Raw genomic sequence first — 288,358 nt, 5'->3', positions numbered from 1 at the left:
CTTTACACTCACTCTTTCAAATAGATGCAAGTAAAACACAGCAGAAAATAAATGAAATCAAAGACTAGCGGTCCTGTTGCTCTATTTTCACCTGTAAAGCAGGAGTGGGGCAGGCTGCTGTGGAGTCGGTGCGGTCTGCTTCTCTCCATCCCAGGGAAAAGGGTAACACTACCTGGGTCTGGGTGCAGTTTCCCCCTCCAGGGGCAAGGGTACCTAGACCTGGGGTATAGAGTACTCTTGGGGAGTGTGATTGTGTGTACAGCGTCTATTTATGTCTGTCTCCATGTTGGGTGAGTGCTGAGTAATTGCATATGAGAGCATGAGGGTGGGAATGGATGTTTGTATCTGTGTGTGTCTGTTTGTTTCTGTCTATATGTCAGGCTGGGTATCAGACGCCACCTCTCTGGGGACATCTCAGGCCCTCTAAGGTATGGAGGCCTATCTCCCCCCACTACTTCCCCTGCCAGTGGCAGACGCTCTCAGACATTGGTGCGTTGGTGGTTCTTTGTGTCCGGGGATGGGCGTCCAGGTACGCGCCGGCTCACTCCTGGTGGCTGCTTGTCAGGGGCTGGAGCCTGGGGCTCGCTCGGGCCACCTCGGGGGTGGGGTGCCCTCGGCCTCTCGGTCACTCTGGCACAGCTAGCTGCCGGCGGAGCTCACGAGCACGTCACTGCAACCCCCCCTGGCTTCTGCTCCGCGGCTGCTGAGTGACCCCTCATCTGGGACTCTCATCAGCTCTTTCCGGGAGAGTGGCACGGTTGCCCCTCTGTTGGTCTTCCTTGGTCTCTTGTGCTCTGAGGGCCTCAGTATGTCTGGGGCCTGGATCTCCTCCATACCTGCTTCATGCCCAGGAGGATGGGGCTATGGCCCCCCACACCCTCTAGAAGATCATTACATGAAGGAACCTTTTAAAGACAAGCGCGCTCATGCTCACAGGTGTACACACGGGTGCTCACACACAAACTACACCCTTTTTGGCTCCTACCTCAAAGCACACTGTGCGCTGTAAATCTTACGTGCTGCATAATAATATTCAATATTTAATATTTACTGTTATATACACATAGAGCATCGCGATGGTGTTGTGTTTATTATATTGCTGTTTTTGTTTGCTTGTTTTCTCTTTTTTTTTTGAGGGTCGAGAGTTTATTCCGGTGTCCTGTTATATTTTAGACAGCAAGGAGCAGACGGCTGAGTTTATTAAACTCCACCGAGACAATCTGCAAATTTCATTAAAAGTGTAATAAACTATCATCTTGTCTTTATTTTTAGTTAGCACATACCTTAAACACTTCAAGCTGTAAGCTAATGATAGTTATATAAGAGCAGACGCATGCTGGTGCAATAAGCTGTACGTTTTACGTCCAATGGATGCATGATCTGATTAGTCGACTAATCACAAAAATAATCGGTGACTAGAGTATCAAAATAAGCGTTTGTGGCAGCCCTAGTAATTATACACCCACTCACTGTTACAGTATAAAACCAAAAACTTACTTTTTATTACCAATTTTCAACATCAATATTATGTGAAATATCATGGTTTTATTACCAAAACTGCACAAATTTATTGCTTAGATTGCAGCAAAACAGAAACAAGCATCACTACCTTGGATGTTTTATCAGTTTTCTGATAATTCAGTGGAGAAAACTTGTATGTCTATTTATTGATGGATAGATACACATGTAGATACATGGATATATAGTTATACATACAGTATGGAATAAAGTTCAAAAAAATCATTTCTGAAAAAATACACAAGCAAAAGTGCATAATTGTTGGACTATGATACAATTAACAGCATTCACAAATAAGAAAGCAAAGAAGTCTATATTCATACCAGTAAATGCATCCATTACCAAATATGTGCATATTCTTAACCTGTGAGCATTAGAAAGAGTCAGACATGACTTGGATAACTGTCTGTTGTGTGTACTGCAACAATAGCCCTCAGTCTCCACCAGTGAATGTAGGATTGGCCACAGTGGTGGTGGCAGTCTGGAACAGTGGATTGTCAGCCTGTAACAGAGAGAGCCGAGTAATGAGAAATCTGTATCTTATTTATCTTTTTTATTCATCATGACTTGAAGTTTCAAAGTAAGTTGAAGTAAGCTTAAATCATTTGATGAAGCAAATTATAATACGATACACAGGCTGATCCCAATATGCTGGACATGTGTTCATCTTCTAATGTCAGTCACTTTTAACTTTACAAATTTTCAAACCCTGTTAATCTCAAAGAAGTGGCTGCTACTGTGGATCAGTGAGTCACAGCTACATTCATTGTACTGCTGCCAGAGCAAGCACAATCCTTTTCAATGTTTAAACTAATAAAGCCTAGAGACTGGTTGGCAACCACTAGAAAAAAAACGATGTGGTGGGGTGTGGTCCATGACGCGGCTGTGTGGGAGGTCGGCGCACCTGAGCTTAATCAGCACATCACTCTTCCCCTGCACATAAATGAACTAGGGCCTGTTGGGTTGTTGTTGTTGTGGATGTGTGTGGCTGGTAGCTAGGGAGCTGCAGTCGTGAAAGTGGGTGAGCAACAACCGAAATAAAGGAAAATGTTGCAAAATGTTGAACTGTGGTCGTGTCTCCTGCCTGCCACAAACAAGTACTCTGCAAATACTCGTGAATTACTAGCCAAACAGTAATGAAATTGAAAAAGTGCATTGCAACCAGAAAAAAAACAATGTTTGCTTTCAGAGTAAAAGATTTGCCTGACCACTAACCCTCAGAAGGAACAACTTTTATTTTGATGACAAAAATTGTCTGTTTACACTTCGTGTCACACTAAATCAAGTTTCACTACTGCGCTGAGCGTAAATGGCAAGCATTGTCAGACAGTCTGCTTGTTTCATGCAGAGTGTCTGTTTTCCCAGTTGTTTATTTCTTGCTTGAACTTGCAGTGCTTGCTTGCAGTGCTCCCATTACTCGCTATGGACAGGAGCTGACGGTCTGGGATTTTTAATCCATGTAATAGTGATTCCGACAGGTATTAAGTGTTTTTGTAAGGACAGTTTAGTTTTAGTTGACTGAAATGTTATATCTGAATTACATGAATCAAGCAAACAAAAATAGTAACTGTAACAAGAGAGTTAGATTAACATGAAACCGACACAGTCGCTGTCCAAAGAGACCAATCTGAAATGTGTGACAGCTATTTCTGTTTGCACAAATAACTCAGAATGATGCCTCACCTCTGCCCATTTGGACTTCTTCTTTTCATTCTCAAACTTCCTGAACTCTTTCAGGTCTTTCATGTAGAGGAGTAATTTAATAAGCATCAGCAGCAGAATGCCGATGAGGGCCACAGCTGCGATGGAGCTTCCGATGATAGCTATGACATCAGGCGGTTTTGGACAATCTACAGAGTTACAAATTAGACAAGTTTAACAATGAGCTGTAAATGAATGACATGTAGAAAATGGTAACACAGACATTATAAGATGAGGATCAGATTTGACTGGTGATCGAGTTTGATGATTCATAAAAATAACTGTTCCAATAAGTGCCTGGAGGGGTTTCAAGATGGCTACTGAGTGACAAATTGTGTTTCTATCAGGGCTTTGAATCTATGTCTGCTGACTTTTCTTAGCCATGCTAGCACAGTTAGCTCTATGAAGCAAGCTGGGCTCACAGAGTTGATTTAAAAGCTGTTGCTGGATAAACAGACAGTAAATTTTCTGGCCTGCAAGGTCCTAATGTCCCCCAGTCAACACATCCCAGCCCTGTGCAGATCTTCAGTGTGTGCAGTGTGACAGCACAGTTACTACTGCAATGAATCAGTGAAACTGTTAATAAATTAAGACTGTTTTTTGTCATTTCATCGACATCCTACCTCTTTTCTTCATAATTTCAGCCTCGTAGTTATCCTCTCCAACCAACTGAACCAGCTTAAATGACATCCAGCATCCCTCGCTGTCTTTCTGCTTACACTCCTTGGATGAAAAGGTGAACTTTTCCATCACTATTTTAGAAGAAATGGTCTTACAAGCCTCGCTACAGTTTTTTTTAAAGGGACCTGATTCAAAGCCGAGGCATTCAATGCAGTTCCTGAAAACACAATTACATGTATTAGTTCAAAATTGAAAGTCAAAGGTTTTGTTTTTTTCTTTTGCTTTACTACACAAAACAGTGAACACCACGTTTAGAGGAAAAGCTCAGTGGAATTAAGAAATCACTTACACTTTGGTCTGGCACGGGTCAGTGCAGCCAGGACATTCCAGGCAGTGAGGACGCTGATATCCTCCTTTACATTCACACTGATTGCACTTGCAGGTCCCTCTGCCATTGCAAACACTATTGTTTACGGTACGGCAGGCCTCGTCAGAGGTTCTGCACTGACAGGCAGAGCCTTCAAAGCCAGGATTGCATTCACATTTTCCACACTTGCATTTACCTTTTCCTGCAAATAGTAAGAACAAAATAATTTTTTTGCAGCAGGGAGTCTGTGCCACATGACAACCAAGAACATGAAGAACATCACCAGCAAGAGACAAAGCCTCTCCTGATGCCTGTGGGTTCACCACATAAAGCACAACCTGACTGGAAACCCACACACACGTTCCACAGCACCGTCTGATAACTTTTGAACCCAAAAACTTTGGGCAAAGTTGTAAACCTATTCAAATTACCACAGAGGCACAGCACTTTTAAGATAACATCTATTATTTTGTTCCAAACCAAACGGGCTAAAAGTAGAATTCAGTTTGTTTGTATGGATTTTAGGAGCATAGTGGAATAATCACAGTGGAATAATCACAGTGGAATAAGAGATGGTTGGTAAAGTTAAGATGATGTTCAAATTAAAGACCTGTAATGGAGTGAGTTTGAGCCTGTCCACACATTTGGAAAGGTGTGAGGCCATTGTGAAACACTTTTTCCATCATGGCAGCACGATGGTGCTGTCCTGAGTTTGACTTCACCACTTGGCCTTTCTCTGTGTCTGTGTGGGTTCTCTCTGGGTACTCCAGCTTCCTCCCACAGTCCAAAGACATACAGTTAGTGGAGTTAGGTTAATTGTTCATGTTAAATTGCCCTTAGGTGTGAATGTGAGTGTGAATGGTTGTCTGTCTCTATGTGTTAGCCCTGCGACAGACTGGCGACCTGTCCAGGGTGTACCCTGTGATAGGCTCCAGCCCCCCTGTGACCCTAACAGGAATAAATGGAAGAGGATGGATGGGTAGATGTTTCCATCATAAAAATGTTTGCACAAGAAAACAAAGTAACTTATTTTACTTTTTTTTATCTTGTTTTGATATAATTAGACCTTCTTTTGAGGAGAATGACTGCAAACCTACCTCCACATTGTTGGTTCTGAAACTTCTCACAGTGGTCATCGTCACATTCACAGTAGGATCCATAGTATTGGCTTCCACTATCTGTGTTGTAGCACTCGCACCGGCCACACACACAGTCTCCTCGACCCTCACACTCAGTGCCATTATCCTTCTGACAGGATGCTCTCAGGGTGTGCTCGGCTTTGTTCCCAGTTTTGCAGTTACAGAACTGACCAACGTGACCTTCTTTGCACCTAAATAAGGAAAAAATTTGAAAAATACATAAAAAAATTTGAACATTAATAAATAACAGAAAATAAAATTTGCCACAAAATATTTGTTCACTTCCAAAAATTAATACTGAGGAATCTGTTAACTGTCCCATAATATGAATCATACACATTATAATCCATAGATAACTCTATTCAACACACCACAGCACACAAACCATTTCTAAAACTACAAACACGTTCACAATTTTACACCTTTGATCTTGCCAGTAATGCTTGTGTGTTATTAACACCCTACAATACTCACCAAAAATTTTGAGTTGCTGTGTTTTGGTTTATTTTTGAATGATGGATTGTTCTTTATGTTTCTCTGGTGCTTCGTTGGGTTTTATTATGAATCTATGTTTCAGTTATTCTGGTTTAGGGATTCGTTCTTAGGTTTTGGGTTCTCATGGTCATTGCAGTTTCAGTTCAGTGTCTAGTCTGTCTCTCAGTGTCGTGTCTGCGTCTTTGTTTAGTGGTTTCTTGTTTCCTGTTTTATTGTGAAAGTCTATGTCTTATGTTAGTGTGTGCAGCTTTGCTCCCCCTGTCTCGTTAGCCCTGATCTCTCCCAGCTGTGTCTCCCTCCTGTTATTTTGAAATTAATAACATTGGTGCTTTATCAATAGGAAAGCTACAAAACTTGTGACAATTTAGCTAAAAGTTTCAAATCTATGTACTTCCTCTCTTCCGAAGATGGATCCAGTGGGCCAGATTAGAGTCTTTGCTTATCCAATTCTAGCCTCCGGTCCTTATGTTTCACACCCCTCTTGTAGGCTCTTTAACTTACAATACAAAGTGCCTTGAGGCCACTGTTGTTGGGATTTGGTGCTATATGAATAAAACTCATTTGAATATTGTGAACTGAAAGGGACACTGACCCCTACACCTCTTCTTGGCTATCTTTAGAAAATGTGTCTTGTGATGGGAGAAGGCAACCAATCACACGTCTTTTCAGACCAGGACAGAGAAGTACAAAGACCAACAAAGTCAATCTTGTGTGATGATAAAGGACTGCCTTGACCTGTATTTATGATATCTGACATGAGATGAGACTGATCACGGATGCTGGTGACAGAGACGAAGCAAAGCTCTAATCCCAGGCTGTGTTTGAATTATCCACACGAAGGCTGCCAATCTCTACTTCAGACAGATGCAGTGATTTAATGAACTAAAGAAAGGAGCATTACTTACAGTGTAAAGCAGCTCTGGTTGTCGGCATTAACAAAAAAATAAATGTCACCATTCTTATATGTTTAAACAAATGACTGATGCTGGTACTTTTCTGGCAGACAGAGCAGGCTGCAAACAGCTTGGACGACATTTAAGTGGATTCAATAACATTTTAAGTCGATACCAAAACACTGAGAATCAGAGCTTACCTACAAATACCACAGCTGATGCTTCCACTCATATTGCAGTGTGGATGGGGGTCAATAATGGGTCCAGCAGTGTCACATTGGCACCTACATGTTGTATTTATGGTCACTGTCAGCGTGTCTTTAATGCCCCGTGGACTGATGGTAAAGAACTTGTTCTCCATACACGTGTCTGCGGTCACCGTAATTTCAAAAATAACCTGGAATGGGAATTCAGGTGTTGTGAGTCACAAGTGCATATAGTATAACAATACTCTAAACTGGTCAAAACTAGAGATGGACCGATCTGATATTACGTATCGGTATCGGTCCGATACTGACCCAAATTACTGGATCGGATATCGGCGAGAAATAAAAAATGTAATCCGATCCATTAAATATCAAAAAAGCACCTCACAAAACTTGCTACACAGCGTAACTCGTCTCATAACCGTAGCACGTCGCAGCAGTGTGCATCACGTGATAGAGCGGCTGTGCGTATTTGTAGCCTAGCTAGCAAACCAGCATTTCATCTCCGAGGAAGTTTTCCCAGAGAGAAGTAAAGCAAGTGTGTAAGTTCATCTCTGAATGTTTGTAAAGCTTATGGAGCGACTGCCTCTCTCTCTCTCTCTCTCCTGCTGCTACTTCAATCGTGAAACTGCTTAATGATCAGCTGATCGGCTTTTCTGTAGCTAGTCCATCTCTCTTCTTAGTTTTTCGCCCACTTCTCACCAGAAAGAGGAAACCAGCGGCTGAACAACAGCAGCATGTTTAAGCTTGATAAGCGGTTGTTAGAATTTATTTATTAATACTTTCTACACCAGGATCCTTTTCTACATAGCTGACTGCTGGTAACTGTGCAGGGGCGGATCTAGCAAAGTTTAGCCAGGGGGGCCGATAGGGCATGAACAGGGAAAAGGGGGCACAAAGACATACTTTTCTTTCTTATTCTCATTTAAAATGTCGAGCTTTTAATAAATAATTATCTGACTCTTACACCCAAAGTTTTAATCTGATGTAAAATATATAGAAGTCCATTACTGTATATAGTAACTGTTAAGTCTAATATACCCTAGTAAGCTAGTACTTTTTCCTTTGGGAAGATACCGTCTGTGCAGTCTGCAGTTCTGTTGAAGAAAGATGTTGAATCTATTTAATTATTCTTGAAAAATAATTTATTTCTGTGCATTTTCCCCCTGCATCAAATTAAATTTGATTACATCGATTAAGCATCATGAGGTGGGGGGTGGTTCCCTATTTTGTTTTTGCTGGGAGTTTGCAACCCTATTAGTTAGGTTGCTTAATATTTCTGCTAAGTACTCTTTAAAATACCAGAATAGGGAGGATGGAGCAGGTTTAAGGTTATTAGATTGATCAGTGTTGCTGAACTATGAAATATTTTGGGCGCAGTGTATTTTTTACATACAGGTATAACAGAATAGTTTTAGTGTTGTTATTTATTTAAACTTGAGTATAAACTTATACAAAATGCAGCAAGATATTAAAAAAAACGTTTTATTGATTAAAAAACACTATATTGGATTCATATCGGTATCGGCAGATATCCAAATTTATGATATCGGTATCGGTATCGGACATAAAAAAGTGGTATCGTGCCATCTCTAGTCAAAACAAGAGATTCACTTTGTACAACAGTATACAGTGGTCTCTCACTATAACGCGCTTCACCTTTCGCGGCCTTGCTGTTTCGCAGATTTTTTTGTGTGCAATTATGGATGCAGTGTTTTTATTTTTGTTTGTTTGTTTGTTTTAAACAGTGCATTGTGTTCTGCGTCCTGATTGGCTGTAGACTATTGTCAATCGATCTCGTGCCATATCTCCTGTACAGCACAGAATGCGTTCAGCTTGTCAAATTTACATAAATCATAGATCGCTAGCAGTGTGCCTCTGAAGTGCTGTACTGTATGTTTGTAAGTTTTCTCCCCAACAAACACAACAAGGTCGACGAAACGTTGTCACCTGCGGGAGCCATTGGTTTCATTCTATAATACTGGACTTTCTACAAGGTTTGAACTTTGTGTTTAAACAAGAGAGAAAAGTGTGAAAATGTTCATGCCTGTCTGAGAAAAGTGTATAAAGTGTGTAGTGAGGGGTTTTACAGCCTTAAAACATCTATAATAATTGTAAAAAATAAAGTTGGCCACTTCGCCGATTTCACTTATCGTGGGTTATTTTTAGAATGTAACTCCAGCAATAAACAAGGGACCACTGTACTTGACATATTGCTCTGTTGTTCAAAACTCACAACAACAATTTTCTTAAATAAGAGACATGTCACCTTAGACTGCACCTGCATTTTCAATTATCTGAACCTGAAGTCCGGTGTCTACTACGGCAGCTCACTAATATTTAATACAGGGCTCTAGAGTGCGACTAATTTGGTCGCAGATGCGACAGAGCGGACCCGTCGCATCAGAATCAGCTTTCTCTTTTTCGGCTTTCTCACCCGACGGCCCGTAGACGGACACGCTGTCGGAGCTCACTGATTCTGATGCGTCGGGTGCGCTCTGTGTTTACGTCTTTTTGCGTTGATTCTGAGCAGCAGGTTTTGTCTCTCCAACCAAAATTCACCGAGCCAGCAGCAAAAGAAATAGCAAACTATGCTTCACATTTGATAAATGTCGTCATGAATTTCCTCTGACTTTTGCTGTTTTGCTCCCACCACAATAAAAATCACACTTCATGCACATCTCTCTCTCTTTCTGTGTACTTCAAGAACAGTTTCCCGTCTCAAATCTCTGTTTTCTGCATTATTCATTGGCTTATTACCCACCAGTCTACCAATTTTTACAGCACTGTCGGCCACTGTCTTTTTCTTTTCTTTTGTTTTTTTTTTACTTAAATGACCTCGGACAAGAAAGCCTAATTTCTGCTGTTCAATACTGAAGAAATTTAAACTTCTTAAATTTATGCAATATTGCAGAATATTTTTAAGGTTATCTGCTATAAAAAGCCAGACCAGGAAAATCTCCTTCATGTTTTTCTGTGTTTTATTCTCAGTTACTTTCAGACAAAGGCATCTGCTGTGATGTTCACAATTCTGATGAAGTCTCACATGTATCAGTACTGATAAATGATCAGAATTATAATATTTCTGACTGTCTGAGGCAAAATTGAATCAAATCAAGACTTTGAGAACCAGAATTGAATGGATTATAGAAATCAGTGATGATACCCAGCCCTAGTGAGCAGCCTAGGCCTGAGAGAAGTGGATGTAGCTGTGGGTAATAAGAAAAGATTGATAACTTTTTTGCTAAATTAAGGCCTGATCCATTTGAAATTCATAGGCAGTGCTCTGACACAATGCCATCAATCTTTGAATGCTGAAAACGCACAGTGTATCCAGGAAACACATTATATGCTGCAATAAATGCACTGCCCAAGTGTTCCCTCTCTCCACTGCCTTTTATCAGCAGACAGCAGCAAACAGGTCGTCAGAGGAGGCCAAGATGATGATTAAGTTTAACATTTTCTACAATATTGCCAAAGAGTGCCAAAGCTCTTTAAGTACAAGATTGTTAGTTAATCATTTACAAATGAATATTGTAGGTACATGCACTAGTTTGGTTCTCAACTTGATTTAAACTGTCTTGTTAAGAGTCAGCTCACCCATATCATGGTGCTCAGTATTAGAATGATACTGGTCTATCTGGACCACTTTAATAAAGAGTGACTACCTAAGTTACTCTCCATGAGTAAGGTTTATCGTGTGGATGGATACATGTGTGGATTTTTATTACACCAGGCAATTGAAATTAACAATTGGGTCTGAATTTAATTGCTTATCAATGATAAATCACAAAAATGACTTTTGTGTAGTGACCAAAACAATACTGCACAAAGTGGCTGAGACAAAGTTCTTCCACAGCATGGCTGGGTTTGAGAACAGAATGATACTGACCCAACAGTGCAATAGAAAAGTGCAACAATGACAGTAGGTTGTGCAAAAAGTAAGCATTTTGCAATAAAGGGCATCTGACAAGGATGTCTTCAGCCCGCCTACCATTTAAAGTACTCTCCCAACTAGGTGAAAATTCTGTGGGATCCTGGACTCGGTGAAAAGGTTAAAAATTCCATATCATATTCTTTCAGATCTCCTCAGCAATGTTGGAGGGTCAAAGTATCATTAATGCTAAAGGAGGCCGAGGAGTAACTAAACATCTGAGACAATGAGCAGGAAAGTGCAGGACGGACAGGTGAAGAGGCCATGCTGCTAGCGAGTCTGCTACGAGCTAAGCTAGCGAAACAGTAAAGACACAGTGAGTGAAAACTTTGGCTATAAATTAGCGAGCGAGTACACAGAGAGTGTGCTCCGGATGAAGCACATTAAGGTTTTATTATGAAATAAAAAGTTATCTAAAAAATTTTAATTAAATTATTATGCAGATGAGCTACTCAAACACACCACTGTGTGTTGGAATAGGAACAGGAAGTGATACTCTACCGCAGAGAGGGCAGTGTTACCAAGTGACAGCGCCACCCAAAGGATCGAGAATTAAAGATTCTGAGCTACAAAATAGGTGCCACCAAGACTTGGACCACCCATCCAGATCAATCATCCAATGTTCACTGACATGTGGGTGACACGTGACTATGAAAAGTTCAAAGAACACTGACCTCGTCTCCCACGTGCACTTGGTCACAAACCCCCTGTTTCTCGCTTTTTTCTCCATGGCTGCATATCGGCCTGTAGACGACTCTCACGTTTTCAGGGAGATTGTCATGAGTTATGGTCACTTTAGAGGATAATGCCTGTCATGAATTTGAAAAGATGGTAAATGGTCTGGTACGGTAAAGATAATGAGAGAGGGGAAAAAAAACCACCTCCAAATCATTAGAAATATTCCACTCATCACAAAATGTGTCAACTTACATTGTAGGCTCTTTCAATCAACTCAACAACATTCTTGGAATCTGATGACAGAACTCCTACTTCTGATTTTGGAATCATCTTTGAGAGTTCCTTGGAAAGACATGAAATGTAAAATCAGTCAAGAGTCCGACTATTTTTGCCCCACAAGCAGATAGAAAATGAAAGTTACATCTTATTTACCTTGTACACAGACTCAACATTTTGTGTCACTGCAAATATCGTCTGAATCCTGTTTTTTTCCAACTGCATAGCTAGCTGTCCAACAGAGGGGTAGTCCTGGAGATTTTTGGAGAGTGGAGAAGAGATGGAAAAGAAAATAAAGTGATATGTATGTGTGTGTGAGGCGTCAGCGTATATATAAATGCAAGTATGGATTTTATATCATTGTTTACTGTGCAGTCTGATTTTTTTTGTCCTTATTCAAAACAATTAAAAGAGAGGGGAAAACATTGGATGCTTATAAATCTGATCCATGTTCTTCTTAGAAGCTGAACAAAACTCACATGATTCCATACATACCATCTCAGTGCTCTTGGCATAAAGATTGTTTTCCATGTGACACTGTTCATCATTGGGTTCCAGTATACCGGCCAGCTTTCCGTCCCCAGCCATATGGAATCCAGCATCAGTGGTAAGCACAATCAGCCGAGTGCTGTTGCTGTTCCAACCAATTTTGTCCTGAACAACATATCAGGAAGCATTAAGACCCAGTCAAATGCTGTCAAAATCAACTTTGGCTAAAAATAAGCTGTATTTACTTTTTCTACCCTGAGAAAAATACATCTAGATCAAATTTGTCTAAAACATTTAGTTATGAACATAATTGCTGTGTGAGCCATGTTTGGCTGGATGGAGCTCCATTGTTTCATCCTGTTTCCAGTCTGTTAGCTTTGACTTTTCAGAACATGTGACAAGTCATAAATGAGTAGAGGCCTACATGTTTGGCCATATGAGCTGTGAGCATTGACTATGATGAAGTTTAACCACTGCATGTGTGTATATGTGTTTGTGCGTCTGCTGCACTGTGGTGCTTGTCTCTGTGGTGAGCAGGTTAGATTCAGATCAGTCTGTACGACTGACCAAGAAAGCTTGTAATTACCACTTTATGGAAAAGCGACCATCATTTACATTTAGAACAGAGGCCGACCTGTTCAGATGCCACCAGATCAATGATAAGGGATGTGTGATTTAAAGGACAGCACTGTATGGTCTTCAGCAGAGGTCTTACCTCACATACAGCAGCCTGCATCATAGCATCCAGACTCCCCTCTGGAGAGTCCAGATTCCCAGAGATAAACTGCTTTTTCACTTCAGCTTCAAAGTCATTCTTATTTGGGGTCAAGCTAAGGACATGTCTGTAGCCAAAGGCAGCTTGACACTGCTGGTCGTTCTCATCACACGGCTTCTGCAGTTTTTCCTTGTTGGTATTCGTGTAAGGAAGGACTGTTTTATCAACAAAGGCACCAAACCCTGGAATTACAGAAATAGTAAGGTTTATAAAACATACTAAAAAGCAACAGTATAGGGCAGAAAAGATAATACATTTTGTGTTAACTCTTTGTTGACAATGGACTTCAAATTAATTTCTGACTTAGTTTCCATTCATATCAAAAGTGACTGGGAGAGCACAAACCTCTGTAGGACTACCTCCTCCCTAATGAATGAACACCACTGTGTCGTTAATTAAAACCTCTCTGTAGAAGAGCCCTACACTCCACAGCTGATGCACTAATGCACTATTACAGCAGTTTTAACCCTTTAAGACCTACCATAGAACCAAGTCCGCCAGAGCTTATATTATATTTTTACATGCTGTAGTGCCATTTTTGGGAGCATTTCAAGTTGCTATACATCAATACAACCATTATAGCCCAAATTTTAATAATAGGTATGCATTAAGTGCATAGTAATTACATAAATTGCAAAAAAGTGCAATAAACTACAAAAAAATTGAAAATCGTTTTTGCTTTTTTAACATATATTTCTAGTTAGAGAAATTTAAGAGGCTTATCCCTCAAAACTGTAAATACAAAAAAGTTGCACAAAACAGTTTCCCACCACAGGAAATTTATTTTGAGTGTCTTCACAGTTTTATTTTTGAAATACACCAATTTTTATACACTGCAGGAAAAAACGAAAAATAAATATTATAGTGCAAATTTGCAAAAAAGCAGCATATGCATCAAAATAAACTATTTCCAGCAGTGCAATATGAGTCCTAAGCATCCCAGAAACGACACAGAAAGTCATAAAGTCAAACATAACTTTTAAAAACACCAGTATAGGCTCATGAGGCCCTGATGGTAAAAAACTATATTTCCACGAAAATGATGTCACTTCCGGTTTCGGGAAGGTCATGGCTGACATTCGATAGTTCGCGCTGACGTCTATTCCAACGTAGGAAGTGTTATGAACAGCTGATCGGATCGGCAAAGCGTGTTTCTGGAATATTATGTTTTTCTTGCTGCAAGTGCTTTTTATGCAATTTTTGCAAAGCTATATGTGGAAGGAAACTGTAACTTAGGACAAGCTGATGGCATAAAATGTAAGTACAACTTCTCCGGTTTCATGTGCAAAACAAATTATTGCGCTAGCTTATGTGGTTGCAGTGCTACCAGGATTTAAAAAGTAGTTGCGCGAAACAGAGCGTGCCCGCTCCGACCGGTTTTAAAGGGTTAAAGACACTGACTAATTTGGATTTAAATGTTCATTCGTTGCTCTTTGGCTGGAGTTCCTGTCCACAGTTAGTGAAATCTGTGTATACCAAGTTGGAAGATTATGATGTAATGTTTTTACCTATTCTAGCATGGTTTGTGATTCTTCTCAGTGCAGCAAAAAGATCTGTTCCTAGTACTTTGACATTTTCCAGGTCATCTTTCATAGAGTAGGACAGATCCATCAGGTAGTAGAGATCCACTGGATGGCCCTCAGCTGCCTTAAAAGAAACATTGAATGAAACTGGAAGTCCTGCAAACACAGTTAAAAAAAAGGAAATGAATAAAGGCAAAACCAAAGCTACTCCCCCCCCCCCACATACAGTAGAACGATATATGAACTGTAAATAGTACATACAGTACACAGCATACATAGGCACCGGTAATATATACAGACACATAATTCAGATTGTTGTGATAGAGTGAGTTCATGCAATTTTTATAAGCACTTTCTGCTTGCAGTGAATCTGTGAGAAACCAAGCCTGACATTCACTTAATATTGTAGGCAACATTAACCGATTCCACTGACCAGGTCGCAGGTCAAGGTCAATCTTCTGAGGCCTCATTTGGACAACTTGCCCATTTTGAGATGCAGACAGAGGATCATCCTTGGCAATGTTTCGTTTGTTTTCAGGGGAGATGATTTCATTCTCTTTGCAGCCTTTTTTGATCAACTTAGCTCTGGTGTCACAGCGCACTGCATCCTGTTCTCCCTTTTTGGTGAAATTCTGCATGAAGGGAAGGAAGGAAGACAAAAAAGAAAGTTCTTCTTCATAATAAATCTTGATACATATCACTTATCTGTGTCTTGTGCCCAAGTTTAAAAAGAATTTTGTCAATAATCCTCAAGTCAAAAGGAAAAATATTTTCCAGCGGCTTACACTCACTATAGTAGTGAGTGTAATGTACAATATGAGCTCCATCAGGACAATATCCAGTGTTGGGAAGGTTACTTTTTAAATGTATTCCATTACAGAATACAGAATACATGCCCCAAAATGTATTCTGTAACGTATTTTGTTACGTTACTCAATGAGAGTAACGTAACAGAATACTTTGGATTACTTAATATATTATCATGCTGTTTACAACTACATGAATGTACTATTGCTGCGATTTATTACTGTTACTGAAGGTCCGCGGCTCTGAACTGTAGTAAAGAGACCTCTGGCTAATACGTCGGGTTCGTGTCGGCTCGTAGCTGAAAACTAGCTTTACTTTGTTGTCTGGGTCAACTTTGCTTGCGAGAGACAGAGAGAGGCGTTGAAAGGCTGCTCCAACGGAACTTGTTGTTTTTGGAGGAAAACACGAACACGGTGTACAGTCGAGTCTTAATAGCTTACTTACAACTGGGCTCGTCAGGCACTCTTCTTGGCTGCAGTGGTTATTATTATATTTACATGCTTCCAGCTCCCGTTTCTGCTCGATGACAGCTCGTACTTTTCCTTTTTCTCCCTCCCTCGCTCACAGACACATAACGGGTATGACAGTCCATTCTCCATGCAGCACGGACTACACTGCCCATCAGGCTACATGCTTTAGAGCTATACCTGTAGCATTCTGCCTATTAGCTTAGCACAACAACAACAAAAAGGCCTCTCTCACCCAGGAAACACGCAGAGAGAGAGCGTCACCCTGTAACCATGGCAACCGTAACACTGCTGCCTGGAACAACAGAACGTAGCTGTCAAACAAAACCCAAACAGGCCTGACCCGCCACAATATGAAACAGGGAAGTACCGCCGTGTAATCCATTTATTTCAACAAAGTAACTGTATTCTAAATACCACCTTTTTAAACGGTAACTGTAACGGAATACAGTTACTCGTATTTTGTATTTTAAATACGTAACGGCGGTACATGTATTCCGTTACTCTCCAACACTGACAATATCACAGTCACATTACAATCACCACTTATTATAAAAGTTATAAAAGCACAAAAGTTTGCCTGATCTGTATTATCACATAATAACCATTTAATGATAAAAACGCACAATGTTCATAGTTGACCTCTGAGTTTAGATCCACACAGCTTATAGCATGAAACTGAAAAACCATTGTTAACATTTCTAAGATCTGCACCACTTGTCATATATATTTATCACTGCTTTCAATGGTCTGTATCACAGTGAATCATGGAACTGTTCTCATATCTCCCCTTTCATAAAGCCATGTCCAGTGTATCCCTAAAGCATCATTCCTTTGTAATATAAGAACTGGACAAAGTCTTGTTATGGCTACAGCCAGTTAGTAAAATGTGGTTTTTGATGCAGCCTTGGTGAAGTACGATAACTGTAAGATTTTTAAAAAAGTGGGATATGCCATTTTTCCAAAAGTTTTCACGAGGTTTACACTGCTGGGAAGGGTTAAGGAAAACCTCTAGAACATCGAAAACCTGGGCGCTATCAGCCATGTGTGTGGGCATGGTGGTTGTGTCTAACAAAGACAACAAAAAGCTAGGTTTGTGTGAGGATCTATCTGATTTGAAAGAGTATGTGCACTGTAAACTGTGCATACCAGCAGAGCAAAAGTGTTGTGTGAACTTGATGCCAACATGGGGTTCTGGTAGATTCCACCATTAAGTACCCAAATTCAATTACACACTTTACACTGTCTTACTATATCTTTAACTATCATCTTGGATTACCTCAAAACCAGAACTTTTCAAGCACATGAAGCCTGAAGAGGGGCTGGAAAACTGTGGTGTGTTACATTGCTGATCTGCTGATATAACGGCAGGACCAGGAAGAGCAAGACACTGGACTTAAAATTAGTGGAATTAGTGATTACACAGTGTAGTCTGAATTTGATGCACTCCGTCTCTGGTGCAGAAATACCCAATATCTAATAGTCACCTAAGTAACAAAACGTGCCAGCATAGTAAGAAAGGAAGCTGACCTAATGTACTGGCAGTGGCTCAGTCTTACAATAAGTTCTGGATGTGAACCTACGATAACCTGAGAAGCAAAATCAAACTTGGTTGTAGGAAGTGTGAAGCAGCATGTGGTGTTTGACAGAATGGAAACCACATCAACTAATTAGAAAACTTGAGGGTCTATTGTGTGGATTGAAAATGAACTCAGCTGCGACCGAGGTGAAACACACGAGTGTGTATTTCTACATATGTATTTTAATGGTATAACAGGTAATTACTGACATGCTACCACGGGTTCAGCAGTGGATTAGAGGACAGCTTTTCGTTGTAGATAAAACGCTCACGTTAGCACTAAAACAGAGACAGTATTTAGATTTTACATAAACTTTCTTTCTCACCAGTGTTTGGCACCATGCACAGTATGGCCCAGATTTTATACAGTCATCACAGGAGTTGATCAGTGACTTTGAGCAAACTTCCTCTTGTTGGCACAGCCCTGGAAAGAAACCCCCAAAAGTGTATCATGTATATCATGTTTACAGAGTCATTGACAACCTCAAAATCATGAAACGCTCAAACGTACATTTTACACATGCAGTCATTTTATTAAACATCACATCAAGTAAAAGGTAAAGGTTGATAAGGTTTATAAATTTGTGAATAAATATTGTAATGTAGTATTTATGCTTTACCATGTCTACCCATCAGCAGGAGAATAAGTAATGGCATACACCGATCCATGTTCTGCTGGAAAAAGACAACAGTCAGCTGATTTAAAATTGCAGAATTTTCATAAAGCCAGAGACACAAGACAACTACAAAACTAACAAGATCCTATAAAATACTTCCTCATGAATTTGCTCACGCCCCAAATATCTCTTATTATTTCCAAAAAGGTGCTCTTATACTTTGTAAACTCTGTAATATATTGTATTATTTAATTGGTTCTTGGGCCAACTGTAACCCACATCATTTCTTTAGGGATTATTAAAGTATTCGGATTCTGATAAATAAACCTTAATTGCTGATGAACCTTTCCTTTGTCTTCAAGCATCTGAACAGAAGAGCTCTGAATGCTACAAGCGGCACAGACAACAGCACCACCTTCAGGTCAGCTGCAGTACATCTTGGCAAGTTGCTGCGAGGATTTCCTCATGTGTACAGTTTGACAACATTGATTTAAAATGGCTTATCGAGAAAAACTATACAAAACACATACACAAATATTCAGCTAACCATTTCGTGTAACTGCTGTAACAAGAAGAAACATTTTATAAGTGTCCTTACAGCAGCATTAACTCACAGACTACATTAAAGACCATGCTGACATGTGTAACACACCCAACTTTCAGAGCTAACAAATATAATACCCAGTGCAAAGGTTTCCTGTACTCAACCACAAACCACCCAGTTTTGCGAAATGTGTCAGTATTCCACACCATAAAAGGTAAAGGGAAGAGTGAAGTGTTAGTTCATCAGTACATTTCCGCTTTCTGAAAAAAGTGCTCATGAGAAAGAAGGAAGCATTTCTCTCGTATGTGTCTATAAATGACTGACTCCACCAGCCTAAAAATACCTTATCAAATGAGACAGAGGTTGGAGAGACTGAGGTGGTGTGTGAGACTTTTTCTAAAGCCTTATAGAGCATCATTTTAGTCTGAAACAAAAGGCCTCAAATGATCATTTGACTTAATTCAACACAGACACAACACTTTGTGTTTACAGTTTAAAATTCAGTTGAATCCAGTGCGTGATGCAGCATCATCTGGACCTAGCCCTACTGTGTGCTAATTAAACAACTTGACTGAAAGTGTATGCACCATACACACACACACACACACACACACACAGCAGGAAAAGCTCATATTATATTAGATTATAACATGAGCAGAAGAAAAAGAAACTTGATCATGAGCATACGTTACAATGCACTTCCGTGAACACAACTTTATTGCTCACCCTGTGTTAACCGCTTTTATATTCGAGAAGATTCTACTCTAACTCTCCAGGTGACTGACGAGACAGATTTTAAGGCACTGATACTGATATGAACTGCTCTTAATCTGTCATTTAACGAGGATTAAGAAAGTGTTTTGTTGTGACTTTCTTTCTTCCAGTGTTGTCACTGTTGTTGTATTTAACAAGCTGGAGAAAAGTTCCAACCTGTTAACAACACACATGATTCTGTTTAGTAATAATGTTAAATGTAATCGATTCAATATAGTCACTTCTTGGCTCAGGAGATACGGTGATCATAACATTCCTATGTTACGGTCAAAGATGCCACAGTGGAATTAGTTGTTACTAGTTGCAGCAAATGTAGCTTAATGTAATGTGTTTTCATTTAAATGACACTCAGACATGTGGAGGCTACGACTTAACTGCTGCTCTTTCTGTGTGCATGTATCTATCATCAGGCACAAGAAATAATCAGATAGTTCCTTTGTGAAGATGACATATGATGCAGAAAACAAGAGGGGGTGATGATACAGCTTTGTATTAACTCCACTTAATACAACACTGACACAGAAACCCGGTTAAAAAATTGTGCAACCCTTTCTCAGAAAAATGTCAGGCAGTCAACTTCCCCCCCAAAAACAGAAGCTTCTCTTCCGCACGCTGCTTATTATAACTTTAAGTGTCACAAAGCAGTGGTGTGGCTGCATCACATTTGTCTGGTTCTCTAATATTTTCTCAGTTTTTCACTGATGGTATAAACTATAAAGTTCATTTTGTTCTTCTACAATAAACTTGTTTTTTTAATGTAAGAAGAAACAGCAGAATAAAATGTGACATGATTCATTAGAGGTAAAAATCTATTTTCAAACAGAAACAATTTCTTGAAAAAGCACAACTTACCAGAAGCAGGAAGATTCAGCTCTGATAGGTGGCTGACAGTTACACTGAACACTATGTGGATGGCGAAACTCCGCCCTCTTGACAGGAAATGTGAAGCAACCAGTGTGAAAGAGAATGCGATGGGCTGGGCGAAATGTCACAATTTGATGTTAAATATAGGTGCTGCTAGGTAGAACAGCAAATGTGACACAGATGAGACTACACAAAGAGTACTCATTTTGTGTGGGTGTATACATCTAAAATATAAAAATAGAAAATACATCTACAATGTATGAAAAATAATTCAAATGAAAGGAGTATATTAACTGAACACAAAAGTACTCTAGGCACTCTTTTCCCTGGAAATCTGAAGTAAAAGTGTAACACCAGTTGTTGGGTTGTGTTACTTGTTAAAGAAAGTCTTGTTGTTGTTGTTGTTTTACTTTTAGTAAGACATTTCATGGTAGCATGCCTGCTAACTCAGCATTTCAGGGCTGTTTGGGTTGTTGATTTTAACCACATCTAAATAGAAAGAACATTAACAACCATTATGTCAACTGTCCCAACAGGAAAACACAGCACTGGACCTGCTGTATGCTCTTAATGCATACACTGCCACTATATCCCACCTGATATCTAAAATAAAAACAGCATCTCATCACATACGTTCATAGAGGTACCTCTCCTGAGGAAGGGCCTGCTCTTTTCAATTTAATATATAATCGCACCAAATCAAACAACAATCATTTGAAGGTTTGCTATATTTTATATTCTACAAGAATACACAGAAACCCCAACAATTAAACATTTCCTATGAGCCAGCACTTGGCGACAGTGAGAAGGAAAAAAACTTCCTTTAAACAAGAAGAAACCTCCGTCAGAGCCTCGCTCAGGGAGGGGCAGCCATCTGCCATGACCAGTAGTGATGTGTCATGAGCAGAAGCATCAGCTCTGTAGTGAATCAGAAGAGCCAACTCCCATCAAGTGAGAGCCGGGTCCCCACTTTTTTTAACAAGGTTTGTTGTGTTGCCACATTACTTAACTGCCTTCACACATAAATTTCTATGCTGAAATTGTGGTCTAATGTTTTGTGCCTCGGGTTTCTCATTGGCTCACACTCCTGCGGAGCTGCAGCAGGGACATAAATGAGAGACGAAAGGCCATTTTAGTTCCTATTAACAGGGTACTGCGACTATCGACTGACTGACTGACTAATTGCAGAGTTTACTTTTGTCTGTATGTCATATTTACGATTAAAAATCAAAAAAATTAGAAATTAAAGAAGTTTATTCAAATTAGACATTGATATTTTCATATGGGAATTGATCCTGCAACACTGGTAATAAAGGCATCAATATTTCAGGATCACTACCCCTCAGTCAGTGAGTGAGATGGTAGACAGCGGTGAGGAGGAGAGTCCGAGTGCGCCGCAGAAACACATAAATATGACTGACACCCGTAAACAAAGCAGCATCTGACTGCAGTTTAAAGAAGAAGCAGACACTAACTAAGAGGAGAAACCGCATCAGCCCATCCGAGCTGAGGCATTTGTCAACCTGCACTGACAACAGACTGTTTGGCTGCTGAGTTTGGTTCTATTTCTGTCCTGTGGATTTGTTTGTAGTATTTTGTTTTAAGTTTGATAAAAAATATTAAACTAAAGTAAGAATGCCTGCTTTCGTATCAGAACAAACAGACAAAATTACAATTATAAGGCTTCTCATTAAAACACTAAATGCAAAAAAGTTTATCAGCACACAAAGCATTCATATTCGTCAAGTAAGGCTAAAATATGAGGCTAAGTTTTTTGGGGGTTTTTTTTGTATTTTTATTTAGTTATTTATTTTTTCTTTCTGTTTTTCTTCTTTTTCCTTTCTTTTTTCTTTTTTCATTCCTTTGTATGGATATTTTAGTTGTTAAAAACCGAAAAAAAAAAAGGAAAAATATATGTAGTAACAAATAGCTGAAGTTGATGGTATTGTACAATGATTCCTAATGTCAATTAAAAAAAACAAAAAAACAAACAAAATTAATCTGTTACCTGTAGGGCTGCCACGATTAGTCGACTAGTCACGAATACGTTGACTATCAAAATCGTCAACGACTGATTTAATAGTCGACACGTCTTTTGAAGCTTTGTAAGATCACAAAAGACGCAGGAATAAGTAGTAGGATTTAAGAGTGTAATAACAGACTGAAACAGAAGGTGGCAGCACTGCATGTACAAGGATGCCAGCTGCCGTTAAACCCCAAAGAAGAAGAAGCTGTGTCCCAGAACTCATAGTGCAGCCCAGCTCAGTTTCCAACAATGGCGGAAGCTAGTTAGTTTTAACATTACTCTTATTATTCTTTCTGGGTCACAAAATAAACGTTTAACATATTTTCAGGCGAGAATGTAGCTGTGTAAAGCTCAAATATCTGCTCAGTTTATCAAGACAAATATTTTCAAAAGCGCTCCGACATTTTCGGAGACGTCTGTTACCCACTAGCTCGATTGCTAGCCGGGGGCAAGGCTCACTAGAGCCGGTGAGAACACCGGACTCCCGGCAAATCGTTTTCAAACCCACCGCCGTCTTTCACTACTGAGGTTAAACATGTAATATAAGTCACTTAGATAACTTAAAAATGTTATTTTTTTGGCTTTTTTCAGTATTTTATTTGTTCCTGAGTAAATCGGTTTGGCTGAGATTAAAGTTATAGTTTTTACACAGCTGAATAAACATCAAGCAGACAACTGATTATCAGAAGTGTGAGATGCTCGAGAATATACTCCGGTGTCCTGTTATATTTTAGATAGCAAGGAGTTTATTAAACCGAAACAATCTGCAAATTTCATTAAAATTAAAAAAAACCCCATCATCTTGTCTTTATTTTTAGTTAGCACATACCTTAAACACTTAAAGCTGTAAGCTAATGATAGTTATATAAGAGCAGATGCATGCTGGTGCAATAAGCTGTACGTTTTACATCCAATGGATGCATGATCTGATTAGTCGACTAATCGCAAAAATAATCAGTGACTAGTCGACTATCAAAATAATCGTTTGTGGCAGCCCTAGTTACCTGTGTGTGTCTGTGTGCACCTGATACGTGTGCCCTGTGAGGTTTAATTATAGTCACAATCGTGTTAAAATATAACATGTGACCCTGTATATTGTTCTGGGCTGTGGGGAGTAGGCCAGCTCAGTTTGGGCTGTTTTATCTTGTCTTCTGTGTGCAGCGAGGTCTGGTAGTTGCTAGACTGACATACTTTGTACAGAGATATTGAACATAACAAATGGAATACAAACTAAATACATTTTATACCTTACAATGTAATGTTTTGGGTGAGGAGTTACTTGTTACTGATAAGGAAGGGTTTACTAATATTGAGAAAGCAGTTTAGTTCTTGCTGGTACAAAAATATCCCTGCAGAAATTAATGAACAGTATTTTGCAGTTTTGACTCAGCCCTCGTTTCTTTATATGTTTCTTGCAAGAAACCAGGTTTGTTATATGTATATTTTTAAGTGGTCTCTAGTTCTCCAGCAAGAAATTCAACAAAAATGTTAAGATTTTGCAAAACCAGTTGAACCCCAAACCCCTGGTGATAGCAGAAAGAAAAAAACTGATTTCAAAGCAAGAAAGAATATGTGAATATGCAGCTGAGCTACGCAAACTGTCTTTATTTTGACTCTAAAGAGGGACAGACTGGTATTTGGCATTTACTGTTCAAGCACACAAAAAAGGCTAATGTCAGATAGGGATCTGGACTTTGATAAAGCATTAAGTATAGCTATTTCAATAGACTGTAGCTAAGCTACAACCCCACACCCCCCCCAAAAAGAGAAGATAAGATACATTACAATGACCTTAAATAAATCCAAAACCAGAAATGTCCCTGATGTGTTAAATTGTCTAATTATGCAAATGACTGTTGGTATATTTTTAAGGACAAAAACCTGCAGAAAGTGTCAGAAACAAGGCCACATAAAAAGAGCATGTAGAAAGAGAGCATACAGAAACAAAAATCTGAAAATAAGTTTCAAGGACAAAGAAAAACAAGTGCAAGTTAATTGGTGTACTTGCAAGGTACGTGCAAGAGAATGCAGCTAATTCTGATAGCATAAATACAGATGAAGATGACTTTTCATGCTTAGATTTTCATAGCATAACGGAAATGGACGGGAAAAGATTACGGATAATAAAAAAGAAGTCTGGTGTAAACCTGAAAATGGAGCTGGCTCAGCTTTGTCAGGAATTTCTCCGGCTGACTTCAACACACTGTTTTCCAAGATATCCTTAGAAAAGACCTCAGTCATGTTAAAAACATACACAGCTGAAAAGGTCTTCTTGGATGTACGGGGTTCCAAAAAATCCAGCTTGACTGGCTCACATTTCAAGCTCTCAACAGTTCATCAGGCCCAAGAGGTCCAACAGCAGTGCTAACTAAAGACTATCGTTGCTTTTGCACAGGTGCTTCAAAAAGGTATTGGTAAACTTTGGTAAACAGAAAGGCAAAAATTGAACTAGATAGTAAGGCAACACTGAGATTTCAAAAAGTGCGCCTGGTGCCATATGCACTGTGTGCAGAAATAGATGCCAAAAATAGATGTATTCTCTCAAAGGTAGACTGGAGTGACTAGGCTAAACCTACTGTTCTAATGATCAAGGAAGGAAAAAGTATAGGTGTGCATATATGTATAGATTTCTAAGTGAGCAGTACCCCCTGCACAAATTGAGGACGTCTTCTCGTCTATAGCTGGTGGCAAGACGTTGTCACAGGCCTATCTCCAAATGGACGTGGATGAGTTAAGCAGGAAGTTCCTAACTATCAACACACCTAAGGGACAGTACTGATACAATCGTCTTTGATTTGGCGTTGGCTCAGCTCCAGCTGTTTGGGAAAGAGTGACAGAAAGAGTGACGGAAAGAGTAACGGCGCTTTAGAATATACCACAAATGCAAAGCTACCTTCATATAATATAACTGTGACAGGTAAAGATGATGAAGATCACCTGCAAAACCTAAGCAAGCTCCTCACCAGGCTCGATAAGTATGGCCTAAGGTGAAGAAAGAGAAATGTTTTTCAAAAAGCTATTTTTGGTGGCCAGGAAGAGATAAACAGATTGAGGATATAAACAAAAAACTTCCCTGGCCCACACAATGTGCTTACACATGGCCCACATACCACAAAGAATGACGGCCCTTTGGTGGCCGAGATCTGGTTTGCCAGATGTGGCCCACACATGGGCCAGCACAAGGCCAGTATCAGACACGCTGGTGGTCCTGTGCTGGCCCAAGTGAGGATTAACTCTAGCAAACAAACAAAAAACGCTTGGAGACTGCTAGCACGGGGCACCCACACAAACGCAAAGCAGGAGATGAAGCATAGCTGAATATGTTTCCAAACCAACTTCTTTCTAAACCAAAGACTAGAAAATATGGTGAAGCATATTCTTGATTTTTAGTTCACCAACACTTGTTGTAATAACTAACTACTCCTGACATTTTGGAGATGTTAGCTCTTTATACAGTAAAGTTACCGCAGGATACAAATAATATCAGGCTGATCCTGCCACGATTTGTCCCCCAGTTCAAATCACAGACAAACAGCATCCCACAGTTGTTTATGTTTTTAAACCCATTTTGCACAGAGAATTTTCTTGTAAAACAAAGGGGGGCCTAGCAAAAAAACTTTGGGAACCACTGGCAAAGATGGTGCCATCTATGCCAGGCCCGGCCCATATCTGGATGACATATGTCTTATCACGCCAGAAGTCAGTCGGCAGTGCCGGCTTGATACTGCACCCAGGCCAAACCTGCTTGTTATGTGGGTTGCTCAGGATGCCATAACATTTAGAATGCCCTCTCATAGGCTCCTATATACTTGGTAGTGGCCATATGCATCCTGGCAGAGAGTGCACGCTGATTTTACATGTTCTTCATAGCTGTAGATTAATACTCAATATGGCCAGAGATCAAACCCAGGAAATCTACAACCGCAGAACAACAATTTCTGTTTTGAGGAGCATTTCCAGGAATTGTCTGCCTGAGCAAATTGTGAGCAATAACACCCAAGAGTATGGTTCTGATGAGTTCAGTGTTTTCATGCAGAAGAATGGCATGAAACGCTTTCAGTCACCACCACATCATCCAGTGACAAATGGGTAAGCAGAGAGATTTGTACAAACCTTTAAAAAATCAATTAAAGCAATAGGAAAAGGGGACATCTCTGCAACACAACGTGGACAACTTTCTTCGTAAACTCTGTTCATGTAACAACATCTTAAACATCAGCAATGCTGTTTATGATCAGGCACCTGAGCACTCATATAGACCTCTGTGGTAGGACTTGACTTAAGTGGTCAAAGAAGTGCAGGAGACTGATGCTGTCCAGTGTAGCAAGTGATTTATTCACCATTTTGTGACCCAAACAATATTTACAAAGAAACAAATAAGAAACTCAACTCTATAATTAACTCAGTTCAAATAAACATAACTGAACTTAAATCAACGGAAATTAAGGTCAAACTGCACACAGCTACACTGACCCGAACCTTTTTCTTGAAACACCTGAGTTCTTCTGCTTAAATAGTCCACTCAACAAAACAATTTCTCCTCTGGACTATTCCATTCAGTAGGTAGGTAAGATGAACATGATTATATTCAAACCTCTAGTACTCCTCTTTACTGGCAACCTAAACTCTGTGGTGTAATCAATACATATTACAACAATAAATCTATTTCTTCATAAACCCTCTAAAATCAACCTCAGATGAACCCAGAAGCTATAAAGCAGGAAGTAAAACTACATTTCCTCCTTTTGTTTCTGGAAGACAGGTAGGTAAGGTAAGTTCTAAACAATACAAATTAACAGTTGAAATAAATAACATTAGTGATGGCCAAATGAAGCTTTCTGAAGCATTGAAGCTTGTATTGAAAAACGGTTCATTACTAGGAGCTTTTCAACACAATCCTCTCTGGTGACATCTGGTGGCTAAAATATGAAGAGCAGCTTGAATCCACAAAAGAAAACCAACTGCTTCGTAATGATTGCTCACTCTAGTGAGTGGAATTCTGTCTGATATTGGGCCACCGTTGTGTTACTTTAAACGTGTATTTTTGGGGGTGACAAAAATGTTGTTTATTACTTTAATAAATAATTTTGACCAGTAAACTTTCCTTGTTTAAACATGCACCATGGTGTGGTCTTTCTTTGCTTATGACTTCTTGATGTTGGTAAATACAATAATTGAAAAATACCACGTTACATATAATATACATATAATAATGTACAACACATTATGGAGTATGCTTCTGCTGTGAGGTCCCGCCTCCATGTACTTATGCAGTTAATCGCTAGACGGATGTATTTATAAATAATATTATATTAGGGAAATTTTCCTATACATATTTTTGACCTGGGGGTAGAATTGATTGTGAACTGGAAAGGGAAAATGCTTATAAACTTGCAAATTAAAAACATGATGCATTTAATGTAACCCTTTTCCATTTGTATTTAAGAAGAAAATTTGTTCAAATGTGCGATGGCCGAACCTGTTCCTTTTCGTGGAGATAATTTCTCCTGCCTTAAGGAAAATCCCTTCACATGGCACAGAGGAGGCTGGAGTGCACAGAAACTGGTAGAGATGCAGTTATACAGTCTAACTGGGCCCCACAAACTATCACCTAAAAAGAATAAATAAATTAAATTGCTGCACATTTTGCAGACTAACAGTTTAAAATTATTTAAAACATAAAATATATATTTTTATAACATTAAATGTAAAGAGTCAAATAGAAGTCTTTCTAAAGTTATTTAATGATATTTATATTATGAAAAGCAGATTTTTGACATTTGAAGTTTTTCCCGTTGTCAGATAAAATAAACACGTACAAAACAAAAGCAAACAACAAGAACACAAAGCGGGAAAACCCACCCAATTGACCAAAATCAACTAAAAATACTCCCACACAACAGAAACTCCTCTATTCCTCGCTGGCTCCAAATCTCTCCGTGGAATGATCAGTGGTTTGCTATCTGTAACCATCAAAACACTCCACAAATCCCGCGAATGGTTCACCTGCTTATAAATCACTGAATCAGATACCAAAGCAGTTAGGTTCTAAATGAAGCTTCGGACGTCACTGATCACGTGACTCTGGCCAAATGAATCAAGCTTCGACACAGTGCTTCTGAAGCAGTGTGTTGATTTTTTTGACACACGCACCGGAGCGTCAGCTTCAAGCGCGCCATCACTAAAGAACATGTTAACTTAACAAACTTGTAGGAATTGATTTAAACCAAGATGTTATATTATATAATCTGTAAAAGTGCAAAACATAAACAAACCCGGGATAGTAGATGTTTGCCTATTGCAGACTATATATGAAATATGGTTAAATCAAAACAAGAATGTTAACTAAGAATATAGACAAGTGGTACTCTCACCCACTTTGTCAACCTCCTTCAACCAAATCTACAAAGCAAAATGCAGATGCAGAATAAATAATTTAACACACCTTCAAGCAAGACACCAAGGAGTTTTGATGTAGGACAACAAGTGTTAGTACGTGATTATTGAGAAACGAGTGGACACCTGGACAGTCAGTAGAAGTGGACCACTGATGTCTGACGTGGACACTGGAGACGTCATACTGATCAAATATTGAATGTTCAACCAAAGACCCTGATCAGCTGACATCTAACAATCGGGACACAGTTTGTTCACCAGGCATTTCTTGTTGGTGATCTGCGCATGGACACTTCAGTTATACTTTTGTTTATTATCTGTTTAGTCAAAGTGATTAATGGTTCACGAGTTAACCTACATCTGCATCTTTGATATAAGCTACACTGATGCAAAGACACAACAACGGTGACATTCCACCACCAAACTCCCAGCATGCACCAGAGTGAGTGAGAGAGTGACAGAGAGAGAAGATGATGATCTTAAAAGTATAAATTACTCCAAACACAAGTGGGGTGCCAGTACAAAAAAGAGAGAGGGGCACAGAGAGAGAGAGAGACTCCTTATTGAGGTTTTACAGACACATGACCACTAACATCACGTTAACTTGTTTGTCATTATTGTCATATATGACAGTCACAGTGACCAACCTGAGAGTGCAGCTGGCAGAGGAAATAAACGGCTTCTTTGCCCACTTAGAAACACCACAACAGCAGCCCTCATTTGTTCCAGCCCTGCTCCCATCCTCACCCTCACCTGGTTCCTGCACCGCTCCACTCACTGTAACAGAACACAATGTCAGACGCGTGTTCCTGTCAGTGAACCCCAGGAAGGCTGCCGGTCCAGACAGAGTACCTGGCAAGGTGAGGTACACAGCGGCTGCACTACCTGAGGGTCCTCAGGAAGTACAAACTGAACCCTAACCTGCTGCTGACCTTTTACCGCTCGCCCATTGAGAGCCTGCTGACATTCTGCATCACAGCATGGTACGGCAGCTGCACTGAGTTGGACAAAGCAAGACTGTAGTGTAGTAAAGGCAACATATAAGATCATTGGCTGATGAGCACAAAGCCATAACCACCCTGAACTCACACATGCACTGAAGACACAGTTTCACCCCCCCCATTCCAAGGATTTCCCTCTATAAACCACCAGTGTGCAATAACACAAACTGTATATAACTCTATTTATTTACATATTTATTTCCTTTTTTTTACCGGATTGTATTTTTGCACATTTTTATACTTTTTCTGTAAATACTGTTTATATGTATATAGCCCCCCACATGTTTGCACTGAGATTCTCTGTATCTCATTGTACATCTGTATAGTGAGAATAAAGGCATTGTATTCTATTGTATTCATTTAGGATCACGTGACTAAGCCAGCTGTCACACAGGTCGGTGTAAGAAAATGTGTATTCTTGACCAGCTGACAAAAACCTCCTTGTGACTTTGGTCACCAGCTTATTGCTGCAGTCTTAGTCTGAATGGACGTGAGCTGTCTACAGTTCGCTGAGCTATAGCGAAATTGCGAAAGTACAGCCAAACCTGAAATGGTGATTGTTTGCTTTTAAAGTCAAAGCCGGAATAGAGAAAAATGCAGATCAGTGCCTGCCAGTAGTCAAGATTAAAAACCTCCAGTTCATGCAAATGTATAGGGTCATCATGAGGGCTTCAATTCAAATTACTTAATTACATTTTTTAATTAATTTATTATTTTTTTAGTCGTCATCATAAACACGAGTCTTTCACCCACATTTAAACCTAAAACTGACCTGCCAAACATACATACCTATGAGCAAAGTGCAAATGCAAAATATGGCACCATTAAGCCATTTACTGAGTCAGTGATCAGCTACTACCCCTTTTGTTACTGGGGCAGTGTTACTGGGTTTGTTAAATACACACACACAAACACACACACACACACACACACACACATACATATATATATATATATAAATATATATACACATACATATGTATATATTATTACAAACATAAGAAATAAAAAAATACATGCAACACATAATGTAATTGTTATGAGGTACTTCTGATGGTCAGGGCATAAACAGGAAGAAAAGGTGTAGTCTATTGATTACTGGGTAGTGGAAAGGGGGTGGGATTAAATAAGTTTATGCTTCTTCCTGCTCCTTTTTGAACATGAAAGTTTTTTGTTGTTGTTGTTGCTTTGTTTTCCTTTTGCTTTGCTTGTCTCTTTTTTATTTCTCCGTTGTTGTACTTTAAAAAAAAAAAAAGATTCAATTCAATCCCCGAAAGAATTTGTTTCCCCTGCGTCGGGAACACTCGCTGCGCAGGGAGCGCGGATTGATTACAACTAATTAGACGTGGAAGTAGTGATGTTTTACTTTGGTGAAAAATGAGTGTCGTTACATCACCGTTCAGTTTGTGGGTTAAAACAAAAAGTGATACATTTATTCTCATGTGTTATCGGACAACAAACCAACGACATTTTTCCTGATAATTATCCTGTAACTTTACTGAACAAAGAAATAAAACCTCCAACATTTCAGGGGTAGACATTCAATATAAGAACTGTTTGTGAACTAAAAATCAAGAATGACGGATACTATTTGTCCGTGATTTGGAAAGCCCAGTGCGTGCTCGCCACGCAGGGGAAACAAATTCTCTCGGGGATATCTACCGTGAGGTTGACACGACACCTGGACGGGTAGCGTTCCAGATCAACGAGCAACGGTCAAACACAGGTGTGGTACACTTGCTTTTCAGGAGCTGCAACCGACAAACCAGGAAATAACAGCTGAATATTTCATCTGTGACACTTATGAGGTTGTGTGAGGATATGTTGAGCAGTGCAGCATCAAAAGCAATGAATTCGAAGGAAAAATGAAGACAGAGTCAACAATATCCGTAAGTTTTAAACACCGATACACAGTCCATCCTCTCTTTCAAGGCTCACTTGGTGAGTGGCGTGATGACGTAGGTCACGTACCTTCACGGCGAAACTGTGCCCCCTTGTGGTGACAACTGAAATACTGCGTTTCAGTTAAATAACAATAACTACAACGCAGCCCAACACATTTCACAACTAGAGAACACAAATTGAATATCTCAGCATTTTTGTTCTTGACCAATAAAATAGTAAAAACTGTCTCGACTTTACCTGGTGATATTCTCATGCACGAGGCGACCGCGAAAACGCCAAACAAACGTCACCACACCGATTCAGTTCACACGACGGTAAGAGCCAACGATCTGGAAAATCTTGTCTTCGTTTTTACTCAGCATTTTGTTGCTCCGATTCACAGCGTTCACAACTAAAGTGTGCAGTTTGGTTTGTGTGCACTCAAACAGAGTCGAGTCAACTACTGCCACCTGTAGCCAAGTGTCATAGACTACAACCAGACACATCTCTGTCACCACGTTTTTATTCCCGTGTCATGCACAATACATTTGTAACTTTTTAAGTGTAAGTTTTTCGTTGTGGCGTCATGCAAAAAAACCTTTAAACTAAGTGAAATTGTATTGTGTATTTATTTTTGGCCTTCATTGGTAAGAAATACCTAATTATAGCTACACACAAGTTCTAGAAATCACCACTCCTATTCACAGATGAAATAGTCAGTGTTTATTTCCCTGTTTGTCCTAGCAACCCCTGAAAAGCAAGTCTACCGCATTTCTGTTTAATCGTCACCAGTTGATCCGCGACTCCAGTTAATCTCGAACACCGGACACGCTGAAGGTCTCAATAAAAGAAGAAGAAGAATATTAAACGATGAGAAAACTTTGTGTTGTGGTACGGCTACTAAGAATAAGTATTAAGTTTGAATCTGAAACGAAACCGAAAGTGAACGCCTTGAATTGGGTTTCCTGAGTTGTTGCTGTTGTTTTTCCTTTTACTAGGAGTCAATCTGGGCTTCAATCAGTGTTCAGTATTTTCGTTTGCTTACATCTTGGGTGTTGGTTTGAAGTGTTGAGGACAAATAGCAAACTGGATCTGGATTCACTTGCTCTAATGTGAAGATCAGAATAAATGGTCACATGAATTTGGTCATCAACTCTGTATGTTAACTCAGGGTTTTCCCTGCACTTTCATAGGAAAGTTCTTGCTGTCTTCATATCACATTTGTAGGTAGACTAAAGGACTTTTCTATAGGAAACAGCAGGCTAGATGGAGCAAAAAGAGGTTTTCTTTTAACTATTATTTTTATTGAAACCTTATTGCAATAGACAAGTTATTCAGAACTAAAGCTGCTTTCCAATAGCAGGTTGGTAAAAGTCAAAGCTTCTGGAGGAGACTGACAGCACAAAAACAAGAATGTTGCATTAGCACTCACCCTGCCTCAGCTCCACTTTTCCTCTTCCTGCTCTCAACACTAAATGGAGGCTGAAAGGACTTTCACTTTGGCTGCCATTTTCTCCTCCCACCTGCATTGACAGGAAATATTTTTTCCCCAAAACTTTATTAGCAATTGCCAAGTATATACAGAACATCTTAATGCCAGGAATAAAAGTGAATAACAGTGGAGAAATACTAAAAGAATAATAACAGAACAATAATACAAAATAAATATAATAGAGAATCACAACTTTACATAACATTTCTACAACATATCATTCATTTTAATTGCCTCTTTGTTTGCAAGTACTTTGACTGTGGTGCTGCATTGGAGAAGTTCTTGACAGACGTGATTAATATGTGGTTCGGTGAATATGATATTTTCCCAGGAGCAGCAGAAGTTGAATGAAGCAGGTGAAGTTTTTTTTTCCTCAAAACATGATACAGTGCCCTCATTGAGTTATTTGTTAAGTTTTCTGCCTAATATAATGTTGTAAACAGTGATGGGAATAACAGCGCTACAAGTAACACCGTTACTAACGCCGTTACTTTTTTCAGTAACAAGTAATCTAACTAATTACTATTTCTATCGTTACAACAACGTTACCGTTACTAACAAGAAAATGTGGTGCGGATGCGTTACTATTTTTCAACACACACACACGGTTGAAGCTGTCTTCCGCTTACTGGGAGGTAGGAGGGCAAAACAATCGCACGAGTGCTGCTGATTGGCTGAGTAAGAGTAAGGTAGTCATGGAAAACCAATCAGAGGTAGACTTGGGCAGATGTTCACATACAAACAGATAGCACAGTAACAAAAGTCATGGAAACAGTGTTGCCAACTTAGCGACTTTGTCGCTATATTTAGCTAGTTTTCAGACTCCCTAGCGACTTTTTTGCTAAGAAAAGTCGCTAAAAAAAGACGCGAAAGCGCATATGGCTTTTACTCTCAACAAGCAGCGGGTGCTGTAACGCAGTCAGTTCTTCTTTTACTCTTATGCTGTTTTGTGGATCAGGTTTAAAACTACTTATAAACACACACACACACAAAGTAACTCCACCAGAGTGCCTATTTCGGGTCACTTTTGCCGGTCCAAGCCTGGGTTGGAATTGTGACAAAAAAACAATAATTGCTAAAAGAAATTTAATTTGTAGTTCTAAATAAATTCTAAATGCATTTAGGACGTTTTTTGCTCACTTTATGTCTCGTCCACGATGTTATTTCTCTCTCCAGCAGCGTAGGTTACAATTACATTAGCATGAGCAATTATGCAAATTAGGTGATGACGTCATTTGGCGACTTCTAGCGACTTTTAGGACAACCAATAGCGATTTTCCTTACTGAGGAGTTGGCAACACTGCATGGAAAGCCCGGATAATTCGAAGTTAGCATTTTTTTTTAAGTGGTGGTACAGACATTATTTTTCACTCAAAGAGGTAAAAGGCAAGAATCTGTATGTAAAATGTAGCCTATGCCCTGGAACAAAGTGCCTTTCCACATCAGTTACAAGCAATTCAAATCTTACGAAGCTCAACGTCATATGCTTCAACAAAACTGGTCGCCAAGAATGATGGTGTAGATGCTAGCAGGCGCAGCTCAAACCCAGGTGAGGCTAACATGAGCTCAGCGAGCAATGGAGATGGAGTGATGCAATCCAAGCAGTCTAAGCTTGATTTCTCTTCTCCACAAACATCTGTGACTGTGACACAGACTGAATTAAACAAATTGATAGCCATGTATGTCGTTGAGAACATGCTGCCTTTATCAACAGTTGAGTCAGATTCCTTCAAGTCTCTTATTGCCAAGATACCAGCAAGAGGAGGGGTCGGCCCGCCATGCAGAAAGACTTTTTCCAAATACATAGACACCAAGTATGCTAAAATAAATGTTGAGCTCAAAAAGACATTTAGTGAGTTAGGATACGTCTCTACAACAGCAGACATCTGGACTGCATATAATAAAAGCTATATTGGTGTAACAGTACATTGGATAAATCCACACAGCATGCAGATAGAGAAAGCAGAAGATTCAAGGGTCGCCATACGCATGATAATATTGCTGTTGAGTTGGACAACATTCACTCACACTATGGCATGTCCCACAAAATAACATCAACTGTGATGGACAATGGCTCTAATTTTGTCAAGGCCTTCAAAAAGTACCAGCCAGTTTAGCAGGATGACTCTGAGAATGATGAGGACGAGGTAACTTTTACAAACAGTGTTGGTGATGATAATGACAACGATGATAATGTAGGTGTGATGATCACTCTGCCGCCACACCAGAGATGTGCATCACACACATTAAGTCTTGTTTCTTGTAATGATGTTGACAAGTGGCTACTTTCACAAACAGAAACAAAAGCAGTATTTAGAAGTGCTACCACAAAGTGCACAGGGTTATGGAACACGGTCAGTCGTTCAACAGTGGCTGCAGAGACAGTGGATGGCATTATTGGAAAGAAACTGCTAGTTCCTTGCACTACAAGATGGAATTTGTTTTATGATTCCTTGCCTCGAATCTGTGAGATTTCTCTGGTTGAGCTGAACACCATCTTCTCCAGGTTTGGGTTGACAGCCATGATTGAGCGGGAACATCAGTTCATCAGGGAGTACTGCACTGCCATTCAATTCAATTCAATTCAATTTTATTTATATAGCGCCAAATCACAACAAATGTCGCCTCAAGGCGCTTCATAGATACAGAGAAAAGCCCAACAATCATATGACCCCCTATGAGCAAGCACTTTGGCGACAGTGGGAAGGAAAAACTCCCTTTTAACAGGAAGAAACCTCCGGCAGAACCAGGCTCAGGGAGGGGCGGCCATCTGCTGCGACCGGTTGGGGTGAGAGAAGGAAGACAGGATAAAGACATGCTGTGGAAGAGAGACAGAGATTAATAACAGATACGATTCAATACAGAGAGGTCTGTTAATACATAGTGAGTGAGAAAGGTGACTGGAAAGGAAAAACTCAATGCATCATGGGAATCCCCCGGCAGCCTACATCTATTGCAGCATAACTAAGGGAGGATTCAGGGTCACCTGGTCCAGCCCTAACTATATGCTTTAGCAAAAAGGAAGGTTTTAAGCCTAATCTTAAAAGTAGAGATAGTGTCTGTCTCCTGAATCCAAACTGGAAGCTGGTTCCACAGAAGAGGGGCCTGAAAACTGAAGGCTCTCCCTCCCATTCTACTTTTAAATACTCTAGGAACAACAAGTAGGCCTGCAGAGCGGGAGCGAAGTGCTCTAATAGGGTGATATGGTACTACAAGGTCATTAAGATAAGATGGGGCCTGATTATTTAAGACCTTGTATGTGAGGAGCAGGATTTTGAATTCAATTCTGGATTTAACAGGAAGCCAATGAAGGGAAGCCAAAACAGGAGAAATATGCTCTCTCCTTCTAGTCCCTGTCAGTACTCTTGCTGCAGCATTTTGGATTAACTGAAGGCTTTTCAGTGAGTTTTTTGGACATCCTGATAATAATGAATTGCAGTAGTCTAGCCTGGAAGTAATAAATGCATGAACTAGTTTTTCAGCGTCACTCTGAGACAGGATATTTCTAATTTTAGAGATGTTGCGCAAATGGAAGAACGCAGTCTTACATATTTGTTTAATATGTGCGTTGAAGGACATATCCTGGTCAAAAATGACTCCAAGGTTCCTCACAGTGTTACTGGAGGCCAAGGTAATGCCATCCAGAGTAAGAATCTGGTTAGATACCATATTTCTAAGCTTTTCAGCGCCGAGTACAATGACCTCAGTTTTATCTGAGTTAAGAAGCAGAAAGTTAGTGGCCATCCAAGTCTTTATGTCTTTAAGACATTCCTGCAGTTTAACTAATTGGTGTGTGTTATCTGGCTTCATGGACAGATAGAGCTGGGTGTCATCTGCATAGCAGTGAAAATGTATGCTATGTCTTCTAATGATGCTGCCTAGGGGAAGCATGTATAATGTAAACAGAATTGGTCCTAGCACCGAACCCTGTGGAACTCCATAATTAACCTCAGTGTGTGAAGAGGACTCTCCATTTACATGCACAAATTGGAGTCTATTAGATAGATATGATACAAACCACTGCAGTGCAATACCTGTAATACCTACAGCATGTTCTAATCGCTCTAATAGAATATTATGGTCAACAGTATCGAATGCTGCACTAAGGTCAAGAAGGACAAGCACAGAGATGAGTCCACTGTCAGAGGCCATAAGAAGATCATTTGTAACCTTCAATAAAGCTGTTTCTGTGCTGTGATGAACTCTGAAACCTGACTGAAACTCTTCAAATAAACCATTCCTCTGCAGATGATCTGTTAGCTGTTTGACAACTACTCTTTCAAGGATTTTTGATATGAAAGGAAGGTTGGAGATTGGCCTATAATTAGCTAAGACTGCTGGGTCTAGAGATGGCTTTTTGAGTAAAGGTTTAACTGCAGCCACCTTGAAGGCCTGTGGTACATAGCCGATTATTAGAGATAGGTTGATCATATATAAGATCGAAGAATTAATCAATGGCAGGACTTCTTTGAGCAGTTTTGTAGGAATGGGGTCTAAAAGACACGTTGATGGTTTGGAGGAAGTAATTATTGAAGTTAACTCAGAAAGATCGATTGGAAAAAAAGAGTCTAACTTAACATCAATGAAACTAAGAGTAGCTGTAGATAATATTACATCTGTGGGATGATTATTGGTAATTTTTTCTCTAATGATAAAAATTTTATTTGTGAAGAAGTTCATGAAGTCATCACTAGTTAACGTTAAAGGGATGGTTGGCTCAACAGAGCTCTGACTTTTTGTCAGCCTGGCTACAGTGCTGAAGAGAAACCTGGGGTTGTTCTTATTTTCTTCAATCAGTGATGAGTAGTAAGCTGTTCTGGCTTTGCGGAGGGCTTTCTTATAAAGCAACAAACTATTTCTCCAGGCTAAATGATGATCCTCTAAATTTGTGACACGCCATTTCCTCTCCAGATTACGAGTCATCTGCTTTAGGGTACGTGTTTGAGAATTATACCACGGGGTCAGGTACTTCTGATTAGAGACCTTAGTTTTCACTGGAGCTACAGTATCCAGAGTCGTACGTAGTGAGGAGGTGAAATTATTAACAAGATAATCGACCTCTGTTGGGGTAGCGTTCAGATAGCTGCTCTGCTCTGTGTTGGTACAGGGCATTGACGATGATAACAGTGGCTGGATTATATTCTTAAACTTAGTTACAGCGCTTTCAGAAAGACATCTACTTTGATAAAGTCCACTCTCCACTGCTGCGTAATCAATTATTGTAAATGTAAATGTTATCAAGAAATGATCAGACAGGAGAGGGTTTTCAGGAAACACTGTTAAATGTTCAGTTTCTATGCCATATGTTAAAACAAGATCTAGAGTGTGATTAAAGTGGTGGGTGGGTTCTTTTACATTTTGAGAGAAACCAATTGAGTCTAACAACAGATTAAATGCCATGTTGAGGCTGACATTTTTAGCATCTACATGGATGTTAAAATCACCCACAATAATTATTTTATCTGAGCTCAGAACTAAATTAGATACAAAGTCTGAGAAATCAGACAGAAACTCTGTGTAAGGCCCAGGTGGACGATAGATGATAACAAGTAAGACTGGTTTCTGAGTTTCACAGCTGGGGTGGACAATGCTAAGCATCAGGCTTTCAAATGAATTAAAAGTCTGTCTTGGTCTTTCATTAATTAATAGACTGGTGTGAAAAATTGCTGCCACACCACCCCCTCGACCTGTGCTTCGAGATTTCTGGTAGTTAGAATGACTCGGGGGTGTTGATTCATTTAAACTAACATAATCATCCTGCTGCAACCAGGTTTCTGTAAGGCAGAGTAAATCAATTTGTTGATCAATTATTAAGTCATGTACTAACAGAGACTTGGAGGAGAGAGACCTAATATTTAATAATCCACATTTCACTGTTTTACTCTTTGGTTCAGATGTGGATACTGTATTGTTCTTTCTTTGTGATTGTTTAAGTTGTTTGTTGCTGGTTTTTAGTTTGTTTTTTGTCTTTTTGGAAGCAGACACAGTCTCTATGGAGATGGGTTTTTGGGGGGGTAGCAGGATAAAGACATGCTGTGGAAGAGAGACACAGCACAGCCATGAGGCCACTTACAGTGATCCTGGACATTCTTCAGGGAGAAGACAACACTTTTATGGGATACTGCTACCCACACTGGAGACATTGATGTTTAAGACCCTGGAGTTGAGCAGTGACCTGCAAATTCTTGAAAATCTTCCAGAGGCAGTCGTCACAGTAAGAACTTGTGTTTTTAACCAATTACCCAACAATTGCATTTTATACATATGGATGGAAAATGCATATTGTTAGTTTATACATCTTATTCTATGCTTTAGAGTTGTATGACTAGAGATCAGACCTTTTGCTGTAAAGAAAGACCAGAAACCATGTACTTTAAAAAGAACAATTATGAAAAATTTAATGTCAAATGCAATATATTTTTAAAGATGCACATGATATATAATGTGGTGTGTGTGTTTATGTGTATAGATGGGTTGTATAATATATGCTCAGTGTTGGGGAGTAACGGAATACATGTACCGCCGTTACGTATTTAAAATACAAAATATGAGTAACTGTATTCCGTTACAGTTACCGTTTAAAAAGGTGGTATTTAGAATACACTTACCTTGTTGAAATAAATGGATTACAGGGCGGTACTTCCCTGTTTCATATTGTGGCGGGTCAGGCCTGTTTGGGTTTTGTTTGACAGCTACGTTCTGTTGTTCCAGGTGGCAGCGTTACGGTTGCCATGGTTACAACTCTCTGCGTGTTTCCTGGGTGAGACAGGCCTTTTTGTTGTGTTGTGCTAAGCTAATAGGCAGAATGCTACCGGTATAGCTCTAAAGAATGTAGCATCATAGGCAGTGTAGTCCGTGCTGCTGGGAGAATGGAATGCCATACACGTTATGTGTCTGTGAGTGTGGGAGGGAGAAAAAGGAAAAGTATGAGCTGTCATCGAGCAAAAACGGGAGCTGGAAGCATGTAAATATAATAATAACCACTGCAGCCAAGAAGAGTGCCTGACGAGCCCACCTGTAAGTAAGCTATTAAGACTCGACTGTACACCGTGTTCGTGTTTTCCTCCAAAAACAATAAGTTCTGTTGGAGCAGCCTTTCAACGCCTCTCTCTGTCTCTCGCTAGCAAAGTTGACCCAGACAACAAAGTAAAGCTAGTTTTCCCGTATTAGCCAGAGGTCCCTTTACTACGGTTCGGAGCCGCGGACCTTCAGTAACAGTAATAAATCACAGCAATAGTACATTCATGTAGTTGTAAACAGCATGATAATATATTAAGTAATCCAAAGTATTCAGAATACGTTCCTCTCATTGAGTAACGTAACGGAATACGTTACAGAATACATTTTGGGGCATGTATTCTGTATTCTGTAATGGAATACATTTTAAAAGTAACCTTCCCAACACTGTATATGCTTTACATACTTTACTTTCAGGCAATCAAAACAAGATTTTCAGAGGTGTTGGAAAGTGAAGATGCTCTCTTGGCTGCTGTGACTCTGCCCAAGTTCAAACTACATTGGCTGCGGACACAGGAAAGGAAAGACAAGGCCAAGGCAAGTCTGCTGGCAGGGTGCCGGAAAACTGTCCTTGGCAAAGACCAGCGAGCAGCTACCAGCACACCAACATGCCAACTTAGCACAGACTCAGCCACAGAGGATAACTTTTTTTCCTTTGAAGATGAGGACGACACCTCTGCTACTGCAGAAAGTCAAGTCATAGATTATTTCAAATCAGGATCGCATGGAATGGACTCTCTGAATAGATATGTACTGATAAGGAATATTTCACTCAGATACAATGCAGCCACGCCATCCAGTGCCCCAGTAGAAAGACTCTTTAGCCTTGGACTGTTTAGCTCGTCTTCTCTCCAAAGAGGAACAGACTCTCTGATGAGAAATATGAGAAGCTCCTTGTTTTGAGATACAACCACCGGTTTTTCAACGGCTAGGATGAATGGATGTAAGGGGTTTGTGGATGTGGCAAATAAGAATTCTTCATGTTTTAAAAAAGCAGAGGACATTAAAACAGGCTCTCTAATATACATCTACTGCAAGAACTTCAAATAGATTGTAAATGGCCATGGAGTTGACACTTTGTATTACCTGTTTACATTTTTATACCTTATAAAAATGTTTTAGTTTTATTATACAGTGTACTTTTTCAGTATTAAATTGAAATCACCTCAACTATTTACTTTTGCATTGAAGAAAATACTTGTTTAGCCAGAGTCCTCTAAAGCTGTTACAGTTTGGCTCATTTAATTTGCACTACATTGCTAAAAGCACAATTTAATTTAATACTTATTTGATAGTCAGCTGCAGCCTGTTTATGTTTTATTGTATTATTTATTACAATTTTTTAAAAATAATTCTCTCTACAATTATAAAATATTATCTGATTGGTGTTTTGTCACATTATCACAGTAACATTTGAATAGTTTGTATACATATATATTAATGTTTACTGTTATTTACTTCAATTATATATTTAGTCTTATAACAGAGAGTTGCATATATGTTTTAGTATGTTCAAGTATGTTTAGTAATTTATTTTTTATTGTTTTAGTAACTTTGATTAAGACTCGATTCAAGTTGTTTTACATATTTAAACATTTTTTAAAGAAACACAATAGTTACTTTTCCTACTAATGAATTACTTTTATGATATTATAACTCAGATACTAACTCAGTTACTTTTTTGAAGAAGAGACTAGTAACTGTAACTAATTACCTTTTCAAAGTAACTTGCCTAACACTGGTTGTAAATCATTATAACACATATATGCACTAATAAAACAAATGATATATTTTACAGATGATTTTTTAGTGTATAACTCATATTAAGAACATATTATAACTGAGAGAGACTATGTGAGTTGATCACCTAGCATACATTCTCACATAAGACACTGACACTGAATTGTTAATGCAGGGCCTAAACTTCTGCAATGTCTTTAACTGGGTATATATTATCTAGGATTTTAAAAGAAACTTTCTTAACTTTATTGCTTAAGTAAATGATGCCCCACCAGAGCCCTGTTACATTTGTTTTTCTGGAGAGTTGAGAAACCTTTTAGCTTTTCTGTTTTTCCAGTAGAATTTTATGATGTTGCAGATTTTAACATCCATGTAGTTGCTAAAAATAACCCCATCAGCACGGCATTTAATCTGTTATTAGACTCAACTATCTTCTCTCAAAATGGAAAAGAACCAGATTATTATCTTGTTAATAATTTTACCCCATCACTATATGTATGACTCTGGATACTGTAGCTCCTGTAAAAAAGAGAGCCTCAAGTCAGAAGTACTTGACTCCCTGGTATAACCCTCAAATGTGCAACTTACAGCAGATAACTTTTAAGCTGGAGAGGAAATGATGTATCCCAAATTTAGAAGATCATCATTTGGCCTGAGAAAAATGGTTTGCTGATCACTGATTGAAGAAAACCCTAGGTTTCTCTTCATGACTGTAGCCAGGCTAATTATAGGCCAGTCTCCAACTTTCCTTTCATCTAAAAATTCTTGAAAGAGTAGTTGTTGGGCTTCTCTCCACTGGATCTCTGTTAGATCCAGAATATAATATACTCTTTGTACTTTTAGCTTCTACTTTTTTACATCACACTGTGCACTTCAGGACATTCAACTATGAAAGGTTTTTTTAGAGAGTCAAACAGGAGCTTGTACTTACAATCATGTTACTGCTGAGTGATCTTATGAAGTGATGACTTTCATCCATGTAACCTGACAAATATTATTGTTATTTTAGTTCATTTTCACAGACAGCTAAAGTTTTGAGCACTATGTGCTTTCATGTTTCATTTAAAATTCTTTAGTCCATCCACACACACACAGACTAAGGCTACGTCCACACGTACCCGGGTATTTTTGAAAACGCAGATTTTTCTATGCGTTTGCACCTTTCGTCCACACGTAAACGGCGTTTTCGGTCACTGAAAATGGAGATTTTTAAAAAAAAATCCGTCCAGAGTGGATATTTTTGAAAACTCAGTTTTTGCATTTACGTGTGGACGAGAAAAACGGAGAAAACGCAGAAAACGCAGCGTCAAAGGGGTGTGCACTTTTTGACGTCACACTGTGCGCCACGTTATTGTTTCGGTGAAATGAATTTCTACAATACTGTTACTGTTAATTGTACTCTCTGCAGTGTTTAAATGCTTTGTTATGTGCCAAGAGAGGTGGCTTTGCTTTTGTGTTCTATTTATCTTTCAGGTGTCAAGCCTCCACCTATTGGCCAGTTCGAAGTTGATTGGCATGTGTCTATTGGCTGGTCTGGGCCCAGTTGGCCAATCACACGCCAAGGATCACTACAAATGAGCAGCTCCCTGGCCAGCTGGGGGCTGCTGGCTTCTGCTATGACAAACATTTGTGAACAGGCTTCTTTGTATTATTGTGTGGTGGGAGGCTGGACAAGTAAGCTGGGGTACCCTATACACCGATTGCAGACGTTAAACTGTTAGACACACTAGGTTATGCGGTTGATGCCACTTTTGTATGTTTTCACTGACCTTTTGTCGAGCAGCTAGGTAAGCCTTTTGTTTTGCATTTTTGTTTTAGTTAGGCCCTGGGAGCTCTCGACCTCTTTTTGTGTTATTACTTTCTTTAATTTGGCTCAACCGCCCAGTCCTCCTCCCCCACCTTTTTTCTTATAGATTCCAATAAATCCTGCCTGATTCTTAACTGTCCTGTTGTCCTCCTCCTTCATTGATTGTGGTTGTCCGGTGTTGCTGTCTCCTTCCTGTTTGCCACCACCATGGTGGGGGGGACGTAACATGCTTACATATACACACACAGTTACTGTCCCTCCACACATACGACTCGGTTCTGCTTCTATGCCCCATCCTTGTTTACTATTTCCCACCGGGGCTTCTAGACTTCTGATTGGCCAACATTTCTACACTGTTAGGAATATATCGCCACCTGTTGCTTTGGCATGTTCCTAGCAGCGTTTTCCTTCATTTCTGCCTTTACGTGTGGACGGGATTATTTTTTAAAACGAAAACGGAAAATCTCTGTTTTCAAAAATACCCGTGTACGTAGCCTAAATCGATTTTGAATTGCCCTGTACTTGAAAGAGATTTGATGGAGGAGGAACCGAGGGGAAAAGTTCTTCTTTTATATAAGGAACAAAACCAAAATGTCCATCACAGGAACTCAGAAAATAGTCCAACACAAAATGTCCATGAAAAGCACAGGGGCCCTGTAAACAAAACAGGTGGGCCAATAACAACCATGGGCTGCAGGGAATAGAGTCCAGAAACATAGTTCAGGGGGCCGACCCCGGTCCCGACAGTACAGGAGCCAAGGGGAAAGCATTTCAGGGGGCCGACCGTGCGGACGGCGACGTGGAAACAGTTCTGGAGGCCGACCGTGCGGGCGGCAACGGCGGCGACGGGGAAACAGTTCTGGGGGCCGACCTCGACGGCGATGACGTCCAGCTGGTGGCCCGGAAAGTGGCCGGCAATTCTGAGGTACAGAACGTGGCTTGGGCGGCAGCGTGGCAGCCGCAGGACCAGGCGAGGCCAACACAGAAGCAGAGGCTGGACCACGCGAGACCGACGCAGAAGCAGAAGAGGCTGCTGCAGGCGAAGTTGAAGCTGAAGCTGGACCAGGCGAAGCTGAAGCTGAAGCTGAAGCTGAAGCTGGACCAGGTGAAGCTGAAGCTGAAGCTGAAGCTGGACCAGGCGAAGCTGAAGCTGAAGCTGAAGCTGGACCAGGCGAAGCTGAAGCTGAAGCTGAAGCTGAAGCTGGACCAGGCGAAGCTGCAGCTGAAGCTGAAGCTGGACCAGGCGAAGCTGAAGCTGAAGCTGGACCAGGCGAAGCTGAAGCTGAAGCTGGACCAGGCGAAGCTGAAGCTGAAGCTGGAGCTGAAGCAGAGGCTGGACCAGGCGAGGGAGAAGCTGAGGCTGACGCTGGACCAGGCGACGGCGTGGCAGCTGCGGACGGTGACACTGCAGGTGACGGCTGAAAGGGGCCGTCACCTGTGTGCCGCTTCCTACGGGAGGGGTAAGTGGGCGGAGAAAACAGCTGAGCCTCGGGCATGCAGAACGGCGACACCGAGGCTGGAGCGTGGGCATCTGAAGAGACGCAGAGAATTCCCACTTGAAGCGGCCGCGGCTTGGGTGCAGGTGAAGCAGCAGGTGGGGGCTTTCGGCAGCTCCTGGGACCTCCGAGAGCCAGCCGAGTTCCTCAGAAAATCCTCCTGTAGTCAGGAGTGCGCCACGGCCTAAAGCTCCTCCTCCAGCTGGGCAAAGGCAGCATCCTGACGCTCACACAGCTGAGAGCAGTTTGCTGGGTCCGTGTAATGGTCGCGATCTTCTGTCATGTTTCGGCTGTGTGGCAGGCAGGAATTGGACCCAGACGCAAACTCACAGGGACAGAACTTGAACTCAAAAGCACAGCTTTATTGCTGGAAAACAGATCACAAACAGTACAAAACTAAACTGGGAAAAGCTAATTATAATGTACACCAGGAGACACGGGGAGAATCACACACAGCATGAGGGAGATTGCGAGACTGACACAGAGAAACTCAGGGCTTAAATACACTGGGAAATAATGAGGGGAATGAGACACAGAAGGGGAGCACAGCTGGGAGAAATCGGACATAACGAGACCCAAGGGAAGCAAACTTAATACATTCACGTAGGACACAGACCTTCAAAGTAAAACAGGAAATGTAACATAGACTTGACTAGGGGAGACAGAGCAATTAAGAAATACAGAACAACAACAAAGAGACACAGAGTGCAGCTACTAAATACTCAGAAAACTAAACAGAATACAAGAAAGCCAAAGATAGAATAAACTGGGGCAACAAAGAGAACTAAGATCATAATACAAAAACTCAGAGACACAAGAAACTCAAAACACTGGGTCACCGACCCAGGACTGTGACACAAACAGTCAACACAACACAGTCAACCAGTAAAATAAATTGTAAAGATCACAATTTAGGCCAGAATTAAATATTGATCCTTTTATTCCACTCCATTTTAAATTTGCCACGGCTGTCATTCAGTTTGCCATCGCAAAGAAGACTGAAGAGCCTCCATCATCATCTTCTTGGACGGGGACGGCAGCAGTTTCTTGAACGTCCTCTATCTGCTGCAGGTTGAAGGCTCAGTTATCACTGGAAACCTGGGAAGCATAACTCTCCCTGCATCTGTAATCCCACAAGCAGCAAACAAACTTGGCCATTTATTTTTTAATGCACCTTCTCAGATGAATTCACTGCGTGTTGTGCCCAGGGCTGGACTGGGACCAAAAATTGGCCCAGGCATTTTGACTAGAGACCAGCCCACCAGGTATTAAAGCCACAAAGCCTTTGAATGAAAACAAATGCTGTTGTGACAGTGATGTACAATCTTCTTGGTATATGTATGATTTCTATACATTTTACATCAGATTAAAACTTTAGTTGTAAGATTCAGATAATTATTTATTAAAAGTGAGACATTTTAAATGAGAATAAGAAAGAAAAGTATTTCTTTATGCCCCCCTTTCCCTGTTAATGCCCTACCTGGCCCCCCTGGCAAAACTTTTCTAGACCCGCCCCTGCACAGTTACCAGCTGTCAGCTACTTAGAAAAGGATCCTGGTGTTTTTGTCTCTCAGAAACAGTTCATAACTTCCCTTCAACTCATTCATGTCACCTAAAAGGTAAACCTGTTTCTCCATCACCTGTTCAGCTCTGATGATTCAGTAAGGACATCTCCTGGTTTCATCTTCATGTTTCCCTCTCACCACATATCCAAACCGATATCATGACCAGCAGCTTTTACAGCTGTGGCTCCAGCAAACATCAGCTGATACTAGAAATTAAAATCAAATAAATTCTAACAACAGCTGATCAAGCTTAAACGTGCTGCTGTTGTTTAGCGTGACATCCGCTGGTTTCCTCTTTCTGGGGCAAAGTGGGCGATAAACAAGAGTGAAAAGCTGATCAGCTGATCAATTTTATGATTGAAGTAGCAACAGGAGAAGGAGGGGTAGAGAATGAGCGAAGAAGCAGCAGCTGACAGCGTAAAGACAGAATAACTCCAGCTTTGTGTCTTTTTCCATCCTGGCTGAAGTACGGGACAAACTGTGTACCTTTTCATCTCGACACGAAACACGTAATATTTTCTCTGAATACAAGAGGATTCCCCTTTTTACCGAACGGTTGGCAACTCTACTAACTAACCATATGAATAAAATAAAGTTCACTATCAGTAACATCATAGCACCCACCCAGCTGTATAGAAACTCCGTCATGCTAGCTAGTACACAGTACAAGTTATTGACTGTAAAAATGAAAATGAACTACATCTAAACTTGGTTTATATCTGACCGAGATAGACTGCAGGGCCGCCTCGGGTCTCTCCTCCTCCGGCCTCCCCTTTCCCTCATCCACCTGCTGGCCTCTGTGGAAGCTCTGCCATAGCCACCACTAAACAACTGACTTATTTTGACACATCGGCCAGCATCTGGCCAATTCACCACCTTTCATTGTTTATACTGTTACAAAAATAAATAAATAAATAAATAAAATAAAGTCATCGGCCCATAAAAACAAAAAATCACCATCGTCCCACCGGGCAAATGCCCGATGGCCAGTCCAGCTATGGTCGTGCCATCAGTTAACCCTCATTTTAGCAAAATGAGGGATAGAAAACACCACGGCAATGGAGAAACAGTAGAGCAACAGATTTCCAGCTTCCAGTAAATGGCGTTAGGAGGAAGGAGCACAAAGCTGAGCTTGTCCCTGCTAACTGGCGCTGCCAGATGGGTGGAGCTATGAAGTATGCTGTAGCTTTTGCTGTTGGAGCTGCGATTTGCTTGGAAGCATGGGTACGGTGTGGCTTCTGGGTTCGGTGCTGACGTCTGTCGGCTTTTCGGCTAACTTGCTCAGCCTGTGGATCCGTTTCAGAGCGACTTGTTCGCTGGTGGGCGACCCCGCTGGTCGGCGACCCCACTGGTTAGTGACCCCGCTGGTTTTTGCTGAAGTGGCAGGCCTCCAAAATCACTTCATAACTGGATTTATCAGAGATGAGATGACTGGATGGATCAATGTAGCGGGCTGCATGTCGGATGGTGAGAAAACTGCTAGAAGGTTGTCAGCATTCGGCCTCTCGGAAGCGCCGGCGTGACGTTCAGTGTGTTTCTTTGATTGCTGGAGGAAAAGCAATGAACCCAGAGCTTGAGTAGTTGTTCATCTGATGCGCTGACAGACGAGAGGACAATTGTAGTGAATGGAAGGGTGAGTAAAATTATGTTACTCCGGTGAGATAAGCTGTGTCTAAAGGTATTCACCGAAAATGCACCCTGTTTGCACATAAACAAGAATGAACAGCTTGCAGAACTGGGGGAACCTATATAGATGGTATTATAGATATAATAACCAGTGAATGTGATGATGCTATTGACTGCTGTGAAATCTCTTGAAAGCAAAATCTTTAGTCTGATTGAAAATTTTAGTTTGTCAGAAGTCAGCCCATGGAGTCAGTGCAGTGGTCTCAATCAAATAAAAAAGTTGAGATTCTGGTCAGGCTGAGAAACAGAATCGCACCCCACTTCCCAGCATTCTTCTAGCGAACGTCCAGTCTTTGGAAAACAAGCTGGATGAACTAAGGGCCAGGATAACTTTCCAAAGGGATGTGTCTGTGAAGGTTCTCAGTCATCCAGGTCATCGTAGTCAAAGGAGATTGCACAGAAAAGCGCCTGGACTTCTTTAAGTTGCTTGAAGAAGGTTCGCCTCTCATCCAGTTCTGAACTGAAGAAGCCTCTTGGATGAGAGGCGAAACGTCTTCAAGCAACTTAAAGAAGTCCAGACGCTTTTCTGTGCAATCTCCTTTGACTTTCCAAAGGGACATTAAGAACTACAAGGTCTTTGTTTTCACAGAGACATGGCTGGACCCTTCCATCCCTGACGCGGCCATTGTCCCCGAGGAACTCTCCATTGACCGCCAGGACAGAACAAAGGAGGTGGCGTGTGCACAATGACCAACAAACGGTGGTGCACTGATGTACAGACAGTTTCGTCGGGGTGCTCTCCTGATCTTGAACACCTTATGATCAGATGAGGTCCCTTTTATCTGCCCAGGGAGTTTACGGGGGTATTCTGTACTGCTGTTTATATCTCCCCCCCACGCTGAAACCACACAGGCACTGGACAAACTGTTTGATATTATCGACGGGAAGGAAACGTTACACTCGGAGACTGCTTTTATCATTGCTGGCGACTTGAAGAAAGCTCTGCCAAAGTTTTACCAGCACTTAAACTTTCCAACGCGTGGTGAGAACATCTTAGACCATGTTTATTCTCCATATGCACATGCCTACAAAGCCCGCCCCGACATGCCTTTGGAAAATCAGATCACTCCCCGGTTCTGCTCCTGCCAGCCTATAACCAGAAGCTGAAAAGCAACCAGCCCATGACATTCAGTTCAACGCTGGACCGACCAATCAGACAGTGGCGTGCATCACTGCTTCAGCATCACAGACTCGGAAGTCTTCCGCTGACAACAACGTCAACAATTAATGGGTAGAGTGTCTGTAGCTGTGAATACATTCTAATTACTTGTAGCAGTAGAGATATCAGAGATTAATGGGAGTTTATTGTAATTTGGCTAGTATTGATGATTTGACTGACACTACTGTTAGTGTTAGACAATCAACACTATTCAGTGTTAAATTTTTAAACACCAGGGCTAGTGTAAAGTACTACCAACACTATTTGGTGTTACTTTTTAACACTTAACACCAGTGTAGAATATTGTTGACACTGGTCAGTGTTAGTCAGTGTTAATCTTTAACTCTGTACAGTGTTAAAATAACACTAGGTCATTGTTAAAAATATAATACTTTGAAAAGTGTTAATTTAACACTCAAAAGAGTGGACACATATAGACACTTTTCTAGTGTTAAATTTAACACTCACAGTGTCAATTTTAAACTGGCGATTTTGCTGTGCACAGGATATTCCTCATTTCTAAGTTGTTTCAGTTATTGTGGAGAGTTAGCATACTAAGTTAGCATACTAAGTTAGCATACGAATCTGTTCTTGTTTATAAAGGCTGCGTACACATGGCGGCCTTTGAGTGAGCAATTGTGTTCACTAGAGGGTGGTGTTGACTCACAAATAAGGGAATTGGCCTAAATTGATTATGATTCTGTGTCTATGCCATCCTGTTATGTTATTATGCTAAGCTCCTTCCTGGTATCTGGTTCTGTCCATTTGTAATCTGGTATGGTGTTCTCTGTAATACTGAAGTGTGAGAAATGCTAAACAAGAGAGAGAGATGTTTATGTTATTTCTTATTTGTATTTATTGCAGAACCACATCCTTACTTGCCAGCGAGAGTGTGTGTTGAATATGGGCTCGTGGTAAATAAAGGTCTTCCACTCTGACATCATTCCCCGTCTCTGACCGGACGTTATTACCAGGGAACAGTACCGAATCATGATTTCAGAGATAGTGGTCCAGGGCGTCCGCTATAACAGTCACCCCTTAACTCTGTTTTGTCCTTCTCCCTTAGATCGCTCAAGTACGCCACCAGCCCCCAGCTCTGTGCTTTCGTTTTCTCCTCATCATCGTACATTTACCCTGTCACTGTAAATAAACCTCACTCACTGCACTCCCAAGTCTCTGTGTGTTTCTGCCACGAATGTGGTCATCACTGTAGCCTGTGCAAGAGTCTTTTATCATTATTAAATTTTGTGCTGAGATTAATTTGGTGAAGAGTATTGTGTTATGTTTTTCACCCTATATCACATGGGCAGTTTGATACATGTGCTACATTTACATGTGTTAGCATTATCAGTGAGTGTTATCTGGTTTGCCTGGTATTTGTCTTCTGATGTGTTGGTAACTGAATTGGCTCAAATGCTTCACAGCACAGTCTTTGTAAGCTTCTTATTAACAGAAAAGAGGCAAAGCTGTGATCAAACAGCATCAACCAGATTCAGAATAATTAACTTTATAAAGTACAACCCTGTTTTTAGTGTGAAGAAAAATAAGTTTTGTAAATCCTCCCTTGACCAAAGAAAAAAAGTGCAAAGACAATCAATGAAATATTGAAAAATATTGTTTTGTATTTTTCCTCACTTGTTAAAATATATATTCTAATTTAAAATTTCACACCAAAACACTTGAGAGAGTGGAATATTACCACTGTTTGTCATATGGGGAACTAAGCAGGTTCCTTTGAATGGCAGGCATGAACAACACAGAGACCAGTTTAGCACATCGTCTGTTACCTCTATGCTGCTGGAGTACATGCAGAATGTCATTTGCAGTGGTCTTACTGTATTGAGCAAGACCTTCCCTGTGAAAAAAACAACAAAAAATAACCAAAAAACAAAACAAAACTGGATGGCAATACATGTGTCATAATGAACTCCGAAATAATAGACCCAGACACAGATGGTAACTTCATTTCAAAAGATGTATTGACAAATCCAGGCTTGCATAATGAATTATTGTTGTTATCATTGCACCGTACCCATAAGGAGAGAGCGAAGGCAGAGAAACAAACCAGTGACTTTTCAGACAGGTTGACTGTCAAAGTCCAGTTCCAAGACAATTGGAGAGTCCACAAAAGTCTTTCAGAGACGTCACAAGGCGCTGTAGCCATGTGCTACTACTGCAGCTGAACCATCTGCCAAAGGTGGCTAGATCGGTCTTTAAAAGCACAGGAGTGTGATCAATAATGCATGTCAGGTGTGTCCAGTTCTTCACCATCCTGATTAACTGCCATACCCCAGGGCTGCCACAAACATACATACACTCACCGGAGAGACAGAGAGACATTGAGAGATGCTCAGAGTATCTCTCTATCCAGAGACCAGCATTTCTGTGGGGAAAACACTTTGATGTAGAGAGGTCAGAGGAGACTGCTTTGAGTTGATAGGAAGGCAACAGTAACTCAGTAACCACTTGTTACAACCAAGCTATGAGGAAGTGCAGTAACATTTCTTTGGCATTATTTTCATTCACAGTCATTTAGCTCGGTCATATTATTATACATCCTGCTTGTGTTTTGAGCCTAATGTTGCATTTTCCTTTGCATCTCCCTGCATTTTATAGAATATTAAACGTTATCAATTAAATCCATGGTCTACTGAGCAAGGAAAAATGATCCGATTACCGACCTCCACCTACTGCATCCTGTGCACTGTGTATTTACCCTGCCGCCATCAAGCACCCATTATAATAACAGAGAGAGCGGGATAGAAAGGGCAGTTTCATTGCTCCTGTTACAGGACCAATCAGGACAGCGATACCTGGCATGATGCTTTCTACATGTCACAATGAAATTTTACTCCAATTAAAGTTAAACTTTGAAAGACTGGCAGGCAAACAAAGCTGTAGACTATTAGTAGGCAAGACCAAGGTGTATGAACAAAGCATGCAGTTTGTGCTTGGCTTTTGTAGCAGAGGGCTGGTTGCTAGATGACTGGCATGTAGGTTGAGTACTGATTACTGTGTTCAGAGAGGGCGGGCTGAGATAAAAGAGTGAGAGCAGAGAAACAGAGAATCCAAACCAAAAATGTGACAGACACACCTCGGTCAAGGAAATGTGGAAAACAAGAACAACAAAAACATTTGGTTCCATCTTCACAGGAAACATTAGTGGTTGAATAATACTGCACGAGTCTCTCTGATCATTTTTTTGAATCTGGAGGTGACGGGGAGAGAGATATCTGTTCTGGATAGCACATTGTCAGCATTGTCATGTTCCAAAAGGAAATTATTACTTATATTAATTTTACCATGAACAGCAAGAGGTAAAATGTTACACATCATATTTATTAGTTTTATATTGTGTTTTATTTATATTTTATATTGTAAGTAATAAACATGAAATGCTAAAACTTCAAATACTGTACTCTACAAGACCCATCCATCCTTTTCCTGCCACTTATCAAGGCCACGGGGACACCTCGGCATTCCCAAGTCAGCGTGTCCTGGTCCACCTCCTCTGGACACAGCTGAAAGACCTCAGCTTGACGAACCAGATGCTTGAACCACCTCATGCGGCTCTTTTCAATGTGCAGGAAACATGTTTTAATGTAAGAACTGATCTGATTCTATCTTATCGTGATGTGTTAGTGAGGTACATGAAACACGATTTGGGCCACTGGGGGGAAAAGTGAGGGTGCGTTTTGTTTTTTTCTGAGATGAATTCTGAAAGAGATAAAAGTCAGAATTCTGACTTTTTCCTCAGAGTTCTCGACAAAAAAGGAAACCCTCCCTTTTCCCCCTCAGACGTTTTGTGAAAGTTGAGATTTGAGAGTGAAATGTTTCGAGAAATGTTTCTTAGGAATTCTGAAAAACTACAAACGAAATCGGGTTAACAAGGTTAAGACTGATTATGCTTTTCCAAGAAAATTGACAGGTTCAACAAAAGGACTTAGGATACAGAATTTGGTTCAGATAATAAAATTTGTACTACAGTAATTCAGACAATATACTCTCCGGTTAACTTGCCTGTTCCACCAGGAGATGGCGGAAGCAGACTTTAATACAAGATCTGAGCTTCCTTCCGACGTATTCAACTACACGCATCCATGCGGTCCGAGGAAACCTAAGAGCGAGCGGAACAGTCCAGTTATCTTGTATCCTGATTGATAGCACCCTTATGAAACGTTAAAGCCAGAAATACAATGTGCAGGTCTTTCCGTGTTCATTTCTAACTTTAGGAACCGGGTTCATAAAGACACTGTAAGATGCGCAAAGGTGCCTTTTGTGTAATCCAGCCTCCAGCACTTACACAGCCTCCGCAGGGCTCGCTTCCAGCAAACAGCAAACGGAGCGTTTCTCCCCCACCCAACAGGTAGCTGCGTTTAATTGGATTTTACAGATCATATCGAGGAAAAGGCCACTGGCTTCCAAACCAGTCTCTTTGTTGTTTCCCACCTCCACTTTGAAACAGGACCACGGCTTGGCAAGGACCCGAAAGGCGTCATGTGACTCGGCATCTGCTCTCAGTTGTGGCAAGATAACAACGCAGGGAGAGGGAGAGAGAGAGAGTTGAGGAGGAGCTTGCAGCTATAAGATTAACTCCACTCACCATCAGCACCAAAACTTGCATCCATCCTCGTCTCGTAACAGCGCGCGCACACACTGGCGTTTTTATTTGTTTGGTTGTTTCACCCCCGTTGGGAGTTGCACAGGTGCATCCCACGGTTAAGACTCGCTCTGTGCTGAGTTGATTATGGTCACAACCCCCGCGGTGCCAAGGTGGAGTCACCGCGCGTATCTCGAATCGGTGCGCTTCTCCAGGGGCTGGGATGCGCACCGGGCACCTCTCGCTTCCTGCCGAGTTTCGGGTCTGAGCAGGAGTCAAGCGCTGCCCCAGGGCGCAGAGGCAGGAGGACCCAGTCTACCCGGAGCAGGATGCCAGTAATGAGAGGGCTACTGGCCCCGCAAAACACCTTCCTGGACACCATAGCCACCCGCTTCGATGGCACCCGTGAGTAACAAGCAGGAGCTCTCTGATGAGCTCATTATCTCGTGGCTACTACACGCAGTCAAACCGTGTTCTTGATAGAAAACAACGGTGCAATATTAATCTTTATGTGACTGATATACATTTAGGAGTATTTTCAAGTATGCAACTTTAAAAGTAAAAACAAATATGTGCGCTTCTCTCCGCCACATGTATCCGTCTAAATAGTGACGTGCTCTAGGAAAACGTTTTCTCAGAGCCACTGATGGAAAATTTGCGTGATGGCTTTAAGTTCCATAGTAACAGTTTTAGTCGTGTACTCTTTGCTTCTAAGAAATGAAGTGGGATTAGTTTAATTCAGTTTTATTTCGTGCTGTAGTTTTTTCTATTGTGGACACTGTGTCCAAGCTTAACTCTATGTCATCTGCATGTTTTAGTGATGCAGTTTTAGCAGAAAGGTTCCCCAGAGCGTTTGCACTTCACACCCGGGATGAGCACACGGGAGTCCTGCCTTAGTCTGATCTCTGTCACAGCACTCTATTCTGTTCAAGCACAATAGAGATGCCGGGGAGAGAGAGGAGGCAGGATGCACAGGCCAGTTATTTTTTTCTGTCTTTGGCAAGAGTGTCTTGTGAACAGATGCAACAAGCAGCCCGTGTGTGTTTGGGCCCATGCTGGGTAGGTAGGCGGGTGAGAGATTATATCGTGTTTGGGGTGTTCAGTTCTCCCTTTTTTTGTTTTGTTTTAGTTTTTTGCATCAATTATTCAGGGTGATTGGAGTTTATGTGAGACTGTGAGCGGTGGTGAGCCAGTGACTTCAATAAACCAGTTATGTGTGACAGCGGGATAGAAAAGATTATGGGACCAGGCAGGGAGCAAGAAGCTCAAAGGCAGATCCTGATCTCACTCAAGGTTTTTCCAACTCCTCTCCTGTTTGGACATTTAAAATCTCTCACTTTAAAGTACACACGAGTCTTCATGAAGTGTGAGAAGAAAGGCTACAAAGCCTCCTAACGCTGTATCGTGTAGCTCCACATTATTCATAGGAAACGCTTAGAGCACACGCAGGTCACACATTGGCTGACACCGAAATTTTAAGGACTCCGCTCACGCCCTCGTTGTCTAAAGAAGAAATGGTCTAAGTGGAACTGTTTCCCTGTGAGCGGCTAAAACACAGGCCTTCCACTTGCCGAGGTGCTGATAATTACACATTTCCAGCCGTACTGGTGCAGCCATTGTAATTAACACGAATGGATGTCAAGAATTCATTGTGGCCTTTCTGCCTGTCAGAGGAGCTTGTGGGAGGCAGGGAGGGCAGGATGGGAGAGTGTGTGTAGCTACTCCTGTGGAAGAGGGAGACATTTCAGACGTCTAAATATAAATCCATTTGGGTTCTGGCTGTGACACAGGTGCAGATATGTGTTTTTTTAAATGGTGTGGCATTAGCTCCTCATTAAAACCGACACTGGTGCGAATGGGAGAAGGCCACCTAAGCGTCTCTCTGTAGAGGTGATGGAAGCTTTGTGTCTGAGTGGATACTGGTGTGTTGATGTGTTTCTGTGAAAAGCCATTTTGTTGGGAGCTGAATCAAATGGCAATAACAATTACTTGTAAATGCCATTCATCCCTGCTAGAGTGATATCTGAAAGCACTTTATTTTCTGTTGTTCAAGACTGTTTGCTTTGTGCGGCTGCACCACTGTTTTAGCAGACTCCGTGCCAAATGTGGCAACACCACTAATGCACTTCCAGTAGTCCCTTCAGTTCAGAGCAGGAAAGGCTGTTGAAGACAAACCCTGGAGAGAACGGAAAGTGTACATAGCCAATCCATACTGGCCTCACTGACAACACAAAAACCTTTTTGCCACAATTTTTAAATTTGCACAAGTGGAATAATTTTACATAATTTGACATTGGGCATAACAAAGGCTGGTAGGTAAACGGTTTTGTGAGGAAGCAGCATGTATAGAGCCAAATGCTCTGGACAACCCTTGTTTTTTGGACACCTTGGGTTTGGCCAATTACCTGCTTTGACTTGGTTGAAAGAAATGTATTGCTTGCAGATTAACGTATCATGGCTGACCCCTTAATAAGATCAGTGCTGCACTAGGCCCATAATAATCAGTCATTTGATCGACAGGGCTCTTCTACATTGCAGATAGAAAATTTGCATATGTTACAATAGGAGAATGCCCAAATCAATAAAAGCAATGACTGCAGTTTTAAAAGCTGAATCTGCTGCGCATTTTAATGTAACATGATGTATGACACAAGCAGGGCCGGATTTACTTCATTTTTGGGACCCACTTTTTTTAAGCAGGTGCTCTTATCAGCTTGGCTAGATGAAGCATTTGAATATGCCAATCTGCTTCTGACAGGTTCCAGAAGCAGATATGTGATTGTTTAAACAATCAAGAAACGTAAATCGATTTAAACAGGAAGCTTTGAGATGTGAGTCGTTACCTTCTTTGTCTTAAATGTACTCCAACCTTTGCTACGTGAACAAGAACTGTATTAACCATCCGTCACATTACAGCTGACTGCTTAATAAAACCGGTCTCTGGAACAGGCCTGTAACAGTTAGTCAGTTTACTGACTGGTCTCTTGTCAGAGGATTAATTGTCCACTTTTTCAATAATCAGTTAAATTGATCTAGTTATTCATCGAACTCATTTGGGATCAGCCCAAAGTTTGCTATTATATGCTTTAAAAAAAAAAAACTCTAATTTGAAGATTTCAACTTGCTTAAAAAAAAAAAAAACACTTCTCAAAATTTTTCTTACAGTTAATTGAAAACAAAATAAAAAAAAGTTGCAGGCCCAATCTTCACTTAAGACAGTTGTTCCTTTCATTTCTATCTGAAATATTTTACTGGTTAGCCTCACATAATAAAAAATGGAGCTACTTCATCCAAAGTGTAAAACAACAAGATTTTGTATACTTTAGGTAATTTTTTGTGCATTTGACACTGAAGACGTGTTGCTGATGTTCTCGTCTGCTGGCAGTAGATGAAGGAGTTCAAACAATTAAAGAGACAGATTCCATCTAGATATAAGAACAGACATGATGTCACACACATATGGGCTTGAGGTGCTGCATCCCACTGCAGACATCAAAGCTTCTGAATCATACACTTGGAGGAAGGTTATTATTTATAGACCACTGTCGTGGTGAATGCTGTAGCCAACAGCTCTCAAACAGCATGACGGAAAGAACATACAGAGTCACACGTTTTAAACACATTTGTCAAATGATCTGTGATTTAATGTTTATTTTTTCATTTTGTCATTCATGGATTCTTGCAATCGTTATCATTGAGATTTTTTGGAATTTTTAATATAGAGAAATCATTCTGGGGGAAAGTGGTGAGGAAGAATATGGAAGGAATTAGTCCTCAGCATGAACCTCGTGCTCGGTTCAATCAATGTTCATTTGCTGCAGTGCTCCCTAGAAAAGACGGCAGCTGTGTGGGACTGAGTCAATTGGTCCTATTAATTGAGTGGGTCTTGGCTTGGTCTTAATCAGGTTAGGCCAAGAGCTGTGCTCATCACATGGACTTCCTGGTCTGGTACTCTGCATAAACTGCCAGGAGCCATGCTAACATCCTTTCTCATACTTCATTCAAAAATCCAAAAGGAGATTACGTGCATGAAGAAGGACAAATTATCATACTGTCAAGAGTAGAATTTCTATATTATTTTTAAAACAAGGTGCACTTGCTGTGTTTCCCAGATAGAACCAAATAAAATAAGTTGCAAATCAAGACTTTACAAATTTTGCACTAATGTCAGCATGGATTTGAAAGTTTTAAATCAATAAAAGTGTCACTTAGGCTGCTGAAAAAATCTTCTTGTATCATATTTTAGTTTAGAAGATAGAATATATAGAATTATTATGTTGAACGTGTTATGCACACAATGCTGTCTTTGCAGCAAAGCCTGTTTGCTCCAGTCACACAGAAATGAGGTATATTTTCTCACTTTCTCACTCTAACAGCTGAGATAAGTGTAAAATTATCTGACAGTCCTCTCTTCTCCACCCATCACATCTCGCTTCTCTTTCTCCTCCTTCATTAGTTGCCTCCCACCTTCCCCTTTTGTTTTTCACATCATATTTTTTTACAGGTAGGTCCATGTGCATACGTGTAAGTGAGAAACCAAGTGCACATATCCTCAAACCTACAGGCAGGAAAACTTGTCACCACTTCACCGTCCCCGTGTTTGTGTATCTGTGTGCCCGCTTATGTTTGACAGCACAGATTAATGGTGAAGCGTGATTGTGTTTCGTGTGTGTTTCCCCTGTGGCTCTTTGTGCTTAACCCCCACCCCCTTCCTGGTCTTTTGTCAGGCAGGAATAGATGTAATGATAGTCCTAATAAAGAGTAGCCTAGCCTCTGTCACTTTATGGTATTAGCAAGCTGCACTCATTATATTCTACACCAAATAAAAAGACTGAAAATCTACATTAATGCTGTGAGGTCCACGAGGCTGTGTTTAGGCACAGTGGTAATTTGAGTTAAAGCGGATGTAAATAACTGGAATGTGCTAATGTGTTTAGGATGGGTGCGTCTCAAATGTCATACTTCTGCACTTGTGCTAAATGCCGTGTAATACATGTACTTGGATGCTCTAGCTTAGCTTAGGGGTTAGGGTTAGAATCAGTAAACGTTTCCTCGGTGGTCACCATCTTTGATATGTAGCTAAAAAGAAACCTGCACCAATTTTCAACCAGTATGAACTAGCTAATAGTTGTTATATCTGTTAACTTGCTAATATTTAAAGATATTTACCAGGCATTCATGTAATTAATTAACCAATGTGTTGTGCTGTTTGCTTTTTATTTTCGTTAAGCTGTTATCTTCACTCTAGAAGAATTTTGTGTTATATTTTTGGTGCAAGGTTTGGCATGCAGTTGACTTTAATATTCAGATATTACAGTCATCACTTCTGAAAGTGTTTGAGACAACACTAGCCTGTCAAACTTCAGACTACGCAGTTACTGCAGAGTGTGTAAGACAACTTGGTGACACCCTGGTGACCTCTGGTTGCTAGGGGAAAATATGTATTTTTCCATTGGTTGGCAAGTGGTTGGTCAGTATCGCTGAGTGAAATCTGCCATATCTCAATGCTACACCAAAAACCTTCTTGCGATTGCTTTGGTTGGGATCAGAGTGTCACAGTCATCCTTAGTTTGCATGGAAGATGACAACTTCTGCCTGTTTGCAACCAGTTTCACATGGGGACACCAAGCAACCTCGTGCAAGCATTCAACAATCGGTCAGGTAATACAAAATACACACTTCTTCCTAGTAGCTGGTTACCCGGGGTTACTGATTGGTCTCTAAGCCTATGGGAGGCTTTAGCAATCAATTTTATTGCAACTGCCAGCAACCTTCAGCAGCTGGTTGCAGAATACAATTGTTTTCCCTACTGATTACAGGCCTGTGTGACTGGGGCCATAGCAAACTAACATTTACACTGAAATGTAAATGTGCTTACATCAATAAGTAGATCTTGATGGCAAATCTCTGACCCTAATTTTTCCACAGGTCTCTTCACCTTTAAAGGGAGTTTGCAAAGTGTTTCTTTTAAGAGGAGTGTTGTGATTCACATTAAATACATACAAAATTATTACGTCACAGCAAACAAGTCAAGAAGTGCTTGTCTAGGGAAATCTAAAAATAGTTCAAATGTACCAAAGTAAAGCAGACTCTCTCCTTTCATGTCAAACTGTTCCCTCATAAAGCTTCTCACATCTTATATACATCTTTTAAATTACTACCATCTTGACGCAGTTGGCTATTGTCTCTGAACACAGAAATAACGCAGCTGCATGGGCTATACACTGACAGGGGAATGTCCCGTTAATAAAGGCTGGAGCTTGTCAAGGTGAGAGGCCAGCAGCTTGCAGCTGGTTTTGCTCATGTGCGTTGTATGACAGGAAATGATGCAAGATTGGAGTGACAGGCAAGCTGCAGGTAAATGGACAGGTTCTTATATAGCGCTTTTCTACTCTATTGTGAGCACTCAAAGCGCTTTACACAAGTTGTACATTTGCCCGTTTGCACTGACATCCACATATGGATGCACCAGAGAGCAACATGGGGTTAGTATCTTGCCCATGGATACTTGGCATGCAGACTGGAGCAGACTGGGATTGAACCACCAACCTTCTGGTTAGGATGTGACCTGCTCTATCACCTGGGCTACAGTCTCTACTTTAACTGGTCTGAGATCAGTTGTGAGCTGTGCTTGAGGTAGCATCAGCAAAAAAGCAAGCACCCGTTTATCTTTGTAACAAATACGTTTTCTCTTATTAACCAGCTTGGCTAACATACATGATTGAATGTTTTTACTCCAGAAAAATTACTTTTATTATTGATACTTTAATACAAGTTTTATGTGTAGTGAGGTGTTCATAGGATTTTATTGCTACGTTTGCTAAAGCAGTCATTCTAAAAATGTCCTCCTCTAGTCCACGAAGCTGGCAGAGTGGTATATTTTTATTCTGGCACATTTTATCTGGTTAAAGAATAAAGGAAATGTAATTTTAATTTGATTTTGTTAATATCTTCTTTTTTTTTCTTCCAGTAAAAATTCTGAACTGGGACTTTTTACAATGGATAGAAATATTTCAACTCTATAATAAATTGGATAAGAAATAATTTGAAACTTTTTAATTTTAGATCAAGGATTCTTTTTCCAAGTATTCACAGGAGTCTTTAATATCCAGGATGGGTTTTTTATGGCAGGTGATCTGAACTTTTTAGGAATTCTTAATAATTGGCCGCTTAAAGTGACCATGGATCTAAATATAAGTCTATTTTAACTGATGAACTGTTAATGTACTGTAATGCTGTACAAGTGTGAATTGATTAACAGAAATGGTAATCAGAGTTAACAGTACGCTAAATGAAGTGTAAGTTTTATCCAATTTTGATCAGCAGCACACATGAAAATCAAAAGAATTCAATAAGTAAATTTTTTGTTCCTGAATGTAGTGTAATTGTGCTGTAATATGCATCTTGTTATTAGAGGTGAAAAAGGCAGAAAGGCAAAAAACAAAATAAGCAGATATCAGATGGCTGCAGATATAATCAAAATACAAAACTGTAAGGGAAATTTGGGTTAAAGAAGACATATCCCAAATACTAACAGTATTATGTAGAAGGCCATTTTCATTTCAGGGAGAGAAATAGTGCAATTTTGTCAAAACCACTGACGTATCTCACTTACGCAGGAGATGTGCTTTAGTGGCAACACATCATACACTGGGAGATTGGCGTTAGAGATGCACGTCTGTCCTAACTATTTATTTTCCAGCTCAAAGGGTTACAGATGATTTAACAGAAACCACACTCAGTTTCTAAAACTAAGAGCTAGTTTTTAGTGTGGGAATCTAACCAGCGGGTAGAAGTTAAAATAAATTAAAAGTGAAAGTAAAGATGGAGTGCAGAAAAGTGAACCAAAGAGCAGGACAATAGCATAACATGTACAATGATCATCTGATGTTTTTGATGTTTTGAAAAATATGCTGGATGGTTGAATAGCCTACTGCAAAAGAAACCTATGTACTGGGTAAAACACAACAAAAAACTAAACTAAACAAATATAGAAAAAATCCTGCACCTTGTAGCCCTCCAGCATTGTAAGACATGTAAAATGGGATTGTTTTCTTATGACCAATATTGCAGTGACCCGCATGTCAAGGCACTGGCACCAACAGACACTTTGTGTAAGACGGTGGGACAAGGGCAAAGGCTTCAGGTGACAATGAAAACAGATTTACAATGTACGGTAAACGTTTGGAAGCTATTTGTTTGTCTTCACATTGTGCTGCCTGTATAAATACAATAGTAAAACACAGTCATACTACACTTGCTTTGTCAGCTCCGTGGAGCATAAGGAGAAGAGAAATAATGAAAGTATCAATTAAGTTTGCTCTTGAGCTCATTTATAACCTCGAGAGCTCTCGGTAAAGTAAGCACATCTCCGTCAAGAGCTCATTTCATTATTTCTGAATTTAACAGTCTCCTTTTTACACTCACGCTGTGCCTGCAGTCAGATTATGAAGTTGATAATCAATGATGAGAGAACTTGGCTCTGTTACTGAATAATGTTTTTGACAGATGGATGAGACGCACAGTTCAGACAGCAGAAGGTCTCAGAGCTGAAATCATAGGATCTTCAGGTGGTTTTGGTTTTCTTAAAAATTCATGGGCATGCTAAAATAAAGTCCCTGCACTCTCTGAAACTCACTATTACACACATAAGGTATCTGGCTGCAGTATGCTGTATTTTTAAAGGCTGTGGGTGAGTCTCAATCAATAGATACTCAAACAGTCATATATTATTTACAGCAGCTGTTTGTTTAAACCCCCCCCCACCCCCCCCCCCCCCCCCCCCCCCCCCCCCAAACCAGAGCAGTTTACTTAGGCGGCAGATAAGAAGAGGACGCAGTATCATATGAAAGCAAAGTATGCAGTGGTTTAAACAGGATTCCTTACATACTCTATATATAACCTATATACCAGTATATAAATCGTGTGTTTCATCGTATGATATAATAAACAAAAGCCACGTCGTGCCGCTATTAAAGTTGCCCCTGTGCAGTTTTTCAGCCCTTCTAGACCTTGTTCAGTATATCTTAGATATGTCTCTATTAAAGATAAAGACCTGGACAAACCTTTAAAATAGAAATATAAAAATTTCCCTTCAAGGGCAAAGTAATACTTTGAAGTTCATTTGGTAGAAATAAGCCGAGATCTGGCATGTCCATTGGGATGCTTAAGTACTTTCACAGATGAAATGAAATGAAAACAACAAAGAAGAAAGATTATTTATAGCATTTCTCTTTTTCTTCGGCAGCATGCACTAACCGCAAAAGGTTTCACTAATAATGGTTATTGTAGTCTTTATTGGCTTTTTCTATTTTGAAAAATCAAAGGAAACTTTGAAAATTGGTTTGGTCTCAAATTAGATAACACATTATGATAAGCGTTAATATAAATGGCAAATTAAAACATGGTAAATAGACTGGTTCTTATATAGCACTTTCTACTCCACTTGGGTGCTCAAATCGCTTTATACAGCATGTCTCATTCACCCATTCACACCCATTCATATGAGCACTTCTTTTTACATCTAAGTGCTTTCTATGTAACATTCACACTCCGATGAACGCATCTGGAGCAACTCGGGATTTGGTATCTTGTCCAAGGATACTTTGGCATACAGACTGGAGCAGCCAGTGATCGACCCACAGTTCAAGGTCGGGCAGGGGGTGCTTGAGCCTATTCCAGCTATCATAGGGTGAGAGGCAGACTGCACTCTGGTTAAGTTGCCGGTATACCATAGGGCAAAGAGACAGAAAGAAATTCACTTTCAGATTTTTAGGCAGTTTAAAAATGATGAAATAAGTTTTGTCTTTGGACGGTGGGGGGAGGCTCTCATGCAGGCAGGGTTAGAGCATTTGAACTTCACACAGAAAGGGCCCACCCAGTAGGTTCAAACCCAGACTAGCTGTTACGTGATAGTGCTAACAACATATCAGCTATGCTACCTTTATAATATTTTGTATTTACTAATCAGTAAGGTTATAATATATGTTTATGTGAGTAATGTGTACAAAAAGTAATAATTTTATTAATTATCATTTAATGCAAACAATCGGGGAAATGAGAGTGGGGAAAGTAGAATTCAATACTAAACATACAAGACAAGGGTTAACAGGAAACGGCATAATCACAACAGCTAAAACAGGGACAAAGGCTAGACAAGTTAAAAAGAACACAAGGAAGAGGAAGCTACCAAACACCAAGCAAGGAAATATAAACTCAAATGTGGATAAAGCAAAACCAGGAACCAAGGATTCAAAAACCTCTAGAAAGATAAAAAATAAACAATAATTCCAAGCAGCTGTAAAGAGATAACACAAGATAAATACAAAGAAAAACATGAAGGAGAAAAAGTAAACGTAAACTAAGAATGAAACTGAACATAATTAAGGATAATTAAGAATCTCGTTATTATGGGATTAAGGAGTAAGTAACCAGAATTTAAGAGTCTTAAAAACACAAAACACTGTGTTTCAGAAACATGACTCTCACACCAGAAGGTTAAAAATTGTTCAGCTGTTCCCTTAATTTTTTGAGCAGTATATTTGATCATAGCTGATAAGTGACAATTACACTTACTGTCTGATGACACTGGTGCATCTACTTTTGTATATATTATGTATTTGTTAAGGATTATTAATGGTGTTTGCAAACCCCACATTATGCATACACACATACACACACATACCTACATACACCATGATCATGATGCTGTAAGGCTATGATATATTAGAAAACTGAACTGTTAAGTGTTCAAATATTAACAATTATGGGATTTGTGTAAATATTTGTATACACACTGTATATACACTGTATTGCAAAACATATTCACTTGTCTGCCTTCAAGTGTATAAGAACCGAATGAGGAGGCCTGGCACTCTTCACAGTCTTCATTCATCACAAAGATGCTCTGTCAGGTTGTACAGGACTCTGTGCAGGCCAGTCAAGTTCTTCCACACCAAACTTGCTCATCCATGTCTTTTTGGATCTCGCTTTTTGTACTGGTGGCATCCTATCATGGTACGACACTAGAATTCAACGAGCTCTTGAGAGCTACCCGTTCTTTCACAAATATTTATAGAAGCAGTCTGCATGCAGCATGTTGACGCAGTGTCTCGCAGCAAGAAGGTCTGGAGTTTAATTCCATCAGGTCAGGGTCAATCTGTGGAGTTTGCATGTTCTCCCCATGTTTGCATGGGTTCTCTCCGGGTACTCCAGCTTCCTCCCAAGGTCTAAAGACATGCAGTTAGTGAGGTAGGTTAATTGGTGATCCTAAATTGGGGCGATTGTGGCTCAAGAGTTGGGTGTTTGCCTAGTAATCGGAAGGTTGCCGGTTCGAGCCCCGGCTTGGACACTCTCGGTCGTTGTGTCAAGACACTTCACCTGTTGCCTACTGGTGGTGGTCAGAGGGCCTGGTGGCGCCAGTGTCCGGTGGCGCCAGTGTCCGGCGCCACCAGGCCCTCTGGGGCACACCCTGTCAGTGCGCCCCCAGGGTGGCTGTGACTACAATGTAGCTGCCATCACCACTGTGTGAATGTGTGTGTGGATGACTGGTTGTGTAAAGGGCTTTGGGGTCCTTAGGGACTAGTAAAAGCGCTATACAAATACAGGCCATTTACCATTAATTGATCATAGGTGTGACTGTGAGTGCAAATAGTTGTCTGTCTGTCAGTAATGTGTTAGCCCCGTGACAGGCTTGCGACCTGTCCAGGGTCCAGCCTCTCGCTCTAAGACAGCTGGGATAGACTCCACCACTGGATTCAATGGTTTGAATGGGTGAGTGAATACTTTTGGCAGTATAGTGTAGATTTTTACACTCACACTGACCCAGTCAATGTCTATACAAAGTTTCATCAAGGTTGGTCCACTCATCTAGGAGGAGATATGGAACATACATACATAAATGGATACATGATATCCAAGGTGTTTATTCAAAGCTGCTGGTGTCTCAGAGGTGCAAGGTGCCATTTAGTACTGGTCCTACGTCATGTGTTGTACCTCTATGATACCTGTCGCCTTGCTAACACATTTTTTCTAAATCTAACCAAAACCTTTGGTACCTTAGCCTTGGTTAGTTAGGACTAACCTAGTCCTAGTCCTCATGGAAAGATGTGAGTCAACACAAAAGATATCTTTATTGACTTTGTCTTTGTTTTTTCACCTGTAAACATGGATGCTTGTCTTTGTTGCCTTATCTCTTAGCACCAGTAGCAACATATAGATCCCAAAGTACATTTTCAGATGACCGACACAACCTATCAGCAATCTAGATACCATGTGACTTTTCTACTACCAGTGAAAAGGACCCTTTATAAATGGGCTTTGTGTCTGGTCAGAGCGGCAGGGCCTCTCGAAATGAAGCAGATAAAACAAGTGTCAAAATGTTAGGTTGAACTTTGTCATCTCTTCTCCTCTCTGAATTATTCAATTTTACGTTCACCCACTGCTTACAGACGAGCAGACCTGTGTTAGCCTTTTACTTTAGGGTTGTGAAAAGCATAATAGTTGTAGTGCGATAGAGAACACACAGGTGAACTGAATGTCAGATTGGCTAAGGGAGAGAAAAACATGTTTAGAAAGCACAGACAGGTAGAGAAACAGACAAAGCTAGAAATAGACAAGAAGCCAGGTGGTCAGCACGGATGTCACCATGTGTGATGAGGGAAGCAAAAAAGATGAGTGCGCAGGAGGAGAAGGACAAAGTCTGTAATGGCAGTAAATGAAAGTGATGAAGCCAAAGCAACAGGGGGTACAATTGACTGCTTTGAAGTAATATGTTCCATTAGGAAACAGATGAATCTGAGCTCTGGCTTTAGTAGACCCTGGAATTAGCAAAGCAGCAGATAGAGCAGCTATTACATCGTCTTCAAGATGTATCCTAGTAAATGTTCTTTTCAGTATCACCTTGTTTAACAGAGTATCAGCTTGATTATGTGTTGTCCTGAGCTAATTATTTACAGCAGTACACTGTTTCCACAAAGTCACATTAGTATTGTGCTGCTTGCGGTAGTTGAGCAATGTATTGCTGTTTATTCTCTGATTTTTATAAGAACTACTGAGTGGAACATAAGAAAAGACAAATTATGCATTATTAGCTTTACCAAGGAGCCCATGTACTTGGTTGATTTTGTCTGTTAGCAGGATTGCTGCTGGGAACGGTGGAATAATTTCCCCATAAATACCAACCCGTATTCCACATACAGCCAAAACATCAAACTAAAACTGAATGCTCAACAGGTACGACCCAAATGAGAGTTTTGATTTGATTCCCACAAAGAGAGCTGGTGATGTTTCTTTTTGTGTATTTATTTATTTTTATTTATTACCTCTGGATTCTTGTGTTGAATGACTTCATTTAACATCTGCATTGTATCCTCATAGCTGTCCTCTCTTTCAAAACAGTAACTTTGTAACTGCGACATCAAAGTTTAGCTACAAACACATTGTTTCCCCTGTTCACTGAACAGGAACAATGCAATGTTTGGCATTCAATATGATTAAAATCCACATATTTTTGTATTCAGTTCGATTCAGTTTTATTTCTGTAATGCCTAATCACAACAGTAGTTGCCTCAAGGTGTTTTATATTGTAAGATAAAGATATTACAGAGTAACCACAACAAACAGATGACCCCCTACGAGCAACACTGGGAAGAAACAAATGGGCCATTTAGTTCCAAGTAGGGAAACTTGTATTCCTTATAATATAATCAAACAATCAGTTTTAGAATTTTCAATATCTTTTTCTGTTTTGTGACATTACCTCTGTGCACAAAACAAGATTTTCAAGCAGCCTTCCTGGTACCCAACTTAACTTGCAGCAAACCTCTGCAGTCAGTTTATGCCAGTACAGGAGCAGGGTTTTATAGCAGTATATTGGTGCCTCCATCTACAAACAGTTGTCCATATACTTTAAGATTCAGTGTGTGGCGTGAATGAGGCAGGGCGATTCCACATGTTGGATTTCAGAGCCATTTTAACTGACGCGGTGGGAGCTCGCAAACTACCACAACAACAACACCACAAACCCTAATTCCCCTTATTTATGTCGGCGGGCGTAATTGCGGATGCCGCGCAGGTGCGTCCGCCTTCCCTGCATGACACCACAAACCACGCCCCACCACACAGTGAAAATCAGATTTTTGTTTTTTTAACATTTTGGTTTTGTATAGAAGCAGAAGCATTGCAGCTATACAGTGATTCCATTTCCGTATCCACCTTAGCATTGTTGACAATCCCTCAAACCATACAAGCAACCACGTGTACTGTACTTCATTTCCAGTCATTTACATTCATGTGTGAAACTCTGAGTCAGATTTGAAACAGCAGAACAAAGAAGAAGATGCAGTCGGCTGCTTTGAACTAGATGCCAATGCTGTGTGATGGATGAGTCACTCCACCAGCAACCTGTACAGATCAGAAATGTTCAGCATGTTCAGATTTTAACTTGCTGACGTGGAAGACATTGCAAGTAAAGAGAGCTGGTGAAGCAGACATGCAGTGCGTAACAACATTATTTCTCTGATATGACAGAGCCACTTGGACTTCCTGCAGACCCTTAAAAACTACTTATGTCTTTTAAAGACTGAGTCAACTCTGTCTTTTTCTCTTGGGTTTTGGATGATGTGTTGGATGTCGTGTGGTGTACATAAGTACAGGTGAAGCATGATGTTCCAAAGGGTATGTTCTTGTGTCTTGGTCTGAAAGGGAAAAGAAAAAAATGAAAGCAAATACACACTATGTAGCACCTATAGACACACAACTCTCTTATAGGCACACGATTTTATGCAAATACATGCAAAGCCAAGGGCGAGCAGAAGACAAAGAGTCACAAGGAGATTTATAAATGGAGAAAGGGAATTCTCTGTAAGGATCTAGAATCTGTCCTGTTAGAAATATGAGTTACTTGGAGACTGGGATTGTCCTTCAGTGCTAATCCTATATCTAAGTTTTCTGAGGTTTAAACCAAAATTTTCTTAATATTCATTTCCAGTTTCCTTGACTAAAAACATTTGAGTAATCTCTAAAAGGCACATCTAAACATAATTACTTAGGACAACCCATTTGATTGATTTCGTCAGTATTGGGTTTATGTTTTGACATATACGTCCATATCTACAGTGATTTCAACTCATTAAAGAAAGCGATCTTTTCCTTTGCCTGTACTTCACCTCTCTAACACGTATGCTGATAGTCCTTGTGCTATCTTGCTCACAAACCCCCTTTTTTGCTTCTCCACCCTGACAGAAGAATTACCCCCAGTAAGAATACCTCTCTTGATAAAATGGCAGACACAATCACAGTTTTAAGTCTGATGTTCAAGCACATAAGCGCAAAAGAGAAAACAGTGTCCCATTTAAAACTTCCATCATTAATCTGGAGATATTAAATGTGTCATGGCTGTGTGAAGGTAGGCAGGAATGGTGGACCCAAAAGCTGGACTCGCGGAGGCAGAGTGAACTCAAAACATGCGGCTTTATTGTGGGGTAGCAGGCAGAAGAGAAAACTAGCTAAACTGGGAAAGAAAAACTAACAGGCAGGCAAGTTGGCAAACAAAACACAGTGAAGTTTGAGGGACGACACGACAATGAGCAGGGGCAGACGCAGACACTAACGCTACGTCCACACGTACCCGGGTATTTTTGAAAGCGCAGATTTTTCTATGCGTTTGCACCTTTCGTCCACACGTAAACGGCGTTTTCGGTCACTGAAAACGGAGATTTTTAAAAACTCCGGCCAGGGTGGATATTTTTGAAAACTCCGTTTTTGCATTTACGTGTGGATGGGAAAAACGGAGAAAACGCAGAAAACACAGAAAACGCAGAAAACGCAGCGTCAAAGGTGTGCGCCTTTTTTGACGTCACACTGTGCGCCACGTTATTGTTTTGGTGAAATGAATTTCTACAATACTATTACTGTTAATTGTACTCTCTGCAGTGTTTAAATGCTTACATATACACACACAGTTACTGTCCCTCCACACATACGACTCGGTTCTGCTTCTATGCCCCAGCTTTGTTTACTATTTCCCACCGAGGCTTCTAGACTTCTGATTGGCCAACATTTCTGCACGGTTAGGAATATATCGCCACCTGTTGCTTTGGCATGTTCCTAGCAGCATTTTCCTTCATTTCTGAGTTTACGTGTGGACGGGATTATTTTTTAAAACGAAAACAGAAAATCTCCGTTTTCAAAAATACCGTGTGGACGTAGCCTAAATACAAGAGGTGATCAGGACTGAGAGGAAACAGCTGGGAGACACGGCTGACGCTGATTACAGAGACGAGACAGGGAGAGCACAAAGCTGAACACACTGACATAAGGCACAGACCTACAAAGCAAAAACAGGAAGTACATGACAGACACAGAGATCCAGATTATGACACAGAACTTAACAGACACAGACTCATGAGCAGACATAATAACATCATGGACAGAGACCAGGGCTGCACAGAACAGAAACAAATGGCAAATCTTAACGGAAAACATAATCAGAATAAACAAGAACAGAAAATAAAGAAACACAAAACACTGAGTTGTCAGACTCAGGACCACGACAAAATGTCTCAGAGTGTGACAATGTTGCCCATAATAGTAAATTAAAAAAAGAAGCCAATGGATAATTGCAGAAAGCGGCAGTTCCTCTAATGACCAATGGAGGCAGGCTCCAAAACCTGTAGCTTTTTTATACATTATAGACTTTAATCCAGGTGAAGCTTCACATTAGGAGCATGGCTTCTTTGACTGACAGGTGTGCCAAAACTGGCAGCTATGCTGATTTTAATGATCATTAAAATCTTTTAGTTTTTACCAACATCAAGTCAATGAATTTAATTCCCATCATCCTCAACTGAACAAAAGCCCTCTTCTGTTTTGGAGACCATGAAAAAAGATGAGCGCACTGAGAGAGAGGTGAGGGAGGTCTCTGTCGGTGTGTGCTGCAGCACTTTACACCGTGTTGCAAACAAACAAGGTCATCATCTCCATGTCTTGGGCCTAGAAAAACACAAGTGGAACAATGCAAATAAAGGATGAAGTAAAAAGGAATAAGCATGGGGGAATTGTCATGTAGGTGATAGTGTTTTAAAAAGGTGCAACTAAATGTTATTTAGTTATTTGAGTCAGTGATGCTACAAAGGAAACAAAAAGAGGGGTAACTGGTGAATTTTATCCACAGTAAAAGGCACATCTGGTCAGAAGAGGTCTTTCTTAAGTAGGAAGAGGTGTGTGCGGAGGAAGATTGTGGCATATGGCTAAGAGGAGAGTTTAAAGGTGGTGCAGGGCAGTTGGAATCTGTTTAGTCAGTCAGTCAGTCAGTCAGTCAGTCACATAAACACTAAGCCAGAGCCAAATGACCCAAACAGGACTTGGCAGAGAGAGCCTGCAGACTGTCACTCTACCTCAGTGAGGATGCTGGAGACGGCCCTTTTGCCACCACCTCAAAGCACCATAGATTAAAAAGGTGCATCCCTGACTTGTGTGCGGACGATAAGGTGCATATATTATTCAGCATGCGTTCATGTCCATTTGTTTGTTTTTGGATTGGTAGATGACCATTATATTGCATCATTAGTCCCTCCGCTTCTCTCCAGTTTGCCATCTCCTCCTGCTTTTGTGTAATTGTGGCAAATATTGACTTTGGAGAAGGCGACGGGCCCATCTCTTTTCCAGCATCAAAAGGCCGGTGACTAAGCAATGCTAAAATAAAGAAAAAACAATTCTGCTGTCCGTGGCAGGGTTCTGGGAGTGGCAGCTGGTCAGAGAGAGTCTGCTGTGAAAAAACAAGTGCGAACGCTTTTACGAGGCCCCAAGATGAACTGAACCTTTTTTTTGCCGCTGTCTTTGTGTTTTTGTGCGTCTTCTTTTGAGTTTTCTTTTCATTTCTAACTATGTATTTGATGAGTTAGATATAACGTCTATAGTGTTGAAATATAGAAGGATATTTATTGAGGAAACGGCACAAAGATGCTGCTCAGTTGCTTAAGTCCTCAGTGCTGTCTGTTGGTTGGGAGTAACCTGGAGGTAGGCTCGCTGTGATGGGGCTGCTCTGGGCAAATGCTCTCTAGATGCCAATAATCCCCCTCCTCTGAGTGTGTTTGAACTCTGAAAAGCAGCCCAGCTCACATAAGGTGTGAACCCAAAGGACAATACGGTTTCATTTGTATGTTTGTTTGCGCCAGAGTAATATGTGCAGCAGAATATATAAATGGATGTATTTTGGTATTCATGGTTTGGTATGAGCCAGACCTCGGCAGGTATTTGATCTTATTCCTTTTTCATTCCCTTCTTATCCCGGCCTGTCAGCTGCAGGGAGATACAACAGAAGGAGATGAGTGACTGTACGCTTAGCTCCACAGCTCTCCTCTGTCAAACTAATTGGCTCTACATGTGAATCCAGCTTTGTTTGGCTGCACATTGTGTGTGTGTGTGTGTGTGCATGTGAAACTTGTCATGCATTGCATTTGTGCCTTCGAGTCATTTGCATTATTACCACCTTTCTTAATATAGCCTGCCAGAGTCATAAGATTATGCAATTATGGCACTGTGTCAAATTGATGAGAGAGAAGTTTATGCATGACTCTACCTCAACCACATTGTTCAAGTGCCATGGGCTTTGTGCACTTTCAGTCAATTTGATTACAGCTTGATAATTATGAAAATGCCAAACATGATGGCGTGTGAAGAATGCTGTGGAAATGAGGAGGAAAAGAGTCACTTGGTTCATTTTCAATGGAGCTGAACGTTTGAGCTTTCTGAGGGGGAGAGAGGGTGGGACTGGCATTTAATTTGAGTATTGATTAAATATGTCCTTGCAGGTGCATAACAGCCCAGTGGAAGCAGGAGGAAAGAGGTGCATTGGACTCTGATGGAGGGTAATTACGGTGTTTGTTGTGAGCAGCAAATCTACAGTAGAACGGCCAAAAAAACAAGAGGTGTTACAAAATGGCCCAGCCAAGGTCTAGACCTCAACCCAACCTTGAAATGGTTTGGCAGGACCTTAAGAAAGCTATGCGTAAAGAAACGGATGCAAACCTTAACAAACCAAAGTAACACTGTAAAAAGGAATGAGTCCTACACAACAGTGTGCGACACCGATAAAGTTATTGATGCTAGATCAACGATCTACTTAACCTTGGCGTGTATGTGATCACTTTTGCACTTTACTCTACGTCCACTAATCAAGTTATACAAAATCATTCACCACTGAATGTGATTGGTAATTATATCTATTTATGCCAAAGTGGGAAATGTATAAATACCCCTGCGTCTCAGTCTGTGTGCAGAGCTGTACATGCTAAACTCTGGTGTTTTGACTGAGCTGACACAGAATTAGTAATATGTGCGAAAGCTATCATCACATTACCTGTTGCCAGAGCTAAGAACATCTCTAGAGGACACTATATGGACTGTGCTGTTTATATGTAATGGTGTAATGTTCACTGTTAACTAGAGCAGGGAGATATGGCCAAAAATATTTATCATATACATTTGAAAATTCGTGATAACGATATAACTGACGATATAATTGATGGAAGACAAAATACAACTCCACAACTTTACTAGCGCAAAAGACCCCTCCATTTATTTTCACTTAAACAAGCAGCTGTTTTTTATGTGCATTAAAGCTATATAAAAATTTAACAGTGCAAATGCAAATTCCTTGCTGAAAGTTTAACTAAAGGGCATTTCCAGTAGAAATGGGCTGACATATCCTGATAACCATGTATAATATCCACTGAAGTTAAAAAGAGGTGCTTTGCAACATGAAACTGCAGTGTGTCAGATAAAAAAAAAGTCAAATACGTATTTTTCCTTATAAGGTGCATGGGATTATAAGACACATTAAGCGAAACAAAGCATTCAGATAAATCAAACTTTATTCAACTCATTCTTCTTGCTTCCTCCACTTCAATATTATTGAATATTGATTCAATAATCCTGTATTCTATCACAGCTGCTCTATTCCCATGTTGTTGCAGTATATTAATGACTAACCTTCTATTGTGGATGGATTATCTCAGTTGTTCTCCTGACTGAAGCTTGGTCCGTTTACAGCATCCTGCCATGTGACTGCATTTGTCTCTAACCATCAGGAACCTTCACGTTAACTTTTATCGAGTGGAAAAAAGTTAGCGTTCATCGTCCAGCTTCACTGTTTATGTTATGTTAACATAGCTGTGTCGCTAGCGATCACATAGCACATCATTATATACCAGCTAGCCCAACTTCAGTAACCCTACAAACATCACTCTTGTTTAGTTTTTTGTCTTCATTTATGTTGGAAGTGATAGCAGAGCTGTACGTTTTGATTTTATCAGATAGTTTTTTCAGTCAGAACATGCTATATCATGCTTAGGTAACTAGCAAAACTAGCGAGCTAACTTACGCTAACTTCCTGCTAACTTCTAACTCCGTTAAATGTAATAAATCCTGTTTTTATTGATACCCGGATGTTAAACTTAATTGTTACACCTGGTAAAGCAGCAATGCTGATCATTTTATCAAGGATTAAAGAATTTAGACAGTTTTTAGACAAACACCAAACCAGTTCATCATCATTTTTAAAAACCAATTCTGGTTCATCCGTTTCACTCAACGATCCACCTTCCCCCTTCTCATTCTCCGTTGCCGCCATACATTTTTGGAAATGTGCGTATGAAAATAAAGGCACTGCACATGCGCGTTTTACCCATATTCTATCGCGATATTTTATTTTCTTATCGTTGCCTAACATTGTACCGGTATTACCATGAACAGTATAATATGGCCGGCCCTACTGTTAAATATCATTCTTTAGTATAAATCTTTTTTGTGGCATTGAGTCATTTGGTATATTACAACTTAAAGTATTCTGTGATGTATAGAAATTTATAGAATTTTTAAATTTATAGAAACTGATTGCTGGCACGCACCCACGTGTAATTTCTATTAGTGAACATATTTAGAGCATAAATATCCTAATTGGTGGAAGAGTTTACTGTAAATTAACAGTTACAGAGTGTAAATAACTATTTTATTCAGTCAGTTTACTTTTTACAACATTTCACATCCATTTATTTTGCTCTTGTAACTCTGGTATTACACCTTAAAGAATATAATAAAATAATAAGATTTAATATCTTATTATCAAAGAACTCTTCCAGTAAAATCTGTGAACTTTTCTTGAAGCTATAGAATTAAAAAAGAAAACAAGCTTTAAAACTAAAAGAGCAGAAAAAAGAAAAACTTAAGCCTTTCAGTAGTGGGAAGGAAAAGAAACTCACCCATGGACTGTGATATTTTATACCACAGCACAGAGAGTTCTTCACCTCCTGACATGACATTATTCGTGTGTGGAGTTTGCATGTTCTCTCTGTCTGTCTGATTATTCCAGCTTCCTAGCACAGTCCAAAGACATGTTAGGTTAACTGGTGATTCCAAATGGTGTGAATGTGACTGGGAATGGTTGTCTCTCTCTTTGTTATCCCTGTGATGGACTGACAACCTGTCCAAGGTGCACCCTGCTTTGTGCCCAATCACAGCTGGGATAGACTCAAGGCCTGAACCTGATAAGTGAATGAGAAAATGGTTGGATGGATATTTACAGAAGATGTCACAAAATCTAGATTTAAAAAAAAAAAATCACACAACACATATTTAGGATTTGTTTGAATTCAAATTTCCAGAGACCCAAGGAAAACTTCAAATAAGACAAGACTTGGGCAGATTGAAGCGAAATCAAAACTCCCTGGAAAAAACTGTGACAGTTTCCAGGTCTGGATGTTTTGATCTGAACAGTGATTGTTCCAGCTGTTCCTGGAGCATTCATAATTGACCCAGAATCTAACCAACCGTGTCTGTGCTGAGCTGACAGCGTACCAGTACAATATCATGCTCAATTTTTCACAGTTTTTTTGTATCTAACAAATAGTTGGACTTTGGACATACACTTTGAAATGTATGTATTTGGTGAAGGACTGAGAGACACTTCATGGAGAATTCACTGGTGTGAGGGAGAAAAAGATGCAGGTAATGTGTGTTTTAATTGCACAATTCATGCAATACTGTAGATACATGTTTGCTATTAGCTGTTTACTGTTAGTTTGTCACTTCTGCAGCTGTTCCATCAAACTATTGTCTCCCCAGGATCATGTGTTTTGTGTGGGTTTTTCTTTTGCTGCGTTTTTCTTTAGCTGCTGTGCGTTTGACCTCTCAGGAACACCGTAGAGTTCTTTTCTTCAAAGATTTCAGGACTAAATCTGTGAGGAAATGAGCACAGTTTTGACAATGGAATAACATCTATACAAAATCAGGCTTATCACAGGGAACAGCGCACAGCTTTGTATCTTAGTCTTGCTCAAGTCAGTTTCATTTGTTAGGCAAAACAGGACCTGCGAGTGAAAGTGACCACACCCTTAACTGACAGAATATATGCGTATGGGTGATAAATTAAAGGATAATTGAATGGAGCAATGTATACGCTACATTGACAGACTATATGGAAATATAGGCCATCCTCCACATGTTCAGCTTTACTGGTAGAAAGAGGAAAAAATCAGGTGACTTTGCCTTTCGTTCATGTACCAACAACAAACTCACATCATAATTCATAAAGATTGCTCATCTGGCTTGTGTTTCAATAGAAACTTAAGTGACATCTAGATTTAGCTCCAGGAAAAAGACATCAGCAGACTGTGGTTGACGGTGCCCGGTTAATGACCATAATGCTTGTGCATTAGTGTGATAGGAAAAGCAGTAGTGCAATAAACACACACACACACACACACACACACACACACACACACACACACACACACACACACACACACACACACACACACACACACACACACACGACACTCTTCATCTCTTCATCAGGTAACAGAAAATGTCAATACAGGACTCAGTCAGTCTGTATACAGAGGGTTGTTAAAATATTAGAGTAGAATGAAAATAAAAGGGGGTCATTTAACATGATTTCACCTCTTGTGAAGCAGCAGTATGAATATGTGTTATTTGGTTCATCACGTACTTTCAAGCGACAGAGTTTAAGGTCCTTTTCACCTCTTGCTGTACATGTGCCAGCAGATGTTTTATCTCCTATTGACTGTGGTTTACTGTCAGGTTTTTACTCTCAAATCTTGACCTGCCTTTCCCATCACTTACCAAGAATTCAGAGCATATAGACACCACTTTGTAATCTGAATTCTCTCCTCCAAACTTGTCTCAGCCTCAAAGTGTACCTCCCTCCACTTATCTGTCACTCATTAGGCTGTAAACATTATACACAAAACGCCCAGAAGTTACTTTTCATCAATGCAGCTGTGTGTGTGTGTGTGTGTGTGTGTGATAGTTAAAATTTTAGACACAACAGCGTAAAAGCTTTTACTTGTTGTGAAAGAAACATGAAGAATTCCAATATATGTCATATATTCAGTGTTGTATATGTGAATGTGATTGTACAGAAAATTGTGCGCATTAGTGTGCTTTAACCTCCTAGGACTGGGTGTCCAAATATGTGGACATCACATTTTGGGTTGTCTAGACCAAAATGCAAAATGTTGCTCTACAAGGGCCTGATATCCACTTACGAGGACGTTATACTCCCACTGTTCTATCAAAATTTAAAATGAATGTCCTCATATGTGGATCTCAGTTTCCTCAGAAACAAAAATCAGGTAAATAAAAAAATCTGGTAATTTCTTGTTTTTACATTCATCAGGTCCCAATCAGCCCAAATAGCAAAGAGAAATTAAAAATGCATGCCATGAAAGAGTTTGGGTTTTAGGAGGTTAAGGGCATAGTTCAGTTCAATGAATGCAGTTTTGTTCTTTGTTTTTTTCACGCACTGTCATGAATGCATGGGTGAAGAAACAGTAAACAATGTTGTAACAAAACTGTCACGGTTCGCTTGAGGACTCACACGCAGGACTCAGAGGCACAGTTAGTATTTATTACAGTTCCACCAGGTGTATATACAAATAGTGCAGGGGGTAGTGCTATATACAAAGCGGTGACAGGGAAAAGGCTCCGGGGAAATCCAGGTAGGGAAAAGACACTTGCTCCTCTTCTGACTCTCTCCTATCGTGACCAGTCTCTCTCCAAACACTCACACACACTAAAAAGGAATCCACTCGGGGAATGCAGGGTCGGGTCCAGGGGATCTATGTACAGAAGGAAACACACGTTAAAGGTTTGCGCAGGGAAGCAAAAGAGAACTTGCTCAGAGCCGGGCTGCACTGACGCGAGTCACACACAACGATCCAGCGATGAGTAGAAGCCACTCCCTGGCTTAAATGCTGGCTGCACTGATGAGGCCCAGGTGTTTCCTCTTCAGAGGGGCGTGGGCCGAGGGCGTGAACCCACCATGAGTTCCGCCCTGGCGAGAGACCGAGAGAGAGCAAGAGAGAGAGAACGCTACTAGTCAGCGGCCTGCTGATCCCCTGGCTGTGACAAAAACTATGCAACACTGGACTAACCACACTGTTTTCTACAGCTATATAAAATGTAACCTTTCTAACTAATGTTGTTCCAATGGAGCATCTCATTTCAATTTAAACATTTATATTTATCTATCTGTACATTTGGCTCTTTAATCATATGAACGTACTGACCGACTTGGCCTTCTGGCATGTTCCTGTTCAAATATCAATGGTGGCCAAAGGTGCAGAACACAAACAGTCTAATAAATGTCTGTTGATTCCTGGCATTCAAAAAGCAATTTCACACTGGAACTAAAATGTCCCAGCTACTTAATCCAGAAGTGGTTTATTAGATTAATTCCTACATCAGTCACTGGAAATACTGGAAGTCAACAAGTCGTCATTACTGTGACGACATCTCATTACTTGGATCTGAATGCAAGTTATCCAAAGGATTGTTGAATGTTTATTTACTTATTACTTTATTTAGTTATGGTAGTCACTACCATATGAGCATGCATGATCACTGTGGCTATGGGTGGGGTGTGTGGGGGAGGATTGGGGGGGCATGAAAGTCAGTAATTGTGATTATGGGGGGAGCCAAGGATCAAACCACCGACCTTCCTATCAGTAGATGAGCTGCTCTACCTCCTGAGCTACAGCCAGCCCATACCTCAGTATGCTTAGGTATCGAAATAAGTGCTTGGCTCATGCTCTGATAAAGTAGAAAAGCTCTATATAGGGTGTGAATGCGGGAGTGAATGTGAGCGCGAATGGTTGTCTGTCTCTGTGTGTTAGCCCTGCGACAGACTGGCGACTTGTCCAGGGTGTACCCGCCTCTCGCCCTATGACAGCTGGGATAGGCTCCAGCACCCCCCGCGACCCTGAAAAGGATAAGCGGAAGTGAATGGATGAATGGATGGAGCTCTATATAAGTATCAGTCCATTCACCATCCATCTTTTGTATACAGTCTATGGGATGAATGTAGCTTTACTAATCTACACACAGTTCAGACTAAATCATAGAAAGAAAGGTGGATAGTTCCGTACAGCCAGTCTTCTTGTTATGTTTGAAGATGCGTGTGAACCCTGTGGTGACATCTTGTAGAGAAAATATTCCTCATACACATTTTCATATTGAATTCATTATTTGCATGTGTGATAATAACTTTTTGTGCTGGCTTTAGCTACTTTCTTTAAAAAGAATTTCAAAAGAACAAAGATAAATGGGAATAGATGGAGAAAAGGCATCAATAGTCTTTGCAGAGCAGACCACACAGACATAACCAGCATATGTTAAGATTAGTCTGGATGGGAACATGAAATATTTAGCAGTTAATGGAGGAGAAGGCAGCGGGTTGCATTCTCTGTCGACTGGTGCAGCTGTTTTAATATGCACTCATTAATATTAACAGTGTCACTGGTCTGTCACTGGAACATTCATCTCTTCTGTTTCTTCTACATCATGGCCTACGTTGTGGCCACCTGACAAAGCACTCGCTTTGAGATTTTGATAAATCTAAGTGACATATTATGTAGAAATGGTCTCAGGATTGAAGTGTCTCATTGTGTTCATGTCCTATAATATGTATGTGGATCATATTAGAGCACAGCAGGGCAGAGGGGCGTAAAATGTTGATGTCCCGACAGTGGTGTAGGTTCAGTGGTTTGCTGAAGCAGCAATAAAAACCTGCTGCCTGTAACGCTTTGTGCTATGCAAACCAGTCAATATTGATTGAACAGTAAAGTAACCATTGTCAAGTTAGGGATGGGAAATTAAAAGAAAGACATTTTCACTATAGAGAATAGCTGAACATAGGCAAATGTCATTCTATTTGCATCTCATTGTAAAAGGCAGATGGCGGTCAACAATACAGTGCACTCTGAGATAGAGTACCTGTACACGAGACATTTTACACTCACAATGGACGGCGATGTCACATGTCACTCGACTCAAGAAATTCTAATTACCCAACTGCAGTTAGTGTGAGCAGCTCCAATGAGCAGTGATGGGCAGAAACTGACAACTTAATCATCAGCAGTCTCTGTGTTATGTAGGAACTGATGTGGCATATGGGTGCTCGCCACGATTAACAGAACTGACAGGGCAGATGAACTTTTGCATCCAAAGGCTACAGCTGTGTGTCAAGAATGACAGCTGATTACCCACTGGTGATTATTTACCTGACTTTCCTGATTACTTTGTACAATATATTCTCAGCTATGTGTAGTATTTTTAAAAAATGGGTTGAATGTGGCTTGTAGTGGAGAAGCACTAAAAAGTGCTAGAAAAGAAAAACCCTCATGATGAGTGGGGTGAGAAACTGACACTGACACACAAGTCAGACTCTTCCTGAAGTACATAACGCTTTCTCCTTCTTATTTGACTCTAATGGTCACCGTGTGAGATTCAGCATGATGTGAATCTTGAAATTTGACTCATAAACTCAGACAGTGTTTCCTGAAGTCACAGACAAGCTAGATTTGTTCCTTCTAGTCTTCTCAAAAATATTTTTGCAAGCAGAAGCCACACTGGCTTCACTTTCTCAGACTTGGAAGTTAAGTACATATTTATGGCGGAGTGTGGTTTAGCTGCAGGGGAGGGGTGGAGCAGAGGATTCAGGGTGTGGTGTCAGGGGACGCTGACCCACATATCTGATCTCCATCACCTAATCATGCCTCACCTATATGAGTAGGAGACTGAGACCTGCTTGTAGAGCTGTGTGTTGTGTGCTGAGCCTGTATGGTAAAAACACCTGTCAATACACATTCTGTCACTTGCCATGCTGTGTGTCTTAATGAACAACAGATACACTAGAGCAGCGGTCCCCAACCTTTTTTGCGCCACGGACCAGTTTATGCCCAACAATATTTTCACGGACCGGCCTTTAAGGTGTCGCGGATAAATACAACAAAATAAAACTAGTACCGGTACCAAAAAAAAGAAGATTTATTCATAACACACGTGAAAAGACCAAGGAAAACCAAGTTAACGATAAAAAACAATAACAAAATAACCCTGAAAACCGATAAAAACCCTGAAAACCATACGTTTCACACCTGAGCCTCAACTCTTGCGGCCCGGTACCAAACGACTCACGGACCGGTACCGGTCCGAGGCCCGGGAGTTGGGGACCGCTGCACTAGAGGGGCAAGAACGAAACAGTCCCAAAACAGGAATGGTTTTCCTGACATTTTTCCCTCCTTACCATTTCTGACTGTTCTTTCACTAGTTTTGCATTTGGCTAGGGGCGGTGTTACTACTGGTAGCATGAGGTGATACCTGGACCCTACAGAGGTTACACGTCTTTGGTAAAAAGTTGGCTGTCCCAGTACAGTCTCAAGATCATGGAGGACATTCCAGGAAATGGGAAGTTGCTTCAAAAGATGTGGACAGTTGGGCGTGTACGGACAGGGCTGTAGAAGGTCCTTAACCCATCAGCTGGACTGGTACCTGCTCCTGGAACAGGAGATACAAAATGACTTCCAGCATGGAGGCATCCATAGAATAACACAAGGGTCATACAAACTACTGAGTACCATTCTGAGTTGCTACAATGACATTTCAGTGAATTAACCAGGCTGCTGCATCATCTTTTCACTTTGATTTTTAGTGTGTCTTTGAATTCAGCCCTTTGTAGGCTGATAATGTAGCATCCTTTTGTTCTTAACACATTACCCAGTCCATATCCTTATAGATATCCATCATGCTGTGTGTGTTTTTTTTCTGAGCAGTGTATTACCCACAGTACAACCCAGCTCAACTTAGGATCAGAGAGTGTCATAATATTTAGTTGAACACTATTTCTGGTGCCTTGATGTGTAAAATTCCACTTTAGGTAAATCATGTTTGCTTTATGTTAGCAGTAGGTGGCGAGAGCAATTACACGGCTGTCACAGGTCAGACTGCAGTACTACAGGTGAACATATTTACTGTCTCTGTTGGCTCAGCACATCACATGAAGATGGAGAAAACTAAAATACCAGACTGGTGCTAAGAAGCCACACAAAAGCTTAATCAACCTTTACAGTCAAGGAGCTTTTATCAGTGATGAAGCCCTTTTGTAGCTTTTGACTGTTTTTAAAGGGATCACACTGGTAGTGCTGATCCATTGACATATTTCATTTAACTTTTTTCAATTTTCAATCACTGAACAGTTTAGGGAGATCTTTGCTGATTTAATTTTAATTTAAATGTAATAAATAAATGAAGAAAAACTATGCAGCTGGAATAATTACATTAAAAATAAATGGATTCATTAGACAACATGTGAATACATGGCTACAGGTGGAGGAATGGGCTGTATAATGGGATGGTTTCCCTCTTTTAGTTCATTAGCCTATTGCTCGAGACAGAGAAGATGGTGCTGACAGCTAATGCCGGTGTCCATGTCATGCACCCTGTGACCGAATCATTGCGTAAATGACTGGCCTCACTATGTTTAATACGTACAGACAGATGAGAAATTCCAGCAGAGAAGAGAGACATAGGAAGTGGATCGATGTTGGAGGGGAAGAGGTCATTTTCTGCTGCTATGTGTTTGTTAATTGAGTTTCATGACTGACAGTGTTAAAAAAAACCTTGAGTCTTTTCATGACACAAGGTTTATTTTGTGCACTCATGTTAGTGCGTGGGAATCTTGGCCGACAGCAGAGGCACAGGAGACTTCTCTTCTGCTCTCTAGTTTCTTTGTTTTGGTAAATTGACTTCCTGAAAGTGGCCCAGACCCATCACTGGTAAACGGCAATGATAGTGACACACCGTGACATCCTGCTGCGCTGTCTGTCAGCTGTTCCCCGGCAAATTGATTTATACAGTACTTCTTATAAAATCTACCAAGCTATAGAGAGTGGAATAGAAGTATAGCAATGAAAATATTTGAAATATTAAATTTTAAAGGCAGTGCAGTTTACCAAAATATATTTAAGTTACAGGTCCATAGACTTTTAGTTACACTTTATTCACATCCAAATTGGAGGAAAGCTTTAGAGACTCTGCAGCTCTGCAGCTTCCTCTTCATCAGTTCTTCCATGTACAGCTTCTCTATAATTTCTTAACCAATAACCTAGTAAAGTCTGGAGTTCACCCCAAATGTAGCATTTGAATTTTGGAACTGTTGCAGTGACCCCGTCAACATCAAAGGAAACCTTAATTCAGATTAGGTTGAAAGAGCAAAACGAATTCATGAGGGAGATCACATTAGGAACAGCCAGATCAACAATTTGGTATATTTTCTGCAGAATAAATAGTTAGAAGTTAGAACCCCTGAAAATGAGGTAGTTTTTTCATTTGTTTGTTTTTTATTTAATTCCTCAGACATTAAGGCTCTGTTTTTATTCAGAATTTCTGCTCTTTTCTTTTCAAAGAGAGTTACACTCGCTATTTTCTTAATGATGCAATATGTATAATTCATCTGCATATTTAAGTTCAGATTACCCACTGCTTCTCCTTGTATAAACATCTGGAGCACCAGAAGTTGTCAAAAATAATGGGAAAAATGGAATTTAATCAATTTAGTTCACACTAATGATCACAAGGTAAAGTAATGGAAATGTGGTACCGTTATATACAGAGTTACAGGGGATCAATATATGATGAATGTTTCAGAGAGATTCAAGGACTGAAGTGTAGCAAAGAAAATCTGTTTGTCCTTGAAGGCAGTGATGTATAGTGTATCCCAGAGGGTAACCACTGGAGCAGATGGAGAGCTGGGTTGGGGGGAATGAATACTTTAGCTTGAATATCAGCTACTTGCAAGCTACAGTATAATGAGTGCTATCACTCGCTGTTATCCAATAATGGATGCAGGTTGTCCCTGGTGAGTTGTCTCCCATGATGCCTGCTGAGTGGTGGGAGCTGGGCTTGGTGTCCTCTGGTGCTGTACCAACTGAAACTAACTGGATAAAGGATAAATCCAAAAAGCTAAAATACATTTCTCCAGGGTAACCAGAGAAGAGAAAAGGGAAAAATCCAGAGCAAAACATACAGGCACACCAGGGGGAGGCAGGATAAACTCAAACTCAAGCAATAAATATAAACTAGAACTTTAACCACAGAAAACTAAAACTAATGTAACCTAAAGACTAAATGGAGAGTTTAACCGTAAAGAAACTGGAACTGAAACACTATGAACACAGGAATACAAATATTAATACAAATATTTTAAATTCAAGCAAAAAAAAAGCCCCAGAGTTACTAAGGTTTGTGGCTAAATGTAATGCTGAAAAGCATGTCTCATTTTGCAGCTGATATGTGTGTGATAATTGCCACTAGGAGTGTTTATTTATTTGGAATAAGAAGGGAAGATGTTATCAGACCGAGTGTGTAATTCGCATGGCTGGATGGCTGAAAGCTGTGAGTGCAGTGCCAAACCTTTGGCTCTGTCCTGTAATTTAGTCCTTGCAGTATTTAGAGCCGAGTCCCCACATATTCCTGCTCTGCTCCTGGAATTCAGTGAGAGAGAGCAGGAACTTAATGTGGAAAACACGAGCATACGCAGTCAAACAACGCTCTGCTTGTTTTTTACAGTGAGTGTTTCAGGCTTCCCCACAGGTACACAGGGAAACATCTCTCCCTGTCTTTTCTCAGCAGTGGACACACAGAGCAACATTCATGCGTTTTTTTTTTCTTTTACTGCCATTAAAAAGTTCAAACATAGAAAATGTTTATATATAATATCATATGCGTCTGTAATCAATAATAATTTTTAATGATGAAGCTGCAGGAATAATGCACACCTCACACAGTAACAGTATCTTTATTAATACACTCCACTTGAGTCATAGTTCTCAGAACCACACGATCCCCAGTCGTTTCTAACAGAAAGTTCATCCTTATATTAAAAACATATTAATATATTGGTTTTTCATTAGCTTCTCTTATTTTAATGTTTTACTGTAATTAGGGAACATGGACTGATATCAACTAAACAATATAAAACAGTCTTAGTCAAAACTAAAAAGAATCAAATATGATTGTGATTCCTTTTACTTTTTGAAAACATCTTTATAATTTGACCAATCCTTTCATTTTTTTATTTGCATAAAAATAATAGCAGAGTGGTACAGTCTATGTTTTAGGGGAAAATCACTGAAAAAGAAATCATAGCTATTGTAGCAAAATCTAAAAACAAGACATCCACTGACTGTAATGGGTTAGACATGGTCATCGTAAAAAAAGACCTTGGATTGTATAATCAAACCTCTCTGTTATATTTTTAATCTCTCATTTTATACGGGTGACCGTATGAAAGTGGCAAAAGTTATCCCTCTTTATAAATCAGGAGACAGACATAGTTTTAATAATTATAGACCAGTATCATTGCTATCAGTTTTCTAAAGTGCTTGAAAAACTCTAACAAAGATTTGATAGTTTCATTGAAAAACATCAACTGTTAAGTGAATGTCAGTACGGATTTCGACAGAACAGATCAACAGCAATAGCATAAATGAATACTATTGACGTAACACATAATAATAAATATACTATAGGGGTATTCATTGATTTAAAAAAAGCTTTTGACATTCTGCAACACTCCATCTTGATTTCTAAGTTAAGTACTTATGGTGTGAGAGGAATAGTATTGAACTGGTTAAGCAGTTATTTAGACAATAGGTTTCAGTATGTGCAGTGTTTAGGCAATTCATCTGATAGAATGAAAATAGAATGTGGGGTCCCTCAAGGTTCTGTTTTAGGACCAAAACGTTTTAATTTATATATAAACGACATTTGTGATGTGTCAAAAATGTTAAATTTTGTTTTGTCTGTGGACGATACAAATTTTTATTGTTCCGGAGAGAACTTGAAAGAATTGGCTAAAATTATGGTTATTGAAATGAAAAAAAATTAAAAAATGGTTTGATGTAAATAAGTTATCGCTGAATTTGGAAAAAACAAAGTTTATGATATTCGGAAACCGTGTAAAGGAGGAAGAGATAGTATTATCTATAGAGGGAGTATTAATTGAAAGAGTGACAGAATTCTGTTTTCTGGGTGTAATAGTGGATGACAAGTTAACATGGAAATCTCATATTGAACATGTTAAAAAAAGTTGGCTAAAAGTATTTATATCATGGGTAATGTAAGATATATTAGATTACAAGACAATGAGAATAATATATTTTTCATTGTTTCTACCCTATCTGAGTTATTGTGTTGAAGTATGGGGGAATACATACGTGACTAATATGAAACCATTATATTTATTACAGAAGAGAGCGCTTCGAATTATGCATAATGTTAAATATAGAGAACACACCAGTAGTTTATAAAATCGAAATTATTAAAACTAGAAGATATAGTGAAATTAGAAACATTAATTATTATGTTTAGGGCAAAAAATAAAACACTACCTCTTAAGTTACAAAGTTTATTTGCATTGTGTTTAGAAAATGGGGACGGCAGAAGGAAGTTTTATTTTAAGCATCGGTTTGTTCGAACCACACAAAGGCAAATGTGTCCAACAGTCATAGGCATAAGAAACTGGAATTCTCTCAATGATCATCTTAAGTGTTGTACAAATGTTTCTCAATTTAAAATCTGCTATAAGAATAAAATGATAAACCAGTATGAAGAAGTTGAAAATAACAGAATTTAATTGTAGAAAAAATTATCCTTTTAGTTTGATATTTAGTGGTATTGCTCATTGTTGAGTATATTGTTCCGTTTGTTTTGTTTTGTTATGTGCAGAATATTGTCAGAGTGTAATTTTGGTTGTCTACTTGTATTGTCACAGATAGGGGGCAGGTGTCAATAAGAATTTATTCTTCTTCCTGCTCCTTTTCATGCATGGAAACAGTGTTACTTTAATTGAAAGGAAGGTTGTGTATGGGAAATGAATTACTGCTGTACCATGTGTGAAACAAAATAAATAAATAAATAGTTTTAAAAGGTTAATTGTATATATTAGTTAACCTAATGGTTGTGATGCGTGTGTGTGGAAAAGAAATCCCTGATGCTGTAGCCTGCCAGGGAGTCAGATGTCTATTTTTTTTCTACATCAATAATCATATTTGGACATTATTTTTAAACTCAGCTGCTGAAAAGAAACCAGTAAGGTGCAGACGTCTTATGTATGTTCATCTCAGTGTAGCTCAAAGCAACGACTAATCATATCTAACTTACCCAAAGTCTGCCAGTCTGTGTGTCTGTCTTTCCGCTTGTCTAATTATAAGTCAGTCTGTCCATTCCTTTCTCTGCCTTTATGAGCAGTATAAAATCCCGTCTGCCTTGCTGTCCATCCATCTGTTTATCTATTCATCTGCCAGTCTGTCCATCCAAACCGTTGCCCTGTTTATCCACCTGTCTTTCCATCTGTCTGTTTCTGTCTAATTATTAGATCTGGCTGTCAGTGGTGCAGTTGTATTGCTTTGATCACACAGCAGTAATCATTGAGATCGTACTGTGTCAGTCTGTATATTTTCAAGCACCTACTGCTTCCACATGGCTCATTAGCATGTCTGTTATCATGTTCCTACTTTCTTTTTAGGGAACATCTTGATTTTGACTAACTTTAGTCCCTTGCAGAGTTTTTTTTTTTTAAATCACATTAACTGTAACTCATCACGAGCTAATAAAAACGAGAAATTAATAAACTCATTTATGTAGCAATTTTCAAACCAATGTTTATACATAGCAAGCCAATTAAAAATTTGCTGGAAAACCAAATCAATAAATAATTTATTCATAACAGTGCAGAGTCTTATTTATCAACATTTTTAAATCCACTCATAGGCTAAGCAATAAAAATAAATTCAATACAAAGTGATTCAATGAATCTGAGCTCCTCATGCAGGACAGCAAAGATGTAGTCATTACAACACTGTAAAATGGACATACATCAATTTTATTTATTTAAATATACATGTATAATATTTCTGTCACCTATTGGTTTTTCACTTTTGGCCTTGAATCTTGGTAATGGTATTTTTGGACCAGATGTGATGAGTGAATGGTGGAGCTGGACTATACCCTGCTGCCAAACTTATTCGCTTGTCTGCTTTCAAACATATGTTAACTTTAATCCATAGGGTTTAATATGATGTCAGCTCACCCTCTGCAGCTATAACAGCTTCAACTCTTCTGGGAAGGCTTTCCATAAGATTTAGGAGTGTGTTTATGGGAATTGCATTATGCTTCCACAAGCATATTTGTGAGGTCAGACACTGATGTCCCAGAGGTGTTCTATCAGGTTGAAGTCAGGACTCTGTGTAGGCCAGTCAGCTTCTTCCAAACCAAACGTTGCTTTGTGCACTGGTACACAGTCATGTTGGAACAGGAAGAGGCCATCCCCAAACTGTTCCCACAAAGTTTGGAACAGGAATTTTTTTTAAATGTCCTGGCATGCTGAAGCATTAAGAATTCCTTTCACTGGAACAAAGGGGCTGATCGCAACTCCGCCATAATCCATAGTTGATTGTCATAGTCCTTCAGTCCTCCTGGTACCCTTGCCAGTTTTTCTCGATCTCCACGTAGGCTCTCTCTCTCCTTTCTGCGTGTGTGTATGTGTGTGGTGTAACTGCAGGATCCTCTTGGTCCCTGCTCTCTGGCCTGGCATGCCTGTATCACATTGGAGGTCTGTAGTGGTCAACTCTGCAGAAATATAGCGACCTCTGCGTACTATGTGCCTCGGCATCTGCTGACCCCCCTCTGTGACTTTTTCACTTCCCAGCTGGTTATGAAATATTTAGAAGCCAGGAAATTTCACCACTGGAATTGTTTCACAGGTGGCATCCTATCATGATACCACACTGGAGTTCACTGAGCTTCTGAGAGCAACGCATTCTTTCACAAATGTTTGCAGACGCTGCATGCCTAGGTACCTGATTTTATACACCTGTGGCCACGGAAGTGATTGGAACACCTGAATTCAATGATCTGGATGGGTGAGTGTATTCTTTTGACAGTATAGTGTATATCCACCTTTGTACAACACAGCATTGGTGTTACAGACACGTTACCCTATCCTGGTCATTAGAAAGAATGTCACTTTAAGGTACTTCTGTGCTGGCTTTGCAGATCAAGAAGCTTTATAAATACAGTCTATGACTGTGAATCACATCTGTGAGTCAACGTGGCCATAACTTTAAGCCTTAAAAGTATCAAAATGAATTTTAAAAATTGTTGTCATCAACTGAAAAATTAGTTAGAGTCCAGAAGTATTGAAGGAAATGCCTTCAACTGTAAGTTAAAGTTTATTGTAAGGTTGCAGCATATGTGGAATTTGGATATGTGCTTTATTTATGAACTGGGGACATTATTATGGCACAGCAGACTTTAAACACATTTGTTTGTAGAGGTAACTGATTACTGCTTTCAAGCTCATTATTACTGTTGTTGTACTTTATAACATACACTTTACACATTAGTACATGAATGTTTGGACAATTACATTTTTGTACAAATTAAAGTGTAATAACAAATTATTGCATTAACAGGTTAAAATGACACTTTCAGAAGTGTAAATGTGAAAGGACAGGCAAAAAAAGCAAAAGGATAAACACGAGGGTTATTTTTTACTTTTTGGACACAAACACACAGTCAAAGACCGCCTCAAGGCCAGAACGCATGAATATCACTGAATTCTGAGTGCTTTTGTTGCTTTGCCAGGCGTTCACTGCAGCCAACCTCAGATGATGTTTTATTGTTTCAGTTTTCTCTGCAGTGAGAAAAAGAAAAACATTCTCAGTTTTACATTTCAGGTGAACAGGGAACAAACGGCATGTTAACCAACAGATAGCACCACAGCTTCCTGTTACTATCAAACACATGCTTTTATTATTTGTTTCAGGATTGTTTTTAAAGACGTCAGCAGTCACAGTTTGTGCTAGTTTGCTTACTTTTCCTAAATTTACATCAGCACCCTGGATGATAGGACTGCAGTCTTAATAAAAAGCCAAATATTTCTACAGAAATGATTTTGGATATCTCTTTTGATCACTCCATCAATCAAAAACAACCAGAAAATAAGACAAATTCCATAAATCAGGTTTTGGAGTATATATGAATAAATCCTCTGGAAATAATCCAGAATCGAATAAAAATATAACATTTGTTGCATATAGGTGCTACGGAAGTCGACATTTATGAATTACATACAGTATGATATTATTTGCATAAATGTCTAATAGCGTGTAAAGTCCTAACGATGCATTTGGTTCTCCTTTCATGTGTCTGAACGCAGATGTTATGGAAGCAAAATGAAACGATGCAAAATCTTTAAACTTACTAGTGCACAAGTGAAAACATGGCTTGTCTTCTGAAATGTGAAGCATTATGCAGCATTTGACTCAATCTAACAAAGTATACTATAATGATATATACTTCAGAATATAGCAGTTCTGCCAGTTGCCACATCATCAGAAATACCACAGGCACTGACACCCCTACATCAATACGACATAACATTGGTCGTATCCAAATTCATGGGCTGCATCCTCCTGAGGACCCGGTCTTCGCGGTCTACGTGGGCCGGGTCCTCAGAAGGTCGGGTAGGGACGTTCTAGCCTTCTGATTAGCGTCACCGTTGTCTCGGTGGAGTTTAATAAACTCGGCCGTCTGCTCCTTGCTATCTAAAATATAACAGGACATTGGTGTAAATTCTCGACCGTCTCATACTTCTGTTTAATCAGTTTTCTATTTGATGTTTAGTCAGCTGTGTAAAAACCAAGGAGGAACCCACCCACCCAAAATGACAAAAGACTGGGACCTGACCTACCAAAGGAATTCCAGCTCTGTTGATTGCAGATTATTGCACACACGTACAGGTGGACTGATCTCAATTGCTTTGCCATCACACAGACAGTTTTGTTTTGTTATAATGATGATTTTAAAATGCACAACTTGTGGAGCTCTCAGGACAGTTTGCTGCAGTTATGATTAAATAATGGCACGTCATTAGATGTTAGCTTAAATGAGCTGTTTTTAAATTAGCATTCACTCCTTAAACTTGAGGAAAAATAGAACAGCTTGCTCTATCACCATTTTACCGACCTGTTTCCTTTTTTCACATTTTTCTTCTTGTTATCTTCAGCTTTCCTCGGCAGGATCCTTTGACTTTGAACTGTTTGTTGCTTTCTGTGGACGTGTCCACTGCATTTCCTCCATCTGCCCCTGGTTCAGCAGCATGCAGTGTCACCTTATCCTTCACCGTGTTCCCTTAAGGGCACAACACATAACAAGGTTTCAGACCCAGCCTTTTCGCTGCTCTGTCCTACAGATTTATGGCATCTACACATAAGAATTTAGCAGCATACAAAGCATTGAGTTGAATCTAGTAATCTAATCTAGTAGTCTAATGAAAGTAGACACGCTGTGTAAACTGCTGTCAATAGACATGAGAGTACATTTTACTGCCTTACATAATATTTAATATATCAGCACCGTGCCCATTCAGGGAAAGTATAACACACATTATTAAATTACCGATGCGTCACATAAAAGCAATCTAAAGTTGTTGCTTTGAGGACAGCTGTGTGTGTGTGTGTGTGTCTGACATTGTGCCTGTTCGTGGCTTTTAACATGTCTGTTTGTAATTGTGCAGAGCTGGCAGATTGTGGGCTTCCTGTTTCTCAAAAATCACTTATCCAAACAGTGGCATCACTTCTCACCAGATACCAAGGAAACAAAATAAAGACGATAGTTAGCTCTCATTGTGCGAACCAGTAAACTTTGTCAGTGTTGGGAAACTCTTCTAGCCAAAACACAAACAAGCTCAAACTTAGCATTTTAGTTATTGTCTGTAACAACATGAAAGTGAAATGGGTAAACATGTGGCAAGGAACAGGTGAACAGGAGTAAAGAGATTTCCAGGGTTTTGTTTTTTTTGTCGAATGACAAGCGGAAAAAAATCCCTCATTTCTCGTGGAGAGCATAATCTCCATGGACAGTGTAATCTGTGTTAGTGACATTAGTCGTTAGTCTACATTAAGTGCCATTCATATTATTCAAATGTTTGCTCTTGTGTATTTTGTGAAGTACATTTACAAAAAGAAATCAGCCTTTAATGCAGTTTGACTGTGAGCTTAAAGTCTCACTGCAGGCTTTAGTGTGAATTCTGCCACATCTCAATTTGCAACACTTACTCATTTCAGATGCACAGACAGTCCATCTGAAGTGCAGCTTCAACCACAAATACAAAGTCCCTGCCAGTGTAAGAGTAGCTTGCAGGCATTTATGTAAGTGTTCTTTGAAGTGTGTGTTTGATAAAAGAAACAGACAAAATCTTATATTCTAACCTTGAAAGGAAGCAATGCTTTCGCAAGAATGTGTGCATGATACATTAACACACACTGTGCTATGCCACAAGTACAATGCTTGACTACAATCAAAAGTAATTTAAACTCTTTCAAATTTAACCTTGTATTTTTTATTTGTTTTTAAACCTGATGCTTGCATATTGAGCCACGTGACAAATTAAAGTCACACTGTGAGGAGTCTTGTTTGCAGCGATGGTTTGGGTCGTCTTAGAGAAAAAGGTCATGACAGATCAACACAAAGTAGTTCTGAGTGGTCGCCTGTATCTACTGATGAAGCATCCATTCATCAGCTCTGGCATAGAAACCACACAGATGATAATGTGAATAACAAACTAAAATAAATAAATAAAAGAGAAAGTGATGACCCCTCTATGAGGATGGATGATTTAAAAAACAAAATGCAAAACTTTTATTCAGGGTAAAGAAGGTGGAAGGAGGACTAGACAAACAGGGAAACATCTGCTAAGGATAAAAATCAAAGCATGAATCAAAACTGAAACTCAACTCTAGAAACATGAAGGGAAGACGTCATGTTAGATGTTGCAAGAACTAACAGGATACTGGTTATTAAACAGTGAAATCAGACAATGCAAAATAATAAACATGAAGGCAAACACTGTTAAAGCTGCTCAACCCCTGGACCACTGACCGGTACCAGTCCGTGAGTCGTTTGGTACCGGTTCGCGAGAGTTGAGGCTCGGGTGTGAAATTTATGGTTTTCACAGTTTTTAGCGTTATTTTTTATCGTTTTATTCATTAACATGGTTTCCCTGGGTCTTTTCCCATGTGTTATGTGTTATAATAAATCTTCTTTTTTTGGTATGGGTACTGGTTTTAATTTGTTGTATTTATCGGCGACACTTTAAAGGCCGTGAAAATATTGTCGGACATAAACCGGTCCGTGGCACAAAAAAAGGTTGGGGGCCGCTGCTGTAAAGCAAATCAAAACCAGGGTTGGAGAAAACCTTTGACACTGGCCTTTTGTGCATGCAGTTCCTGTATGCGTGTTTGGTCATATCCACAACAACACGTCTGTACAGCACACTTGAATGTGGCGTAACAGCGCCACGGGGCTTCATGCTGCCTCCTGATTGTGCATAAGTGTAGAAATTGATTTTTTGTTTTCAAATGAAGCGAGACAAATAAAAGGCGCAGAAGGCGATCGCATGCTGCCTGAAGAGGTAATGTGTTGGCCATTTGACCAACACATCAGCTGGCCTCTGGATACTACACTAAAAAGTGCAGTATTAGGCAAACAAGCAAATCAGCCATAAGCACAGCAGCTACACACACAACTGCATCAATTAGTTAAGCCTGAAAAGGTGCACCACTGAAAAGCTACTTGCTTTCTCTGAGTGTTGGAAACAGCAGTTGGTTATTGGAATTTTCTAGATCAATGGTCAAAATAATGAACAAGGTTTTTGGACACCTAATGATCCACTGGGTCAATATAAAAGTAAACATCTAGAGGGCAACACACAATTGATACTTGTTTTATTATACTTCCAGTCACACAAGCATACACGTGGATTGTATTATGAAACTATAAAAATCACACAAGTGAACCACCATCCATCAAAATCTGACGGGTCCATCTATTATTAAAAACATGAAAAATGTGAATGTGGGATATTGAGTGAAGAACAGAGAGAGTGAAAGGTGTGAATTTTAAGAGCTCCGTTATATTCCTGACTCCTACAGAGAGGAGGTTTAGGGTATTTAAGATGTTTAGATTCTTACCTGATTTCAGATGGTGATTTTAATCACTGTCACCTGCTGCAGGCACAAGTATTTAGGTAACAGTTTTATCATCATCATTGTTTATTTGTATAGCACTTTAAGAACACATCAGGCAGACCAAAGTGCTGAACAACACAGATCAAAAAGCCTTGGTTGTCACATTCAGGCCGGTCAGACATCCGGATGGATAATAATGTCTGGCGATCATAGAAAAAAGTACAACAGACATGTAACGCAAAGTTAGCTAAAACAATAAAACAAAACAAATAAAGGAGAGCGATAGATGGCGTGCCGAACACACAGGCGCCATTTTATTGTGAGAAACGTTGTTTCTGTGCCTTGAAGTCAATACATTTGGCTAGTGATCTTTTAATTCAAGTGAAACTCTGCTTTCTGTGAGTGTAAAGACATTTAACTACATATTAATCCCTGAGATATTTTAATACAAGGTAAAGAAGTCAATTTCAGCAGCACTTCTCAGTTTTTCTGCATGATGAATTTTTAAAAATGACAGATACAGTGGACAAAAAGATAAATATTTCAAGAGCATGAACTGATATATACAGATTTTGTTTCAGTGTTAAAATATTAGCAAAAAATAGCTAATAAATAAAAATACAAATCTAAATGTATGCAAATTTTTAGTTCCATATTAATGATGTGGCATGTTACTCTATGCACATAACAAGACTTTTATTGGAAGTCCTGCAGAAGTCCAGTCCAGCTCTCTGTCTTACTGTCAACTCTCCCAAGACCATTTGCAGTGAGGAGACAATATTAATCACTACCTGTTGTAACAACAGTAGTTGTGGATAAAGTTGTTTGTCCTGCCATTACAAAACTTTGAAGCTAATTCCTTCAGCAGAGATCAGGCTAGCATAATTAAAGGCCCAGTGTAAATACTCACTGTTGGATTAATGAGCCTGGAACGCTGAGACTGGGAGCCTCTGGGTAATACGTGACAAAAGGGAAAGATAGGAGAGGGAGAGAGAGCATAAGGTAAACATATAAGAAAGGTAGAGAGAGCTTTTAGGAGGCAGGATGAGAGATCCATGATGTTCAGTTGTGAAGGTACAAGATCAAAGAAAATTGAAGAGGTTTGTGCAGACAGACTGGAGGCAGTGTATCCTTTCCTTCTCTGCCTCACTAACAGAAACACGCAGTACCCCAACACTGATCTATCAGCCCTTTAAGTTTCAATGAGTTTTCACCAATTAAAAAAAAAAAATGGCACACACACACACACAGCAAACATCCAAGTGGTGGAACAGTGGAGTGCAGATACGGGAACAAAAGGCTATCTCCACTGTGTCAGCAATTGTCCCAATCCAGCACTTGGATTTATTAATTATGAAGATTCTCAAACCAGCAGTAAATGAAGCCGTGCTCTGTTTTACATGCACAGAGTGTCACCAGCTTTTTGCTCTGATTTATTCCTCTGTGCTAAGATTTAATCAGAAACACACGCACAGAGACAATCATGTCATCGGATGGAGGAATCAGTCAATAAATGTAATGTTTTCAATTCCATGTTTCACTTTGGTTAAAAATAAATAAATAAATAAATAAATAAATAAAAATAATAAAAAATCTTTTGTTCTTCCTTTAATGAGCCTTTGAGAAAAAGCTGTAGACTGAGGCACTTATAATGATTATGTTTTGGTTATACTAGAGATTTTTTTCCCCTTATCTGTTAAGGGTGGTGAGTTAGTGAACCCAGACGCGGACCTCTCGTTAAAGTTGAACAGTGTCTTTATTTACAGTGAAGCCAATCCAGAGTTATCCACAGTGCAAGTCCCTTCAGTGCTCCTCTCCCCGTCTCCCCTCGTGTGTCCACACAACTCCCGTGAATCAGTGACGTCTCTCCTTCCGTCTCTCTGTTTCATCCGCTTCCTGAGAAAAGGCAAAACAGACACGGTTAGCCTCCCTCCGCTATCAACCACTTGTTTTACCCTTGCTGAGCTTGAGTCACTACCAGGCTTGGTGCAATACTCCAGCGCTGTCTGTCACTCAGCCACACCATTAAATAGCTCTGCCAACGACGGTGGCCGATTGGCAGCAGCTGGCGAGCAATCAGTTGCAGGTGGGACAGCTCAGAGTGGCAGTACTTCCAGGTCCGAGATCTCCCGTTGCTACGCGACCGGGTAACAATTGCAGCGGGGCCGGAGAGGAAAGACAGAGTGAGTGTGTTACGACCCCCTCTGCTAGGCGTCAGGGAAGGAGTAACATACACAAGCCCCCAACACAAAACTGAGTAAAGAAAAAGGTTTTAATTTCAAACTTTGAACAGAAAACCGACAGGGCTGTTCAACAGACCACTGGGCAAACAATTATTACATAAAGAAAAAAAAACAGTCAAGAGTAAAAGCTAAGGGTTAACTAAGGCAAGCCAGCATCACAAAATTCTACTCACAGCCAGCTAGCAGCTCAAAACTCTAATCAGTCTAAGTTCAAGCATGCACCAAGGCTTGACAAAGTTCAGCAATATGAACAAGTTCAACAAAGACCAAAGAGGGAGGCACAAAGGGCAAACTGCATGTTCAATCCTAAGCAGCAGCCACTGAGTGAAGGACCTCCAGCCTTTTGTAGCCACAGGTGGGCACGATCAGCCACTGATTGCCTCTTGGAGCATCACGGGATCCCCGGGCAGCCAATCGTCCGTGTGGTCTGGCACACTTCATTCTGCATAAGAGAGGGTTGGCACGGGTCTCCCAGTAACCAATCACACACAAGTCATGGCAGTCTCACTCCCTCCAAGGCCCAGGGCCGTAACAAGAGAGAGGAGAACAAACACACACATACACACAGGTGGCCGGTCAGGGCACCGTCAGACCTGACATTATCATCTACTGTCAGCAAATTGTGTGTCTTTAAGGGTGCAGCAATTCAAATCATGAATGTAGAAGATTGGGTAGCCTTGACTCAGATAAGTTGTTTGGTGTCTGAATTTGAGGAAAGTTTGACAATGAATTACTAGAATGTGCAATTATCCCAGGGTTTGGTGAAACACAATCAGTGGTGTTGCAGATTATTTTTGAGAGACACATTGTAAGCATTTGGACTTCTTTCAAACTAGGGAACAAAATGCATGACAACTCAGTCTGGAGAAACACTGCAGCATGGTGTGCGATGTAAACAGAAACACAATGAAATGATCTGCAAACCATTTGAGCCCTAGAGTAGATTGAAAATAGTCAAAAGAACAGCTCAGATCCTGAAGCTGAGAATTTTGCCATAATGCAAGGCAATGAAGTCAGGCCATTGTCAAGCTTGCTCACATTTCACAGATATATTTACAGGTGTGTATTCAACAGGTTGAAGGGAGCAACTAAGGCTGGCAGTGAGGCTACAGAGTCTTTTAGTAAAGATATTTATGAAGTCTCTCATTATAAAACAAGGGAAAGTGAACAGGCAGGTGAGTGACTTCAACAGGCTTTGAACTCAAGTGCAATTAGCAAAACTGCAGCGAGTCTGGAATCTGGGATGAGAAGAAAACAGAGTAAGTACTGAGAAAGAGCACTTGGAATAAGTGACAGCTTTACTAGTTACAGCTAAAAAGCCTGTAAAAGGGACGGTGGTCGTAAAGGCAGGAGGTTCAGATGTTAGATGGGCCTCACAGCAGGAAGGTCCTGGGTTCAAATTCGCCATCTGGGCTTTCTATGTGGAGCTTGCGTGTTATCCCCGTGTGTACATGGGTTCTCTCCGGGTGCTCCGGCTTCCTCTCACAGTTCAAAGACATGCAGTTAGCAGGGTTAGGTTAATTGGTGGTTCTAAATTGCCTGTAGGTGTGAATGTGAGTGTGAATGGTTGCATGTCTCTCTGTTAGCCCTGTGACACACTGGCAACCTGTACAGGTTTTGCCCTGCCATTTGCCCTTATGGGACTGGGACAGGCTGGATATGAGGATGGATTCCTGGTCATCTGGGGCCTTTCTGTGTGTGACTGTTCTCGTTATGTCTATGACTTCCTCCCACACACTCAAATAGGATTAATGAGTGATTCTAAAGTGGCTGAAGGTGTGAATGTGTGGATATCTGTATCTCTGCGTTAGCCTTGTGATGAAAATGTCGCCCATCCAGTGTGCACCCTGCTTCTCGCCCTAGCTGGGATAGGCACCAGGCTCCCTTTGACCCTGAATTGGGCTACGTCTACACTGATCTGGATAAATTCTAAAAACACTCTGTGTCCACACTATTGTTTTCAATCGATTCAGAACGGTTGTTCATCCACACTGAAATGACTGAAACGCTTACGTTCCTGTACTGCGCATGCGTGAAACGTAAGACGATTCAACCTGTGTCATTTCTGTCTGCCGTTTATTTACTTTCTGGCTCTTTTTTAATTGGACTAACAATGAGGTGGAGTTGTTGCTGCGAGTAACACAAAAGCGCAAAGTTGCAAAAGGCGACTGGGAATTGAAGAAAAGCTATCTGGAGCATGTATACATTGATATTAATCTTTAATAGGGCTGTCAAAACTGAGAGCAAACAAAACAACTGCTGTATAGTGCCCTCAGCCCCACTATCTTAGTTCAATCGGTCACATGACTGCATCATATGACTAAAATGCTTCATCGTTCCTGAAAGTCTCCATTTGTGCAGTCTACACTGCGATGCAAAAATGGCGTTTTAAAATGTATCCGCTTTGGAGAGCGTTTTCAAAAAGCTCTGTTTTCCTTGACCAAAAACGGCATCTCAGTGTGGACAGGAGGCCAAAACGGAGAGAAAAAGATGCGTTTTCAAACAAAAACGCATTAGTGTGGACGTAGCCTCGGATAAGCGGTTAAGACAAGGTATAAGAGATGCATATCCAGGTGATGCCTTTCTCAGAGAAGGCCTTGCGTGTTTATACAAAAAATATACAAACAGGATTTTGAGTCTGAGTGCTAAACCGGCTCACCCACAATCCAGAGCTGTCACCCACTGAAAAAACCTAGTTTACCAGCTAAAACAACATCTGATATGCCATCTTTTTCAAGTGTTTTCTGTTATATATTGGCTTTAAATTATTTCAAATCTCCATTCTGCATTTAGTTACATTTTACACAGGATTTAAACTTTTATACAAACTGTGTTTCATAAAACTTTTTCCAGTTTCCACAGTGGTACATGCCACTTAGCTCGCCATTCTGCTCGGAGTATTAGAGCAGCAGGTACGGCTCGAGTTGAAGAAGGATTAAATGCATGTCACTGTAAATTGGATAATAGGAGAGGATGATGCAAAGATGAAGGTGAAAAAGCTAAGCCTAAATGTTAAATATGTGCTTACCTTGGAGCAACAGGAGACGTGTGTGCCTCATACACGGTGCACACACCGAGCCAGATGGGGGTGGAAGAGCTTTGAAGCTCATCCAAAGTGAAGAAGGGAAGAGGAGCGTGTTTGTTACAGACAGGAGATGACATTGCCGCCACCCGGCAACCACAACGCTTATACATTTCTGTGCAGCCCACACATAATAGCACTGTAACAGTTGGGGCTCTCTGTCCCTTTTTCTTTCCTTCCCTTCATCTCACTATTGTGCTTCTGAATTTCTTCTTCTTCTCGCTTCTCCACCTGCTGCTGCTTTGCGTTATTTGCGCTCCACAGTCTTCCCGCTCATCCCCTGCCCCTCCGCTCCTCTGTTTTGGGGGTGGTGCCGTGGTGATATGACAACACGTGTTTCCGAGATCTCAAGGGACAAACACAGCAGGCAGATAAAGGAACTTGCCGTGTGTAAGCTATCAGTCTGTGTCCTTGCTCCCGGTTTTATGCATGTACAGTATATTGGCACTTTGACTCAAATAGCAACAGACTCACCAAATATTTTTGGGGTTTTTTTTCTTATTGCTAATGATTTGCATTAGTGATGGGTCGTTCGCGAACGAAATGGCTCTTAGAGCCGACTCTTTGAAGTGAACGACGCGAGCAGGCTCCTTATTGGGAGCCGTGAGGTTTTGTTTTTTTTTTTCTTTCTCTCACCCTCTCTCTTGCCCTTTTTCCCGCTAAACTCCGCACGCACGGCCTGTACTTTGCGCTGGGCAGAGGGGGGAGGGGCGTTAGTTACACTCGCAGTAGCACAGGAACAGAGCCAGAGAGAAAGAGAGTGAGGGACAACAACGTCACATTAGAAAGGTATAGTAATCATCCACTATTTTCATTTGCAGATGATAAAGGATTCAGAAATCATGCAGGCCCATATGACAGAGAATGTGCATCTTCTTTTTGTTTTAATATTTTAATTTATATTGAATTGTGTTGTGCTCCTCCGTGAATCGCAACCTTATCGTGGTGGAGGGGTTTGTGTGTCCCAGGGATCCCAGGGGCTATGTTGTCTGGGGGCTTTTGCCCCCTGGTAGGGTCTCCCATGGCAAATTGGTCCTGGGTGAGGGACCAGACAAAGAGCGATTCAGAAGACCCCTATGAAAAAAACACCGAGGGAACAGTTTACCCTGCCCGGGATAGGGTTACCGGGGCCCCGCCCTGGAGCCAGGCCCGGGGAGGGTGCCCGAGGGCGAGCGTCTGGTGGCCGGGCCTTAGTCCATGGGGCCCGGCCGGGCCCGGCCGGGCACAGCCCGAAGAGGAGACATGGGCCCATCCTCCCGCAGGCCCACCACCCGCAGGAGGCGCCATAGGGGTCGGGTGCATTGTGTGCCGGGTGGCGGCCAGGAGCGGAGGCCCTGGCAGACTGACCCCCGGCTGCCAAGACTGGCAATAGGGACATGGAATGTCACCTCTCTGGTGGGGAAGGAGCCTGAGTTAGTGCGTGAGGTTGAGATGTACCGGCTAGATATAGTCGGGCTCACCTCTACGCACGGCTTGGGCTCTGGAACCAGTCTCCTGGAGAGGGGCTGGACTCTGTCTCAGTCTGGAGTTGCCCCTGGTGAGAGGCGGCGGGCTGGGGTGGGTATTCTAATATCCCCTCGGCTTGCTGCCGGTACGTTGGGGTTTTTCCCGGTGGACGAGAGGGTTTGTTCCCTGCGCCTTAGGGTCGGGGAACGGGTCCTGACTGTCATCTGCGCTTATGTGCCGAGTGGCAGTTCGGAGTACCCAGCCTTCTTAGAGTCCCTGGGGGGGGGGGGGGGGGGGTGCTGGAAGGTGCTCTGGAGACTCTGTTGTCCTGCTGGGAGACTTCAATGCTCACGTGGGTAACGACAGCGAGACCTGGAGGGGCGTGATTGGGAGGAACGGCCTCCCTGATCTGAACCCGAGCGGTGCTTTGTTATTGGACTTCTGTGCTAATCACAGTTTGGCCATAACGAACACCTTGTTCGAACATAAGAGTGTCCATAAGTGCACGTGGCACCAGGACGCTCTAGGCCGTAGGTCTATGATCGATTTTGTAATCGTATCACCAGACCTGCGACCATATGTTCTGGACACTTGGGTAAAGAGAGGGGCTGAGCTGTCAACTGATCACCACCTGGTGGTGAGTTGGATCAGGTGGCGGGGGAGGACGCTGGACAGACCTGGTGCACCTAAACGCGTAGTGAGGGTGTGCTGGGAACGACTAGCAGAGGCCCCAGTCCGCGAGATCTTCAACGCACACCTCCGGCAGAGCTTCAACAGCATTCCGAGGGAGGCAGGGGACATCGAGTCCGAATGGACCATGTTCAGCGCCTCCATTGCCGAAGCTGCTGCATTGAGCTGCGGCCGCAAGGTGGTTGGTGCCTGCCGTGGTGGTAATCCCCGAACCAAATGGTGGACACCAGAGGTGAAGGGAGCCACCAGGCTGAAGAAGGAGTCCTATCGGGCTTGGTTAGCCTGTGGGACTCCGGAGGCAGCCGACAGGTATCGACAGGCCAAGCGGAATGCGGCTCGGGCAGTGGCTGAAGCAAAAACTCGGGTGTGGGAGGAGTTCGGAGAGGCCATGGAAAAAGACTTTCGGACTGCCTCGAAGAGGTTCTGGCAAACCGTCAGGCGTCTCAGGAGGGGAAAGCGGTGCTCTACCTGCACTGTGTATAGTGCTGGCGGAGCGCTGCTGACGTCGACTGAGAAAATTGTCAGGCGGTGGAAGGAATACTTCGAGGGCCTCCTTAATCCCACTGACGTGTCTTCCAAGGAGGAAGCAGAGTCTGGGGATGAGGGGAATGACCCGCCAATTTCTGGGGGCGAGGTCACTGAGGCAGTTAAACAACTCCTTGGTGGCAGAGCCCCTGGTGTTGATGAGGTCCGCCCCGAGTTCCTGAAGGCTCTGGACGTTGTAGGGCTGTCCTGGTTGACACGCCTCTGCAATGTTGCGTGGAGATCAGGGGCAGTACCTGTGGATTGGCAGACCGGGGTGGTGGTCCCCATCTTTAAGAAGGGGGACCGGAGGGTGTGTTCCAACTACAGGGGGATCACACTCCTCAGCCTCCCCGGGAAAGTCTATGCCAGGGTGCTGGAAAGGAGAGTTCGTCCGCTAGTCGAACCTCTGATGCAGGAGGAACAATGCGGTTTTCGTCCTGGTCGCGGAACACTGGACCAGCTCTTCATCCTCTCGAGGATACTTGAGGGTGCATGGGAGTTTGCCCAACCAGTCTACATGTGTTTTGTGGACTTGGAGAAGGCATTCGACCGTGTCCCTCGGGGTGTCCTGTGGGAGGTGTTGCGGGAGTATGGGGTGTCTGGCCCATTGCTACGGGCCATTCGATCCCTATACAACCGTTGCAAGAGCTTGGTTCGCATTGCCGGCAATAAGTCGGACTCGTTCCCGGTGGGTGATGGGCTCCGCCAGGGCTGCCCTTTGTCACCGGTTCTGTTCATAATTTTTATGGACAGGATTTCTAGGCGCAGCCAAGTGGCGGAGGGCTTTCGCTTTGGTGGCCTCAGGATCTCATCTCTGATCTTTGCGGATGATGTGGTTCTGTTGGCTTCATCGGGTGAGGGCCTCCAGCTCGCACTGGAGCGGTTTGCAGCCGAGTGTGACGCAGCGGGAATGAGGATCAGCACCTCCAAATCTGAGGCCATGGTTCTCAGCCGGAAAAGGGTGGAGTGCCCACTCCGGGTCGGGGATGAGGTCCTGCCCCAAGTGGAGGAGTTCAAGTATCTCGGGGTCTTGTTCGCGAGTGATGGGAGAAGGGAGCCGGAGATCGACAGACGGATTGGGGCTGCAGCTGCAGTAATGCAGACGCTGCACCGGTCCGTCGTGGTGAAGAGGGAGCTGAGTGTAAAAGCGAAGCTCTCAATTTACCGGTCGATCTACGTCCCTACCCTCACCTATGGCCACGAGCTGTGGGTAGTGACCGAAAGGACGAGATCGCGGATACAAGCGGCGGAAATGAGCTTCCTCCGAAGGGTGGCTGGCATCTCCCTTAGAGATAGGGTGAGAAGTTCGGCCATCCGGGAGGGGCTCAGAGTAGAGCCGCTGCTGCTCCACATCGAAAGGAGCCAGCTGAGGTGGTTTGGGCATCTGGTAAGGATGCCCCCTGGGCGCCTCCTGGGTGAGGTGTTCCAGGCATGTCCCACCGGGAGGAGGCCCCGGGGCAGACCCAGGACACGCTGGAGAGATTATATCTCTCGGCTGGCCTGGGAACGCCTTGGTGTTCCCCCGGATGAGCTGGAGGAGGTGGCTGGGGAGAGGGAGGTCTGGGCCTCTTTGCTTAGGCTGCTGCCCCCGCGACCCGGCCCCGGATAAAGCGGATGAAGATGGATGGATGGATGGATGGATGGATGAATTGTGTTGTGGTTTGCAGTGTTTTGTGTTGTTTCACGTTAAATTTGTTTAAAAGGAAAACGCTGAAAATTTAAATTGTTAAAAGTTTAAAATGTAAATAGTTGTTCTTTGTATTATATGATTTATTTATTACATTTTATGTGGAGTGAATAAATAAAGTATATTTATGGTGGCCCTTAGAGACAAAGCACGTACAAACTCCAAAACACATACAAACTCCTAAGCATGTACAAACTCCAAAACGCGTAAAAACTCCAAAACGCGTAAAAACTCAGATGCACTTACAAACCCCGAAAACGCTGTCTTTGTCAGTGATTAAAGCCTAACGTGTGAACAACAATACGTGGATGCATTAAAGCAGGTTTGAGTTGCAGGCCTGCATCAAAACTGAGAAAAATACAGAAAATGCAATGTAAGAAAATTAAATGAGCACGTATTAAATTGATTGCAGCATCAGGTCGGTTAAACTTGTGGATATTGATCTGGTCAGTTAACTAGCAGAGGGGGTAGTTAATCCGTTTCAGCTGTTTGGTGTTAATGAAATTAACACAAATGCACCCGAGGGGCAATAATGAGACAACCAACATTACATTTCTGCCTTTTTTTTTTTTTCAGTTTCATTTTCAGCCCTCTGTAAATTCATCATTTCCAACAAATCATATCCGTGTAAATATCCAGCACGATTTCTCTTTTGCTGTTGAGGTTTGATGTGTTTACAAGGTGTTCCTCTAATGCTTCAAGTGGTGTAGTTATGAGGTGTAAAAATATCCTTTTCTTTTTATTTAGTACATAATGAAAGTGTTTTCCACAGTTGAGGATTCTCTTTGTGGTAGTAGCAGTCTGTCTCTTTGGTGAGTATATTTTTGTATTTTCTGCAGAAAAAAAAAGGAACAGTGCACTGTTATTATTTGCCTCTCCAGACTTCAACTCGTGCTACAGATGTTCTTCCTGATTCTGTTCTACAGCATCAGAGTGCTTTGTGTTCCTGCACATGAACAGGTTCATGTGGATGTTTTTGTATTTCCTGCATGAATCTATGCAACCTGCACAGACTAGATGCTAATCAAAACATACTGAAGGTTAAAAGAAAAAACATCAAAAACAAGTTCAATTCAATTCAATTCAATTCAATTTTATTTATATAGCGCCAAATCACAACAAATGTCGCCTCAAGGCGCTTCATAGATACAGAGAAAAGCCCAACAATCATATGACCCCCTATGAGCAAGCACTTTGGCGACAGTGGGAAGGAAAAACTCCCTTTTAACAGGAAGAAACCTCCGGCAGAACCAGGCTCAGGGAGGGGCGGCCATCTGCTGCGACCGGTTGGGGTGAGAGAAGGAAGACAGGATAAAAGACATGCTGTGGAAGAGAGACAGAGATTAATAACAGATACGATTCAATACAGAGAGGTCTGTTAACACATAGTGAGTGAGAAAGGTGACTGGAAAGGAAAAACTCAATGCATCATGGGAATCCCCCGGCAGCCTACATCTATTGCAGCATAACTAAGGGAGGATTCAGGGTCACTTGGTCCAGCCCTAACTATATGCTTTAGCAAAAAGGAAAGTTTTAAGCCTAATCTTAAAAGTAGAGATAGTGTCTGTCTCCCGAATCCAAACTGGAAGCTGGTTCCACAGAAGAGGGGCCTGAAAACTGAAGGCTCTCCCTCCCATTCTACTTTTAAATACTCTAGGAACAACAAGTAGGCCTGCAGAGCGGGAGCGAAGTGCTCTAATAGGGTGATATGGTACTACAAGGTCATTAAGATAAGATGGGGCCTGATTATTTAAGACCTTGTATGTGAGGAGCAGGATTTTGAATTCAATTCTGGATTTAACAGGAAGCCAATGAAGGGAAGCCAAAACAGGAGAAATATGCTCTCTCTTTCTAGTCCCTGTCAGTACTCTTGCTGCAGCATTTTGGATTAACTGAAGGCTTTTCAGTGAGTTTTTTGGACATCCTGATAATAATGAATTGCAGTAGTCCAGCCTGGAAGTAATAAATGCATGAACTAGTTTTTCAGCGTCACTCTGAGACAGGATATTTCTAATTTTAGAGATGTTGCGCAAATGGAAGAACGCAGTCTTACATATTTGTTTAATATGTGCGTTGAAGGACATATCCTGGTCAAAAATGACTCCAAGGTTCCTCACAGTGTTACTGGAGGCCAAGGTAATGTCATCCAGAGTAAGAATCTGGTTAGATACCATATTTCTAAGCTTTTCAGCGCCGAGTACAATGACCTCAGTTTTATCTGAGGTAAGAAGCAGAAAGTTAGTGGCCATCCAAGTCTTTATGTCTTTAAGACATTCCTGCAGTTTAACTAATTGGTGTGTGTTATCTGGCTTCATGGACAGATAGAGCTGGGTGTCATCTGCATAGCAGTGAAAATGTATGCTATGTCTTCTAATGATGCTGCCTAGGGGAAGCATGTATAATGTAAACAGAATTGGTCCTAGCACTGAACCCTGTGGAACTCCATAATTAACCTCAGTGTGTGAAGAGGACTCTCCATTTACATGCACAAATTGGAGTCTATTAGATAGATATGATACAAACCACTGCAGTGCAATACCTGTAATACCTACAGCATGTTCTAATCGCTCTAATAGGATATTATGGTCAACAGTATCGAATGCTGCACTAAGGTCAAGAAGGACAAGCACAGAGATGAGTCCACTGTCAGAGGCCATAAGAAGATCATTTGTAACCTTCACTAAAGCTGTTTCTGTGCTGTGATGAACTCTGAAACCTGACTGAAACTCTTCAAATAAACCATTCCTCTGCAGATGATCTGTTAGCTGTTTGACAACTACTCTTTCAAGGATTTTTGATATGAAAGGAAGGTTGGAGATTGGCCTATAATTAGCTAAGACTGCTGGGTCTAGAGATGGCTTTTTGAGTAAAGGTTTAACTGCAGCCACCTTGAAGGCCTGTGGTACATAGTCGATTATTAGAGATAGGTTGATTGAGCGGTCTGCTTCTCCCCACCGCAGGGAAAAGGGTAACACAACCTGGGTCTGGGTGCAGTTCCCCCCTCCAGGGGCAAGGGTACCTAGACCCGGTTCGTAGAGTACGCTTGGGGAGTGTGATTGTGTGTACAGCGTCTCTTTATGTCTGTCTCCACGTTGGTTGAGTGTGGAGTAAGTGCATATGAGAGCATGAGGGTGGGAATGGATGTTTGTATCTGTGTGTGCCTGTATGTCTGTGTCTATATGTCAGGTTGGGTATCAGATGCCACCTCTCTGAGGACAGCTCAGGCCCTCCAAGGTTTGGAGGCCTATCTCCCCCCACCACTTCCCCTGCCGGGGGCGGACTCCCTCAGACATCGGTGCGTTGGTGGTTCTTTGTGTCCGGGGGTGGGCGTCCGGGTACACACCGGCTCACTCCTTGGCGGCTGCTTATCGGGGCCTGGAGCCTGGGGCTCGCTTGGGCCACCTCGGAGGTGGGGTGCCCCCGGCCTCTCGGCCTGGGGCTCGGTCACTCAGGCACAGCTGGCTGCCGGCGGAGCTCACGGGCACGTCACTGCAGCCCCCCCTGGCTTCTGCTCCGTGGCTGCTGGGTGACCCCTCATCTGGGACTCTCCTCGGCTCTTTCTGGGACAGTGGCGCGGCTGCCCCTCTGTTGGTCTTCCTTGGTCTCTTGTGTTCTGGGGGCCTCTGGATGTCTGGAGTTTTGATCTCCTCCATACCTGCTTCATGCCCTGGAGGACGGGGCAGTGGCCCCCCACACCCTCTAGCAGATCATTACATGAGGGAACCTTTTAAGAAAACAAGCGCGTCCATGCTCACAGGTGTACACACGGGTGATCACACACACAAACTACACCCTTTTTGGCTCCTACCTCAATGCACACTGTGCTGTCGATCTTACGTGCTGCACAATAATGTTTAATATTTAGTAGTTACTGTCATATTCCCATATATCATTGTGATGTGGTTTATTGTATTACTCTCGTTTTCTTCTGCTTGTTTTCTTTTTTCTTTCTCAACAGGTGATCCAGGTGATCGATATATGTATTTATTTTTTTATTTATTTATTTTTTTTCTTCTGCTTATTCTGTTGGTTTTTGCTTTTTGCCCTTCTCCCCCGTCCCTCTTCTCAACTGTCTTTCTTTCCCTCTTTCTTTCTCCCTTTTCTTTCCCCCAGTCAAATCTGTCCCGTATTCAGCAAGTGAAAATAAAATAAAGAATAAAAGGTGAATCAAATGGACCATTACGGCAAAGCTGGGATGGTCAATTTGGTAAAGAAAAACCGTTGGGCATCTTTCTTCGCCTTTAGACAATAATTCTGATGGCAAAAGAGCCAAACGGGACAGGCAAAAAAAAAAAAAAAAAAAAAAAAAAAAAAAAAAAAAAAAAAAGAGATAGGTTGATCATATATAAGATCGAAGAATTAATCAATGGCAGGACTTCTTTGAGCAGTTTTGTAGGAATGGGGTCTAAAAGACACGTTGATGGTTTGGAGGAAGTAATTATTGAAGTTAACTCAGAAAGATCGATTGGAAAAAAAGAGTCTAACTTAACATCAATGGAACTAAGAGTAGCTGTAGATAATATTACATCTGTGGGATGATTATTGGTAATTTTTTCTCTAATGATAAAAATTTTATTTGTGAAGAAGTTCATGAAGTCATCACTAGTTAACGTTAAAGGGATGGTTGGCTCAAAAGAGCTCTGACTTTTTGTCAGCCTGGCTACAGTGCTGAAGAGAAACCTGGGGTTGTTCTTATTTTCTTCAATCAGTGATGAGTAGTAAGCTGTTCTGGCTTTGCAGAGGGCTTTCTTATAAAGCAACAAACTATTTCTCCAGGCTAAATGATGATCCTCTAAATTTGTGACACGCCATTTCCTCTCCAGATTACGAGTCATCTGCTTTAGGGTACGTGTTTGAGAATTATACCACGGGGTCAGGTACTTCTGATTAGAGACCTTAGTTTTCACTGGAGCTACAGTATCCAGAGTCGTACGTAGTGAGGAGGTGAAATTATTAACAAGATAATCGACCTCTGTTGGGGTAGCATTCAGATAGCCGCTCTGCTCTGTGTTGGTACAGGGCATTGACGATGATAACAGTGGCTGGATTATATTCTTAAACTTACCCATATGGAAAAGAAATAGTAAAAACTTATATGACTTAACTCATGAAAGTGGCCACTTTCATGAGTAAATCATATAAGGCTTACATGATTTACTCATGAAAGTGGCCACTTTCTCATTACTTTCATATATTGTTTTAGTAAGTATCCAAAACATACAAGTTTCATTATATAATTTTTCAAGGAATCTTATATCTGTTTTTACTCTTGTATGCTTTTCATACAAGTTTCACACAAGACAGATACAAACTTTATAAGATTTATATACATCTTTTCCATATGGGTAGTTACAGCGCTTTCAGAAAGACATCTACTTTGATAAAGTCCACTCTCCACTGCTGCGTAATCAATTATTGTAAATGTAAATGTTATCAAGAAATGATCAGACAGGAGAGGGTTTTCAGGAAACACTGTTAAATGTTCAGTTTCTATGCCATATGTTAAAACAAGATCTAGAGTGTGATTAAAGTGGTGGGTGGGTTCTTTTACATTTTGAGAGAAACCAATTGAGTCTAAGTTCCAACATGTAGAGGAGGATTTTGCACAGAATTAAATGTTAGTCAGATTCTTGTCCTTGATAGTGTACTGGCGTGAAACCTAATAGATTATAGTAAAGAACTGCACTTTATACATCTTAAATAAACTCACAATTCACTAGTAGTGATTAATATGAGTTGTTATCATGGTTCATATGATTAACCAGCACCGGCGCATACCAGTGTACCACAGAGACCTGTCTATGACAGCCAGCACCCGGAGGAGGGGCAGCAACAATATAGTGTCCATGGGAACAAACTACCAAGGGATCAATATAGTACACCATGTGTGTGTTGCTGCAAGTAGTAATGAGAGTAATTGGAGCTATTTATTCCATGTGATGTAACAAGGAAATGAGCTGATCACAGATCTTCTGATTATTGAAAGGCACTAACGAGCTAAATGAAAGAAAGACACAAGATAAAATGTGTCCATCTGGTGTCCTTGTACAGGAGTAAAACATTAATATATATATTAATGAGCTTGGTTAAACCAGCCAATACTGTGTTGCATTATCCACAAGCACACTGCTTCAGACTGTTTAATTCAAAACGTATTTTAGCACCATTCATCACTCAAGATCAGCTCTGTTTTTAGTCTCCACTGAAACAAATATCTGCTTCTTCCATTACTGAATGATGTTTTATCATCTAGCAGCTTACTGTATCTGTCTGCTGTTTGGTTGTATACAGTCTTTAGACTCAACCTGTTAGAGTGAGCTGCCACCAGGAACCCTTTATATCACATGATCCTAAAAGCACCGATTATTGTTATTGTCACAAACCTAAATAAAGCTTTCTTTCATAATCATTAGGGATGCACCCATACCGATACGGGTATCGGGGCCGATACTGTAAAATGTGTGTGTACTCATACTCGTAAAAGTTAACCGATACCATGAACCGATACTAACTTATTTCATTAATCAGAGGGTGGCATGTCATTTCTGTTGTAGTTTTTTAGATTGGCCACTAGGGGGACATCTCGCGATAAACAGGCACGGGGTTAGGCAAGTGAGACTGGCGGCTCCAGATAAAAAAGAGAAACTGGAGGCTGCTGTAGCTAGACTAAACAAAATGTCAGCAGTGTGGACCGGAACAGCCAACTTTAACTCAGGTTTTGGAAAAGCGATGAAAAATGCCAAGAGAAAATCCACGGGCAGTTAAAATAACAGAGGCTCTGACTCATTTTATCGCTCTGGATGACCAGCCAATGCGGTCGTGGAAAACATAGGATTGTCTTCTCAGCATACTCGAGCTGCGATATGAAATTCCCAACCGCCCATACATCAGGGAGATAATGGTGCCAAAACTTTCTGAAGAGGTAAAGACAAGCAGTGTGTGCGCGATGTCAGTCCTTAGTTTAATGGCACAATGGACTGATGATCCACGGGCAGATGGGGAGTTCGTCAGTGCCAAATACTTTCGTTATTTTGTTTGTTTGTTTACAATATGGATACTCTGCAATAATTTAAAAGTTTATTTTATTCTCAAACCTAATTTGTATCTATTTTATTCCAAACAGAAGTGTTTATTTATTATTCTGAAAGCTCGAGACAGTGCCAATAGTTCAGTGATATTTTGTTAAATTACAATGTGGAGACTCTGCATTAATTTAACAGAAGTGCTTATTTTTCACTTGAAATTTTTTTGTGGTCATTTTTATTAAGATTTTATTTTTTATCGGCAGACAATAAAATAAAACCTGTCTTCCAATTCATTGCATTTGTGTGTGTGTGTGTGTGTGTGTGGTAGAAGTATCGGTTTTTGTACTTTGTATCGGCAAGTACTCAGTTCCAAGTATCGGTATCGTATCGGTTTGTAAAAATTGGTATCGTTGCATCCCTAGTAATCATCATTCCATAGTTTCTCTCTATTTAGCATCAGTCGAGTCCCTGTGCTATAGAATGTATATTAAAAAAAAATAGATGAAGGTTAACATCATGCTGTCTGATTTATTGTGGACTAGCTTTTGAAGTTCAGATGAGAGGGTGGAGTGCCCCATGTTATCAGCTAACTGCACCTTATGCAGTTAGCTTATGTAGCTATTGTCTGTATGGATGTAGCACATGGGTGCAGATACCTCCATTGTGCCGATGTTTCAGTAAGACATTTATTCATCCTAAACAATGATTCCAACCCCACAAGCAAGGCTGTGAATTGTAGTTAATATCCTTGTTTGTTGCTAAGGTGCAGACTAAATATTAGGCCACACCTCCTAATATTGTAGTGTCATATACCTGTAGTGTAATTTACACAGCTGCAATCTAAAATGTTTGCCTTTACAAACAGGAAGGAGCTTACTAATTTCAAGTTCACTGTAATGTAATAGGATGTCAAGGTTGGAAAAACTAGATACTCTATGATACGAAGTGTCATATGTAGACAGGTTTACGAAACACAGCAACTTAGCCAAGAAGTGACAGCCACATAAAGTTACAGAGTAGGGTCACTGAGTGCTGATCTGCCTGTATGTAAAAGTTGCCAACGCTCTGCTGATTACAAGACTGCAGATTTCAGAACCTCCACTGACAATAGTATTTGTCAAAAACACCAGGAGTGCTAGAAACTTCATGGCATGAGCAGCTCCTGTGGGTGTGCAGCTAGCCTGATTTTAACATTTTAACTTGCTTTTGTGGTCAACCTTAAGTGGTCATTAGTGGAATTTCTGAAGTGCTAAGATTTTAGTACTACATGTCTGGAAGCATATTCAGTTAATCAAAAAAAACCAAAATCAACACTCTAAATGCTTTTTTAAAAATGATTACCTACTTATTTATGTAGTAACTCCATGTCCTGTAGTGATTTTGTGACTATACAGAAATTTACACACATGTACTGCAGCTGTGAATGGAAATGTGTGAGAATATGAGGCAAATCTGTGCAATTTTGGGTTGCACCAATGTGTGAATATTGCAGCTAATATTCTTGGGCATTTACCATTAGCTGGTAGGTATGGTGTGGATACCACCAGTAATGTGGAGATGTCTGAAGTGGTGTTTCCTGCTGTGTGTTACATGTGATAAACTGGACTTTAGTTTATCATATAATATATATTAACTATATATATCCTATCATATATATATTACTTTTGTAGTAGTGTGAGTTTGGGTCAAAGGTGATATTTTGCACCATGAGAATTGTAGGACCAATCCTATAAATTGCAAATACTTATTTTAGCCAAGCAGTGTTAGATGAGACACTTTTGGACACTGTAAAAAAAAAAAGTCTTATAAAGGCTGTTCCCACTGATGCAGTTCAGACTTCAGGTCCTAGTGTTCTGAGTTTTTCCCCATGACAACCAACTTTGTTGATGCAAAAATTGTCAAAACAATTCTAACTCTGGTTTTAGTCCTTAAAACTAACCTTCTGTTAAAGATGTCTGAAAATTCCAAAAGCTTGTCATGCTGATATTATCAGGACCTGCCACAGGTTCTTAGTACTTGATAGTACCGATTTTATCATGTCATGCTTTTCTGTCTGCACCATTCTTTGTTGGAAACAGTTAAATATTGTTAAAGATCAAAAGGCTAATATGGTTAATATAATTGTGATACTCGTGCCACATTCATAACGCATGTAATTGACAGGTATTTGCACACAGGAGCTTTTTAAATAGCTCAGTACGAATGATGTGTGATGGCATGTGTTGCATGCAGTGTTTTGATCGGAACTGGTTGTGTTTTTGGGTTGGAAGAACATTCTGAGCATAATGAGGCATATGGAGCTCCTTGGCCTGATCCACATTCTCTCTGCTGCCCTTATTCTGCTTCTTCTCTCTGTTCTGTTAGAATGCATTACAGATTGCTGTGGGTGGATGGTGTTGCATGGTGTGAGAGGAAAGCATCATCAAACAGGCATACATTTGTTTGTGCACGTGTTTTCCCAAAGCTTATGGAAGGTTTTTTATGGATTGGTAGGGAGACAAAATCCATTCACAGCACATTGATGGCATGAGCTGGTCAATAACAATAATGTTTTTTAATACATAATCTTACTATAATGATTGTAGCATACTTATGTCTTTTACCTAACTAGACATGTTAATCAATTATATCATCATCACATCCTTACGCATTATATGTATTATGAGGAATAACTGATCTCAACAAAAAGGTGACATTACATGTACGTTGTTGTAGCGCCGTGGCAGTGGGGCTGACCCGAATGTGTTCATCAACTGTGACGCCAATAATGTTTGTAACTGATGACTTAGTCTAAGACAATGAATATACAGCTTGCAAAGGAGAAGAAAAAGAAATTTATGTATTATGTATTTGTGTGCATTTTCCCCTTTGATAGTGTTTTATAAATAAAGTTATTATTATTCTTTTTTGTGTGGTGCTTTAAATGATTTAATTATTCAGAAAATGCTCAATTTATTTTGTACCTGTGTGAATAAGTTCTCACTATAAGGAGATCTGGCCTCAGATAGCCGTTCTCTTACTGCACAACATTGTCCCATTCTTGTCTTTCTCGAGCGTCTCAGAGGTCCAGCCATGAAACAGGCTCTATTTCAGCCAAGACATCAGTCAAAATGCTTCAAAGCATTTCCATCCTCCTGCCTCAAATCCCAATCCCTAAGGAAGCACAGCAGAGGAAAGTGCTTTGGCAATATTCAGATTAGGGAGGTTAGCTTGACTTTAGAACACTGTGGAGTCTGGAGCATGTCTTTAAAAGAAAGGAAATCTTACTTGAACTGGGTCATAAGTGATTAAGTAAAAGAAGCTGATACAAATTGATTAATCAACTCTGTATTAATGATTCCACTCTAAAAAGTAATGCGAGGGTACGCTAAGGCTACGTCCACACGTACACGGGTGTTTTTGTAAACTGAGATTTTACATTGAAAAAAAATTCTGTTCACATGTAAATGCAAAAAACAAAGTCAAGAACACGCCAAAGCAACAGGTGGCGATAAAATCTTAACCGTGTAGAAATGTTGGCCAATCAGAAGTCTAGAATCCTGGGAGGGAAAGAGTAAAAAAAAAAAAGATCGTGCATAGAAGCAGAAATGAGTCCCATGTGTGGACAGACAGCAGCAAAAACACAAGAAAACATGTATATGTAAGTGTGTATAAACTGCAGATAGTAAGATTAAGAGCAGCAGTATTTTGTCTGCATCTGCCATGGTAGAAACACTAATGTGGCAAACAACGTGACACCAAAAAAGGCGCACACCTTCAAAATTGCGTGACTAAATCTCTGTTTTCCTCGTCTACACGTAAACGCATAAACAGAGTTTTCGAAAATCTCCACCATGGTAGGAGTTTTAAACAAAATCTCCATCTTCGGTGATCGAAAACGCCGTTTACATGTGGCTGAAAGGCCCAAACGCATAGAAAAAGCTGCATTTTCAAAAATACCTGTGTAAGTTTGGACGATGTAGCCTTAGAAACCCTGCCATGAATAGGTTTCTTTTACCAGTCATCTACAGTAAAGAACAAACAATTTGAATCAAGTCAATGTTTTTGTAAGAAATGTTTACTTTTACTTTTATAAAACTACCTGTGAGGTAACTAACCCAACTTTTTCTTTTTTCTTTAAAAAATGCAGAACCAATTGTCGAGACAAACTTTTGGGTGAAATTTAGCTTAATTCCAATATGCAGATTCGATTAAACAGGTTCTGCTTACCTTGTTTTTTGCCGGCAATACCCTCAGTGTCCATTCCACTTCAGCCAAGGTCCAAATGGAGATCAACTACCAAGATCCGGGTCACTGGCACCAAATTGTCGTGACAAACGCTCTATGACAAACTCTATGATTCTTTTGGTCCTGGTAGAGATCACTCTGAGATGTTTCCATTTTTACACAATCCTTTTATTACCCATTATTCTTATAGATGCATCTGGAGATCAGCACACTGCATTCCTATGCAGTCCTATGCTAAAAGCTGATCTCAAGAACTCCACACAACAGTTACAGTTATAACCTCTGGTCTCCTCCCCCCTACAGTAAACACCCCCACAATGGAAATACACTAGTACAGTGGCCAAGGGTGCTGACACCCTGACCCCCATCTCCTTTTATGGTAGTGTCCGTTTGCCCTTTGTCTGCCCCTCACCCTCAGTAACTCTTGCTTCATGGCCTCGGGGTGGGGGTTGATTGTCCTTCTGCCCTGCACCTCAGTTCTTTGTTCCCATCCCAGGCCTATTTTCTATTTTGTATCCTTACACCCATTACCACAATATTATAATGTTGCAAGCAATCACAACTATATTCTCTTTAACGTTGATGTACATTAAGGAATCTATTCTCAACAATCCCCCTTTTGATCTCTCCAATGAGAGATCACATCACACCTCTCCTTCATCCTAGGGCATAACTGGTTTCCTAAACCTGACCAGACCTGGTGTGAATGCTTTCCTCACTTCCTGAGATGAACTCTGTTTAACTGCTTGAATAGGGTGGTGTGGAGTAGATAGCCTTCAACATCTATTCCCTCAGTCTTCTTTTTCCAGCGTGGGGTGAGTCTCTGCGTTCTTCCGTCTCTTCTTTCTTCAGTCTCAGGGGTAGACTACCCTGAGACCTTGCCACAGACCAGGGGATTATTCTGCCCCTGTGGTTGAGGTCTGGGTGTTCTCTGACTCGTCTGAGTCAGGGCTCGATTCCCCTTTTGGTGCTCAAGTTGCTCCTTGTTCCTTCACCGACCTTCCTGGCTCCTCAGCTACTGCACACTGGCTCCAGTGGTACCCGGCTTCGCCTTTGCCCTTCAGTCGAACAGCGTGCGATGTCCTGTCCACCAACTCGATTGGTCCTGTCCACCTCGGCTCCAACCACTTTCTTTTAATCACTTTCCGACGTACCCACCAGGCTTCCGACAGTGTGCTTCCTGCAGCAAGCTGTGCTCTCTCTCTTGCTCACTCTTGAAGCCTTCTCTCCAGGTCTCAGTCTGCATCTTATGGGTGATCTCCTTCAGTCAGTTTGGTTACTGAACCTGTAATTAAAAATTAAAACTACCCCGACAAACCCCTTTTGCCACATGGTCCTTGCCATGTGTCAATTCAAAACAATTAGAGATGCACAATAAAGTTGCCCATTCTCTCTTAAAAATTCCAGGGCTTCTCCCATGGAGTAGCTCTGCTCCAGGCCTGTAAACCTGTGTTTAAAAAAATTGGCCAGTGATGTTTCCTGTTGCAAATCATGTGATTAAATCATATGATTAACCCTCTGCTGTAGAAAAGTGGTGTAGATGTTAGCCCAGTGCATCTTGTATGGACACTTTCTCACAGTGACCTTTGCATTGTAAACAATACAAGGTCATATTTTTTTTTTTTTTTTTTTTTTTTTTTTTTTTTTTTTTTTTTTTTTTTTCCGCCTGTCCCATTTGGTTCTTTAGCCGTCAGAATTGTTGTCTGAAGACCAACAAGGATACCCAATGGATTTATTTTGCCAAATGGATCATCATGGCATTGCCGTATTGGTCCATTTGATCGACCTTTGTTTTTATTATTTATTTTATTTTCAGTTGTTACAGACGGGACAGACATGAGTGAGGGATAGGAAAGGGAGAAAGAAAGAGGAAGGAAAAGAAAAACAGAAGGGGAGAGGGACAGTGAGAAAGGGGGGAAGAAAAAATATCTCCGGGATCACCTGTTGAGAGAAAAAGAATAGAAAACAAGCAAAAAAACAAAACAAAACAATGCAACATACTATACACAACACCATCGCATTAATCTAGCTAAGTGAAAACAGCAGTAAATACTAAATATTGAATGTTGTTGTGCAGCACGCAGGACAGACAGCGCACAATGTGCTTTGAAGTAGCAGCCAAGAAAGGTGTGATTTAAGTCTACGAATAGTGAACACCCATGTGCACACCTGTGTGGATCGGCGCGCTTGTATTCAAATGGTTTCCCCATGTAATGGTCTGCTAGAGGATGTAGAGAGCCATAGCCCCGTCCCCCAGGGCATGAAGCAGGCATGGAGGAGATCCAGGCCCCAGACATCCAGAGGCCCCAGAGTGCAAGAGCCCAAGGAGGACCACCGGAGGGGCATCCGTGCCACCTTCATGGGAAGGGCTGAGGATCCCCAGATGAGGGGTCACCCAGTAGCCACCGGGCAGAAGCTAGAGGGGGCTGCACCGGCGTGCCCGCCGGCTCTGCCGGCAGCCAGCTGTGCCAGAGTGAACCGAGCCGCAGGCACAGAGGCCGGAGGCCCGAGGGCCCCCCGCGCCCCGGAAGAGGCCTGACCGAGCAGCAGGCGCCAGGCCCCGCCAAGTAGTCACCGGGAGTGAGCTGGTACATACCTGAGCGCCCAGCCCCGGACACCAAGAACCACCAACGCACCGACCCCTGAGGGCATCAGTCACCGGCAGGGAGTGTGGTGAGGGGAGATAGGCCTCCACACTTTGGAGGGCCTTGGAGTTCCCAGAGAGGTGAAGTCTAAGACCCGACCTGACATATAGACACAGACAAACAGGCACACACAGACACAGACATGCATTCCCACCCTCATGCACACATATACAAACACTCAGCACTCACCCAACGCAGGAATAAACGTAAATGGACATGTACACACAATCACACTCCCCAAACATACTCTATATCCCGGGTCCAGGTATCCTCACCCCCAGAGATGGAAACGGCACCCAGACCCAAGAGATGTTACCCTTCCCTCCGGGGTGGAGGCAAGCAGACCGCCCCAGGCTCCGCAGCAGCAGGGAGGCCAATCGGACAGCCAGCATCTCTTCCCAGCCCCCCCGCCCCGATGGCTAGCAGAGAACAGGGGTGTGTTAAGACCCCATACCTCCCTCCTCCCGCTCAAGTGTAGTGTTGCTGCGTGTTGCTCTAAAGTGTATTTAAAACAAGGGAGAGCATGGTGCTGCTGCCAGAGAGCAGCAGGTGATAGCACGGCCCCTCCCGAGAACCCTCAATGTCTACATGGATTTAAAATTGAGAGGTGGGCACCGGCGCCAGAGGCAGGTTTGAATACACAGACCGTCTACTGGACGCCGTTAACGTGCCCACCCTCAAGGCCCTATATATATATATATATATATGTGTGTGTTATGAGAGTGTAAGTAATGTGGATGTCTAAGTTGTGAGATAAAATTGAGGCACAGGTGGCCAGAAGAGGACAGAGGGGGGGGGAATGTCTCCCCTGCACCCTGGTGACACACCCGCACCCCAAAGCCCTACCTGTGTGGGTGGGTGTGGTGGAGCGTGAAGAGGGAGGCAGACGGGGATGGGGAGGAAAAGAAGGGAGGGGAGGGTGTCCCTCCCTAGGGCCAGCTCCCCCGCTGACCCCAATATGCACCCCCGTCCCCTGGTATCCACCAAGGCAAGGGAGCCCAGGCCCATCCAGACCGGGGCCTACGGCAGCAACACCGCCAAGCCCCACAGGACCCGGGGCAGCCCACTCTACCCCACCGCAGAGGAAACTGTACCCACCCCAACATTCAATCATCTCCCAGACTACACAAGACACAGACACCCAGGTTAAGTTTATTCTCCACCTCTATATGGTCATATTAACACACTGCTTGTAAATAGACACAGAAAAACTGGCAACCAAAAGATCTGCATGGCCTACAAGACATGCAAAACTATGATGTTGCTTTCATCCGCCTGTTCCTGTAAAAAAAAGAAACATCCACCCTTTTTGCTCTGTGGGTGGAGGTGCAGTATTGCATATTGGTGTCAAGTCAGTCAAGTTTTTGTCAGTGCAGTCAGTCCCCGTGTTTATTGCTGATAGCAGAACCTCTTGTGTCGCATTAAGTTTCTACTGCCAGCAATATGACGACATTTCAAAAAGAACAAAAAAAGAATTTTAGAATGGATTACCTCACGAAATCCTTTTAGGCAGGGACTCATTATTTGATTGCATCCCAAATAAGTGACTTTCTCCAGAGCCCATTGTAAAGTGGAGAAGCTCAGTTTGCGATAATTTTCAAGCAAAAATTTAGTATAGCGCTTTCAGATCCAATCGTGCAGGCCTGCTTGAAAGAGAGAAAATTGTCAAACACAACTTTCAGTGCACTGTTAAAAAATCAAAATACCAGAATAACCAAATATATAAAATCGTAGTCTTAGGACTTGTCCCAGAATATTCCTTCTCTAAAAATGAAAACACACCAAATCTAATTGGCAGGTTCAACTTGGTAACAAAAGAAAAATGCATCAGCCAATTAAATCCCCCAAACTTTTCCTATTCATGCATTTTGTACTTATGTATGTCATTTTATTTACCTCCCCCCTTTTTTCTGAAACAAAACTTCTTTTGCTCCACCTTTTTGTTTCAGAAACACCTAAATAAAATAAAAAAATCTCAATCATAGTTAGGCACAGCTAAATCCTAATGCTTGCGAGTTACCATAGGCAACCACGCTTTGTGTTGTTAACCCCTTCTACAGGTACCCTCTTGTGATGTGTGCACTTCCTGTATGATTTTGTGCTACCCCAGTACATGTTGTGTGCATGTGAGGTGTTGCCTTTCCGTTTTGTCCAGCAGTGCACTTGCATACCTCAGTGCTTGTCTTCCTCCCCCTTTTGTGGTGGTCTGGACACTTTATCAATTCTTCACTTCAAGTCAGTCGTTTGTCTCCCTGGATTCCTTAACCCAATTTGATTCCCCACACAAAAGCAGCATTCCTGTGTCCTCACTTGCTCCTTCTTTCACTGTGGTCTCTTCTTCCCCACCAGTCCAATGGCAGTTCTTTTCAGCTTTGTCCTGTGTATTCTCCCACTGTCTCTTTCACTGCCATTTTGCTCCAAACATGGCAAATGTCAAACTCAAAAAGTCTCTTCAAAAGTCCTTCACCCACAGTGAAGTTGCAGCTTGCTGGAACTGCATCTCTCCATCCATCCAGTCATGATGATGGATCTTCTCTTTCTCTCTCTGATGTCATTTGCCCATAGCGCTGCTGGACCTCCATGCTCAAGACTCTGCTGTTGTCTCTTGGACTGCTGTCCACTGTTAATGTTAACTGCACTCCGTGTCTTCAAGAAGCGATTAGCTTCCTTGGAGCTTGCTTTTTCAGGATGAGGAAGGAAAGCTGCAAAACAATTCAGCCAAAACTTGGGCTGGGTGTTTCTAATGATCTTTACCTATAATTGTCTTCCGACTGCTGCTTGTGGAGAATTGATCCAGGTCCATCTTCCCACCTGCAAGTGACAAACTGAGACAACTTGATCATTCACTGCCCTGGTCCGGAGTCTGTGGACTCCGTGTTTATGTTTATTAACATTCTGTGGTTTTGTTTATTTTGGGTTGTTTCTAATTATCCCTAGTGTTTTGTGTCCTCTGTGCACTCCTGTTCCACGTTTCAGGTTCCTATGTTCTGTCGCCCCAGTCTGTGTTACGTTTGCGTCTGTGTTAGAGTTCAGTTGGTGAGTTTCCTGTTTTATTTTGAAGGTCCGTGTCTCTTTTCAGTGTGTCTAGTTTCACTTCCCCTTGTGTCGTAATGTCGAATTAATTCCAGCCGTGTCTCTCTCCTATCTTAAAAAGCTCGAAAGTAAGATTTTAGTTGTTCTTGACTGAGATACTGACTCCAAACACCCCCTCCAAAAAACTATCAAGGGCAAAAATTCTCTCTCTCTCTCCGTCTCCTTCTCATTTAAAAGAGCAAGAGCCCTTGTGTCCACTAAGGGCAGCTGGTGACCTGCAGTATCACCCGCTCCCCCGAGTTGGAGACAATTCCCCTCTCACAATTCCACACTTTTTTGGTTTTGTTGTTTTTTCTTTTTAATTTTTACCTTTTTTTTTTTTTTTTTTTTTTTACCCCATTGTTTTACACCCGCACATCAACCTCTTAATCCACTTCTCCAACCTCTCTTTTCCTATCTCCCCAACTGCTCTCATCTAGTTGTTGATCAAATTCTCCATATTATTACTATTTTGTCTTGTCAATAATCCCCTGTAATCCGCTGTCTCCCCTTTTGTCCCTCAAAGGAACACACACACACACACCTCTATTTTGCTCCTCACCTCCATTTTGCCCCCCAGGGCACTTACACACACCTCCTCCATTTTGGTCATCAGGTAGTTTAAACACACACCTACACAACTTTCCTTTGTCCTCAAAGGAGCACCCCCCCACACACACACCTTTTGTTCTTCAGATTCAGCCACATGGTACTCTCTGCACAATCACACTTCAAACCTAAGTTTTCTTAAAACACAAACTCACAACAAATTAGAATTTAGGGAGGAATATCTAACCAATCTGCTCCCTCGGCCTCAAACCGTTTTAGTAGAATTTAGGGAGGAATTTTAACCAATCTTCTCCCTCGGCCTCAAACCGTTTTAGTAGAATTTAGGGAGGAATTTTAACCAATCTACTCCCTCGGCCTCAAACCGTTTTAGTAGAATTTAGGGAGGAATTTTTAGCCAATCTACTCCCTCGGCCTCAAACCGTTTTAGTAGAATTCGGGGGTCCTGAACTTCCCAGGCCTCAAACCTAGCTCCAGAAACGCCGTCTGGGCCTATGAATTTGTCAACTCATAGGAGGGGCAGCCACATCCAAGGACAATAGAATTTAGAAAGTCCTGCTTTCTGGGCCTCAAACCGTTTTAGTAGAATTTAGGGAGTAATTTTAACCAATCTACTCCCTCGGCCTCAAACCGTTTTAGTAGAATTTAGGGAGGAATTTTAACCAATCTACTCCCTCGGCCTCAGACCGTTTTAGTAGAATTTAGGGAGGAATTTTAACCAATCTACTCCCTCGGCCTCAAACCATTTTAGTAGAATTCAGGGAGGAATTTTTAGCCAATCTACTCCCTCGGCCTCAAACCGTTTTAGTAGAATTCGGGGGTCCTGAACTTCCCAGGCCTCAAACCTAGCTCCAGAAACGCCGTCTGGGCCTATGAATTCGTCAACTCATAGGAGGGGCAGCCACATCCAAGGACAATAGAATTTAGAAAGTCCTGCTTTCTGGGCCTCAAACCCTCACTTTTAGAGAAACCAGCTCTGTTCTACACACATCTCTTATCAAAATTTACGGACTTCTGCGTTCAGGACACTTTTGGGTGAAATTTAGCTTAATTCCAATATGCAGATTCGATTAAACAGGTTCTGCTTACCTTGTTTTTTGCCGGCAATACCCTCAGTGTCCATTCCACTTCAGCCAAGGTCCAAATGGAGATCAACTACCAAGATCCGGGTCACTGGCACCAAATTGTCGTGACAAACGCCGGTCTCTATGATTCTTTTGGTCCTGGTAGAGATCACTCTGAGATGTTTCCATTTTTACACAATCCTTTTATTACCCATTATTCTTACAGATGCATCTGGAGATCAGCACACTGCATTCCTATGCAGTCCTATGCTAAAAGCTGATCTCAAGAACTCCACACAACAGTTACAGTTATAACCTCTGGTCTCCTCCCCCCTACAGTAAACACCCCCACAATGGAAATACACTAGTACAGTGGCCAAGGGTGCTGACACCCTGACCCCCATCTCCTTTTATGGTAGTGTCCGTTTGCCCTTTGTCTGCCCCTCACCCTCAGTAACTCTTGCTTCATGCCCTGGGGGTGGGGGTTGATTGTCCTTCTGCCCTGCACCTCAGTTCTTTGTTCCCATCCCAGGCCTATTTTCTATTTTTTATCCTTACACCCATTACCACAATATTATAATGTTGCAAGCAATCACAACTATATTCTCTTTAACGTTGATGTACATTAAGGAATCTATTCTCAACACTATGAATATGAATATCACCTCAAAAAGTCTAGTAATTGTATACAAGATACCTTTACTGAAGGTCAGTTCTCAGTGTTTGTGCAATTCTGGCTTTAAGGACAAGAACTGGCCTCTAGCTAGCTAACTAGCTGTGACACTGCAAATCCAAAACAATCCACAGATTTGATTATTGGCCCAAAAATTTCCTAAGGTGTTTTTTTTTTTTTTTTTTTACATCAGTTTTCAGCAACCCTATTCACCATCTTGAGTTCTTTAGCATCCATCCATCTATTTATCCAGATGGCCCATCCCAACTGTAACAGGCCAAGAAGCAGGGGACAGCCTTGACTGGTTTCCCTGGACCAGTACTGGGCAGTTTTCTACCATACTGATGATGTTCATTTACAGTGTTGTGCAAAGATCTGTGAGGCACTGCCACAGTTCTGGGGTTTTAGCTCATCTTCTGTCTCGTAATGCGGTCCATCAGGTCTCTGTGAGCAACTATTGAAGGACTGCTTATTCTTCTTGTTGTTGTAGACAGCTACTGCATGAGTCAGTGAGCTGCTCCTCTGATTGTACTGCATAACAGAAAGGAATCGAACCCCTAAAGCATTTGGAAGGTTCTAAGTCAATTTATTTCTGTCAGTATTACTAAAAGTTTTCCCGTTCTCACAGGACACAGGTACAGTATAAGGCACTGCTTAGATGTCAGACACTGATTGTTCTTGATCTTTCTTTATATATTTGTATCACTTATTTTGTAGTCTTGCTTTATGCTTTGTGAAAGCACTTATTCTGCCTGAGGCTTGTGCCTATGTTTTTCTGTGACAGCTAAATGGTTGACATTTTTTAGTACGTGGCTGCTAAACCATAGAACACATTTCCACAAGCATTCCCAAACAATCGGGATCATTACAAGTTCTGAAACATTTAGTCTTTGGTTTGCATCCCTTGAAATGCAGCAGTTATCCATCTGTCCCTGGTAAGAGACATCTGGCTACTTCCTAGCAAGTCAGTTAGCTTTCTCAGTATTCCATAGTAGGACCGTCAAGCCATTAAGAAATTAGTAGTGATTATTCACAAAAATATTTCATCTGCTAAAATTCTTCCCAGATTAAAGACTGTAAGTACAATGAGATTAGATTTTTATATGGGTTTTATTGACCATGCTTATTTTATTCTACAGCTGCTTTGCTGCATCAATAAAATGTTCACCTCAGCACGATGTCTCTTCTCTCTTTGCATGTGAATACATTTTCTGGAGTTCATTGAGATAATGCGCTGTAACCCAGATGTAGCTGTGATTCCCTAGAGATGTGAAGTATTCAACAGTAAGTGTTTCGTACAGCTCATGTATCCTAGGCTGACAGGTCTATTGATTTCCACCAAACCCTGTTGATTGTGGTCTGTTTTATATCTGTAGGGCTAATGCTGTTGGTCTTTTTTCTTTTTGATTTCCATGGTGGTTAGCAAACAGTGTTATGGCGCTTTCCAGCCTGCTCTCATTCCCAGGGGATCCGATATGGCTGTTTTAACAAATCAAAGCTCACAGAAAGATACAGATGTCCTTTAGCATCAGTGCCAGGATTACAGCAATAGTGAGACCTGTCTCACTGAATGAGGTGCAATTTGTACCATTCATGTGAAAAGGTCTAGGACAGAATGGGATGTGTTCACAGCTTAGGGGTGACATGCTGCTCACGGGAGTACAATAAAGACTGGACGATTCGTCTTTTGTCTTTGTTCCTTTGTGACCAGCATAGCTGACAATTTTCCACAGAGCAAAGGACAAAAGCAACTTTCACAGCCTGCATCAGCTAAATGTCTGTGTTTGTGGCTCCTAACTTCATTTTAAAGCTTATTGTGAACTCAGAAATCTAGGCAGCTGTCTAACAAGCACTGGTTCCATGCTCCAAGCAAATGTGGTGCAAGAAAGACTTGTCCACTGTGTTCACGGCAGCTTGTAAAGAAAATCAAACCAATTGCCAAGGCAGTATTCCCAGTCCAACGACGAACTCTCTCAAATCCTCTCTTGAGAAATGTTGACGAGCATTACTCAAGAATAAACATTGGGTCTCTGGTGTGGACTAACACATTTATAGGGCAGCTACGCCCTCTACCTAGAGACTAGAAACCCTGAGGTTTTAATGCTGTGAGAAATAAGATTGGGTGTGCTTTCCCTGTCATCTGAACCCAAACCTGCTATGAGGTCAGAGACTCCTGACCTCATAGCAGGTTCCTGTTATGTAAACTTTTACTCTACAGTGTGTTTGCATTTCAGTTTAACACTTTCATTTATATAATTATATTTGGACTATAATTATATAGCACTTGTCTGACTTAGAAAGTTACAAACTGCTTTTCGCTGCAAGGAGACCGAATTTCAGTCCTAACAACTACATATAAATGACAGGATTTAATAATGTCAGATAATAAACTAAGGTTGTCCAACACTGTGGCCTGCCAGGCTTCTACTTGTGTTTTCTCTGTGGCTTTGTGATATTTGAGGTTTACGACTGCCCTGTGAAAAGGTTCACTTAGCACTCTTTTGCTAACCAGCTGAGGTGGACAGATTTTATACTGAGCCTAGAACATTACCATTATTATTCAATGTATTCTAAGTTAGCAGTTGATGTATTCATGTTATTTGTTGCACATATACGGTTCATATACATATGTGGCTGACACATTAAAGAAAAAATCCTGCAAGCGTTAGTAAGGTGCTGTTTGCCTCTGAGTATCTCCACGGCTACATGGCATAAATTGTACATGTCTCCCTGGTGGAAGGACTGAATATAATCCACCCTGATTTGTTATTCTGATGATGGGGTCGAGGGCTTTCAAACATGTTTCTGCTAAATCTCACATAGCTGTGAATGGTGAGATCTGGTGAGTGTGAAAAACATGATTCTCATAATTTAAAATTATTCAGTGCTTTTAACAGCTAGGTACAGTATGTTGAAAGAATCAGTTTTTTAGGATGTGATACAGTCACAGTTCTCAGTACTTACACGTAATAATTCCTTCTTGTTGTCAGAAAAGCTTTGGCAAAGGTTTAAAAGATCCATAAGATGCACAATTGCAAAATTGTTATTTTATGACCACACACATTAAACAAAGGTAGAGGTGAATTTAAATAGTGTTGTTGCGGTTCATTTTTTCTATAGATACCAAGATAATATTGTTACTGTGAATTCTATTTCCTGATAAATGTGAATGAAGAAGCAGAAATAACAGCAGCCCTGTTAGTGAGCATGTGTCATAGGTGCAGTTTTTTATTCCTGGCTGATCTGGCACATTTGCTGCATGTCATTCCTTGCTCTCTCTCCTCACAGTTCCTGCCTGATTCCCCAAATAATCACATTTAAAAGATCCTTTTTCTTGCCCATTTTTCCTGTTCCCAGCACATCAGCTTCAAGAGATGACTGTTAACTTGCTGCTCAGTGTATCCCACCTCTCGACAGCTGCCACTATAATGAGATTTTATTATTTACTTTACCTGTCAGTGGTTTTGTGTTTTTGAATTCTGTTGACATTCTGTACTATAGATCCCTTTAAAAACACTATAGGATATCTCCTTTGGCTTAAACAATGCTGTCTAGCTCAACAGAAGGCTTCTAAAATGCATCAGCGCATACTATAATGGGAACTTTGTTGGATGGTTGGAAGTTTACTTCTAGTTTTTACGACAAGATGCTCAGTATCTACACTTATACTCCTTGGGTTAAGACTATACTCATTTGCAGACTTGCACAAGGATAGATCCTATGGATGTAGACGCTGTGGATGAGTAGTTGGTGTTATTATATTCTTAAATGATCACCACAGTCTTGTCGTCACACTGTAGCTGTAGTTCAGGATGTAGAGCAGGTCATCTACTAATTAGCTACCACCCTGGGTGAGATACTGAACCCCAAGCTACTGTGCGATGCATTCATTTGACTTTGAATGTGTGGGAATGTTAGTTAAAAAGCACTGCACATAATCACAAAGTGATTATGTGAATGGGTGAATGAGGCATGGTCTATAAAGCGCTTTGTGTGCGAGTGTGTATAGAGTGGGAAAGTGCTGTATAAGAACAAGTCCATATATCATTTGCACTCATGGCTCATAGTGCATCATTCAGGAGAGCTGTTGAGTGAAACCAGGGAAGCAAAATGTCACTGACACTTTTTAATCTGCTCTTACTTGGTTTGCTGACAAATCTCATCTGTCCATTCTCAGCAGGTCACATTTTATAGCCTTTTTGCCAGCCTGTTCCTGAATGTTGCCAACCACCATGTTCCATGCTCGTTTTTTGCATCTTTATTTTGATTGCATTCTTCTCTTCCCTCTCTGATTGGGTTCACAGCCCTTGGACCCTTATTTCTTCTTTCAGCGAGTTTTTTTGTTCTCTCTCTCTCTTTACATGCACCTTGTTATAGCACAGTCACATTCACAGGACCCTTTCATATGTGATGCAAGCGTAGAAACTATAGATGAATATTGGTGCTATAAATACATGTTTGAATGTGTATTTGCATCCATTTATTTTCTCTGTATTTTTCCCTTTCATCTTTTCTCTCTATAGTGGGCTATAAGACACCCATCCTCATTCTTTCCATTCCTGGTCCTTCCACATCCTTTTCCTTGCGCTTACTCTCTCTTACCTCTTTCAGCCTTTCACTGATCCTTCACTGGCAGGAGAGGAAGTAAAAGTAAGAAGTGAGACACTTTTATCCATGTCTCATATTTTGCTTATTCACTAAATCACCTTAGTACATTTACAGGATTCTGTCATCATGTTCTTCTCCTACCATCACCAATTTTCTCTCCCTTTTTGTTGCTGTCTTTTTGCTTTTTTCTTAAATTCCCATTAGCTGCCTACAGTTATTCACGTACATTTATGATCCACTTATAAATATTCGTCACTAAAATTAGCGCCTTTGTGTGCTGAGTATATTCTACCTACATTAGCAATTAAGAAGAAAATGTTGAAATTTGCAAACTTGACTGAATAGCAAAACTGTCATGTTTAAGGGACTGTGATTTTGGTGTTCCAGGTCTTTCCTCCTGAATTTACTAAAATAATAGTGAAGAAGAGCCTTCAGACACATTGCACACTACAACAACATTTGTGTCAACCAGTGATCAGCAGGAGGCATAACAAAAATCAAAATACTCATACTAAAATACTAAAAATGTGATGGTACTTATCCTCTGTACATACTGTACAGGTACGTTTAGTATTACACAAAAAATACTATATAACAGAAACATCAGGATCAGCTCATCATTCTTGATATCGACTTTTTTTCCAGTGTGGTTATTTGACCACCAATTTTCCACATTTGGTGTGTACGCAAATCTCATGTTGCTTTTTTGCTCTGTGTGTAATGGCTTTAAGACTGAATTATAAATGTAGAAATTTCTTAGCTATATGGCTTACAGCACTTCATAGATAAGCTGACTAAGCAAGTTGTTGTAATATCAGCTGTTGCATGTTTTCCCTTTAGTAAAAAACTGCACATCTACGACCTTATGTTCCTCTTATGAGCAAAAAACGCCTCTGACGCGTCTTCACCCTTTTCCTCAGCTCAACCTTGTTCACCTGACACTCAAACATTCAGCTCCTCTGCTCTTTTGCAAAGATTGGTGCAAAAGCACCAATTTCTAGACATGCTGTCATTCATGGCCTAAATCAAGTGAACCATCACTGGATGGAAACCCTTCCACTGCAGCAGACTCTAAAAGCTTCACTGTCTGTATGAGAGGTAGACTGTGGTAACACTGCATTGTTCATCTGTTGAAGGTTTGAACCCTTAATACAAAAGTGCTGTCCTTAACTCAAAGCAACCCATTTCAAATCCCTTTTCCACACCAAGGGTGGTTTGTTGTTTTTTTTAGCCATTACCAAGTTTACTGCGCTCTTTGACTAAATCAATAAAAATAAACTGGTGTATATACCTTATGTTTACAAGGGGCGCCGAGTGAGAGGAAAGCTGGCTTAAAAGGAGAGAAAAGGATCGGAAACAGCTTGTTTCAGACATTAGATGAGCTGCGGGACTTCACCACGGCCCAAGTACACAAGTCGTCTTGTCAAATCCCAGTTGTTGACTTTCTGACAGAGGTCTCATGCTCAGCTCATCACAAACTGATATTTGTTCAGCACCTTCATGTCACATTTCAACACAAAGGTTACCCTTGTGAGACTGTCAGAGAGTTTCCTCTCTTGTCTCCTGCATTATTTGTCAGATGAAGAGCTAGTAGCTGTATCATAAACTTGAGGGTTCTTTATAGTATTTGTGAGTAGCCAGGTATTTTTTCCATGTTATTTTTTGCTTTAATGTTGACGTGCAAGAAAACTAAAGTACCGGTACTCTACAATGCATATTTGTATTTAGAACAACATATATTACCCCTTCCCTGAAGTAGACACAAGCTTTAGTATTCGTTTCACGTCATAAATTATGTAACAAGGCAGATGAGCTGTTTCTAAAATAGGTTAGTAGACTCTTTATTGCTTCTAATCATCACAACATTTTGTAGTTGCTCGCCGTAACGTTCAGCCATCCAATGAAGCGGTAAAATGTTGCCATATGCATACAGTTTAACCAGGGATATCCACTGCTTTACAGTAAAAAGAAATCTAGCACAGCTTAACCCATGAATTATGAAATGACTGATAACTTTACCTTTCAATGGCCTCAACTTCAATTATACCATCTCATTAAATCTTCTAAAGCAAGCCAAATTAAGGCAGGCTGGGGATTACTGATAAAGTCAAAACACTCAATGGTCCTGTCCCATGAGTACTGAGAGAGCTTTGACGGTGCAGCAGGCTGTTATTGAGCCGTCACATTTCAGCAATTACTGGCAGAGTTTGTAAATAACTGCACAGAGAAATTAGATGAATAGATAAATTGCTTAGAGGCTGTACATTAGACTTATGCAGTCAAAGCAAAGACTATAAAGCATGGTTCGTGGACAGTTTGAGGAATAATAGTTGTATTTCAGCCAGATCTGGCCTCCAGAAGACAACACCATGATGAATCCTCTATGAATGATGAGTAGGCTGATTTACATAATGTGCTGCAGGGTACTTTATCACCTGGATGGACATATGAGCTGCATGCAGGATGGAAGATTTTCCATTAACAGCCAGAGCTTCATGGTTTAAAGGTACCAACTGAGAAATGCCAGGAATTGCAGATACAGATTACAATAGTTTGGAGGACAACTTAGTATTTTCCCTTTTCTAGCTTTATGTCCAGTCCCCAGATTCATTCATTAAAGACCCGTCTGTCCAAGTTTAATAACCACAAACACACCCAGCCTTTGTCTCCTACCACAATTGAGCTCATTGTGCACCCATATGTTTGCCTTGTGTTTTATTGACTAGCACAATTTGCCATAGATGTGTGTATCTCTCTCCGTGTGTGATATTAGAGACCACGCCACCTGTTCAGACCAAGATTTTCCCCAGATGCGGATGCCTGAGCCTCACAATGGAAGGACAAATTAACACCGGCTCAGGCAGAGATTGAGCCAGCAAGGGTGAGAGACTGTCAGGAAAAGGGAGTGAAAGAGAGGAGGAGAGTGAGAAACAAAAAAGGCTGTTTCCTGCCGTGATGGCTGCTCGCTGTTCGGATTCACTGTGTGATGTCAAGGCTGCATTTCAAACATGTTCGTATTTTAAAGAGGCTGATCATTATCTGGAAAGGTTTTGTTTTTTGAAAGCTAAACTCAACATCTTTTCTTTCTCCAGTCTTGTAGTTTGTCTGGTTTCAAAGCCTTTCTTCTCTTATACACTGCCTTTCTCCCTATGCTTCCTGTATCCCAAATAACGCTTCACAATTATAGCCAATGTTATAACAAGTGTGTATAATAAGGTCATAAATATAAATCATCAAGTTTCCAGCTTACATGCTAGTCTTACAAGGACTGCAAGTTTAGCACAGTCCAGTGTTAATCAGCATTCAGGACAGGATAGAAAGGCACATATTAGCAACTTGTGTAACCTGCTTTCCTCTTTACTTGGGCTGCACTGAGCCACTTGGATTTTCCCACTTTAGTGTGTTTTGCTCAGTCCTATGCCATCTGTGAAACGTACCCTTTTTATGTTGCTGCTGAGAAACAACCAGCTGTAGCTAGTCATGATCACTAACAGGAAATAAAGAGGCATATTCCTAGACAAGACATTTTGGAACTTTTGGCACTGATAAATATGTAGTTTAGATGGGGTTATGTCTGTTTTTGACACTGTATTTATGATTTTCACTGTTTATTTCAGAAAACCCAAAATAAATCACAGAAAAAATAATAATTTGGAAAAAAAAATGTATCTCTTAAAGCCTCTGGAACATTTATTTTTCTTTTTTTTTGTCTGGGGAGAAAATTACAATAAATAAATAATATGAGCAGAGTGTCTGGCCAACTCCTGAGGCTCTGATTAACGGTTGTATTTCCATGTGCTTACCAAAAGAACCTGATGAATGAGAACGTTCGCCCTTGCTGTTCGAACATTTCAGTCTGCACAAAAACAACATAATGTGGATGCATGTAGCTTTCACAGTAAATACCTTTTTTTCCAAAGCTGAGGTACAGCAACAAAGAGTGCTCTTTGTCAGATCCGTAGACACGTCTTTTACAATTCAGCGGGAGGAGAAGAGCCCAAATAGCAGAGAAAGACTAAAGCACATTAATATACTGTAGCATGCCGTTTACATAATCCTTCCCTCTCACCTCCCTGACGCTGTGTGCCTTCTTCTCTGCTCGTGTTTGTCTTTAGTTCTCCCATATGATAAAGCTAAAGAAGCTTAGTTGTTAATATTTCATTTATGCAGTGGCATCAGTGTTTCACTGATACATAAATTAATTAGCAGCTACAAACTACATTACACAATATTCATTTAAGTCCAGCCTGCATAACGCAGCTCTCTGCTTTCCTTACCTGTTGATGTTGACTGTGCTTACAGTTGTGGCCAGAGGTTTTAGCAGCTAAATGTTTTATCTATTTGTCAATCTAAGTTTTTGAAACTCATGAAATTTTTGTGATGCCTCTTTATTCAATCATAGCAACATGTAAAAAATAATATTAAAAATAAACTGAAGCAGCAGGGTGCATGAAAAACAATCCCTGTGCCACTGCCAACCTTTGACCTCTCTCATTTCAGTAAATGTTTGCAGGTGCAGACAGATGACAAATACAAGTTGACATCAAAGACTAAAAGAAACAAAGTAATGTGTATTAGTGCGGACGTTGTGTTTGACAGCAGTTCCTGTTGCTACCTGATTCTTTAGGCATCTTCATCGTCTCTTAACTATATACCCACTGACAATAAGCTCCAAATGATAATTGCATAATGTTTGGTTTACGTCTATGTAGGGCCTGACCTCACATGGAACTCAGTACTTGTTAGGGGAATTTAAACGAGTGGATTTAGTGGCAGAAACACACACGGGCACAGGATCGCGGTGAAGCAGATTTATTCACAGTGATAGGGGAATATTTACAAGGGAAGGGGCTATATACAGTGGCCGGGAAAATGTGCGAGGAGACGGAGCCGAGGGGAGGAAACAGAGCCGAGGTATGCGGGAGGATAGATGGCGCACCGGAGCTACCTGAGGACGAGGGACAAAACAGAGTTAGGGGATAACGTCGAGAGTCAAGAGTAAAACTGAGGCGGACGGGGAGAGTTGGAGAGCTTACTTGAAACACTGAAATACAGGTGTGGCAGTGGTCACAGGCCGGCGCGAGGTAAGTCTCTGTCACAGATCCAAGGAGGGCCAGCACACAAAGAAACAGGCAGGCGAGCAGGCGGCGAGGGAAAGCAGGCAGGAGACGAATCTTAAAACATGCAGCTCAGTAGCGCGGAACCAACAGATTAATCTTGCAAAAGCACGTTACCACTTGTGGAAGCGACAATACTCCGACACCAGACGTCCGTCACTCAGCTCCATAAATGTTCCCACTGATGACGTCCGATGCGCCACAGGTGTGCCGGAATGCCATCAAGCACCGCCCCGCCTACCTGTGTCTGTAAAAGGGAAACAAAAACCCAGGAACCACAACACGCATGCCCACCAACTCCTAATAGTACTGTGCAGTCATAATCATTTCTTTAAAACTTTTTACACTTTACAGTGTGTTTTTGAAAAACCAACACCAGATTATTCAGTATTCGTTATGATGCTGTCCAGGGGAGTGTACACTCTATCACAAATGACCACTTTTCTTTTAACATTAGGAAGAAATGTTCATTTATCACACAAATTTTTTAAATACTTTATCGTATTTAATGCAACCCAAGTATCCAATCTTACATGCTGTAAAGTCCCAGGCTTAGGACTGATTGGTCGATGGTGGGCAAAAGGTGAGGTCCAGAAAATGGGCAAAAAGTCCGTTTCGGAGCAAATGTTTTCCTAAGAGGTCATGAATGTTTTTTAAAACTTCCCTGAATCAGGTGACAGGCTGTAAAATGTGCTATAGGTAGTGATGGGCAGGCTTTCCACAGACAATCACAATCGTTCAGTGTCATTTACAATGCTAGCATAGGCTAACGGCTGGAACAGGAATGTGTGTTTTTTTTATGACTTCATTGTCATAAGCTGCCTTGCCGTCGACAAAATGCAAAGGGTTTCCATTTTCCACTAGCACCTACTCGACTGAGCTTGATTCGACTCGGCTCTGATTTTAGGTGTTGATTTGGTCAGTCAATGGCATCACTCAACAAGCCATGAGAGCCACTCCTTAAGTTTTTTGAAATGCAACAATGAGGAAAATGGCTACACAAAAACCAACATGGTGTTTCTAAACAAAAAGCCTTCGGCCGAGCAGCAGGCATACCATCACCCTGTGACGTCCTTTGTTGTTGTGTTGTCTTTGTGCCGCATACGAATGACATCATAGACTCGTTGCTATAACGACCCTGCACACATTGAGATGGTGCTCGATTGTTATGGAAAACGACCAAAACCAAGTCAAGTAGAGTAGAAACTAGTGAAAAAGAAGCTTTTGATTCAGTTTGAGATGCAGTGGTCCTGGATTTTGCTTCCAGAACCTTTGAGGGGTTAACATTTAGCTGCTGCAACTACTGAATTACATATGGCTAACATCATGTGACTTTATGAAAGGTTAGAAGGAGCAGGGATCAACATGCACAGTGCTTCACAGTCTGAGAAAGGTATCATGTGGTAGGTCAAGGACTCCATTCATCCATAAATTATCTTTTACACTGAATCCTGTGGGAGCGCTGGAGTAAAAGCGGAGGCATGTCCCTCTCCTTTGACACCCTCCTTTTTTTCAATCTCTCATTTCCCACTCTGCTTCTTTTTCTGCCATCTTTACAAGCAGGACACGCTGTTGAATGCAATATTCAAGCAAAACATGCTTGCTGTCATTGTTGTGGGCCATATAATAATCATCAGACAGTTAATGATTTAATTCTTCTTCCCACATTTCAGAGTGCCTTTGAGCAAAGCTCCAAACCTCCACCATCCTAAAGAGCAAACTGATGCTTTACGTGGCAGCTCCATGTGGTTGAGCGTAGGTGAATGAGACGCTTTGTAAAGTGCTTGGTCTTAGAAATTGTCAAGGGTCCTATATGTAGTTTGTGTACGATTTAGTACTGAAGCCTCAAGATGTTCTTTATTGTTTCTTTTTCTCATACACATACGTTCAGATGCTTTCAAACAATTAAAGCAATTTCATTTTCTTCTTGCTTTCTCAAATGCACTGTGACTGTTGTCCTCTGGCAATCATATTGACTTGCTTTTTGTTTCTGAGAATCACGCTCTGTCTGTCCGGGGGGTATGACTGAAAGCATTTTTTTTCCTTTTCCTTTTTTTGCAGTAGGGAGCAGTGGGGCTCGCTCTGTAGTGAAGACCATCACCTCCTTCTAACAAAAGGTGCCGCTATCAAAAACATTCACCTGGAGCAACCTTGTGCTCTGCTTTTTCACACCACTCGTTCAAATCAGGGTTGCACGGACAAGAGGTGGTTGAGAGGTTGCCAATCTGTCTCAGGATTAGGACACAGAGACAGGCACTCAACACTTATGTGTTGAGTGTGTTAATGTACGTAGAATAACCAATGAATTGTATTTAGGAGGTGGAAGGAAGCTGGAATACTCAGAGAGAAAATGCACACAAAACGCTTCCAGCTGCCCAGTAGTTTCAAACCCAGGACCTCACTGCTGTAAGGCGAGTGCTAGGCACAGCTAACCGCCACACTGTTGTGCCGGCTTTTTCAAACCATAAATGAGAATATTTGAGGTCTGACTGACAGCTCATCTTTTGGAAACCATGTTGTTTAGCAGTCTAGACAAAGTGGTGCTTTTGTTAATGCATTGCATTTAATTCGGTTCAAAGAGTTTCGCTCTTTGGAGAAATAGCTGTTTGATAAAATTGTTTGAGGTTTATTTTTCTGATAACTACAATGTTTGTTATGCGAGTACAGAATTCATTTCACATTTACATCTTTAAAAATGCTTTTACTATCAAATTTCTAGGTTGCGTTGACATCCATGTACCAACTGATAATTCCCATTAATGTGTCGTGGCTCTATGGATCATGCCAACCTTGTATACTTAACCACGTTCATGGATATTCAGCAAACTGAACAGCTTATTTTCAAGTCTGACTAAAAGTAAATACACTGCATCAGGTATCCCTGCTAATCCAGGAATTCCTACATACACACACGGGCTTCTGCAGTTAGTCGCTTGTTTTGGTTGGACAACCGAGATGAAAATGCTCAAATACTTTTTGACACTAGCTTTAAGCAAATCTGCCATCACCAAATGTTTCTTCCTCCTTTTATTATTTGACTGGAAGACAGGAGTTATTCTATGAGGTCAGACTGGCAAGGGAGGACAATGACACAGAAAATCTCTCTTCACTTCTTTAGACCTGAAAGAGGACACTGGAAAAGGTCAAAAAGACCACTGAAAAAGAACCATGGCCTCAGATTTGGAGGTGCTGATCCTCACTCCCGCTGCTTCACACTTGGCTGCGAACCGTTGCAGTGAGAGCTGGAGGCCTTCACCCGATGAAGCCAACAGAACCACATCATCAGCGAAAAGCAGAGATGAGATTTTGAGGCCACCGAAGTGAAAGCCCTCCGCCACTTGGCTGCGCCTAGAAATCCTGTCCATAAAAATTATGAACAGAATTGGTGACAAAGGGCAGCCCTGGCAGAGCCCATCACCCACCGGGAACAAGTCCGACTTATTGCCGGCAATGCGAACCAAGCTCTTGCAACGGTTGTAAAGGGATCGAATGGCCCGTAGCAATGGGCCAGACACCCCATACTCCTGTAGCACCTCCCACAGGACACCCCAAGGGACACGGTCGAATGCCTTCTCCAAGTCCACAAAACACATGTAGACTGGTTGGGCAAACTCCCATGCACCCTCAAGTATCCTTGAGAGGATAAAGAGCTGGTCCAGTGTTCCGCGACCAGGACGAAAACCGCATTGTTCCTCCTGTATCCGAGGTTTGACTAGCGGACGAACTCTTCTTTCCAGCACCCTGGTATAGACTTTCCCAGGGAGGCTGAGAAGTGTGATCCCCCTGTAGTTGGAACACACCCTCCGGTCCCCCTTCTTAAAGATGGGGACCACTACCCCAGTCTGCCAGTCCAGGGGTACTGCCCCTCCACGCAACATTTTAGAGGCGTGTCAGCCAGGACAGCCCTACAACGTACAGAGCCTTCAAGAACTCGGGGCGGACCTCATCCACACCAGGGCTCTGCCACCAGGGCTCTGCCACTAAGGCCACTGTTTAACTGCCTCAGTGACCTCGCCTCCGGAAATTGGCGGGTCATCCCCTTCATCCCCAGACTCTGCTTCCTCCTCAGAAGACGTGTCAGTGGGATTAAGGAGGTCCTCGAAGTATTCCATCCACCGCCCAACAATTTTCTCAGTCGAAGTCTGCAGCGCTCCGCCAGCACTATACACAGTGCAGGTAGAGCACCGCTTTCCCCTCCTGAGACGCCTTTGTGTAACAATTATATGTAAATATGTTTTTGAAAAATCAAAAATTAAAACCTGTTTTGTCCCTAATCGCAGGAATCACTCATTTGGGTTTTTGTACATTCAGAGGAGTTAGAGTCAAAGTGAGACATTAGCTGAAGCTGTACAAGATGTTAAACAGTTAAAATGTACCTAGTCAGATAAAACCTAATTTTTAAAAAATGCATATATTTTAATTCACTGATTAGCCACTACATTAAACCATGATATTGGGTTGTTCTGTCTATGCCACCGAAACAGTTCTGACACATTGGGATGTGTACAGCAACTGTCCTCTGGTGTGTGGTATTGGACATTGGCTGCAGATCCTTGGCTTAGTGGAGTTATATGAGGGGGCTTAATATTGGATTACACTTGTTCTGACTCGTTTCACTTGATTATTTGGGGCTTTGGGGAGTTCTGAAGTTAAGGTCATTTTAAAAAAAGATGAGAGGACCAAATACAGATCCCTGTGGTTTCCCATTTTTTACTCTGAACTTTTTAAATCATGTTTGAAACAAATCCCAAAATTCACAAGTGAGTAGTCTCAACAGCCCACTGACCAACCTTAAAAACACAGGCTAAATGAAATATGACTATTTGTGGAAATCTGGAAATTATCTAAGTAGATAACAAGCATTGAAGGCATTTGAAAGTTTAAGGATTTGGAATATGCCCAAGTCTGGATGTTTGTCCATGTAAAGCATAGATTTATTTTTATTTTCTTACATGATTAAAATTAGAGCCCAAAGCTTAAAATAGCCTCTCTTATCAAAGTTTGTTTGTTGATGGTCAAAGACTACAGTTAGCTGGAAGATCTGGCAGTCTGATAGACTGAGCTTGATAGAGAAAGCACAAAATCAGTCCTTAGCAGACTGGGATTGCTTGGTGTCTTTACAGTAGATATTCATAATTTGGTAGACTGTGTTCGGTTCTGGCCTATGTTTTACACACAGAACAGCTGGTAGCAGCACAGCCAAAGGGTTGAAATACTCGGCAGGTACAAAGCTAGAAAGAAATGAGCTTGCAGGATCACGCTTAGACTGCTCACTGATGGCATAAAGCAAACAAGTCTCTGGTCTCTGGACTTTTATTTGTGGGTTTAACTAGAAAGACGAATAAGTAGAGTGCCAAATGAATTAAATAAATACATTTTGAAACATACTTGTTTAAAACTGCCATTTGTATGACAGTGAGTGTTTGGCTCTCTCTGGTGCACTAGAGCACCTTCGGCAGTAATGACACCATCAAGCTACTTTTATTATAGACATCAAAGTTAATCATATAATAGTATAACATCTACATGTTTTCACCATTTTCTACTCCAGTTCGTAGGTAAAAGCACATCGAATGCTGTTAGGATGTAAAAGTAGCCTACTATTTTATCTCCCTTTCTCTCCATGGGCTGTAGTCATTCACAGACACTGATTCAAAGGTCAGAGGGTTTTTTTTCCTGTGCCATAATGTGACCTTTCTTTGAACATCCAACACAGCAACTAGCTTCAAGGTTCTCCATCATCACGCACCTCACTTCAGTCAGTGCACCACAAAATAGTTCATAGTTAAGCATTTAAGAATTTTTCATTTACCTAAATCCACCTCAAGAGTTCATTAAATGGTCAAGGAAGAAAGAGTAAAAAGTCTGGTACATCAAACACACAGCGGAGAGGTTGATGATATGATCTGGTGTCATTGCTGTAATACAGGTACAGCGGTCAGTTTGAAGTCCAAACGAATGTAAACCTTAACATAATGAGATATAAATGAGCTATATAGAATAGTTTAGAAATATCAGCAGCAGCCAGGCTGTGTAAAGACTGAATCACTGAGACCTCTGCTCCTATTATATGCATACATGAAAAGCCAGAGGGCAGTGGGAGCAGCAGCAAAGGCCCACCACCGAACAGCGAAGGGATAAATTACAACAAGTATAGCACTGATTAATTTAGATACAGCAGGAAAGGGGGGCTGGGTTTGAGACCTGGACTGCAAAGTGGCTTGCAGATATGTAGCAACTACGGGAGGACTACAGCAGTTTAAACTCCTTATGTGAGATTTGCTGCTTGATTGTGTAGAACCGAAGCAAATGGCAGCTGAACCATAAGCTCATCGGGGCTATCGTTGGTACTTTGTGGCCTGCCTGAAAAAAATGTCTTGCTTTAACAATTACACCAAATTATAGGCCAGTCTGAAAACCATAAATACCCATATCTGGTTCCCTAACTTCAGTCCAAGTTTAGTTCATTTAGAAAATATTTTTTCTGTCCTTTTGAGTGGTTTTCTTGTTCAGCTTTAACAGACTAAACTGGTCGTCACCAATTTTTTTTTCTTTTCATGTAATTTCTTTTGGAGTGAAAATCTGTTTTGGGCTGGATGTTATCTTTCAGGCTACTTAATGAAGACTGGGCTCTGATTAGAACACTTTTCCTCGCTCTGCCTCTTTTTTCATGCAGTTGCCTTTTCAAAGCATAAAATCGGATAACATACATTTACTGCAGGCGAAGCAGTTAATAAAACCAAATTTCCCATATTTGTGTTGCTTTTCTTCTCTTCTTTGTGTAATATTTATTCCTCACACATTCAAATTTCCTTGGAAGTCGTTCTATGAGAAAAAGCTTTTGACAGTGTTTGAAAGAAAACATTTCATTCAGTTTATGTTAAATGAAATGTATACCAAAGGATTTGGACTTCTAAAAAAGCTCATCAAAAGTGTGTTTTCACAGCATGTGGTTAGAAGGCTTTCTTGTAATTATTATACTGTTTTTTTCAGACCAACTTTTTTTATGCAGAAAAATCACCATTTCTGTGCCAGCAAAGCTGTGTTTGACTCAAAGAAAAAAAATACTCAGAAGCCAGGAGAGCACATGTCCTTTTAGCATTAAATAAGGGTGTTGATTATATCTATATAAAGTGTCTGCTGCTGGAACAAGGGTCAACAATCTAAAGCCAGTAAGTCTGATTGCTTAGCTCTTTGTGTGTGTGTGTGTGTGTGTGTGTGTGTGTGTGTGTGTGTGTGTGTGTGTGTGTGTGTGCGTGTGTGTGTGTGTGTGTGTGTGTGTGTGTGTGTGTGTTCCTAACACCAGCAATTTAACATGTTAACACATTCTTGATATCGTCTCTTTCAGTCAGATACTCGGGCAGGTGCCAGGAGGTATCTCACATCTCTGCCTCGGCTGACCAGCCTATCTTTCTTAATCTCTACCTGCACCTTCAGCTTTTGTATGAGTGATGCAAAGAAATAGAGATGGACAGCTTAGGTCCAGTGGTTGAAAGAAACCACCTAAGACACAGGTGGTTTCTTTCAAAACAAAAAATGTAAAAATACAAACATGTAAGTCATAATATTGGCTGTATTTGCTTTAATACAACCGGTCGAAAGAGTCCAAGAGTTTGCTGTCTACAGCTCATTAGCACCCTCATAACAACTGTATGGTAGGGATGGCATTTGATAAGAATGTAGCGATTCTGATTCCATTATTGATATAATTTATCAATTTGATTCCTTATCAATTCTCATTTGGTTCTCATTGGCTATGCTTTGAGAGTTTCCACCATTTCTAAGCAGTATGTAAAACATATTACATCTCTGCAAATCAGTTGCTGTGTGGTCAAATGTTGGTCCATGTTGGAGCTATTTCCCCTCTTTGTTGTGATCAGTGTTGGCAACATAACTCAAACAAAGTAATGTATGAAAGTAATGCAGTATTTTATCTAATGAGGACACACATATTATCTTTCTCTTATGAACACAAAGCTGACAAAATAATGCAAAGATGAAAACCAGCACAAAGAGACTTGAATCTACTGTAAAAAGAAAAAGAAAGGGAGGCTGTAGCCTGACTGTTCATCAGTTTGTTACTTGTTAAAGTTCAGGGTCTGGTTAAGGGCCAGACATTCACTCAGCTTTAACATCACTGGGTTCTTGGCTAGCTTAGCGTCAGTGTGCTGTCTGTGCAGGTGCTTGCAAATAGCCGAAGTTGTGTTAGCAGTATAATGCAGTTGTGGATCTGGTATGTTGAATCAACAGACAAGCAGATCAACAATTCCAAGTAACTGAACTACTGGTTCTTGTAGAGAAGTTCTTGATTCCCATCCCTACTGTATGGAAGCCTGTTCCCGCCACAAAATTTTTTTTAAAAAAAAGCAAATATCCATAACTCAAAATTTCGAGTTATTTTCTTGAAATTTCGACTTACTAACTCAAAATTTCAAGTTACTTTTCTCAAGCTCTGCCAATCAGTAATATACGTGAATGAGGTCACTTTCTTGTTACCCGGAAGCATATGGCGCAGACTAACCCTCACTCAAAACAAATTGGCGCTTTCGCGAGTACGTTTGCTGATAGTAACGCCATGTGATTCAGCTAATAACACAAGGTTTTCATCATTTTTGAAGCCACGCTGAAAATAATCAGCAATCTGTGCATTCATGACTGGATGTAATACCGGAAGCTTAGCTGTAGCATTTGTACCTGAGGGCTTCAGCTTCCAGGTAACAAGGAAATGATGTCATCCACGTAGATTATTGATGGGCAGTGCTAACTCGAAATTTCAAGAAAATAAGTCAAAATTTTGAGAAAATAACTCAAAATTTCGAGAAAATAACTCAAAATTTCGAGTTATGGATCCTTTTTTTTTTTTTTTTAGTGGTGGAAACGGGCTTCCATACTACTGTGTGCTGACTGTGTTTTTGTAAGTCCCCCATTAGTATTAAGGTTTAAAGTTGGAAGTGTGGTACTTTGATTGAGAGCTGTGCCGACATGGGCAGATGTAGCTGGTGGCTGTCTGATAGGCCTCTGCTTCTAATTTGAATCATTTAAATGAGCCATTGTTATCACCAAGAATGGGTTGTAAAAACGCCTGTGTCGGGCACTGATAGAATTTATTCATTCACAGCCCACAGACACACTGAGGTCTTAAATAACACAGAGGTTTGTCTACAGTATTAGTAGTTTTTTTTATTTAAACAAATTGGCCTGTGGGGGAGTCAAGTTTCAAGCCTGACTCATTCTTTCAGTCTACGTTGGTACATGTCATCCAAGAACTTGTACTTAAGGTTTTGTGAATGCAATTCTAGCATTTTATGAAGCTGTTACTTGACTGATTAGCAGGAATGCATGTGTGTGCATTGTATCTGCGCAGTTAGCATCTTGCTAAACACAAGCATCAGTTTTAACTGATATAACCTAGCACACCACCATCTTGTCTAAATCTGCTGTTTTCATTTCTAAGAAACATGCTTGCCAAAACATTAAAGCCTCAAAAAGTGGAGTTTAAAATAAATAAATAAACAAATAAAACGCAGTGGGTGAATTATGGTGGCAATGGCCATCTTTTATTTACAGAGTAATTCATCCACTGTAGAGTTGTGGATGTAAAGCTCAGGAGGTAGAGCAGGCATCATCGCAAGGTTGCTGATCGGAAGGTTGGTGGTTCAATTTCAAGTACTTTGAGTGCTCCTGGAGAGTAGGAAAGCATTTTATAAGAATCAGTCATTTACCAAAGAGAGGCAAAATATCAATGCAAAGCTAAGGAACGCATCATTGCTAGAGAGGAGCTCTACAAACAAATGCCAATTTTAGATCTGACTTCCAAACCCATTCTAAGTTGTTGGTCAGGATAATTGATTCTGTGTCATCATCACGTTCCATGAAAATGACAAAAGATGACAACTGACAGTCAATTATGAGTGTACAGATGAAGCAATTAGGAGATGAACCACTTGACCTGATGGGACTTTTGATTATAATTAGGCCTGATGAGCTTGTGTCTTGGGTGGAAAGTGGATGTGATAGCTGAGGGACAGATGTCATTCTGCATGCGGGCAACCCTTCCATGAGTGGACATAGACACAAACATAACCCACACGCATGCATACACAGCCACATGAGTCCAGTCTGATCATCGAGCTTACGATTCTTGAAAATCAATCTCATATGCTTTTGGTGCCATTGCACTGCTCACGTGTCATTTCCATTTCTCCTCTAGCTGCTTACACAGAATCTCTCAGTCTTTTGGCTTCTATGTTTTTAATGGCTCCTCTGAGCTCCTCTCTGTGGTGCCCTGCGAGCGATTTTCCTAATTGTGTTTTTCATCAGAGAATTACAGCAGGAAAACACCACACCAATGAATTTGTCACAGCTGAGTGTCCCCAAACTTGCCCACAGCGCAGTCTGCTTATTGCTTCTCTTACTGTATGTTACTTGAGGGAACTGGATGAAGCATGCTATATAGAATAATCTAATATATATTATTGTGAAGTAATATAATGATGCAATAGTATGCTCAATGCCATAAGAATAATATCATCAATATTTCAGTAGAAGTGAATCTTTGGAGCACTGGCACAGCACCTTTGATGTGTGCCTCCTTTCTCTGACTTTAAGGTAAATACTGAACATGTTGTTATGTTGCTCGTTGTCTTTCTTTGTGATTTTCTTTGTCGATCTTGAACAAACTGATGTGCCTGTGTGCCTCCACTTCCAGGCTTTCTCAGTAGGCAAAGGATGGACAACCTGTTTGGATCATAAATTGCCACTGCAGGCTGCAGCACCATGCAGAGTTTCTAACAAAGATGAACCCAGCAAAAACGACAGCAGCGCCCAGATAATGGAAAAAACCTTAAATACATTTAATCTATTATTTATCCAGAACTACTGTTGTGGATAATGAATAAAGCCAGTCAGTTTTATAAGCTCAACTTCTTTGATACAGAACTAAACGAAACGAAACGAAAATCTTCTGTAGGCAGCCTCTCTGTGTTCTGCATTACACTCTCACACTGCACTGTATTCTTTCCCAGAGAACTGCATTCATTTGCACACAGGGCAATGTATGTGAACAGAACAATGCAGTAGCATATGTGATAATGTGAGCACGTTTAAGAAGAAAATTAAGTCACAAATATGATTACAGGGTGAGACCTGATAATGCAAACGCCTACAGACTAGATAAGTTCGGATCAAACAGCAGAAAGCTTTAATAATATGGTATTCATGTTGTATCTTATCTGTTGAGTGACCGCTTTGCTCAGTCGAAAAGAAAACACACTGATTGACACAGTTAGTGGACAGGGAGTGACCTAATGGCCCTAATGGCCTCTTAAATAACATTATATCATCTCCAGTTCCCTGTGGCAGATTAATCAGATTAAAGACAGTGTTGCCAGATTTCATTGCCTCCTTGTTCAATCGTACTACTTTGCAGATTGTAAGCCACACAGTCTTTCTCTCTCAGTCCTACACATTTAAAGAAATGCAGTTCTCAAATGCTTGTTTTTTCTTGAAAGAGCTGAAGTGCTTGTAGTGCAGTTTAACCTCTTAACCACCAGTGAGCAGTTGGCAGTGAGCCACTTAGGGTTAGGGTTGCATCCTTGCTAAACAAGCACAGTTTCAGAAACTAGATATTGCCTTACAAATAAACGTTGGCCTTGTAGTTCCTTTGCTGCTAAACTTCTATTTATGTATGTCAGTTAAGTGAAAATATAAAAGGGTTGATGTGAATCTAATCCTGCCTGCTCCCTTAAACAGTTACCTGGCAAACTCGTGGATGTTAAAACACTGTGCTGGTGAGCCTAACCTTAAGTCTAACCATTTGCTGTCAAATATCTCAATTACTGTCGATTCAGGCATTTCTATTTATTTATCTTTTCTTTTGACTCTGCACCAAACACCGACTGCTCGAAACAGAAGCTGCTCATTTATTACTGTTAACATGAATTACTGTTTTTTTTAACTGCCGTATTATTGTTACACAGGAGTTCCCCGTTACTTCAGGATTCATCGTACTTTACAGATACTCAAGGATTACTTAAATTGTTAGTTAGTTCGTTAGTTTGTTAGTGTTTGTTACTGTTCTGTGTGAATGCACTTGTAGAACCTTGATGGTGTAATTTATACAGTATCAGCATGTATGCTTAAAAAATAAGACAGTTCTTTTAAGACAGTTCAGGGCGAGGTATTAAGTAGTTATAATTAGTTGATTTATGGCCCAGATAAACCTTATTTGACAGATAAAAGTAATACCGTGTGTGATGGTGTGAACAGCAGAAGTGTCCAAAAATGTTTAACTTAACCCATTTAGACCCACTGGTCAGTTTTAAGATCCTTTCCTGTGCTTTAGCCAAGCAGGAGCTTGACCTTCACCACCACTCAGCCTCTGTGATCAGGTTGCTATGGCGACAGTAGGATGGAGTGTTCAGGAGGGGGTGTTAATGATCAACTTTCTTTTACAGCTCAACTACTTCCTAATGAGCCATTAATGCTGTTATTGGGTCAGGGCCAAGGTGTGCAAAGAGGATACTGGGTGTGAGAAGCGATGTGTTTGCTGTGCCACTAATTCTCATACTCTTATTGCCATGTATCTGAGCTGGCATGTGGTTGAATAAGCTCTCACACACGCTGACCATTGCACTTACATATATACACGCAGTAAACAGACAGTCAGTATGTGGCAGGAATAAGGCACGGCGGGTCCAGGGATCAACGTTTTGTGTCATTTTATTTACAACACCTCACACCACACACACCACACACACCTGAGTCCCCGTGTTTTTAACGTGGCGGGCGTGATTGCGGATGCCGTGCAGGTGCGTCCGCCCTCCCTGCACGTCACCGCAGACCACGCCCCACCACACAGTAATAGCCAGGAAGGCGAGCTTGATCATTAGTTCCATTCCAAGATCTATGATTAAACAAGTTTGGCAGGACTCACTGATTTGCATTTGTATCTCTTTGCATGCCATTATCCAGTTTCATTTCTCTGTAATCCACTCCAAAGATACGAACCCACAGAAAGAATCCACCAACCACTTCCTCAACTAGACTATTTATCCAGTTCACTGGCAAACTGTTTCCTTAGAGTGGCTGTCTAATTTCAAAAATTCTGTGTATACAGTAACTAGAAAGAGGGAACATATTTTTCATATATTGGCTTCTCTTCATTGGCTACCTGTTAAATCCAGAATTGAAATTAAAATCTTTCTCCTCACATACACAGTTTAAAATGATCAGGTCTTATCTATGAAGTCTTATCTAAAAGACCTCATAGTACAGTTTCGCTCCTGTAGAGCACTTTGCTCTCAGACCATTGGCTGCTTTGTGGTTCCTCGGATATTTCAAAGTATAATGGGAGGCAGAGCCTTCAGTTTCAGGCTCTTGTTGTCTCGGGCTCTATTCCACAGTGTGTCTTTTGTCCTGTCTCCCTCCCCTCACCCGGTCGTGGCAGGTGGCTGTCCCTCTCTGAGCCTGTTTCTGCCAGAACTAGTACTCATAAGGTGTCACCTTATGAGTACTTTTTGTGGTATCTATGTATTAGACCTGATGTTAAGTGCTACATGTAGGAAAGGACACCTAGTGAAATTCATATGATAAGACTAATTAAAGTTAAAATAATAATTAGCCAAACATTACATGTTGATGGGGTAATTCCTTAAGTTTTTCTGAATCCCCACATAGATAATAACTGATGTTACCTCTGAATAGCAGAAGAGTTCTATTGCAGGTCAACACTGGGTTGTACTTACTCATCCTGACAGTAGTCTTGATGATGTTCTCTCCGTCAATGATTATGAACCCACAGACTTAATGTCACTTTCACTGTTTATGTGTTGTCATGTGTGCTAGCTTCCATTGCTTATGTTGTCAGTTATGTGAGCAGTTTTATCTGCAAGCATTCAATTCCTTTGCTGCTAATAAAATCCATAGTTTTATGTGTGTTTGTGTGTGTGTGCGCATTTGTGTGCATTTGTGCATGTGTAGGCAAGGCAGAAAACACTGTGTTCTTCTCATCAAAGCCCCACCCTCCCTAATGTCTCCACGGAAACGCTACACAATTGGTACCTGTCGCCTGGCAACATTGCATAGTATCTTTGGGCCACAGAGCTGCCGGCAGACAGACACACGTGCGCGCACACACGCACGCAGTTTGTCAGCTGTCACAGAGGTGGGTCGTTTCACATTTCTTTGCTCAGTCATTTACACTGCAGAGCCCTCCAATGTGCAGTACCCTTGAGGAATATACACATATCTAAAGTTTGAATGTGTTTTTAACAGACTCTAGCACAGCTGATGCATTTCTTAGCAGTGATATAAAAAACTACTCTATAAATACAACTAGTCTGCAGACATTTAATGCCAGAAAGGTGCAAATAAGTGCAATTCTTTGTCAACAATGTTAGTCACAGTTTGAAGATGTTACAAAGCCTCCTTAAAAAATGCGTGAATTTTTTTTTACTAGGACAAAACGTAATTCTCAGTGTTGCTGCAGCAACACAGCTCCACCGTGCCCCTTGCTGGACAAGTGAGTAAGTAATAGATGGATGAATGGATGAAAGGATGGGTGGAAGTTCTAATCTTTCCAATTACATGCTTATTGACTGCTGTTTATGAAAGATGGATGTAGCCACAGTGACATCATTTGTCCATTCTGGCAAATGATGTCACCTTTATCTCATTTATTACTATCACTGTAGTACCTTTAGTGAGGCCCTTAAATTCAAAATGTTGCAACTGTCTTAATTTTTAACAAGCCGTTTATTAGGTTTTAGTAAAGTTATGTGATAGAAGTAAAAAATGGCGAAACATGAAAAATTTACAGAGAATTGTCTCCACATCACTGACTACTCGCCACAGAGGATGAGTTTACTTGTTATCATTATAGACCGCAAAGCAGCTGCTTGTAGCATTTAAACCTTAAGTTTAGACCAGGGGTGGGAAATTCCAGGTTCAAGGGCTGGTGTCCTGCAGGTTTTAGATCTCACCCTGGGTAGACACACCTGAATCAAATGATTAGTTCATTACCAGGCCTCTGGAGAACTTCAAGACATATTGAGGAGGTCATTTAGCCATTTAAATCAGCTGTGTTGGATCAAGGACACATCTAAAACCTGCAGGACACCAGTACCGGTCCATGAGTCATTTGGTACCGGGCCACAAGAGTTGAGGTTTTCAGAGTTTTTATCGTTAATTCGGTTTCCCTGGGTCTTTTCCCATATTGTATTTGTGTGTCTTATTGTGAAAGAAATATTTACGCATTAGCATAGCGACCAGAGAGCATTAAGAGGCAGAGAGGAGGATGTTACTGTCAATGTTGTTGGTGCATTTCAGGGGGACGCTGCTAATAAAATCACACAGTTACACAATGAATTTGCGTTTATTATTATTCAGTTAAAAGGACTAGATGTTACAGTCCCTGATAATGCATTGCTTTAGATGGAGAGACTCTTGAGGGATGGCTGTTACGAGGAAAGGCAGCCCAAAAACTTTGCCAGCAGCACACATTGTTGTGTGCCTCAACTTTCGGTCTTTTACCCAGGCTAATCTGCCATTTTCCTTCCTTGGTTAGGTTTAGGGATTAGAGATGGATCTAGATTATCATTTTAAATTAGGGACACATCATCAGTAGTGGACCTTGGATTCATCAGGTGTTTCGGCCATTATCACTAGACACCCTCACCCAAGGAGGCCCTGCCAGGGTTGATCAGGCCCTGGAGCGTGTCACTGGTTTATGTTAAATTGTTATTTCTCTTCTTCTTTCTTCTGTTTTGGTTTCCTACAGTTTCCTATTTCTATCTACTGCAACTGAGAAATAATACTTACCTCTTTAGCATTTATGGAGCCTAACTTCTTCAAAGGGATAGAAAAGGTGATAGAGAGAAGTAAGACAAAAGGGACAAGATTGGAGAGAGCAGAGAGGAGAGCCGGAAGGTATGCTCTACCTCCCCACTGCCTCCCAGAAAAGGGAAGAAGAGGGGAATATTTCTTTTCTCTTGTGGTTAGCTGATTGCCTTAACTGCCCAAGTGATGTCAGCCCTTTTTAACCATAGCCGGTGACTTGTCCTCTCAGCAGTGTTAGCTAGTTCTCTTATAACCTGCCGTTGCGCCTGTCCTCTGATCCCAATCTCTCTAAGCAGTTTTGCTGTTGTGTTGGCAACAAAGCCCCTGCACCCCACTTCCACTGGGCGCACCTTGATCTTCCAGCCTCTGTCCTCTGCCTCAGCTGCCAAGTTGGCATAGCGTAGTTTCTTAGTTCCGATCTGGAGACTATGGGGGAGTCTGTACGACAATGAACTTCGAACGGGGTGCTGATACCCTGAGGACTGTGGGGATTCTCCTGCCTCTGGACTTCAGTCGACTGATTTGACTTACTTCTTAAAAAGTATGTGTCAATGCGAGGCCCCTTTCTTAGCTCGCTGAGGCACTTCTTCCCGCCTTGGTGGATTTTAAGGCCCAGTTGTTAGTTTTGACAAGCCACAAATGCAGTTCTGCAGCTTCTTTCCTACCATCATTGATGGTCCATTATTAGCAATGCTGGTTGATCTATTTATCGTTGGTACCGTTCAGTGGTTCGTTGCCATTAAATCCGTCCAGAAAGGGTCTTCTTCTGCCCCTGCTCTCGCAGTTCCTAGAGGTATCTTCTCATTTGAGATTTCTGTAGCAATAATGGGTGCACCCAGGTTCGCTAAAAAGTGCTAGGGCCTGAGGCGTTAACCCACACCAGCCACGTGGTGTGGGTTATTCCCTCCTGTCAGCTGTCTTTCCAAGCTGTCATCTGGTCTTTCCCTGATTGTCAACTGCCCTTTCGCAGCGGTCTCTGGATCACTCCAGAGTTCTTATTCAGTTAAAAGGACTAGATGTTACAGTCCCTTTAAATTTACATAATACCACAGTTTTTGGTCTTGGTCGTATCATTTTATTTTGTTGTATTTATCCGCGACACCTTAAAGGCCGGTCCATGAATATATTGTCTGACATTAAACCGCTCCATGGTGCCAAAAAAGTTGGGGACCACTGGTCCCCCACCCTTGGTTCAGACTAATGTACTACAGAATGAGTTTTCAAACTCTTTTGTGCCGTTTTGTTCTTTTGAACTTAACTTAACATGATGACAGGACCCAGATGCAGGAGGTGGAGGTAGCTCAAAAGTCCAAGCACATAAAAATAAAAGAGGGGAATATAAAGAAAAAATGCAAAGACAACACAAGGAACTCAACCAGAGATTCAACAGCAGGATCTGACCAAGATCAAAGAGAGAGAGTCAGGACCATATACAGTATACTGTGGGAGCATAGAGACAGCGAAAACACAGATGCAGAGAATCAACCGCAGGTGAAAACAACGAAGGCAGACAGTCACAAAAAAGGAAATGAACAGGAAATACAACTTATGACTGTACACAAGAGAAAAAATATAAAAGTAAAACAGGAAACAAGCATTACTAAATAAACAGTGACATCTAAACAGGAAACCCGAGCCCAGGAGCATCAGTACCAAATAGGAAATTTGGCAAACCAACACCAGTTTACATGATTGATTTTAAAGACTGTCAGACTTTCTGATTCATGCTGGAGAATCACACACACACACACACACACACACACACACACACACACAGTGCACTGTGCCAGAGGGAGACTGCCATGAGCAGCAACATACTTAGTTGCTATTTCTGCCCCTGTCACACAGTCACCCAAGGTACAGGGTAGTGGGCTTTTGACTCAGAGCCAAATTGGACCATGTCTTGATGTAGTGTGTGTTCGCTGTATGGACAGTATGTATGTGTGCTTCTTTACCCATGACGATTATTGCAGTTTAATGAATTCTTAAATTGTGGCCCCAATAAAAATGTTTTACAACTAAAATGATGGGGAAAAAACACCTTATTGAAAGCTCTACAGCTTATTAGGGTTACAAAAGCACAGCAGCTTAAGATGCTCTTTAGAGATAAATTAGTACCTCCTTCCCACTTGTACAAGTGTACGAGGCTAAGAGCATCTTAAGACGAATCACCTGCAGCACGAACTGCAACACACGTGGTTCCTTTGGAGGTTTTATTGTTCAGGTTCTTCTTTGTAGCATGTTAATGCTTACTCTTATATAACAGCCTCTGTTTGTCTGTATCATGGGGTAATTCTAGTAAAATGGGTAATGTCAGGTAAAAATCAGCTATAAAACAGACCAAAATAATTCAAGCAAAAACACTTTGGTGTTTAATGTGAGTTCAAATTTGTCCAAAGTCTGACTAGCAAAATATAAAGAAATAAGGATTTTCTCAAGACTGTTACACCGCTGAATTTGAGAAACTCTTAAAGTTTCTCAAATTCAGCTGATTTTTTTTAATATATATTTTAATTTACTTTTTTAACATAATATATATGTTTCTGAACTTATGAACTTTTTTTTCAGTATTACAGCATTTATAAACGTCTGATATACAGAATATGATGCTGGACATTAAACGGAATATAAATTATTTAAATGAGCTCAACTTTGATGGGCAATCGTGGCTCAAGAGTTGGGAGTTCGCCTTGTAATCGGAAGGTTGTCGGTTCGAGCCCCGGCTTGGACAGCCTTGGTCATTGTGTCCTCGGGCAAGACACTTCACCCGTTGCCTACTGGTGGTGGTCAGAGGGCCCGGTGGCGCCAGTGTCCGGCAGCTTGGCCTCTGTCAGTGCGCCTCAGGGTGGCTGTGGCTACAATGTAGCAGCCATCACCTGTGTGTGTGAATGGGTGGATGACAGGTTGTGTAAAGCGCTTTGGGGTCCTTAGGAACTAGTAAAGCGCTATATAAATACAGGCCATTTTTGATAATTGGCTTGCCTTCTGTAAAAGTGGCAAAGCAGCTGGTTAAATGTACGGCATTCAATCAACTAATGATTTCTCATAGTTGCTCATCTGAACGTGCTGGCTAAGCATGCAAGTAGTCAACTTGCCTGTTCTGTTAGACCAGACAGGTTGGAGCTGTTGCGCCCTTTGCATCATTTCCTTGATTGTGTACTAAAGGATTTAATACCAAATTTTTGTAGTGAAGCAGAGTGGTTTATTGCTGGTTTGAAAAATTCCTCTACCACTTTTCAAAGTCAGCTAATAGCAAATAGGTTTTTTTTGGTAATGCAGTAGATAGTTATTAATTATAATAGTATTATTTTACATTTTCCAGAAAGGAAGGAGAGCAGAAAGGTGAAGACGTCCATGGATAGTGCAGACAGGAAGCACAAAATCTTAATAGTTAATGCAAAGCATCAGCCAAAAAATACAGAGGTCCCTATATGTGCAAGTTCATAGCGAGCTGCAGACACGGTCTAAAACATGGGCATTAAATTAAACATTAAATGCAGCACTGTAAGTGGCATCAACAATGAACCAGAGCAGTGAACCGTGAGCCCTAAAGAGGCCAAAGAGTCCAGCTGGGCATGAACTAGTGCATTTACACTTGATGACAGGTGCCATAACCACACCCCTCACAACACATACGCACACACACACATGCACACAGACAGCAACAGATGGCAAAGCGTTGATAAGTGGTTACCTATCACATGGCTGGTTGAATCTGCAGTGGAGCAGATGATGGATTGATTCAGAGTTGGTTTTATCATTCAGACTTTATCTTCTTGTACTTTTTCATCCAACAAAATCTATTTGATTTTAAAGCCCCCTAATATTTCAAATAAAAGTATGTATTCAGATAGAAATGACCAGGGGATTTGTGATGGTCGGTCTTATAAAGGCATAACGTTTTTAAAGACCTGAAAGTTTTTTAAACAATGTCTTTTTATTAAGAGGTTTTCCTTATATACATATAAATATAAACATACATATTATACATATCAATCAATCAATCAAAGCTTTATTCGCCACATGCAGGTTGCCCTGCAGTGAAATGGGACCCCCCCCGCCTCCCCGATCTTACACACATAACACAGACATTACATGGGGATACAAGTCGGAGATCGGTAGCGTTACAGAAGAAAACATTGAAATGTACACAACATCGGGAAAGTACAAGAGGAAAAAAAGAGACCTATACTCATGCTGTGCTTCCATGGTAGGACAGCACGAGAACAGGAAACAAAAAAAACCTCCTCTGCACAAAAAAGCACATAAATGTCCACAGCACAACTTTGTGAAAGACATGACAAGCCACAGGATTGGGTGGGGGGTGAGGAGTAATACGAAGCGAACACAGCAGCCGCCCTGCACAGCGCTACCATTCCAGCGCGGCACACAGACCCGTCGTGTTCCCCCGCAGGAAACAAGCATCGAAGGCGTTTGGAAAGGGAGGGGGATGAGTGTGTGCTTATCAGTGTAAGTGTGTGTGTGTGTGTGTGTCCATAGTTCAGCTGAGACAGTGTCCTTCTGTCATGCGGTGTAGTAGGACTCAGGCGCAGAGCAGAGTTCAGGAGAAAGCAACGTTTATTTACACCACCACCAGGTGCAGATATATACAGTGAGGGGAACGGGGGTCCTAGGTCCGAAAGGGAGGTCCGGGATTGGAGTCACAAACACGCTGGCTCTTCTTCTTTACAGCAGTAGAAATAACAGGTTAGTCACAGGTCCTGGGAAAAATTGTGCACAGGAGAAAATAAAGTTACACGGAGATCGCAGCAAGTCTACAAAGCTTTAAAGGTTCGAGGCAGAGGTTCACTAACGTGTTTAGCATAATCATCCAGCGGTGAGGCTGTCTGCATCCCGGCCTTAAGAGTCCAACCCGTAATCAGAGCCTGACGAGATGCAGGTGTGTGCCAAGGGCGGGAGCCTGCAGTGAGCTCCGCCCTGGCAGGGGAGAATGTACACAAAACACATGTGGCCTTGTGGAGCTGGCCGGGCAGACACGGGGACCATGACACCTTCGCCCTGCCAGGCTAAGTAAACAGTCTTCCAGCCAACCCAGGTGGCCTTGCATGGAATGGGAAGGAACAGACTAAACACAGTCATTATCAGGGTGTTGTTTTTCGGCTCCAGCCTCGAGACCGCCGCTGGCGCCAAAGGGGTATCCGCATGAAGTGATAGTGCTTTTTACTTTAGTGCGAACAGCTCATATGAATTTCAAAGCAGTTCTACAGTCCAACACTGGTCTCTCAATCTTCCGTTGGAGAGCCGCGAGCTTCTCCATACTTGCGTTCTGTGATGTTGTCATTTCTTGTGCTCAAGGAGCCGATTTCTGAGAACTCACGGCAGTGTGCCTCCCCGAGATGTCATCCAATCTGCGCCCAGAGATGTTATTCCGAGCTAGCCCTTCCGAGATGTATCCAGTCTGCAGTCAGAGATCTTATTCTGAGTATTCACAGCAGCCGTAGCCTCTCCAAGAGCTTATCCGTGCTGACTCAATGAGCCCATTTTGAGAAACTCACGCCTCTCCCATCATTCCAATCCCAGCGGGCAGCCTTGTGGGGGTTTGAACAGCCGGTTCCGCTTTCTTAATTCTTCTTTGTTCCAGGGAAAAGTAATAAAAACACGAGACAAGACAAGGACATGAGGAGCTAAGCAGGGAAGATAAGGGAGAGGAGAGGAGAAAAAGTGCGACCGCCTTCGCTGAGAGCCAAACGAGAAAAACATATAAACAGAAAGAAAAGAAAAGGGTTACAGATGATCTGTAAGTAGCACATTTAGGCTGTGAAATGAGTTCAGAAATCTGAATATCTTCAGCTGTGAAATAAAAGGGGGAAAAAGAAAAAAGGGAAGTAAAGAGAAGAGAGAAAGAGAAATATAAACATATGTATGATATATCCCAAAGTAACATAATCCCTGCAAAATAATCCCATTCATTCCCACCCAGGTCACTCCCCTAGACCTGTACACTATATTTCCACACCTGACATAAGAGAGTTTGCTGAAAAATTCTTATAGATTTTGAAATGCATCAAGGAAGGGAACCCACATGCTTTGAAATTTCCCAGTAGAGTACTGGAGTGAGTGTCTTATTTTTTCCAGTTTTAGACACGCCATGAGGTCATATAACCACTGTTTGTGAGTGGGAGGGGCAGCGTCCCCTCAGTAGGATTGCCCTCCTGGCCAACAGGTAACAGAATGATAATGCCTGATATTATAATGATAATGATAATGATAATGATAACACTCTTTCATTGTCCTAAACTGGACTAACAAAGGACCATGAGTCTAACATGAAACTGAACATGCAAACATCTCCTGGTGAAAGTGTGTTAATTTATTGGTCTGTTATGAAGCTATTGCAATTTCTAATGTGTTTTTTATCACTTTCTGATGTTTTATTAATTAAACAATATATGTATTAATTGTTGTGTTATCTATAGATATAGTATTTATATCTATTTATTTATAGTGTAGTAAAAATATTTAATTATTACTGTTTAAATGACTAATATGTGACATGTAGTGATGTTGTGCTGAGGGTTAAAATGCCTTTTTGTCTTTTGGTATACTATAAAATGACAATAAACCATTAATATATGTCTATGTGCTTGGATTTATTTTATCCTACTCAAATTCAATTTATGATACATTTTATTTTGAAACATTTAAAATGGTTCTTTAAAGAACCACTCAAAAAAGGTTCTTTAAAATGGTTTTACCTTGCCAATAAGCCCTCTTCTGGGTAGCAAAGATGCTCATCATTATTTCTCCTTAATCTGTTGCACCTGTAAATGAAGGTGCCCTAGAGTTATATAATGCTCCCCTCAGTTAAGGGCATCACAGGACACACACAAACAACCCCCACTATGTCTGCCTTTCAAAGCTGTAGCCCAGGATCCCTTCAAAGGCACTTTGAAGGGATCCTGATTACCAAGCTGCCTATAACTAGCATGTAAGCACAGTGCTTTCAATGCACATGCCTAAGAAACTTCAGCACTCACATTCATATCAAATAAAAGAAAATGCTAATGTTGGTCGTGCAAATGTATTTGTGACCTCCTTCAATCTCACATATGAACAGTGTACGTGAAGAGAACATGTTAATGTATGAATGTAACTTATATTGCCTGTATATTAGCAAAAGAGTCACGTGCACGGGGAGAATTTAAGGACAGAGCCGTTCACACCTTCACGTTCCATTCTCATACCCATCCTGATGAATATGAACCAGACAGCTCTCCTGTAGCGCAATTCATAGCAGCAGGAAAACAAAGAGGGTAGAAGTACAGGACAATGGTATAATGAGACTAACATGAGAAGGATGATAAAGGCATTAAAGGGAGTGTGTTCGTGTGTGTGCGTTTGTGAGATTACAGCACATAACCAAGATATCTTTTGTATCTTTTGTTAGGGGTGGAGTGCTAGAATGAGCGCTCCAGTTCACCAGTGCTCCTGGCAAGGTCTGCATCACACCATCACACCACCTGTTTAATGTGCAGTGGCAGTCCACATGCTCCACACTGGTCCATTTAAACTGAACTTTGGTCAGTTGCAGGCCTGTCTCTGCCTGATCTACATGGAGTACACAATGCCTAAATTTCACTACATGATCCATTATTGGATTTCATAGTATTGGTCTTATTCACAGTGTTGTGAGAGGTCACCTCTGGAAATGCACTCCTGGGACATTCAGTCTGTATCACCACATTCTAAATGAAGCCAAATTAAACCTTCATTTGCTTGAAGGGCAGTTAAACAGAGTTATAGCTGCTCTCTGGTTGAAATTGAAAACAATCCATTTAAATATTTATTCAGCACCACTACATATAAAGAGTGATGCTCAGTGGTAGTCTGAGCATCAGCTACACAGATGCAGCTGTGCTGTTGGTGGGAATCATTTGTTACTCTAATGTTAATCATTGCTTTACTTTTGTTTGCATTTTTATGCTAATCATAATTATGGTTGACTTATAGTCCCTCATATAAGGGACAGTTGATTATCAATATCCAGTCAAAGTTTAGTTTCAGCTCTTCAACAGGATCCTTCCTTGTTAGGTGAAGTACATAATTAACATCCCTTATTTAAAATCATGAACAAAACAGGACAGCAACAGCAAGGCAGCCAAGGAGGACATTTATATCCTGTTGTCTTATTCTACACACACACACACAACCTCTTTGGTTTGGATTTATGTTTCAAAGAATACAAAAATACAAATAGAAGTTCCTCAATAGGGGCTGTGTCACCAAAGCATTTTCATAGTCTGGACATTGGCTGCAAATAATACCTGAAAAAGGTGTTTGCACCATTTGAAGGTTTTATACCAAGTCTGCAGTTTCTGGATGCTTCATTTTATTGCAAATTCATAATGTTTACATTTACAATTACAGACATGTAATTGAAATAAAAACTAAACACTGATACATACATCATTAATTGAAGTACTGTATTGAAGTAATTTGATTTTGCCACTCTGTGCACTTTCTGACAACACAGTGGTTGACAGATAGATCCCTTGCCAGTCCAGTTGATGCAAAGGAAAAGGGTTTTTTTGCCATTTCCAGTGGACTTTTTTTTTTTTTTTTTACGTCAAACTAGTTACATGTGCTCATGTTTTTGATGCTCCTTTAAACACACATAAAAATATAGACAGTGCAGTGCCTTATGTGACAATGTTGGCCAGGTGATCTCAGGTCTCACATAGTTTCTCAGTTACTGCAATTGACAGTAGAGTAATATATTACAGTTTTTTCTGATGGCTTGAGCACATTTTTTGTAACTATTGGCTATTTTTGTAAAACTCTACACACAAATAAGAAAACTCTTCACCCAATCAGCAAAACATTGTAGTTTTCTTGTAAAAGCAAATAACCCTTGCTTAACTCTCCACACTTTTGTAAAAATGGTATTTGTGTATCCAACCAAGCCATCATATTAATAAGCACACAATGCTACTACACACTGATGGTATGAATAAAAAACACATCTGGCTTTTGCTTTCTCTGTGCACAAGGTAGGCTATGTCAGTTTGAGCTCATACTTTTGTCATAGATCCGTAGGCATAGAAGGATCCAAACTTCAAGTACTGGTGTTTATTCCCTCACATCAAGACAAACACAAGTGTTTTTTTCCAAGTATAGGATTATTTGCAATCACCATATTGACTATATCGGTTTCTTGGTCTGCAGTGAACATGCTTCCTCTGCCCCAGCATCTGGTCGTCTAGCAATTCTGTAAAGTAACAATTTCAGTATTTTTACATCTATGGTATTGTTGTGTTTCTCATTGGCATATGGCAGTGCTACAAATCTTAGTGCAAAGTGACTGTACTAACCGATTCTCATTTCAAAATGTCCTTATGATGCTTGCTACAGTGTAGCGGCTCAAGTTAGGCTGAACCCGTTGGCCAGCTTCCCTCAGGGTCATTCCACGGTTGATTACATGGTCCACTATTGTAGCTCTGATGTCATCAGCAATTCTATTTCTTACTCTTCTTACCCTTCCTCTCCCCCCTCCTCGTCCTCCTCTTGCTCCTCCTTGTCCTTGTCATCCTCTTCATCCTACTTCTTCACCTCCACGTCCTCTTCCTCGGCCTCCTCTACTTCTCACTCTTCCTGCTCCCTCCATTGTACTCCACACACAGAGCTTACCTGTATTATAGTGCCTGGGCTGATTGCAAAGTGTACTAATTATCTAAAAAGGTTTTCACATGTGACAGTGTGCCAGACAGTTGGCAAAATAGTGTAAATAATGGCCTTAAACATGTATAGTTTTGCTAGGAGTGCGTTGATCATTTGGAAATTGAGTGTAAAGCAGTGAGTTGTGTTTACAGTTCTGCAAAAAGAGTGCTGTGCAGTGGATTGTAGCTACAGGTTTGCAAAGTGTGTGTTACAAAATGGCAAACTGAGTGCAAAGCAGTGTTTGTGCTTTTAGTTTTGCAAACTCAGTGAGTGGTTTTGCTATGAGTATTAATAGTTTTAGAAATTGTGCTATAAGAATCACAGTTAGGGTTTAAACATTCAGAAAAAACTGTAAAAATACAGGATCTTTTGAGCCAAGCATCCTCGGCATCTGTAGACAGTGCCTTTCAAATCAGTGCTAGCAGCTCAGTGTAAGAGGCCACAGCAGGGAGGTGTGATTATGAATGCTCAGACGATTGCAAGGACATAGCAGCCACTCACATAACATACTGTACAGTATATTGTCAGTGTCTTAGTAAGGTGGTGGGCCATGATCTGCTATGAAAACAGCTTCAATACTGCTTAACATTGATTCTGCAGGTCTCTGGAACGCCATTGGAAGGATGGAACATGTCGTTCCAAAAAAAATTACTTTTTCCCTGTGTTGGTCCAAAATCTCCCACAGATATTTAGTTATTGGTTATATATGATATTTAGTTATTTAGTTATTTAGTTATTGAGCTGAAGTAACTGTGAAGGGGACTCAAAGTTTTGGTTCAAATAGTCACCTGACTGTAATTATTGCAGTTCGTCTTGGCTGTTCAATCTGTTCAATCTGTTCTTCACAGCTTTTATTATCTGCAGGCACATCTGTGTTATGGCTCTTATTGACCCAACGTCATGTGTCTTTGACTCTAAAGTTCTGTTTGTCATTAATTATATTTAATTTGACTCTTAGTTTGGTTACTGCTATCTCCAGGTGTTTGAATCTAAAATGAGCTTGCAGTTTCTTGTATATCCTTAAATTTTGAGTTGCTGGTTTTGCCTTATCCATGATCGAGTTGGTATTTCCTATTATGGTCTTCTAATTATAGTTCTCTGCTGAGCAGGTCATCTACTAATTGGAAGGTTGGTGGTTTGATCCCTGGACACTCATTGAGCGAGGCACTGACCCCTAGGTGCTCTCTGAAGCATCAACTGCACGGTGAAAGTGTGTGAATGTTATAGAAAAGCAGAATACAACAGCGCTTTATTTTGGTAGTCCTCGTTTAGTCTTACGGTGTGTTCCCCACAGCTGTCTTCACTTTCCCTGTACAACTACAGTATGTATGCATTCATAGCCTTAGTTTGTTTCTGTTTGTTGTTGAGTTGTACTGCTATGGTCCACTGTTGCATACTATTTTGTTTATCATTACTGTGAGTCTGCATTTGGCATCATCATCCTGACGATGTGATGAGATTGTTTTCTAAATGCCTCTTCAGATGCTTCCTATTATGTAAGTATTGATTTATAACTATTAGTCAGTACTGGTTTTGGCATTAAATTGCATTACTCCTTTACAGAAAAAAGTAATGTAATTACTGTAATTTGTTACTTTGGGATGCATTACACCCACTACTGACCCTAAAGCATTTTGATCTTTGAACAGTCACATCTACAAAGTTGTATATGTACATGGATTTACTGTTTCCTTAACATTGCTGGATATATATTTTTTAAACTCTGTGTTGCACACTTGCTTTTTGCAGGAAAATGTAATCCCGTGTAGCCTAATGCAACACAGATACAAAGGAGAAACTTAAGTTTGTGGTTTGGTTTGTTTGTTGTTTACTACACTGCTCAGGCCGTATTTTGTGTAGCTAGTGGGGCATTGGGAGTCGAGGCTGACTCAACTCCAAATCTGAGGGTGAAAGTTTGGTGTTTTATTTGGAGAAAACTCTCCAGACAGGTAGCTCATCAGTCCTCTCTCTTTAACACGAGGAGTTTCAAGGCCATGGATTTACCAAGAGCTGAGTAGGTAGCAGACAGCAAGGGAATAAAAGAACAAGAGCAACAGCTGAAAGAATACTCTCCTTATCATTTACCCTGACAGTTCAAACAGGAACTATCTGTGCAACCAAAAGAGACAGTTTTGTGTGATCTTTTCTCAGAGAAAGATTACGCTGTCATATCTTGAGACACTCTACTTGATTCGGGGAAGTTGTGAGGTAGATTTATTTGTCGCTGGCTGCACATTGTAATTCTACATCAGTGGTTGTTAATGCCTGTTTTTGTCCTCTTTGTGAGTTTTTGAAAAGGAGGTCCTGAGATCAGCACTGAAATAGATGTCAGGCTGACAGGACAGTACAGAAGTGTAAATGTAGTGATGAACAGTATGAGAGGAGTGCAGAGATGAGCACTGACATGCTGCACAGGAGGAGAGAAGATGAGAGGAAAACTAAATAAGGAAGTAATTACAAAGTTTGGACTACAATAAAGTGATCCGAAGGTCTTTAAAGATGGGGCTTCATAACTGACAAGGGCAGCATGTCAAAATACCCTTTGGTGTAGTTTTGCAGTATTTATCATGTAATTTTTCTGTTCGGGGTGTTGGGATACTTTATAATACTTACAATGAAAAAGGATAGAAGCAATTTGTGTTTTTCTTTGTAGTATACTTTGTGTTTCATTTCTTTTAAAATACTACAAAGATACTCATTACTAGGGATGGGTATCGTTTAGGTTTTATCCGATACCGGTGCCAAACCGGTACTTTTGAAACGGTGCCGGTGCTTAAACGGTGCTCGAACCGGTGCTTAAAGAATGGAGAACACAAAATTGGTCCAAAAACCTCTCATGTTCAGCTGTTTTTTTTTGTAAAAAGATAACAATGTTAGCCTTTTCTGCAGCTATAGGGCATATATGGTATCACTCTTGGCTGGAAGCAGTGCTTAAACAATGGAAAAAACACAAACTTTGTCCAAAAACCTCTCATGTTTAACTGTTTTCCACTTTTTCTTTGGTCATTTTAGCCTTTTTGGCCAGGGTGAAGGGAGTATCTGCCATCAAACAAGAAGACAGCCGCATGTAACTACAAAGGTGTTTGCTAGTTCACCTCACATGCATTAATGTAATAACGTGGTTAGTCTACTCAACGTAAATTACACAAGAACAACATTAAGCTACTCACACAGAGAAGAACAGCTGCTGCTGCCATCATCATCCTCATCATTTCTGCTACACTGGCAGGGCTAGGGGCCAGGACTCTCCTCTTCGGGTTTTTGGGGGATGTTGCTAACTCCGGGTCCGATAACAGGCACCACACCTGCAGTAGATGTGCACGGTGTGAGGTCTCGCAGCAAGCTATCAAATACAGTGCATTTCTCGGCTTTTAACAAAACGCTATGCGTCGCCAGGTGTTTCATCGGATTCGATGTGTTACCTCCTTTGACAGTATCACAGAATCAGCTTAAAGCACTTGTTGTAGGCTGCTGAGTTTGCATCTTTTGCTGTGAAGTACAGCCAGACTTTGACCGCTTCGCCTTGGGCATTTTTAATCTGTAGCTCTCCTTTAAAAGAACGTCGTACCTGGACCCGCCTACTATCCTCGGAAACGTAAAATGATTGGCTGGAATCTAAAGTGTATCACAGCTCAGGAAAAATAAAGCACCGAAATGTGCGCTACTTTTCGGTCTGGTTACTACCATTTATGTCAGAACCGGTGCCATCATGGCACTGGATACCAGTACCCATCCCTACTCATTACTTAAAAAATATCTTATTTCAGGAAATTTACACCATAATTCAGAAGAATTAAAAGGTAGTTGATGGGAAATTACACTGAAGTTGCAGCCTGTTTTATACGATATAGTTTGTAACAGCAGTTTCACTGGACTTTTTTCTGTGAACTGCTGGGACGTTTTTAGGAACAGTGCTCTCAGCATATTGGGTTTTCTTTAGTTTCTTTAAGAAACATAGCTTGAATTGAGTCTACAGTAAGTTGATTGAGTCTATATCTCATAGTACCTTGAGTCTGTTGAGGGGGTTGGAGGTTAAAAATGCTGGGGTTAAGGAGGGTGCTTAAGAGACATGGTGGGCCTGCTCGTTGTCTTTGCTTGAGGCTAACATCCTGAGGCTACTTAGCTTCTACTAGAACAATGTAGCCCGCTGTGCAAGTTGCATTGTGGGTATAGCAGACATTGTGGGTATAGCAGGCCTCAACTTTCCTTTCCTTTAACAGTTGTTTAAGCACTGCTGATATTATTAGAGTGCATATAATGAATAACAATGAACAAGGACAAATTAGAAGTACACATTTTGTATAAAGAGGGGATTACTGTAGAATTAGCAGTCATAACACATAGTAGGGAACTTTTTAACCTCGGGCTGATCAGACATAGAGGGTTAGTCATATACATAGCTTACAGATGACTAGGACTTCCTGCAGAACAGTTCACTTAACAAATTCAGTAGTTTAGTTTTTTATTTTGTGTTGAAATCGCATAATTTATTGTAAAATTCTACAGTTTGTCTATTTTAGAAAAATAACTCTGGTAACAGTCTTACGTTTATTATTCTGTGCAAAATTCTTCAAACTTAAAAAGAAGTTGCATGACCTGGAGGTCTGCTGAGTTTCCCAGTGCTGACATGTTTGCCTAAATTCAGAGGTTCTTTTTGCTTTTTGTGTTGTCATTGTGTAAAATCCACAAGACATCCAGTGTAATGCTGATTCACAGGAAGCTAAGTAATGGAGTGTGTCGCAGCCTGTTTCCAGCTTAGTACTGCTGTCTGAGTCAAAGGTTGTCTATCTGCACCTTTCTGCAAATAGTGAAATAACTGAGTCCTGTCCCGGCGATGTGGGTAATATCATTGTGTTGTTGTAGTTACTGAGGTGTTATCAGCAAACTCTGCCTACAAAGTGAGGTTTGACTGCCAATGGTTTGTTGATGAAAAAGTCCAGTATCAAGTAAGAGTATTATACTCAAGCCCAGAGTTCTGAGCTCGCCAAGTAGGTTCAGTTGTGCTAAATGCTGAATAAATGTGTATTTTCCTGATGTAGGTTTTATTGTTTTAAGGATATGTGATGGCTAAGCTGTGGGCAGTAGAGATGGCTTCCTCTGTTTGCAGGAATTTCACACTGGTGGGGGTCCAGACTGACTGGGTCATGGTCTTGATGTGCCGGAGAAGTAGTTTCTCAAAGCCTTGAATCCCTCAGTGCCATATCCACCCTAAAGCATGAAGCTATCGCTGTAGGATGAATTTTTAATTCCATCAGATACTCATACTGAGAATATATAAATAAAATACATTATATCCTCTACACTGAACACATTCTGTCCAAGATTCAGACTTTACCGTTGTTTTGACTGTGAGAATCCAAGGCTGTTATTTTAGTTAAAATTCAAACCCAAAACGTGGAATAGACATGCCGGTCTACCGTGTCCATTTGACACTTTGCCTCTCCAAAATACGAAGTGGACACTCATGCAGAAATTGCATTACCAGCAGGGGGAGATAATATATTTAAAGCCACGGAGTCGGTAGTGAACAAAAAAACTTAACTGTCAGAATTGATTAAGCTAGACATCTGATATGTGTATACATGTAAATGTGTTAATAATGTCGGTTTAAACGCTTTCCCGTGATTATTTTCATTTTGGTTTAAAATAAAATATCTCCCTCTGCATGTGCGTGTGCATTTCATGTTTTGGAGAGGAAACGCATAACGTGTACGTGGTGGATGGACGTGTCTATTTACACGCTTTGTCATGGTATCAGGTGAGAAATTCCCACTGTAATCTTGTAACTTTAGATATCTTTGTATCAAAAATGTCTTTTAGGCTTCTTTGTTACACATTGTAGTATAAGTACAATGGACTGGTACTTATATAATGTTTTTCTACTCTAAGAGAAGATGGCAGGTGCTTAAAATACTTGATTGGATGAACCATCTACATATTTACTTTCATAACTACAAAATCCTCTTATCTTATTGTTCAGTCCTTCCTTATTCCTTATATGATGCTGTTTGGTCCATACCAGCTCCAATAGCATGAAGCCTGTCGAGAATCTAGTTGTTTTTTTGCGCTCTTGTCAGTTTTCTCCAAGTAAAAGTTTCATTAACTGATTTGACTTAAATGTACTGATAAACTTTGAAAAGTAACAGGGAAAAACAGTCCGTGGCAGATGGCTGTTCTGGTTCTGTGCTGCTCACCAGGGACAGGGTTCAACAGCTTGACGTTTATGATTTTGTGCAGGTAGCCCGTCAGCTTTTGCCCAGAGAAAGAAATGGATCATTTTGCTGACAAGTTGAAGAGATTGCAGACTTACAAGCCCACATTAAGGTCCAGTCGTGGCTGTCAGTTATCATGTTTAGGTGGTGCCTAAGGCTGATTCTGGGTCGAAGGCTGCATTTCACTAGAGACACCTACAGATTTTGGTTTGACCCTCAGTTATATTAGAGATATTAGAGTGTACAGATTGTGCAGAACATTGGACAAACACAATAATGATAGTATTCACATGCATGGCATATTTATGGCTGAAATCAGTAGTGTGTAATTGCAGAAATGCAGATAAGCACTGTTTATGGATATAATATGCTATAGCAGTGTTTTTAAATTTACCACCCGACGTACATCAAAAGAGGTACACTTCTATGTATGAAAATACCCTCTGTGCCTTCTGACATGTTGTAGATTTGTCAGATTAAAGGACATTGGTGTCATCCCAGCATACCTGCAGTTTCTAATGCAAGAACATAACTGCTACACTAGCACATATGTTGGTTTCATCCCCTTATCAGACACTTTCACAAAGTAGAACAGTCTTGCTCATAGGGGGTCATATGATTGTTGCTGCATTTTAAATTAACCGCCACTTAGCTGCCGTGTGCATGCTGAAGTTTGCTAATGTCGATTTGCAGCATGAATCACAGGTTTGTGATGGAAAAAACAAAGATGTGTGAAGTGTGCAGGAGAAAACTGTGACAATCATTCCTGAACTATTGAGTGAGAATCTTAGTGGCAGAAGAAATGCACGGCTGCAAACAAATAATGAGCTTGCTTTATATTATCATCTATTAAATGCTGTTAATTATTGATCTAATTACTCTAATTACACATGTTGGCCAGAACAGGTGCCCCATTCCTGTCCTGGCCAACTTTAACCTCTGGAAACAATTAGGGGAGTTCATCTTGATGTCAGTTCAAGAGGTGGGAGTAAATCTACTCTGTCGTTTTTAAAAATTATTAAAGTTTCAAACCAGTTTTCTACCTAACAGGTAGTAGGTGTAGTGTAACACAGATGGGAATGATGCTCGCTTCTCTTTGTGAATTTAAAAGTCTGGTACTCAAGGTTTGAACTTGCTAGAGGCAGAAGATGGCCTTTTGGCTTAGCCCCAAGTAGAGGGAATTTCACTAGTACAGATATGACAGGATTGCTTTTTCAAAGGTCCATTTGAGTTTTAAAAAATAAAATAAAATTCTTCAATGGTAGCTGTGGCTCAGGAGCTGCAGCGGGTTGTCTATGAACCGGGAGGTCAAAGGGTTGATTCCCCAGCTCCTCCAGTCTGCATCTCAAAGTTTCCTTAGGTAAGATATTGAAACCTAGATGCATCCACTGGTGTGTGAACATGGGCACGGCTGTTGGACAAAGTGCTTAGATATAGAAAAAACTGCGTGTGTGATTGAGTGAGCGAGACCGGTAGTCAGAGTAGAAAAGCACTATATACTAGTCCAGTTATCAGTCATGACCTCTCTGAAAGGTCACGACTGATAACTGCCCCTTTGATCAGTTCCTTGACTCAGCATTTCCTTTTAATCTGTCTCTCAATTGAGCTGAAAGCCAAACAGGCACACACAAACACATCTCATTATTACACCATAAAATATTTAATATGGGAAGGGTCCCTCGGGCCACCAGAACTGATGGATCCATGAGAATAACTGAGCACAAAGTAATAAATAGTGCATTTTACAGTGTTTGCTTAGCTACATGACAGGAACCATTAACCGAATAAGCAGTAGCAAAATTTTCCACTTGGCGTTCACACATGCGCGCACACAAACACGTCTATCTGCAGCTGATCACCAATCAGCAGCCAGAGTGTAGCTGTGCTTGTATCTTGAACAGCAGATTGTGCAGTGCATGTGCAGGCATGCTATTGACGGCTTAGATTAATGAAAACTGATGAGGTTTTGTGACGACTCTTGACATTGTTTACTTCACCCCATCAAATCTGGTTTCTGATCTGCGAGGGTTCCTCATTCTGGAGGACAGCAGCCTTGCTTCCAGCTCTGTTTCTCCTTTCTCACAGTGATGCTGCTTTCATGTGCATCATTTGAAATAACTGATAGAAACAAGCCCTGTGGAGTCTTTTGAGGATTGCAGAATGCCTGCAAATATGGCAGGAGTTCTTACTTTTTGAGTGTTTAATGTTTGATATTGGGTAGTTTTTGGATTTATCCCGCAGGTACTGGATATATTTTGGTGTTTGCTGTGCTTTTATCTACCAAAGCTGAAAATGTCTTTAAAGTTTTATGTCTTTTTAAGTGTTATCTTTAGAAGTGTAGCTGTGGAAGAAATACGAAAACCTCAAAAAGAGTAAGACCAAGCTAAAATAAAATTGTCAGTTAAAATCCAAAATCCTTCAATCACCAGAAGTAGAAATTATGCAGTAATGAACGTATTTGAACATGCACATTCAGTTCATTACATTTTATGTTGTAGTTGATCTCCACAGCACAGCGACAGTATGACACTTATTCTGATCTTGTTTTTAATTAAAGAGATGCATTAGAACAAAAGTAGTGCAAATATTTAAAAAATTTAAAGCTTTAGATCTGTAAAAGGGGTAAACTTAGGAGTAATTGTAACAAGGAGTTATAGTTCCTTCTCTCTCCCCAACCGGTCGCAGCAGATGGCCCCGCCCCTCCCTGAGCCTGGTTCTGCTGGAGGTTTCTTCCTGTTAAAAGGGAGTTTTTCCTTCCCACTGTCGCCAAAGTGCTTGCTCATAGGGGGTCATATGATTGTTGGGTTTTTCTCTGTATGTATTATTTTTGGCTCTATCTTACACCGTAAAAAAATAAATCTTAAAAAAACAGTAATATTCCAGCAGCTGGGGCGCCAAAATAATACCAGAAAATAACTTTCTCATGAAAATACAGTTATTTTTGCTTCTGTCAGTCTGCCCCAGGGCAGCTGTGGCTACAACTGTAGATTGCCTCCACCAGTGTGTGAATGTGAGAGTGAATGAATAGTGGAATTGTAAAGCGCTTTGGGTGCCTTAAAAAGCGCTATATAAATCCAATCCATTATTATTATTATTATTGTTTTCAGTAATGATAATACAGTTTGTTGCCCTAATTTTACATGGGATTTTGCCTTTTTAAAGTGCTTTTAAACATTAAATTAGGAACATTTTAATGTGATTAAACAATGAAATTACCTATAAACAAGGTCAATGAATGCGGCCATATGAATAATAATACTTGAAGTGATATGTTTTTATTGATTAGCATTCAAATATCTCAGTGAAGACAGAACAAAGATTTACCACAAAGCAAGAAAGCATGAGACAAGGCTAATCAAAAGGTATTGGCTGAAGCATTTGCTTATTACGCCAACCCTTTTAACAAAAGATCTTTTAGCATGCAGCTCCTGTACACAGGGCTCGAAGCAAATAATAAAATTCAATTCAATTCAATTTCATTTATATAGCGCCAAATCACAACAAATGTCGCCTCAAGGCGCTTCATAGATACAGAGAAAAGCCCAACAATCATATGACCCCCTATGAGCAAGCACTTTGGCGACAGTGGGAAGGAAAAACTCCCTTTTAACAGGAAGAAACCTCCGGCAGAACCAGGCTCAGGGAGGGGCGGCCATCTGCTGCGACCGGTTGGGGTGAGAGAAGGCAAACAAAGCAAAAACAAAACAAACAAACAAACAAACAAGAAAAAAACAAAAAAACAAAAAACTTTCCACCTTAGTAAGTAACTACATCAAAGCAAAAGAATCAAGAGGTTTTTTTGTTTTTTGTTTTTGTTTTTTTTTGCTCTTTTCATTCTTGATATATATATTTTTCTAATACTCTATTTTTAAACATATTTTTAAACAAGGAAAATGAACTACACCTTTTTAAATCACTGTCATAACTATTCCACAGGTTAACTCCTCTAACAGAAACACATCTCTGCTTTATATTTGTCCTTATCTTGTTTTTTTTAAAGAAATCTGTTCCCCTTAAGTCATATTGACTCTCTCTGACTTTGAACAGCTTCTGAGTACTGGGGCAAAGCAAGTTATTTTGTGCTTTATACATTATCTGTGCCATTTTATATTCAACTAAATCATAAAATTTCAGGGTATTCAGATTAATAAACAAAATGTTAGTTGGTTCTATATAGTTTGATTGGTTTATAATTCTTATAGCTCTTTTTTGCAACTTGAAAATAGGAAGAGTGTTCGTTTTATATGCATTACCCCATATCTCCAGACAGTAAGTCATATATGGAAGCAACAGAGTACAATAGAGTGTGTATAATGATTTTTTGTTCAGGACATGCTTTGTTTTATAGAGAATAGCAATGGTTTTTGACATTTTTGTTTTCACATGGTTTATATGAGACTTCCAACTCAGCTTATCATCAATTATCACTCCAAGAAATTTATTTTCGTACACTCTTTCAATTTCAATTCCATTAACCCTGATTTTAGATACATTTTTCATTTGTCTAGTGCCAAAAATAATCAATTTTGTTTTCTTTATATTTAATGATAACTTATTTACATCAAACCAGTTTTTTAATATATTTAACTCCTTTTCCGCTGTAGTCAGAAGCTGTTCTAGGTTTTTACCTGAGCAATACAGAGTGGTATCATCAGCAAACAATACACATTTTAACAGTTTGGAAATGCTACATATGTCATTTATGTATAATATAAATAATTTAGGGCCCAGCACAGAGCCCTGAGGAACACCACAAGTTACCTTCAACTGCTTAGATTTTACATTATTGAATTCGACATATTGATATCTGTCATCCAGGTAACTTTTCATCCACTTGTATGCTAACCCTCTTATGCCATATCTCTCTAGTTTATTCATTAATATAGAATGATCAATCGTATCAAACGCCTTTTTTAAGTCTATAAAAACACCAACAGTATATTCCTTATTATCTATAGCATTAGATATCCCTTCTACAAGTTCCATCACTGCCATCGAAGTGGACCTTTTCACTCTAAAGCCATATTGGTTATCACTTAGGAGATTATGCTTCTCAATATATTTATCAAGTCTATTAACAAATAACTTTTCTAAAATTTTTGAGAACTGTGGGAGCAGTGATATTGGCCTATAATTGGTAAACTGACTTCTCTCTCCGTTTTTATGGATTGGAATAACTTTTGCTATTTTCATTTGTGAGGGAAATACACCAGTTTGAAAGGACAGATTACAAATGTATGCGAAAGGTTGCACTATATATTCTATAATACTTTTAACTAATATCATGTCAATACCAAAACAGTCAGTGGACTTTTTATTTTTAAATGTCTTCACAATGTTAATTATTTCTCTATGAGTTACAGCACCAATAAACATGGAGGACACATTCTGAGTAATATGTTTATTTAGGTCGTTATTATTTCTTGACTCTGGAATTTCTTTTGCTAAATTAAAGCCAACATTTACAAAGAAATCATTAAATTCATTTGCAATGTCTTTAGTTTTATCAAGCACAATATCTTTATCTTTTTTAAAATAATCTGGATAATTCTTATTTTTTGAGCCCTTTTTGATTATACTATTTAATATCCTCCATGTTTCTTGTGTGTTACTTCTACTTTGCTCCAATAATTTGTGGTAATATTCTTTCTTACTTGTTCTTATAATATTTACTAATCTATTTTTATATAACTTGTACTTTATTTCAGCATCTTTTGTCCTCTGTTTTATGAATCTCTTATATAGATTATTTTTCTTTTTACATGCATCTTCTATCCCCTTTGTGATCCATGGCTTATTTGATCTGTGATGCTTTCTAGTGATTTTCATTAAAGGACAATGTTTTTCATATAGTGAAATTACAGTTGATAAGAATGCATCATATGCACTATTTGAATCTTTATTTGCAAAAACCTCATTCCAATTGTGTTCCTTTAAGTCCACCTGGAGGGCAGCAATGGCTCTTGTTGTTCTAAGTCGTATCATATCAAATATTTGATTCTTTTGTTTAGTTTTAATCCCAAAATAATTTTGAAAAATTGCAAAAACAGGAAGATGATCGCTTATATCAGTTATAAGAAGTCCACCTACTATTTCATGGTCAGTTTTATTTGTGAATATATTATCTATCAATGTAGCTGTATCAATTGTTATTCTACTTGGTTTTATAATTACAGGGAAAAGGGAGTTACTATACATTGTATTTATGAAATCTGTTGTTTTCTGATGTCCATTTGGGTTTAGCAAATCTATATTAAAATCACCACAAATTATTTGCACTTTTTTATCATTTAGGTTGCTAAACATAGCAGCAAGTTTTTCATTGAATGTCTCAAGGCATGAACCTGGTGTCCTATAGATGCAACTTATAATTATATTGTTAGCTTTTTCAACATGGATTTCAATAGTGACACATTCCAATACGTTATCTATGGTGCTTGACATACATTCAATCAGACTACATTTCAAAACTTTATCTACATATAAGGCAACACCGCCTCCTTTTTTATTCACCCTGTTCATTGTAAATAATTCGTATCCTTCCAGTCCCATTTCACTAATTTTCTCATTATCGAGCCATGTTTCTGATATTGCAATTATATTAAACTTTTTTAACTTACTTAAACATTCTGTAATTTTAGAAAAACTTTTATACAGGCTTCTACTATTGAAATGTATGACCGACAATGCATTTGCCATTTTAATATTCATATTGAATTGGTCATTGAATTGTACTTAAATGTACAGAAATATACAGTTAACAGTTGGTTTAAATAATAATGGATTGCATTCATATAGTGCTTTTTGAGACCCTCAAGGTGCTTTTCAATTCCACTCTGGTCATCACCAGTAGGTGGTAGGTGAAGAGTCTTGCCCAAGGACACAACGACCAAGAATGTCCAAGCCGGGGCTCGAACCGGCAACCTTCTGATTACAAAGCCAACTGCCAACTCGCCCTAAATAACAATAATAACACTAATTATTTGATGTAACAAAAGTTTATAAGACTCATTTTATATATTTTTCCATAGCATTACATTTGAATTTAACAGTTCAATCTTTCAAATAACGGACAAATATTTGTGAAATTATGATTACATTTGTGAATGTATTTTAACAATCTAAATATGCATGTGTACAGACAGATACATTTAAAAAACAAGAAAATTAGGTTTTATTACATTTACAGTGATTTTACATTAATTTATAAATAAATAAAATTAATTTAAAAATAAAAATAAAATAGTTCCATCCATTTTCTTAACTGCTTATCCAACTCAGGGTTGTGAGCAGGAATTTGGTGTGGCATGTTGGGGTGGAGCCTGTCCCATTAACACACATTTTCATATTTTACTTTAAGTCCACAAAGACTTAAAGTAAAATATGATAAATGTGTATATATGGGTGCTGTATTTAGCTTAAACAAGTATACAATAGAGATTCAATTTTTTTAGATATTTTTTTAATATACAACGTGATCTTATTTTCTCCATAAATGTCCTTTTTTCCCTTTGAATCTAGAAGGTAAACATCAGAAATATCAGAACGACTGGATTTCTTGTTGAACTCATTGATCACCTGTGCTCTGTGTGTGGTTTCTAGTAAACTGCATTCACTTTCATTTATTCTTGGTATTCTACCTTACCGCTCAGTAGCTCCATCCTACTTTTAGTTACTTTCGTTGCCATCTTCACTCTCAAAAGAGTATGGTGTTAGACGCTTCTCAAAGGCAACAGAATTGAATGAGACGGGTCGCCCTCCTCCTGCCATCCAGAGGCTTTGGGTTTTATAGCTGTAAGAAAGTGGAACATGTGGCCTACTTTTACACCAGGTTAACCAATGTGATGATTGGCAGTATAAATTAGCCTGTTGTTTACCAGCCCAACCCTTCAGGAGCCCAACACTGATTGCACAGTCATAGTTTTTTTGCTCCAAGGCTACAGTCGGAGTCACAGCTAGTCTGACAAGCTTTTGTTGTTTTCTGGTGGCTGAGTTTATGTATTTTTTATCACAAACACTAGCGGTCTACTACATCGATTTTAGGCTTAATGGATATAAAAACATCCTTTTGGGGGCTGTATGTATGAACACTAGCTCTGCCAACTGTCTTCATGACACAGTCATAGTGATTGCTCTCTGCTTTCTCTTCTCTCTCTTTACAGACAGCAACTTTGTTCTGGGAAACGCCCAGGTGCAGTCACTCTACCCCATCGTTTACTGCTCTGATGGTTTCTGTGAGCTCACTGGTTACGCCCGTGCCGAACTCATGCAGAAGAGCTGCGCGTGTCACTTCCTGTACGGCCCAGAAACGAGTGACCGGTCAACGGCCCAGATCCAAGGAGCCCTGGATGAAAGGAGGGAGTTCAAGACTGAGCTGGTCTTCTACAAGAAGGAAGGTGACCCCACATGAAAAATCTGTGTGTGTGTGTGTGTGTATACGTTTGTGGATTTAATACTACTTACGGAGGAAAATGAATATTTACTCACCTGCGATTCAACAATGATGTAAAGGTGACTACAAACTTACAGTTGCTGAGGTTAAAAAACAAATTGGCTGTTTTTAAAAGAAGATATTTAAGAAAAAATGGAGTGGTGGTAAATAAAACATTCAGAATGATATTTTCTTTCCATTCTAAAACCAAGTCAACAGACTCCTGTCAGGTCAGCTGCCGTGGCGCTGGCGATACCCTTCTAAATTGTAAATCTCACATGTGCATGCTGTTTAAGTTTTAATCTTCCTAGAATGTGTGCTTTCACTGCAAGCTGCTTTGAAACCCACCCCCACTTCAGCTTTCTGTGCCAGCGAACCAAGTTGGCTTTGAAAAGTTCAAAGCCATCCAGGCATCTGAGCAGAGGGTCTACTGAGAGGCCATTTATCTTTTTAAGAGGGAAATAAATCTGGGAGTCATTAGCATAACAGTGGCAAGAAATCCCATGTTTCCTAAAAATAGAGCCAAAGGGTCGCAGGTATAGGGAGAAAAGAAGGGGGCCTAAAACTGAACCCTGTGGGACCCCACATTGAAGAGAAGCAGCAGCAGAGGATACAAACTCACCAAGTTTCACAGAGAAAGTTCGCTCTGCCAAATAGGATCTAAACCAATCCTAACACCCACCAACTGCTCTAAACGGGAAATTAAAATGTTATAATCCACTGTATCAAAGGCAGCAGTTAAATCTAAAAGCACGATAATAACACACCTGAGTCAGGTGCTAAAAACACATCATTAAAAGCTCTTAAAAAGGCAGATTTTGTACTATGCAAAGCTTTAAAAACCAGATTGAAAAACTTCTAAAATACAGTGTTCTTCTAAAAAGGACATTAATTGCTTGTAAACTACCTTTTCAAGAATTTTTGAAAAAAAAAAAATCAGTTAGGCCTGTAATTTGCAATAATATCAGGATCAAGAGCAGGTTTCTTGAGTAGATGCTGAGTCACTACATGTTTAAGATTCACAGGTATAACAACAGAGGACAAACTACTATTTACACTGAATTGTACAAATGGTAGTATTAATATATTTTAGCTGACCAAAGAGCTTTTTTTCTTGCACCTCACTTGTTTTGTTGTCACATTCTTAAGAAGTCAAAACTCACCAACTAAAAACAACTGATTCTGGCTAATGACAATTAGCTAAACGAAGAAATGAAAGATTAAAAGTGTGCCGAGGAGAGAAGGAGAGCAACAGCCAAGCAGAGAAATGAAAAATCTTAAGGGAAACAAAGCTAATGAAAGGCCAGACAGAGAAAATCTCTCCATTCATCCACTCATTAATTGTTAATGAATCAATGGTGTGTGTGAGCTGGGACAGAGGCAAAGGCTCAGTCAAATAAATAATAAGGGGAGTGGGTGACATATAGATAGAAGAGTAGCACAGGGAGATGAGGACACATCTGCTCCTCTGAGATATAAGGCTATAACAACAGAAGGTTATAAAAACTTGTTTCCCACAAATGCACACGTCACAAATTAGAAGCGTTTCGTGCTTTTATCCGCTCTTCACTAGCTCTTATTAACATTTTGGCAGTTCTGCAGAGGAGCAAGAAAAAAACAAACACATTTATATCCAGTTGGCTCACTCAGATCACGACAATTGTCTTCTAAGCACAATTTTAGCACAATTTCAAAATGATTATTTATTCACTGAGCACATAGTCATAAAATATTCATATCAACATGATTTACAATACCCCAAGCTTCTCAGTAATCCCTTTAATAACAGGTAAGTAAATGGATGGGAACAACCTCGAAAAACAAAAGTGCAAACTGATCAGTGTTGCAATAAAAGCACTTTTCAGGTAATATGAATTATCCCAAAACAAAGACAAATAAGCAACTGTACCCTTGATCAGCGGTCCCCAACCCCCGGGGTACGATTTTGGTCGTTTGGTACCAGGTCGCGAGAGTTGAGGCTCGGGTGTGAAATGGATGGTTTTGTGGATTTTTATCGGTTTCCCTGGGTTTTTTCCCGTGTGTTATGAATAAATCTAAATCAAAACATCCTACTTTGTCAAAACATCTTACCATAGCGTAAATTTATAGTAAAGTCTATCAATCCATGCTACCTCATCAGAATATACAACCTTACGTGGTTTATGCCTCCATCGTACATATATATAGGTGTAGGACGTTCTGACGGCTAAATCACACTATCAAAACGTGCTTCCTGCTTGTATTTATTTAGGTACGAGTATGTAGTGCAATATTAATTTCTTCGACATAACAACGGAGAGTGGTGTCCACTAACTGCAGGAGGACTAAAATTAATTGACAAGGTTTCCGCTGTACGCCAGTTTACAGAAGTTTAGAAGCACTAAATCAAGACTTGAAATATGACTTCAATTGAGACTCCAAATTGGAGTATTTTTGCACAAAAAACAAAACGCATGTCATGGTTTGCCAGGGCAAATGTGGGGGGATGTGGGGAAGGAGGACCCAAAATGCAGGACTCTGTGCGATGAATGCAGTGCATTTATTTACAGTTAAGTAAATAGTACACAATCAATAAATCCCCGTGCATTTCCAACTCCCGTGCCGTGTCTTCTCCTCAGTGCTCATGCTCCGTGTCTCCGCTCCCGTGATACGTGTGCTCGCTGCCCTCCCGTTCCCGCACTCCTGCTGGAAAATCCACAGAGGCAGCCGTTAACACACAAACAGCGACAGACTAGCACTCACTGATTTGGCTGAAAACACTGATGGGTAGTCACTCAACGATCCCGCCGGAGAGAGCTCCACCACACTCTTAAGTAGCTCCTCCGACGAGGCTTGATCAGCGCCAGGTGTGTGTGAAGATCATTGGATGTGACCGGTCAGCTGGCAGGGCCACACCCACCAGGCCTGAAGGTGCCTATCACGACCGCACCCACACACACCTGCCAATTGACCCTGTGCACGAGAAAATGCTAACTTCCTGGTTTGAGACCAGATGTGGGGTTGTACATTTCCGGTAGCTTTACTTCGCTACTGCAAAGATACACTCCAAAATCATGTCCAAAACTCGAAAACGGAAAGATCGCGTTAAGTCACAAAGAGCAGAAGGTGGGAACACTCACCACTGTTGTGTCATAAAAAATCTAATGATCAATTTTGACGTTTAAAGAGTTTAGATCGATCAGTTGTTTACATCACTCAACACAAGCAGAACTGCATCACTGCAGCAGAAGACACATCGTCCACATTCAGAAGCACATCTCTGTATAGTGACTGGTCTTATGATTTAAACAGGCAAATGTTCAGCATTCAAACTACAGGTGAAGAATAGTCAAACCAGATGTTTCCCGTTATGTCGAGATCAGCTAGTCAAGTACACACCTACACAGCATGTTAACAAACCTTGAAAAAAAGCCACACAAAAAATTAATGATTGCTGGTAACGGTTTCTATACATTAGTATTTACGAAGGGTATGTTGTGACTTACCTTCAAAATTACAGCGGTCCCTCAGTATAACATGGTTCACATTTCACCTCGCTGTTTCGCAGATTTTTTAGTGCAAGTTTGCATGCTTATTTTACGTCACATTGTGTCCTGCATCCTGATCGCTGCAGACGATCTCCTCCCTGACGTCTCTCCTGTACAGTACAGAATCGCTGCATCGATCGCTAGCAGTGTGACTCTGAAGTGCAGTACTGTATGTCCACGATGTCCACGAAACGTTTTGCACCGTCAAAAAATAAAATTGGCTACTTGATTTCACCTATCGCTGGTTATTTTTAGAACATAACACCAGCGATAAACGAGGGACAGCTGAGAAATATAACATTTGAATCCATTTTCTCTTTTGCTCTGAGGCGCGGGGGGAAAATATCTTTAGTCGATGAACATAATTTACAGATATATTGGGTAAATGCCCGAGACATCTATAGAAATGTAAATCGCCGCTTGATTCATTCATTTGCTTAACTTGTTTTGGACCGTAAACAAGGCGCGAATAGGACACCGGAAACAAAGCTCCCCACAGGAGTTTCTGCACCGGAAGTAGCATATGCTAATGTGCACATAGCACAGGAGCAATGCAGAAGACACACACCTCAAATAATAATAATAATAATAATAATAATAATAATAGTCCACACTGCTCACGGACCCCGATTCCCCGGAACCGGGTCCGTGACAATGCATCTTATCTTGAAAAGTTAACAAATTAACAACAGCTTAAGGAAAACAAGAACCAACAGTAATAAGGAAGTAAAACATATTACACTAACCCCTTTTTTGCACGCACGAGATCGGGGTAGAATCAATTAATAGGCGTGTACTATTAACACAGAAATCATGGCCGTTTTGAGTTGTGCGCATGCGCAGTAACAACAAGTTACTTGATAGGTGGGGATTTTTGTCAGAACACCGGTACTGGTTTTATTTTTTTGTATTTATCCGCGACACCTTAAAGGCCGGTCCGTGAAAATATTGTGGGACATAAACACAAAAAGGTTGGGGATCGCTGCCCTAGACGATCCTTGATGTCATAGGGTGAGAGGCAGAGGGAGCCATGATTCCTTTCAAGTCAATAATTATTTGCTAATATATTTGAATCGTTGCCTGTTTAGCTTGACTGTGAAGTTAAAAACAACAGTGACGTCCACATGTTTTATATATAATTTGGACAAATCATTGATTTTAGTTCCTCAAGGTATTCTTCAAAATCCTCGTGCCCTGGATGGATCAGAAGGATCATTGGATAATTCTGAGGAGATCAGATGTGAGGCATGGTAGCTGTTGATAGGCATTCATACTCAATTTGACAGTTCAATTTAAACAAATACAAATTAAAAGCAGAGCTCAAAAGCAGACAGTAGTGCCTCTTTAATGCTTTCCATGCACTCTTTATGCTGTTGATTTATTATTCTCATTTCAGTGATTTCCAAATAGACCCTGTGTGTGTTGGCACTAAATTGTTTGCTTCTATCAGATTTAACTTCATTTTTTTACTATAAAGACCAAATTTTCTATGATCAGCTCTCCAAACATAAAGAGAACCTGTTACTTTTAAAATGTTGTATTATAAGTTATGCTGATATCATCATTCGAGTTAGGCCAGCGGTCCCCAACCTTTTTTGCGCCACGGACCGGTTTATGCCCGACAATATTTTCACGGACCGGCCTTTAAGGTGTCGCGGATAAATACAACAAAATAAAACTAGTACAGGTACCGAAAACAAGAAGATTTATTCATAACACACGTGAAAAGACCCAGGAAAACCGAGTTAACGATAAACACAATAACAAAATAACGCTGAAAACCGATAAAAACCCTGAAAACTATACATTTCACCCCTGAGCCTCAACTCTCGCGGCCCGGTACCAAACGACTCACAGACCGGTACCGGTCCGAGGCCCGGGGGTTGGGGACCGCTGAGTTAGGCAAACAGAGGTAGAACAGAAGAGAGCACATGCTGTTTCCAACACTGTTGTTTACTGTCGTGTTCCAGTCAAACAGGGACAAATCTGGCCTCAATATGGCTTATGTTTTTATTGAAGAAATCCTCCTACTTGTTTAAATGTATTATTTACATACATGATCCCCTTATTATTCTGGCACAAGTCTCAGAGCTCCAGGAAACAGTGTGCACTGTACCAGTTGCAGCCCATCACATCACAAATCAGAGCTTTAGATGAGTAACAGAAAACCAAAGCAACGAGTTTTAGCCTGATTTCATGCATTTATGTGACAGTAAAGAGGGCTTAAATGTTTTATTTGGTACCCTTATATAAGGGACAAGGCTGGTAATGCACTATTCACCTATTTTTCTACTGTCAATAAACCCCGTGAAGATTATCTGAAAGTATCGGAACCATCTGTGTATTCTGGTTCATGTTACACACGTTTTATTTCGAGTCAGTCCCACATACATCAATCTCATCATCGTTGTTGCTAGGCAACCAAATATGTATTACTCCATGAGGAAGTGCTTTTAAAAGGATAAATTACATATTTTGGCCATTTTTAAAGATTTACATACTCGAAAAATCGATTCTTGGATGACATGAAGCAACACAACTGTAATATATAAAATTATAAATATATATAAAATTAAAGATTTATTTATTTAAATGATTAATTATTATGGAACATATGCTTTGTACAAACTGAATGTATACCAGTCAAGTACATTTCATTTGACCAGTTCTGTGGTGATCTGGTGATTAAATGTATGAACACTGGTAACAGAATAAAATGTTTTACAACAGTACATGTAATCAGATTACTTATTCATCATTTTGGGCATAAATATTTTTGAGGTGGAAGAGCAGCATTTTTGAGACCAGCTGTGGTTTTTAGGATATTTCTACCATGTATGAATCCAAGCCTGGTGTTGATTACTTTTTAAGATGACTTTAAAATTGATTTAGCTCGAGTTTAAATACATTTCTGATACTGTCAACACATAGACAAGCAACTTTAATTATGCTATTTCATCTATATTTGGCAGTGATCACAGCCCTCGGTAAGGCAGCCAGGCGACTCTCCTGCAGTGAAGGTGTGTGTGTTATCTGTGGGCCACCACACCTCCTCAACACACCATGTGTATTCTGAGGGTTTAGATGGCAAAGCAAATCCCTCTATGCTGAAAGAGCAGTGTGAACATACTCTCATAATACAATTAGGTCTGCTCTACTCTATTCTAAATTAGTAATAACTAAGATGTGATTGATAGTCTTTGAGCTTTAATTCAAAAATAATAAAAACACTCCATTTATGATTACAGATATTTTTACATAGTTTCTCCATTCCATTTGGAAAATGTCAACAAGAGCTTTGTCCATGGGAAGGAGACCAATGTTAGACAAGACAGAATAAACCTAATCAAGAAAAAAAAAGGCTAAATCAACATTTTGGTACAGTGGGTACAATGAGAAAAAAAAACCTTCAACAAGAACACTCTTAAGGACACCTTCATGTATGAAAATATAGAGGGATCTGAACCTTTAGTGTAAAGAACAGTAGAGTAAAGAACAGAAAGGCCAGATTAGAGTTGGCTAGAAAACATTTAAAAAATGTCTTTTTCTAAAAGAAAATTCATTGAACAGATGAAACAAACATTTCAACTTGTGATAGACTGATGGGAGGATAAGAGTATCAGGATGGAAAGGAGTGATAAAAGATGTGAAGAATACTACCTGACCAGGACCTGATTGCTGGTGTTAATAATGTGTACAGGGTCATACTCTCACATTCAGTATAGTACATTCCAGCACTTCCTATGGCAAAAGCATCCCAAGAGCTCCTTCAGGCCAACAAATGGAGTGTTTTTAAATGGGTGAGTTAGTCAGTCAACCTTAACCAAATTAAGATTCTAGTTCAGACAGTTACTGACTGCAAACGCTTTAAAAAAAACAAAGACACTAAGAAGTCAATGTTTAACTGCTTAAATGAAAGCTGCAAGTTTACACTTTGCTCACATTTCTTCTTCACTCCTGGTTTTGACTCACAGTGGGTTTCTAAACCACTCTGTATTTAACCATTAATTATTATTGATCTCTGGCTCTTTTCTCGTCACTCCCCAACCGGTCACAGCAGATGGCCCCGCCCCTCCCTGAGCCTGGTTCTGCTGGAGGTTTCTTCCTGTTAAAAGGGAGTTTTTCCTTCCCACTGTCGCCAAAACACTTGCTCATAGGGGGTCATATGATTGTTGGGGTTTTCTCTGTCTCTTTTGTTTTAGGGTTTTTACCTTACAATATAAACACACTGATTGCTCTTGTCTGCCCCCTCGTAACACTGCTCTTTATTGTGGTTACATGACTATGCATAAGTTCATTAACATACACATATTACACAGGCATACATGTGAACAAAGAATACCTTGTCTGTGTGTCGTGTGTGTGTGTGTGTGTGTGTGTGTGTGCGTGTGCGTGGTCAAGATGTGACCCTGTGAAGACTCCCCACACCTACTGGCGCCAGGGAGTCCAGCAGTTCACTCAAACAAAGGGCTCTTATACTTAACCAGATACAGAGTAGGTGTCCTCCTATACCATAAATCAGTAAGAGAAGGTACGACCTCTCTCATGACCTCTCTCATGTGTGCCTCCCAGAGTACTCTGGGAGGCACACAGAGTCTTTGCAGACTGCTAAGAATCAGACCTCTATCATTATGCAATCGATTATAAAACTCTAAGAATATATGAGTAAATATTTCTAAGCATAAATGACAATCAACAATATAAACCTAACACACACCACATGATCTTGTATATTGTATAAAATGAGAATAACATACTAGGTACCCTTAAGTAACATTTTTCAGTGCACAAGATTAATGTTGTGAAGGTATATAGTTTCACTCAAAACTAACAAAATTCATCTATTTAGTTCATTTCGGGCCTGTTCAGGCAGATCAGCTGATCTCAGTCCAAGTTAGATGATGGCTCACATTTTAATAGATTCCTTATGAATAATTTTAGGGCTATTTAAGCAACTTCAGCCTACCCACAGTTCCTGAGCGTCTGCATGCAACTTTGCAACCCACGTCCACCCCAGCTCCTCTTTTATGGTATTTTTAACTTAATCAGTGTGATTGATGCCTGCTCTGTTCTGTGTCTGCACATGGAAGGAAATGTCTGTCTAAAATGTCAAAGTAATCTGCTCCTGAAGCCAATTTCATCAGGGTTTTTTTTTCTGAGTCTGAGTCTGTGTGCAGCAGCATGTACACGGCGGTAGGCAGTCATATTAAACATCATTTTTAAACGAAGCATTGCTGTTCATGTCATTAATATTGAGGTAACAGCAGTCTGTGGTGGGTTAATGCCACTATTTTACCACTAATTGGAAAATTAACAAATTAAAATAATGTAAAAAATGGGATAACATGAGTCAGACACTGTTTCACTTGGTTTAAAATGTAAACACATATAAATTCATAACTCACATTTATGAGCATCAGAAATAGTTCAGTAAAGACTTCCACAGACTTTGTCTGTTAAAAGTGACGTATAGGACTGAAAATACAGAGTTTGAAACATTTGGTACATTGGAGAAAAAGATTTAACCGCTTCCACTTTTGTATTACGAAAGCCCACATTAATTGTAGGTTTGCATTTATTTTTCTCTCCAGGTACAAAGTTCTGGTGTCTTCTGGACATTGTACCGATTAAGAATGAGAAGGGCGAGGTGGTTCTTTTTCTCGTGTCCCACAAAGACATCACTGACAAGAAGAAGGAGCAGGACCCTGAGCAAGGACCTGAAACTGGTGAGTTTGTATAAAAGACGCCAGCTGGCTGTACAGTTGTGGCCCCAAATTTTGACAGCAGCATGGCTGCCAAAAGGACATTTTTATTTATTTGCCAGAAAATCTATGAAATCCTTGTAATTGTTCTTTATTATGTTCTACAAACATGTAAAAATAAACAAGGAAAGACAGACCTAAACTAAATAATCCAAGACAAACATCAATCAATCAAATCAATCAAAATTTATTTATATAGCACATATTAAAAACAACAAAGTTGACCATAGTGTTTCACAGTCAGTAAAAGCATGAGACAATTAAAACAAAACAATAAGAAAACAGGGCAGGAAACAATAAGTGACAACACAACAAGCCATAACATATGCATGGACCACGTCAGCAGTTTAATAAATCCAAATATCAAACAAATTAAGATGCTTTATTTTGATATTGAAGCTTATTCTTTTGTGATTTCATATTTTTTGTAACCTCGGTGGTAAATTGAGTGTGATTTCAACCCTTCAACCTCCTCATGTGGATTTTATTATTTCTCATTATTGGTGTGTAATATTGCCGTGGTTAGCGCCTCAAGGCAACTTGAGAATATCTGTCCCAGGCCAGTAGAATGGCAGTATTCGATAAATAACATGAAATTTGCATAAAGTAATATCTGTTCTGTGTTAGGGATGTCCCCATGTTTATGTTTCATTTCATGTCAGCAGTTATCTAATTATGCTGCCAAAGTGTGAGCCTAATTTTAATTACTCTTCACCCGTGGAAATGATGAAAGCAGGCAGAACATTTGGCCCTTCAGCTTTTCAGTTCCGCTGTAGTTATTGTCATTTCAAGCAAACAACAATTAAGGCATCAATTAATAATTTGAATTGCTTATTTCCCCCGTTGTAAATCTCACTAAGAGTCTGTCAGTGTACTGAACTCATTAATATTAATGACTTCCTCGTATTAGATGTACATTGAGAACCAGATTACGCACACATTGTGAGAATTGATGAAAATACTGAATTGTGAAGAGCGAGGCTGCAATTTTAATTACTAGGTAATATTTGCATGTTAATTAGAGGCAGACAGGAATCAGTTATTGGCAAGTGCAGCGTCCACTGTCATTAAAAAGCACATCTTATAAATAGCTTTGAATCATTTTTCTCTGCTCACGACATAAAGAATCCTTTCATTACTACTGTTATGCTGTATGGGTCATGCTACCTTTGTACACTTTACTGTTTTACATATCGAACGGAGGAAAGGGTGATCAGGTCAGCCTGCATATTCATTTGCATGCACTGGTTTGTTTACATGTGTGAGTGTGCTGGAGAGGTCAAAGCAAATTAGCACATATATCGATTATTTTAAAATTGTTTTTTCTAACATTGGTTAGTCACGATCTCTCTAAATACTAAGAAAATGTGCTTCCTTCTTTCAGCATAGGATACAATGTATTAGTCCTTTATTAATGGAAAGAAGATCACTGTGGCTGACAGTGATGTGGCTCACAGAAATTGTAATTAATAATAAGTTTTAATGCCTTAACCTGCTGATATGTTATGTTTGTTTCTGTCGCTTCTATAATAACATCTGGTTCTTGTGAATTTGTAGCATTGCATAATGAATATGTATACGAACCAAGAAACCTGCCCTAAAGCAGGTCAACCCACCTCTATCATTTCTCTTTCATTGTTAGCCCATGTGCTTAAAGAACATAGAAACAACAGCATAACATGGTACCTGACCATTAAAAAGGGGCGTAGTTGTATTTTTCTCAGGGCAAACTTTATTGATTGACCCTTGCATCAGGAGATGTTTCTCTGTGCTTCAAACAGGTGTACAAAGTAAAATATGTGAATATCTTGCAGGTGTGTGTACTGCATTTCACTGCAAGGTGTGAAGAAAAATAGCAATCCAGCACATTTATACTGAACTAAAGCTTCCTTTTAACCTTGAAAATGCTGTCAGCATATACTATAATTTCAGAGATGATTAGCAATCGTCTAAGGAGACCAGAAGAGAAGTAATCAGAGCACTCGAGATGAAGTGGAAATATAGAGTCGGAGTGTTTTTTCATAAACATTGCTTTTCAGAGCTGTTGTTTGCAATGCTTCATGGTGGGCTCACCTTCTCTGAAGTGGCACCACTGCTGTATGAAATCCTTGTGATTTTCTCTATGTCATAGAAAAGGGAGTTATTTTCATGATGTTAGACTGCTCATTTAACACAGTCCTAGTATAAGAGAGATGAAGAATTATCACAATAACAGTTTAAAGCATCTTATTGAAAAGTTTAGACACGTGCTACCCTGGCAGCCTTTTAGGAATGATGTAAACGAGGGGAAATCTCAGCTGCATTCAACAAAAGGATCACTCTTTTTACCAGTGCAAGCAAGTGCCTCACTTTTTACAATCATTTATTAAAGAAATGCTTAAAGAAAATCATGAAAATCACGAGTCTGATGCGGTACTGTCATCACCCTGCCCGGCAAGCTAACAGGAGGGCCTCGTGGACTCCTGTGAATGCGACAACTGTAGGTGTATCTGTTCAAACTCGCCGACAAGTTTGAAGGTCAGTGAGCTCGGCCTCAAGATCAGGTGTCACGCGCCATATTTTCTACATGAGGTAACTGAAAAACTGACATCATAGGTATATCTGCTGAGAGGTTGAGGGGGAACCACTGGCTGCCGCCGGGATTTTTCCTTGCGGGTGAGGGATTTGGTAATAAAAAGCTCGGGTTAGAAGCCTCACCACTGGGTTAGGGTAAACTTTCAAATGAACAAAATGAGAACTGTGGGTTTGCAAAAGATTGTGAAGAATAAGGCAACATGTCACAAGTGTTTCTGTGTGCTGAGTAACCATTAAAGACGAGATTTTCATCTTCAAACTGTCCTTTAGACATGAAGGGGAAAACACAGCAAAAGTCTGATGGCTTTAAGCAACAAAGTGCATTCAATTCATCCTGTGTCTCAGAAACTGCATTCAAGGAGACGTTTCTGATACTTGTATTAGCAGCTGTAAAATTATTCATTCGCCCTTCTCTGACCTTGAGTGCTGATATCTTTAAATTAGCAATAACGTAGCTCAGGAGAAAACGGCTGCATACTCCCCAGATTAAAATTTCTAGGGATAAAAATATCTGCAGCTACACTTTTGCCCAGCTAACACGCCTTCTTTTTGTATATCTGTCAAAACAGGTGCTGGTGCAGCTCTTCCCTCTGACACAAAACACACACCTTGTTAAGGCCGTGTGTGCGTGTGTGTTAGTTAGTGATGGTCCTCTGAATAACCCCACGCTGTATATGTGGAAAGAGGCACAGATGCTTTTCTTCATACACCATCCGAACCGCCTGAAATCCAGCCAAGATATTATGTACAAATCAAATTTGCTTGTTGAAAATGAAAATGATTTGGTTACTTGGGTGGGCACTTTCCAGCCATGGTTATAATAAATCATGTTATGAACAGGGCAACAGTTGAAACAGGACATTAAAAGTGGAAATAGAGGAAATATTTTCTATCTGAATAATAGCTTTACAAAGAACAATTCCTTTAATCTTTTTCTTAATCTATCTCTTGAGCCCTCAGCACACTCGGTTTCGGTCCTTTTCTCTCTTTGTTGATGATGATGAAAGTTATGATATGAATAAGATACTTGGTGGGTCTTGGTAAATATTACTGATTCTGTAATCCAGGTCAGGGAATACCATTCAGAAGGCTTCATCCTTTTTCATGTATCTCAACAACAGTTCATTCGGTTCATGAGATTACAAACGTCCCATATAGAGTTATAGGTCGGGTTAATATCCAATCCTTAACAAACCCTAACCCAGATAAACTTTGACCTGGACCTGGACTGGGGTGTCAAACTCATCGTGGGCCACATACATCTAGCTTTGATCTGAAATAGAGCGAAACAACAAAATTTCTCTTTCTGTCAGTGTAAAGATGTTTAACCATACAGTTAATTCTATCCAATATATGAAAAAGAAGCAACCTTCCATCAGTCCATCTCAGCTTTTCTAGTTTTTCACAGACTCTGTGAGCGTGTCCTAAACAGACCTCTTTACTTTATGTTGTGTTTTCACAGCCTTACACGTACAAATAAAAAGATAGCAGTCAAAGCATTACTTCTGAGCTATGAGTGCGCTTTAGTCGGCATGCAGCAGATGAGACAGAAACTGGTTTAAATTCCTCTCGTTTCTTGCATCAAAGCTCAACATGTTTCTGTCTCCTCCACAGATGAAGAGACGGGTCTGGAGGTGCATCAGGTAACTCGCCCTCCGGGCTTCAACGCCAATCGGCGCCGCAGCAGAGCTGTGCTCTATCACCTGTCAGGACACCTGCAGAAACAAGACAAGAGCAAGCTCAAGATCAACAATGTGAGTTTCTCTGCTTTTATATTTACAGCTACATCTACATGACTGAGGTTTCTCTGTGTGGTTAACATCTTTCTGCAGCAACCCATGAAGCTGCCACGCCAGCGTCGGGAGTTTCCTTACATGTGAAACAAGCTGCACACTAACAAAGTCAATGTATTTCTTTTTTACCATTAACCATGTCTGCTGTGGAAGTCCCAGAATGAGGACAACACTGTAATGCTCATTAAACAGCATATAGCTCTGACTGTATGTCTACCTTTGCTTACATCAAATGTTTTTGTTACATGTCAGTTTTATGTGAGTTATTCCAGTCCGTTCAATCAGCGATGTGGACACAGTGAAGTGTGGAGCTGTTGCTGACTAATTCGAGGAGTTTTTTTGGATAAACATCAAGCGTAGGGCTTGGGTGGGTTAGCAGTATTTCCACTATGTTTACGTGAGAAGCATTAAATTTAGGAATGTAAATTCACTGGCTGCAGGCTAAGTTTGTGCCCAGGAATATTCTTTTCATATTCGAATAAAAACGAAACATGTTTGGATGCCAGAGGAAGTGTTATTGTATGCCAGGCTGGCTCCAGACTGCCTCTCATTCAGTCATTAGCTTCACACTTGGGACTTTGGCACTGGTGATGACACTGAAGTGACAGAGTTAAAAACACGAGTTTACTTTATTCATGCAAAACTTTTAATTCACATACATGTTATGCAGCCATGAAAAGATTCTCCAAAGACTGGAGATGGGAGGAAAAAAAAAGGTTATTGCCTCATTATGATGAAAAGCAGTCAGTTTAATTGCTTCCCTAGTCGCAACAGCAGTCCCTGAACTAAACAACGGGCCAGCCACTGATAGCATAGTAGCTTGTATTATTTGGCTTAGCATGAGTTCAGACTGAAAAAGAGTTGAGCGTTAAAGCAGTGCACCCGGCTGTTGGTGCAGGTGTGTGGTTTAAAGTAACAGAGACAACACAATCCAAATATTTCAGCTTGAGTTAATGATTGTGTGTCAAAAAGCTAAAGATAAAGATAACCTTTATTAGTCCCACGTGTGGGAAATTTGTTGGGTTAACCTCTTAAGCCCCAACACCCCCTAATACGGGGGCAAAAAGCAGGAGATCAGTTAGGCTTGGGGCTTAAGAGGTTAAGGCTGCCGACCTTTGCCAGCGCCATCTTACCCTTCCGACCATACATACATTACAACATCACATGGGGAAGACAGGTCAGAGTGGTATAACAATGGAAAATGCACAACATGAGGAAAGACGAGGAGAAAAAAGAACTCCCCCCAGACTGAGCTCCAACAGGGAGATCAGTTTGAGAACAGAAAAAAACACCTCAGCACATGAATCAGCACATCTCACAATGTAGAAGACATAAGCATCGAAGGCGTTTCGAGGGGGTGGGGTGTGTGTAGGTCTGTGTCAGTGTACATGTATATGTGTGCGTGTGAGAGTGTGTGTGTTCCATGTTTAGCCGAGAGAAAGTGTCCCTTCACCCGGTTAGGCAAAAGTCAACAATCTTCGGTCGACACGGGTGACCCTGAACGAGGAGGGAGAAAGTCACAACACAATTGTTATTCCCGTCAGCTTTTGCCTTGAGCATCCAGCTGGAGTCAGGAGGCCTGCATGAGATGAAGATGGTAGTTGTTTTGGTTAGTGCGAACAAACTGCTTCCAATTTTACAGTTCGTCTAATGTCCGTCACTGGTCACCAGGTCTCTCAATTCCTCTTGTTCTTCTCCAAGATGGTATCCATATTGCGTTCAAATAAACACAGTCTGAGTACACAGAGCCCTGCCCATCATCTATCATGTCGGCCAGCCTTGTGGGATTTTGAACAACTGTAGCTGCTTCTTGTTCTTCGATAAGCCAGGTCCAAGCCAGCTCCAATCAGCGAGAACTCTGTTATTATGGTTCCAGATTGGTAGCTGTCGTTCAATGTCCTCCATCGAGAGTGTCGCCAGACACACGACGCATCCGACCATCGAGTATCCAGCAGCAAACGTCTCCGCAGGACAATCAGGCTCTCCCAAGCCCAGAGTTGTCAGTTTTGTTAAGGGACTAGTTGATTAAATCCATTATTCTTCTTTAGGTTTTAGGAGAACAAGTCTGGGAGACTTTCTTAGGGTTAGAGAATAAGCGAGACTATACAAAAGACATGAGAAGCCAAGCAGGGAAGATGAAGGAGAGGGAGAAGGAGAAAGTGCGACCGCCTCTGTCAAGAGCCAAGAGAAGAAGAACACTGCAAACTGGCAACGAAATGTTATGAAATGGGAAATTATCATTACTGCTCAGACCTGAAATCACATGAGATGATGATTATGGCTGTGTGTTAGTGAGCTGACCTCTCTGTAGGTCTGCTGCAGTCCAGCGGGCAGCGCACACCCTGACAGATGGCGTGAAGGACAAGAGGACTATGCTTGGTTTTGGTTTACTCCGTGGTAAAGCTGATCTACATTTAGCTGATGTCAGTGATTAGGAAACATGCAGACCGATGCAGTTTGCACCCTGCATGTTCAATGACCACCAACCCAGGGCGATCATTATTAGCTTTTTTAACTTCTCAAAAGAGGGAAAGTTATAACTTGTGTACAAAAACTGAGAAGCAAACGAGGAATCACGTGATAGCTAATGATCTAGAAACTCTAATGACTCCTGACCCAGGCTAAAATTAAGCAGTCAGGACATAAAAAAAATATCTTATGGGAGGTTTATGTTATGAAGCACCCAGTTCTTACTCAGTAGGTCTTTATTACTTAATGAGAATCTCACCGTTACCTGAAGAATGACTCTTTAATTAAGTAAAGTAATCAAAGAAATGATTCAGGCTCTATGTAATCAGTAATAAATGTTCAGTGTCTGCAGAGTCAATCAGGAATTAATGGATGTATGAGTTCGATCAGATAATATTGAGCTAAACTTTACCCAGTGATTCACTAATATAAAAATCTCACTGCCAGTAAATAAACATCTACTCTAGATTTCACTAATGAACAGATTATCAGCTACCAGGTGATTCCTGATTTGCTCATTATGCTTTAAAACAAATCATTTTTTCCATTACGTGTTGACTTTCTCACATAAAAATAGTCCAGAATACAAAAAACATTTACATTACAATGGAGCTCATTAAACAAACCCAACAAAACAACAATCCCATTAGAAAAATGAAACAGTATCATTTGTATTTCAGACTAAATGCCTGTCTGTACAGTTTATAAATGGTTTATGCTGGACATGCAAAAATCATGGTAATCATAACAACTCGGGCTTTTTCATAAAAACATATTTCACAGGTGTGAAAGTTAATGCTTGGAACCAGTGGTCCCACATTTCTTCTTCTTTCTTAGTGCTGGGAAAATCATTTTGTCAGTGTTTGTAGACTTTACTGAAACTCTGCAAAAGCAATAACCCACTTATGAATGGTTGAAACTGCTTTCATGGCTGCGCTGTTATATCAAGTGGAATGAATCTAAAATCTCCACTCCTGTGGATTTTTATAACGCCTCTGCACAGTGTGAGCTTTCGAAGCTTGAAGTGGCTCGATAAGTGTGTGCACAGGGCCGTGTTATCGTGGCCTGGCAGAGGGACAATGAGAAAGATGTAAAAACCTGAAACGAGAGAGCTGTTGACATCTGTCTCCCTCTCAATCCAGAACATGTTTGGGGAGAAGCCTCCAATCCCGGAATACAAAGTAGCAGCCATTCAGAAATCTCGCTTCATCCTGCTCCACTATGGAACCTTCAAGGCCGGCTGGGATTGGTTAATTCTGCTGGCGACTTTCTACGTGGCCGTCACTGTGCCCTATAACGTGTGTTTCACAGTCGGGGGAGGGCGGGATGAAGGCAGCGCCTCACGCAGCCCACCCAGCGTCAGCGACATCCTCGTCGAGATCCTCTTCATTTTAGGTAAGACAGTGTGCCGTCTTCTCATGTTGGTGCTTTCTTCTAACCATCCATAGAACCTGTTTCCTTTAGCAAGAAGTCTTAGAAAGACTGGACACACCTACAAAGTAGGGACCAAGAAAATGAAACCTGAATGTTTTGTACCATTGTTTAACAAATGCTGAGGACTTTTCCTTCACTCTGTAGTCTAACTCGTCACTCTGTCAGTCTGCTTCTTGGTCAAAAGAAATGTGTTTTTGGCTCATTTTGCTCCGGAAAAATGATGGTGGTCTCACTCAAACTAGACAAGAAACTGTGTCTCAGTAGGGTGTTGTGGAGGTTGTAGGGGTCAAGTTGTGCTTTGAATTTTGAAAACATCTCCAACAATCGCCAGCAAAGTCTTTCCACAGTCTTTCAGAGCTTCGCCTCAATCTTCTGTTGACACTTGCTGTATCTCTTAAAATACAGCATCTTAAATCAAGAAGCTCACACTGACGTTTTTGGACGAGAGTCTAGACTTCCACTGGTCTAGTTTCCATTCCTTGTGTTTCCTGGTCTCCCTCAGCCGTGGTTTTCTTAGTAGCATTATAAGCTTAATGGCCTGATTCCCAGTCTCTTCCAAAAAGCTAATAAAATAAAATGTGTGCGCTGCCTAGAGTCTGTCAAGCATTAATGAGGCCACTGATGAATATGAGAGGCTGTTAATTGTTGATTTGATTCTGAGGCTGGTAACTCTGCAGCAAAGGGAGCTGGTAGTCTTCCTTTTGTCTTCATGAGAGTCTGTGTCCTTACAGCAACTGATCATTTTGGAAGAAACTTTAAGAGTTCTTCTGTCCTGACCTAAATTGATAAAGTAACGATGGACTTGCCATAATATGAATGAATACAATAGCAGTTGAGCTCTGTTTCCTGTATACCAAAAAAATACCTTGACACAGCAGAGCGGAGGCTTAAACTACAAATAAATACCACCAGTGGACTGCTGAAAACTGCCACCTGTTGTATGAACTACCTAGTATCCTCTTTATCAGCTCTGTAGCTTTATTTGCTGCCTCTGCTAGCATAGCTTTGCATTATTCACATTTATCTTTTACTGGGCCTTGGCACAGGCCTTCAGTTCATCCTCTACACACGGACTGATTTATAAATGGAGTGACGCATTAAAGTGACAGGTATCAGCTCAGCAGATATCACATTTGAAAAACTAGAAAATTTAACGCTTATAATGTCCTCATTTTCTCAGATATGGGTGCTTTAAATATTGTGAAATGTCCTGCAAAACAAACTGAACTTTCAGTTATTCAAAGATCGGCAGTTTAGTGCAGGATGAGCAGGTTAGCATGCCGTACTGTGGTCAGTTTACAGTAATGCACTGGTGCACAGCAGCTGACGTGTTCTTCGTCAGAGTGAGTTGACACAAATTTAAATTTAAGCTGGTGTTACTCACTAACTTCCACCTTTTAACCAACTTTATTCTTTCTCGTGTAAAGGCAACATATAAACAGCATACTGCACGTATAGAGGATGGAAATCAGCCAAGATAGCTCATCTGCTTACATCTTATTGAATTCATTCACCCACAAAGAGCAGTAAGAGTAGCAGCAGCAGCACAGGTCAGCTGTACACTAAGAAAATCTACTGGAGCCCACAATAGAAATCATTGTGAGCTGCAATTCTTTTCCACACTCTGAGCCACCACAACTGATCTTAGGGTTCCTCCATCTGCTGCATTCAGCTTTAACTGCATGTTCATGTTTATGTGTAGCAAGCTAACCCATCTACAATGTAGCTGTGCTTTTGTTGAGAACCTTCCTTTTCTCCTCTAATGTTCCACATTAGTTCAGTTAGCTGCACATAGAAATAGCTGTCCTGCAAAGAGCTACTTTGATAGGTTCACTACATTTCAGAGCTTGTAGTTTTTCGCTTTTAGTTGAGTAAAGAAGTTGAATCAGTACATCCACTTTTACTGTTGTGTTTACTTTTGACACCTGATACTCTAACACAACCTCTTAACAGTCCATCTCTGACACAAACCACTTAGGCTTCTCCACCTATCAGCCACCATCATTTCAAGGCAGATTTCTTCCCCCTCTCAGATGGTTTGAACAAATGTGGGTGGGCGTGCTGTGTACACACTCAGAGCTGTGTGCATGAGACGACCATATTGGGGTTGTGCTCTCTCTTTGACATTATAAAAATCAAAGAAAATACACAAAATTTTGTGAAAATAAAAGTGAAGCCTGAGCTTTTGGGATACTTGAACATTTTTGAAACTCTGGCCTTGTTCAATAAATTCAATAAATTCAAATTCAATATGAACAATTGTAACAGCAAATGAGGAAAAACACATTAGGCCAGCTTAAGAGATCTCTTTAGGTGTTTAGAAACAAAAGGAAAATGGCCTGAATGAGTGGGTGTGCAAAGAATGTTTTACTGGCAGTGTAACTGTTGCAAAATTCTTTTTGATTATATTAACTGTCTGCTGATGGGAAGTTAGTCAAACAGCCTTTGTCTGATAGGCATGTGACTCCTAATAGAAGTTCTCATTATAAAAGTTCTGTTCAAGTTTTTAATGATGAATGTTGCAGGGAAAAGGATATGAGCCATTCCACAATAAGCCATTACATCTGATTGTTGTCATTTCCCAGAAAACAACAGGCCTCTTTGTCCTCGGTCATGTCCACCCTAACTGCAGGAAACTTACATGAGTGCTCTTCAGCGGACGATTTGTGTTAATGGGAAAGAGTGAACACAAGCTCTCCATCAATAAACTTCCATAATGAAATTACACGAGCCACCCGCAGTTAAATGTCTGACTCCTGTCAGTCGATATCCCATTTATTAGGACTAATAGGTCGTGCCTATTTATTGATACATTCACCAGCAAACAATAGTGGATTGAAATAGTCTGCCGGGACACCTTTTATTCATTCATTTTGTTCCTTAATACCATGGAGTAAAATTAAAATCATAGAGCAAACATTGAAGAGCTAATCATGGCTGTTTGTCTTTTTTTGTTGTCGTGTTGTCCTCGTCTGTTTTTTTTTCAGCAAGCTTCAAAGCCTTGGCTCTTTGAATAGGATCATATCATACTTTGAAGGACTGGGTGGTGCAGTTGCTGCGTTTAGCTGTATGTTATGGTTCTTCTGGAAACAAGTCATCAGAAACCATCTTGAAATTCCCCTGGTTGTTCAAAATGCCCTACAGCTAGAAAATCACTTACCCTGAGAGAGTGAGCCGGTTTCTATTGCACTTTGCTGATGTCCGTTCAATTAAGCTTAAGCAATTTAGTTTTCACAAATATCTTATGAGTAATTTGTCTAAATTGAAAAAAAGTAATAACTATATATATACTATATACTATATCATGTTTTTATTTTTTTAGACCTCTGTTACAGACTGGCAATTTGTCCAGGGTGTACCCCACCTCCCGCCCTATAGTAGCTGGATGGATCCCTCTAATAAACAGTCTGATTATATTCTCACATTGCATGAGAGTTTGTTCTTTAAGCATCCAAGTCCAGCAATATTAGAGCTACTTTATCAGTCAGAGGTGAGCTTCAGTTACTCATCTACCTGTTTTACAGCCTCCTTAGTGTATTAACACCTGAGGTAACAGCAGACTGACAGCCTACACTAACTGCAGATGAACAGCAGCCAGAGGTGACTCTGGGAATAAACTTGAGAAAATACTGCAAATTATTGGTCTGTTTTTTATTCCTGATTTATTGCCAAGTAATGATATTGTTTAAATATGTGAAAATATATATATAATATATAATATTGTGCGCAAAAATGTTTTGACACACAAACCTGCCAGCCACCCTCGGCTGTTAGGAGGAAATGCTGGGTGTGGCTATTTATGTCTTTAATCCACTATAGACGGATTATGCACTTGAACTGTGAGGGGTATAAAACCGGACGCATAGTGGTGGTGTTTTAAAAACTGTACCTTTAAAAATAAACAACTAATGACCATCTGAATCTGGTGTGTTTAAAAAAAACCAAACTATCCCTGTAATGGAAACATCTCAAACTGTATCAACACACTTTTATTTCAAAAACATGATGAAAACTACCATAAAAGTATCTTTACCCCAAGACATTTACATTTGGGGCTATAGAGCCACATTGATTCTGGACTAGCTCTCAACTCCACTGTAAACTAAAAGTGATTTTTGCTCACAATAAAAGGGAACGGAGCTTTTAATATCAGGTAGCAACAACTGGTTGTTGCTGACATCCCAGCAAAGATACCCCTATGAAAATAAAGTGCATAAATTGTTTTTTAATACTGTGTTGTTATTTTGATTTAAAGTAACCCATGCATGCTGTGTGTATATGACTCATTGAAAAGTAGCTGTGCGTTTACCATGCATCACTGTAATTTAAGTGACACTTGATTACTGCTGTTGTTGTTGTCCTCTGCAGACATATTGCTGAACTTTCGAACTACATTTGTGAGCACGTCGGGTCAGGTCGTCTACGACGCACGCTCCATCTGCGTTCACTACGTCACCACCTGGCTCTTTGTTGATCTCATTGCCGCCCTGCCCTTTGACCTGCTGTATGCTTTCAATGTCAGCGTGGTGAGTCTCCCCTGTGTCTTACTGTGTGTGTGTGTTTCTGTCTGTTGACATTTGTGTGTGACCACACCAACAGGACCGAGAATCAAACAGTGTGACAAATCAGCCTACATAATTTAAACCCCAATAGTTTAAAGTTAAATATTTGAATATTGACATATGTTCAGTTTCCATTCATTTTCAGCACTAACACGGTGAAGGAAGTGAGCTTTTTTTTAAAGAGAACATGAATGCATAATGTAACACGCTCCCATGTGAGTTCACCACATCAACACCAACATGTCTCACAAACAAAAAAAGATGAAGTGATTACACACGCACATATATATGTACATATATACATATATATATATTTGTTAGGGGTGCAACGATACACAAAATTCACGGTTCGGTTCAGTTCGATACTTTGGTGTCACGGTTCGATATTTTTTCGATACAAAAAAAAAATGTTCATGCCTTTTTAATTTGTCATTTATTAAATTTTCACGGCACATTCTGCACCACATCTCTGTGCGTTCATCATTTGTTTGAAGCCAGCTCACCTCCTGCAACCACTTTTCCGAGAATACGCGCTTCTTTTGTGGTTTGGACTCCTTCTGACATTTCTTTGGAGGCGGAGGTACATCACAGTAATTGCTTAAAGGAGCTTCTTCGACATCTTTAAGAGTTCTAAACAAATGTGTGTCCTCCTCCAGAAAATCTTATGTACGCAAACACAAGTTGCAACTTCTTATCTTGTGCACGTTTTTTATTTTGACAGCGAATGCGCACCTGCGGACCACTTATGTGCAGCCCTGGTTATTTAGCTCGTCATATTGCAGCCACAGAAATTCTTTTGTCCATGAAACCATAAAGCTGCACTTTCTTTTTGCCTTATAGTCTGATTTGTCATAACTTTTCCGTTTTGTGGTAAGCTTTTCTTTGGCTGTCACTTCTTCACGCTGACCTGTCTTATTTGGCTCAGCAGAACCAAAATATATATCCTGCTGCTTTGACACACGCACTCACTTAATGCTCAGCGATTCTCTGCGCGATCAACCTCTCACATGTTTAAGCTGCGGGAGATTTCACTTGTCATGTTTGCATAGTAAGCTAACGATTGATAAGACGATGTCAGAGGAATTGGTGCGCAAATTATCATCACTCACCAATCAGTACTGTCGCTCTCTATACACAGTTCACGCGATTGCAAAGTGAAAGCAAAGAACAAGCACAAATTCAAACGCGATTTCAATATGTCACATTGACAGTGGCTCACCGATGCCAATGACATAATTACCCAGCTACATTTCTGAAAGAATGCAAAAGCATTGACATAGATTTTTCCTTCCTATGATAGGCCGACGGGCAAGGCAGAGAGATTTTGGTAGCCCGACTGGAAAAATCGCTAGCGATTTTGCGAGCCCTGTATCTGATTGAGGAATCACTCATCTTTGGAAAAGAGAGTTTATTACAGAGAAATGGCTCTTTCCAAAATAAAAGCTATACTATACGCTTCTTCTGGGCTATATTCTCAGCAGCATATTAAACATATCAGGTCCCCATAAGGAGAATCATGTGCTAACGGCTGTCTAAATGACTCGGGTAAAGTTTGTAGCATGCCTGCTTGTTGTTTTTCTCTACTTCCACTTGTCTTTGCACTAGGATGATGTCAGCATAAATGTGCTATCATATTCGTTGTGTTCCCACTAGTGCTGTCAGCGTAAATCTCATTGAAATGACGTTAACGCCACAACACGGCAAATCTCCGTTAACGAGCTATCGCGGATCGCCCCGTGTGTGGGGCTGGACGGCCAACACGTTAACGAGCTAACTGCGCTAACACACTAGTTCTCACCCATGTAATTGAGCATTGCTGGCACATCCAACATACTGTTTTACTTTAGTCCATGACACGCTTACCTTCAGGGTCATACTTCACATGAAAACCAAAATAGTTCCAAACGCCAGATCTGAATGAGGGTGGGGGAGGTTCAATTTGCCATGTTGCAAGGAGAGCTTAACTTCTGTCTGGCTAGCTTGCGCTGTGCTCAGTGAATCTGCGTTCGACTACTCCGCCTAGGCTGCACTGTTGAGCGCAGATCCACTGAGCTCTCAACACAGACAGCACCGTCAGAAGGAAAGTTGATAAAATAAATTTAAAATTTTGTATCGTTCGATACATATGCGTACCGAACCGAAAGCACTGTATCGAACGGTTCAATATCGATACGAGTATCGTTGCACCCCTAATATTTGTATATAAAGATTAAAAATGTTTGATTTCATGTGAGTGAATCCATTAAGGCTCCAACTTTTGAGTAAAACTACCAACTGTTTGAATAAATGATGTGTATTATATATAGTATCCCACATTACTGAGTATCAACCTTTCTTAATGATTCATTTGATTTAAGAAATACAGTGAATGAAATATTGCCAGAGCGCTGAGATTGCCTGTATCTCTGTGCAGTACTTTGGCGTCCACCTGTTGAAGACAGTCCGGCTTCTTCGGTTACTGCGGCTGCTGCAGAAGCTGGAGCGCTACTCACAGTACAGTGCTGTGGTCTTGACCCTGCTGATGTCCATGTTCGCCCTGCTGGCCCACTGGATGGCGTGTGTCTGGTACTTCATAGGTCGAAGGGAGATTGAGAGCCAAGGATCATCAGACATAGGTTAGTTCGCCCTTTTTTCATCTCTAGAAAGCATCTGTGTAGATTAACTCAGTCACTGTTTTACTCAAGTTTAATTTTTGTGTTAGGTGTACGTTTCTGTGTTGTATTACTTTCTACTTCTACTCTATTAAATTTCACTGGACATCCTGACTTGTTCAACTAGTTATGTCACGAGTGTGAGTGTTGGGGTCGTTATTCAAAAAACCACAATGTATCACATAGTACTTGTTATTTATTTATTTATTTATTTATTTTCACAATGTAAAATTTTACATTTATTAGAATCTGGTTAAGTGGGGGAAGAAAGAGAGAAAAACAAACAAAACACCTGGATCACCTGTATGGAGAAAAAAAAACAGAAGAGGAAGCAAACCAAAAAAAAGTGCAACATAATAAATACAGCACCATCACAATAAACTAGCAGTAGATAACAGTAGATACTAAATATTAAACGCTATTGTGCAGCATGCAAGATAGACAGCGCACAATTTGCTTTGAGGCAGCAGCCAAGAAAGGTGTAGTCCGCGTCTGTGAACACCCATGTGTACACCTGTGTGGATCAGCATGCTTGTATTCCAAAGGTTTCTCCATGTAACGATCTGCTAGGGAGTGTGGGGAGCCATAGCCCCGTCCCCCAGGGCATGAAACAGATCCAGGAGCAGATCCAGATATCTGTAGATCCAGGCCCCAGATATCCAGAGGCCCCAGAGTACAAGGACCCGAGGAGGACCACCAAAAGGGGGGGAACAGTGCCACCCTCTTGGGAAGAGCTGAGTAGAGCCCCAAACGAGAGGTCACCCAGCAGCTACGGAGCAGAGGCCAGAGGGGGTTGCAGTGGCGTGCCCGCGGGCTCTGCCGGCAGCTAGCTGTGCCAGAGAGGACCGAGCTTCAGGCCCAGAGGCCTGAGGCCTGAGGGCATCCCATCCCCCGGAAGGGGCCCAGCTGGGCCACAGGCGCCAGGCCCCGCCAATCGGCCACCAGGAGTGATACATACAGCACATACATGAGCGCCCAGCCCCAGTCGACAAGGACCACCAACACACCAACGTCTGAGGGCATCAGCCACCGGCAGGGAGTGTGGTGAGGGGAGATAGGCCTCCGTACTTTGGAGGGCCTGAGATGTACCCAGAGAGGTGGAGTCTAAGACCCAACCTGACATATAGACACAGACGAACAGGCGCACGCGGACACAAATGTGCATTCCCACCCCATATACACAACCAAATACTCGGCACTCACCCAACGTGTAGACAGACACAAATAGACACTGCACAGACAGTCACACTCCCCAAATATACTCTATATCCCAGGTCCAGGTACCCCCGTCCCCAGAGGGGCAAGCCGCACCTAAACCCAGGAGATGTAACCCTTCTCTCTGGGGTGGAGGCAAGCGGACCACCTCCTTATCTGCAATAGCAGGGAGGCCCTGCATCCCAGACCCCAATCTGACGGCCAGCACCTCCTCCCAGCCCCCCAGCCCTGACGGCTAACAGAACCGGGGTGAGTGAAGACCCCAAACCTCCCTACGCCCGCTCATATGTAGTGTTGCTGTGTGCTGTTCTGAAGTGCATTTAAAACACAGGAGAGCACGGTTCCTGCTTCCTCTCAGAGAGCAGCCCGGCTCCTCCCGAAAACCCTCAGTGTCTATATGCATTTAAAATTGAGGGTAGGGCACCAGCGCCAGAGGTGGGTTGGAATACACCGACCATCCTCTGGATGCTGTAAAACGTGCCCACCCCCAGGGCCCTATATGTATGTGTTATGTGAGAGTGTGAGTAATGTGGATGTCTAAGTTGCAGAATAAAATTGAGGCACAGGCGGCCAGAAGGGGACAGAGGGGGAGTGCCTCCCCTCCACCTTGGTGACATACCTGCACCCCAAGCGCTGCGTGTGTGGGAGGGTGTGGTAGAGTGGGAATAGGGAGGCAGCTGAGGATGGGGAGGGAAGAAAGGGAGGGGCAAGCGGCCCCTCCCTGCGGCCAGCTCCCCCGCTGACCCCAGTAGGCACCCCCACACTCTGGAACCCACCAGGGCAAGGGGGCCCAGGCCCATCCGGACCGGGGCCCACAGCAGCAGCACCGCCCAGCCCCACAGAGTCCGGGGCAGCCCACCCGACTCCACCCCAGAGAAAACTGCACCCACCCCATCATCCAATCATCTCCCAAACTACACAAGACAATAGACACCCAGGTTGAGTTCATTCTCCACCTCTCCTATATCTCTCCCCCCACCTGCAGAGTGGACTCCTGTAGAAAGGAGACCACCTGCAAAGATATATACATATATACATAGTACTTGTTAGATTTATTAAAAAATAATAACGCAGTATGTCACATAATGACTAGTTAACAATATGAGCCTAAGGGTAGAGTCCCACACACTCACACAATCCTTTATCCTAATGGGGACCCACATGCAATGTTACTTTTAGTGTTGATGAACACAAAGCAAAGGGACTTTGCAGAGATTACCACAGTGATTGGACTTTAGAAACATGTGCAGTACTGTGAAAAGTATAGGTGCTCTTCCTGATTTCTTGTATTTTACTAGATTTGTCACAGTCACAGATCATCAAATACATTTTAATATTACACAAAGATAACACAAGTGTATACAAAATGCACTTTTAAATTATGACTTATTAAGGAAGCAACGTTATCCAAACCTACCTGGCCCTAAGTAAAAAAGTAATTACCCCTTAAACATAATAACTGATAACTGATTGTGCCATTCTTGATAGCAAGAACTGTAAACAAGTGTTTCTCATAACAGTCATTAGTCTTTCACATCACAGAATTGTTTAAAGTCATCCACCTGCTCGTTTCTTGACTGTGAAAATGAGTTCACTGTACTCGGGGTGATCGTGGCTCAAGAGTTGGCTGTTCGAGCCCCGGCTCGGACAGTCTCGGTCGTTGTGTCCTTGGGCAAGACACTTCACCTACTGCCTACTGGTGTTGGGCAGAGGGGCCGATGGCACGATATGGCAGCCTTGCTTCTGTCAATCTGCCAGTTGTGGCTACAACTGTAGCTTGCCTCCACCAATGTGAGAGTGAATGAATAGTGGAAAGCGCTTTGAGGGTCAATCACCAGTCACCAGATCTCAGTGGATGTGCAGTCAAGAAATCTGCAGCACCTGTGTGATGCTATCATGTCAGCATGAACCAAACTCTCAGAGGAATACCTCCAGGTCATTACTGAGCCTATACCTATGGGGGCGATCGTGGCTCAAGAGTTGGGAGTTCGCCTTGTAATCGGAAGGTTGCTGATTCGAGCCCCAGCTTGGACAGTCTCGGTCGTTGTGTCCTTGGGCGAGACACTTCACCCATTGCCTACTGGTGGTGGTCAGAGGGCCCGGTGGCGCCAGTGTCCGGCAGCCTCGCCTCTGTCAGCGCTGTGGCTACAATGTAGCTTGCCATCACCAGTGTGTGAATGGGTGGATGGCTGAATGTGTAAAGCGCTTTGGGGCCCCTTAGGGACTAGTAAAGCGCTATACAAATACAGTCGATATACAGGTCATGCCATGAAGAGACAAGGCAAAGTGGTCCAACCCAACCGTACTTAATAATTGTTCGATTAGTGTGCATTTGTTTACACATACCTTTGATGGTAAGTTGAGGGTGTGATGTTACAGCCATGTATTAAAAACAGAATATTAACAGAACACACTAAAAGGCTTCTGCAACAAGATGAGCAAGCTCAAAGATATATACTCAGAAAAACAGAGATATGAAAAAGCAAACTGTATTGGTAATTGTAAAGAACGGTTCCTGCATCTGTAGACGGTAAACTGGTTGTTACAGTGCTTTTCTACTCATGCGCTACATAATGTGGTAGCGGCTGTGGCTTAGGTGGTAGAGCAGGTCACCTACTAACTGGAAGGTTGGTGGTTTGATCCCAGCCTGCCAAATATCCTTGGGCAAGATACTAACCCCATGTTGCTCTCTGATGCATACATCAGAGTATGAAGTAAATGTCAGAAACAGCATAGAAAAAAGTGCTTGTGCGCACGTTTGTGAATGAGGTAAGTTGTGTAAAGTGCTTTGTGTGCTCAGATAGAGTAGAACAGTGCTATGTAAGAACCAGTCCATTTATCATTCAAACTGTTGGGCCTTCTCACAAACATCAGCGCAAGGGTCTTATTTAGATCTGTGGTGTGATGAGGTCCAGCTTTGCAAATTGAAACCTGGCTGTTCCAGTCTGCAAATATTCTTGGGCAAGATACTAACCCAGAATTTCCCCGCGAAGCATCCATCAGAGTGTGAATGTTAGGCAGAAAGCTTTTTAATGTAGAAAAAAGTGCATAAATGAATGGGTAACTGAGGCATGTTCTATGTTGTTGAGAAAAAGCACTATAGAAGAAGCAGTTAATTTTCCAGCTCAGTACTTTCTGTCTACCCTTTTCACTCTGATGAACACTGGAGCAGCCATGGGTCAAACCACCGATCCTCCCAATAGAAAATGACCTGCTGTACCTCCTGAGCCATAGCCATCCAATGTCTTAAGCCTTTACATCTAGCTGTTTGTAACGCCAACCACTGACAGTTGCCTTGGGTAGGCAGAGGCAGGCTAGCTGTCTCTGTACTAGGGTAACCAGCAGACATGGAATCCTCTAATTTTAACGTTGTACAAGAAAGATAAAGTATATTTATTCTTTATCTCAGACAGGGAAGCTGCTTTTATGATAATATTCACTTGATGCCATGGTTTTAATCAGGCTGGAAAAATTCTCCCTGAAGCAAGTTAAAGGCCCATTTCCTGTATGTGGAGAGCTTTCAGTGACAGTTTTTAACTGTCATTACATGTTTCACACACATAATGACAATTGTGCTCTACTCAATTACACTGTAAGCACTGTCCTCAGGAGATTATTCTAGGCTTCCCAAATAGAAATTTAAATAAGATCTTGTCTCATTGTTTATCCACTTTGCAGTAATGACAAAGAAAAATCTAAATTCATTCTCATTCAACTTTGACTATTTGAGCTCTCACCCAACTTGTCTTGCTCCAAAGTATACCTATCCATTGCAAAGCAATAATAGTAATATTGTATTAGGAAGAAGGCACAGAGGCAGTTATGCAGAAATACGACTGCGCGTGCCTTCGTTTTCAGCACGACCGATGCTTTTAATAAGACACAGAAACTTGAATCCCGCGGGCGACGTGAAACCCCGGCTTGCAATCTGATAAACTTGTATGTATCAGATGTACAGACAGATTGGCAGTTTCCAAGGGTAAGGGGACCAAACTGTAATTTTTCCAACTCTTGCCGGGGGCAAAGACCGAGTTGTGCGTGTGTTTGTCTTTCGTTTTGTTTTCTAAGCATCACACAGACACACACAAACAGACATTATGTATAAAATCCTGCAAACTGGCAGGTTTTCGAGGCTGGGGACCTTGCTCTGGTTAGTATTTTCTCATTTCTTCCTCCCTCCCTATCTTTCTGAGTGATTCTTACCAACCTACCTGCACTTATCTTTTCAGCTTAAGGACAAACAGTAACATTGTGGTCAGTTCATGTCATCAGCCTCTCCACTCACTATTCACACAGACAGAGTCTGTCAGTCTGACCTTTATGTGACACCAACTGTGATTCACAATAGAGCACTGGTATCAGCATGTACATACACTGGATTACTCTGTCAGTCAGTCAGCTGGAATTTAGGAAACCCCCACTTTTTGTTTGCAAGTCTCTCAATAATTGAGGGACAGTTGAGCCATGTCTGTCCCTATAGCCTGAGGTGGAGCAGCAGTCACCACACACACAAACAAAAGCTAGTTTACAGAAAACAAGGATGATGATATGGGTTGGCAGAGAGTATGCTATATGCTTCAGAGAAGTCTATAGGTTTTAGAAGAAGCTTGTGATGAATTAATTTAGGTCTTTAGTCCTTAGGTAATTTAGGTTAGGGAGCTAAATGTTGCACCCTTTCAGGATGTTGTACTAAATGTGCTAAAATTTCAATTAGGTACTTGCAAAGCTGTCACCAGCAGTTATTTTTCATGATTTTTCCCTTTTTCATTCTGCTCTTCTGGTAATGAGGTCCTAGACCAGAACCACACATACACTATAACATGCAGCGTATGGAACCAAGAGTCTTCTTTTTATTTTGGGCTAGCTGTGGCTCAGGAGGTTATCTACTAATCAGATGGTTGGTGGTTCAATCCCTGGCTGCTCCAGTCCCCAGGCAAGATACTGAAGCCCAAGTCGCTCTCTGATGCACCATCAGAGCATGAATCTACGTGAGTGTTACATAGAAAGCACTTGAATGAAGCATGCTTTATAAAGTGCTCTAGTCCATTTACCATAATGTATGATATTTTATACTGTCTATGGTCTCAACAGCCACTAGAAAAATCACAATGTCTGTCCTGCTGTAACTTCTTTAATGGTAAATGGTAAATGGCCTGTATTTATATAGCGCTTTACTAGTCCCTAAGGACCCCAAAGCGCTTTACATATCCAGTCATCCACCCATTCACACACACATTCACACACATTTAATGACACATAGTGATAGGACCAGACATTTTAGTGTTAACTTGATCCGTCATTCTCTCTCGGTGGATCTCAGTCTGCAGATGTTGCTTGACATTGACCAAGGGCCACATTGGTTATGGCCAGACTGGGCATCTCCAAGACATGGAGGGTGATCCAGGGTGAGCAGCTGCTAATAGTGGTTGCAGAAGGAAAACGTATGGAACAGCCCAAGGATGATGAGTGCTCTGCTGGAACTAATCTGTCCCGCAGCACTCCAACTTGCAGCTTAAAAGACTCAAGATTGAAAGGATGAAGTTCCCACCAAAAGGATCAAGTTCCCAGAGTGGAAAGGCAGCTTTTGACTGGGTAGGAGACAGAAGTTCAGGACCACAGACAGCTCACTAGTTCCGTCAGCTCTGGTAGAAGGTGAGAGGAAATCAGGACCTTGGACAGTGGCTGATAAGCTCTAATTGAACACTTTTGTTTCCACCAGAAAGGCTCCACTTATATTCCTCATTCAGAATCTTGGCTGAAGAACAAACAAACACTTGTCCTTGTATGCATGTCAACTGGTTACAATAAACACAACAATAAGGAAGTCAAAAGATGTCCACTACCTAGGCTTATGATAGTTCCTTTCCATGTGGTAAAAATACTTATGCATGCAAAGCAATGTCTTACCATTCCCCCAGTTTGGCAGAGGTTAAGTTGAGCTAATGACAAAGTAATTAGGAAACTACTCAGGTGTTAAATCCTCTAATGTGGTTGTTTTAGCTGCCTCACTGAGACTCTGCTCACAGCTCAATTGTCACCTCTGCTTATTTACTCTGACAGGCTGGTCTCCCTGCCTGACAACCAACACAAACACACACACACAGAAGGTCAAAGCTTCTTTTCATGATTTCGTGTGATGCCAGAGATCAATGAATAGATGCATCCATGTTGTATTATTTATATTCCCTGTCTTGCTGTATTTCTTTCTTTCGATTCTGCTGTCAGCGGCTCAGCTGGGTTTCACTGGTCCACTCATTCACTTGCAAATGCTTTTTTTTCAATAATTTATCCTTCACTTCCTTTCTCCTTCCCCTTACATTCATTTATAAATTACCTCCTTCCTTTTACTTCCTTTTGGCCTTTGTAGCCGAGTCGCTTTTGAGCCATATATATATATATATATATATATATATATATATATATATATATATATATATATACTTTTTGTCAAAGATTTTGTCAGTGTTCCCAGATTAGAAGGACAACTTTTGATTTGGTTCAGCCACTTCAGTCTGCTGTGCTTGAAGGTGAGGGGAAATCAGGACCTTGAACAGCGGCTGATAAGCTACACTTGAACACTTTTGCTGCCACCAGAAAGGCTCCACTTATATTTCTCACACAATAAGCAAGTCATAAGTTGTCATCTGTCTAGGCTTGTGTAAGTCTGCTCATTTTTTCTATACACTGATGAATCTAATAGGGAATATGTATATATATCAATGCTGTGTGAACTATGTCTGTGTCCAAACCAGACATTTTACTATGTCGTTAAAAATATCTCTTTTGACGGCATTTACACTTCTCAAAAAAGTGGGGACCGGGACAAAAAATGGCTGGAAAAGTTTGTTTTTTTTAAAAACCCAACAACATCTGAAGGACCATTTTGCAATTAAATAGATTAACTGGCAACATGTCTGTAATATGGGTATAAAAAGGTTAGAAAAGCAGAGCTTCTATGAATTAAAAATGGGCAGAATTTCAGCAATTTGCAACAAAATGCATTTACAAATTGTAGAACAACTTTAGAATATTTTTTCTCTACATAAAAAGTCAGTTTCATTCTAGTTGATGTATGCTCAGGAAACTTAGGAGGTGGAACGTACGGGATGTACAGTACAGTGGTGCAGTACATCCCTAGAACAACGTCTAGTTTTGTACTTTTAAAGTGTAACAGAATGAAGGTGATAAAGATATCAGCTGAGTGCAGTTGAGCTGAATAAAAAGACTTTTATAATTCATTGTATTCTCTCACTCTTTGTCTCAGGTTGGCTCCATGAGCTGGCCAAACGTCTGGGTACCCCGTATTTCCCCGCTGCCCTGACAACGCTGTTCCCCTCCACGGTCAGCAGCATTCCAGCCGACAGCAGTCAGTGGAACGTGTCTGGGTCAGAGGTCGCGGGGCAAGGAACCTGGAATTCTAGCCAGTATTACGGGAATGTTTCAGGAAGCGAGACTGCATCTGGGACAGCTGGTGGGAGTGGGAGTTTCAGTGTGCTGGACGGCGGTCCATCAATGCGCAGCAGCTATGTGACCTCCCTCTACTTTGCTCTGAGCAGTCTGACCAGTGTGGGGTTTGGAAATGTGTCAGCCAACACAGACTCAGAGAAGATCTTCTCCATCTGCACCATGCTCATAGGAGGTAAGGAATGTGTGCACACATCTTAGTGCTTCCTCTCAGAGTTTGAAGCTCTTATCCTCTTCTCGGCCTGAAGTACTCGTTCAGCTCTTTTTCAGGTGTGGGTGAGTCATAAACAAACAGCTGCACACATTTTGTTCCATCCCTGGTTTCAAAAGTGTTTCTTTTTTTTCAGTAAAACATAATAGATTATCAAACCTGTATGCAAATCCTCTCACTCACTGTCTCATTACTCTCATTTTCCAGATTGAAAGGTTTCATTACTTGCTTGGCCATGAAATTCTTTTGTTGTTCTCAAGATACATCACAAGTACTGAGCAGATTTAAATTAAAATTTTGATTCAAAGAAACAAGTGATAAAAAACAAGTGATTTGTGCATAAAAAAACTTGCTAAATTTAAGATTTTGTCATAAACTATTACAATGACTGTCTCTTTCTTATTCTTGATTCCATTTTTGTTTGAGCCTGTTGAACAGTTGTACATGGGCTCAATAGTGGATCTACTCTAGCTTAATCACAGATGAAAGATGTGTTCGACAGTTCACAGTGTGCTACTTGTTTGAACTCTGTGTTCTTATGCGTGTCCTCTTGGGCCGCAATGAAGAGAACTGAATGTTCACGAAGAGAGCAATAAATGAAGAATCGGGAAAGAAATGGAGTCACTGGAAAGGTTATCACGAGAGAAATGCAGATATTTATGGGCAGAGGACACAATAATGTGTGCAGATGTCTCAGACACACACACACACACACACACACATTTCTTTTTAGTGGGTTAAACCTTGACATTAACCATAACTACTCACATGCAGTTGTGCAAGTAAATACTGAAAGACACATACTGACACACACACTCAGCTAATAGGTGGGAAAACACATTCTGCAGACAGCTGATAGAATCTGTGTCCAACAGTCGTCCAAGAAAGAAAAATGAAATCTATATTTCCCAGTCGAGTGAAAGCAACACTGTAACTTTAACAAAGGCTGATTTAAGTGTGCATGTGTAATCTGAACCAATGATGTCTGCATGTATCTCTTAGATGGCAGGAGAATGCTTAATGTAAGAGTTACAGGGAGTTTTAGCTACTATCATGGTAAATGGTAAATGGACTGATTATTATATAGCGCTTTTATACTCTCCCGGAGTACTCAAAGTGCTGTATACAACATGCAATCAGATCATCAAAGTACTTTTTCCACCACCGTGTGGCCCGTTTGTTGCAACAGCAAGTAGGCATTTGTTCATTCTTATTTTCAAAGAGTTCTGCTACTGCAGCACCTTAGACAGCACACTTTGACTGTGTGATGGAGGTTAATATGTGCATTTTGCTAATTATGGAAATGTCATAACTTCTCAATCTGCCTACAGTAGCATGAATCTGCCTTGCTATTTACTGCTTTACTTTACCTATCCCATCCCAAAGGAGGACATGTCTATACACAATCAGGAAAAACTGACTTTAAAATTACCCTTTTGCTCTGGATGCGGTCTTTATCCTTCAAACGTCCACCATTATAATTGTCCTGTTGGTATCTGGAAGTCCCACAGCATTGGTTATTCTCAACCACCCTAGAGATCATATTCCATTTTGACCTCTGGACTTCCAGGCCATACTCAGCTCACATGTTCCTATAAATATGCCAGGTTGGTTATAGCGCTATTCCCTGATTGCTAGCATCCTAGCTCCTTTGTTAAAGGAGATTGCTGTTAGATTGAATGTAACAGCAGTGAGAGTAGACCACAGCTTCATTAATCTCTATAATGTTTTCCTTAAACATAGTTTAATGTTCTCTCGTGGTAAGCTGCTGCACACAGATATTATGAGCTATAACTTAGAGATAATTCAGCCTTTTAAAAACCCAGTTTCTTTATAAAATGAAGGCATTAGTCTGGCTGTCAGTGGACCGTGTAAGTGTCCCCGTGGCCTGACTGCTGTTTCAGCAGCTTTTCAAACTGCTTTTAGGAAGAGAAACTGCTGTGTGGCTCCCTCAGGAAAAGTGCATTATGAAACAATTCCAGTCTTTGGGGATAGCTGCTGGTTAGCTGTGCTCACATTAAGACCAAACCTGTGTGTGTGGCACTGTTGAACAAATATGCTCACATTGGGGTTGGAGCTGTTTTGGGGTTTGTTTGGAATAATAATTTAGTTGTCATTGATTAGAAATAAAAGGTTTTCCGAACAGTGGGATTATTTTTCAGCAGTGTGTTACTGACATTCTGTGAAAACCATAATCTACTCTCGGCAGTGCTTCACAGTGGTTTTAGAGCAGCTGAGTCCTTCTAAGCCCTTTGCTTTTTAACTTCTCAGGGCTTATAAAGACATCCCATGAAGCTTCCTGCTGCGCAGAAGTATTATGGGACTTTAATGAGGTCTTTTCTAGAAAGAAGCCAATTGAGCCGCAGTAATTAATTCTGTATCAAACTAGAAGCGCACCGAGAACAATATAGAAACCTTTCCTCTGTGTCCAGCACTGATGCATGCAGTTGTGTTTGGCAACGTGACGGCCATCATCCAGAGAATGTACTCGCGCCGCTCGCTTTACCACACCCGCACCAAGGACCTGAAGGACTTCATCAGAGTCCATCGGTTGCCCAAAGCTTTGGAGCAGCGCATGCTGGAGTGTTTCCAAACTATGTGGTCGGTCAACAACGGGATAGACGTTAGTGAGGTGAGAAGAGTGTGTGCATAAGTGATTTAAAACTGCTGTTTATGTTGCACTGCTTACACAGAGTTTATAGCCTGTTCTCCAGAGTGAAAGCTCAAAGATGCTCTCCACTAAACAGCTTCACTGTTCAGAGGAACCAGAGTTCAGCACTGGACGTCTTGTTGTCTGCTGGAAGTTTTATCTACACCTTGAGTTGAGAACAGGGTCCAATGTACAGCTTGAGATGAAAGCCTGCTCTGAGAATACAATTAGGTCAAATCATTTCTTGCACAAAAACATTTTTTTGTGGTTTAGCCTCTTAAACTCCACAAGAGTGGATTTTAAATCAAACTGACTGAAGTGCAGACTTTCAGCTTGAAATGAACACAACACGTTTTACATAAACTTTAGTGAGAATTGTTTAAGAATTACAACCATTTTTACGCATTGTCACTGAGAAGTTTGCCAGCTCAGCTCCCAGTTCTTACACCTAAGCGACACTTTAACACGTCGGTGGTAAAGCTGTGAGCTACAGAAACAGAATAGCATAGAGGTCACCAGTGCTTTTAGGTGTCAAATCTGGAACTTTTCTCTGACTTTAATTTTAAGACTTTCTCAATTATAAATAAATCAGGATTATTGGAATGATCTATTTATACGTTGCAGCTTGAAAAGATTTGCCCAAGGCAAGTAAATATGCTAAAATTAAGGGCCTGATATACCACGAGCAACCCTGAATAATGTAAAAAAAAAAGAAAAAGAGTAGTCCTAGATTATTTCAGCATGTCTTACAAGCTTCTCTGATCTTGCATGTGGTTTGAAATGCCCACAGAGTACTTTAAACTCTCTGTGGGGTTATCACATTTTTACATTTGGAGAGGCTCTTCAAGCCTGCGGCAAAGGGTTGTTTTTTGTATAAAACTATATGGAAGCCTGTTTTAAAGTAAAGACCAGCTGTTCAGTGTGAACTTTCACTTCACAGCTTCTGAAAGACTTCCCAGATGAGCTGAGGGCTGATATCGCCATGCACCTGAACAAGGAGCTGCTCCAGCTGCCTCTGTTTGAGTCAGCCAGCAGGGGCTGCCTGCGTTCCCTCTCCCTCATCATCAAGACCTCCTTCTGCGCTCCAGGGGAGTTCCTCATCCGGCAGGGAGACGCCTTGCAGGCCATCTATTTCGTCTGCTCAGGTTCCATGGAGGTCCTGAAAGACAACACTGTGCTGGCAATCCTAGGTAAGTCAGAGAAACGGTAAAGTTCTCTTAAGCAGAGAACACGATGTCCTGTCAGTGTGTTCAAGGATAACAACATTTCTCAGTCAAGTTGCCAAACTGCAAAAAAAAAAAAAAGATCACACGGTTACTTAATTAAACTAAAATGCAATTAGGATCTCTGTTGTTTGAAGGAAGGACACAGAACTGAGTGAGAACTACACGGGACACCCCTCTGACAGACAATTATCTTTGAAACTGAGATTTGGAGGGTGTGAGATGATCTGCGGGACATTGTGCTGAATATTAAACGATTAATATTAAGTGCTGCTAACGAAGTATGGACTTCAGAGGGGGAAAGAGAGATCATCTCTCAGTTCAGTGATTACAGTTAAAATAATTTCACAGTGCTGGCTCAGACCTGCAGAGCAACCTGGTCTGGAGTGTCTAATGGAAATTAAAATTGATGATGGCGAAAAAGGAGAAGGAAGGCAGGACATAAAACAGGTGTGTGTTTGTGTGTGTGTGTGTGTGTGTAATATTCAAACAAAGGGGAAGACGAGGCTGAAGGCGAGCTGATAAAGAGCAGCTGTTTATGCTCTGCTGCTTTAAAGAGACGTTACCAAGCTTGATACAAGCCGAGAGAGTAATGATTTCCCACAGTGTTGATCCTGTGGGCTCGACAGAATAATCTTCTATTTACTGTGAGCAGAGATGAAACAGGTCTTACACTGTATGCACCTATAACCAAACTAATGAATGAATGGATGAATGAATGGATGAGGGTTTTTGTTGGCAGTTTGGCACTTCTGTTTTAATCTTTGTGCTGTCAGTTAATGTAATGAATCTAAGAATCAGATGAGGCTGGAGAACTTTATTCCTTACATGGCAAAATGTAGGAAAAACCTCTGCAGTGAAGGAATCTTGAGGCTCTGTAATGCAATGGAGGGAATTTTGCTGACAAAGCAGGAAGGAAGAGAAGCTACAGTTTTCAATAGTTGGTCCAACTGTTACACACATTTATAAATCCCTATTCTATGCAGCACACATATGCACACAACATATATGATTATGGTTCTGAACAACGACACCAAGCCAGTGTTTGTAGGCAGCATAGTGAAAGTCAGTGAGGCCTACCTCGGCCAATGAGTTTGTTCTGTTTGTTACACTGCACTGCCAAAAGTATTCGCTTGTCTACCTTCACACACATATGAACTTTAATGGCATCCTATTTTTGTTCCATAGGGTTTAATGTACCATATTTTTCGGACCATAAGGCGCACCGGATTATAAGGCACATTAAACAAAACAGTCAGATAAGTCAAACTTTACTCAACTCATTCTTCTTGCTTCCTCCACTTGCTCATCTTTTCTCACTGTTGCTCTGCCATCACAGAATCTCTGTGCTGCATCACTGATATGTCACTGAAACACAGACCCGCTCACACACGTGTGTCTCCTACCTGGTCATGTTAAATCCAGAGGTGCATGACAACTCCAAAGCACACGCCAGCAGCTGTGTTTCACTCTTCACACAGGTGAGAGCGGCGACCACAAAGTGGCCGTGAGGCTTAAACAGAGAGGCACACATACAGTATGCATAATAATGTTGGCTGGTGTCTATAACAGGTATAGTCTGTGGCCTATGATAGTGACCATTGTTGTTGGGGTCATTACTCAAAAAGAAAATAGTTCAGTTACTGGGTAACAGAGCGTAAGATGAATGTTCTGGCTAGAATTCCACACGCTGACACAAATCACTGTACCAATGGGGACAGTTTTAGTGTTTACTATGAATAGCAAAGGTGGAAACCAGCCCAAAGAGCACTCTGAAAAATGTGGCTACAATGGTTCTCATAAAGAAACAGGTACAGGCTCAAATGCACGCTACAGTTCTACAAGTCACACGGCTCATCAGATGCTTTGGTTACCTGCAGAAAATCAAGCTTTTGGCTCCTTGGCCATGGGCAGCATGCACTATGGATCTGGGGTTTCTCACTACTAGACTTGTGTTGGCATTCCGTCTTTCCACATACTTGGAAGAGCTGATGTCAGCAGTGGATAGCTGTTCCCGGCTTGGGTGCCGATTTCCGCTTCACATCCGTGTCTTTTTGTGCAATAAGAATAAAATGAATGATCGTGTCGACACTCTTCTGAACTTGCAGACCTGCACATGACTTGAACACAAGTGTCTGATTTAATCTCTTTTGGTTACTGAATTCAGTACAGTAATGTGTTACTTGAGCGAGTGGGGATTGCAGTTTTTGTTGAGGTTGGTGTCTGAGAGAAACGGGTTTTCACAAGACACACAGCTCTTTTGGAAAACATGTTTCTTTCAGCCAGTTTACATGATCAACATAAGTACCTATGAGACTCCAAAATGTTTAGTGGTGATTAAATCGTTGGCAGAGCTTGAACTTTAAACAGCTTGTTTGAACGAGAGGATAAACTGAGGAGCTGCTCAGAAATTGAATTAGCGATTAGTAGGTCCCTTTTAATTTGAAACTATCACACATCCTGACAGTAGCTCAGCTCTGCTGGCATGTTCAGGAGAGTGACTGGAGCTTCTACTCACACACTTGAGTTATTAACCTCCCACAACAGGGGAGCAGTGACATTTTCCTTGCAAGCCAGTAACACCTCCACCTCAGAGTTTAACTTCTCACAGGCACCTGAAAAGCAAAAACCCTTCAGAATCTCACCATGATTCGTTTATGGTTCCACGATTTATGTTCGAAAGCGCAACTATCAAGGTTCTCGCACATCACAGAAATCTTATAAACATTTGAAAGATTAAAAAAATGATTTCAAGAAGCATGGGAAGTAATAGGCTATCTTGAAATAGGTATGAAGGTGCATCAAAGTTGATTAATGTTGCTGTATGAGCTGTCATGGGTGTTAGTAGCTTTCAAAATATTTTTTGTCAGATGTCTTCACTGACAGCCAAAAGCTGTAATTAGAGCGTGGTGCAGGGTGAATACTGTGGGTGTCTTGGAGCGATTTCTTTCTTACTAGCCACATGCCAGTAAGAAAACATAAGTATGAGCTTGGTATACAGTATTACCTCAGACTCTTCCAAATGAGAAATGTGGTTCGGAAATGTTCTTCAGTCCTGCCGCTTGCTGTTGCGACCGGTTCTGGGTGTGTTGTGTAGGAAGGCACAAACTCTTTGCCAACAAAGTTGTAACTCTGTGGAAATTGTGAAACAGAATGCAGCAATTGGCAAATGTTTTAAACCCTATTTGTAACTGAGAGAGTGCAGAGAAAACACAACAAATGTTTTTTTTGCTGCCAAAACAGTCCTGACCTATTGAGACATGGACTCCACCAGAACGTGTGCTGTTTTATCTGACTGATGGTAGCGACAGGTCCTTTAAGTCCTGTAAGCTGTGAGGGCCCTCATGGATCGTTCGTCCAACACGTCCCACAGATGCTTGATTGGAGTGAGATCCGAGGAATTTGGAGGCCATGTCAGCACCTCAAACTCATAGTTATGCTCCTCCTCATTCCTGAACCAGTCTGCTACTTTGTGGCAGGGTGCATTATCCTGCTAAAAGAGGCCACAGCCATCAGGGAGTACCGTTTCTATGAAATGATGTACAGCAGCGGTCCCCAACCTTTTTTGCGGAACGGACCGGTTTAATGTCCGACAATATTTTCACAGACCGGCCTTTAAGGTGTCGCAGATAAATACAGCAAAATAAAATGATACGACCGAGACAAAAACTGTGGTATTTTGTAAGTATCATAATAAACGTGAATTAACTGTGTAGTTGTGTAACTTTATTAGCAGCGTCCTCCTGAAATGCGCCAACAACATTGAGAGTAACATCCTCCTCTCTGTCCCTTAGTGCTTTCTGGTTTGCTGGTGTACATGGTCTGCAACAATGGTTAGGTAGGTGGTATGTGTCCAAGTAGAATCCACATGGATGGCAGGATGTCCATCAATGAGCCTTAGTCACCCATGACCTCATCGCTGGTTCACAATTGTTCCTTATTTGGACCACTTGTGGTAGATGCTGACCACGGCAGACCTCGAACACCCAATAAGAGCTTTTGGAGATGCTCTGACCCAGTCCTCTAATCACCCTTGTCAAACACACTTGCCTTACACTTGCCCATTTTTCCTGCTTCTAACACATCAACTTTGAGGACAAAATGCTAACTTCCTCCCTAATATGTCCCAGCCACTAACAGGTGTCATGATGAAGAGGTAATCAGTGTTCTTGACTTTACCTGTCAGTGTTCATAATGTTCTGCCTGATTGGTGTATCTGGTCATTTTGTACTTGATGGCAGCGATACATTTCAGAAATGTTAGGACAGGAGCATACGCTGTACTGGATCATCTCTTCTGTTGGTGGCATGTTTGGACTCCATGCAGGTTTAGCACCCATAAGTTATGCCTTTCCTGTGAGAATGGAGTTCAGGCTTCCTCCTGTCGCCAAGTGTTGCTCATAGGGGGTCGTATTGTTTCTCTCTGATTTTGTAGTTTCCTAGCTGAGAACATAAAGAGCCTTGAGGCAACTATTGTTGTGAAGTGGCACTGTGTAAGCAAAACTCAAGGGTATTGAATGCTGTATTAATGCGTATAGAATGTAGTTTGAAATAAGGAAGACCTTCCCTCAAAAAATATGCTCTCAAAAGCGGAATATGTTACTTTAAAACATAAATATGCTGCAATTCTGTGCAGAGGGGGGACAGTGGAAGTTCTGGACAAAGGATGTTGACGATAGAGCTGCCAGACAGAAGGAAAGGAGGAAAACCACCCCACATAGCAAAATTGGTATGGATCGGATCTGGCCCATACAATGTGCTTACACATGGCCCACATGCTGCAAAGAATGATGGACCTTTGGTGGCCCACACATGGGCCAGCACAAGACCAGGTGCAAACACACTGCTGGCCCTGTGCTGGCCCAGAACAGTTTCAGCTCTGGCCCCAGATGTCAGCCTAATGTGTACGTTAATCAAGCCATGTAATAACAACATGTGCATAATAGTGCAAAAGTAACATGATAAAACTCTGTTTAGACAGTGAATGGACTGATTCTTATGTAATGCTTTTCACTATCCCAGATTACTGAAAGTGCTCTATATAACATGCCACATTCACACACACTTTCTCTAAACTGAGTGCTTCCTAACTACAATCATACACATTCTCGACATACAGATTAGAGGAGCGAGGGATCGAACCACTAACTTTCCGATCAGTAGGTGACTTGCTCTACCTCCTGAGCTACAGTACCCAGTAAACCGTCACTAGGTTTTGGATAAAGTGTACACTCACAAACCTGTCAAACCTGCATTTGAAACGTTGGCCACCACAGCAGTATAGTATTGCAACATGGCATTTGGGTCTTCTAACTAAAATAGGAAAATAGGAACATAAATAGTGCCATCATTGCCAGACCTGGCCCACATCTGGTTGACATGACACTGGTCAGTCAGAAGTGCCAGCTTGATGTCAGATCCAGGGAAGACCTGTTTTCTATGAGCCTGGGCCACATACACCAAATCACAATCGAGCCAGATATGGCATGGCATCACATAGACTGTGCCATCTACGCCAGGCCTGGCCCATATCTGGATGACATACGTCTTATCACGCCAGAAGTCAGCCAGCAGCGCTAGCTTGATATGTGGGACAGAGAAGATTCATGGCTGTAGCGATGGAGGATGCTAGGAGTAGGGTGAGACGGAAGCAGATGATCCGCTGTTGCAACTCCTAAATGGAGCAGCCCAAGTTTTAACATTAATGGTGCCTCTAGATGTGCATGCTGTTAGAGTGAAGCCATAACAGGTGCTGGCTTTTTATGCTAAAAACGATTTAGGTTGGAGATTTTTCCAGTTGAATTTCAGATTGTGACTAGTCAGCCCACAGAGCGGTTTGGTCCTCACCTCAGTTCACTTTCCACATGTCTAAATGTAGCGCCCAGCCCCAGAAGTAATTGTAAAGGATGTAACTGCAAACAAAAGAGCTGAGAAACAAAGTCACACATAAGAAAACACAGAGATGTAACCTTTCTAATACTGTTTGTGTTTGTGCACCAGTATGTGTGCGCACATGCAGTGTGAGTGCATGTTAGTCTCTGGGGATGTGAAGGCAGAAGCCTAATATTAAACAGGGCTGAATTTGCAGACACAGTGTGGGTGGAAACCCAAATAGTCATGCTCTGCAAGGACACCTTTACCACAGACATGAATATCACAACCACCAGCGAACCATTACATCCTATGTTTCCACCTTAATACAATTCACACTTTATTTATTCCTTCATTAGGAAAGCACTGAGACTGCTTTTTTCTTTCTTTTTTACTTTAATCTTTTAATTTTTCTGGTCTGTGCGACGTGAAAGCTGCACTGGTGGACTGTTAGTTCATGTCAGTTTAGCAGCTTGCACACGTGCAGTGAGGATGGAAGATCAGACTGATAGGTATGGGCATGAGTTTCTTTAATGTCATTTGCAGTGGCAGCCATTCATCCATTTATTTGAACCCGTTTCTTTTTTCTGGGGGGGGGGGGCAATACACTTGTCTAGAGAGCAAACTTAGGAACACAGTGCCAGCATTAATAATAAACAGATTTAAAACACTTTGATTAATAATGCTGAAATGTGGAAAGAGCAGAGTCCTGCAAAGTTCACAGAACTCTTTGCACTGGTGGAGCCCACCGTGGTACAGTGTTCTTCCAGGAACTGTTCTGGACCCTGATGGACAATAAAACAGATTAATCTCAAACCCATGGCCGGTCTCACATCATCACGTGTCAAAGTGCAACTGCACACGATAAATTAGAGTCACAGCCACAGACAATTATCAGTCTTATTATCGGTCTTATTTTTCACACACACATTCAGTGTGTGAATGTGTGTGTGAATGGGTGGATGACTGGATATGTAAAGCGCTTTGGGGTCCTTAGGGACTAGTAAAGCGCTATATAAATACAGGCCATTTATTTTATTTTGTTCTGCAGTATGAGGCTGAAAATCCTGAATCATAAACCCACTCACCAATTAGCAATAATAGTGTTTCAAGACAGTGCCATACAACTTTATCAGAGCAAAAACATTTTATCCCTAAACAAGTAGCCGCCAGGAAATAACATGATTTAAAGACTAACTAACTAACTCAAAATACTGGGTCAAAATGACCCAGAAGTGGTATTTTTCTGCCCTGGTTATAGAATACATTCAGAAAACTGTGCAAAAAAATTGTACCTATTGTACCCTCCTGTTTTCAAAACATTAATTCGATGATTGCATCCATGCAATGCTTTTAGAGGACACCTGTGAATTATATACAGACACTGCGCTAGTCCAGAACAGTGCAGGGACCCACTTACTTCATCTGAAGTCTTGGTGTCATCGTAGTGGGTCATTTTGGTCTGTTGGTCATCCCCGAGGCTAATGTTCTTCATCTCGTACTGCTTACATTAGCCTGTAAATTTGGTCTTCAGTTGACCTTTACTTTGACCATCAAACAGAATCACAGCGAGTATGGAGCGATGTATTATTTAAAACTGAATTAACAGTATGTGACACCAGTAAAAACATTGACCTTTTATTTCATCACACCACCATGCTAGACCAAGATGCCTAATTTATTAGATGGCTAGATGGGAGCGAGGGGTAAAATAAGAAGAGGGAAGTATGAGATGTTGATTGAAAACTTGCCTTTTAAAAGATCAAGAGCAAAAGAAAAATCCTACTCAAGGTATCAAATCAACGACGTTGATAAATTGAGCTCCGTTGATAAGCCTTTGTTCCCTGCCCTCATCACTTTCACCTGCTCAGTTTAACATTTTGCTGCGATTATGAGCCAAAGCGCTCCTTGTCGCTGCTGTCGCTCTTGGCCACCCGTCATCTTTGTGACAGCGCATTTGTGCTGAACTGCGGGGGGGAAGGGGGGAGGGGGTGTGAGTGATGTAAAAAAGACAGCCGGAGCATAAGAAGGGCCCATCGTGCCAAATCAAGAAGCAGCACAGATTTCGGGGTGGGGGCTGCAGATGACAGTTGGATGGTGCCGAGTGCAGAGGCAGCAGGACAGCGAGGTGGTTCGAGGTTCACAGGAGGGCTGGAAGGCCGAGTCCAGTAACTACTGTCGCTCACGTGGTGTGCGTCGAGCTCCTGCTCGCCCTACCTCTCCCCCTTCCCTCACTCTTTCTCACCCTGCCCCTCCATTTCTTCTCATGCCAGTCTGCAGCCACCCCCACATTGTGTCCCTCTCCACTTCCTCTCACAGCTCTCTCTTGATTCTTTCGTCATCCACCCTCCCTCTTCTTAGTCCACCTCCGCACTCCATCACCCTTTTTAGGTCCCTGCTCGCCTCTGCCCTTCTCCGCCCCGCCTCCCTCTATTTTGCCTCTGTTCTCTCTCTGCTTGTTTTTCTCTTCAGCCCCCTCTTTCTTTTCTTTGCGTTGTGGCTGTGCAGCCTCGTTCCTTCTTGGTTTGACACCCCCCCCCCCCCCCCCATATACTGTGGGGGGTCTTTGTCTGTCTGATGCCTCACAAACACATTTCCATTTTCTTTCTAACATCCAACCATCCATGTAGTAATCGATGCAATCTATGCTGCTCATATACATTGTATGGTTGTATGCTAACTGTATATTGTGTAATTATACACGGGGCATGGTAATGTGACCAGCATTGTTATTTCTGACAATTTCTTCTAGTGATTTATTTACAGAGCAGCTTAGAAAAAGGCGACATCTTTGCATTGTGTCTAAAGTCAAAACTCTCCTCCTCACTAGGGTCTCAAATAGATTCTGTCCCAATTAGCCACATGCTAAAAAGCATCCATCCATCCGCTACCGCTTATCCTTTTCAGGGTCACGGGGGGTGCTGGAGCCAATCCCAGCTGTCATAGGGCGAGAGGCGGGGTACACCCTGGACAGGTCACCAGTCTGTCGCAGGGCTAACACACAAGGACAGACAACCATTCACACTCACATTCACTCGCACATTCACACCTAGTGGCAATTTGGATTATCCAGTTAACCTATCCCCACAAGCTGCATGTCTTTGGACGGTGGGAGGAAGCCGGAGAACCCGGAGGGAACCCACGCACACACGGGGAGAACATCCAAACTCCACACAGAAAGACCTGATGGTGGAATTGAACTCAGGACCTTCTTGCTGTGCGGCAACAGTGCTAACCACCGTGCTAAAAAGCATTTTTTTTTATAAATTAGAGGATGTTTGCTTAGTTTAGGTGTTCATACACACGTGTTCACTAGTCTGCCTTCACACACATATGCACACTAGATATATATGATTATGGTTCTGAAGCACAGCACAAAGCCAAGTGTTTGTAGGCAGCATAGTGAAAGTCAGTAAGCCAACCTCAACCAATGAGTTTGTTCTTTTTGTTACACTGTACTGCCATAACTGCCATAGCTGCAGCTATAACAGCTATAGCTCCTCGGGGAAGGCTCTCACAAGGTTAAGGAGTGCGTTCATGGGAATTTTTGACCATTCTCCCAGAATCACATTGGTGAGGTCAGACACTGGTATTGGACGAGAAAGCCTCGCTCTCAGTCTCCCCTCTAAATGATCCCAAAGGTGTAAGTCACTCATCCATGTCTTTACGGACCTTGCTTTGTGCACTGGTGTACAGTCACGTTCGAACAGGAAGAGGCCATCCCCAAACTGTTCCCACAAAGTTGAGAGAATAAAGTTATTCAAAATGTTTTGGTATGCTTTTTTTTCACTGAAACTCTGAGCCCAGCTCCTAAAAAACAAGCACACCATATAATCCCCCCTCCATCAAACTGTACACTTGGCACAATGCAGTCAGATAAGTACCGTTCTCCTGGCAACTGCCAAACCTGGACTAGGCCTAGACCTTCCAATTAGTAGATTGCTTGTATCTACTAATTCGGTCCTTGGCTGCTCTACTCTGCTAAGGTTGTACAGTATGTTTCATAAGAAACCAGTTGTGTGAAGGCATATAAGCAGCACAGGCTACTAGTGTGCTAATATATGGTAAAGCTTACCAAAGTAAGTTACACTGTGCTGCTTTATGCAAGTGGTGTTGGTTTATATAAATTAAAGGGACCAGGGTTTGCAGGTACATTAGACATATACAAACACATGTTCCCACGCTGCTGCTGAGATGAATTCACAGGTCCAAATCTTTAATCTTCTGTCTTTGACGATGTGCTGCTCAGAACGTCAGTGTGTGTGAAGCTTAATGGCTGATGATGTTCTCTCAGGTGTTGACAGCTAGTGAGAATAGGCTCCCTCTAAACAGCTGCTTCAAAGACAGGTATAACTCACTTTGTCATCCCCCTCCCCAGGTAAAGGAGATCTAATTGGCTCAGACTCCCTGACGAAGGAACAAGTGATCAAAACCAACGCTAATGTCAAGGCCCTGACTTACTGTGACCTGCAGTATATCAGCCTCAAGGGTCTCCGAGAGGTTCTCCGCCTTTACCCTGAGTATGCCCAGAAGTTCATCAGCGAGATACAACATGACCTGACTTACAATCTACGAGAGGGCCACGGGGCTGATGTGAGTACCTGTAGTAGATTCATGATGGACTTACTGTTTATGTGCGTTTGTCAGTGAACTTGTGAACGTTTTTGTTAGTCTACTGCACATTTAAAAATAAGTACACTTGAGCTAAATTTGAAATGGAGTAGAGTTCACCTCTGTGGTCATTAAACAGCTCCAAATACTGACCAGAAATGATCTATAAAAGACCCACAATCTAATAGCACATACTGCTTTATTTGTGTAAAGATCTAAGATTATATATGGACATCTATGAAAATTAAAATAATTCTACTTATGACCTTGTAACACCTTCTCTGATAGTTTTACTAGTAACTTACTAGTTTTAAGTCTTGTTCAATACATCATATAGTTCATTTAGTAAATTATGAAACAGGATATTCTTTACACCTTGTGACCTTTCAATCTACAAGCTGTTACAAGTCATTCTCAGTCAGATTTATTATGGACTGTATATAAGATAAATGTTTACATCCATCAGTGGTGGCTGTAGCTCAGGAGGTAGAGCCGGTCATCTACTAATCGGGAGGTTGGTAGTTTGATCCGTGGCTCCTCTAGTCTGCATGCCATAGTAGGCCAAGATACTGACGTGTTTATCACATCATAAATGACTTCTTCCAGAGTGTGCCTTTTGTTCCATCCCCCTTCCCTTCACCCCCAACTGGTCATGGCACATGGCTGCCTCATCCTTGGCTTGGTTCTGCTTGAGGCTTCCTCGTAAAAGGGAGTTTTTCCTTCCCGTTATCACCAAGTGCTTGCTCAAAAGATTTCTCTGTATTATCGTGGGGTCTTTACTTTATAACATAACCCATCTGGAATTGACTGTTGTTGTGACTTGGTGCTGTATAAAAAAATTAAATTCAATTTGAATTAATCAGAGTATGAATGTGTGTGAATATTAGGTAGAAAGCACTTGCTTGTGTGAATGAGACATGCAGATGAAAGTGCTTTAAGTGCTCAGGTAGAGTAGAATAGTGTCTGTGTGTGTGTACTGTGACCTGGTTATGTAGTGCTATATCTATACAACCAGTCTAGTTACCATTTACCAAAATGTTCCTGTAAGAAAGGCAGATGCACGTGCAGATGGCATAAGGCTAGTCTGTGAATAGTGCACATTCATAGATTTTAATAGGAACAGTTTTAATTAAACAGCCCACCAGATTAGTCACAACACTAAATGTGCAGACTGACAGTCCAATGAGGAACATTTATGAGTAACCTGAGGAGATAATCACCTTAACAAAGGTCACATGAATGATTAGAACAGAACAGAAATATCCTTTATTGTCCCTCATTGGGGAAATTCACGTATTCCAAGTGAGCAGGTGTATATATAAGGTATACATGAGCATTCTACCACCAATACTTTAAAATACCCAGATGTGTGCACACACACTCTGACAACCCCAGCCATGAAAGGCATTTTCCCTGCTTCCATCAACACACACACTGCGTTTGGCTGGTGCTGCAGCAGCAGCGGATGTAGGGAAAAAAGTGTAGGGACAAAAATAGCTCAGTGTTGCTGTTTGAAGTTGTCCTGTTACTAAAAATAGAGCAGGAGGGGAGCACGGGCTCTCCCTGACTGGCTGTCCCCCCACGGCTGATGCTAAGATTGGATCCTGCTTAATATAAATAGCTCTGCCAGCTGAGTAAAAGAAAGGGAGGAGGAGGAGAAGAAAGAAAGATGAAGGGGGGGTTTTGGTTAGCTTGTTTTCTCTCCTGCTCTTACTCTCTGCTACTCTACTGCAGTGCAGTTTGCTTCTCCAGGGATCAACACACTTACTGCGGAGTGTGAACATGTTGGTGTGTGACTAGAGGATGTATTATTCTAGATGCACAATCTGCTGTGCATATTTTAGTTCTGGGTTACAGATGTCCATCCTGGTTATTAGTGTGGAAAAAAAACATTCTGGTATGTGCATCCCAGGAGGGGAATTTGCATAGGTATCCAAGACAAGACTGGTGGAAAATGGAAGATAAAGCCTGCAGACATTCAGCAGCCTCTTCCTCACTTAAGTAGTATTTCAATCTACAAACTTATATGATGAATGACGGTGTTCAAAACAAGATGTGCTGGGGGGATGAAGAAAGGGTTTATGAAGCAGGAAAGATGAGAAAGAGTCTCCATTGCATAAATGATGGTTCACTGCTGATGCACTGGTTGCAGACTAACTGTCATAACCCCCCAGAGCCTTGGGCGAAAAAATGCGATGTGCATGACCAGCCAGAGCACAGCACGCACAGAACTGTGCTGCTGAAAAGACATATTGGAACAAGTTTTTAACTCTATGGCCATTCTCACAGGGGACCAACTTGCTTATCCTTGCCCTTGAGAGCACATATGAGTTACTATACATGCATCAGCTTTCATGCTTCCAAATCTCTGCCCCCAGCCCCGAACCAGCCGCACACATGATGCAAACTCCCCCACACTCTCGCACACAGTTGAGCAAGAGGATGGCAGCACGCGGCAAGTGCACACTTATCACACCCCCGCATCGCATCGCAGCTCCTTGGTGTGCTCCAGAGCTGGGAGCTAAGAATAGAACAGGAAAGCTAAAAATAAATTACAGTGGCACAGGTATGGAAGGGGGGAGCTGGCTGAGTGGAGGGCACTGGGGACAGAGGAGGGAAAAAAGGGAGGATGCTGAGCAGGCAGGGAAGGAGGGGAGGAGGGGAGAGTGCAGGGGGGAAAGGGAAAGCACAGGGGTGTTGGCTCAAATACATTCATAACACTGCACCAGGCGTTGTGTGCTAGAGTATGGGCGATGTCATTATTTTGAAGCCTGTACAGGTGAAACTGCTGGTTTAATAAACTAGCAGCACTGCTACGCTCATTCTGACCTTGAGTGAAGAGCCACTGTTTGACACAAGTAACTGAAATTTGTACATTTTTACAAAATTATTGATTTTTTGGGGTGGCTAGAGTAAACATGCTACTGGGAGCTAGAGCTCTCCTACAAGTCAGTCGCACTTATCTCACAAACTACCACAACACACTCTCAGTTGTTTGTGTAGCCTGTGATTCAATACATTTTGAACCAGTCTTTGGTTTTTTCCACTTAAATTTCATTCCCTTGAATTTCTCCAGCCCTGCACCAACGCTGATCAGAGCCTAAATTGTTCACTTCATAAGCAGGGACAAGGCTGATGGGAAACTGGGGAGGCTTGGGACTGTAACTGTCAGAGGAGTGTGTGTGTATGTGTGTGTGTGATGAGGGGTGGGAAAAGTGTGATGCAGCGATCTGTATTAAATGTAGCATGACAGACTCTTTTTTTGGAGTCTGGCAAAGACAAAGAGACAAACAGATTCTCAAAAACAAAAATGAGAAATAATTGGCATTCAGCCGTTCGCCATAAGCCTCTGCACATCTCTTTCAGATTGTTCCCTCACATGTCTGCATCTGACACAATCACTCAAGGGTGACTGTGGCACACAGTGCGAAGTCCTCATTAAAAGCTGCTTGTGATGTCAGCAATCAAGAATTTAAACCCATCTCAATACTACTAAAGCAAGAACCTTAAATGCAAATCTGAAATATGCCTTCTGTGCACCTTTATTTGTAATAAAAAGAAAGCCACCCACACATCAAATGGTGAATGGCCTGGTTCGTATAATAGTGCCGTTCTACAATATGTGTCATTCACACGAGCACTTTTTCTACTTAAGAGCTTTCGTTTTATTTAACATTCACACTTCAACAGATGCATTAGAGTGCAAATCTAGGTTCTCTACCTTGACCAAGGTTACTGTGGCATGCAGACTAGACCAGCCAGGAATCAAACCAACCACCTTCCAATGAGTAAATGACCTCCTGAGACAGACTATCAACCAAAAGGCCAGAAAAAAACATACATCTATATAAGAACCAGTCCAGTTGGGATTTTGGCACGCTTTACAGAAACTCCTGGCTGCTGCTTGGTAACTCAAAGCTTCAGCTCCCTCCACAGACTGAGGTCTGGAGACTGGTTAGGCCACTCCATGACCTTAATGTGCTTTGTCTTAAGCTGCTCCTTGTTGCCTTAATGATATGTTTTAGATTGTTGTCGTGCTGGAAGACCCGCCGGCCACAGCACATCATTAGTGTTCTAGCTGAGGAAAGGACAGTGTTGGGAAGGTTACTTTTAAAATGTATTCCATTACAGATTACAGAATACATGCCCCAAAATGTATTCTGTAACGTATTCCGTTACGTTACTCAATGAGAGTAACGTATTCTGAATACTTTGGATTACTTAATATATTATCATGCTGTTTACAACTACATGAATGTACTATTGCTGTGATTTATTACTGTTACTGAAGGTCCGCGGCTCCGAACCGTAGTAAAGGGACCTCTGGCTAATACGTCGGGTTCTGTGTCGGGCTCGTAGCCGAAAACTAGCTTTACTTTGTTGTCTGGGTCAACTTTGCTAGGAGAGACAGAGAGAGGCGTTGAACGGCTGCTCCAACGGAACTTATTGTTTTTGGAAGAAAACACGAACACGGTGTACAGTCGAGTCTTAATAGCTTACTTACAACTGGGCTCGTCAGGCACTCTTCTTGGCTGCAGTGGTTATTATTATATTTACATGCTTCCAGCTCCCGTTTTTGCTCGATGACAGCTCGTACTTTTCCTTTTTCTCCCTCCCTCGCTCACAGACACATAACGGGTATGGCAGTCCATTCTCCCTGCAGCACGGACTACACTGCCTATGATGCTACATTCTTTAGAGCAGGGGTGTCAAACTCAAATACACAGTGGGCCAAAATTCAAAACTGGAACAAGGTCGCGGGCTAACATTAATATTTATTGACAAAAAAATCTTCCTCCAGATTTAAGAATGAATCTCTTCTTATGGCCTCAAACAAGTTTTGCTGAAAAACTGAATATTGAACAAGCAAAGCTTAATACTAAACAATATATATATATATATATATATATATATATATTAGCTGTATAATACCAGTAGGCCAGCTCTAATAATAATTTGGTATGGCTTCGCGGGCCAAATGTATTTAGGCTGCGGGCCAAATTTGGCCCACGGGCCAGAGTTTGACACCTATGCTTTAGAGCTATACCTGTAGCATTCCGCCTATTAGCTTAGCACAACAACAACAACAAGGCCTCTCTCACCTAGGAAACACGCAGAGAGAGAGCATCACCCTGTAACCATGGCAACCGTAACGCTGCCGCCTGGAACAAAAGAACGTAGCTGTCAAACAAAACCCGAACAGTCCTGACCCGCCACAATATGAAACAGGGAAGTACCGCCGTGTAATCCATTTATTTCAACAAAGTAACTGTATTCTAAATACCACCTTTTTAAACGGTAACTGCAACGGAATACAGTTACTCATATTTTGTATTTTAAATACGTAACGGCGGTACATGTATTCCGTTACTCCCGTTACGCCCCTCAGCGTGCTGAAGATCTCCTGTACCCTGTGTCAGAAAAACAGCTCAAAGCGTAATGTTTCCACCTCTTAAGGTTTAGAAGTTGGAATGGAAGAAAAAGATTCTTTGAACAGGTGTGCTTTATACACATAACGAGTCGAGATCAGGTGTAAGTAACTGTAGTTGACTGATTGAGTGTAATCTGTATGCCAAATAGGCACATAGCCAATCTGTGTGAGCCAGCGATCAAATACAACTCCGTTAATAACGTTTATGTAATGTTGTTCACATTAAACATGCGCAAAGTTTCATATATATTGAGGGCAGTGTGTGTACAGGTAAACATGATGTAAGGAGGTGACATGGCTCTCAAAGAATTTTGAATTAAAAGAGGTGGTTATCCTGCTCAGAACAGCCAATCAACAGTCAAAATGGAAATTAACCAGTGCCGCACTGATACAGCCGAGGTTCCCAACCGATTTTTGAAAACTGTAATCTTATGAAGCCTTGTGTATCCAGGATAACTTTTAAATTAAAAAAAGTCACCACTGAATTTAAACTTACAGCTATAAAAATAACAAACTAACCACCAGAATCTGATCAGAGACGCTGGTCAAGTTGGTGATTTGTTTCGAGAGTCGCTTCTTAAAAGCACACATCTTCTCACTGAGCATAAAGCTTGGGCTTCAGGCTACTCTGGATTTGAATTATGGTAATGAGCGCAGATATCCCTGATGTTGAGTACACATAGACCTGTCTGTGAGCCCAACAGCCCCACCCACCTACTTTTAAAAACATTCTCTTTCTTTTTTGTGAAGAAATCAAAGGAAGGTGGCTTAAAAATGGAGGAAAGGCTTGTTGCACAAGAGGCCATGTATAAGAAATCAGGGTTAGCTTGAACTGTGAATGCAAAGCTATTCCAGATTAAAGTTTAAGAGTGTGTGTACAGGTCGCAACGTATACTAGAGGAACAAATAGCAGGTATCTGATAAGACCTGCAGAGCACGTCCTGCATTCAGTTACCTCTGAAAGAGAAGGAGCTCAAAAGTCTTCAAAAGAAAGAATATGCTGCTAATCAAACAATACCCTGAATGTTAAAAACATATTTACAGATTTACAGAACCTGTGTTTGCCTGCCATCCACTGGTTCAAGCTTGTAACTGCCTTTACAATCATTGTAAAGGCAGTTACTAATTCTATGGTGATAAAAGAAATCCAGCAGGTGTGCGGGCTGATCCTGCTCATCCCATTTTAGTATCCAAGCTCCTCCTCTCTTTCTTTCAGGTGGATTGGGAGAGCAACGGTGGCTTGGTGAAGAAGCTGCCGTCCATCCGCGAGGATGAGGAGGGTGATGAGGAGCAGAGCTCCGTGTCCCGAGCTCCTCGCTCCCCGCTGCATCTCAGCAGGGGCCTCAGCTCGCCCCTGCGCTCCCCTCTCCTGCCGCCTCGGCCTTTCCGTGCTCCCTCCGACCACTTGCGCCCTTCCACCCTGCAGATACCAGTTGTGAGCTTCAGCGGTGCACCACCTGAACTCAGCCCCAGGTAAAACACACAGACACACATAGTGTGAAACTGAAGATTGATTCAAAACATCATAGTCAGAGAGGAGCAATTGAGCAAAGTGCCGCAGTATAGGTGTCTGGCTGCCATGGCAACCACTAGATTACAGTGCTGGTGAATCACATGGGGCTCGGCTACTGTTGGAAGGCATGTAGGTTCTCACACACTGCAATGCACTAATGTGCATGCGTGCAGAGCAACCATGCCTATGTGTGTGCAGAGATGTGTCACGACCTCTCTGTGTGCAGTGTTGTGTGATGCAAAGCTGCTGATGAAGGACTTTTTCCATGTTTGTGTTAAAAGATCCAAACGGTACTAACGGAGCTTTCAGCCCCTTTAGCTTCATCTGATTACATCCCTCTTACATGCTCTCTCGCTCATGTGTAATCTCTGCACAGATTTGTGGACGGCATTGAAACAGAGAACAATTCCACCACAACACAGAAGTTTGAGTTCAGCCCCAGCCTGTCACCTGCCCCTCCGCCCTCACCGTGCACAGGTAGCGCACCTACAGCCGCACACATTGGAGTACTTTTTCAGAACAGTACATTTTATCCGGAGGCCTAATCCTTCTGCATGTGTGTTGCCTGTAGGGATCCGTGAGCACTCTGAGATCAAGCAGAGTGTGTCTAAACTGACTGAGGAGGTGAGTGCTGACTTGACACTGATGATAATTGCATGTGTACACTTCTGCCTCGGGGGTCTAATGTTTTCCTCGGCAGCAGAGGTTTGATTTTTCTGTTAGTCAGCTGGATGTTTCACAAACTACACGAGCAGGACATGGCTGGAAAAACATACAGATAAAATCCTGACGTTACGAATGCTGGCCCAAAGTGTCTAATGATATTTTAAAAATGATGTTTTTAATCTGATTGGAACATCACAGCTGCCAAAGGTCAATAGCTGTGTCTACAATTTTGTTTTTGAGTCTGGTCTCCTAAAAACAACCTGCAACCTGTTCTGGTGGACTCAGACTAACACATTCACTCTCACACAGATGACCAAAGGTTTACCGCCTTCTGATATATAAATGCAAACAGATTTCCAATGCACCTTTCCTCCCTGTTCTCATGCTCAGTTAGATATTTTTGAAGTCTTTTACACCCCTGGAACTGCAGCTACTAGAACACAGAGCATATACCCACAATACATGTTCCATAGATCAAAAGAATTCACTTTGATCTGCCAACAAACCAAAGACCTTTCTTTGTCTCCTTCATTAGATTAAGGACTAGTAACTTTTAATGTTTCAATGTATCCAGTTTATAGTAAACTTAGAAATATGTTCAGTGATAAAATAATTACTTTGTTGCTCTGTGTGATAAATCACCAGATTAACAATTTTCTGCAGAATTCATCTTTGACCTTATTTGTAACAGTGTTGCATTTTGCAGTTATAATATGTTCTTTATAGATTTTTATACACTGATTTATCATCAGCATCATCATCATGTGATAAGATCTCCGACTGAACGAAGCAGCACTCATAGGGATCTTTTTGTGTGGAAAAAGAGTCGCGTGGCTCGCAACACACCCACATGTAAAGAGAGAAACCACCTTTGATTTGTTGAACCAGCTAACACAAAGGTCTGGCTGTGTTGAACTCTGTACATAGTATACTTCTCTGGGCTCTAACAATGCTGAGTTTTTTGTTTCATAACTTCAACTATGATAACAGACTCTCGCTCACTGGCAGGTTTTAATCAACAAACCCCAAGTCTCTCTCTAAAGTTTCCCCTCTTGCTCCACCTGAACCATTCATCAAGTTAGTTGGACATTTGTTTGCTTTGTTTTGTACTTAAAATGCACAATTTTTATTATTCAGTTGTTAAATATAAGGACAGAGACAGAGACAGAGACCATGATTACATCACAGATTTATTATCAGCTCAGAATAAAATCTCCATCTTTGTAACTCTTTGACTGTGTTGACAGGAATGCATTTGTCAGACTGTCAGCCAGCTTCTCTGGAACGTTTACTGTATGTTACTATAGCAGCCACCGTTTAAATCAAACAAGCGTCACACACATAACACACTGATCATGTGATCCACCTGCACTGAATCATTTGGCGTGTAATCAGTCCCTGATGGAAAAATGTCAGTCACAGCTGGATCTCAGGGCTGATGTGAATATTTAAGTGAACATGAGGCTGAACAGACTCAAAACTGACTAAAACTGAACTAAATGTATGATAAAGGGACTTTTAAAATGTAACCTGCATGGTGAATGTCATGTAGTACCTAATTATGTTTTATGCAAACAAGGATTAAAGGATTTTTTGATATTTTTCAACCATGGTGCTGAATTGTCATACCGAATTTGCATGAACTGTTCTTCTGGTTTTCCGGCGTTAATACGATCTCTCTCTTCACCTCACAGATGAACGGTCTGTCTAAACAAGTTTCCAAGCTCAGTCAGGAGCTGCAGGAAATGACACGCCTGCTCAAGCCCCTCCTCCAAATGGCACCACAGCCAGTCCTGATGACCATGATGCCAAATTTAACATCACCTCCCAGTAGTGCCAGCCAGCTGTCATCAAGCCCTTGCCCTGGGGCGCCACCCCCTTCCACAGTTTTTTCCCACCAGAGACCTGACACTCATTCCCTGTTAGACAGCAGAGACACAGAGAGTGCAGATTTGCCAGGATGCCTTCTCCCAACTCCTCACTCACCAAAAAGGCCTAATTCAACTCCTTCAGCATTAGCAGAGACCCCGCCCAAGCCCCCAGGGGCCAATAGCCAGGGGTCTGCTGACTCCAACCATCACTCGCCAGAGGAAGGATTTCCAGAGGGGCGCGTGGACTCCCGAAGACTCCGTGCCTCCTCCAGTAACGGGATATTTTTCCCCTCGCTGCAGGACCAGCCTCCTCTGGCCTCTCACGCCCCTTCACCTTCACTCTCCTTTTCCATGTCTGTCTCTTCATCATCATCTTTTTCCCCATGCCAAGGACCTCACCTCTCCCGACCTGGCAGTTGTGCCAGCAGAGGCCCGCTCATCTCACCCGCCTCTCAGGACACTCACCCTCCCCTGTCCTCTCACTTTTCAGCTCCACCATCGCTCACATCCTCCCCTGGAAGTCATCGGCTGAGGCCTTCCCCTTCCGTGCCAGTTGTGTCCCCTAACACCTCTGTCTATCCCTCCAGTCTTTCTCTGCCCTTGTCTTTGGAAGTTGCAAACGCAAGGAGAAGAGATAACCAGACTCCATCTTGGTGCAACTCACAGCGACACTACCGAGGGGCAAGACCCGTTTCTCACCCCCAGGAGCTGGAGATGCAGGAGCGGGGACGACACCTGGAAGAGGAGAAGTCCTCCTCAGAGCACATCAGTTTCATTGATGAAGAGGAGCCAGCATTATGAACAGCCTGTGCAAAAGATGTCATTCAAGTAGCAGGAAAGATGTAGGACAAGAGTTTAAAGAGGTCAGAGCAGGTGCAAGGTAAAGACAACAAACACAGGGAACAGAAAGCTGGTCCATTTCACACAGAAAGACATTTGTCAGGCAGGAGATGCCAGACGGACAGACAGGTAAACACAAAATACAGTGTGAAGGAATGCTTTCCTCTACAGAATTACAATAGCACAAACAGTCTTATAGCATCAATGATCCAGTAGCATGAGTCAAACACTGCAGAGCCAGAGCACATCTATTTATCTCTTCACCCTGATGAAGCTCTATCGCTTTTTAATCCTAGTAGGTCTCCTCTTCAAAGGGCAGGCACAAACACATGCATCTCAGCAGGAAACGCGTCTTTACCCAAACTAGATAATCCAAGCCAACTACACTGGGACTAAGAATGTAAGCCCTTCAGTGGTCTCAGTCTCCTCACCTGGAAGGTTCCTTTGCTTCATCAATGGGATTATTTTTGGGGGGAATGCAGTTATCTGCCCCTGGACTGGTAAAAAAAAAATACAGCTTTTTATCGAATAACCTCAGACTAAATGGTTCTACAAAGTGTTTTTTACAATGTTTCTTATTGCCCCCTTTCACACACACACACACACACACACACCAATGACAGCAGAACTGTCATTAGTGTGGCGCCGCACTGCATTTGGGAACAACTTGGGGATTCAGTGTCTTCACCAAGAAAACCTGGTGATTTGTTTGCAGCCTGCTTTATCACCCAAGCCACAGGTGAGCCAAGAATCGATTACATGCCCATTACACACATTCACAAAGAAGATGTTGAGCTTGGTTTTAACTCAGGAATGCAAACTTGTCACAGCCTGTAAAAAAAACAAAACAAAAAAACTGACATTCTGAATCCACAGACAGTATAAAAGATCGATGCAGCCACTGTGACCTTATCCCCAGGTTTGTGAAGTCCTGCTTTGAAGCCTTGAGATGAGTCGTCATCTCGGCTTTTGGGAACTGAACATAACAAGCAAGGGGCAGTTCTGGCTGTGAAACCACGTGCTCACTGACTTGTCAAGCTACCCCAGGGAATCCTATTGACTCTTAGAATGACCACAATTTCTAAAAAGTTCTTTATAGAATTATTACTTTTATACAATTTATATAAAAGTATTAATGTAGAGTCTTTACCTTACAATACAGAGGGCCTTGAGGTTCACAGAGTTCAAGCATGATTATCATTTTCTGACACTAGCACCAAAAGTCTGCGCAACCACAGCTATCGCCCCATGGTGGCCATTAGAAAGAATGCAGGTTTAGGTTTTCTTCTGCGTTAGCGTCATTTCTCATACCGTCCACGTCTGAATTCAGATTCGAATGCATGATTCGTGTAGATCCAAAGAAGATGGGTGGTGTTTGCCTTCAAGGTTTTCTGCCAGAAACATTGAACCTTACTCCAAACCCTTCGATCAGGAACTAACTGAATCAAAGAAGGATTCTGCAAGTCACATCCTTTTTTGTTCATAGAAAGATCCAGAGGATCTTTTTTTTTTTCTTCATATAATAATAGATTACTATGTAGTCAAAGTACTACTGTATACTGTGTCCATAAAGACTAAATACAAACCAGAATGTAAGTGTTAAAATTAACAACCTAACCACTGCTTGTTAACGCAAATATCTAGTCAACCAATCACATGGCAGCAACTCGATGCATTTAGACATGCAGACCTGCTGAATTTCAGACTATTTCAGAAACTGTTGATCCACTGGGACTTCCCCACGTTTACAGAGAATGGCAAGAAAGAGACGACCGCGTGAAAAACTGTTCTCGATGCAAGAGTTCACAGAAGAATGGCCAGACTGCTTCAATCTGATAGAATCAATCTGCACAATACATGAAACCGTGAAGCAGGTGCAGAAGATTACTCCTGTCAGCCAAGAACAGGAAACTGATTCTATAATTCCCAAAAGCTCACCAAAATTGGATAGCAGAAGATTAAAAAAAGTTGCCTGGTCTCTTGTCTAACAGTAAAACTTGACAATGGCTGAATACTTGTTTCTTCTGTTGGCTGCTGAAGAGAAGAGGTTTTCCAGAACACTTTAATAATAATAATAATAATAATAATAATAACAATAATGGATTGCATTTATATAGCGCTTTTCAGGACCCCTCAAAGCGCTTTACAATACCACTATTCATTCACTCTCACATTCACACACAACTTTAAGTATAGTTATTTAACTGGAATGGACCGATATTGCTGATGTAGCTAAATGCAACATTTACACAACACGAGGAATGCATGCACCGGAAAAATAGACTACTAGTTTGGATAAACATAATGTGGTTTAGGAGGGGTAACCATTCAAAAGATAGCTAGTTTAAGGGAGGGAGGGGGTCTAAGGCAGATTGTGTCAGACAATTATCAACTGAACTCCACCAGTTAAAGATAAATCAGTCTCATTCTACATTATAAATCATCCTGTGCTACTCTAATAGAATCCAAGAACTTTATTACAGATACTATTTGGTTGCATTTCAGAATAAAATAAGCGGAGAGCTTTGCACTGCTGGTTAAGCAGATCGAGGCCGGTGTAGGAACTCTGAGAACTTTGAAAAGACAGATTCGTGGACAAAGGTGTAGGGAAAAGCTAACATCAAACATTCCCCGTGTCACTGCTCATCAGCATCATGATGCTGTTGACAAGCAGCCTATCAGCTCATATCTCAAGCAGGCTACTTTCATTCTAGGGCAGGGGTGGGCAACTCCAGGCCTCGAGGGCCGGTGTCCCTGCAGGTTTTAGATGTGTCCTTGAACCAACACAGCTGATTTAAATGGCTAAATTAGCTCCTGCAGTTCTACAGAGGCCTGGTAACGAACTAATAATGTGATTCAGGTGTGTTGACCCAAGGTGAGCTCTAAAACCTGCAGGACACCGGCCCTCGAGGCCTGGAATTGCCCACCCCTGTTCTACGGTGTGGACATCCTTACATCAACTATAATCAACCTAATCTTAAAGTTAGCAGTCATAATGTTCGTCTTTTGGGGAAGGGGCTGTCTTTCTGGGGAATTCTTGTCACATTGTTTCACTCTCGATGAGTTTGCATCCACATTTTCTTTCCAGATCAAAAGAATTTGAGCACAGTTACGATCGGTCACTTTGGAAAAGTGTAGGCGAGTGTTTGGATTGTATGCCAAAGAGAGAAGACAGATTTGTGGACAAAATGTAGGGAAAAGCTAATATCAAACACTACCCCTGTATCACTGTTCATCATTATGATGACGGTTGACAACCAGCCTATCAGATTGTATATCGAACTCCCACATCACCACTGAGCTTTAGCCATTAGCCATTCGTGCCTTCTCCATACAGACATTGATTTCCCTAAAGTTCTTCACCTGTCGATTACAGGCAAACATCTGGATCGAAATTTACACAGAAAGCCATCATCTATGGGGAACACTTGCACCTTTATCTAAAACGTATTGTATTTATTTATTTAATACGGCTGTGTATGTATTTATTTTTGCTGAAAAAGCGGCGAGGAAATATTCTGCATGTCTGGACGATGTAACAAAAACAGACTGTGGGGGAAGGTTTGCTTTCTAAACGTCTAACTGGATCCTTTCCAGAGCGAGTGAGCGAAACCTTCCCCGAGTTCATATGTAGCACACACATTCTTCATCTCTTATTCCTCTAATGACTTCATGTTGGTACGTGAAAGCAGCCAAACCCTAAAACTGCAACATCCAGGCTGCATCAAGCTGGAGGTCTCAGGACTTTTTTTTTTTTTTGGCTTTGTGAGGTGCTTTAGGACCATGTTACTTGTATATATATGAACAGTCAGATTTCTGGCTTTTATTTTCTTTAATGGGAGCAAGGGAGGTGGTGACTAACTGGACTCTTTACACTTTCACAAAGATTGACTAAACAAGAACTGGTGGCTGGGGAGGGTACCTAAAAGGTTTTAATTCAATGCATGTCAAAACTTCTTTTTATTTTCTTTTTTGCATGAGAAATGTGCCTGCTTTGAACTATCCAGAGCAGAGGGCTCATGGGAGTAGAAACCAGCCTGCCCAATTGAAGGCTGTTTGCTTACAAATGTATTTTATTAAAGACTGCTGTTACATTAAAAAAAAAAAAACATTAACAAGGATTACATACTGTATAACAATAAAGAAGTGTTGTTTTGTAAGCTCTCCGTCTCTTGTGTTTCTCTTGGAAACTATTATTCACGTAACTGAGGTTAATGGCTATTCTCTAAGAAGTAAACTGTAAATAATATTTTTTAAGCCACTTTCCAAGTTTCAGCTAGAGTGTATTGTGAGTCAGTTGCCTCAAAAACACGTCCCTATTTTTTTTCCTTTTTGATAAATTAAGTATTTATGTTTTATTAAACAAAATATTTATTAAAGTAAAGCCATCAAATATGGTTCTGTTATGATGTCAGAAAACATGTGCCCCTTGGGCTGAAAGTGTCAGCAGCTGTAAGTGTAAAAGTGGGCTTCTCACTGAAAACCAACAGGGGCTCCATGCAGGACTCCAATCTTTGTGCCTCAGGTAATCATCCACTTTTCATTTGAAGTGGCCCCATTTGTTTCTGACACCCACTGAACTAAGAACAAGAACACTTCTGGCCGTTCTACTCACTGCATGCTTAATAACACATTTTGAGGTTTCTTGTGCTAAAAGCTTCCCAATTGCTCAAAATCCCTAAAAATAAATTTATGGTTCTTCTACTCTTTAACAACCCAAATTTGCCCACAGACTAATGGCTAACATGGCAAATAGCTTAAAGTATTATAATGTGTGCACGTGGGTAAAAGGCCACATCCAACTAGGCTTGTATTTATTATTTATGCTTTATTAGCCTTCATAACACCTGTGGGGTTGTCAGTGACCAGGTTAGGTTTTTCTTTTTGCTGCATGCTAAATTGGTACATTTTCAAATGAAGGATCACACACCTTGGAATTACAGTTATTCTGTTAAAAGCTTGAGTGTTTCAAATAGATGAAGGTTCAAACTGGCACCTTGTGTTTTCTTTGGCCTAGAATGCTACCAGTGCCTACATGTTTCAATTATTTTATGCAGAAAATGAAGCGTTGACTTGCTGTGTAGTGACTCCAGAGTTTAAACTTTGCAAATGTCAGTTCTTTGGGTAAGACAGTTAAGCCCAAACACAACAGTGTTACACGGTTACTGGAAGGTTTTTAAAGGTAAAACTGACAACCTTACAGGATCTGTTTTATACAGATTACATGGCAACTAATGGTACTTTTTATACACATACAAGTGCAAATATAAGACTACAAAGGAAACCTTACTAACAGATTGCATTTTTGTGTACTTGACAGCTATCTGTACCACTGATTTGTGTTAATAGGTGTAATATATAATTGTAGGAATCAAATGAATCATTACCTGAACCGAGAAGAACAGAAAACTGATGGATTAGTGTTTTACACATTAAATAAAGCTCATAGAACATGCCTCATTAACCCATGTATATGTGCACTTTTCTATGCTTTCGCTACCAAAGTGCTTTCTATCAAACATTCATTTGGATTCATTGGAGAGCACCTTTGGTTTAGCATCTTGCCCAGTGATATTTGGCATGCAGAGTGGAGCGGCCAGTGATTGAACCACCTATGATCAGCAGACGCATGGCTCTACAGCCACCTCATCTGTGAGTTGACGAGTTTTGGCACCAAATACGGCAATTTCAAAGGATACTTTTCTTAACGTTTGGAGTTTGCAAACCTTCATGGAGTGAAGAGGCTTTCTCCTTTCCAAACCAGCTGTAGCTGTTCTTTTTTCTTTTTTTCTTTTCTTTTTTTTTTTGGGGGGGGGGGGGGGGGGGTTGTATTTAATATGGATGTGGAGTCTGAGACCTTGGCTTGAATTTGCTGGGACACTCCTGGGAGGACTCTGCATCATTCTTTTTCACATGTGACTGAAAGTCTGCTGTCAGGTCAGCATCACATTCCCACTCTGACATTACTGTGTGCAGCAGCAACAAGTCTGTAACACATTCTAATGGTTTATTTCAAATCCATGAAGCAACCCCTAACTAACAATGAATAAGTTAAAAAAAAAAAAAGAAAAAAAAAAAGAAGAAGAACAAAACCGGTGGGATTTTTAATACAGCAGACTCTCCAAGAAGAAATAAGACACAACACAGGAACTCCTTCAGATCTGCATATATTCTCAAGGGTAACATTCATTCTATCAGAGCTTCAGTAAGGTTTGAAATGTCAGGAGAAACATTCTAGAAATATCCTGATCGGAGAAGAAATTATATAACAAAAGGGTGGAGAAACAATGTAGCACTTGATTCTGCTGTAGTGCATGTACTCATGCCTTAGTGTCAAATGATTCTTACATCTACTCTGTCCTCACTCGCCTCTCAAAAACACATCAAGGGAGAGAAAGCTGGAGGTTTGGGAATTTCATTTATCCCTCCTCACAAACACATGCAGGGGACTGCAGAGAGCAGCAGACATCGGGTCTTTCTCAACAGGAGGTGTGAGGGATGGATACATTAATCCTCTTTTCCAGGTGTTGGGTGTAATTAATAACCGCAGGTCTGTGTAAGCACTACATTTCTCAGTGGGATCATGAGAAATGGTTACTGGAAATAAGGTTACTGGACAGAAGTGACAGGCTTCTGCGCGAGCAGCACCATCACAGCGACGACACCTGAAAGGACAAATGCTCATTCCTGATTATCCTCCAGAGACCACGTTCAGCGTTCGACAGATATTTAGAGTGCAGTAGATTCCCCCGACTGTGCCAAAAATCATGGTTCAGAGGGATCGACTGAAAAACATGAGGGGCAGGGGAAAATAAAAATCCAAAAATATATATTTGTTTATATTTATATATATTTATATATTTACGAGGTATGTATCCACAAAGAAGAAAAGAAATTCCAAAATAGGCAGTCTGTGTTTTTCCAAGTGAGTCCTTACTTGCCATGCCTTAAGGAAACATTAATATTAATAGTAATTTTAGTCAAAAATCTAAAAAAAAATACAACTGGGAAACTTTGCTGTCCGTCAGCCGTGCTCTGAAACCATAATCTCCACTGTTGGGAGTCTGAAGGCTCCAAATTAGCGGTGACGTCAGGCAGCTGCACTCCAAAAACAGAAAGAAAACAAAGTCTGCAAATCTCAAATCACAAAATCCAAATCCAAGGATTCACTTCAAGAGAAGAATAAAATAAAACCTATCGGGTGAAACTCCCCTAACCGTTGATTTCACAACAACTGCAGTCTCAGAGTCTCCGCCGTGGAGCTGGCGCCGAACTGTTGAGGCTGGGTTGAGGTGTTTGTACTGGAGAAGTGAAGAGAGGTCAACCACAGGTCCAAAAAAAGGTGTCTTTGTGCAACAAAACAGGCCTCACCATTAAAGTGCCCCTATTAGCCTTTCTGGGGTTTGCTAAAACACCTTGTTTGTAGTCCAAGCTTTTCCTTACATTTCTGATCTATGTCACTGTGTAACATGTTTAAATAAATCCTGCCTAGCTGCTAGTGTGGAGCACTCTAACAAAGAAACACCCCCCCTCCACATGCTCCTTCGCCGTGGGACATTATTTTGTTGCTAGGGTTGCTGTGATAACTCTAAAATATCTCCAATACTAGCAAAGCACACGGCATCGTCTGTTTCTGGCTAAAACACGAGCATTAATATGCTCACGATACCCGTCAGCTTCTATCCTACCCTCTAAGGCAGTGGTGTCAAACTATGGGGACTTGAATCGGCCTGGCAAAGATGCCAATCCGTCCCACTGGATGGCTTTGGAAAATATGGAGGAAGGCATGCATTTTTGGACTTTTAACTGTATTTTTTTTTAAGTTTTACAGATTTTTCTGCTGATAAAGACCTCCCCCACAGCCATTTATACTGGACCAGAGTAGTTAAGTAATAAATAAACAATTACATGACAGAAAAGTTCCTGTTTTTCACTGTCTACTGTAGAAATTTCAATTTAACTTAAATTCATCAATTAACAAAAACTTTGTTTTATAAATACAGGACAGTCTGTGCGGTGAGCTACCAGGACTTTTCTGTATTTTTACATATTTATCATGTAGAAAAACTCAGATGTGCTCTTGATCTTATCCTAACATATCTCAGGAAATGAATTGTGTGGCAGAAAGTGGGGTTTTATTTGTAAAATGAGTTTGACATAATTACATTAAATAGAGGAAAATTCCCAGCAACACTGTTCTAATGGACATATTCTATTGTTCTGTCTACTGTTGTAATTAACATTTATACAATTTCAAGAGAACAGCTGTATTATGTTTGATGCTGTTGTCGTGTCTTTCTGAAGTGGCCACTGCTAACGTGTTCTAAGTTGGCAGCTGTTAAAGGGCTATGCTGGCTGGGCACAAAAACGCTGCCTTGCTTCTGTTATAGCAGTGGACCAAGTGGAGCAGACTGGGCTCAGACGACGAGAAGAGGCGCTGCAGGAGTGCACAATATGAAGTAATCCTATTAGTTAAAAACAGCATAATAGGGGCACTTTAACTGAAACAAATAACGAAGGAGCCAGATGTCCTCCACACATTTGTTAGTCAGGCTGGCAGAAGGCGATGGCTGCCCACTGTAGTCATGCTAGGTACTGCTGCAATGCTGTCTTCGCTCTGAAAAGAGACACAGAATGAGTCCAGCAGGCTAAATGAGTGTCTGAAAGGATATTTTCTTTTTTGTGACGCACTGTTCTGGCCCACCTGTCACTGAGGTTGGGGTCAGAGGATTGTGTCAGTTTGTGCAGGATGTCCACAAAGCCCATCTCCCTCAGCTTGTCCTGACGCTCCTGAGAACCTGAGGACACACAGTGAAGCAGAGAGGACAAATAACAATGTCTGCTGACATGTAAAATCCCACTGCAGCTGTGTGTTCATTAATATGAACACAGTCACATGTTCTACAGCTGTATCTTAGCACCAAACCCTCCAATCAGCTCCCTCCTCTGTCCCTGGTCAACTGCCTTGAAGACGTAAAAATCAGGATGCCAAATAATTTTCTCAAACTGAACTCTGGGGTGTAGTTCCCCAAGCCCCAGCTCCAGAAAGGGACTGATCTATGCCATGATGTGGATGGCTGCTCCTATTCACCATCTCCAGGAGTCTCCATCCTGGGTGAAACTAGAGAACATCACCAGACTCTGGCCATTAATCTCAAATTCCCCAGCTGAGACCCCCCCATTCATCACCTTCATCACCTCCTGCTTGGAGTGCTGCATTGGTGCCTTGGACAAGCTGCAGTATGCTCATAAAACAAAATTGACAAAGTTTCTACCGACACCAAGTCGTGACAACATCCCACCTTTATTCACCTCTTGGCTTTGATAAAGTTCGGTATCTCCTATAAAATCCTGCTTCCCAGTGCTTATCTGACATTTCACCTCCTACGCTCTGTCCTGGACTCTGTGTTTCCCAGATAACAGCCTGCTCTCTTTCCCTAACAACACAGCCTTCAGTGTTGGTACCCTGATTCTTTGAAATATGCTCCCTTCTGAGATCTGCCCACCTTTGGGCATTTTCAAATAGTGAAATGTCACAAGCCTTCAGGACAAAGGCAAACTATAGAAGAGAAATCAGAGTTTAATTAATAATGATGAATGAGTAAAGAAGAAACACTCAGTGCAAAAATGATTCCCAGATTCATCCCATCTGGTCACACAGCATGTTAAGATTTAATGAAGAGAACAATAACTTCAGTTTTAGCTGACAAAAAGGGATGAAAATCATCCAGGCCGAACACATTTCCTCTCCAGCTTACAAGTTATCTCCTTTAAGGCTCGACGATTGTTGCTTTTTTTCACTATTATCAAGACAATCGACCTCTGTGGGAGCAGAGAGTTGGCACTGAAAGCAATAAAAGTGAAGGAATGACATCTTAAAACTCTGTTACAGCACTTTCAGAAGGCCATGTACTATAATTAGTATTAAATCCACTGTATATTCCTATGGCTGACCTCTTTTTAAAACAAACAAACCAACAAAAACAAACACAGAAAATAGTAAACTGCAGCTTCGAAAGTCTGAGCTACACTCTCCCTGAATGAGCATTTAAAAGACTAAAATGTAAACAACCATTTGAGAGGTCGACTTTATTACCATGCTCCTTCCATCCTACACAGCATTTCTTCATCAGACATCTTTCAGCTTTGTACTCGCCTATGACGAGCCTTCATTCTGGTAAATGTTCTATAAACTAAAGCTGAACACTTAAGACCTCAGTTCTTACTACTTTAACGTGAGCTCAGCTTTCTTCATGTTCCTCGGTCTCCTTTATCTAAACCCATGCCCTTTTTTTATTAGTCCATGTACCTGTGTGCTGCATTTCTTACCGTCCTCCTCATTCCAGATAAGGTTTGAGACGCAAAAGGTTGCAGCAAGCTGCAGTTTCACATTCGAATGCCCCTGTGGGAACAGCAGACATCAGAGAAGTTACAAGTCAAGAAAGACGGGACAATAACACAGATCAATCAGGCCCCGACCTCTAGTATGTGCTTAAACACTAACAGTGTGCACAGTACCATGTAGTATTTGATTTTCTGTAGCATGTCGTCATTGGTCATGATGAGGTCCTTGGCTGTGTTGCCATCGGCAATGTTGGCTAGGATGCACAGCGTCTGACAGACAAAGTGTTACATCAGTGCTTTTATCTGAACAGTTTGTTCTGAGGTTAAAAAAAATAAAAGAAAGCAACAGGCAACACATTCACAAAACTGGCAACATTTGATCATCACACTTTGTGTTTGTGGACGTCAATCTGTCCACTTAGAAGGCACAAACTGAGTCAAACTGATAACAAGAGCACTGGCCAGGCAACAACCAGACAACCCCCAAACCATGGACCCCTCTATAGCTCTGCCTTGATGCCTGCAGTCCACTCAGCTTGTAGTTCCCTCAGTATTGCACATCCATACGTACTGTCACATGAAGGTTTACAGCACAGCACAGTGTCAACGATGTGGAAGAAATACCATGAGGAATCAATATGACCAAAATCTCATATTCGATATGACATTTCTCATCCCGATGATGATATAAATCACAAAATAGTGCTTTTTCTGTAAATGCTGTGAATCTCAGGCAGCTCGACCTGGGCGTCATGTACCTGGAGTCGAGTGTTTTGACTGATGCATGAAACTTTATATTTGTAGATACAAGTTGCAACAGCTGCCATTTTCTTTCTGAGTATTTATTACACGCCGCGCTGCGGGGAAAAGCCTGTTCTAACGTTTTTGAGCACCTGACGGCTCTTTTTTGCTTCTCATCCGTAAACTCTCTCCTTACTCTTTCACGTGATTCTTTCGTAGGTGGTTGAGAGGTTTGTCGTGTTTGAGTCTGTGGTGGGGACTGGTTTGCAGCATAACTTGCATAGTACAGTGTTCTGGTCTGGTCTGGTCTGGTGTCAGACTTTTCATAACCAAACCATGTCCGTGCTACAGAGGGAGCCCCTCATTTAGGAATAAGGTCCTCGATTTTTGTTGACTGGTCCTTCTGTTTGGAGCTGCCTGGTTCGTCTTCACTGGCCATGCTGGTATTCTGTGTACTGCATTCCCGTGGTGGCCATCCCAAAAAAATATATTGCTGTAAACAGTGGATTTTGCTCCACCACGAAATAAAAGATAGCTTATAATATGAAACCAGAGAAGTTTTACCCATATGGAAAAGTAAAAACATATATGATTTATTCATGAAAGTGGCCACTTTCATGAATAAATCATATATAAATCATACAAGGCTTACATGATTTACTCATGAAAGTGGCCACTTTCTCATTACTTTCATATATTTTTTTAGTAAGTATACAAAACATACAAGTTTCATTATATAATTTTTCAAGGGATCTTATGTGTTTTCACTCTTGTATGCTTTTCATACAAGTTTCATACAAGACAGATAAAAACTTTATAAGATTTATAGATATCTTTTCCATATGGGTAATTTCGTCATCCGATACATTTCGTCATATCACACAGTCCTAACTGTACACACACACACACACACACACACACACACACATTCATCACCAGGAACCCAGGGCCCACTGCACCAGTACAAGGTTTATTTTATCCACTTACCAAATGCAGCTGGACAATAACTCCCACCCACCCACTCCATAACGTGCACCAGTGAACAACACCGGAAATCATCTCCTTGTATAACTCCTCCATCTAATGCACAGTGCAGTAGTTACACTCTTTTGCACTTGCTCTACAGCAAAGTTTTACAAATTGATGTCAATCGTATCTATTTCACTTCTTATAATTGAGCTATTTGTATATATTAGAGCCATTTCTTATATTTTGTAAACTTTGTAATATATTGTATTATTTAATTTAGTTCAGTCTGTTACTGTTATTTTCTTGGAGCAACTGTAACCACATATTTCAACCTCCTCCAACACGCCCTTTCTGAAGGCTCTCTTGTTGCCTGTCCAGTCCATCTGTTGTTACTTTCATCTGCATCAAAGCAACTGTAATAGACTCACAATGGTTTGTGCTCCCTAACTGGACAGGTTGATATCGCGGAAGTTTAAGTGAGTGAGTGGCCTTAGAACCCTTACTAGATTGACAGGCAGCAGCAAATGCTTCTCCAAGATCACCGTTATCTTTTCTACTGAGCACTGTGTTAACACACCTGAACACTCCAGACCAGCAAACTGTCAAAACGTCTGCATTTATAGAGTCTTTTGTTTAGCAGCACCTGGTTGCTGCTTTTCCCTGTATGATGGGAATGGTGCAATGTGTCCTGTTGTGCTGTTCACCCAGGATTGTTTGGGACCAGATTATTGTTTATGTCCCGATACAAACACCACTGAATTTAACTACACCCACATCAGTAGATAGGACAAGACTAACCTCAGGCAGACAGCCTGTGATCACATAAGCAGAATGTTAAACTGCTCTGCCACACAGCAGCACGCTGAACTTAGAAAAAATAAAAAAAATAAATCATCTGTACGTGTGAACCAGACGGGTGCTCACCTGCTCTTTGACCTCTATACTGTGCTCCGCTTCGAGGATGAGGGTAACTGCCTGCATGATCTGCTTCCCGTGGGAGCTCATGATCTGGTCAATGTGCTGACAAAATGAGAGTTGGGAGTAAAGGGAAAGCAAAGGAGAATCAGTATGCATGTTGCACTTAAGACCTCTGGACAATTCATTCAAATTCAGCCCATACTGGATCGTTCATATGTAGTGAAAACACAAGAAAGTGGGGAGCATTCAACGCTGACCCAGAGGTCAAGTACCACCTATGGCTACGTTCACACTGCAGGCGAAAGCATCAAATACGACTTTTCTGACCCTGTGCGACCCATATCCGATCATGGTATGACAGTGTGAACGGCACAAATCCGATATTTTCAAATCCGATCTGGGTCACTTTCATATGTGGTACTGAATCCGATACATATCTGATGTTTTAGAAAGCGACTGCTGTTTGAACGGTCATGTCGCATTAAATCCGTCTTTTACGTCACTGACACAAGACAGACGCCAATTATCAGCGCCGGAGAAGACATCGCGAACGCTTCCTGGCCATCCAGTGTAGATGTCAGTGAAACTGTTGAGAAGACAATGTTGGAGAAATGTGAACATTTTATTTGTACTGTATAATTGCAGATTCTGACAGAAATCTGCAACTATCCTTTGAAGGACCGCTCCTCTAAAACAGCAATAAGGATCATTATTAGGCCATATGTAAATGACAAAATAACTTAAAGCAAAATTGGGAAACGTAAAGTCTGAAACAAGTCTTTATATTAAGGTCCATCAGTCAAACAATCCTGTTTGGTCTGGGTCTAAACAGAGCACGTTGTGTGTGACATCTTCTTTTGTGCATGCGGGCCGCTTTGAGGGTTCACACTAGAGTGTTTGCTGTCACATTTTATTTGTAGTGTGAACGAGCAGACAAAAAAAATCGGATTGATCAAAAAAATCGGAATTGAGCATTAAGACCTGCAGTGTGAATGTAGCCTATGACCACCTAAGAGCAGTTCACAAACAGCAGCAGTACGTTTATTGCACACACTCTTTTGTGAAAGTGGATTTTGTCGATACCGAATCTGACACAGCACGATAGTCACGATAATATTTGCATGTAACCAGTGGAAAGCTAAAAGTTTATTCATTTAACAACATCGTTTCATAATTACTGCAAAGTATCCACAGCAAACAGTACACATTTTAAAAATATCTTAAATATTATCTGGGAAATATTAATATTAGCTCTCTCGGCTCTACTGTAAACTGAACAGAGGTTTTGATCGGTAATGCGACAAAACATCACCATGGAATTTGGGAAGCTGCTCTACACACCAAACTGTTGTAGCTGCTTAACACTCACTCATTAGTATCCAAACATCAATTTTCTTTTGCTTATCCAAGCTTACCCAGCTACTGGCTCCCTGTGTAAGGATATGAATGGGAACCAGAACTGGAGACAGTCTCTCTGGCGTTGGAGCCTCACATTTCCTCACTCACAGAGTCATATGCCAAAACAGCAGACTCCTTTTGAGCCCCTAATCTGAGCAAAGATTGTACTGATGGACACCTACATCAGAAACTGACTTGTTTTTGTTGTACAGTGGGGCAAAAAAGTATTTAGTCAGCCACCGATTGTGCAAGTTCCCCCACTTAAAATGATGACAGAGGTCAGTAATTTGCACCAGAGGTACACTTCAACTGTGAGAGACAGAATGTGAAAAAAAAATCCATGAATTCACATGGTAGGATTTGTAAAGAATTTATTCGTAAATCAGGGTGGAAAATAAGTATTTGGTCACCTCAAACAAGGAAAATCCCTGGCTCTCACAGACCTGTAACGTCTTCTGTAAGAAGCTTTTCTGTCCCCCACTCGTTACCTGTATGAATGGCACCTGTTTGACCTCATCATCTGTATAAAAGACACCTGTCCACAGCCTCAACCAGTCAGACTCCAAACTCCGCCATGGCCAAGACCAAAGAGCTTTCGAAGGACACCAGGAAAAGAATTGTAGACCTGCACCAGACTGGGAAGAGTGAATCTACAATAGGCAAGCAGCTTGGTGTGAAAAAATCAACTGTGGGAGCAATAATCAGAAAATGGAAGACATACAAGACCACTGATAATCTCCCTCGATCTGGGGCTCCACGCAAGATCTCATCCCGTGGGGTCAAAATGATCATGAGAACGGTGAGCAAAGATCCCAGAACCACACGGGGGGACCTGGTGAATGACCTGCAGAGAGCTGGGACCAAAGTAACAAAGGTCACCATCAGTAACACACTACAACGGCAGGGAATCAAATCCCGCAGTGCCAGACGTGTTCCGCTGCTGAAGCCAGTGCATGTCCAGGCCCGTCTGAAGTTTGCCAGAGAGCACATGGATGATACAGCAGAGGATTGGGAGAATGTCATGTGGTCAGATGAAACCAAAGTAGAACTTTTTGGTATAAACTCAACTCGTCGTGTTTGGAGGAAGAAGAATACTGAGTTGCATCCCAAGAACACCATACCTACTGTGAAGCATGGGGGTGGAAACATCATGCTATGGGGCTGTTTTTCTGCCAAGGGGACAGGACGACTGATCCGTGTTAAGGACAGAATGAATGGGGCCAAGTATCGTGAGATTTTGAGCCAAAACCTCCTTCCATCAGTGAGAACTTTGAAGATGAAACGAGGCTGGGTCTTCCAACATGACAATGATCCAAAACACACCGCCCGGGCAACAAAGGAGTGGCTCCGTAAGAAGCATTTGAAAGTCCTGGAGTGGCCTAGCCAGTCTCCAGACCTCAACCCCATAGAAAATCTGTGGCGGGAGTTGAAAGTCCGTGTTGCTCGGCGACAGCCCCAAAACATCACTGCTCTTGAGAAGATCTGCATGGAGGAATGGGCCAAAATACCAGCTACTGTGTGTGCAAACCTGGTAAAGACCTATAGTAAACGTTTGACCTCTGTTATTGCCAACAAAGGTTATGTTACAAAGTATTGAGTTGTATTTTTGTTATTGACCAAATACTTATTTTCCACCCTGATTTACAAATAAATTCTTTACAAATCCTACCATGTGAATTCATGGATTTTTTTTTCACATTCTGTCTCTCACAGTTGAAGTGTACCTCTGGTGCAAATTACTGACCTCTGTCATCATTTTAAGTGGGGGAACTTGCACAATCGGTGGCTGACTAAATACTTTTTTGCCCCACTGTATGTAAACATGTCTTTGTGTTGAAAGTGAGAAAAGTACTCCTGGTGTGTTTGTGTGATTCAGAGAACACTACCTCTGCCATCAGATCTGTGACTGCAGACAGGGCCAATATAAGGATCTGACCATCGAGCCCAGCGTGACTTAGAGTTCCTCCTAAATGACCGGGTTTTCCATGCTCTCTCTGAGGAATAACCCATTTCCACCACTTAAATCTGATCTTTTTCCTTAGCTTGTGGCTACAGGCAAGGGTAGAGATCAACAGAGTCTGGCTTCACACTCAACTCTGTTTTCACTACAACAGTGTATCGATGCAGACACTGCACTAGTCTACCACACTGTATCCACTCATTTTGGCAACTGGGTATTGGACCGCCAACTGACCTACAAAGCAGCAGACCCTCAGCCAGGCGCTTGCCAAAAAGCCCCACTACAAGACCTGACTCAAAATCGAGGGCCTCTGTATCCCTGTGCTGCATGAGTTAATCCTTTGATGAGTTTATTAAAAAAAACAGTAAAAAAAAGTCACATTCAATCTGACCTTCTAACCAGGACCAGTTTGCCCTGAAAGAACCTATGAGGGCTTATTCCCCCAGACGACTACAAATCTCACCAAACACCAAACAACATTCATGGATTCTTTCATACTTAAGAAAGCTCAAAAGCTTCAAAGCACTTAGTAGTTTGTAGTGACTCACAGTAGAAACAGTGTGCATTACACCAAATCACAAGAGTTTAACGTCCTACAGGAAACACGCTACCATTTATCTGTCCACTCCGCTTAGAAAGAAACTAATCTGACTGCTTATTGTAGAGCATTTACTTTGTTGTGACTGTTGTTGTAATATCCATAAAACTGATTTAAGTTACAATGTGATTCAGTGTGAAGTTTTGTGCTTTAAAAAATTCAAAGCCTTTGAAATTTGACTCAGAACGAGGTGATTTCCATCTGAGATTTAATTTGAGCCGGTCAGTGTTCAGCAGTTAATCGACACAATAATCGACAGCTTATCCAACAATGGAAAAAACCCCAAAACAAACAAAAGAGAAAAAGCTTTAATTGCAGCCTTATTCATGTCTGTTCACGTGTGTGTTTGCGTGTCTCACAGGGCGTGTCGACAGTAGATTGCGCAGCAGACCGAGGGTCTTCATCAGCACGTTGGTGTCGGGGTCTGATAGCAGGCGGAACAGCTGTTCTGTGCCCAAACACCGAACAATCTCCACCTTCACCTTCTGATCAGCTTGGAACGCCATATTCTTAACACACAAACACACAAAGTAGTCAGTCGGGATATTTTAACATCAAGCCAAACACAGCAGCTCACTTTTACAGTGCAGACGAAAGGTGGAGGGGAATATTTTAAAGTACAAAAATTAAATAAAAGCTCACCATCAGGGCCCAGATCCCATTGACTCTCAGTGCAGGACTATCGCTCTGTGTTAGACTGCATAGTAATTCAATTACCCCTGACTCCAGGATGGGCTGCAGACACACAAAGACAACTGGACTCAACATTAAAGTAATTAAAAAACAAAAAAAGAAAACGTTACTTTACTAAACAGCTATTTTTTAACATCTCCATCAGGAACGGCATCATCATCATCAGTCGTGCTGTCTGCAGAACATTTCCTCTCAAATACTGTTTGCATGGGGCTGTTTCCTACCTACATTCATAATCAGCTCTTGTAGAAACACCTTATACAAATGTGGGAGCCGGGTTTGTCTCTTTTTGGTGCTCTGCCTGTGTCAGAAATGCAGGTGTGACGTGTGTGCCTGCTTTTTGGTTAAAAGCCGCTTCTTCCCGCAGGGCAGTGAGGAGGGGTTAGTGAGTTTACAGCTTCAGAATGCAGAAGATCAGAAAACTGACTCTAGTCATTCACGGTGTCGCTCCCTCAACCACAGCCGCCCACTCTCTCCGCTTCTCTCTGCACTTCAGTCTGGGTTCCTTCTCAGAGTAGGTGTAAGACCTGCACTTAATCTCTTTTGCTGTAGGGAAATGTGGCTTCTGAACTTCTACCTGCCCTGCTGTGTTTACCAGCACATGTTCCACCTGCTCAGTTTTTAAAGCTTTCTGCTGTGGCTGAAAACGAGGCTGTGTGAGCGGTGAGATTGTACCAAACCAGGACAGCTGTGAATCAAACAGCTGAACGTGTCACCAAACTCGATTCATTTCAGAACCCGGGGCGTCTCCATGAGTGTACCTCTTTGCTGGGTGAGAATTCCAGCAGTAGATTGCATAGTGTAGAGGAAGCCATAACCAGGACTTCATCCGGGGCGTTCTGCAAGAGCTGCGTACAACAGAACACACAACCTTAGTTAATATTTCCTCTCACAATCGCAGACAGGCTCAACGTTAATGTGTCAGGTAGAGAAACTCAGAGCTCCACTAAACAGCTGTGAAAATATGCTGTAAACAAAACTTTAACGTCAAATTCCAGTGACCTTCATCAGGGGTTTCCATACTGCATGATCGTGGAAGCTGGTTCTCAGCTGCTGCACCGACCGTGAAAGACTGTGAAGACACCTAGGACAAAACAAAAATATAAACAGGTGGTTTAATGGAGATATTCAGTGTGTCAAAGCTTTGGTTTAATGTACCAGAACAGCACCGGAGCCTGAATTAAACTGCCTGCAGTTTTACTCATCAGCAGGCAAATCCCACTGTGGTCCAAGCCAGGCCTCCAGAGTGCAACAGCAAGCTGACATAAAGGGTTAAATGTGTACAGAGAATTAATACTAATTATATGATTTAAAAAGTAATGTAACGTTTTGTCTAACACAACTGTATGAAATCTACCGCAAGTGGACCTATTACACTAAATTCTTCAGCTCCCTTTACATTAAGGTCCCGCCCCCCTTAAGCTAGCTTTATTCTGATAGGTTGCCCTACATCTTAGTTTTCCCCAAACAGAAGCAGCGAAAGGCTGTGGCTCTGCTGTAAACCTTTTAAGAATATCGATCTTAATTAGAAGCGGCAAATTTCTCTAATACATCTGTACCAGTTTGGACATGAATCTGATCCAGAGCATGAGTGCGCACAGCACGAGGAAAGCAACAAACATTAAAGCAGGACGTCTCTGTTCAGTAAATATTTTTCTCATTACTGTTTATTGGATTATTAGGGTGGATATAATATTTCAATCAAATCTACATGACTTCCTGTTAAAAGATCTACATAAAAGCAATGAAATGGCTACTTTGCACCATACCTGACAGCCGCCAAACGGACTTTAATGCTGGATTCTGATAGGCCGCTGACTATCCTGTCCATCATGTTCTCCGTCTCTGTTATCTGAAAGCCAACATGAGGGGCCGGGTTAGCACAGAAACATATAATTGCACGTTTACATAAGCAAACAGAGACGTAAACCAGAGGGCACCTTTTTGCGGATCTCCTCATCGTTGGAGCCCAGTGAGGCGTACAGTTTGAAGGCTGCTTGTCTCAGCTCGTGTGCGTGTTTCAGGTCGTGGTCCAGCTACAAGACAGCAAAGTGAACTGTTGCTGAACATTAAGTGACAAAGGTTTTTTATTCAAGGTGAAGGATCCATTTTGTGATAAATAAATATGTTTATCAGCATTACGTATTTGTTCCTGGGAACTGAAGGCAGTAAATGACTGAAATCTGAGGGTTACCGGGTCAAAGCTGAGTGATCAAACAGCTAAACAGTCTTTCTGGGCAAAAGGAATACATTTCAACAGCCTTCAATTTGTCTTAGTAAACAAGAAAGGAAATGTTTTAGGCACTCAGACAGCAGATATTTAAATGCCCTGAAAAACATCTACAACTATAAGACTGATTAGCACAAGTTCAGTTTGTTGGTTCACAGACAAACGTTACAAGTCCCTGACCTTTTCATCAGAATCCCGCTATTGAGCTACATGGATGCAATCAAATTTGTTACGCAAAGAAGAAAAGAAGTTTTGATAATCCCAAAAGGAAACTGTCAGCACTTTCTAATGCTCCGACTTTCAATTCACAGGTCCAATTTTTAGTGAATCCACATCTTTACTGTGACTATGGTCGAAGCATTAGCTACGCTTCATTGTTGTTTATAAAACATCAGCATTCAAATCATTTTGTAACTGCATCTTCTGACAAAAATCTCCAAACACACAATTTACAGACCACAGCTGTGGTAGGATTTACACTAAATTGACATGTAAACGTGATCACTCATAGCTACACAACTAGTTTTCCTCTCACTCAGCACACGGGCAGCAAATCAGCTGCTCACTGAACAGAGCAGACCATACACAGGTGTGCCTGCAGCAAATATAATTCACACTCAATTATTTAAAGTTGTGATCAAAAGTTTACACTCATCGTAAGCACGAATGCCATGGTAATGCTTTCAGTGATTTCTTTGAACTATTTTATGTTCCAGGGAAGAAATGACTGCAACTTACATCATTAACAAAAAAACAACAACTACTGAGTGTACAACTTTGAATTTACACACAAAGTCAAATATATATATAAACCTTTTAATAGGTGGTGCAATAGGTAAGCACAATTTTTAATAAAAAAAATCAATATGAAAATTGTATTAACAAATTAGAAGGCCGTTAACTGTGAAATCTGGACTGCACTCTCTCAGCAGACACTGAATGGGCCATGTTTGTCATGTTTGAAGAACACAGTGTTCTGTGTTCTTCACAGCACTGGTTTGCCCTCTTGTGGGCATAATGGGATATTTAAACGGATACGTGTGTGTTTTGTGACAACACTATTTCATGGGGGCAGTGGGAGACCTTAGACCAGCAGCTGGTTTCATCGAGAGCAGCTTAGAGAAGGGGAAATCTAAAAGTCACAAAGCCTGTGATGGATGAAAAGTTGCCACAGTGGCAACGTCTTGAACTGATGTGTGATGAACAATGCAATCAAGTTCTCTGAGATTCCTCATTTTAAAAGATAAATATTAAAACTGCTTAACTGTACAGACACGACTCACCCTCTTGATGTCAGTGATGGCAGACACTGAGCTGGGGTACTTGAAGTAGTCGGCTAGCATGGCCACGAGGTGATCAGTGGTGCTTGCGATCCTCTGCAGCTCCACGTCGGGCTCCATGAGATAGGCCAGTGTCTCTGCACCCTCCACCCTTTCCTCGAGCAAATGCTCTTTACTGCACATTCGCACGAGACATGGCAGGGTCTGCACAAGCAGCAAAAAGTCACATTTAAGGGGAAAAAAACAAAAAAGAAGTGCCACTGGTAGAATATCACAAGAGAAATAATGAAGCGAGGCACAAGAACATGCGGGAAAAATCTGACCTTTAGTACTATGCAGCTATCGTCTGTCCTGATGGCACTCGCTCGACACATATAGGTTAGACTGGAACAGGAGAAGAGGTCACAAATAAACAAAAGGTACAGAGGATACAACTCAGTAATAAATAAATGTTATGCCACTCACCATTTGGCTGCTGTTAGCTGCATTTCAATGGGTTGATCCCTTTGCATCATTTTGACAAATACCTGAGTGAGTAGCTCACCATCCACCAGCACTGATGAGAAAAAAAAGCACATGAGAGGAGAAAAAGACGAGAGAAAGTAAAAGAAGAAAAGCTCCTCACCATTCACCAGTGTCATGGAGACCTGAGTGTTCTCATACGCCAGGACTGAGAAACACTTTAACGCCTGCATGCGGACCTGGAGAACAGAGAACGATGTATGGAGTGTTACAGAGTATTGTGTGTCAAAGGTCATATCGTCACACTGGGTAAACATGCACACTCCCATTATACCTTATAAGAGGGTGAAATGAGCAATGGGGCAATACTTTGGATGGCGCCGTGGTTGAAAAGGATCGTCTGGTGCTCTGGAGTCTGAACACAACAAATCTCAAATCAGCAATCGATCAGTCTGAACAGAGACACTGTGATGGACTCCAGTGTATTTATGGGCAATCAAATACCAACAAATACCTTACAACAGTGGGAGAAGATCTGGGTGATGTACTCCTGGGTTCTCAGAGAGTTGCTCAGAAGAGACATTAAATGAGGAATCACAGTGGGGTCCTCAAAAAGAAAACAAACGAAAGAGAACATACACAGAATCATTTCAATGAGAGAATGGGTGATCATGTTCAAGAATAGTCAACTTTTAAACCATCTCTGATGTGAAAATGTAAACAAGGTGGGTGAAAATAAACTCCTGACAATCTCAGTTCTAAGAGATAAAACTTTATTGATCCCACAACGGTGAAATTTTTGCGTCACCTCAGCTCAGGTACAGATATCAGAAGGAAATACAAAAATACAAATAAGTACTATCAGTGAAAAAAAGTAAGATAATACACTATATAGAATGGTAGCATACACAGTATGTGATTATGGATATGGTTGGAGATATGGAAGACATAAACTATATAGCTTGACATAACTATTGTACCACTACTATTCCTATTTATAGACATGTACACACGTACACACTAAATATACATATGTATACATATACATACATATATACCGGCATATGTCCATACACATGGAAGGTCCATTATGCATGAAGTGGTGACCGTGGATGTTCACAGTGTCCAGTGACTTATGACATCGTGATTGAGGAGTTATAGAGTCTAACTGTTGGGATGAATGATCTGCGAGAGCGCTCCTTCCTGCAGCGAGGGTGTTTCAGTCTCTGACTAAAGGAGCTGCTCAGCCCACTCACATACTCATGCAGTGGGTGATGTGGGTAGTTCATGATGGATGTCAGCTTTACTAAAATCCTCCTCTCGCCAACCACCTCCACAGACTTCAGGGGACATCCCAGCACGGAGCTAGACCTCCGCACCAGTTTGTCAATCCTGCTCCTGTCCCTGTCCGTGCATCCACTCCCCCAGCAGGCCACTGCATAGAAAAGGGCAGATGCTACCACAGTGTCATTGAATATCCTGCAGACTCCGAAGGATCTCAGTCTCCTCAGCAGGTGGAGTCGACTCTGGCCCTTCTTATACAGGATGTCTGTATTTGTAGTCCAGTCCAGTTTATTGTTGAGGTGAACACCCAGGTACTTCTGTGGTGCTTTGTAAAAAATAAACCGTTCCATGTCAGCTGTGTCAGAGGAAACGCACTCGCAACCACTCAACAAGAGCGATGAGTCACCATACTCTGCACGGCACCTTGCAAATAGGGTAGCCACTGCTGCTAGCAATGCTAACAACAGCCACAGAATGGCTGTTTAACACATGCTTTTTTTTTACTTTCAGTCAAATAGTCGCGAGTAACATCTTTAACTAAAACTGTCCTCATGCTTGCTGTTGGAGATAAAAGAATGTGATGGTATTTTTTTTTAAAAGACTGACCTGCTGATTATGAATTTGACCCCGTAAGTATCCATGACAGCATGGATACTTTTGAACTTTTCTTTAATTCTCTCATAAAGATGAAATTTAAGAACCTCTCCTTTGCCCCTAACAATGAGTTTCGACACCTCACTAAAGTCACGGTATGACGACAATCAGAAGTGTTTCTTGGCTTTTCCAACAGTAGCCGCATAAGTCAGAAACCACCACTAACTAACTCTTCACTAACTTTTGATGCAAACCAGTCATTTTGTTCTATAAGCAGGCTGAAATCACTCAGACCAGGAGAGCTTCAAGTAAAGAGGGTTTTGTTGTTTTGGTTATAAAAATGACTTTTTCTCAACAACTGCACGACGTTACAGGAACTTCTATCATTGTCACTCAAATAATTCTCAAAATTAGGTGCACCAGGTTACCACGCAGAGCTTCATTTTACTAATACAATTGGAGTATATTTACATTTATCTGACATGGTTTGCATGCCTGTGTCTAGCTAACACCAGTGTTAGTATCCTGTGTCCATCCTCTTTGCGTAAACAAACTGCTGATGGTTAAAGTGTTTGATGGCTGCAAAGGCTTAAACAGAAAGACAGTTTATATGCTGGCTAGCTGGCTATTCAAACAAGGAAATGACAGATGGGTGCTCTGGTAGATTTCTGGTTACAGCGAGACAGACACAGTCGCTCCACATTACAGATTCCATTTTCTTTCAGAGAAGAATCAATATGCTGCATTTACACTGCTTTAGGTGTTTACACAGCATACTGCTACCAAGCGGAACAATCACACTTGTCTGTGCCACCATGAGGTTTAATTAACACCTCTAAGCTGCACGTCCGCTGCAGCAGAGGCTAACGAGTGTGGCAAAGAATTTGATATGACTCGGAATCAAATCGGATCATATTAATCGCTGCATTTCTTCCAATAATACATTTTATTAGTGCCTCTATTCTGTATTTATTTGCTACAACAAATACCTGAGACTGGTACTCTGCGCTTGTCATAACCAAACTTGTCTACACATGTGGTACAGAAGGCATTTAAGGCGACCTACAGTATAAAGCAGCTGCACAGGGGTGACTGGACTGATGAAGACAGTTCTGAGACATCGAAGGCAAGCTTCAATGAAGACCAGGTCCGGAGATAAGAGACCTGCAAGCACACAGAGTATGTGTAATTTCGCGTCACCTACAGTATTTGCATACATCTGTGTGTGCGTGTGTGTTTGACCCAACCTTGAAGAAGGGCAGGGATGATGTGACAGTCCACCAGGGACTTGATGTTGTTCTCAGTGCCCATGGCGAGGCTTCCCAACACTACGGCACACTCTGTCCTCAGCTCCATACTGGACGAGCTCTGCTGCAGCAGGTATAATAACCTGGAGCCAACAGAGGGGGGAAGCACAGTCAGGGTTTCTCTAGGTTTTTAATAAGACAGTTGAATAAAGTCTTATCACTTCTATCCAATGCAATTTATATACAGAGCACTGAAACACACAACAGTCACCTCAAGGCACTTTATACTGTAAGACAAAGAACCTACAATAATAGAGAGAAAATCCCAACAATAAGATGAGCAAGCAGTTTGTGACAGTGGAAAGGAAAAACTCTGGTTTAACAGAAAGAAACCTCTGGCAGAACCATACATAGGAAGTGGAAAAAGACAAATAAAGCCCCCAGCAGCCTATTTTTCTAGCCTTTGCCTAGAGAGGGCGTCTGTTTCCCAACTCCAACCTGGGAGCCGGTTCAACAGGAGAGCAAACCCTGCATAACCTGTAAGACATAGCAGAATTTACTACCAGGTTATATTGTATAGCTTTAACAGCTGTGCTATAGTTTCATATTATCATGAACTACAACTTTATACTGCTGTCAACAAAACAGACATTAGCATGTAGAACCTGGGGGTAAAAATAAACTTGGCCCTAACAGACCTTTTTTAAGTATCCATCTACTCTGTATCTGTGACCAAGTGGGTTCAGAGGATGGCTGGGGTAATGTACTGTGGTGAGTTTCATGCTCTGTTATGATATCAAAGAGGTTGGGGGTTGCAAAACCCCTGGATTCAAAAGCACCATAAGTGCTTTTAATGTGGTCCAACTTATTTGGTTGGAGGAACAGACACAAGAGGGTAAGCGTGCCATGTTCCAACAGCTTCATGTAAGTGCATTAGAACGACTTTTTTAAAGACCTAAAGAAGGAAGTAGAGAGCAGGAGAGCGTGAGAGGCGTGGGGATTCATACCTCGGCACGGCTCCGAGGACAATCAGATTGGCCTTCTGCTTGTTGTTTCCTATGACAGCGTTCTTCATGTCACTGCGAAAGCATACAAATACATCCAAATGAGACATGTGAATGTATTTGAAACAACATAATATAACATTAAGAGTGAATATGAACACCTTGATTTATAGCATGTTATCATTTAATTGATAAGTTATAAGCACATCAGGCCGACACAGGTCAGGCAGGCTGACGGTTTTAAAAACAACAATAGAAATCATTGATATCAAGCTCATGTTCTACATATTCTCATGTAACACATTAGAAATGAACAGGCTTCATCTAAGTGCATTTTCCCCCCATGTGCTTCTTCTGCTCTGTTAGTACCTCCAGATGATATGTGATATCAAACTGCAGCAAAGTGAGTGGAAAAGCACACTGATCTAGGAGGCAGATAAGGCGGTCAGGCGCTCGGCTAATGAAACGATACAAGTCGTAACCAGAGCTAGTCTCCCCGCAAGTTAAAAATAACTAAATAGTCCGAGTCCAAATCACAGCAGTCCAGACCAAGAGTGAGAGTGAGACATGAAGTCACAAACAGCTAAGCCTGTGCATGTAAGCACACACTCCTGCTGCAACACTGTCATCACTAATGTTTAGAATTTGGGACATGAAAAACAAGCACGTGTTGGTAAATGATAAACAGCCTGTGGAATTAAACTCTTAGCAACAACAACAGCTGAATTTAACATAACAGGGTGGACTGTTTGTTTTTTTAACCACCAATTTCATTCATTTTCAACAAAAAATAAAGAAAGAAAGAAAAATCAGGAAAGCCCAAAGACGTGCTATTGCAGTGGCTGAATAAAGTCTGCAAATTGGAGGCAAGCAGAATTTGACAGCTGTCATTTAATGCAAAAAAATTACTTCAAACCCTTTTTCCCTGCACGTTGTAAAACAAAATTTAAAACAAAATCAAAAACAAACAAAACAGCACACGCAGAGGTTTTCTGCAATGTCTCCACCCACCAAACAGGTTTTGGCCTTCCACCAAGAGAATTAATGAAAACTGTGAAAAAAATATATATGTAAGACTTCAATTTAATTTACAAGTTTAAAGCATAATGCATTTTATGCATCAAACAAAAACAAAAAAACTCTATAAGATGCACAGACTTCTTGCCTTACCTACATAATGCGCGACAGTATTTTTGTGTGTATTCACATAAGTACTATTCTGACACAGGAAAGACCCTGATATACATGTGTATATGTCATACAGACCCACACTTACATGACTCCCTGAAGCACTTTCTGTGGGTCGGGGTCAAACAGTCTGTCAACATAATGGCGACTAGTGGCGGTGACTTCCTGCATTAGAACAAAAAACAAAACAAAAACACAAACATGACTTTTAGAAATCACTGACTTCACCCTGGATTTACCTTGTACAGTGTTTTTTTCTCTACACTATCAAATGCTGTCCTCCACATCTGACAACAGACAAAGTGCACATATTTCAGCAGAGTAAAACCCTACGGAATTTGGTTTCTAACTGAACAAATATTAACCATTAAGTAAACAATAAATAATTATACATAAAAAGTGCGGTTTTAAATTTATATTTTTTTAAACTAAAATAACACCTTTTGTGTTACACACAGGAAAAATACAGCAGCCTCCACGGCAGGAGCCTTTAAAACCTTTTTGACACTGCACCCGGTGGCTGCATGCGACACCAGAAAACTGTGTTTATATCACTGGCAGCTTTGACCAGAACTTTCCGCAGAAGTCAACGTCCTCCAGCTGCCAACGGAGTCACACTTTGACGCCAGCACATAGCTCACAAGGTGTCCCAACACGTTCTGTACCTGTGTACCTCTCATTCAGACAGCCACTGTGGCAAACATTCATTTCACAAGTATACAGCATTATGTATGTATACACAATAACGGATCAACTCGTGTTTTAAAAAAAAGAGTGAAGCTGAGATGCTGAAGTATCAGTTACCATGATATCTTCAATCACACTGCCTCCTTTCTGCATACACCTACCATGGGGGGCGTTTCACGGGGGCTCCTTATGCGCTTTTTCGTGGAACATTTTGCGTTATATTAGCCAAGTTACAGTTGGCAGTGAGTGTCAGTTGCTAGAGTAAATCCCAGAGTCTTACCAATTACTACAGCTCTGACTGCCGACACACTACATATAAAAAAAACCTCAAGAGTAAGGAAACCAGTGAGTTAGCGAAGTTTGCTTCGCTAGCTTAACCGTATGCTACAGTTGCTAATGTTACTTGCAGGAGCACCTAACGTTAGCTAGGTTAACAATGTTAAGTTTGCTATTGCAATTAAGACGGCGCATAACTTAAAATCAAATAATACTGAGTGGTTTGAATAAAAATCTCATTCCTACAACTTTTTATCCAATGTGCATGATGCATTCTATAAACGTGTTTTGACTACTGCAAAACTGGTGACAGTACTGGTACTCTTAGCAATTAGCTGCTAACTCATTCCGAGTAACACTGACAGCTAGTTTGTTCGTTCAATTTTGTTAAAGGTTACAACGACGGGGCGAGCGGGCACAGCTCGCATGTATTCCCTTTATTGTGTTCGGAAGGTTCCCGCCCGCCCGGGCAACGCGAGGAAGCAAATCATTCTCTACAACAGCTACGTAGGCGGACCGCTACATGTTGCAATGCCTTTAACTTAGCTTTATGGCTAACAGAAAAACCTTTATACTTGAGAGCTTCTAGATGATCAAACAAAATCAGCTACTCGCAGTTGCCGTTTGCATTCCATAACCTGACACTGCTAGTTGAAATTATAAAGACTGGCACTCACAGACAGCACACTGATGCGGAGTGGGGCCTCCAATAAGCACGCCATCTCTCTTCCTCCGATGGAGCGCCCCAATCGGCGCAGCAGTCTGGAGACACTCCACCCCCCAGAGCAGCTTTGAGGGGCCTTTAAAAAGTAACTGTAGCCTAATCAGACAACTCTTTGCTAGCGTTATTTCTAAAACAGGCCCCTATATTCTTCCGTAGGCTCAGCTGTGATGTCCCGTAGCAGATATGCAACAAAAACCAACACCGCTAACTTAGCGAGCTCTCTGACAGACCGTGGACTTGTCAATAAAGTAAATATTGTTTATGAACGTGACGTAGTTGCTGTCTGCTTGAATTTGATTCGACACAATAGGTTGAGTCGTGCGAACTATGCATCAGATTAAGGAATAAATATAAAAACGCAAATTTTTAAAATACAATATATTTTTAAATCAAGACTTAGCAACAAGTATAGTAATATAATTCTACACATTTATAATGGAATCTACTGCTAGTCACTAGAATTTGATGAAGAATTGCGCATGCGCTCGTATTGGTAGAGGCGAGGTGGGAACATCCATTCTGTTCGTTTCTTCCACAAACATAAGCATGGTTTTTTGCACAAGTTTGCAACTTTATGGACTATAAACCGGCTCAAAATACTCGTTAATTATACCCCCCAAATCTGTAAGTACTCAGTTCGTTTACTTTGCTCTTATATAACAAATTTCCTCCATATACGCTGTCGAGTTGTTTCGCTTAATTACATAGCCTAGCTAGCTGTTGCGTGTTGTATCGTAGGACCTGAGCTTCTAGTAGCTACCCTGCTTGAGTGTGAGGATACAAAGTAGAGAATACTTTAAAGCAGCATGGGACACATTTGTCAGATTAAAAATAAATAAAAAATAAAAAGCATCGTGCACTACTTACTGCACGTATTCAAGGGCTACCCGCCGGTGCAGCGCGCATTGTAGAGTCTTTAATGTCTTAAAAAAGGTGCTAGGGTCATCTTCAGTTCGCATACCTTTCATTTAATTTATTGTTTCTAGCTAAATGAAACATGACAGTCCAACAGGAGCTCTGCTCATACGCTAAAATTAAACGGGTGTCTACCCGATTGCTCCTGGATAGCTTTAGTCACATGGTAATTCATTAGCACTGTTTAAGATCATCCAAGACTGTATTATAGGTTATTAAAGTCCCTTTCCACTGTGTGATTAAAAGGCAACTAAAACTATGATCAAAGTAGATGTGAAAAAAAAAAATTACCCAACTGAAATGCATATTAGAACTAGACTTTAGCTAAATTGTGTGTTAAGTGAAAGTAATCATCATCACCATTGTATGTCTTTACAGATTGCCAAATCATCTTTTAGGAGGCCGTGGACCTCGGCTTGACTGCGTCCACAGAGACCAATGGTGTTTAGATGAGAACAGAAGCCATCCTTTAGTGTGAATGTGAATTTCTTTGCACGTTGTCAGATCACCTGTTTGCACAGGATGAAAATTGCAGTAGAAGGCTGTTGCCATGGAGAGCTGGACAAGATTTATGAGACAATTGAGTATCTGGAGCAGAAGGAAGGGGTGAAGGTGGACCTGCTGCTTTGCTGTGGAGACTTCCAGGCAGTGCGAAATGAGGGAGACTTGAAGTGCATGGCAGTGCCACCCAAGTACAGAACCATGCAGACCTTTTACAAGTAAGTTCTTTGTTTATGTTGTGTTTTTGTTTGGTTTTTAAATCAAAGACACGAGTAAGGATATTTAAAACTTTATTATTGTCTGTGTTGCAGGTATTATTCTGGGGAGAAGAAGGCTCCGGTGTTTACCATTTTCATTGGAGGAAACCACGAGGCTTCCAATCACCTGCAAGAGCTCCCTTACGGAGGCTGGGTGGCACCAAACATTTATTATCTAGGTAGAGACTGACTGATTCCAAATTTGTTTGCCAGCTTGTCTGACTCGCCACAGGCCTGACCTATATAATCACCTGTCTCCAGGTTATGCTGGTGTTATTCGCTACAAAGGGATCAGAATTGGTGGCTTATCTGGCATTTTCAAATCACGTGACTACAGGAAGGGTATTTGTTTTTGTTTGTTTAGCTTTTCAAATAGTTGAGGCTCCATTGCTATGCATCATATTTACTTGGAATGTTTTCACTTTAAGGCCACCATGAATTCCCTCCATATAATCCTGAAACACTTCGAAGTGCATACCACATCAGAAATATCGAGGTTTTCAAATTAAAACAGGTAAATCTCACAAGTTCTTCCACACAACTCTAAATGTTTGTCCACTTGTTTAGCTAAATATACAATGTTAATTTTACATGATTATTTCTGCTAAGATCCAGATGCCCATAGACATTTTCATGAGCCACGACTGGCCTCGTGGAATCTACTACTATGGCAGCACGAAGGAGCTGTTACGAAAGAAGAAATTCCTTCGTCAGGAGGTGGAGTCAAACTCTCTGGGAAGTCCTGCTGCAGAGGAGCTCCTAGCTCACCTCCAGCCTAACTATTGGTTCTCTGCCCATCTTCATGTGAAATTTGCTGCCATTATGCAGCATCCGGTGAGAGTGACAGTTCTTCAGTTAGAATTACTGCTGCTAATAAGGTTTAAATCGTTCTTACCATCATTTCGGTGATTTCTTATTTTCAGCCTAAAGGTAAAAGTGCACCACGCGTAACCAAATTCCTGTCACTGGATAAATGTTTGCCCCACAGGGAATTCTTACAGGTGGGACAACTTTTTTTTAAATTGATATATTAGGTTCAGAGTCTGGGTTAAAGTGTGTGAGCTAACACCTTTTGTTTTTTCAGATTGTGGATATTCCAGAACGACCAGGTTCATCTGAGGGTCTTGAGTATGATCCAGAGTGGCTTGCTATTCTCAAGGCTACCAACACTCTACAGAGGACCACTCCTCACCCCTGGAACCCCCCAGAGAATAATGGCTTGCATGAACGGTACACACGTATAGACATAAAAGTAACAAGGCCTGTAAAAGCCGAGTTAGCTTGTGCATGCATGATTTCAGTCTCCCAGAACTAAAACATTAGCTTGAACATAGAGCCAGTGTCATGCGGCAGGGGAAAGGTCACTCTGGAAGAGAGGATCTTGCACTTAAAACAAGCTTTGCATTGTAACTTCCCTGAGCTCTTGGTGTAAAAGGAAACTCGAGCTCAGGGAAGGCCTTTTTGTGTAGGATGTTATCACCACCCGTGTTGCCTTGGTGAAATAAGCAACAAAAATAAGCTCTATGGGGAAAAACAAGTTTGATATTTTCATGTTTTGTTTGGCAGCATGTTCTCCACAAATTAATGCCACTTTTTTTTTTTTAAATTTTGAAGCGCAAGCAAAATGCTAATAACCAATAGGAGCACTAGAGCTAGTGACTGGAATTTTTTTTTTTAAACTACTCAGCTGTCTACAACGTCAAGACAGACCAAGAATGCAGTTGCTGGTGTAGCTAGTACGACTTGTGCAAGTTAGAGAGGAAGTATGAAACTCACTGCTTCAGCTGTTGGTTTTCATTCTTTTCCTTCTTCCCAAAGCCAGCAAGCAGAACTGAGCGGGGAGCAATTTGAAGTGTCACACTGCTTATTCATAAAAATACATTTTACATAATGAAAATAAAGCACAAGGAAAGATTACTCTAGACACCAATATTTGCTTAAATCAGCTCAACGCACGTTTTCAGTGAAGCCAAAACAATACTTTACTTAGTGTATTTGCATCCATACTGGGAGACTGTACAGTGGAGCCTAATAATGAGCTGCCAAGTTATTGTTCAAGTTATTGCTTCAGATGCTTGAAGCAAAGGTCATTATGACTGAGCGGTTTTTGTTCATACTTTCTTTTATAATGTTGGATTGCATGCACCCATCAGGTGGGACTTCAGCGCTTCAGAAGCCGCTATGATGCAGGTGGTGGAGGATCTGAGCGGGGAGCTTGGCATTCCAGACAACTTCAGTCCAACGGTGCCATCCTACAACCCCAACAAGCCCCATCATCAGGCTACCCCGAGCTACAACACCAACCCTCAGACAACCGAGCTTTGCGTCAAGTTGGGTCTCACAGACATCTATGCACAGGTCGGGCGGGGAGAAGATGAGGTGGCGAGAGTTCAGGGCAGTACAGGAGGAGAGGATGACGAAGATGAAGATAGTTTGGGAAGCACCGACGAGCCCAGCGAGTATCCAACCGATACTTCAGGATTGTCAGGTTCATTTAATCCAGATGAGATCACCATAGAAGACGAGTGGGAGGAGGAGGAGGTGAAAGCAGAGGTGAAAGGGGACGAGCTTTTTGATGGGAAAGCAGGTGAAATCCACACACCCAGCCGTATGGTTCTACCCGAGCCCAAATGCAGCGTATCGCCCCCTCCTCTGCCCGACCTCATGAACCTGCCACCTCCTTCCCACTCTACCCCAGCTCACGCTCAGTCTGGAGCAGACAGGGCAGGACAGGGCAGCGGCGACGATGAGGACGTCACAGCTGCGCGCATCCTAAAACGAACCAGCATTGAGAGTCGGGACACTGGCAGCAGAGGCCCAACTCCAAGAATCAAACGCAGAAACCAGGTGATCTATACAGCAGCGGAGGATGACGAGTGTGAGGGATAGTCAGAGAGGCAGTGTAAACTTCTCCGTTAGTTTATATTCATTAATTTATGTACCTGCAGCTACTCACACGAGCTGTTCAAAGCAGAGGCATGGCTTTATTAAAATGCCCGTAAAGGTGGACTGTACACAAGCAAAGAATTAGTTTCTGGATTCAGTTTCCACAGAAATTATACCCATCAAAATGTTTCGTTGTTTAAACATGATTTTTATGTATTTTAATCCAACCAGATTTTTTAGAACACTTTTTCTTTTTCTGACATTGTAATTTCAAGATGATTAAAGAGGCCAGAAAGATGAGAACAGCTTTTTCTTTTTTTAAAACAGAAATAATGACTTCACAGCTTTATTGAACACTTACATACCGTAGGTGCTGATGGAAAAAGCAAGTCTTTGTTTTAATTACTTGTCATCTTACTCGTACAGACCACTGAACCTACGTTAAAACACTGAACAATGACAGTGGATGTCGTTTCTTGTATATAATGAGCTGTTAGTGTTGAGAGGAACGGCACTTTTTTTTTAAGCCTTCCATTTGTATACTATTTGAAAATTGTTTTAATGAGAATTCAGTTTTCTCATCAAAATGCTTGGATATGAAAATAAAACCGAAGAAAAGATTTCTCTGGACACAGATGTGTTTAAATCCCACTGATTTATAACATTGATCAGAGTCCTTTAAACGATCCATTCCAGGTTCACAAGTGTGCTCTGCTAAAAGTCAACAAACATTCTCAGTGAAATTAAGACAATATTTAACATACAGTGTATTCGACAGGATCTCTACATCCATACAAAGAGCCAGTACGGTATAGCCTAATGACGGGGTGCCAGGTTTTTGGTTTATGGTGCAAACCAACATCGGGGAGTAGTCTTGCGCCTTGTCTGCAAAGCACACACTCAAAGAAAGCCCCAAACATGATTGACAGAAAGAAAACGGGGAGTAGGCACTTCTGTTTTTTTGTGTGTATTTTTATCTATTCTTTCCTCATTTTCTTCAGCCAAGCCTTTGACAGCCACTGAGCACACAGCTCATTCTAGTAAGGTAAAGGAAACAGTTATGCCATTTAAGCTGAACACAACATGTGCAGATATACTCCAGACCAAGGAGGTTTATTACAAACCTCATAGTCTAAACCAAACAGGGAGGACAATGGAATTTAATCAATTCCTTGACATTTGGGAACACCATTTCCAGATGGAAAGCTATAGATGCCAATCAGAATAACGATTTAGTAACCCTGTCCATGTCATAGTTATACACTTCACATCCAGTGTATATTACTGCTGTAAAGAGCTACAGCAAGCTTATTCACACTAACTGAATGTACCTCAATCTTTCAATAAATAATTCTCAGACTTGCAAAGCAAGTTTCACTAATTCAGAACTTGTCAGAAGTTGAAATGTTTACTTCACGTCTTAACTTTTTGGGTTACCATTTAGACTAAATAAGGTAGGAATCAAAGATGCTAAAGCTTATCAGTCTGCAACCAAGAGAAGTAGGAACATGGAACATTAAATATGTACAAACCGAGTTGTGTCAGACAAACTGAGCCACAGGAGGGTTGGACAGGACAGAGAGGGGTTCAAACTCATTCCTGGGGTTCAATTTGGTATTTATTCACAGAAGGATCATATTAGAGGGGAAAAGCAAGCAGCTGCAAGCTCGGGGGGGGGGTGACTGCCGTCTCAACCGTTTGGCTCTTTTAATGCCTTGGCCCTTTTTTCTCCTTTCGGGACACTCGGCAACATGTGCTGCTCAGTTTGTGCCAATCGGGGCTGTGACTGCAAACGATGCAAGGCAGAGTGAACACGAAAGAAATTTCACAATTAGTGCTAAATACTAGAACAGGCTTGCCACCATCTTCTACATTCCTCTTAATCTCAGTCTTCTCTATACCGTGTCTTTCCAAATGTGGAATCAGAGTTGTTGGTCAACAGACACGTGTGAAACGCTGTCTCTGTCCTCCATCTCTGCTTGCTTTTTGGGTTCTTCCTCTCCTCTTATTCTCTCTGCTTGAACAGGAAGATGAATGCAGAGTAAAGGCTCACCCCCTGTAAGTTGATTGAAAGAGACGAGATGATTGTAGGGCTGTGGTGGTGTGGATGGTAGAATACAGGTGGTAGGGAGTTGTGGAAGTCTAGTTCCCTCCACAACAGGCTCGGGTGGAATGAGCATCTGGGTCCTGGAGGTTGACTCCCCGATGTCGGGCTGCATGCGTTGGGTTTTGGGTGTCTGTTTTTGGCATCTTTTTTGCTAGATTAAAGAGAAAAGGTTTATTTAGACTGTGACAAGCATATAATTCATGAGGCAGGACTCCTGACGTCTATTAGTCTCTTCTGTGAAAGAAATTATTCTTATATAAAACACAACAACACTCACCAATGGCCAGGAACAGCTCATTGACGTTCATGGCTGTCTTTGCAGAGGTTTCCATAAAAAGCAAACCAGTGTCTTCGGCATATGTCTGGGCTTCCTTTACCATTCAGCATATGAAAAGATCAAATTATTGCACAGTATTAAAAAAACTACTAGCACAAATGCTAAAACCTGCAGATGAAAGGAACTAAACTGTTTTCCATTCACAAATCATGGCTGTAATTCAGCATCACATATAAAAAAAAAAAAGTCACATCCAACTGATTCGGACATAAGTGGTATTGTGCCATCTCTAATTTTAAGTAGCCTTAAGGAGGCATAATGGACTAATACAGTCTGAATGCTGCTTGCTAACCAAGCTTACTAGCATTAACATATAATTTTGTCCTTGGTTCTGCTCCACATATAATGATTTTGAAAACAAACCAAACACAGTATAGTGTAGTGTAAGCCAGAATGTAAGGTCTGAAGCTTTGTAATACGGATTCCCAAACCAGTGGATGGCGAGGCGAGTACCCTTTTATATACAGCTTACCATTCTAAACTAAAATTGGATGGCTCCTCTTATTGAGCTCAGTTCTTGGTGTCATGGAGACCACCTTCCTCTGATATTCGGCTCCATGCTGACATCACTGTTATAAAGCCACTGTCAGCTACTCTCCTGTCACAAGAGGTCGCCACAGTGTGTAGCTCCAACAGAAGCTTCTATATGTACACGCATATACAGTACATCCCAAAGGTGTTCTAGTGGATTCAGACAATAGAAGTGTGGCTGTACCGGGATCCAAAAGGTCAGTGACAGCACTTACACATTCAAACCATAGCTGACTAGTATTGTGGGCCAAAGTCAGACCAGAAAGCATTCCCCACAGTATTAAAATCCAACAGTAGTAGCCTATACTGCCGCAACAAGCATGGTTGGGTTTTTTATTCATGCTGTGAGATAATCAAAGCAAAAGATTCACTGGGGACTATTTTGTTACAGTTATGAATTGCAAGTGTGTTCCCTTTGCAGCCTCATATTTCTACTTTAGGCTAGCAGTTACAGCTAACGGCTTCAAGGCTGAACATGTGAATCTTAACGGTCTGTCAGCTCCAACAACTGTAGCCTCTGACCTCTTTCATTAACAAGGTGCTTCTATCCATAGGACTGCTTCTGTCTTCAGGAAGTAAATCGGTTATGATTTCATTTGTACCAACAGGGGTGCGTTACCTCATACTCCACCAGTCTCTTCTCGGCCAGGTCAGCCTTGTTTCCAGCCAGGGCAATAACAATGTTAGGACTGGCCTGCCTCTGCAGCTCCTTTACCCAGGCCTTGGCTCTCTCAAACGTCTCCTGCACAAACACAGAACCAAGGTCAGATAAACTACCATAGGGATACCAAGCAAATATGATGCATGTTGGGCATGAATACTGCATCGTTAAAATAATTTATTTATCAGCTCTGAGATTAACTTTTCACCTTTGAGCTGATGCAAATAATGGAGCTGGGCAGTATAATGTAATAACATCTTTCTAAAGTGTGACATTCAAATGAAACGTCAGTAAGTTCAAAGCCTCTGTGTTGGAAGCATGACTGAGGTACTGACAGAAATAGCACCGCTGAAAGTTACTTGTTAAAATGTAAAAGTCTGAAGACACAGTATGTGTTGAAAAATAATTAAAAAAAAAAAAAATCAATGTCTTGATTATAATATGGGTAAGTACAGAATCAGTTAATTTCAATAAAAGAACTAGGTGAACCCAAAGTTGGAGATGTGTGACATCAAAAATGTTTTCCATTTATGCTTTGATATATTTCAGAATTGCTATTTACACAAATATGCATAACTGTAGATGACAACCATTAAAATTTTGCAATACCTGATTCAAAGCAGCGTGTCTGGGCTGCACTTATGAAAACACATTTGAAATAAAAGACAGCTGATATTCCTACTTGGGAAGTGGAATTTCTACAGTACTTTCCTTCTGCTCAGAGTGCCCAGGATTTTCTTTACTTGTATTTGCATAGTCTAACACAGACAGTCAGGCTAAGTAATCCCACAAAGGTGGTCATCGGCCTGATTAGTCCATCCAAGAAGGAGTTGTGTGTCGCTTACAGCACATAAACCAGTTGCAACATGGACAGGTCCCGGGAGATATTTTACAAATAAAAGAGCAAATTTTAACGTCTCTCTATATTCTCTTTTTTTGCCTTCCTTTTCCCCATCACCACCAGAACCAGTTAGGAAGCTATGGGCATCTGCCTTAAGCATGGATCTGTACGAGATCTGTTCCTGTTTAAACTGAGTTTTTCCTCCCCTGTCACTTCATAGACCTTACAATAACAGTGGCCATCATGACAACACAAGAAGATCAGACTCAAACTGTGAGTACACAGACACGGGAAGAAGCTGCTTACGCCACACAGAAAGGCCCAGCCAGATGGTGGATTTACACTGTCACACAGGACAAATATAAAAACATGTTGTAAACCATTAAGTAGATCAAAACGCAAATTTGTGTTTCAACATCAGCCAGTACACAAACTGGATGCAAGGTTCAAAGTTCCAATCATTCACATTGCACTCAAGAATCTTTATTCCTTGTTGAAGCTTCACACTGGGCTTAGGGGCTCTTCCAGGAATGGTGACACTATTTCCCAGAGACATTCATCAGTAGGTGGTGGTTTTGCATTTGCCAAATGTCTTATCTTGAATATACAGATGTGAAGCACAAGCTACCATGGCGATTTAACTCAGTACCACCTTCATAATTCAAAACCCAGGGATTCAATTCAATTTTATTTATACAGCGCCAAATCACAACAACAGTCGCCTCGAGGCGTTTTCTATTGTACAGTAGATCCTACAATAATAGATACAGAGAAAAATCCAACGATCATAGAGAAGATAACTTCAGGTGAACCCTGAAGTTATCCTCCAACTCTAGCTCTGGGACCATCGAGCTGGAGATTGAACTACCATCCTTCCAGTTATCAGATGGCCTACTCTACCTTCATAGTCACACCTAACTTCCTGAATTTCAATGATACCAAATATATCCATGTCTAATGGTGTAGAGAATGTGGGACGACAAAAAAAGAGGAAAGGAAAGAACTTGAGGAGTTTCCAGGTTAATACTGATATTAGGCTGTCGGAGACATTTATGTGTTTCTACAACTGTCTTTTAGTGAGAATCTTTACATGACTGATTTAGCTAAATGAAATGAATTGTGAATGTTGAAAAATACCTGTAGGCAGCAGTCCAACATTTTAGAACAAATATCAGTGCAGCCAAGACCTACTGAAATTAGGAAATATTTCTACGTACCGGCTTGGTGATGTCAAAGACAACAATAGCAGCCTGAGCGCCACGATAGTACATGGGAGCCAGGCTGTGGTATCGCTCCTGTCCTGCAGTGTCCCAGATCTCAAACTTCACTGTGGTATCATCAAGACACACAGACTGTGCCAGGAATGCAGCTGGACATAAAAAAGAAGCATGATAGATCCTTATGGGGTTCTTAAATCCCCCCCCCCCCCCCAAATCAATCACCTGATTAGGAGTTCTCCCAGTTCTTACCTCCTATAGTGGTCTCTTGGAACTCATCAAACTGCCCTTTGACGAAACGCAGCACCAGACTGGACTTGCCCACAGCCATGTCCCCCAGCAGCACCAACTTGAACTGGCAAATCTTGGTCTGCGTTAGTGTGCCGTTGGAGCGGCCTCCGCTCCCTCTGGAGCTCATACTGACCAGAGACAGCAGGGGGGCTGGGCCTCCTCCCTGAGTGGAGACAGGTGCTTTTGGTCACTTGTGCTGCTTCCCAAAACAGACCGAGAGTCACGTGTCACTGACGACGTCTTGACCTAGTCGTGTTTGGTCTGTGTGAAAAAGCCAGAAGAGTTTTATTTCGGTTCAAGATTACACACTGTCTGCCCTATATACACATATCCTTCTTCCTCAAGGTAACAAATCTTCTCCCGGCGGATCCATACTTTCTAAAGATTAGAAGTTTTCTATGCGATCAAGCACAAGTTTTAATTGCGACTGTAATGTCTCACGTGTACTACCTCTGAATGTGATCACGCCTTACCTCATGAAACGGAAATCCAAGCCGATCCAGAAATAAATTCTAAAGATTTAAGCCTCATAGGAGGGATGGAGGTCTCGCATACAATCCAGCACCTGTTTAAATCCTAACTGCATTGCACAATATGTACCAACCTTCACATGCTGCTGCGTTCACTGAATAAGAGATGTGTGGGGGAAATAGCGGCCCAATTGATCTGGAGTTTACTGGGGATGCTGCGCTTCTAATTGCTCTCTCCCACCCCAGACACTCGACGCTAACAACCCCCCTCCCCCCGGCACTGCAGCACTTTCTCCATTTGAAACATTAACCTCAGCACCCCGCTGACACGCGTCAGGACAAGAGAGCAGACGGATGACATCCTGGCGTACTCGTGTTGAGGCAACTCCCACAATGACTGTTATCAGATCAGCAACCCTTATCTCGGGTTATGTGCTAGCGGGACAGCGACCCGAGCATTCGGTTCGGACGACACAAAACTGAAACAAAGCCTCGCATTTCGACGCCCAATAAAACACAGCAGTTCCAGCCGAGCGTATAAGTAACACAGAGGTACTGAGAGGAACACATAAGACTATTTACCGTGTATAGTGTCGTTTCAGCCGTGCGGGTAGCGCTGACTTAACTGTTGACAATTTGGCTATCAGCTGGTGAAAGAAAAAAATGTTAACGCTTCCTGGAAATTGGCGCATGCGCACTGAGTGCCGCATTGTCAATTCTGGGAAGAAAAGAAGAGCCGCATATCCTTTGATTTTTTTTCTCTCGTCTTTATATGGCACTTTTTAAAAATACAAATTTAGATAAATTATAAGAGTCACAGAACACAAGTTCGGCGAACAAAATACCGCTCACAGTAAGAATGACAAATTCAAAGAAATGATTCATTCTCAGAAAACACATCACCCCTTCTGGAAACGTTCTAGTCTGGTTATATTTTTTCCGATCTTTAAAGGGTATTCTAGGAAACGTAGACGGGGTTATTGTAGTGAATTCTTTGGGTAATATATTGGCAACCTTCTAGAAGCTCCTCTGAAGGTTATTATTTTTATAACCTCTAAGGAGCGTTACCTAAAGTTAATATTTAAATTTAAATATATATACATAGTTAGAAAAAACAACTGGTAAATGGTTTCACAAACAATAGAATTCCGGAATGTCCATTTAAAAAAAAGAGACTAAACTTTTTATCATTGTATGAATGCACAAAGTATTGTATAATTTAATTATTGCCTTTATTTTCGACAAAGATTTAAATCCTTTTTTGAAAATAGAAAAATATGGCAGTCATTGATAATATTAACCCGAGGCTTTTAGCTTTTAGTCAAATTTTAATGTTTTAATGGCGACAAAAGTTGCTCAATAACTAGCAGATAATCATAATAATCGAGGCACAGACACCAACACATTTCCTGAATGGAGTTTCGGTGATTAACCGCGTGGTTTTCTGTTGCAGCCTCCGGGCTGCAGGGGGCGCCGGAGAAATCCTGGGAAATATCTCGGAAGTCAATACCACGTGAAGGATGTTTGACTTGTTTTCACCGGTGCACTGCTGTGCAGGCACACAAATGTGTCGGTCTGTTTTTATTTAAGACATTGTGGGAAACGTGGAGTTGTTTTATTGTGATGTTATGCGATAACTTGCCGTCACTATGCCAGCAACAAACAGAAAAGCGCAGAAGAAGGGGAGGGACACCGCCGTAAGTGTTGTTTCACCATTCACAGTACTTAACAGTATTATGTGTAAACACACCACTGTTTACTTTAGCTCTACTATATTATGAAGTACACGATGTCAATTATATTGTTCTGCTGATGGTTGAACCACAATATTGCAGTTGTATTCAAAAATATTAGATGTGTAAGAAGATATTAAAAATGAGCTCAGTCTCTGCCTATTACAGCACTATATGCCAGATGGTTACTAGTACATATGTAATAGAATAAGATGTATCACAGTACAGCTCTGTCTGTTTCTTGAACCCTAGACTAGCTTTGCATGATTCACAGTTAAAAATAAGCCATATTTACCTTAAACTTTAGGGACTTCTCATGCATGCGCTAACCTCATTATTTGAATCTGTGGCCGTGTTTAATTTGAGAATCCACCCCTGTAACAGTAGTCTCATTGCACATGTGCATACTTTAAAATGATGATATGAGTATATGCAACATTTGTATGTATATGTGACATCCTTCTACGGAAGGATAAGAAAGAAGATCATTAAAGGTCTTCAAAAGTCTTGCACTGTGTTTTGGGAGATTTATTTCTGCTGGTTCTTTGTTGTTCCTTAAATCAGGTACAGGGAACCAATGACAGCAGTGTGGTGAGCAAAGTGTCTGCTGCAGCACAGGGCTACTTCAAAGATGCCTTCCTTCAACACTTTGTGTGCAAAGTGGCCAGGAGAGCGCCGCTCATCAACAGGTCAGATATTGTTTTCTCTTCTTTCATGCATCTCGGATGTATGTGGTGATGGTTTACTCTATAAACAACATTTATACAGTAAGCAGCAGCAATAGAATTACTCTCATGTGCAGGGGAGGTGATGCACACCACATGTATGTATTTAGCTGGCAGGGGGTACTGGGTAAAAATGTCTTGTGTAAATTAAAGTTTCTTTGGATGTTTCAGGGGCTATTATGTGCGCTGGAAAGCTGTGGACCACTGTGTGAGGAAATTCCTTCAGATTACAGAAAAATGCCCTGAAAGACAGGTAAGCTGTCAGCGTATCGTCCAATCAGTCTTTCTGGAAGCAGGTCACTTAGCAGCAGTGTTGGGACTAACGCGTTATTAAGTAACGTGTTACAGTAACTACGTTATTATTGTGGTAACGAGCATGGTAACTAGTTATTATGCCAAAATCAGGAACGCGTTAGTCGTTACTGGGATTTAGATAGGGTCGTTACTCGTTACTTCGTGTGGTGGCTATCGCGGAGCTTCCACAGATTCAGTAACATTAGCAAGTGGTGGAGGCAGCAGGTGGAGGAGAGAAAGGGGAGGCAGGAGGAAAAGAGACCCGAGGCGGCCGCCGGTCCAAGTGTGAACTGAACTTCAGGTAAGAAGTTATGACCTGCAGTCTAGCTGGGTCAGATATAAACCAGGTTTAGGTGGAGTTTATTTTCGTTATTCTGACCTTTTCCGTACTGCGTACTAGCTAGTATGACGGAGTTTCTATACAGCTGGGTGGGTGCTATGAAGTTAATGATGTTGAACTTTATTTTGTTCATAAGTTATTAGAGTTGCCAACCGTCCCGTCTGGTATTCAGAGAAAATATTACGCGTTTCTTATTGAGGTGAAAAGGAACAGTTTGTCCCGTAATTCAGCTACAATGAAAAAGACACAAAGCTGGAGTTATTCTGTGTCTTTGCTGCACAGCTGCCTCTTCTTCTTTCATTCTCCCCCTCCCTCTCCTGTGTCTACTTCAATCATGAAAACTGATCAATGATCAGCGGATCGGCTCTCTTGTTTGTTTATCGCCCACTTTGCGCCAGAAAGAGGAAACCAGCGGATGTCGCGCTAAACAACAGCCGCACGTTTAAGCTTGATCAGCTGTTGTTAGAATTTATTTAATATTAATTTCTAGTATCAGCTGATGTTTGCTGGAGCCACAGCTGCAAAAAAGCTGCTGGTCATGATATCGGTTTGGTTATCTGGTGAGAGGGAAACATGAAGATGAAACCAGGAGATGTCCTTACTGAATCATCAGAGCTGAACAGGTGATGGAGAAACAGGTTTACCTTTTAGGTGACATGAATGAGTTGAAGGGAAGTTATGAACTGTTTCTGAGAGACAGATAACCCCAGGATCCTTTTTTAGGTAGCTGACAGCTGGTAACTGTGCAGGTGCGGATCTAGCAAAGTTTTGCCAGGGGGGGCCAGGTAGGGCATTAACAAGGAGACGGGGGCACAAAGAAATACTTTTCTTTCTTATTCTCATTTAAAATGTCTAGCTTTTAAAAAATAATTATCTGAATCTTACAACAAACAATTGATAGATTGATACATATATACCATCAAGACAGTGAACATCACTGTCACAACAGCGTTTGTTTTCATTCAAAGGCTTTATGATTTTTCCTATAATGGCGGCCGGTCTCTAGTCAAAATGCCCGGGCCGATTTTTTGTCCCAGTCCAGCTCTGTATGCAGCTCATCTGCAGTCTGGTGTTACCTACATCTTCCTATTCAGAAGGCAGAATTTCCGAGTTCTGAGTACAATCAAAGCACCACGACTGCAGTTTTTGTGTTGGATGTAAAAGGCGCACATGACGCTGTGACGTAGGCTAGAATCATGGCAGCAGTCAATGACAGTCCAGGCGTGGGATTTCTCTTGTGGAAAAATGCACATTATCTTTTCCTTTCTATTGGTAGGTGGCACAGTGCACTTGTGGCAAGTAAGCAAGCTAGAAGACTGGCAATCTTGCTGGGTATCCAGTTACAGAAGCAACACATTAACAAGAGAATTCTGAGTAAAACCAAAGTTACTTTCCCTAGTAACTAGTTACTTTGAAAGTAATGAGTAACTTGAAGTAACTGAGTTACTTTTGATAGAAGTAACTAGTAATGTAACTAAGTTACTATTTTAAAGTAACTTACCCAACACTGCTTAGCAGCCATCACGTAATACCTCTTGGCACTTATTAGAGCAGTTATTTTAAATCATTATCCAGAGTAGTGGTCATTTCACTGATCAAAGGAAAACAAAAAGTGTCTATAGAATCTGAGTCAAATATAATTTAAAAATGCTCAACGTTCACTGACTTAATGTTTAAAAAGCCTTTTCTCTTTAAGGCTACCATCATCTTCCATGTTACCAAATGTTCCCATCTTTTGTATAGGTTTCCATTCTGATTGGTGTCTTTATTTTTCAACCTCATTTCCCTGGTTTAGATCTTGTCTTTGGGTGCGGGCTTCGACTCTTTGTATTTCCGCCTACGTGGAGATGAAGCTCTGAGCGGAGCTGTTGTGTTTGAGGTAGATTTTCCTGATGTCTCTCAGCGCAAGGCTGCCCTCATCACTTCTAATATAACACTAAGGGGGATGATAGACTCCCAGTCACCGTCACTTACAGGTTTGTCTTTTTTTTCCTGTTAGTGGTTTAAAAAAATTATTTGTCAGGTAAAAGATGTAAGAGGTTAGTATGGCTGCTTGTGTTTCTTCAGGACCTGTTTATGTGTCCAGCAGTCAGTACCGTCTGTTAGGAGTGGATGTTAGAGAGGAGTCCAAGGTGGAAGAGGCTCTGCGTGTAGCTGGGCTGGACTGGGCTGCCCCTACCCTGATTCTTTCTGAAGTGGTGCTCACCTACATGGAAACACAATGGTGCAGTAATGTATAAAATGTGAACTAGAGATGAATTTGCATACACTTGGGCGTGTAACGCTAGTTAGATGATGGCAATATGTAGCAAAAACTGAGAATTTATGATCAAAGCAAATCACATTTAAAGCCGTTGGATGTTGTGTGTCTTTCAGGTCTGATGCCATCATTGGTTGGGCAGCAAAGCTCCTGCCACAGTCTCTCTTTGTTATGTATGAGCAGATCCATCCGCACGATCCCTTCGGTCAGATCATGCAGGAGCATTTCCAGAAACTCAATTCAACTCTGCATGCACTTCGACAATACCCAGACACCGCCGCACAAAGGCACCGCTTCCTGGACAAGGTCAGTACACAAGCTACACACAAGACACTTCCTGTATCTTTTCACTTCTTTGAACAAGCACAATGTAACATAGCTCAGACCCAGGTACCAATTGAATAAAAAAAAAACCCCACAGTTGAGGCATATTCAAAACGTCCCTGTTCCTCCTGTGAAGGTTAATCCCATGAATACACATCATGAAGTTTAAATGTGTCCAGTCCTGCTCGGTTAAATATATGGCGTCTTTGTCTCCAGGGCTGGGAGGAGTGTGTGTGCCTGGATATAAATAATTTCCTCTTCGGGCTGGTCCCTGAGGAGGAGAGATGCAGATTGGAGAGCCTGGAGCCTTTTGATGAATATGAGGTCAGCTGGGTCTCAGCGTTGCATCTTCTATAAAAATGTGCACTACTGATCAGAAGAGCTCACTTGAATTGGTTTGGATGACACATTTTGTCATTTATCACTAAACCGATGCTGAAAGTTTATTTATTGTTGTGACCTTTAGAAAACCTCTTTTCCAATTAATATTAGTACAGCTGAAAACCACAGTGCTTATTCAAGAAGCGATCTGTGTTTGTAGTTGAGTGTCAGCCTTTGTGGGGAGGAGTGCACACAATGAAGATGATAGGATTATTTCAGTTTCCAACTATGAGGGGAGAGTGTGTCCAGTCTGGCCCACTCTCTGTGGTTTTTGGGAAACCTTATGGATGGCACTCTGGAGCAATAGTTCATTCTTTCACCTCACCATAAAATGCTCTGGTTTTGAACCCGGGCACTTTCACACTGGCTTCACTCTGCAGTCCTGAAAGCTACACCCATCTTTTATTTTGTCTCTCACGTACCTCTACACGAACCTGCTATTAAACAAAGAGTAAAACTGTCAACACAGTAGCTAACATCAAAATCATTCAATGATTGTAGAAGAAGAGCTTTATGGAAAAGTTACAAATGAACTTTATAAAATTTGGTGTTAGTTCAAATAAAGAAGATATAAAACATCATTTTATTTTTTGGCACAACAACGGAACGACTGCAGGTGTCCATAAGTTGCAGTTGCGGTACTTCAGTATCTAGCTAACATCATAAAGGGAATAATATTTTTTAAGGGGCAGTTAATTTCAAATGCAATGTAAAAATGGCCAACTGTACACATACAAAATGATATACAATAAATGATGACAATAAATAATGAAAAGTGATCTGAAAAAAATCTGCTTAATTTCATGTTAGTGTGCGTCTAACCTGTGGGCATAGTGTACATTCTAACACTGACTCCTCACCTGTCTGCTCTCAGGAGTGGCACCAGAAATGTTCCCATTACTTCATCCTTACTGCATCTCGAGGCTCTTTGATGGCACAGGCTTTACTCCCTCGAGCTCCAGGTAGCTTTCACTTTCCACTCCTCGACTTGACACTAACAAGCATTTGAAATAGGACGTTCTGTATGCATGTTGAAGTTGTGTTGTTGCTTTAGAATCTCCTGTGCCATCTGTTGGCCCTTCTTGGAGCACAACAGCCCTGAGTGTTCGGACCACACCGGTATGTGTGGAGGGGCTGGGAATGGCTTCTGCGTCAGTGAGGCCAGGGTGGGTCCTGCTAACAGGAGGCTCCAGCAGAGGAGGCAGAAGAGCAGCGATCAGACTCCTGCTCAGAGAACAGGAAGGCTGGAGGTCCGTCAGTGTGGAGCCATCGGCAGATGTTGGTGAGGGTTTTTTTTCTTTGGGGGGAGGGGCAGCCGGTCTTGATTTAGCCAGGAGAAGTTAGTAATTTTCCCTTCACTTATCCCAGGTGTGCGACTCTATCACACAGTTACCCCTATACCTGGAGTGGGTGCTGTGGTATTTGGAGGTCGCTCCTCTCCACTCAACCCGGTCAGAAGCCTTTTCAAAATGACCTTTAGCCTCTGTGGTGCACCTGGTGCTCTGGGGTCAGGGGGTCAAGATGCACCGAAGCTTTGTATGGAGGAGATGATGTGTACCGGCAGTCCACCACCGCCAAGATGGAGGCACTCTGCTACCCTAACCAGACACAGAGGTGAGGGAAAACAGGAAGTCTTGTAGGATCCTTTTGCCTTACACGCTTTCTTTTTTTTTCTCTTCCTGTTTGTAGATTTTTCTTTCTTTTTTCATTCCATTTGCTCTTTTGCTTTATGCTTTTCTCACATCTTTGCTTCGCCTTCTCTCTGCCAGTCTTTTATCCCATCCCTGCTTTTTCGTTACACACTGAATCCCTGTCACATCTTTGCAGGCAGAGAGTTTGTGTTTGTGTTTGGTGGAAAGAACCAATCAGGGGCCGTTTTGGGTGACGGATACTTCCTGAGTGTCGACCAGCAGCACTGGACTGAGGTTTGCTTGTTGTTACAATTTTAAACCCAGATTCTTAATGTTGCATGCACAAGTTTATTACCACATCACACACCGTATGCATATAAACTTCCACATATTAGATATGTAAGGTTTATTTTGAAGGAGTCATTTAGTAGATTTCAAGAATACAAGTATGGAGCAGGAACATAACGTGCACATGACTCATACATGACCACTGGGTGTCATTTATAGATCCCAGTAGAGGGCGTAGCACCAGAGGCTCGTCACTCTCACTCTGCATGCTCATATAAAGGTGGTGGTGTGGTGTTTGGAGGGCTGAGCAGAGCAGGAGTGCCCCTGGATGACACGGTAATCCTGACACCAACTGAAAGAGGCTTCTGCTGGGAGAGAATAGATGTGCAGCCCCCTCCTGTACCCAGGTCTGTTGTGCCTCAGACACCATAACCAAACTCCCAAGTTTCTGCTAAGAAACTCTTTGATGAGATTTCCATTGTGTGCTTCGTTTTAGATACTCTCACTGTGCCCATGTGAGTGGTGAGAAGCTGGTTGTGGTAGGTGGAGTCTGGCTGCATTCAGACGGCGTGCCAGGCGTTGTTGTGATCAACATCACCACGTGCAGCAGTATGGAGTACAGTCTGGACACGGTTAGTGATCATTTATTACACTTACAGTTATTCTAAAGGAAATCTAGCACCAACCAATGTTCTTCATTGACCTCAGGCCTTAAAGCCTCCAGGTTTGTTGCTTAAAAACTAGCACTGTTCCACTTCTGTGAGGAAAAGGAGAACTGAATTTATCAGATGTTAACTACTAATGTATGTCCTGTCGTGTGTAGACCTCAGTGCCCTGGCCTCTGATGCTCCACTCATTTTGCTCTGAGATGACGGACTCAGAAGATCCAGAGCTGCTCTTGATAGGTGGAGGAGGCAACTGTTTCTCTTTTGGGACTCACTGGAACCCTCAGCCTGTCACTGTGGACCTCAAACTCATGCTGGGCTGAATCAGCCATGAGTATTTCCAAAATAAAGTACCAAAGGGTGGACTTATGTCAAGTCTGTTGAAGGGTCCAGACAAGTGCCTGCTTCCTATTGTAATTTTCATAATTATGTAAGAAAACCTCTCATATTGACTGAGCAGCAACCTCCAGGGTGCCGAAGCAGAAGTGCCCAAAACTGTAGTTCCTCTAGTGGCCACTCGAGGCAGAGACTCCCATATTATAATGTTCAACTTTACAGCAGAAATAAACATTTCTACGACCTGTTCCAGAGATATGTTTTGTCTTTATAACTTATTTCTTCCTTTAACTATACAGACCCCTTATATAATTTAAGGGGTTTCAAGGCTGTGGCTGTGACTGACTTGCCCATAGCTGCTAGCTGTCAACAAGGTGTCAGCCCAACCAATTCCAGTCTTTGCCTTGAGAAGCCTTTTCAGTGCACTTATACTTGAAAGTGGACTTATGTCAAGTCTTTATCCTGTCTTCCTTCTCTCACCCCAACCGGTCACAGCAGATGGCCCCGCCCCTCCCTGAGCCTGGTTCTGCCGGAGGTTTCTTCCTGTTAAAAGGGAGTTTTTCCTTCCCACTGTCGCCAAAGTGCTTGCTCATAGGGGGTCATATAATTGTTGGGTTTTTCTCTGTATCTATTATTGTACGATCTACTGTGCAATATAAAGTGCTTTGAGGCGACAGTTGTTGTGATTTGGCACTGTATAAATAAATTTGAATTGAAATATAATACGACTTTAACAGCCTGCTAGAAGTCTGTGCTTCTGGTGAGTAAAATATTTTGAAGTATTTTTTTTATATATTGCTGAAATTAGCATGTTGCAACAGTTTGATAGATTGTTATGAAGTGATGATCTCCTACTGGGCAGACTCGAGGCTACACTAGCTCTATACTCCGCCTAATGGTACAAACCTCTCGTGACACAGAAGTCCAGCCGAAATTTGAATTTGAAAACTTGAATGGACGGGTGGGTTTTTAAACTATAACTTTCACCACCAGGTGGCAGCATTTCGTCAGTGGATGCTTGAAATGTTTTTAGATGTTTCCTGTTTTTTGTTTGTTTGTTTGTTTATTTTTTGTCTATCATTTTAAATAAACTGTGTTGTTAAATAACGGTTGGAGAGATTTGCCGTGACAGCGTGTCCCACCTGTCGCAGGGCGAGAGGCAGGTTATACTTGGACAGGCCACCAGTCTGTCAGAGGCTTAACTCACAGAGACACAGAAAGCTGAGACTCAAACCCAACACCTTCTTGCTGTGAGGTAACCGTGTTAACCACCGTTGTGCAGTTAGGAGGGAAGGTGCTGGCTTGTTTTTTTCTTTAGTGAATAAACTTTAGTTATGTGCTAAAATGGTTCAAAACATGCATGGAAATAATCCGCAGAAAGATTATTGTGCTATTTGGCAGGTTTTATTTTTGAGACCTTAGTTCAAAATCGCAAACATGGTTGATGAAGGTTCTAATTAAATTTTTAACTCATAATGCCCAGACAGTCTTCTTGATATTTTTGGATGGAGTTTAAATTATTCAGTGAAGCGCCTAAAAGACTGGACAGCAGGACTGGCAGCACCCCAATCCCCAGGCTTTCGGTATTCTCCCTTCTCCAAGAAGTACTGACGTCCACGGTAGTTGGAGTGCTCGTAGAAAACCCACCAACCATCGTAGACCTTACAGGAGTTGACCTCCCTCCAGCGGAACTTTTCCAGAAGTGAGGGGCAGTCCTCTGTGGCCTCCAGGGCCTGGCCGCCAAAGTCTGCCTTCTCATAAAGCTGCATCTTGTACTGGGTCCCACTGGTCTGGAAAGTGAGGGAGGGAGGTGATACAATGTGATACAAAGGATACAATGAGATTAGAATTGCATCTAATTGGAAAATTCGTACACTACATGTACACCTAATTTTGTCAGATACAGTGTGGCAGTTTAGAGAAAAGCTAATCCAAATTATTGATTACTTTTAAAATTGTAGTTCATTAGTTTCATTTGTCTTTGCTTGTGTTTAATGATGCTGTCACCTCTCAGCCGGTCACAGCACCTAAGCCTGAGGTCTCTTTCTATTGGAAGCACGTTTCTTTTGCCCACAGTTGCCACGTGCTGCTCATAGTGGGATCATCTGACTCTTGGGGTTCACTTTAATATAAAGTTTATTTATTGTCTTGCTAGCTGCAAGTAAAATAACAAACAAGTATCTGAGTGTATAATTTGCCTCTCGATGATCATGGTAAACTAGTCTGTTGAAGGACTGTACTCGGTATATTTGCCATAATCAGTGAGATACCTTACATTAATCAATCCTTCATTGTTTGCAGTGTGTGTTTGCTCACTGTTTTGTGCCTTTATAAATAGAACCAAACTGTACACACGCATCTACTAACTGCATTGATTTAAAGAGGCTGCAGGCTGTGGGTCAGCTGGACCAAAGCCTGCCCATACAAAGAGACTGATGTCACGCTGGTCTCCATCGACACAGCACTGCAGTAGCATGAACATGACTGGATGTCATCTCACATACTAAATGCTTTTTTGGGATGCCCTGAGCCCGCTGTGCCTTCAGTCTTTTAAGATATTCTAAAATTCGACTCCACACCTGCGGAGAACATTGTGAAGACTTCAGCTCTTTGTCATTGAGCGTGCAGTCTGTGCTCACAGTGCACAGTCAATAACAAATGACAGACAGGCTAAAAAAAGGTGCACCTGCAGCAGAGCAGCATGCAGGCAACACCTGACTTACAAAGTGGATCATCTTGCAGGAACTGAGGTGGTCGTTCAGTCCCATCCAGCGCTGATACTCTGGGTACTCCCCCCTGCTCAAGACATACTGGTAGCCCATGTAGTTTGGTCTCTCGTACACCACCCAGGCTCCACTCTCCACCCGGATGGAGTTGCAGCGGCTCAGGTAGGTGTGAAAATCTGAGCAGTCACTGTCGCACTCATAGCGACGGCCCTGGAAGTTCTTGTCCTCGTAGAAGACGATCTGAGGGGGGAACGCATAACAGTCTCAGTGCTCGTCCACCTTTCACATTTGCTCTGTTAGGCAGTCTAAAGCCTGGTCCCTGTCTGAAAGCTCAGACATTTTCAAGCAAAGCCACTGTTAACAGCTGCTCAAACAAGCAGCGAGGCTTTAATTTACAACAGAGTATAAGGAAACAACATCTGCAGCAAACCTCTGTACTCTCCCACATGCACTTTTGAACCCGCACATTAAAACTAAACTCTTTGCATTGACTCACCCTGCCCATCTTGGATATATTGTGTGGGATAGCCTTGGTGATGATGAGTGATGGTGATGCTTCCCCCTGAGGTCTTGATGTTGCACTGGCCTTTGAGCAAGTGCCTTTTATATGCCCGCTTTCCCACATTTATAAACAGCAACAGTGGAGGCAAAAGGGGAACAATCGCTTTGTCATGAAAATGAGATCCAAAAATTGAGTCAGTGATTCTAGTGCTATTCAGTTTTTCCAGAAAAGCGAGGAAGGATTACGGCATAATGGTCAGGCGTGGGTAAGCGTCCATTGACCTCACTACTCTACTGGCTGGGTCCAGTGCCCACCGTTACACATGCCAGCTCCACCAGCTTGCTCCCACCTGGCAAGGACCTGCCAACTCATGACTTATTTCTTTTTTGGATGGATCCACATAAAGCAGTGGTGAAAGTATTCACATCTATTAAGTAAAAATGGAAAACACAAACGGAGTGACCTCACTTCAAAATTTCAGTCTGAAAGTGCTGAAATAACAAAAATAAGGAGAAAAAGTGAGTGGTGTTGTAGATGTGCGTATGAAACAAGTACTTAATGTACAATGTAGCGCTGGTTATAATATGCATGTGACTTTTAATGAAATGTTTACAATTATACACTTTTGCTCTTGATGCTACTTATTTTTTTTAACCTTACTCATAATATGTGATTTACTTTCGCAGTATTGTGTTTCTTATGCATCCTATTTTCTAGGATTTTTTAATCAATCCAATAATTTGGACTAAAGTGGATTTGTAAACAATTTAAAAGGTTGGGGTGCCGCATAAATATGAACCCATTTTTTATTTATAATAGAACAGAGAAAACATAACAAATGTTTAAAATGACCTCATTTGGAGTTTGATAGATGAGGGCAATAAAAGGCTTTAAAAGTAAGAAAAACTGTCATGAGCTCAGGAACACTTGCAGAAATCACTGTCTGTGAACACAGTTCACTGCGCCAAATACAGGTCAAAGAAGCCATACGTGAAAAAATGATCCTGAAACAACACCATCGTCTCTGGGCCAAAGCTCCTTTCAAACGGACCGAGGCAAAGTGCAAACTGTTCTGCGGTCAGAGAAATCCAAATCTGAAATTCTTTTTGGAAAGCTCAGATGTCACGTCCTCCGGGCAAAGTATAAGAGGCACCACCCAGCTTGTTATCAGCACTCAGTTCAAAAGACTGAATCTCTGATGGTATGTGGTATTGGTGCCTATGGATCTGACAGCTTGCACATCTGGATAGGCACCATCAAGGAGAAATACAAAGCAACAAAAGCTGCAGCTTTTTCAAAAAACAAAGAATATCTCAGCAAGACCATGCTAAACTGAATGCTGCATCTATCAAAACAACATGACTTCATAGTAGACGGGTCCGGGTGCTGAACTGACTTTCCTGCAGTGCAGACCTTTCAAATGAAAACATTTGGCTCATCATGAATGAACAATCAGACAAAGAAGGCTCTGGACTATGGAGCAACTAGACCAGGGGTGGGCAACTCCAGGCCTCGAAGGCCGGTGTCCTGCAGGTTTTAGATCTCACCTTGGGTCAACACACCTGAATCACATGATTAGTTCATTACCAGGTCTCTGGAGAACTTCAGGACATGTTGAGGAGCTAATTTAGCCATTTAAATCATCTGTGTTGGTTCAAGGACGCATCTAAAACCTGCAGGACACCGGCCCTCGAGGCCTGGAGTTCCCCACCCCTGAACTAGACTCTTATATCAGAGAAGAACGGGGCAACACTCCTCTCCCAAAACTCCAGCAGCTGCTCTCTTCAACTGATGCTAAAAGAGGCGCTGCAGCACAGTGGTAAACTTGGAACATGCAGCTGCCATCAAATTCAAAATAAGCTTTTTTTCTGAAAATGGTACATTTAATTGTCTTCTGTGTTGAATTAAAAAAAAAATCGATTTATGAAATCTGCAAGTCTTTGCGTTCTGCTCTTATTTACATTTTACACAAAAGTTCCAACTTTTACAGAATTAAAATGTTACTGTGCTTAACAAACAGGAAATAATGGTGAGGTACAAGGACTGAACTGAAAATGAATAAAAAAGCAGCCAATGTCCAAAGACAATCTTTGAAAGCCTCTCAGAAAGCCTGGAGAACTATTGGCACCAATATATATATATACAGTGTTGGGAAGGTTACTTTTAAAATGTATTCCATTACAGAATACAGAATACATGTCCCAAAATGTATTCTGTAACGTATGCCGTTACGTTACTCAATGAGAGTAACGTATTCTGAATACTTTGGATTACTTAATATATTATCATGCTGTTTACAATTACATGAATGTACTATTGCTGTGATTTATTACTGTTACTGAAGGTCCGCGGCTCCGAACCGTAGTAAAGGGACCTCTGGCTAATACCGCGGGTTCTCTGTCGGGCTCGTAGCCGAAAACTAGCTTTACTTTGTTGTCTGGGTCAACTTTGCTAGCGAGAGACAGAGAGAGGCGTCGAAAGGATGCTCCAACAGAACTTATTGTTTTTGGAGGAAAACACGAACACGGTGTACAGTCGAGTCTTAATAGCTTACTTACAACTGGGCTCGTCAGGCACTCTTCTTGGCTGCAGTGGTTATTATTATATTTACATGCTTCCAGCTCCCGTTTTTGCTCGATGACAGCTCGTACTTTTCCTTTTTCTCCCTCCCTCGCTCACAGACACATAACGGGTATGGCAGTCCATTCTCCCTGCAGCACGGACTACACTGCCTATGATGCTACATTCTTTAGAGCTATAGCGGTAGCATTCTGCCTATTAGCTTAGCACAACAAAAAGGCCTCTCTCACCCAGGAAACACAGAGAGTGAGAGAGCGTCACCCTGTAACCATGGCAACCGTAACGCTGCCACCTGGAACAACAGAACATAGCTGTCAAACAAAACCCAAACAGTCCTGACCCGCCACAATATGAAACAGGGAAGTACCGCCGTGTAATCCATTTATTTCAACAAAGTAACTGTATTCTAAATACCACCTTTTTAAACGGTAACTGTAACGGAATACAGTTACTCATATTTTGTATTTTAAATACGTAACGGCGGTACATGTATTCCGTTACTCCCCAACACTGTATATATAATATACCACTCTAAAAGTCTGGCTTCTTGGAAATAAAATACAAAGAAATGAAGGTTAGAAGACTTTTGCACATTATTGTAAATATCCAAAGAAACACATAAGATGCGACCAGGTTGTAGTTAAAACCTTTATTTCAGTTTTTAACAATTAAAAATGACTTGGTGCTCTTGCACAGAGCTGTGCATCAAATTAACAGGACCATTTTTGTAGTAAACAACAGCATTAAGGCGTTTACAGCATGAATCCTGAAACTGTTTTAAGCACATATTCCCTTCATTTGCTATTTCCAATACAGTGCTGCCCTGATGATTTCAAGCAGGCCTTCTGTGTATAATTTACATCATATTTTGTATTTTCAGCGCTCAAAATTCAGCGTGCCGTAAAGTACATGTGGAAAGAGGAAGCTAACTGCCTGAAGTACACTTGGAGGTATTCACTGCTAACAGTTATTCTAGAGGTAAAGTAGATTTATGAAAAATAATTATTATGCAGTGCTAAAAATCGACATCTTTATTCAAAAATAAATATGCATTTAAGTTTTCTTGGAAAACTGGTCACCAGTTTATTAAATCCTGCCTCAGCTGGAACAGCAGATTAGCTTGTTCTGTTGTACTGAAGAAATTCAAGCACGACTCTGTAGCTGCACTGTCATGTGAGAGCAAACTCGAGCACACAAAACAGCGTCACTACAGCTATTAGCAGCGTGTGAGTAACGGGTTACACACACACACACACACACACGCAAATGCTTTATTAATATTCTAAAAAAAATAATACTATTACAATCTAGGTAATAAGATGCCCCTTTAGAATCGAAGTGCTTAAAATGTTCAGCATCTACATCCTCCATCTTTAAATGTTTAGCAGGTTCCCTCAGAAAACTTGTATACGTTTGAGAAGATTCGGCATCAGTAGGTGCATGGAAGAGACGACAGGGTCTCCAGAGGGCTGTGCTAGGAAGCAAGTTCAACATATCTAGGCTCTGTTTGAGTTCGCTAGCTTAAAAACCAGAGCTTTCTGCTATCCTATTAATGTTGCTTCATAGTCCATGACCACACTGAACCACAGTTACCCATAATTCAGCACCTGAAAGCTGTCTATCAAATTAATTCAAACAGGTTTTGGTTTCTCTATTGCAACACAAAGTTCACCTAAACACTGGATGGACAGTTGGTACCAAATTACGTTTGAAAAAAAGACTGACTGCTTGAAAACAACGTGTCAGGGTTTATTTACTCGACTGTCAATCACAGTTAATCGTTGTGCCTGGTTTGTTCCTCCTCATCCTCACTCTGAAGAAGACAATAAGCAGGAAAATGTCTCTTTAAAGCATGTGGCGACTTCACACATGCCTCATCTTTACAGAGTGTGTGTGGCACATGATGTTGTTTGATAACAAGCCAATTCACTCCCACTTTAGACATGTCAAACATTTAGCTGCCTTTTCTCAAGAAGGAACTGTGAACCTGGACACAACTGTAAGCTGCTGGAAAAGCTTAACCAGCAGCAAGAACTCACAGCAGCACCGTGTGAGAAGAAGACCATATGTAACCTGCATGTGCAAACGGCCATGCTGCCTTAATTTACAGGTGCAATTATTCTGCTGGCAAAAAAAGCAAACAGTAAAATTCAACACGCCATGGATGACTGTCCCACTGCCTGTCCAGTCCTCATATGTTTGGGATCATTAACTTGGTTGGTGTCTGCTGCTGCCCCATCAGAGTCCTTTACAGAGGCTATTGTGGGTG

General features: G+C 41.2%; 8 protein-coding genes, 4 long non-coding RNA genes and 2 pseudogenes across 22 annotated transcripts in view; 6 read left to right on the top strand and 8 right to left on the bottom strand.

Moving 5' to 3' along the window:
- The window catches only part of LOC146500343 (uncharacterized), a 6,717-nt gene extending 2,682 nt beyond the window's left edge, over positions 1-4,035 (top strand). The window contains exon 2 of the long non-coding RNA XR_014869857.1: positions 1-4,035. This exon is cut by the window's left edge and continues 1,136 nt beyond it. This is a non-coding gene — a long non-coding RNA (uncharacterized LOC146500343).
- Positions 1,611-33,082, bottom strand: itgb2 (integrin, beta 2). 7 transcript variants are annotated; one of them, XM_085135881.1, is made up of 16 exons: positions 33,007-33,082; positions 18,089-18,140; positions 17,795-17,892; positions 15,049-15,247; positions 14,601-14,771; positions 13,033-13,274; positions 12,324-12,482; positions 11,985-12,080; positions 11,805-11,894; positions 11,549-11,683; positions 6,935-7,131; positions 5,305-5,537; positions 4,190-4,409; positions 3,843-4,057; positions 3,202-3,368; positions 1,611-2,020 (listed from the first exon to the last, which is right to left on the bottom strand). In XM_085135881.1, exons 2-16 carry the CDS (start codon positions 18,135-18,137, stop codon positions 1,952-1,954), a joined length of 2,340 nt encoding a protein of 779 aa, XP_084992007.1. In that variant the 5' UTR covers positions 18,138-18,140; positions 33,007-33,082; the 3' UTR covers positions 1,611-1,951. The 7 variants fall into 7 exon arrangements, with proteins under 7 accessions (XP_084992007.1, XP_084992012.1, XP_084992010.1 ...); XM_085135886.1 differs by having other exon boundaries at positions 18,089-18,143; positions 33,007-33,037; XM_085135884.1 differs by lacking the exon at positions 33,007-33,082 and adding an exon at positions 31,833-31,952 and having other exon boundaries at positions 18,089-18,143.
- Positions 33,083-33,175: 93 nt separating this feature from the next.
- On the top strand, positions 33,176-38,315 carry LOC146500341 (uncharacterized; annotated as a pseudogene).
- Positions 38,316-39,125: 810 nt separating this feature from the next.
- LOC146500340 (uncharacterized) lies at positions 39,126-41,473 on the top strand (annotated as a pseudogene). The gene is made up of 2 exons (XR_014869856.1): positions 39,126-39,280; positions 40,501-41,473. The product of XR_014869856.1 is annotated as an uncharacterized LOC146500340 (transcript).
- Positions 41,474-53,636: 12,163 nt separating this feature from the next.
- On the top strand, positions 53,637-236,073 carry kcnh3 (potassium voltage-gated channel, subfamily H (eag-related), member 3). Of its 2 annotated transcripts, XM_085136252.1 has the most exons (15): positions 53,637-54,541; positions 173,088-173,321; positions 182,475-182,609; positions 186,834-186,973; positions 190,624-190,876; positions 195,284-195,441; positions 197,891-198,092; positions 206,608-206,982; positions 209,451-209,650; positions 210,609-210,858; positions 221,140-221,354; positions 228,020-228,276; positions 228,693-228,793; positions 228,888-228,940; positions 230,677-236,073. In XM_085136252.1, exons 1-15 carry the CDS (start codon positions 54,466-54,468, stop codon positions 231,652-231,654), a joined length of 3,627 nt encoding a protein of 1,208 aa, XP_084992378.1. In that variant the 5' UTR covers positions 53,637-54,465; the 3' UTR covers positions 231,655-236,073. The 2 variants fall into 2 exon arrangements, with proteins under 2 accessions (XP_084992378.1, XP_084992379.1); XM_085136253.1 differs by lacking the exons at positions 53,637-54,541; positions 173,088-173,321; positions 182,475-182,609; positions 186,834-186,973 and adding an exon at positions 186,980-188,034 and having other exon boundaries at positions 188,111-190,876.
- LOC146500339 (uncharacterized) lies at positions 69,430-70,807 on the bottom strand. The gene is made up of 2 exons (XR_014869947.1): positions 70,276-70,807; positions 69,430-70,243 (listed from the first exon to the last, which is right to left on the bottom strand). It is a non-coding gene; the product is annotated as an uncharacterized LOC146500339 (long non-coding RNA).
- Positions 77,958-78,567, bottom strand: LOC146500338 (uncharacterized). The gene is made up of 2 exons (XR_014869948.1): positions 78,357-78,567; positions 77,958-78,276 (listed from the first exon to the last, which is right to left on the bottom strand). It is a non-coding gene; the product is annotated as an uncharacterized LOC146500338 (long non-coding RNA).
- Positions 96,098-97,053, bottom strand: LOC146500337 (uncharacterized). The gene is made up of 3 exons (XR_014869946.1): positions 96,944-97,053; positions 96,506-96,662; positions 96,098-96,423 (listed from the first exon to the last, which is right to left on the bottom strand). It is a non-coding gene; the product is annotated as an uncharacterized LOC146500337 (long non-coding RNA).
- Positions 236,074-238,521: 2,448 nt separating the features above from the next.
- Positions 238,522-260,615, bottom strand: armc8 (armadillo repeat containing 8). 3 transcript variants are annotated; one of them, XM_085136256.1, is made up of 22 exons: positions 260,244-260,612; positions 258,692-258,768; positions 257,419-257,490; positions 256,412-256,554; positions 256,231-256,328; positions 253,801-253,893; positions 253,621-253,701; positions 253,450-253,525; positions 253,290-253,380; positions 253,148-253,208; positions 252,828-253,028; positions 251,255-251,350; positions 251,084-251,166; positions 250,317-250,398; positions 250,076-250,162; positions 249,264-249,356; positions 248,981-249,130; positions 244,672-244,767; positions 242,212-242,307; positions 242,023-242,095; positions 240,398-240,491; positions 238,522-240,310 (listed from the first exon to the last, which is right to left on the bottom strand). In XM_085136256.1, the coding sequence occupies exons 1-22, from the start codon at positions 260,286-260,288 to the stop codon at positions 240,277-240,279; spliced, it is 2,022 nt and encodes a 673-aa protein (XP_084992382.1). In that variant the 5' UTR covers positions 260,289-260,612; the 3' UTR covers positions 238,522-240,276. The 3 variants fall into 3 exon arrangements, 2 of the variants coding, with proteins under 2 accessions (XP_084992382.1, XP_084992383.1); XM_085136257.1 differs by lacking the exon at positions 260,244-260,612 and adding an exon at positions 259,452-260,229; XR_014869943.1 differs by lacking the exons at positions 238,522-240,310; positions 240,398-240,491 and adding an exon at positions 240,499-241,074 and having other exon boundaries at positions 241,115-242,095; positions 260,244-260,615.
- A 142-nt stretch (positions 260,616-260,757) lies between these two features.
- On the top strand, positions 260,758-265,159 carry dbr1 (debranching RNA lariats 1). The gene is made up of 9 exons (XM_085136260.1): positions 260,758-260,914; positions 261,584-261,924; positions 262,018-262,142; positions 262,225-262,305; positions 262,392-262,477; positions 262,573-262,797; positions 262,887-262,964; positions 263,048-263,193; positions 264,117-265,159. Exons 2-9 carry the CDS (start codon positions 261,728-261,730, stop codon positions 264,850-264,852), a joined length of 1,674 nt encoding a protein of 557 aa, XP_084992386.1. The 5' UTR covers positions 260,758-260,914; positions 261,584-261,727; the 3' UTR covers positions 264,853-265,159.
- rab5b (RAB5B, member RAS oncogene family) lies at positions 265,157-270,961 on the bottom strand. The gene is made up of 5 exons (XM_085136267.1): positions 270,796-270,961; positions 270,544-270,695; positions 268,444-268,566; positions 267,234-267,327; positions 265,157-267,107 (listed from the first exon to the last, which is right to left on the bottom strand). Exons 1-5 carry the CDS (start codon positions 270,959-270,961, stop codon positions 266,992-266,994), a joined length of 651 nt encoding a protein of 216 aa, XP_084992393.1. The 3' UTR covers positions 265,157-266,991.
- A 1,856-nt stretch (positions 270,962-272,817) lies between these two features.
- Positions 272,818-280,535, top strand: lcmt2 (leucine carboxyl methyltransferase 2). The gene is made up of 14 exons (XM_085136255.1): positions 272,818-273,001; positions 273,602-273,726; positions 273,934-274,015; positions 276,192-276,372; positions 276,464-276,620; positions 276,773-276,962; positions 277,197-277,304; positions 278,236-278,323; positions 278,416-278,643; positions 278,730-278,975; positions 279,189-279,286; positions 279,500-279,687; positions 279,777-279,912; positions 280,104-280,535. Exons 1-14 carry the CDS (start codon positions 272,954-272,956, stop codon positions 280,266-280,268), a joined length of 2,040 nt encoding a protein of 679 aa, XP_084992381.1. The 5' UTR covers positions 272,818-272,953; the 3' UTR covers positions 280,269-280,535.
- Positions 280,536-281,663: 1,128 nt separating this feature from the next.
- crygs2 (crystallin, gamma S2) lies at positions 281,664-283,608 on the bottom strand. The gene is made up of 3 exons (XM_085136269.1): positions 283,504-283,608; positions 283,005-283,247; positions 281,664-282,071 (listed from the first exon to the last, which is right to left on the bottom strand). Exons 1-3 carry the CDS (start codon positions 283,510-283,512, stop codon positions 281,799-281,801), a joined length of 525 nt encoding a protein of 174 aa, XP_084992395.1. The 5' UTR covers positions 283,513-283,608; the 3' UTR covers positions 281,664-281,798.
- A 3,510-nt stretch (positions 283,609-287,118) lies between these two features.
- Positions 287,119-288,358, bottom strand: part of tbccd1 (TBCC domain containing 1) — an 8,586-nt gene continuing 7,346 nt past the window's right edge. The window contains exon 9 of the mRNA XM_085136258.1: positions 287,119-288,358. This exon is cut by the window's right edge and continues 95 nt beyond it. Within this exon, the coding sequence (XP_084992384.1) occupies positions 288,240-288,358 (119 nt within the window). The 3' untranslated portion in view covers positions 287,119-288,239.

Source organism: Neolamprologus multifasciatus, chromosome 16 (assembly GCF_963576455.1).
Source record: "Neolamprologus multifasciatus chromosome 16, fNeoMul1.2, whole genome shotgun sequence".
Classification (NCBI taxonomy): domain Eukaryota; kingdom Metazoa; phylum Chordata; class Actinopteri; order Cichliformes; family Cichlidae; genus Neolamprologus; species Neolamprologus multifasciatus.
Note: the sequence above shows the minus strand (reverse complement) of the source record. Positions and strands in the feature narration are given on the sequence as shown.

Bases quoted from the DNA above. Each gene is read 5' to 3' on its own strand.
- itgb2 (XM_085135881.1), bottom strand. From the start codon at position 18,137: ATGGATCGGTGTATGCCATTACTTATTCTCCTGCTGATGGGTAGACAT. The intron at 7,132-11,548 runs GTCAGTGTTCTT...TTCCCATTCCAG, and splicing joins AAGTGCACGTGGGAGACGAG to GTTATTTTTGAAATTACGGT. The intron at 4,410-5,304 runs GTAGGTTTGCAG...TACTATTTGCAG, and splicing joins TCAGAACCAACAATGTGGAG to GAAAAGGTAAATGCAAGTGT.
- kcnh3 (XM_085136252.1), top strand. From the start codon at position 54,466: ATGCCAGTAATGAGAGGGCTACTGGCCCCGCAAAACACCTTCCTGGAC. The intron at 173,322-182,474 runs GTGACCCCACAT...TTTTCTCTCCAG, and splicing joins GGTCTTCTACAAGAAGGAAG to GTACAAAGTTCTGGTGTCTT. The intron at 228,277-228,692 runs GTAAAACACACA...ATCTCTGCACAG, and splicing joins CCACCTGAACTCAGCCCCAG to ATTTGTGGACGGCATTGAAA.
- armc8 (XM_085136256.1), bottom strand. From the start codon at position 260,288: ATGGCGTGCTTATTGGAGGCCCCACTCCGCATCAGTGTGCTGTCT. The intron at 253,029-253,147 runs GTCAGATTTTTC...CTGCTTGTGCAG, and splicing joins ATAGCTGCATAGTACTAAAG to ACCCTGCCATGTCTCGTGCG. The intron at 240,492-242,022 runs GTAAGAAATGCA...GTGTGTCCTCAG, and splicing joins TATCTGGAATGAGGAGGACG to GTTCTCAGGAGCGTCAGGAC.
- dbr1 (XM_085136260.1), top strand. From the start codon at position 261,728: ATGAAAATTGCAGTAGAAGGCTGTTGCCATGGAGAGCTGGACAAGATT. The intron at 262,478-262,572 runs GTAAATCTCACA...ATTTCTGCTAAG, and splicing joins AGGTTTTCAAATTAAAACAG to ATCCAGATGCCCATAGACAT. The intron at 262,965-263,047 runs GTGGGACAACTT...TTGTTTTTTCAG, and splicing joins CCCACAGGGAATTCTTACAG to ATTGTGGATATTCCAGAACG.
- rab5b (XM_085136267.1), bottom strand. From the start codon at position 270,961: ATGAGCTCCAGAGGGAGCGGAGGCCGCTCCAACGGCACACTAACGCAG. The intron at 270,696-270,795 runs GTAAGAACTGGG...TTTTATGTCCAG, and splicing joins CCAAGAGACCACTATAGGAG to CTGCATTCCTGGCACAGTCT. The intron at 267,328-268,443 runs GTAACGCACCCC...TGAATGGTAAAG, and splicing joins AGAGACTGGTGGAGTATGAG to GAAGCCCAGACATATGCCGA.
- lcmt2 (XM_085136255.1), top strand. From the start codon at position 272,954: ATGCCAGCAACAAACAGAAAAGCGCAGAAGAAGGGGAGGGACACCGCC. The intron at 273,002-273,601 runs GTAAGTGTTGTT...TCCTTAAATCAG, and splicing joins AGAAGGGGAGGGACACCGCC to GTACAGGGAACCAATGACAG. The intron at 273,727-273,933 runs GTCAGATATTGT...TGGATGTTTCAG, and splicing joins AGAGCGCCGCTCATCAACAG to GGGCTATTATGTGCGCTGGA.
- crygs2 (XM_085136269.1), bottom strand. The intron at 282,072-283,004 runs GTAAGTCAGGTG...CTCACTTTCCAG, and splicing joins CCTGCAAGATGATCCACTTT to ACCAGTGGGACCCAGTACAA.